This window comes from Staurois parvus, unplaced genomic scaffold, assembly GCF_062004578.1.
Source record: "Staurois parvus isolate SC_StPar_1 unplaced genomic scaffold, SC_StPar_1.0 ptg000355l, whole genome shotgun sequence".
Classification (NCBI taxonomy): Eukaryota; Metazoa; Chordata; class Amphibia; order Anura; family Ranidae; genus Staurois; species Staurois parvus.
In genome coordinates, this window is record NW_028318151.1 from 354,232 (window position 1) to 642,589 (window position 288,358).

A 288,358-nucleotide genomic window follows, 5' to 3' on the forward strand; every position below is an offset into this window, starting at 1 on the left:
CAGTGGCTGATGCTAATTATTGCTTTTGTTATATTGCTATTGGGTTATATGGCATATGGCAGCAGTGTACATATAGCCTGGACCTTCCTGAAAACAGTCTGCTCCCGGGTACAAATCGCCCTCCCCCTGCCCAGTTTTTTTGTGGGGGATAAGGCCTTTACCCTGGGTGAGCATCTGGTACTGCCCTATTTGGGTCACAATCTAACATTAAAGAAGAGCATGTTCAATTACCAGCTAACAAGAGCATGTAGAGTTGTTGAATGTGCTTTTGGAATTTTGTCTAACAAATGGTGGCTTCTTCACACTCACATTGTCTTGAATATGCAAACTGCAATCTGTGCAGTTAAAGCTGTATGTGCCCTGGACAACTTTGTTGGCAGCGTAATGGATTCCTGTTAAACCACTTGCCTAGCAGGCACTTATGCCCCCTTCTTGCCCAGGCCAATTTTCAGCTTTTAGTGCTCTCACCTTTTGAATGACAATTGCGCGGTCATGCAACACTGCACCCATATGAAATTTGTATCATTTTTTTTCACACAAATAGAGCTTTCTTTTGGTGGTATTATTTGCCACTGGGTATTTTATTTTTTTGCACTATACACAAAAAAAGAGCAAAAATTTTGAAAAAAAAAGGTTTTCTTTGTTTCTATTATAAAATTTAGCAAACAGGTAATTTTTCTACTTCAATGATGTGCGTTGATGAGGCTGCACTGATAGGCAGCACTGATGTGCACTGATAGGCAGCACTGATGGGCACTTATGGGCACTGATAGGCAGCACTGATGGGCACTGATAGGAAGCACTGATAGGCGGCACTGATATGCAACAATGATGGGCACTGATAAGCGGCACTGATGGGTGGCACTGACTGACAGCACTGACTGGTGGCATTGCTGGGCACTGACTGGTGGCACTGCTGGGCACTGACTAGTGGCACTGCTTGGCACTGGTGGGTGGCACTGCTGGGCACAAGTGGGTAGCACTGATGGGCACTTGTGGGCGGCACTGCTGGGCACAAGTGGGCGGCACTGGTTCGTGGCACTGCTGGGCACTGATCATCAGTGTCCTGATGATCGGTGCCAATCCATCCTCTGACAGTTGCCAGTTATCGGCAGTACTTTCCTCACGTTGTGGCAGCGTGGGGAAAGTGCAGCCGATAACCGGCAACTGCATTTACCCGTTATCTGCTGTGTCATTGGACACAGCTGATCACGTGGTAAATGCCGCTGTGATTGGCCTTTTACGACATAACGTGATCAGCTGTGTCCGTAAGACACAGAGATCATGGAGATCGCTGGGTGTACGCCCCCGGGAGTCCGTGGGAGGGCGCGTTCTTGGAGGATGTCATATGATGCCCTCCCAGAACTGGCTGGCTACAGTGAAGCCGTCATTCGGCTATCTGCGGTCGGCAAGTGGTTAAGGACTCATTAATACACAATATGGAAAGAGGTTGTGGACTGGGGCTCGAGGAAGCAGACAAGGTACACATATTAGGGATCAGTTTGCATCCTACTTTATGTCTCCAACAGGACAGATCCCATGGCAGCTGGAGGCAATTGAATAATTGTACATTTTGACAAACATGTAAAGTGTTGCCCTGTATCTATTGGTTAATAAAACTATCTTCTAAGCTGCATTGAATAATAAAAAAATGCTTTATTGATAATAAGCCTTGTATTTTTTTTAAATATATGTATATTTTTATTTACATCATCCATACAATATTGTGTACTAGGGGTCAGAGAATGCCCTCATGTATTTGTGACATGTTGACACCTCTCTACTTGTGTGTCCTCATGTAGCCTTGTTATCCCTCCTGCAGGACACAGGAGGAGAGGGATGGTTGGTGTGTCTAGTAATAACAAGTATAGATAAATTAATAAATAAATAAATAAAAAAGGCATATACAGTAATTTCACTTGGGTAGGTTTGCATGGGTTTAGCTTACCTTTATCATCCTTGACTGTGTAATTGAAGTCTGCCCAGTCTGGGAACACCTGGCTGCCAATCTGGTCCCATACCCTCCTCTTCCTTGCTCAGGACTTATAAAATGGATCTCTGGAATCATACAAGCAGGGGTGCTGCTTCACCATCCTAATACAATTTTAAGGATCCAGCAGAGACACTGTCTTGTCCATGTTGCGGACCATGTCTGCTAAACAAAATGGAGATCTGTGCATTTCCTGTGCAATATTTTGTCATTTCCTTTTTGGGTGTTAACTTTCATCTGAGCAGAAAATCATGCAAAAATGTGCAATTCGACCATTTCCATTAATTTCTGTGGGAATAAAAACACGTCATAAACCCTGAAAATCTGCCCGATTTGAGCTACAGGCGACTTGGAGTGGAGATGTGAACCATCTTCATTGAGAATAATTGATTTTTTTCTCCTCAAGCACTTTTGAGCTTCAAGTTACAAATTGCTCAAGTGTGAATCCTGACTTATTGGAAGATGTACCCTCATTTCTACTGGTTAGCATTAGTAAATAGATAAGAAATTGTATTATATTTGTTGTACTTATTTTAACTTTTTTATATTTCTACGGTTGGGTCCTGGTTTCTGGCCCAGGCCAAAATGATGTCATACATCCCATAAGTCTCCAGGGGTATTTTTGCTTTCATCTGAAGGAAGGGATAAGGTGCTTTCTCATCTAAGCACACCCTCCTACCTGTAGACCTGAACTAAGGGCAGATGGATCCCAGGAAGTAAATGCTACACGAATCACCAGCTCTTATTCAAGATGGTCATGGCTAGAAATGCTAGGGGGTGTTTTTCAAAGTGATTTCTCAACAAAATAAAGCATGGAGACATAGATGGGTGGGTGAGTTTGCTTTGAATATTCAAAATGAATTAGATATAATTTTTCGTTTCTAGTGATCAGATAGAGTTTAGTTCTGCTTTTAAGGAAAATGATGACAGACTTCTCTTTTGCAGCACAACATGTAGATTTATATTTTTCTTTCTACTTAATACAGTCAGGTGATTTTATGTGTTTGTCCTTGCCTCTTTAAGCAATCTTTTTCTTTGTCTTCAAATATTTTAATAAACAGTTTTGTCCTAATCCAATTTTCCAGTCCAGATTCTCTCCAGGTTCTGCCAGAAGTCCCCAGGGGCTCCACCATGATTTTCCCGCATGTGAGGGAAGCGATGACTGTCTGTGCTGTGCCCCACCAGCCCCTCCTCCTTTCCTGTTCACCCCAGGTGCTTGCATTGGCATTACATGAGATGGGCGAGAGGGGAGAGCCAGCAGGGAACAGCACACTACAACAGAAAAGCATGAAAAACAAACCACACCACTACTGTACTGCTGCTGCCTCAACTGTACTGTGCCCTACTGCTGCCCCCCATGTAAGGTGACCCCCTTTACTGTGCCTTGCTGCTTCCAATTTAATATGCCCTTCTGCTGCCTTCCCTCTCCCTTGTGATGTGCCCTGCTGCCTCTATGTAATATGAACTGCTACCCTCCTTGTAGTGGGCCCTGTGGCACCACGTAATTTGCCCTGCTGCCCATTATGTAATGTGTCTGGCTGCCCCCCCCATGTAATGTGCCGTGCAGTCCTTCATGTAATTTGCCCTGCAGCCCCCTATGTAATGTGCTGTGCTGCCCCCCATGTAATGTGTCCTGCTGCTGCCCCCATGTAATGTGCCCTACAGCACCATAAAGTGTTCCCTGCAACTGCCCCCCATGTAATGTGCCCTGCTGCTGCCTCCCAGGTAATTTGCCCTGCAGTCCCCTTTGTAATGTGCTGTGCTGCCCCTATGTAATGTGTCCTGCTGCCACCCATGAAATGTGCCCTGCTGTCCCAGTGTACTGTGCCCTCCTGACTCCCTGTGCTCTGCCCTGCTAACCTCCTGTACTCTGCCCTACTGACCCTAGTGCTCTCCCTGGCTGACCCCCTGTACTTTGCCATGCTGCCCCACTGTGCTCTGCCTTGCTGATTTCATACTGGGACAGATGTGACCAAATTATATCGCCCCACTCCTGATGTACTGTTGAACTTTTTTCTTTCCTTTTTGGGGGGTTGTGCTGTCTTTTGTGGCATACAACTTTTGGGCTTCCTTCTTGCTGACACTTTTTCAGTCCAACATATGCACCTTCTGCTCTTGAAGAAGTGAAAAATGCAAAACATGTTGAACTATATATGAATGGATAGTGGCAACCCAAGGACAGTTGTATTTGTGCCATTAGCTTGAACATTGCGTACCTTTTACACAGTGTGGGGCCACCACCATAATCGACATAAGGGTGCAGGATGCTACTATGTTTCATTTTAATTTGATTTAATTCATTTTTAATTGTGCATTAATAAAGACTGTATATTTTTAAGATAATTGGTGTGGTGCCTATAAAGTCCATGGATTGCGGTCCAATATTTTTTTCTTTTCTTGCACTGATTTTTTGATGAGGTACTTTAGTACATGCTAGGTTAACAAACATATGTTTTATTCCACCCTGCATTGTCTCGTTCCCATTGATTGAATCTTGCTGATCCCCTGTGTTCTGCCCTGCTAAACCCCTATGCTCTACCTTGCTGACCTCCTGTGCTCTGCCTGCTGATCCCCTGCATTTCCCCCTGCTGACCCCCTATACACTGCTTATCTTAAGTTCAAAATTGAGCATCTTTGTAGAGAAGCAAGCACAAGTCTAATATTAAATAGGTACATTTTACAATGCATTATTTACTCTCTTTCCTTAACAGGGGCGGACTGACCATTTGGAAACTCGGGCACTGCCCGAGGGCCCGGGGTCAGTAGGGGGCCCCATGAGATGCCCCTTGTACCTTTTTCATAGGCTTTTTTGAGTTTGGGCAAGGACACAGGGGCCCCATGATCCCCTATTGCCCGGGGGCCCCATGAGTTGTCAGTCCACCCCGTTCCTTAATGCTATTTCTAAAAATAATTGTTGTTATATCAACAACTCGCTGATAACACCAATGCTCCGTGAGCTATACTTTAGATCTGAACATTATTTCAGGTGTTCCCTGAGATCTCAAACTTTTTGCCAGGGGTTCCTCCAAGGTATAAAGATTAAGAAATCATTTTCTTGCCTCCAAATGTTGTTTTATCAAGTTTATTATCCCATACTCTATATTCCTTTACTGGATTAGATTCCTTACCAGCCAGTTCATTAATTTTTTCTATTTTTTCCTCCAATGTTCTCCACAGGAATGCAAGAAGGAACAGTGAAACAAATGATACTATATGATTTACGACACCTGGGTAAAGTGTTTTTTCCTCTAGTTCCTAAAGTTATATGTGTGCTAATGTCCTTTATAGCTTATTGTGTTTGTAAATAATGATGTGTTCTTTTATGCCACCATTGGACACTCAAACTCTACTACCTGGAGTTTTATCTCCCACTTTCAAACACATGTAGTGAAAGGGCTGAGAAAATGGAACAATATGAAACCTGTTGTTAAAGTTTGGGAGGGAGAGTTGGGCTACTGAGGCTGAGGACTGGGAAAAAATTTTACCTTACGTTTAAATTGAGCCTCTCACCTCAGACTCAGGAGAAAAATTATTAGATATTGGCCAGGTGGTATAGATGTCCTGATAGGCTGCACAAAATTTTGCAGCATTATCCCCCCCCCCCCCCATTGTTGGCACTGCAGTGATGACACGGCCACTGGCTACTGGTACAGACCTCCCTACTACACCAGTTGGCCTTGTGATCGATCTTCTCAGGTTCAGCTCAAATGACCAAAAAAGGTTTATTATGCTTTCTATTACTGTGGCCCGGTGTATAATACCCAGACAATGGAACTCCTCTAAGGTGCCCAGTATCAGGGAATGGGTGATGTAATTATACCATATCATGCGTATGGAGGAACTTACGGTGAGTATTCAGGAGAAACACTCTAAATTTACATCAAAGTTGTACACCTGAATTGACTTTTCAACTTCTGACACATTGAGATCATACCTGTGACCTATGCTTTTACCCTGCTGGTGGTACTATGGAGGCACTGGTGTGCTCAGTCGGACTGGTTCCTCTGAGGCTTTTACCTGTCTCTTTATCCTCTCTTTCTTTCTTTCTTTCTTGCCAATATTTTATGGCAGGAACATGGTGAGACATCCAGAACAGAGCAATTTGTTTTCGAGCTACATCACATGATCAAAATAAATAGAAATCAGGTATCAAAATAATCAGATAATAGTTATATGAAGTGCTGAAGGAAAAAGTTCCTCATCAACTGTACTACAGGGTCCATCGGAACCTTAAGCATAAACACAGCAGAGATTATGTCGGTAACCTCTTTCCGGTATCGGAAGAGTTTCAGACATCTCCATATGAGGTATATGAGGTCCTATCGTCCCTGTGACACCTAGCGCAAATAGGAGAATCACATCTTCCCCATTTATATAACTGGACTAGTGCATGATAGGCTCTATGTAACACGAATAATTGTGATAGTTTGTATGATGGTGCAACTGAACTAAGCAGATTGGATTGTAAGCCTAGCTCCCATGTCTCTCATCCAAAATCTTCCAAATCTTGTTCCCATCTGCTCCTACAGGGCAATTGAACAGAATTCTGTACAGTGAAGACCAGAGTTGCATAAATCCTTCAGATCATATCTTTTTTATTTCTATCTAGCATCACCTCTCCCAGTAAAGGGTGATCGGCTAAAGATAGGTTCAGTTCCAGGTATTCCATAGGGTCAGCTGTAACATGGACCCCCAGATAGTTTTAGCTAGTTTTAGCTTCTGAGTACATGGTGGCAAAGGTTGGGTGAGTTTATCTAGGGGAGAAGAACCAATTTACTTCAGTTAATAGAGATACCTGACAGGGCCTTGAACCATTTAATTAAAGACATGACCTGGCCGAGTGAGGATTTGGTGTCTCCAGGATACAGGAGTGTTGTCAGCATAGATTCACACCTTGTCCTCCCCATATTCACATATAAACCCAGTGATACATGCAGATACTCTTATGACAGCTGGCAGAGGCTCTATAGTCAATGCAACAGCTGGGGTGACAATGGACACCCCTGCTGTGTACCTCTATGGAGCAGAAAGGGATCTGTGAGGTCTTCATTGATTCATAGTCTAGCCACAGGAGCAAAATATAACAATTTCACCCATTTGATAAACTTTTCCCCCCAAGCCAAACCGCACCAGCACATCCCACAAATACAGCCATTCAATGCTATCAAAAGCTTTAGCTGCATCGAAGGACAATATCACTTGGTGACCTGGGTTATCAGTAGGTATCTGGAGATTCAGAAATAACATGCATATTTAACATGGTCAATCTAGATTGGATAAAGCCAGGTTGATCTTTATGTTCAATCTTAGAGATAACTTTTGCAAGACGCGTTGCAAGCACCCATGCTAAAAGTTTTATATCTGTTGTTAACAAAGATATATATGAATGAATCAGGGGGCAGACTATCCTTACCTGGCTGAAGTAAAAGAAATATTACTGCCTCGTTCATAGAAGGGGGTAGGTGTCCCAGCTCCATAGCATTTCTAAAGACTGTATCTTACTTTGGCAGGAGGATATCTGCGTACCTCTTGTACACCTCTGCTTGCAACCATTTACTCCCAGAGAGAATAGAGCCAAGGTATCTGCCAATTTATTTGTCGTAATAGGAGCCCCAAACAATCCTCTGTCAGATGAATTCAGCATAGTGAAGTCCTGAATTTTGCCACAATGGGAGAGGCCTTAGAGGAGTACAAGCTGGCACAGAAGTCCCTAAAAGTATGAAATATATCATCATGAGATGTTGTTATACTCCCTGTGGGTGTAGCAATCGCAGATATGAATGAGGAGGTTCTATGGACTTTTGCACGCATAGCTAAAATATGGCCCAGGCCTTCTCCCTCAAAGAATGTTTGTTGCATGAAATAAACATTTGTTTTCAGTTTTTGTTAGTAACACCTGTTGTGCCATATTTTTTGCTTCTAACCAAGCCCATTTGGTATGAATGTTAGGATTAGCTATAAAAGTAGCTTCAGCGTTTGAGGCCTCCTGTAGAACAGTAGTCTTCCAAGAAGTTTTGGTTTTTGATAGAGGAAATAATTTTAATAAATTGACCCCTCAGGAACGCCTTAAGGGTGGTGTCTTTGTTACAGATGAGAAATTGCACTATTGCATCTGGCACAGTGACCAGTTCTGGAAATAAAGCCAGAAGGGTTTATTTTCCAATAGGCTGTTTGAGAGGGACATGCTATGCTAACCTGTACCGAAAAAGGGGAGTGTTCTGAGATGGTCCAGGGTTCATAATGGACAGAAGATACCAATAATAGCATTTCCTCATTGACCAAACCCAAGTCAATTCTAGAAAGGCAACCATGGGTTGCAGAATAGCAAGAGTATGTTTTAGAGGATGGATTTTGTAATCGCCATAAGTCCCACAATCTCATCTCTGCAAGAAGCCTGGTAAAAGTATGTGGTCCATAAAGGGGTTGAAACCCCTGAGGATGTGGCCAAAAAGTTTTCAAGTGCTACATCTAAAACATTGTTGAAGTCTGCAACCACACGAGTAGGGTGGTGAACTAGAAAATTTGTCACTAATTTCAAAGTTTATGTAGAGAAAGGAGGGAGGACAAATACTGTATATTAAACAAAATACTGTACAATTCAACCCTTCCAAGGTGCAACGTAAAAATATATAGCCACCTGAGCGGTTGACTACAACATGTGAGTAGGAAAACTGAATCCTATGAGTGATCAAAACACTGACCCTCTTGCGTAGGAGGAATAGGTATTGTGAAATTGATGGCTGTATGATTTCTGGGAAAACAGAGTATTAATGTTTGGAGACAAATGAGTGTCCTGCAGACGAATCAATGAAGATCCCAAATGTTTCACCGTATGTTGGACAGCCAACCTTTGCACCTGGGTTACCAATATCAAAGTTCAGAATATATATTTGTGCTACCATACTCAACCAGAGGGATGAAAAGAATCTTGATGTTAACGTTCTACAGGCATGTAGGTCTAAATATAAACTGAACCTGCAGACCAACAGGGTCTGCAAATCAAATAAAAATGCAGGGTAGCATCCATGTGGGATAGCTGTTGGGGGTTCCATAACAGCTGGCTTGCTTCACAGGGAGTATCCCATAAATGTAGAATAAGAAAGCTGACACATATAGTAGATACATTCGCCAGATACTTAATTAGATCATCATTGCCAAAACAACCTGGGGCACAAACTTGAAAGCAGAATGGAACATCAAAGCACAAATAGTAGATACTCAGGGAGGCAAATGGTGCCTTGCAGTAGTTTTCTGGAGAGCACCCTCCTCTGGATCCAGCTACTGCACAACTGAAGATGGTTTCTCAAAGAAGTGTACTTCTCCTTTAGCTACCACATGGAGTTGAGCAGGATACAACATGACGTACTGAAGATCCAAGGCCCACAGGCATTTCTTCACCTTTAGGAAGCTGAGCCCTATGCTTCAGTACTTGAGCAGAAAAATCAGGAAAAAGAGAAACTTTAGAGTTATCTATAACCATTGCAGCACCCAGGTTCTGGCTTTGGATAGAACAACAACTTTGTGTTTGTAGTTTACAAGAAAGGAAGCGGAGGAGTACCCGGTGGTAGGGGTCTTGCCCGAACTGTATGAGGTCTTTCCACAGAGAACATGGGGGAGAAAGAATCTTTCCCAAAGATATTAAGCAGCCATTGTCCAATAAAATGCACAAGGTTTTTACCCTCTGCCTTTTCCAGAATTCCTGTTGCCTTGATATTGTTCTTCCACAGACTGTTCTCAAGATCATCCAGCCGGGACGCAGGTTTATTAGCAATAGAATGAGTGTAATTCACATCTCTCTGCAATGGTGCCCATTCGTGCCCTAGGGTACTGAGATAGCCTTCCAGGGCCGCTGTGTGATCCTGCAACTTTTGCATATCCTGTCCACAAAACATGACTGCGGTCAGGCCCGGACTGGGACAAAAATTAGGCCCAGGCATCTTATACTGAGCAGCCAATTTCTCCAGGGCCTGGGGGAGATGAGAGAATAGGGTTGGGCGTTCGTGGGGGTGGTTTGTGATGGAATATTCATAGTCAGTCCTCCACACTGCAATGTAAAGGGCCACTGTGTTATAAAGGGGACTGAACTGTAAATGGGCACTTTATTGATTACAGTGCCCCTTTACACTGCAGTTCCCTTTATATCACAGTGCCCCTTTACATTACAGTGCCCCTAGAAATCACAGCCCCCTATCACAGTGCCACTTGCAGTCATGCCCCCCCCCCTTCTCTCTAATCCCAGTGCCTCCTATATATTCAGCAAAGAGATGGCCCAATCCAGCAAAGAGACATTCGCATCCAGCAAAGAGACATCAGGAGCCAGCAAAGAGACAGCCTCATCCAGCAAAGAGAAATCACGAGCTAGCAGAGATACATCCCCATATAGCAAAGAGACATGCCCAGTCCAGCAAAGAGACATGCCCAATCCAGCAAAGAGACAAGCCCAATCCAGCAAAAGAGACAGCCCAGTTTAGCAAAGAGACATTCCAGTCCAGAAAAGAGACAGCCCAGTTCAGCAACGAGACATTCCAATCCAGCAAAGAGACAGCCCAGTTCAGCAACGAGACATTCCAATCCAGCAAAGAGACAGCCCAGTCCAGCAACGAGGCATCCCAATCCAGCAAAAATACAGCCCAATCAAGCAAAGAGACAGCCCAATCCACCTTACTAGAGGCCTGGTTCACACTGATGCTGTGCAGAATTTGCTGATTTCTGTGCATTTCCAGCACCGCATCAAAATTGCATTCCGTTCATATGAACCGCTGCGGGTGTGTATGTTAACGACACCCCAAAATTGGTTCACAAAACGCAGTGTGATTTGCAGAATCAGGTCGCATGGGTGTTGTCACGGATCCACGGTCCACCAACATGTGACAATTGCATGATCGCAACTAACAGTAATACGTCACGCCCACTGCGTCAGACCCCAGACCTTCTCACCAAACTCGTGACCAAAGGACCGGCCGATCTAAAACCGCGGTGTGACGCGCGTAACAAGGCCCCACCCAGCTGCACCCGCACAGCGATTGCCCAGCTAATGGTCTACAATCGGTGCCTGCAGCCTGAATGCGCTTGTTACTGGGTCGGGTTAATTACGCAACTAACCCTTCTACTGCCACCACCGTCTTGAAATGTACAGAGAAGACGGACTCTGTCAGAAATACACTATAATGATTGAAAAGTCACCTGTCCAATATGGTCAATTGGGCAGGGAGTAAACAAACACAGTAGCGTCTCTTCAAAAGGCAGGAATTCGTGAATTGCAGGTAAGCGCTTAAAAACAGTTTAACACTTTCAGAAAGAAAGATTTATTACTAAAAGAGTCAAAGAGGTGCAATAAAATATTTACAAAGAGATGTCACAAAAATATATATGTATATGTATATAAAGATACAGCAGAAATAATAGGGAGGAAATTAAAGAGTTAAGTTACTTGCCAATATGTCTTGGTTTGTAAGCAGATCCAAGTGCAGAGCAGGAAGGTTCTTTGATCTCCTCTGTTACGATGTTACACTAAGGAGGACTCTCAGTTAAAACTAACAGCTTCATACCCCATGATATGAAACACACAGTTGACCTGAAGAATGTTCAATTCATTGCTGGTCAGTTTTATGATGTGTGGGCCTACACAGTTTTGGGTGACGAAGGTTACACTTCAGCAGACTGCCTGGCACCTGGACTCAGGATGCTTAACCTGTGCTGACCCACACCATCTGTCAGGAGATAACGTTTGCCTCTCAGGACTGCAGGGGGGTAGGGAATGAGGCTGAGGAATGAGAAATATCTTGAATAAAAAGAGAAAAAAGGGAAAAGGAGAACTCCGCTCCAACTCTGATGAGCTAGTTTGCTACAGGTGTGAACACCCATGCAATCCGATTCCGGTCTGGCAAAAAAAAATTCCTGCACCATTTTGGTGCGGATGTGGTGCAGTTTGAGCCATACAAAGTGAATAGGCTCAAATCATATTGCTGTAAAAATTGTATGTGATTTTCACAGGAATGCAGTGTGATTCCTCTGCGAATCACATGCGATGTGCTACATCATGGCAGTATGAACTGGGCCTTAATGCAGGACACCATGTTGGGTGCAAGAAGTTCACTGACACTGTGAGAGAGATAGAGAGTCCGTTCTTGCCAAGAACTGTCTCCCTCTCACAAAGTGAGTGATACTGAACAGACAGAGTACAACATGTCATGTCAGAAGGTAAAATGACAGCCACAGAGCTAGACACCCAAGAATCCTCTCATGTCTCATGATGAACATTTACTGTCAGAAAAAACTATAAGACAATTTGTATAGACTCAGTTTAACTCTGATGAGACTCTCAGTCTAAGTCTATAAAAAGTGTCTTATAGTATTTCTAACAGTAAATGTTCACTAACTGGCAGTGGCAGGCTGGCACTTACTTTTTCTTCAGTCTGGGCTGGCTCTCTGTAGTTTCTGTACCATCAGGCGATGGGGTCTCCTCCAGCTCCTCCCCCTTTACAGTCACGGGTGGCCCACAGGTCAGCTCACTCCTAGCTCCTTCCCTCTGCTCCATTGGCCATATTGGAGGGACTGAGCAGCCACGCCGCAGAGAGACCTAGGAGCGGCACAGGCTCCAGACGAGAGGCAGCTGAGCTGCCGCATCTGCGTTGCATTGCACCCCAGCCCGACATCATATTCCTGTACATGCGGCCCTGGCCCACCAGGCAAATTTCAGGTGGGCCCTATGGCCAGTCTGGGTCTGATTGTGTTTTTAACCCCCTTTATTTCAGTGGTGAGGGCAGCAATAGAAGTGTTGCATGTAGTAACTGCCAAGAAAATGTCTCTAAGAATGGGTTCCGACCCATCCGAGTCTGGGGCCTGTGTAGGTTGCAGGAAATATAAGTCTGCTGGCATACTCACTGTATTCCAGTCTGGTAAAGGCGCAGAGGAATCATCCAGTGGTACGGTGTCATCAGCCTCAGATTGTTCCCCGTTGCAGTCACTGTACAGGTCAGGCAGCGAAGGTGGATCTTTAGCTGCTGGTTTGGCAAATAACTTCTCCACGGTCTTGCGGCACTTCTCTTTGGCTGGTCTAGGAGGCAAGCAGCCATCTTGGGCCACATGATCCGTAGTGTAGTCGGTGTCCTTGCCGCATTTAGCCATGGTTGCTAGCCTCGAGAGTCGGAACAAAGGAAAGCCCAGGTCCTGAGCAGTCTCTCTGTGTAAATATTTCTACATAAGTTGGGCCAGGAGAGGTGCCAACAGGATCAATGCACAGATGTTCGGTGGAGAGAGCAGACCCAGTGTCCTGTTACATCCGCTGCCAAGCCACGCCCCTCATTATATTATGTCTTGTGGAAGATGTTTCATAAAACTTTATTCTCTGAAAAAAAAAATCAAATCTGTTAAAATGGTTATCCATTTTGAAAGATTCCACATACTTTATTGATACCATGCCAATACAAAAGAAGTAAACTGAGGCTGTTCATTACTTTCCCAGTAATGGAAAAACTGCATGACATGTATCAGGTATTAGACATACAGGGTGGGTTGAGGAAAGCTCATCTGATGGTATAATTATTTATTAGCAATTAGGACAGATTAGGAATTTAAATTAGCATTTACAACGATCCACTAAATGCACAAATTAAATATATAAGAGCTGTTTTGCATTTTTGTCCATTCAGTCCTGAGATATACAGTCCTGCCGCATAGCACGACCAGCCTAGGTTTTTTCCTTTCCCCCATTCTGTGATTAGACAGTACAGAAGAAGAAGCAGACTGATTATCTCATCTCTGTACCACTCTGCTTTCTCATGTGATCAGCATGTTCTTTGCTAGCACATGAGCACTTCAACACTCCTTGTGCTGCTTCTCCCTGTTCCAGTCTAAACTTCACTGTACAGTGTATTGCAAAGAGCTGATGCCAAGTCAAATTCAGGTTCTTAGAATAGGTGCTTTTAAAAATACATCTAGCTGGCTGGAGTTCAGCTTTAAACATTGATTCAGAAAGAAGTTTCTGCAATGATATTTTAGGGAATAATGAATAAGGGTCTCATTGTCAACAATACCAAATTATGTCAGTGACAATAGCAGAGTCCCTCTTTAGCAAATGAGCAAGTTTTAAAAAAGGCTGCTTTATGTGAACTTGAACACTTCATAGTATTCTTAGGTGTTTTTTTCCACTGTTTTCCCAGTGGTACTGAGCAATGCTCACGCAGTGTAGACTATATAGCTGTCCATGCGTCAAAAGCTTAATACATTTCTGGTAGGCTCCACAATTTCTGCAGAGATGATAACATCACAGACAGAGTTTATTAATATTTGATGAAATGAGCTGTCTCACCGTTCTTGACATTGCAAGGTTATACTAATTTATGGCAGGAAAATTAGGAAACATTCCTGATGATATGTATGTCTTTGACCTGTGCTCAGGTAATGATATATTAGTTTAGGCCATGTTGCAGGCAGGTTGAAATATTCCAACATACAATAGATTAACCAAGTGATGATTGGTGAACATAATGTCATCAATTTTCAATGTAAAAGATACCAGCATACTCCATCAGGTGGGTATTAGTTACATAGAATTACAGTTTCAAATTATCACAGAATTCTACTGATAGTGTCAAACGCATCATCTCTTTTTTATCAGCTACTGGAGGTTGGGAGATAGCTGATAACCAGTTTGGATTTCCTGTTGCCCAACAGCAGAACCAAGCTCATCTTGGGGTGATCCAAGTGATTGCTTGGCCTTGTGAAATATAATCTCTCATTATGGTCTGGATATATGCATGAAATGTCTTTGAATTAGACATGCCTGCACAGTTCAAGAGGGAGTCATCCAAACTGGCACCCAGTTTAAAAATCCCAAAGTCATCCACAAAGGATCTAATAATGGAGTTTTTGTATGGCTTGCCCTTTCTGTAGTTGATGCATTTTCCTAGTAGATTAAGTGCACGTTGGCATGTAAGCTAGGAGAATATGACATGGTTGGATGTGCTCCCCCTGGGTTTCATTTAGTATGCCTCTATGGAGTTGAGGCGAGCAGTCAGAGTTCTTCATGCAGAGTAAGAGATCTCATGGAAGCTCTGGCCATAATGTAGGATTTTGATTAAACTTAACATTGCTGTTTATTCTGGTGAGAATAATGTTCTATTATCGGTTCTTAAGCACCATGAGCTCAGGAACTGATGTGAATATAATGCAATACATACATTGTATGTGCTATAAAATACCTGCAATAAATAAATAAATAATATACATTTCAGTGAGAAAAGAGGGTTGACACTGGGTGGTTAAGTACAAAGGCGATGAAGACTACAAAAGTAGCAGCATGGTTTAGGAAGCCCAGGAGAGAGATAGGTGACCTGCTCTCTATCGGGTTCTGCCCCAGAGGAAGCATGTAGAGTCGGGTACACAGAGTTAGAGGAAATCATCAGGGCAAGTGTAAGAGGGGTTTGCAAACAAGGAAAACAAAAAGAAATCCTGCTCTATTGTGGTAAAGTTGCTTCCCACGTCCCCCCCAAAGTTTTTATGCGCTCAATAGTCAAAAAGGATCTGCCATTCAGAGGATATGGTGGAAAGATGCTACTTGATGATCCATAATAATACTTTAATGAGTAAGGTACATTGTACCAATAAGTAAAAAGGACAGATACTGTATGTAGCTTTAATAAACATACAAATGGCATAATAACAACACTGGTGTTTCTTTTCTCTCAAGGTTTAACTCATGTACTATTAGACGTAATTTAATTTGAAATGCTAAAAAAACCTGTAAATGGGACAATTACTTTTACAAACAACTATCAGTATATTCAGTACCTAAATGACCCTGCTTAGCCAGGATGACTTGCTCCATTTCTAATGGAGCTGCATTACGAGCAACAAGCTGTGACTTAAGTCACTATGTCAGGATTCGTGTTTACAATGAACTGACATAGTGCTTCCTAAATTTAAAAGCAATTTTCTTTGAATGTGAAAATTCTAATTGTATACTATTGCATACACCTTACTTGTTCTAACATAACTAAAAGGATTGTTAGTACGAGGAAAAGCCTTTTTATAGAAAGCCTTCCTATTCCCCCATTAATCTTCACAAAGAACCCATATCTGCTTTTGAAACCTAAATGAAATGCCGAATCTCAAATTAGTTCTATGTTTAGTCAAGTGAAACCTGCATGAAAGTACTCTTTAATTTTCACAGCCATCCACATACTAAAGATTGTGAAATTCTGTTAAAAGTTACCTTGCAAGTACTACAATACCTTCTTTATCTGGAGTTTACATGAGAATCAGCAGGAAGCAGGATGAAAACAGCCTTAGGTATGGCAAATATTTATTTTTTGCAACACTGGTTAAACCTTATATCCTCATCTTAGCACAAAATTGGCAGACTGATTATTAAGAGCAAGATGTTTTATTTGCTCTTCTTTATATCCTGCTTCTTGTAATTTGAGAAACACCAGCCAAGATTTGCATGCTAAGCTCTTAAATAAAAAGTAAAGTAAACTTTTTTTTCAATGCGTACCTGTGCTAAATGCCACCTCTTAACGCAGCTGTACTCTATAGCTATGGCCACATACACACTTTATTACAAAGTTAGCTGCAACCAGTTTTTGTGCTGCCAGAGACTCACATAAACACTGTCCCTGTCCAAGAGATTGACACCTCCAGCTGTATTTTATATTCTCTGTATTCTCTTTATTTTATACTTTATTTTCTACTTACCTTTTTCTGATGTCTTCTGACCAGGCTTGTGCCATGCTGAGTCCTCTAGCTCTTCTGTCTTCTTTTGGCGGTGGGTAGTCCTGGATGATGGAGAGTGGTGCTGATATTATGATATGTGCATCAATACATTGAGATTACAGGAAACCATGGTTTCATAGAGGGCTATAAAGCTTTGCAATCACTGTCAGTCTTCAGTCTTCCCAGTTGAGCGACTCTGAGCATTATTCAACCTGGAAAACCAAGGCCAAACTATGCAAGGATAGGAGACTGCAGGGGGCAGCTATGAATTGAATGTATTTCAACCAAAGACTTTTTTTTTAAATGTTCAAGAAAAATTGTTTACAAAATAGCCTGGTGTTTTTTTGAGAAAAAGGATTTTATCACGCAAGAAACCCCCTAAGCTGCACTTAAACATGGCATTGCTAGAACTCTATGTGACGGGAGTGACTTTTGGGGGTGGGGGGACCCCTGTGTCAGCTCCCCATGTTCCCTTCATTATGTTTAACCCACCCTGTGCCTATTAAGGGGTACAGGGTGGGAATGTCTATTGTGTATTGGTGTGGGGATTGTTCATTGTTCTCTGCCATGTGGTTGTCCATTGTTCACTGCCATGTGGTTGTCCATTGTTCTTTGCCATGTGCTGCATCCCATTGTTCTATTGTGTGTCTTGGTTTGGTTGGGGGTGTTTCCAGCAGCCCTTCCCCCCTGATGGGAGGGCCTGATGATGTTTTTCCTGTTCCTGGTTGTATTTCCCCGCCCTGTGTAAATATCTTGTGTTTGCGTTAAAATAAAGCAGTTGACTTCCTGTCTTAAGAGAGTCTGGTGCTGTCTTATTTCCTGCATGATCAGCAGTGGTGTGGTCCGTGGATGGTGATCGGACAGGAAAGCTGGAGTCTAACAGAAATACCCCAGTGCAGTCTGGGTCCAGTTCCATTACACTCTATTTTTCCTTTTTTCCTGTAGTCAGAAAACTTGCCTTGACTATGCTTTCATTTGTTTACCATGACTGAATTGATCATAAGGTCATGGCTGAGCAAGTAAACAACAGTATGGAGGCAGTTCCTAAAGCACATAACTGAAACTCTTGTTTTTAACAAGTAATCAGCCTATACTGATCTAGATTTGAAAATAACTGAATTAATTGAATAAAGCAGCCACAATATTCTCTGAAACTTAGACAACAAATAGATAATCAATTTCCTGTTTTTTCAAAACTGTATGCCAGGTTAAGTTAAAAAAAAAGTGAACCTTGCAGTGAGGCCACCCCAGGTTGCAATAGCTAAATGCTCATTCTATTTAGGGGTAGAGGAATTATTATTATTATTATACTGGATTTTTTATAGTTTTGCGCCAACAGGTTGCACAGCACTTTACAAAATGAAGGCAAACATAAAGTCAAAAGAGCAAGCAGAGGGCCATGCTCATTAGAGCTTAGAGTCTGCAAGGGAGGATGAAGTGATACAAAAGGTAATAACTGTGGGGGTGAGCCGATGTAGAAAATAAAAGTTCACTTGTTAGATAGAAGCAGTGTAGGCTTCTCTAAAGAGATGGGTTTTCAGGGGTCACCTAAAGGTGGAGTAGGAGATAGTTAGACAGATTGAGGTACAGAGTTCCAGAGGATGGGAGAGGCTCTGGAGAAGTCCTCCCAAGCATTGGAGGAGGTGATGAGATTGCTAGAAATCAGTAGGTTTGGGGAGGAGCGAACAGCTTCTATTTTGAGAAGGTGATGTAGTTGGGGGCAGAGTTGTGGATGGCTTCATAGGTTGTTGTTAGTATGTTGAATTTTATTTGTTGGGTGAGTGGCAGCCAATGGAGAGCACTGAAGAGGGTAAGTCAATGATGAGGCAATTGCAGTCCTTGAGTCAAGAGATAACCAAGAAGTGAATTACAAGCTTTGAGGAGTCATTGGTTAAGAAGGGGCATATTTCGGGAATGTTATGGAGGTTGCAGGGGCGGACTGACAACTCATGGGGCCCCCGGGCAATAGGGGATCATGGGGCCCCTGTGTCCTTGGCAAAACTCAAAAAAGCCTATGAAAAAGGTACTAGGGGCATCTCATGGGGCCCCCTACTGACCCCGGGCCCTCGGGCAGTGCCCGAGTTTCCAAATGGTCAGTCCGCCCCTGGGAGGTTGAGGTGGCAAGATTTGGACAGGATTAAACCTAACACCCTGGCACGCAGGGACAGACTGATAGTTGTGCCATCAATCTTGACAGAAGGGGCACATGTGGAGGTAACATTATGAGCTCAGTTTTGGATAAAATAGTTTGAGGAAGTAGTTTGACATCCATACTGATCTGTCTGTTAGTAAATTAATGATGCATGAATAGACTAATGGGGTGAGTTGAGGGGTAGAAGGGGGCAGAAAGATAGATTTGGGCATAGAAATGTCATTGGAAGCTGGGGGAGGATATCAGCTGACCCAGGGAGGAGGTGTAGACGGAGAATAAGAGAGTTCCAAAGATAGAACCTTGCGGGACCCTGACAGAAAAAAGGAAAAGGAGAGGTAGAGTTGCAAATGACAGTGAAAAGTACAGTCATGTCGACCAAGGGAACTGAGTTTTTTGAGGGCTGGCCAACTGTATCAAAGGCAGCAGAATGATCTAAGAGTAAGAGTAGGATAGTGACTATTGGTTTTAGCCATTAGTAAGTTGTTTTTGAGTCTAAGGACTTTTTTCTGTGGATGCTGTAGGCAGAATCAAGACTGAATGGGGTCAAGAAGGTTATTTACAGTGAGGTAGTAGTGCAGTTGTGGACTAGGTATTCAGGAGATTTGGAGGTAGGAGCAAGGAGATGAGTCTTAGGTTGTTAAGATTGGTGGGTTCCAGCAAGGCCTTTCTAAATATAGAATGACCAGTGCCTGATTTAGATGGTTGGGGTAGATGCCAAGATAAAGGAAGAAATTAAAGATGTTAGAGATTGTAGGATAGTGTATAGTGCTCTATAGTAGTAGGATTAAACAAGGTAAGTATTGAGTGTGCAGGTTGACATAGGTAAGGGAGATATATGTACAGTGGTGATCTCATTATGAATTGCATGAATCTTATTTTTGAAGTGATTTATGATATCCTGGACACTGAGCGAGTTAGTGGGTGGAGACGGTGAAGAACGAAGAGCTTTAAGGGTAGAAAAGAGTTTATGAGGGCTGCGTGAGAGGGTGCTAATCAGAGTGATAAAATAGGTCTGTTTGGCAGTGCAGAGGCTGGAATTGTATTTTTGGAGGGCAGATTTACACAGATATAAGTCTTGCTTGGACTTACACCAAAGGCACTTAACAGTGTTGCTACATTTTTTGAGACCTATGGTGTCTGGGAATGATTCTGTGTGAAGTGAGGGGGATGAATGTGTCCAGGGAAGATGAGAGTAAACTGTTGTAGATAGAAACGGCTAGTTTGGAGCAAGACAAGTGTGAGTTTTTGTTATAGAGGTAGTCTGTTGCAGAACAGAAAAGAGAAGAGTTAAATTGGTGAAGGTTTCTGCATATAACTGTTAGGCGGTTGCGGGAGAGGAGGTGGAAAACAGGGAAAGGATGAAGCTAATAAGGTATAAGGAATAAGCAGCAATACTTACCCTATCCCAGTCTCTCCCAGCAGCCAACGTTGTGGCTGCTGTGCTCTCCGACACCCTGGAATGTGGATGGGCCTTCACCGTCTACACATACAATACAGGACTGCTGGTCCTCAACATATCATAAATCAAAAATGCAGCGCTACAAAACCAAGATAATCAATGAAGACAAATAGATGATTCATGTGAATAAATGACTGAACAAACGTGATAGTTCATAAAATAGGGTGACTTTTAGTGTTCTCCTCTCTGGTCTGCACTCCTGGTGCTCAGGCGTTTGTGCAAAATAGTGCTGAAAGAATGCACACTCACCAGAACGCCCAGGGAAATGAGCGTTTTGTTAATATGTATTCCCCTCAGGGACATCAGCTGGTCAGGATAGGGTAGTATGCTAGCCTCCCTCAAGAGCTCCTGGATGTTTCTGTGTGATCCCTTGGTAGGTAGCCTGTGGACTTCTCCTTGAAGATCACATACGTTCCTTACCCAGCGATGACTGCAAATGAATACTCCCCAAGGGAGTCAAAACAAGGACGCCTCCATAGTGTAGTAGGTGATTACAAAGGGTTTTATTAACAAATAAAGCATCCAAGGTACACAGCGGTGTATATAAAACAACGGACTGACCGTCCAATGGTAAAGATGGCCGCCGGAGCTCCACGATGCTCCGGCGGCGTGACGTCACGGCGTTCCTGGCTCCTCCTAGGTTCCTGGCTCCTCCTGACGCCCCCGGGCCCCTGTGTCCTTGCCCAAACTCAAAAAAGCCTATGAAAAAGGTACCAGGGGCATCTCATGGGGCCCCCTACTGACCCTGGGCCCTCGGGCAGTGCCCTAGTTTCCAAATGGTCAGTCCGCCCCTGTTCCATAGTTATCTGATGGTGGGCTAAGGGTGCTGTGAGCTGACGTCACACAGCCGGTCCAAACTCTGGAGAGATCCCAACTTTAATGTCAGGATCTACCCTGATGCCTGAGCTGCAGCTGGCTCAGCCTCTCAGCTGCATGTGAAATATTCAGCTTTAAGTAGTCATTTTCTTTAACAGCTTGCTGGCAATATAACTTACATATACGCAGCTGGATCACATACCTAGTACTTTCTTGGGCAGGGGGTGCACACATGCACTTGCTGGCCCAGCTGTGCTGTGATTCATTACAGTAAATGCAGGTCCCAGCCACAGATTGACCACCGAGATCCACTGAACACAACTCTGTGATTGTACATAATACAGAGCTGTGGTCTAAGCAGGGAAAAAAACAAGATCCTTAGTAAAAAGCAGAACACATTACACATAATTAGGCACATAATTAACCCATTGATCCCCCTAGATGTTAACCCTTTCCTACCCAGTGTCATTATTACAGTGACATTTTCTTAGCACTGATCACTGTATTAATGTCACTGGTGATGTCATTGGCAGTTAGACAGTTCCCCCTAGCGTCAGTTAGTGTCAGATTGCCCGCCGCACTATGGCAGTCCCTTTATAAATTGTAGTATAAAAAAAAAATTCCAGTAATATATCACATAGTTTATAGACAGCATGACTTTCACACCAAAGACATGTAGCAGAATACATTTTAGCCAAAATTTATGAAGAGATTTTATTTTTTAATTTTTTATTGGATATGTTTTTTATAGCAGAAAGTAAAAAATATTGTTTAGTTTTATTCAAAATTGCCGGTATTTTTTCATTTATATTGCAAAAATAAAAAACCCAGAGTTGATCAAATACCACCAAAAGAAATCTGTTTGTGAATAAAATTATATAAATTTTGTTTGGGTACAGTGTTGCATACCTGTGCAACTGTCAGTTAAAATAATGTAGTGCCGAATAGCAAAAAATGGCCTGGGCAGGAAGGGGGTAAATCCTTCCAAGGGGCAATTGGTTAATTGCTGTTATGTTGCTTCACTGGGTCACTGAGCCAGAAAAAGTATGCCTCCTTTGACTTCACTAGCTGTATGCTGGTTGCAGGCCAGCTACAACGCAGAGAGTATTGTGGACAGAGACAGCCAAGCAACTCACATTTTCAGAAGGAGGTTGGCAATGGCAACCTATGTATAATTTCCTTAAAATAAAAAAAGTGTTGAACAAAAATTCTTGTTGATTTGGACAGCTGATGCACTTTTGTAAATGTATTGTCTGCTGACAGGAAAACTCTGGGCCACCCATAGGGCTGTACTGGGTGTGCTGCAACCCAGATATATCTACTGACAGAATACAATGACATCTGAGCTTAGGCAATGCCACACACATTGATATGCTTCCCAAGAGTGCAATCTAAGTGCTGGCACCAGCCTCAAATGGCAGAACCCATGGCATCACTTCACAAAACAGAGGAGGCTGTTCTTCTCAAGTAATTAATAGGCAATGCCACTGCTGACATCAAAAGTTTTCTTCCTGCTTCCTATACCATGTAAATACTGAATACAAAACTGGTAACAAAATAATCCTCACATTGGTGGTTGGTGATAGAAAGTATGCTCCTTATATTGGTGCTCAAGAAAAAGAATGCTTTTTTCTTTTCACTGACCACTAACCTAAAATGTTTTTTTTCCTTCGATTGTCCATCAATGTAAGGGCATTTTTTACTGACTACCAATGTAGGGGAAATACTGAATATGTATTTCATTGATGGTCAGGAAGATGGAGCATACCTCTACATTTTATTACATTGTGATAAGTGGAAGGGAGAATGTGCTCATACATTGGTGGTTAGTGGTGTAGTGCCCCTCTAGATAGCCAGGGGGAGCTAGTGTTCCATTTTTAGTTAGGAGGGCTGAGTAGCAGCCTAGGTGTAATAGTTAGCAGGGTAAAATTTGGGTCAGGGCTGAGAGGCTCTGCAGGTCAGTTCCCTGATACCACCCCCTGCTCTAGAATCTTGGAGAAGAGAGGGTGAGAAGGGGCTGCCCTGCACATTTGGAGGATCTTGGCCAATCGCCAAGCAGGAGGCTTGGCATGGGGCCAGGGCAGCCCTTAAATGTGGGAGAGCCTGCTCAGCAGCAGGAGAGTTCAGGTGCAAGATGGAGAGAGAAGGCTAAGGTTCAGGAGCCAGGGAGGGGGCCCAGTTAGGAAGAGGCTCACCTCCAGGCAGTGGTGCTGGAAAGGAGGAAAGCGCAGGACCTCCTCAGCCCCAGAGTGAGGACGACCTGTGGAGCAGGGAAGGAGCGGCCCAGCAAAAGGCCTGAGAGCAGTGACCAACCCATCAGCTCACAGACAGAGGACTGAGTGAGTAAACCTACACCCCCAGGCCAGTTAAGGGGAAAGAGGCACTCTATTGGGAAACTGGATTAGCTTTCTTTCCTGGGACTGTTTCATACTGCAGTGACAGGCACTGGATCGCCTGCCCAGGGATTCCTTCAGACAGCTGGATATAAGAGCATCTGCTGGCTAGCTCTCCAAGAAGAGAATTTTGCTGTTTAAAGAGACTTGTACTATACATAGTTCCAGGAAGATTGTCCTCATTTGCCTTTTCCTTGGGCATCCCATACACCCCCTTACCTCATCCAAGTTATTCATACCCTAATAAAATCCAAAATACAAGCTCAAGGACTGGTTACTGTCTACTGGATGCAAGTCTGTGTGAAAAAAAGCATGTTACCTGGCTGTGCAGAACTATACGGGGACCAAAATCTGCAGGGACTCCTAAGGGGGTAGTGCTACAGTGGCAAGAAATTTGAATTTATCCACTGGCCCCCAATGTAAGGGCCATACTTCCTCCTAAGGACCGCGAGTATAAGGGGCATTTCTTGCATTGGTGGTCTGTAGAATAATTACCCTTACATGGCATAGGCAGCAGCTGAAAAATAATTTGTTGATGTTTTTACCATAGAAGATTAATTAACAAACTGTTATGCTTTTCTCATATCTTTTGATATCTTTCTCTTTATTCACGATGTGCAATGGATCAATAGTTGGGGATTACAGTCATTCCCATTGACCACAAATGTAAGGGGCATTCTCTGTCCCACTGACAGAGAATATAAATATAAGTGACACATTTCCTCCCACTGACTACCAATGTAAGGGGCATGCTCCCTCCTACTTTCACTTCACCAAAGTAAGGTTTCTGGGAGGAAGAACGCTTCTTTCATTGGTGGTCAGCTAGTGAAAGAATGTTTTTTTTACATCAGTGATCTCTAGGAGGAAACAGGTCTTTTACATTTATGGTGAGTTAGAAGATGGCCATTTACACCAGTGGTCTCTTGTGGTATTTGGAGAAAGACCACATTCTTATTGCTGGCTACTAGTGTAAGCGGCATTCTTCCACCCACTGACTACCAATGTAAGAAGCATGTTTTCTCCCAATTACCTTACATTTCACTTGTACTGACCTCTAGGAGGAAGAATGCTCCTTACATTTGTGGTCAGTGGGAGAATGTATACCTCTTGCATCAGTGGTCATTTTGGAGACTGACATTTACACCAATGGTTTCTGGGAAGAAGAATGACCCTCATATTGGTGGTATTAGGAAGAATACCAAATTGTTACCGCTGACTAATGTACAGAGCATTTTACTCCAACTGGTCACAACTGTAAGGGCCCGTCATCTTTTTACTGATCACCAATCTAAAGGGCATTTACTTCCCATTAGTTATGGTCATTATTATCATTCATTTTATAGTTTTTACCAAAAATAAATTTGATGTATACAGGGGAGGAATAGCAATTTTTTTTAATCACCATATGTGTAAAAAATGCTGAAGAAAATATCAGTTACAGGTATATTTAAAGTTGAGACTCTTGGCCTATTAGCTTAGATAATAAGCTATGGTGAAGGGGAACAAGGTTGTGGCGTGGTCGGCACCACTTGGCAAAAAAATAAGGTATGTTCAACCTAAGTCAGTTTATAACCTATTATGCTTTCAGTGCTGCCTTTAAAAGTGTCAGAACCTTTTGAAATTACATAGACATTCCTACAACTGAATTTTCAACATTGTAATTGGAGGTGTGCTACAGATTGTGACAGCTTTACTATACTGTGACAATGTTTAGTCTATAAATACTCTACATTGCTATTTTTAAATCTCACAGTATTGCCATAGTAACAGCAGTCTCTATTAATAAAACTCCTAATAAAAGGTGTCCATTTTTACCCTTCCACATTCCCAGATAAGGCTGTAGTGCATAAACAGAACTCTGAGAACTAGCAAAACTGCAAAGCTGTGTAGACTGTCACTCAAAAGCAACATAGATTTTGATTGTTTCTTGTGGCACCAGCACTTATTTAGATCTCCTTTTTTTTTATGACACAAAAAAGGACACGCGTGTCTCAACCACATTCAACATATTGTGCTTACACCAGCATGCATTCACTCATTGGGTTTCTGATTAACGCAGTTGCTGTGCTTTTTCAGCATGGTATTATCCTGACATGCTGACACACCAGGACTACATACTCTCCTGGAGAAGCACAGTTATTGTTACTATACTTCTCAGCGCAAGAAAATTACTGTCTCCCTGACGCATCGCGGACCCAACTCAATAGTCTCTCACCACACATGAGAAGATCTCTACCCTCCTCCTTATGATCACATGTACTTGGGGCATAGCTTTACTAATCATAGAGTGCAAAGGCTGATCATTAGGGTTTATTTGCTAAACAATGTAGAGAATGCCCCCTTAAAAAAGAGTATGTTCATTAAGCTCTGTGAATAAGTGAAGCTAAGGTAAGGTGAAGTTCACTTTGTATAGGCAAAATAAAATATTAAACAGCATATTCTTTTGTACACTAATAGATAATGTACATGAACACAGCTTCACTTCATTTACAAAGGTATGTGAACAATTACTTATTATTGCTGTTGCAAAGTGAATTTTTTTTTCTCCTTTAGGGCTCATTCACATAGACAGCAACCCTTGCCGCCTCTCTGAAAAACAATCCACAGAGGATAGCTTTTCATAGGGTAGTTGACAGACAGCTGGGAGGTGGTATTTTGTCCTGTCAGTGCCTGTTTTAAACCTGAAAGACTGAACCACTGCATGTATTGCATACAGTTGCAGGGCATTTGCTGCTCAGCACCCATTCCCTCAACAAGGGTTTCATTTTTGCCATGACCATGGCATGTAGTACAGCCCTGAGCAGATGCATGTTGTTCTTTAGGTGGGCAGTCGGAGGCAATAAAACTGAGGCTCAGCTGCCTGTTATTACCACCTCCTGGCTACTTGTGCGTATAAGCCCTTAGTAAATCAACCAACAGACTTTTTTTGAGCAAGAAGGAAAGGATCGCATCTTTGAGTGACTGCAATTCAGTTTATGCAGCATGTTCAAGGTCTCCTTTACAATGGAATGTCAGACCACTGTTTCTAGGACAGGAAGGAGGTAGAACCACTACGGTGTAGGATACAGATAACAATAAAATTCTACTAGATTCTAGCCATATACTACTTTACTAATGTAGCACTACCCTTGTAGTGCTAGGTCCCCCTATGCTCTGTATGGCCAAGCAAGCTGAGCTTGGGTTTTTTTTATTTTATTGAGGGGTTAAACTTGGATAGGGTCTAGGGGTATATGGGATGCCTGAGGAACTGTAGGACTTGAGGACAACTCCTTAGAAACTATGTAAAAATATTTGGATTAGCTACAGTCTCTTTTTGAAGAACACTAAAGGCTCTTAGGTAAATCTCCTCAGACCCTGGATGATTCCTCCTCTTCACCCAGCTGCCTGAGGGTATCCCTGAGCAAGGGGGCCCAGGAGCTGCCGATTAAACAGTTCCAGATGAGAAGCTAGTTGCGTATTACACCTGAATGCCCTCTCCCCTTATCCGACCCAGGGGGTGTAAGAGTACTCACATTGTCCTCTGCTGTTAGCTTAATGGGTTGGTGGATGCCTTCAGTTCTTACGCTGGGCTGGCTTCTGCCCTGCTACACAGGCTGTCCTCAATCCATCTTCCACACTGCACCCCCCCCCCCCCCAGGCTTTGCCACATTTGAGGATTGTCCTGGTCACCAAACCCAGCCTCCTGCCAGGGGATTGGTCAGGGTCCCACAAACAAGCAGATCTCTCCTGCTCCACCCCTCCTCCAGAAAGCTCCCAGGTTTCTTGAGAGGTGGGAGGGCTTCAGAAGCCCTGATCTGTTAGAGTCTCCTAGCTTGTCCTGAGGTAACTTCACTACCTCACTCCAAGGCTGACTCATCCCCAGGCTGCTACTCAGCCTCTTTTTAACAAAAACGATCTGACTAACCTGGAGGGCGTTACATTAAAATGGTCCTATTTACAGAGAAGGGGCTTACCAAAATGTGTACACTGTTTTACATATGCCACTTTTGGGATCATGTATACCACTGGTCTCCAAACTGTAGCCGTTTGCTTACCTTTAGTTGGGCCTTGGGGCCCATTCTTCTCACTGATAAAAGACAGTATTCCTCCCCCCAATACCAATGGAGCACCATTTCTCCCACTACTACCAACGATGGGGCATTATTCCTCCCCCTACCATCAAAGATGGGGCACTGTTCCTCCCTTTGACACCAACAATGGGGCACCATTCCTCCCTCTAATACCAAAAATGGGGCACTATTCCTCCCACTAATACCAAAGGCGGGCACTGTTCTTCCCATTAATACCAAAGATGGGGCACTCTTCCTCCTCCTAATATCAAAGATGGGGCACTATACTGTATCTCCCACTGATGCCAAGACAATTTCTACTCCCACTGGCCACAGTCTGGCCCCCTAAAGTCTGAAGGACAGTAATATGGCCCTTTGATTAGAAATTTTGGAGACCCCTGAATATACCATATTTACATTGAAGCAAACATCTAGCTTCTCTATGGTCTCTGAAAGTTATTGATTGGAGTTTCACTTTAAGGATAAGATGCAGCTGAAGAAAACATAAATGGTGTCCATTTCACCAGGTAGCATATGTATTAAAATAATTATTTCTGGGAGACCGTCCGAACAATGTGAAATTGTTAGAGATAGAATTCTTTCATTAGCTCTTTCAGGAAAATCTTGCAAAATATTAAAGTGTAATACACACTAATGGTCTGCAATGCCATTTGAGCCAAGAGAACGTAATTTTAATAATCAGTAAGAAATAACCTGTTTCTCCTTTTTACAAATAGGTTTAACAAAAAGGAAAACATGAAGGTAGCCATTATTATTAAAGAAAACAAGACAGGTTTAAATCCTCTAATAACTATAATCGACGTGCAACAATCTTAACCACTGTATTTACAGTACAGCCCTAATTGCTGGTTCAGATGCACACTGCTCATATTAAACAGCTGAATTCTCTGACAGACCCAACTGTCCAGCTATGCTATAGGAAGATATCCAAAAACCATAAATACAACCCTGTATATATAATATCTACAGAACTGGCCTTGAAAAAGATACACTTTTCAACAATAACAATATAAGCTGAAAATTAAAAATAATTAAAAGGAAGTAGCAGATTCTTATAAACAATTTTACTAATGTGGGCTAATCTTGAAGTTTGGAGATGGTGGCATATACAATATATCTATTACAAATACATGCTGTGCTTCTGCTTTCTGCTTAGTAAAGGACGTTGTCCTTCCTTCTTTGAAAGTCTAATAGCCTGGTCAGATGAATTAAAACAGTAAAGTCCATAGGTGAAAAAAATACTTCAAACAATGTGCCAAAATATATTGGAATAGTTCAGTCAATCACTGTTCATAATCCTTCCAAATGAGAATCTTTCCATCAATATTCCATATTTTCTTTTTTCATATACAGCGCACCTGCACCATCAATAACACAAGCTGTGCCCTCTCCTGGAATTTTTGACCTCACAACTACCAAAACCATATAATATGAGGTCAAACCTAAACAACACTTTCAATTGTGTCCAAGTAGGCAGGCCCTTGCACTACATAGCTGAAGGTAAATCTAAAGGAAATTGGGCAGAAATTGAACAGAAAATTGTATAGTGTATGGTCAGCCTTAACCACCTTCCGCCCGCCATATAGTACAATGATGGGCGCAAGGTGGTTCTCTCGTTCTGATAGGACGTCATATGACGTTCTTCCATTCTCACCGCACGTGCGCGGCTCAGGGAGCGTGCAGCACGGCGATCGCCGGTGCGCTGTGTCCCTCGGACACAGCGGATCATGGAAAGAGCCGAAGATGTCGGCTCGGTCATGTGATCAGCTGTGTCCAATCACAGCTGATCACATGTAAACATGGAAATGCTGGTTATCGGCATTTCTCTCCTCTCGAGCTGTCATGCTGACAGCTCGTAAGGAGAGGAGAGCCAGAAATCGGCTTTCCGCGGAGGGGACATGTACACTGATCATCAGGGCAATGATGATCAGTGTGCCCTGATGATCAGTGTGGCCCCAGAAGTGCCACCTGTCAGTGTCCATCAGTGCCAGCAGTCAGTGCTCATCAGTGCCACGTGCCAGTGCCCATCAGTGCCATATCAATGCCACATATCAGTGCATACCAGTGCACATCAATGCCACATATCAGTGCCCATCTGAGCTGCCTTTCAATAGCCCCCATCAGTGCCAGTCAGTGCCACCTATCAATGCCAATCAGTGCCACCTATCAGTGCTGCTAATCAGTGCCACCTATCAGTGCCAGTCAGTGTCGCCTATCAGTGCGCATCAGTGCCGCCTATCAGTGCCAGTCAGTGCCACCTAACAGTGCCAGTCAGTGCTGCCTAACAGTGCAAGTCAGTGCCGCCTATCAGTGCCATATATCAGTGTCATGTATCAGTGCTGCCTTTCAGTGCCCATCAGTGATGCCTGTCAATGCCCATCAGTGCAACCTACCAGTGCCTCCTCATCAGTGCCCATCAGTGCCACCTATCAGTGTCCATCAGTGCAGCCTATCAGTGCCCATCACTGCAGCCTCATTAGCGCACAACAGTGAAGGAGAAAAATCACTTATTTACAAAATTGTATAACAAAAACTAAGAAAAAACTATTTTTTTCAAAATTTTCAGTGGTTTTTGGTTTGTTTAAGAAAAAATAAAAATCCCGGAGGTGATTAAATACCACCAAAAGAAAGCTCTATCTGTCTCAAAAAAATTATAAAAATTTCATATGGGTACAGTGTTGCATTACCGCGCAATTGTCATTCAAAATGTGGCAGCGCTGAAAGCTGGAAATTGGCCTGGGCAGGAAGGGGGTATAAGTGCCCTGTAGGCTAGTGGTTAAGCCAGCAACGGTCAAATTTCGAAAATCATTTTCTTTTGAAAATCTTTTCTAAGAATTACACCATTAGTGGGTCACAGAAGGGGAGAACAATGCAGGAAATATAAACGAAAAAGAAATGAGTATGAGCTGTGACCTGGAAAGAAAAAAAAAATTATTGGTCCACGAACATTCTTTTCTGTAGCAACATGTACAGGACTCCACGATTTCTAACAGCAGCCCTGGTGGTAGTAGTGGTGGGAGAGGAGGCAGCATGACCATACCACTCAGTGGGTATTCACACCATGACCATACCACTCAAAACCCAGCGACTCCTAAGGGGGTTACTTTGTAATAATTCACAACGACTGACAGACCTGAATCATATACCTTTAAAGAAAAATGGCTACTACCATATTTCTTTGAGTATATAAGTGGGAAAGAACAGTAGCGCTTTCTGAGTGCAGTAAGTTGTGAAATCGGATTTATTATAAATGCATATAGCAACTGTTCTACTGTTCTTTCCCACTTATATATCCATGACAGAGGAGCTTCATCTCTGATAGATGGCTGCTATATTCTTGTGGATTTAGCCTACATAAACTTTTTAACATTATGAGGACTATGGGCAATATCTTCATCCCTCCAACCTTTTAGTCCCTTGTCATGGACATTGTTTCCTTTAGTGGCATACCTGTGCTATTCTTACTCTCCTACTCCACTACTTATATCTTTTTTACCATATTTCTTTCTTTAAAGAATATGTAAACCCAACATTTCATATACCTGAAATGTGCCTGCTGTACCATGTACTTGTATGAAAAAGTATCCTGTTCTCTTTGTATTACTGCCTTTGTGTGAAATCCCTGGAGTTCCTGCCAGTCCCTCTGCTTTCCTATTAAAAACAGCACATTAAGTAGGAGAGCAGAGCGTGGTCATTCTCTAGCTGCTTGTCTCAGTCTCCTCCAATGTTTTGACTTGTCCAGACAGCCCGCCCCCCCTCACCCCACTGTGCAGCCTTTCACTGGAAGGTTCAGTATGCTGCGGTTTCTCCTCCGCAGATTTTATGTAGATGAGAACAGAGGGAATGTGATCACTTCTAAAAAAGGGAAAACCGTTTAGATAATTTTTTTTATATCTTTACACAAATGTTTTGTGTTACATTTCTTTTTTAAACGGAATGGGTTGCTTTACATGGTGAAGGTTTACATATACTTAAAGCATTTTCATTAAACATAAAAATAATGTTTGTATGTTCTTATTACTGCTATAAAATTAGAATGTGGCATTACTTATGTATTCTAGCAGAGGATAAAAGCACTCATCTATCTAACTGCCCCCATGCACATGAAAGGATATACAGTACAAAAGCAACAGAGGAACCTTGAATAAGATCTGTAATAAGTGCTTCTAGACACTTTTGTTAGATTTGTAGATTGTTTCAGTTAAACAAAGCATATCTTTAAATCTGTGCTGTACAACTTCTTAAATATGTAGATTATTGGTTTACATTAATTAAAAGATTTAAAGTTATTTCCACAAAGAAACTGCACAGACATAGGGATACAACATGAAAGCATGGGACTGTAGCTGAACTCATTACACACAGAAACATGATAATGTCATTACATACTGTATATATATATATATATATATTCAATACTTTTTTCTTTTTCGATCATATGACCTCTGTTCTCAGAGTTCTCAGCTGCATAAGGGGCTTAGAGAGGTGGGGATAGAGACTGCAGGGGTGTGTCAGCAGGAGGCAGAGAGACAGCAGTACACTGATCATCCCAGTGAAGAGCTGTACAGGTGGGCATGTCAGCAGAAGTCTGACCATTGGACTACAGGCAGGCTGTGCTCCCAATTTGGCTGGCGTGCAGGTCCAGTTGCACGGCCCCGAATGCAGACAGTGTTTGATGCATGCACCTTAACATGAATGTGACTGTCTGCACGGGAATGCATGGAACACCTGTGCATCCCTATGCAGGGAAACACGGCCTTTACACAGGTGTATGCTATAGTTATTATTATTATACAGGATTTATATAGCGCCAACAGTTTGCGCAGCGCTTTACAATATCAGGGAGACAGTACAATTACAATACATTTCAGTACAGAAGGAATAGGAGGGCCTTGCTCGGGGAGCTTACAATCTAAAGGAAGGGGGAGGTGATACAAAAGGTGATAGCTGTGGGGGATGATCTGGCGGAGGTGATTCAAGTACAGTTCTTAGGTGGAGGTGGGGTAAGCTTCCCTGAAGAAGTGAATTTTCAAAGATCGCCTAAAGGCAGAGGAGCGGGGTGGGCGATTTGGGCGGTATTTGTGGATGAGGTTGGTGATGTAGCTAGGGGCAGTGTTGTGGATGGCTTTGTAAGCTGTGGTTAGTATTTTGAATTTTATACGTTGGGTTAGTGGAAGCCAGTGGAGGGATTGGTAGAGAGGGGCAGCAGTCGCTGATCGGTTGGTAAGGTGTATGAGTCTAGCAGCAGCATTCATAATAGACTGAAGGGAGGCTAGCCTGTGTAACAGTAGACCAGTGTGGAGGGAGTCGCAGTAATCGAGGCGGGATATAACCAAGGCATGGATAAGTTGTTTTGTGGTGTCATTGGTCAGGAAGGGGCGGATTTTGGAAATGTTCGGGAGGTTGAGGCAGCAGGATTTAGCCAGTGAGTGGATGTGGGGCCCAAAGGAGAGTCAAGGATTATGCCTAGTACCCTGGCATGAGGGGAAGGACCAATGGTAGTGCTGTTGATCTTAATGGTAAAGTCATGAGTGGGGGATCGGGGAGGAGGAAATATTACAAGCTCAGTTTTTGAAAGATTGAGTTTAAGGTAGTGATGTGACATCCATGCTGATATGTCGCTTAGTAGATTTGTGATACGTGAGGAAATTGAGGGGGTGAGCTGGGGAGTGGAGAGATAGATCTGGGTGTCATCAGCATAGAGGTGGTATTGGAAGCCATGGGAGGTTATCAGTTGGCCCAGGGAGGAGGTATAGAGAGAGAAAAGGAGGGGCCCAAGAACAGAACCTTGGAGTACCCCAACAGAAAGAGGAAGCGGAGCGGAGGAGGAGGAGTTGTATGTGACACTGAAAGTACGCTGAGAAAGGTAAGAGGAGAACCATGAGAGAGCAGAGTCACGGAGGCTGATGGAGTGGAGTTTACTGAGGAGGAGCGGGTGGTCGACTGTGTCAAAGGCAGCGCAAAGGTCAAGGAGTATGAGTATGGAGTAATGGTTGTTGGTTTTAGCAGTTAGTAGGTCATTAGTGAGTTTTAGTAGGGCAGTTTCTGTGGAATGTTGTGGGCGGAAGCCAGACTGTCGGGGATCAAGAAGGTTGTTGTCGGTGAGGTAGCAGTTCATACGGTTGTGAACAAGGCGTACGAGAAGCTTGGAGGCAAACGGGAGCAGGGAGATGGGTCTTAAGTTATTCAAACAGGTGGGGTCCAGCGAGGGTTTTTTGAGGATGGGGGTAACCAGTGCATGTTTGAGTGGGGAGGGAAAGGTGCCCATGGAGAGTGAGAGGTTGAAGATGTGGATTAGAGAATTTAGGATAGAGCAGGAAGGAGGCTGCAACAGTCATGAGGGGACAGGATCCAGGGGACAGGTGGTGAAGTGGGCCTTGGAAAGGAGTTCGGTAACTTCCTTGGAGGTAACAGGGTCGAAGGAGGAGAGTGTAGAGTTTGGTGTTGGGCCTGGTATGTTGGTTAGAGGAGGAAGCTTGACACTGGAGATCTCATCACGAATTGTGTCGATCTTCTTCTTGAAGTGACTGGCAATCTCCTGTGCAGTAAGTAAGTTGGTGGGTGGAGGCAGTGGGGGGTGGAGTAAGGAATTAAGGGTAGAGAAGAGTTGACGAGGATTGGATGAAAGGGTCTTGATGAGAGTGTTATAGTAGGTTTGCTTAGCAGCGTGGAGGCTGGAGTTGTATTTGAGAAGAGCGGATTTGTAGACGGTAAAGTTTTTCAGGGATTCATTTTTACGCCATGCTCGCTCAAGAGTGCGGCTGCGTCTCTTGAGACTTCTGGTGTTATCTGTTTGCCAGGGTTGTGACAGGCGAGGCCTGGTTCTGCGTGTAGAAAGTGGAGCAAGAGCGTCCGGGGGGGTGATAGATAGTTGTTGTAGGCAGATTATTATTATTATTATTATTATACAGTATTTATAAAGCATCAACAGTTCACTCAGCGCTGTACATTGCAAAGGGAGACAATATATGAGACAGTACAATAACAATACAATGCGATACACGATGGGTTCAAGGGCCCTGCTCCTTGGAGCTTACAATCTAGGAGATGTGGCCAGCTCTGGGCAGGACAGGGGTGCAATTTCATCATAGAGTATATAGTATATAGTATGCTAAAACCAACGGCCACTATTCAATACTCCTACTACTCGACCTCTCTTTTGACATGATTGACCATCCCCTCCTCCTCAAAAAATTACACTCTCTTGGCCTCAGAGACTCCGCTCTCTCCTGGTTCTCCCCCTATCTATCGCAGTGCTCCTTCAGTGTTACCTACAAGGCTGCCACCTCCTCCTCACTCCCTCTCTCTGTAGGGGTCCCTCAAGGTTCTGTCCTTGGACCCCTTCTCTTCTCCATTTACACCTCCTCCCTTGGTCACTTAATAAACTTCCACAGCTTCAATTACCATCTCTATGCTGATGACACACAAATCTATCTGTCTACCCCTCACCTTACCCCTTCAGTCTCCACCTGCATCACTAGCCTACTAAGTGACATATCGGCTTGGATGTCACTCCACTTCCTCAAACTCAACCTTTACAAAACTGAGCTCCTAGTATTCCCCCCTGCCCGCGCCACCCCCATTGACTTCACCATAAATATCGATAACACCATCCTCAGTCCATCCCCTCATGCCAGGGTACTTCACCTCCGCAACATCTCCAAGATACGACCTTTCCTAACCCCGGTGTCAGGGATCGCGGCGTCCTGTCGGCCGGCGCATGCGCACTGGCAACGGCTCACGCCGGGACACAGGCACTAGGTCCCGGCGAGCCGTGGATGACAGGATGCCGCGCATGCGCAGTGGGACCCGCGGGCGCGCCTCGGGCGGCCAATGACTGCCCGGGGGCGCGACCCGAGCGGCCAATGACAGTGCAGGGCGCAATATTTAAAGATGCCCTGCACTGTCAGTAATCGCCGCAAGGTCTATCTGAGTTCCTGAGTCCTGTACCTGTGTTTTTGACCCTGATTGACCCTGACTACGCTGCCTACTCCTGTGTTGACCCGGATTGTCCTGACTACTCTGCCTTCTCCCATCCTGACCCTCGGCTTGTTTTGACCTCTCTACGGACTGACTTATCCTGCTGACCCTGCGTGTGACCTGACTACTCTCCGCCTGCCGATTCTGTACCTCGCCTACCCCACGGGACCCCCGCTCGTGATCCATCCTGCTAGGTCCTGCCGTCCTCCTCACATCTGGCTCTCCCGGTACCAATACATCCCCGGAGGTTGCCCCTGCCACTGGTGGGCCTGCTCGGAGGTCGTGACCTGGTCCCGGTCTGTTTCAAGTCCATCCCCACCATCAGGGGCCCTGGTGAAAGCACAGACCGGGACTTAGACTCCACGCTTTGGGTAGGTCTGTCAAGTGGGCAGCCAGGGGCACCACCTGGCGGGTTCTAACACCCGGAAACCACTAAGCAACTTATTAATTCCCTTGTCATATCACGCCTCGACTATTGTAACTCCCTCCTCATTGGCCTACTTCATCGCAGGCTATCCCCCCTCCAGTCTATCATGAACGCTGCTGCCAGACTCATCCACCTCACTGACCGTTCTGTATCTGCCACCCCTCTCTGCCAATCCCTCCACTGGCTCCCAGTTGCCCAACGGATAAAATTCAAAACAATAACAATGACATATAAAGCCATACACAACACTGCCCTAATTTACATAACCGATCTTATCTCTAAATATCACCCAAACCGTACACTCCGCTCCTCGCAAGACCTCCTACTCTTTAGCTCCCTTATCTCCTCCTCCCATGCTCATCTCCAAGACTTTTCCAGGGTGTCACCCATCCTCTGGAACTCCCTACCCCAATCTATCAGACTATCACCTACTCTACTTACCTTTAGGCGATCACTGAAAACCTATCTCTTCAGGGAAGCCTATCCCACCCTCTGCTAATACTGGGATCCTCTACTCTTCCAACCACTCCATCCCCCACAGTTATTACCTATTGTACCACTCACCCCTCCCTCCTAGATTGTAAGCTCCAAGGAGCAGGGCCCTCAAATCCCTCTTGTATTGAACTGTATTGTTACTGTATTGTCTCCTGCTATAATGTAAAGCGCTGAGCAAACTGTTGGCGCTATATAAATTCTGTATAATAAATGTGAACAAAGCCTATATATGAATTTGTGGACTTTATATTGAAGGGCTGCTTTATAAGGACAGTCTGGTGCTATTTTAGGGCCACTGTTTAAAAACATATATTGTCATTATAGAATCTTTTAACGCCCTTCTATATACTATATGTAGTCTTGTTTCACAAAAGCTATATGGTAAAATAGTGACACCCAGTGGTTAAATATGCACATGGTTATACATTTTAGCTTTGGCATAAAGATATATACATTATATTGCCAAAAGTATTGGGATGCCTGCCATTACACAAACATGAACTTTAATGGCATCCTAGTCTTAATCCATAGGGTTCAACATTGAGTTGGCACACCTCTTGCAGCTATAACAGCTTCAACTCTTCTGGGAAGGCTGTCCACAAGGTTTAGGAGTGTGTCTATGGGAATGTTTGACCATTCTTCCAGAAGCACATTTGTGAGGTAAGGCCCTGATATCAGATGAGAAGGCCTGCCTTGAAGTGTATTTCATCCCAAAGGTTTTCTATCGGGTTGAGGTCAGGTCAGTCAAGTTCCTACACCCCAATACTGAGCCTTCAAATGGTTTATACTGTGCGTACTGTGTGAGGCATTTCTAGATAAGGATGTTACATTCTGTACACCATAGAAGCCATCTTTAGATAAAGATGCTACATTGGACCTTGGGAAAAAAGTGATAACTGTCTTCTAAGTATTCCTGAGAAGAATCAATATTAATATGTTAATGTAATCTCATTAAGCAAGTATGCTACTAAACTCAGTGTGTTAGTATATAGAAAGTTTATTAGGTTAGTGCCCAGATGGGGTATAGTGGAAGGATTTGGTATGTAGTTAATTTATGTATTTATAAGTGGTTCTAAAGTCTAAACATTTTTTCCTTAATGCATTCCCTGCATGTTTAGGTAACAGTATCGCCTCCTCACCCCCTTGTACTTACCTTAGTCCTCACTCGATCCAGCAGTATGCCCATTTGTAGTTACTCACTCTGTTCTCAGAGGCATTGGTGTCAGTCAAATCCTGTAGCAAGGGAGCAGGGGGCAGGGCTCAGGATCGAGCTTGCAGATGTTCAACAAAGAAGTGAAGGAGGAGCAAAGAGTGCCAACAGGGGACCCAAGAAGAGAAGGGTCAGGGCCACAATTACATTGCACAGAGAAGGTAAGTATATCATGTTTGTTATTTTTTTAAAAAACCTTTACAATCACTTTGAAGCCTGAATTGAGTTAATTCTGTCTTTTGTTAAATCAACACAAAGGATGGTACGTACAACAAATGAGAAGTGTCACCTAGTGGGTGGGCTGGTGGTCTTCCATTCACAGGGAGCCTTTCATTGCTGGAATCTACAGTACAGCTTGTATGAATGGAGGAGGAGGCAGAAAGGGCAGGAATAGTCTTGACAAGTGCCTAAGACAGGTCCAGTGGCTTATTTTAACCCCAGTAGTACCAGAAGATTACCAGGATGAGGGGGCAGTATTCAGAAGATTTAAGACAAGAGGGCAGCCATCAGCACAAGGGACACCTTTCATTGAATGAAAGCACTGTCCCTTGTGTTGATTAAAAAAAATAAAATAAACTAAATTTAGGCTTTAATTTGTGTGTTGGGTAGGTGCAGCATGGCTGATTGCAGAAAACGTTATATTGTGGAACTTATAAAACAGTATAACATCCCAATGGGGTAGCACACTCGACCAGGGAACTCAGATCAGTTAGAACAGAAAATAAGTGGAGAGTAAGCCTGGGCTAGAGATAGCACCTGTTAAGGAGCGTGGAGTGTGGCCTGGCCCGTCCAATCCAAAAGTAAGCTTGCTGAGTTGCTGTCGAAGACTCTAAGCTTCGCCTACTTCTTTGGAACTAATCCCCACTGCTAGAGCTGCCCCTGACAGACAGGTATTCTGTCCATACACTAGCCAACTCACAAAATGTGCTCCAAAACCCTGGGGGCAGGGACTTAAATAGACTCTGCAGAGACCCAAGATGGCTGCAAAGGTCACCTGGATCCAGCATAGCCAATCGGAACACTGTCCCAGGGGACCGAGGGAATTATAGAGAAACTTCCTCCTACACCTGCATCGCCATATGGACAAGCTCCACCTGCAGTGGATAATGTAGACTGCATCTATCTACATGTGTATGGAACATCATATTAAAATTGCCTTTGGCTATGTTATAATAAATACATTTTCTTCCTACTTAGGTTGATTTATAAGTCTATTTCACTCACTGGAATCTTAGTATTACAGGCTGTGTAGAGGTAGTACATGGTCAGTTTACTTTTCCTTCCTGATGGACAGTCACAATTTTGTAAATATTCTTCTCCTTATCTTTGCAGATAACTGCATTTGCTTTCCTAAAATGTAAATGAGAAAAAGAGTGACAATATATGGATTGATGCTGGATGTCTGGCACCAAGGTTTTCTGTTCTGTCTCTGAACAACTCCATTCATAACAACTGACAAAGCAATGTTACAGTTTTCTAGCCACATCCAAGGTAACACTGATAAAATAGTTTTTTGCTAGAAATTCTATTACAGCTACTGTGGTGTGAGGATTAATGTGTTATTAAACCATTTACCCTCTGGAGCAGTTTTTAGATTTTTCACAAAATTGTATTTTCACAATAAAATTACTTTAAAGACTCAAAACATATTTTCTAAATGCAGAAGCACTGTAGAATATAAAGATGGTAGTTGCAGTTTTTATATTTAGGAAAAAATGCAGTCAAATGTACACACAAACACAATTTAATCCCAATTTTTGTTGTATAAAATAAAAATAAAATAGTGATGTGCAAATAGATACCAAATATATCAAGCCTAAAGATGTCAAAATTATCAATTGGCGAGGCTTTAATTACCTTTACAGTCAATCACTCTAGCGTAAACCATAAATGAGGGGCATAGAATTACTGTTCTCACAATGGCATGAGCAACAATACTGTATATAACTTGTGTGGCCAATTGTTCACATACACATACACATTTGCTCTGTATGCATGCAGTTGTGTTCCTATGTGAGAGTGTGCCTGTGCAAGGAAATAGGGGTGCTTTACGTTTTTTTACTTTTTTTATTTATTTTTTTTTTTACACTTTTTTGGATTTAGTTTTATTGCTATCTCATTGGGGATAACAAGTCCCCTATGTGATAGCATTGAGTAAGTGACAGATATTCTTTATGGAGACATTAGGGGTGCCCCCTGTGCTTGATCTGTTGTGCGCCTGGACTTTTGACCAGGATGTTGACAGCTTTGAACCTGGAAATCTTCAGAGCTGAGCTCTTACTGTTTCATAGAGCAAAGAGATGATCAGGGAATCAGCATTCCCATAGCCTTGTCAGGAATGGACTTACCAATGGTGGTGGGACTCACCTGCCTTGTGGGCTGCAGTACCAGGGCTGGCCAGCGGGTGCTCTTAGCAACCAGAAGCTCACTCCTGCAGTCAGCCATCACCTGAGGCTGATTGCAGGAGGTGTATTTAAGGAATGGCCAGACCTGCAGTCAGTGCCTTGGTGTATGTTTCCCATGAGCCCCTGTACCTGCATCCTGTCTGCTTCCTGCCCGATTCCTGATTCTGTTTGATCCTGACCCTGAATGAACTCCGCCTGTCCTGACCTCGGCTATTCCTGACTACTCTCCAGCCTGCTCCTTTGGTACCTTGTCTGCCTGATTGTTCCTGACCCAGCCCATCTGACTACGCTCTGCCTACTCCTTTGTGTCTTGTCTGCCCGATGATTCCTGACCCGGCCCACCTGACCACTCCACCTGACCAGCCCTGACTGCTCTTATCTGTGTACATTCCGTTATCAGTTGGAGGTTTGGTTTTGTTATATTGTGCGTTATATTTGTGTATAACCCTTAATAAATTATATTGTTACACCATACTTGAGCCTACATTTCCCTGTGTCAGTTCACGCATCTCTGGTCTTACCGGGAGCCCTGACAAGCCTATTCCTACTCACTGTCCTGACAGTGTTTGTTGTGTTCCTGGTCTCCCAGGGTGAGTGAATGAGCCCAGAAACCACCAGAGCTACCCTCAGAGGAGCTGCTGAATTGTTTTGTGATTTCTATGCACACCTGAAGATGGCAAGCCTCACTCACCCAGCACTTATTGACACATCTTGAGGTATTTCATGGAATGTATTAGGTCAAGCACAGCCTAAAAGAACAAAGGATTAGTAAGTGTACTTTCACAAAAATTTACTAAGACAGTAATATTACGTAGTTAAATACTGCACGGTTAAACACCTGCAGCATTCTGAATAACAGTAATTAACAGAACTGAACTGCATTTACCTAGTAACAGTATATAAAGACAAACCTAACTTACTATAACAGTTCCTGTTTTGTCACACTGGCCTTTAGACACTTGCTCTGATTCAGTAAAAGTCATGTTCCACTCAGATAGGGATAGAAGTTGCTGTGATCTCTTTCTTTCAGTCCTGCTGAGACAGTCCTTATTTTTATTTTTATTTTTTACAAAAAGTGGGAGTGCTCTCTAGTACAGTCTTTGTAATCCAAAGGGGCACTGGATTTTCCCCAAATAAAGGGGAGTTAAGGCAACCCCACTGGGAAAGAACTCTTTCACGGAACCAGGAAAAAGGCTTTTCCTCAATAGGTTTGCGAAAGGGTCATCCCTCTCATGCTAGACCCAGCAATAGTAGCCAGTGGTCCTCTCCTGAAGATCATAGTTACTTGCCACATCCAGCAAGTTAAACATAGATCCCCAATGTGGGCTCTCAGGATTCAGGTCCCCTTACATGTTGCACTGCACAGAGTATAATCGCAATAGCTGTGTTTGATCAGCACTCTTCTCCAGGGCAACACAGCATTCGTGCTTCACTGCAACCTTTTGGTGTTCTCTCCTCTCTCTGCAGCCTCCACCCTACACTCTTCCTTGCACTGTTGCATCAGCCAATCACCGTCCTCCACACCCAGCTAAGATAGCTGCCCCCTGCACTGTAGGCACTCCATTGATGAGCATTGCAAAGTGATCTTCTTAATGATTGCTGCTGTATTTCTGCATTCATGACTATTCAGTTTGACCCTGTCCACACTGCAGAAGGATAATATAGTAGCAACAAAGGGAGAAGTTCCACAGCAGTTATCAGTTACAATCTAGGTTAAACATGAAATCACAAACAGAAACAATTTCATGGCTGCTACTGGAAGTGTGGGCTAGTTTTTTCTTTTCAGACTTTGAACGTACTACTGCTACTACGAATAATAATACTTTTTTTAAACAAGTGAGTAACACAAAGTATGTTTAAGTAATTTTCCAACTGTGAATCATACTTGAGGCTCATTAAAATGGTAAATCAGACCCATCTTCTGATCTGAGATGCTGTCTGCTGCATGTGAATCTACCTCAGAGCTGCATGCAGGCAGCCCATAGAAGTGGATGCACACACAGTGGCTGCACAGACATCCAAACATATACCTGAACATGCACACGTTCTTTCTCATATGTCAACTTTTGACATGCAGTTGTGTCTGTGAAGCTGTTGCTTCTTCTATGGGCCTTCATGCACTTCTATCTGCCTACATGCAGCTCTGAGGTGGACTCACACGTAGCAGACAGTATTTTAGATTGTAGGACAGGTCTGATCCCCCATTTCAATAAGCTTTGGGTATGATTCACAGTTGGACAGGTACTTAAACATACTGTATTTTGTATAACTTTATTGTTTTAAAATAAACAGTTTTATTATTATTAATAGTATTAGTACATCCAAATCTGAAGAGAATAAACTAGCTCACAGCCACAGAAGCAGCCATGAACTTCTATTTCGTTTCTGTTTTGTGGCTTTTATGTGTAACCTGGACTGTAGCTGCTGTGGAATTTCTTTCTTTGTTACTGCTGTATTGTCCTTCAGATCCGCAGATGGATCTGATGACCTGTCAGAATAATCCTTTAAAGACATGATCGACCATTCTAAGTTATACAAATCAAGGTAACACATACTGTACCATTCTGAGGCTTAGGCTACCTGATATTTTTGTCTTTGATATTTGGGTAAATGCTGGCATGTTGAATTACCCATGTTCTATGATATGTTCCTGCCAATTCCTTAGCTACAGTACATGGAAAACTGATAAACCAAAAAAGATTGATTTCTCTCACACTACTTCTTTCCTTTTTTACAGTTTTTAAAAAATATTATATTTCGTCATTTAGAGGTTGGATAAAAGATTTAGTGCAGTCTAACTCTTTTGGTAGTTAAGTACATTTTTATAGAGGTCCATACATAGAACCAAAAAAAGGGAGAAATGGGAAGAAAAAAGAGGGATGGTTGAACTTGTTTCTAACAGAGGGACAGTCTCTTCAAATGACAAGGAGAGTTGGGAGCTCAGTGTTTGGCCATTGTACACCAGAAATAATGAAAAATTACATGAATGTGTCACATTTATTCTTTTATCTTGAAAGTTTGCTAAATAGCCTTGGATTATTTGAAAACAAAAATTAAAATACAATGTCTTATACACCAGGGAAAGCTAGGCACATTTTTCTGTGCTGAAATCGATACAACATTTCTTATTGACACAGAGCAGCCGTGAGGAAAAAAGGCAAGCATTTTCTGTTACCGGATACTATGTGACCTTGATAAAACCTACAGAGATTAAATCACAGGAGAAAGGACACAGGGATGCAGTCACAAGGATTTGCATCAAATTCACCCACTCAAATCCAAGACATTTATGTGCCAATGCTGTCAGGGTTGTAATCAGGACAAAGGTGACAGTAATAGGTTTTTTGGCTGCTCATACTCTAAAAGGGAGCCTCAGCAGGTTTCTTAAATAATAGAAGTCTGAGTGAAAGAATAAAGTGCACTGACTCTATACTGGACTGTCTGACAACAGAGCAGGAGAGCAAACAATGGCTCCAACATACTCTACAGCATGTGATGCTTGACAGCGCTGCCAACAGGAAGCTGAAGGGGTTAACCAAATATTCCAAGATTACAATTAATACCTGATATTCCACAGCTTTGATCTTTTGGGCTTACTTTATTGTGTGTTTTGGATCTTTTTAAGACAAATTGAAGCTTTTCTCTGCTTATCCAGGATGGGGCCTTGTTCATATTTTGTGATCCTTGTTCCATGAGACAGAATTTATGAGGGCTTTTTCTGACATGTTAAAATGCTCATTAAGTGCATTTCCCCCGGAAACATGTTTCTATATTTATCTTGAACATTATCTCAGGGGCCTATTTATAGTAGACTGCAAATACTGCTGTACACTTTTCCCGTGTTTTATCCACATTGGGTTCTGCATGTTCTGTGCCATTCATAAAATATAGGAGCTTGTGGTGTCCCACAGAGTGTCCTCTGCCTAATGCTGCAGAGAAGATCAGTGACTGGCAGAGAGGCTGGTCACATATCTTTGACAGGTCTCTCCCCTCTTCCTAGCTTTTTTTAATTAATTTATTTGAGTGGTGCTCCTTTTGCTTTGGTGTGCTGAGGAAATCACAGCATAATGCACGTTTGTAAAACACATTTAGTATTATCACAGCTTTATAAATAGGGTCCTTAATGTTTATATTGGTATTTTTAAAATTTATTTTTTGGCCTACAGGCTCAACCAAAAAAGCTAACTGATTCCACCATTCACGATATACAACACAGAAGAATGAATCGTCCGTTGATGCTATTCTATATTCATAGCTGGCCCAACCAGCAGCCAAACTACCCAAATGTTGTTTGGATAAAAATTATCCTTCAGGCTCCATCAAAAAAATTGGTGGAACAAGTTTTGTCGAATGGAGTGAGGCCAACAGGGCCACCCACTGAGAGAAATTCTCAGGAACCGGATGAAATTTGCACAGGGTTAGGACAACTTTCATTTTAGTATTACATCAACCCAATGTCATTGTCTCTCAAGGCATGGGAGGGGGGGGTAAGGATGTGGCTGAAAGAGACAGTTGCCCACTTTGTATTAACACAGCTAGTTTAAGCAAACTGTCCTACTATTCTGATGTCAATTTTGTTTTGGGTGTATAACCCCCAAGTGAGTGAATTCTACCATCAAATTGCACTGACTGGCTTGATGGCATTGATTGGAAGGCAGTCTGGAAGATTTTGGACATTTGTGGCTAAATCCAACATATGAACTATAGAAGAAATGTGTAAAGTTGAAGTTAAGAGTCAGAAGATTAATTGTTGCAACATAAAACAAACTCTCCTGTCTTCTTTTTGATTTGTACAGTTAAAAAGTAATTCTGCATATAAAGCAGACAGCATGATTTCTCTAATAGCACATTCCAGCATTAGTTTTTACTATAATGATTGCAAGGCATAAAGGCTGGAGCATGTAAAAAAAGGGCATTATGATTCAGGTGTGCCTAGGGAAGTATGATGCCCAAATACAGCCCTACCCACGTTTGTCTGAATGTTTCCCTACTTATAATTATAATAACTAGGCTGAACTGGGCTGGGCTATAATATTGAGCTTTATTCTTAAGAAAAAAATAAATATAACTTTCAATATAAATATCTATGTATGCATTCTACAAAAATCTAACTAATTTTATTTTTTCATACTATTATAATCCTTCTGTAATCCCCTGAACAGCAGCACTCAGACTGGGAGTGGGAAGACTAGCACTAGATGACAATCAGAGATCTATTGGCTTTGCTTTCACAGTGCTATCAAACACTGTATACGTAGTGGACAGGGGAGTGATGACCTCAAATAGACTAGAAGGTTGTCAAGGACCACTCTAAGCAATGCCAAGGGGAAGATAAAGAATAAATATAAATTTACCAACTACCAGTCCACCACCGTCTCACCTTGAAGAAAAGCAGCATGATCCAAGTAATTCAGAGAAAAACATAAATACAAACATAGGCTGACAGAAGCCTAGAAGGCTTGACCACGCGGCATATATAGTATAAGACTTTATTAAAGATTATAAAGTTACAAAAATGCACAAATGCAAAAGAGCATAAAACCACTACCGCCACCACACAGATAAAAGGCAATGTTGTCTAGTCACCACAGCAGCTTCACAGTCAGTACACATCCACATACATCACACTCTACCACTAACTACTCTTGCTGAGTTTGTCAAATAGAGATCAAGTGGGGGCAGCCTGGTTATTAGGATAAATTAGCCACCAAGCAGGTGGGTTGAAATAACATTAGTTAAGCCCATATCAGGCAAAGTCCACAAAAGTCTCAGCCAGAGGATACCCTAGTATACAAACAGATAAACACCAGGGGGAGCCAACGCTTTAGGAAGCTGCCCTCAGTGACATACCCACGTGGCTTTCCATATATGGCCAGCGGCCATTTTTATTTCTGATCATTATACATCCCTCCTCTTCAAGGACACCATTGTTGACAGCTCTAAGCGTTGGCTCCCCCTGGTGTTTATCTGATTGTACTCCGGTTACCTGGAGGTCCCTATGGTGTGCTGTAATTCCTGCTGAAGCCCACCAGATGATCCTGAGTTCCAGATGCCTAGACGCAGATGACCAGGAGTTGGTCTAAACACTCAAATGCGCTTTTGTATGCGCTATCTGGTTAGTGCAATCTACATTTACTCACCATACCACTGAAGTCACCGCTGCCAACTAATGATTTAATATTGTCTGTCACTTTACGATACACATTTATATGAACCTTTTATTTTACTTATGCATCATAATTATATACGGTACTTACTACTCAATTTTGGGTTATTCACCCTGGAGACGATGATGTTTTTATGACTCACCACCACTGTCACCCTGACATTTTTTACTACTTTGTTTTGAATTTTATTCAGCACTGCATGTTGTATATATATGTCTTTTAGAAGGTTCAGGGGTTTTTACCTTTCATGCTAGCTGCTTCTTACTTATAATTCCAGCACTCGTTCTTATAATATAATTTGACAGACTCATAGAGCTGAATGGCTCATAAAGTCCAGTATGTCCATAACATTATGGCATGTAGACTCATCCAGAAAGTGGGTGTGATTTATGTACAGTAAGTCCTTCGTTAATTGCTGAATATATAACAGGTATACTATAGGGGTCCTCCCAAGATATAATATATCTGTCAAGGTCCTACCTTTTCCCAGAGGTTATGTTACTCCATGTGCTGGCATCCATCTTGGATTTCTGCTGAGCATGGTGGGAATCTTTTATGCCTTCAGGTCTCTGAGGTCCATCCCCCAGAGGGGTGTGGCTGAGTACATATAAGCCTGGGATCTGCACGTGCTCTTTGCACTTGTGTCTTGTGTCTTTGTCTTGCTACAGCTCTGTGTATACGCTCGTGACTCTTCTGGTATTCTGACTCGGCTTGTGACTAAGACCATTCTCTGTGTTTCCCTTCGATCTGACCTTCCGTTGCTGAACCCGGTCCGTGACCTGTGATTCTCTGTCTACTGTTCTGTACTGTTTTGTCCCGTTGTTGTTGACCCAGCTTGCCTGACTACGCTATTGTCATTCTCACCAGCTACACGCCATTGGCGGCGGCCATTACTGCAGCTGGGGTGTCTCGGGGGCCGCGACCTGGTTCCTGGCTGCGTCAAGTTCATCCCCACCATCAGGGGCCCTGGTGAAGGGCAGCCTGGGACTTAGACTCCGTGCCCTGAGGGACTTCGGTCTGTTGGTGGTGGTTGTCGTCAGCCAGTGCGTTACCCTGCCACTAGGCCTACCTGTCCGTTCCACAGCCCTGCCCTGACAATATCTGAGAGAACCTGTGACCAGGCTAGACAATGTGGGGTCCATCCTGCAGCTCACCCAAACCTACAAACTCAGGCCGCCTTTAATCGGCGTATGCAAGTAAATACCTAGGTGGCAGTATGGAGTGTGGTTCTCGCTGCCAGGGCTTCCCATCTAGTGTCTGGTGCTGGAACTCTCATTAATCATGGAAAACAGGAGCAATATACACAGCCATGGAATGTGTGCTGACAGAGACCGCCACCATGTGTGGTCACGTCACATGCGTCACGGACGTGATGACATGTATTCCGACATGTTTCGCCCACTCAGATTGGGCTTCTCCAGGGATAGAAGGGGCCAGTATGAGCAATGCTGTAATACCCTGTGGGCTGTAGATCCCTACATCTACGACTAGGTGTAACCCTACTACATCATACATATACAGTCACATAAAGTATACTGCACAGCGCGTCCAGGCAAAAGGGAGAAGACAATTCACAAACACACAGGGCTCACAGCCAGAGATCAAGGAACTATAATAAGTAATAGAAGGAGATCACATTATTTGGGACTAATGATACTACTGAGGCAAGGGAATTATCTGAACCCTAACTGCCCTTACACATAATCTCAGGCTGGAGGATAATAATCATGCTAAAAAGGAATAAATAGGATGTACTCAAGCAAGCGATGACCTCATAAGCGTGCTGCTTCCACTTAATTGTTCAATCACACGCTGGAGCAGGTTGATGATCAAGATGCATTGCCAAAAGGAAATCTATGCACACACAGAACACACTTACATTTTAGAACATTAGCACTGTAATAATAATAATAATAATAATAATAGGTAACAAAGTTATTTTGACAAACCTGTACAAGTTTACATGAAAAATGTCCTTTCATGGATTCCTGGATTCCCTGCATGTTTTGCAGCTTTTCCTCTGCTGTTTACTTTCCATTTCAAAGGACTACATGTCCCCTGGTACTTTGCTGCCTGCAAGCAGTCAGTTCTGTACTGACTCTGCCTCCTGAAACTCCTCCACTCAGCACCTCTCTAGTTCAGAAGGCAGGCTCTGTGAAATGTGTGATACAGCAGTGCCTATTACAGGGCATAGTGACTAAATGTCACAGAATTCAAGGATGTAAAATGTATGGGGCTCCTCACAGAGTAAGTTTGCATAATTCAAGATTGTTCTTATTAATAGGAGTAGAATAGTTGAAATACTATGTGGAAGTGAAGGTGTGATTGAAAATGTTGACCCTAGATATGTTTTAACTGCAGTATGGAAAATGGATGAATCCCACCATACTTTTTCTCAGTTGGTAAGATGTGATTTAAGGTTTTTCGATGTTCAATATTGGTCTTTTTTTGTTAAAGAACCAGCAGATAAATAAAGAGATTGCTCTACCTTCATAAATGAAATGCACTACTCCTTCCTTGTAGAATAATATGTGTTATTCCTATACATACATGGTATTTCTATGCTTTTTACATGGGTCCCCATGGAACCCCAAAAATTTTCTGCAACACCTGCAACTTCTTGGTATGAAGAAGTTGCAGGTGGTGGCTTTGCAGTTAGAGACCTAGTGCATAGTACATAAAGCTATACATAAGAAGCTCAGATGTGCATGACGTTTTGTGCAACAATAAATACATTTACAGTATGTAGTATTGAATTAACCTATATAAAACTGAGAAAGTTTAAGAAACGAGACTAGCCACTTACATTCGCAATGGCCTCTCTTTTTCATTTTTCCTTTCTTTCTTTCCTCCAGAGTTGCAAGAACTCCTTTATTTCCATTACATGTTAGTGTCCATATAGAAGCCTTTGAGTACCTTAGTTAGTCTGGTGTAAAAGTAAATTGTCCTCTGATCAGTACATTAGTATAATCAGATTAATTGTGGCGGGTTCAGTTTCCATGCAACATCTAAAACAAATATTACTGGTAAGCCCAATGGGCTTAAAGCAGAGCTCCACCCAAAAGGGGAAGTTCCACTTTAATCCTTTGTCTCCCCCACTCCCCATTAAGGATTGGCATCTTTGGGGAGCGGGGGGTGAGTGGGAACCCGAATTTGACAGGCACCCGCCCCCACTTCACCTAGTCGATCGGAAGTGGGAGCTGTCCTCGCCCCTTCTCTCCCCGTAGTCTTCTGGGACACGTGACAGGTCCCAGAAGACTACGGGGCCATTCACAAAGCACGGCGCTTATCGCGCATGTGTAGTGGGCACCTGGCTCTGAAACCGCAATCTGTCACAGCCAGGTGCCCACACTGAAGATGCCGGCTCCGGGGAGTGAAACCAGCCATGGTGAGGACACTGCTGGACCGAGAGACAGCTAAGTGTCTATATTTTAAAAGTCAGCGGCTACAGGTTTTGTAGCCGCTGACTTTTCTTTTTTTTTTTCAGCTGGAATTCCGCTTTAACTAGAATGGGGATGACATCTGTGATACAAAACTTGCTGTCTGATGTTATGCTTCCAGTCTTCATAAAAAAGAAAAAATAATGTGTATTATATTTCATCAAGCCTCATGTTTTTAGAATATTATTTTCTTAAAGGCTAAAAGTGTATTCTTAAAAAGTCACTCAAAATTTGTTTAGCATGAACAGACCTAAGTCAATTTTGGGAGGATTTACACCTTTGGATTTTGCAATTTTTCATTTTAGAGCAAAAATATTGCTAAAAGCTGGAAAAAAACTCTGTATCCAGGTACTGTGGAGCAGTGTGATATTATGTCAACTGAACTATTTCCAAGAAGCCAATGGTGTCTATTGCTTTCCAATGATTTCATTTTAATCTATAATGAGTGCCTTGAAAATCCTTCAGTGGAAAGAGTTTTCAGTCTTGGTGATTCTGTCTGTAAGGTGTGTACTGTAAGGCTCCAAAGAAACCTGGAGAGAAGTCATGTCTCACATAGCTCCTTCATTAGCAGTTAACACTTTTTATTAGTATCTGTAAAACAGGCATAGCGCTCTGGTGCCCATATTCAGCCATACTTATTTTTATAACGAGAGATTCCACAAAATAATCCTGCAGCATCATATTTTTAATTTCCGTAGTTCATGATTAATTAAAGGGCCACTAAACCTTAAAGGAAAATTACATTATATGAAGCTTCTGATTTAGTTTTCAGATACTGTGGTATGCAGATGTACCCCAGGTCTATAGAAGCTGAGATATTTGACATTGTAATGATATCATTACCAACCTTAATATCCTGTATGCTGCATTTTTTGGCAAAATAAGGCACCAAAATTATTGAAAATAGAATTCTTTTATGGAAATACTAGTCAGGAGGTAAGCTGTGTATTGGAAACTATTGTTCATTTATATACGTTCATATTATGTTACCATATGTTGTATGTGAACTTTTTAACCTTCCAAAGGATATGATATTTTTTTCAGCCATTTTTGCTCTAGTGAAATAATGCAGCTCTGAAGGAGGGGTGCAGCCTGAAATTTGTCACTAGAGTAGTGTCCTGAAAGTGAATGATAGAAGACTTTCCCCAGTGGCACATAGATACGTTGTTCAGTTTGCAATCTTTGGATCTCCGGTTTATATGTAACACCAGCATCACTGAACCCGTTATTGCCAGAATATGTATGTAGAGTGGTGTTAAGTAGGCAAGTGGGAATTGTCACTGTTGTTTTAGGTGCATTGCAGTTCCCTTTTTCCCGTTAGGGATCTCCCTCTTCTTCTGGAGCTAAGGTATATATAGCTGGTGGGTGGTTAGTGGTTGGATGATGTTAGTGACTGGCTTACTGCAAAGAGCTAGTGTAGTGTTCTTGTCCTAGACCCTGAAGTAGACAAAATATGGGCTTATCTCTTATTTACTGCTGGTTCGTGTGTGGCCTGTGCCTTGCAAAGTGAGTAACAATTTGCTCAGTTGGGGAGTTGGGTGGTTGGCAGAGGCTGGGAAAAGATTAGTAAGCCTATCAGCTGGTGGGGACAGATCCCCTCAGCCTTTGGGTCATATGTGTGGTGCGGCCCTTGAGGTACCCAATCAGTGATCACATGTTGCCCAATGTGACCCTGTTACAGAGCATGGGTAAAGTTGAGCCCCTGACACAGTACAGTTTGGGGTAGATTTGGGTCCTATACACATTACCATTGATGTCCTGAATGGGAACTTGCTTATTAACCCCTACTACAGGGTGCTACACTGAGGGGTAAAGCAGAGCTAAGAGTGTATATAATACCCTTTTATTTTGTACAGCTACACAGGGGCTTCTAAGCTCATAGTGTCCATTTAGGATTACTCATTAATATGGTGGTGCAATTGTTTAAAATTTGGGAGGCCCATGCAAATATTGTGTAGATATTTAGTTTTTTTTGCTAAATTTCTTTTGTGATTTTGCAGGGTGCAGTGGACTGCAGTCAGCCAAACTGTACCTCAACAGTGTGATCTCTAAACATAGAGTGCATTTTCTCTGCCAGCAGCTGTTTGAGCTTGCTCCATCAGAGTATGCTATTTGTCACTCTGGCCTGATATCCAGAGCCTTTACTAAGGGGTTGTTTTCCCCTGCACTGGCACCACCACAAACAGAGTTGGTTTGAGTATGTGTAAGACGTGGGAGCAATCTCCACACTGTTCGGCATTGGTGATATGGGAAAGAGAGTTAGAGAGAATAAGAATAATTTGCTGCTTCTGAAATATGTCTTACATATCTAATTTCTTTCTGCCATGTCTGAGCCTGGTGGAAAGTGGAGATACTTAGCTGAATATTTATAGAACATTGGGCTGACCAGATCATTGTGTGTTCTGAAAGAATGATGAATAAGGAAGGCCATTTGATGAAAGTTCCAGATCCCACCTACTATAAAGTAGTGTGCAGGGAGGTCCCCTTGTGCACCAGTAATTATTTCTGCTGTAATCCTTTGCTGGATTGAAAACCTCATGTAGGCTCTCAGTTGTACATCTTTTGTTGGGTTTAAAACCCCAAAATGCTTGCTTCTGCACTGAAAGGACAGTGTTAAAGCATGTCTGAAATTTGCAACAGATCTGTTCCAAGTGAGAGCGCTCCAGTCACACTGGTTTTGTGACTGCATGAAGATGTTGAGAAGATGTTGAGAGATTAATAGACTGGGAGCAGTAGGCCCCAGTTCACTTTATGTATATACTGTAGTTAGGATGTGTTCTTCATGTTTTATTACAGGAGGCAAGAATCAAGAACTCACTATCTCAAATTGATCTAGTGAGGGATGGACTTCTAATCTTTTAGCTTGGAAATACCATTGCCTTTATTAAATGCAATCCAGAGGAGGGGTGGGCAACTGCGGCCCTCCATCTGTTGTGAATCTACATATCCCATCATGCCTCTTGGAGTAACTGTCAGTTGTAACATCATGCTTCTGCCTCTGGGAGTCTGTCAGTCTTGCAATGCCACATAGGACATGTAGTTCCAAAACAGATGGGAGAGCCATAGTTGTCCACCCCTACTTTAGGGGTGCTGCTCTAACCTTACTAATTATTGTAATGTTTTGTTGATAAACCTGGAAAATACCATATTTAAACTGTTTGCATTTTGAAAATGTGCTAATCGCTCACTGTGTGTAATCATAACAGAAGCACAGTAATTTGTTTAAATCCCTGATATTCTGATATTTCAACAAAGCCCTCCCCTTCCCTATTTTGGTTCTGAAAAAAAAAAATTAAAAACTGTAAAAACAGCCACAGCTCCTATTTCAACAGATGCAGATGCAGGCGAGAGGCACCGAATGCACACTGTGTGTGTTCAGGGCCATTCACCTGCACCCACACGCCTGCAAATCAGGACCTGTTGCTGTGTTCATACAGTCACTGTGATCCCATAGCATAACATATATTCTGTCTGCACACAGCTCCAACCACATAAGCAAACCACTGATTCACAATGTACAGGCCATAGTGCCCATGAGAATGAGCCCCAGAACCCCACTCACACACAGAACTTTATTTATTCAGTCAATACAGTTTCATATTGATCAGGAATTTTGTCATTTATGGTGTGCTTGTATCCACTAATAATGATTTATTGCATTTTTAGCGGAAATAAAATGTTGATATTTTCGGGGGGGTGCCTGTCAGGTAGGCTGTAGCTTTGCTTAAAGTTATTATAAAGTTTTTTTTAAATATCATACATGTTATACTTACCTGCTCTGTGCATAAGGGTTGCACAGAGTGGCCCCAATCCTCCTCTTCTGGGGTCCTCCACCAGTGCTCCAGACACCTCTTCTTGCTGTGCCACCATAGGAAGAGCTGCTTCCTTTTGGGCACACCTGCGAGCTCGAACCCGAGCTGCGCTGACTGCATCCATAAACACAGACAGCACAGCTCAATCCCCCCCCCCCGTCCTTCATACAGGACTTCACTGACAGTAAACGCCTGTGAGTGGAGAGAACCACTACAGACGGGCACAGCACTGGATCAAGTGAGGGCTCAGCGAAGTATAAGGGAGGGTGAGGGTGCAATATTATTACCTAAACATTTTTTACATCCCTGGGCTCATATTGCCCTAAACATAGGTACCACTGTGTGCACTCTCCAACCCTGTCCAACCACAGCAGCTGGACTAAATGTCCAGTATGCATGGAACCTAACTAGTATAAAATGAAAATATCAAATGCTTTACTGGATTCTTATTACACTGGGGAGACACATTCCGGGCAAGGTATATATGTAAGTTCCATGCTCAAGGAATACAGAGGATTAATACATGTTGCTAGTTGTTGTGACACTGTAATATTACTTCTCTGAATTCCATGTTGTAATATTTACATTGAAGTCATATTGTACTGTGAACTATATCTTCTCTGTACTGACATTTATTGCCATCTGTTCATGCAATGTAATTTCCTGTGTGGTTTATTAAAAAAAAAAAATTAAAAAGAAACAAAAGACTGCAGCTACTTAGATAACTACTCTATAACAGTGGTAAGCAGAAAAGCATAGAATGCACAACAAATGAAAGATTTGAGGCTGTTTTGATAGTAAAGTGATGCATTATCCAATACTAAAACCGTTAATGTGCTTTAATGTGATATTATTTGCACCTATTGTTTTAGCCTTTATGGTTTTACTAATAACAATTATGTTTTAGCCATTATGACTTATGAACCCTCTCTAGTTTTTCTTATGTGTACGTAGTCCAGTCTGCAGTTATCTTTGATGATGTCTATAAATAATTGTTCAGCTAATTTTTACTTCTAGCGTGAAAGTCTAACAATACACAAGAAAATATGTTGAAAATCCAGTTTTGATCCAAACAAGGGAGGGACAAGGCTAAAGAACCTAATAAAAAAAAATTTGTGTTCAGTGATATTAAGTAATACGGCTTTCAAGGTCAAACTATTACGGCATCAAAAGCCCTGCGCTCTTTGCTGGCACCAGATACTGAAATCTACAAACAATATGCCATTGTTCTGATATCCTTCTTTTCTTTTTAAAACCCCAAAGGGCAATGTTCTTTTGTCACATATAGAATTCTAGTGTTTTGCATGTCAATGGCCACATGAATATCCTTGGCTGATGTCTCAACCATTACAATATAGTTGCCATGTGCTGCATTTTCCAAAGTCTTTAAAAATGTTTTTTTTTTTAATTCATACTGTGATATTGGTAAATTAATAGGATCATAGTAACCATAATAAAATGCAGGAAAATATTTGATAGCATTCATAAATAGATATGACAATTTCAGGAAAATATTGGAATGAAATATTTCAGTGGGCGTGAACTCAAAATGGAAAATGTGCTATCTGGAAAATGGAAAATGTGCTAAAAAGTAACCTGAAAATTCGACCTTTTGTCTTGAATTCCTTCTGGAAAATGCCAGTGCACTTCCGGTGCCTTCAGCTACATAACTGTATATCTGCATGTGTGAAATTATCTAAGGCCCTCTGCCTTTGAAGGCTACAGTCATGCAATTTGGTGATGTCATTACTGTGTAGCTTACTTTTCTCATTGCTGGAGAGAAAGCTGCTGTGCAAGGATCTATTTTATTGTATATCATATATACACCAGTCATCATGGGGAATTTCTGACATGAGGAAGCAAAACCCTACCTCTACCAGGATGGCTGCCTCCATATAGAGACATAGGCTAAGACAAGGCATGGTAATTCAGTAATGGGGAAAAGATCAGCTGTGTGGAGCCTACAGGCAACACTAGTTACTAGTCCTTTGTCCTCTGCTTGTTTTTTTTGGTTTTTTTTTTGGGGCAGAGCTTCCACAGTTCAGGCCCTTTTTATAATGAGTAAGGTCATTGTATAGCGTTATTAATTTACAAACCTTACTTTCTCAATCATATAGATTAGTGTTTCCCAAACGATCCTAAAATCCTACAACAGCTCACCATTTGCATATTTACCAACATTTCAGAAAAATTTTTTAGGGACACTTTTTTTTACTGTATGTTCAGAAAGCCAGTGTAGGTGGAGCGAAATGTAAATTGGGGGTGGGGCATGCATTTGTGGGCATTGCTTAGTTAGAATAATATGACAGTGCGTCACGCCAAAAAGCAGGTGCAGTTTAAATAAATATTAATTAAATATTGATTAAATAAATAATAACATAAAGGTGCTAAATATTGGGTGTGGCCTAGAGGGGGTGCCAGAGACTGAAGGTGTAGTACAGGAGTTGGTCAGAGACTGCAGGAGTAGTACAGGAGATGGTCAGAGACTGCATACATGGCAAAGGGATGATCAGAGACTGCGTACTTGGCACAAGGGATGGTCAGAGACTGTGTACATGGCACAAGAGATGGTCAGAGACTGCGTACATGGCACAAGAGATGGTCAGAGACTGCGTACATGGGACAAGGGATGGTCAGAGTACAGTATGTTCTACCACAAATATTACAGTTGCTCCACAAATATTACAGTTACTCCACCACAGATATTAAGGTATGCTCCACCATAAATATTACAGTTGCTCCACCACAAATTTTACAGTTGCTCCAACGTAAATATTAGAGTATGCTCCACAAATATTACAGTTGCTCCACCATAAATATTACAGTATGAGCCACAATTATTACAGTTACTCCATCACATATATTACAGTACGCTCAACAAATATTAATTACTCCACCACAAATATTACAGTTGCTTCGCCACAAATATCACAGTATGTGCCACAAATATTAAAGTTCCTCCACCATAAATACTACATTATGCGCCACAAATATTATAGTTGCTCCACCAATATCACAGTTGCTCCACCATAAATATCACAGTATGCTCCACCATAAATATTACAATATGCTCCACAAATAGCACACCACACCTCCATTACCACCAATATATCCACCAAGAACACCTCTGAACCCTCCAGCACGTTTGAATCCCTAGCATACCTTTGTAGCCCCTCTTTTAGCCCCAGAACACCTCACTCCCCCCAGCACATCTCTGAACCCCTTAGCATGCCTCCATGCCCCCAACACATCTCTGTACTCCCAGAAAATCCCTGTACCCCCCAGGACACCTCCATACCCCCTTGCACTTCTCTGCACCCCTTCACACACCACATCCCCAACTCACTTCTATACCCCCACACACCTCTGCAGTCAGCAGAATACTCTGTATTATCAAGTGCACCTCTGTACCACCAGAAAGTTTTTGTACCCCCAGTACACCTCTGCACCCCCAGCATGCCTTCGTACTCCCTAGCATGTCTTTGTAACCCCCAGCAGGCCTCTACAACCCCCCAGCATGCTTCTGCACCCCAGCACTCATGTATCCCCTTGTACACCTCTGCACCCCCTAGAATCGTCTGTATCCTTCAGTATACAGATGGGGCACAAGGGATGGTCAGAGACTGCATACTTGGCACAAGGGATGTTCAGAGACTGTGTACATGGCACAAGAGATGGTCAGAGACTGCGTACATGGCACAAGAGATGGTCAGAGACTGCGTACATGGGACAAGGGATGGTCAGAGACTGTGTACATGGCACAAGAGATGGTCAGAGACTGCGGACATGGCACATGGCTTGTTTGACTACTCTTTTGGATTCCCTTATTTGATCTGAACTTCTGTTACTGATCCGGCGAGTGACCCGACTACCCTGTGTCTGCTGCCTTGTACCGCGCTGTCCCCACGGTTACCGACCCAGCCTGTCTGACCACGCTTCTACTCTGCTATCCATCCATCCGTCCTGCACGGATCTATCCGCCTCTTCACGTCAGGCTCTTCTCCAGGATATACCTCTGTCGGATCCCTCTACCACGGGTGGGTGTACTCAGGGGCCGCGACCTGGTCACTGTCTGCTCCAAGTCCATCCCCACCATCAGGGGCCCTGGTGAACAAGCAGACTGGGACTTAGACTCCGCGCTCTGGGGAATCCTATCATGTGGGTTGCTACAGGTACCACCAGGCGGTGCATTACAGAATCATACGGCCATGACGGAACCTGGAAGAGGGCCATCCCCACTGGAGGACATATTTCAGCATCTGGCGGCACTAACTCAAGCCGTCAAAACGCTGCAGGAGGGTTACACACACCTCGAGAACCGGATTTAGATGTTAGCCGCACCAGCTGCTCCATCCCAGAGCTCGGTTTCTCCGTCTGCAGTCGGAGAGCCCTCAGAACCTTCTGCCCGAGCAGTAGTCACGTTGCCTCCACCGGAGCCCCACGTACCATTGCCGGAACGTTTTAGCAGGGATCGAGCTAAATTCAGGGCCTTTCGGAACGCATGCCAGCTGTATTTTAGCCTGCAGCCACAAACTTTTTCTTCTGAATCGGTAAAAGTGGGGTTCATCGTCTCTTTACTCCAGGACGAGCCCCAGGGCTGGGCTCACCGACTAATGGAGAATGATGGGGAAATATGTTTGTCAGGATGGTTAACCCCTTTGCCAAGATGGAGGTTGAAGCCAAAATGGTTGAACCGCGTCCATCTCTGTGTGTACACGGTTACAGACCAAGCATATTTTTACTCATTTTTTGTTGTCGCATGGAAAACCCGGGCCGTTTGGGTGCAAAGGAAAATTGACACCACAAACACTTTGCACATTTTAACAATGTAATAAAATCAGTGCTTATGGTAAAGTCCACAGTCTCTTTAAAAGTTCATATACAAAATCACAAGAAGTCCTCCATATATGAGTATAGGAAGTCGATCCCATATATGAGTATGGGAAGTTTATCTCTCGAGCTGGGAATTTCTTTTGTAGATCCTCAGACTTTATTTTAGATTTATGCTGCACGTTTTAGTGTGTCTTTCTTGCACTTGCAAAAACGTGGCCAGAAACATGCGCTTCTGCCTGTGATTCCGATACGCCTAGATGTGAACGAGGCCTGAATAGTATGCAGAATGTTAACATTTCACAAATAATCATCTTTCTTCACTCTTTTCCAAATAGAATGTTTTGTATATGATTACAATGGTATCAACAGAAACAGTGAGAGGTTAAGCACTAAATGATAATCAGCATAGAGGAAGCAAATCAAACAGATATTAGGGGAAAACCTTTAACAAGGACACAAACAGGAAATAAAAACTAGCAGGGGTCCTAGTCTTTCTGTACTCAGTTTTAAAAAATAATTTTTATTTCTGTTGCTGTTGCAGAGTTACTCTAACTCCCTGTTTGTCAGTAGGACAGAACGCAAGAATACATACACTATATACACTATACCAAAAGTATTGGGATGCCTGCCTGTACACGCACATGAACTTTATTGGCATACCAGTCTTAGTCCATAAGGGTTCAAATTTGAGTTGGCCCACCCTTTGTAACTATAACAGCTTCAATTTGTCTGGGAAGGCTGTCCACAAGGTTTAGGAGTGTGTCTATGGGAAAGTTTAACCATTCTTCCAGAACCACATTTGTCAGGTCAGGCTTTGATGTCGGACGATGCTTGGCTCGCAGTTTACACTCTTAATTCATCCCAGAAGTGTTCTATTGGGATGAGGTGCAGGCTAGTCAACTTCCTCTACCCCAAACTTGCTCATTCATGTCTTTCTAGACCTTGCTTTGTGCACTGGTGCACAGTCATGTTGGAACAGCAAGGGGCCATCCCCAAACTGTTCCTACAAAGTTAGAAGCATGAAATTGTCCAAAATATCTTGGTATGAGTTCCTTTCACTGGAACTAAGGGGCCAAGCCCAACCCCTGAACAATAACCCCACACCATAAACCCCCCTCCACCAAACTTTATACTTGGCACAATGACAAATACCATTATCCTGGCAACTGATAAACCTAGACACATCCATTGGATTGCCAGACAGAGAAGCATGATTCATCACTCCAGAGAACATGTCTCCACTGCTCTTGAGTCCAGTGGCAGCGTGCTTTACACCACTGCATCCAACGGTTTTCATTGTACTTGGTGATGTAAGGCTTGGATGCAGCTGCTCGGCCATGAAAACCCATTCCATGAAGCTCTCTATGCACTGTTGTTGTCCTAATCTGAAGACCACATGAAGTTTGGAGGTCTTTAGCTATTGACTCTGCAGACAGTGGGTGACTTCTGCGCACTGTACGCTTCAGCATGCGCTGACCCCGCTCTGTCATTTTATGTGGCCTACCACTTCGTGTCTGAATTGCTGTTATTCCCTGTTGCTTCCACTTTGTTATTATACCACTAACAGTTGGCTGTAGAATATTTAGTAGCAAGGAAATTTCATGGATGGACTTATTTCACAGATGGTACCACACTTGAATCCACTGTGCTCCTGAGAGTTACCCATTCTTTCACAAATGTTTATAGAAGCAGTCTGCATGCCTAGGTGCTTGATTTTATACACCTGTGGCCATGGAGGTGATTGTAACACCTGAATCCAATGATTGGGAGGGGTGTCCCAATACTTTTGGAAATATAGTGTATCTTAAAAAGAATCCTTTGGCCACACAAAAAAAATAATAGGGGCTGCAACCTCTCCCACTCTATCCAAAACTAGGAATTGGTTATACATGCACTTTCAATCAGAGTTGCCAAAGCTGAATTACTGGGATTGAGACTACAATGATAACCTGGTTCTCATGAAGACCTTCCTTAATGCTTTGCTTGTAAAACCTAGTTTGGCGTTTGGGAGATTGTTAGTGATAAGCTTGGAAGGCCATGTGATGTGATGTGATGTGAAAGGGGAACATAACAGACATGCATCTTCCGAGCTCAGACCGCTCTCATTACACGGGGAACCAGGGCCACACATTCTACCATGGTGCTCAATCTACATCCTGCAGCACTCCCATGGACTCTTTGAGTCGGGGTGTCTGCATTCAACACCATCCTTATGCAGGCTGGTACTGGCCTAAACCTTTGGGTCTCACAGTTCAATCCAGGAGACCTTACACATTCTCCTCCAGGTTATTCTTTTTCGAGGTCCGTAATTAGGGAAACATCTTTCCCTCTTCTGGGGTGACTACACTTATACACCCTGTTCATCCCACATCTAGTGCCCATTCTTGTATCCCTCTCAACCGCTACTCACGTCTGTTCCTGTTTCACAGATTTTTTCACTAGCACTGCTGAAAGTCCACTTATCTGCATGCTTAGTAACTTTTACTGAAGACTCTGTATAGGTATAATGTATTATCTGAATCCTTAGGTCAGACAATCACTTCATCAACAATAATGTCACCTGTAGACGGTTTATGTATTTTCTTGTTGTCTAACCAGGGGCGGACTGACCATTTGGAAACTTGGGCACTGCCCGAGGGCCTGGGGTCAGTAGGGGGCCCCATGAAATGCCCCTGGTACCTTTTTTCATAGGCTTTTTTGAGTTTGGGCAAGCACACAGGGGCCCCATGATCCCCTATTGCCTGGGGGCCCCATGAGTTGCTCCGCCCCTGTGTCTACCACAGTTTCTAACATGCTTCCACTATCTATGGATTCCCTGGGTTAGAAGGGTTCCAAATCCATGTTCCCCAGGACATGGGATATACTGTATATCTTGGCCACCAATGTGATGTTACTTCTATGCTTCCATTGTTTGGCCCTCACACCTCAGCAACAGGCATTCATCTAGTGATTTAGGAAAACTTTCTACCAATCAGAGAACAAAGCCCCTGTAATCTAGTCTTTTCCAGCCCAACCACTCATGTGCACATTTAGGGTTCAAGCACACAGGACTTTTTTGATCCTCTCCTGAATGCCTTTGCTCCTGGCAGGAAAAAGACAACTTAAAAAAGGTTCTTAAAGCTGAATTTTGAACACATGTTTAGGTGTGTTTAAACACATTCAAGAGTGTCAAGCATTTGAGCATTCATGGATTCCATTAGCCAGAATATTGATTCTGCCAGTTGTAATAAATGAACACTAAATCTCTAAACACGTCTAGCGTTTAGACACGTTAAGATGCATTTAAGTATCTCATGCATTTTTTTCTGCCCAAAAGCTCCTCTCCTGAACCCGCTGGTGATGGATTTTTTTTTCATCCTGTAAATGCTCCTCCTCTAATATGCCTGTAAATGCCTGTGTGTGCATGACCACATTTTGATTGCAAGCCTTTGCAGGTCCATTTGAAAAGAAAACACAATTCTTTGTCTATCTTCATTCTCATCTAGGCCTGTTTTCATACATGTCGCTATGATTGCCAGCAAGGCATCTCTTCATCTAAACATAATGTCACTGTGATTGATTGCATTAATTAGAAGATCAGTGCTTTGTTATTATAAAGCACTTGCATAAATGTACAAGTGTTTATTTAATAAACCACAGAAATACAGAGCTAATAACAAAGCTTCAAAAATAGAATTTTCTCTTGAATTCCTACAGCTTTGATTTACATGAACAAGAGATAAATTTAGAAGTGGCCTGAAGTGTGTGTTTCTATTTACCAGAATAGAGTAGATTGAATTAGATATTTTTACAGTTACAATAATATCATTCATGCAGGACTTTGCACTGTCATGAAAATGCATAGTCTCATAGAAGTAAATGGGAGCGCACCTGAGAGCTCAGGTAACCTCACATACAAGTGCGCTGTGGCCAAACCGCAGAACCATGAACCTGCTTTAAATTCTTTGCAGCCTGATCATTTGTTTTAATGCTAGCATGCCAGTTGTAAGGGTAATTCTATTTAAAACTGAAGTTTCTCTCCAGTAGAGATATCTTCCTGCCTACATTTCTTGGCCTTCTACTAGTTTGCACTCCACATCACAGACTCTTATTCAGAGCAATACAGACATTTTGATATGGGACCCATTAGATCAGGCATGTCATAAAATGAAATAGTTTGCTCCTCTTTGTGGGAGAGAATGTATAGAAATTGGGTACTTATATAGCGCCGTCAATTTACGCAACGCTTTACATATATATTGTACATTCACATCAGTCCCTAACCTTCAAGGGGCGTACAATCAAAGGTCCCTAACTTATATTCATACATACACACACTAGGGCCAGTTTTAGATAGGATTCAAGTAACCTACCAGTATGTCGTTGGAGTGTGGGAGGAAACCAGAGTACCCAGAGAAGAATTTTTGGGTTTCCATTTTTAGAGTACATAGAACAAGGCAAAACATTTTTTTTGTTCATTTTGGATAGAATAAGGGAGGGTTATAACCCCTGTCAATTTTTTTTTTTGCCATCCATGTCCCATTGCGAAGATTTCCCTTCACTGCCTGTCCAAAGCCAAACCGAAAGTGAGAGGAAATTTAGGAAAATTCCTTGGGGATCCCCAGGTCACCAGAACTAGTGTCCCCATCAGAAGATTTTCCATCTTTCTTTCCCAACTTTTCTGGGGACAACTCAAAATTTGGGATTTTCTTTTACTTTCACTGCTAATAGTAAAAAAGAACAAATAGTGAGGGTGAATCTCCCCAATGGGGATACAGAATGCAATAAAAACTAACCTGTGTTCTAATCCCTCTTCCGTCTTCCAAAACTAAAAAAAAAAAGTTTTGCCTTTAGTTATACTTAAATGTCTGGCTTGACAGGTATATTAACATCATCCTCACCTCAGCTAGCCTTATTGAGTATTGGCCTGTACCCTTTGTGGCTAGATTGACAATTACCATTAAATGGAAGTGTATTGAGACTTTAAATATTTCTTTTAAGTAATCCATGGACTAAACCTGCAATGGCAATCTGAAAGAATAGATTTGTCCTGACAATATGGATTTGTACCCTTAATACAGACTTGCGGTACTTCTCGAATAAACCTCTTTTACCTTTTTTTTTTCCTTTGCTATGTGTTCACTTTTTCCGATGTGTTTCTTTTACTTATACAGTATTCTCACAACTTTATGTTTTATCAGATGACTGGCATTGTGCTCGATAGAGACATTAGATAACTGACTAAGCATAAGAATTACTGTATACCAGTGGGAACTACTATGCATGTTTGATGTTACATGTTTTTAGTTTAATGTACACTACACTACAATTTATATATTGTGATAGTAAGAGTCCCTGCCTCTGGAAAAAAGGGTTTAAAAAGAACATAAGACTCTTAAACAGTCAGTTGAGAAGTGCCAGCAGATGTAATGTGTGCAGAGAAAACTGTTTTTTAAGTTTTTGCTGGATTTGGTAAGTCCGGATCGGGGATGGAAGTTTGAAGGCTCCAAAGAGTATTGGATGAGGAGGAGTCTTCAGTCCTATGTCCAGGTTTTCCAGAAGTTCTACAGGTTGTGTTTGTGTCTAGGTGCACACACTCGTTATAAGGCAGATCTGAGCATAGCTCAGGGCAGTTGGAGTTGCAGCAGTTGCTGCCTTTTGGAGTCAGAACCCTGTTTGGAAACCTGGGTTTTCCTGACAGAGACTGCATCCCTTCTGAGGGGGAGCTTCTTGCCCGAAGGACGGGAAAGGTTGGAACAACTACACAGGCCTGGGAGACCAAGAGAAGGTCTGCGAGGCTGGGAAAGCCAAGGTGGCTAGGAAGTCCAGGAGAGCTGGAGGAAGTCCAGAGGTCTCAGGGAGAGTGGGGAAACCCAGAGGGGCTGGATAATCCTGTTGAGGTCCTGAGTAGGCCTGTGCAGCAGGGAAATGCAAGTTGAGGTACAGTGTGCTTAAGAACTAGGTCACTCTGTATTTTTTTCATTTGTTATATATACTGGAGAAGAACCCCTGTGTGGGGAATCCATGTGTTTATGAACTTTCATTTTGTTTTTTCTTTTTAATAAAAATGGGCTGCCACATATTTCAATAGTAAACACCATTTACCATGTAGTTTTCAATCCCTTTATTTTATTGAGGTCTTCTTGTAAAGTTTTTACATCCTGCTATGAAGTTATTGCCCTACTTATCTTTGTATTATCAGCAAATACTGAGATGAACTATTTATACCAACCTCTATATCATTTATGCATACATTAAACAGAATTGGACCCAGAATAGAGTCTAGGGGTGCCCCACTTAAAACATCAAACACACTATTTATCACCACTCTTTGAACATGCCCCTGTAACCAGTTTTCTATCCAACTACATACAGTACATTATTGTCTATTCAATTTGTAAATTAAGTACTTATGGGGAACTGTATTGAATGTTTTGCCAAAATCCAGATACACCATGTCCCCAGGACTTCCTTTATCTAAGCTCAATTCCTTGTAGAATGCTAACAGATAGTCTGGCATGCTATCAATAAGACTCTCGCCGAAACGCGTTAGACTTACAGATCCTGTACCAATATTTTGTAACCAATAAACAAACTGGATTAAGAAGCAATCGAGTTGCTGGCTAATATTTTGGAAGATAGCTGAACTCACTAAACAATTGAAATCCATAAATGTCTCTATTGCATGCAGAATGCTATGGAAATAGAAAAAGATATGGTAGACTTGATATAGAAGTGTTTAGGGCAGTAAAAACGAGTGTCTTGAGAGGAGGAAGGATTAGAAAAGCCCAGACACAAGGAAAATGAAATTACAACACAATAAGGGGGATGAAGTATAGAAAATAACATGTAATACACAAGGTGGAAGCATAATCAAAAACAATTACAGGTGGCACAGCCAGGCACCATGAGGTACCTGTACGTTGCGGTGAACTACGTGGTTCTCAGGCGTACATGTCTGCATCCCCTGCTGACCTGTGCTGTGATTGGACACAACATGAGTTTGTCAGCAGGTTTCAACCAATGATTTTGCAACCTGCTGATCAGCTGTCACCAACCACAGAGCAAACACACAGAACTCTGTGTACACAGAACAGCGATCTGGCTTTTTCTTCTCCCTAAAAAACAGGGAGGAAAAGCAGCCAGATCTGTGAGTAAAAACAGCACACATTACACTTGTTAGGCACACAGTTAACCCCTTTCATTGCCCATTGATGTTAGTCCCTTCCCAGCTGGTGTATAGTATTGTATACAGTTTATTTTATTAGTGTCATTAGCAACGTCAATGCCAGTTAGTCAGTGTCCCTTCCAGCCAGTGTCTGTTATAACCAGATTGCCTACCACACTATCACAGTCACACTATAAGTCGCTTGTCATCACCATTACTATAGTATCTTGATCTCAATCAGAACTATACTAGTGTCCCCAATAGTATACTGTCCCCAAAAACGCAGTTTTATTTTTACCAGGTATGTAGCAGAATACATTTTGGCCTAAATTTATGAAAAAATTTAAATTTGTTGGATATGTTTTATAACAAAAAGTAGAAAATATTGGGTTTTTGTGTTTCCCAAAATTTTGGTCTTTTTTTTATATTTGTTTATATAAAAAAAATTATTATACACTATTTCAACATCAGATCATCTTTAGAGCAGCTGAGTTTGGAGACAAGCTGTTAACCCTCACAGCACCAGAAGTTCATCAGCAGGAAGAGGACAGGGCAGCCCTGCAGTTAAAGTGTTACTAAACCCAGGACCCTGCATTCACTATATCTGATCTCCCACAGTACACAGAACATGAAAGTGCAATTATTTAGTAACAATAAACTGCTAAATACCTTTTCTCATCAGCAGTTAGAGCAGTCTTGTGACTTCTATCAGTGTTCAGCAGACCACTGGTTAAAGCTTGTAGGAGGAGTTTTTGAGGAGGATGCAAAACCCATAACCTCTGTCTGGACAGTGCTGATTGGCCCTGTGTTGATCACATGCACTCTCCCAATGCAGAATGGCTACATTTCAGTCTGTCTTATCAGGAGATAAGACACGGACATTTCAACAAGAGGAGGAGCATAGAAGTCCGGATCAAATGGTATTTTTGATGAAGAGGATTAACCCCTTAGGTTCCATAGTGAGTATAACAAGCATGCTTTACTGCATAAACAGACTGATTTTACTGTTGTGGGCAGGGGCGGACTGACCATTTGGAAACTCGGGCACTGCCCGAGGGCCCGGGGTCAGTAGGGGGCCCCATGAGATGCCCCTGGTACCTTTTTCATAGGCTTTTTGAGTTTGGGCAAGCACACAGGGGCCCCATGATCCCCTATTGCCCAGGGGCCCCATGAGTTGTCAGTCCGCCCCTGGTTGTGGTTGTAGTAACACTTTAAGACTTCTAGAGAATCCAGAACCCTGCACATCCTGGAACATACTTCATTACAGATTACACTTTGTTAAGTAGTGTCATTAAAGACATAGAGAAAAAAAAAATTTTAGGTAAACCTCAGCTTTTACTTTCATAAAAATTAACTTTCATAGGCAATAGTTTGCGAAAGGTTTTCAAGTACTTTTGCATAAACTAGACTTATTTACCCTTGGATCAGTCGTCTTCAATTAGAACAATTTATTTCATAACAGAATACTGTTTGCAAGGGTACATTGGAGAAGGTTGGCTGGACCATGATGGGAAAGAGGAGGGTGAGTCTTCTGTAACTCTTTTCTGTTATATATATTTGGGATGACCTATACCCGGGGGTGGACTGACCATATGGAAAATAGGACGCTGCGCGAGGGCCCAGGGTCAGTAGGGGGCCCCATGAGGTGCCCCTGGTACCTTTTTCATAGGCTTTTTTAAGTTTGGGCAAGGACACATGGGCCCCATGATCCCCTATTGCCCGGGGGTCCCATGAGTTGTCAGTTTGCCCCGGCCTATACCCACTGTTTCTTTCCAAAATTTTTTGCCTCAAAAGTTTATTATGCTAAATCAATACATTTGGTAAATATACAAAAGAATATTAATTCTGTATAACCATATGATGTAAAATCAAACCACAAACTTCTGAGTTCCATAAAGCCATCTGTCACCATTACTAGGTGCCAGGTTAGATTTTCACAGTTCAGAGTGGTAACACATTTAAAAAGCTTCTTCCAATGCCCTTGCCAGTAGAGAGTAATAAACTTGAAACTGAACTTTCCTTCACAATCTTTTACAGTACAGGAAGGAAACAAAATAATACGGGGAAGAAAATGTTCTAGGGAGCATTTGGCTCTTACTCCTCTTAAAGTTACTACAATGTAGCCTTAATGGAGTTTATTAGCTTGACTTTAGCACAGTGAAAAAACATTTCAATTTACATTTCCAGATAACAATTTAAATGTTTTATTATTGAGTATTGACATGATACTTTTTTTATTTGCACTAACATACAATTTTGAGGACAAGCTTTCGGGGTATGTCCCCTTCTTCAAGGTCCAGGCAGTACTACTTCACAAAGTTTTAGCAGAATGTTAAAAGAGATGTGGAGAGGGGGAGAAATAAAAAAACAAAAAACAAACCCAGAAAGAAACTTACACAAACAACTGTACACAGCAATGGTTATAAAACTAGGATTAGACTAGAGATAAAACACAGCAAAAGCAAAGACTGGGGGGGGAGACAACACTCACAGAGGCAGTCATGCTTGAGCTAATAGTCATAAAACTGTTGGATAATGAGCGAGGAATCCCATGTCCAAATTAAGGCCGTTATCTCTTGTATCAAATAAAATTATCATTCTTAGTTCAACATTTTTCCTTTCCTGAATAGTTTTGAAATTTCCTTTAACTACTAAAATATTGAGGTCTCCCAAAGTGTGGTCTGGTTGTGTGAAATGGTGTCCAACAGGTGTGCAGAAGTCATCTTTTTTATGTTCCTTGATGGTATGTCTATGCAAATTCATCCTTGTTTGCAACTTCTGTCCTGTTTCGCCAACATAAGATCCTTTGCTACATTTACTGCACTGGATAAGGTACGCAACATTACTAGAGGTGCAGCTGTATGATCCGGAGATATTGAATATGTCTTTTGAGTGTCTGACACTTTTTGATGGATTGATTTGGTTGCACAGTTTGCAGCGTTTTCCATTGCAGGGTTCACTTCCATTATTTGTGACATCATAATCAGAAGGAAGTTTCCTACTGATTAGTTTATTTCTGAGGTTGGGGGGTTGTCTGAAAACCAGTATTGGGGGTTGCTGGAATATTTGTTTCAGAGTTCCATCCTCTGTTATGATGGGTTGTAAATCTTTGATTATTTTTTTTATTCCTTCTAGTGCTGGGTTGTATGTGGTTACTAGAGGTACACGGTTGTTTGTTTTTTTTCCTTGTACTGAAGTAGTTTTTCTCTTCGGGTTCTCAAGGCTGTGTTTATGCCGGAGTTGATAGTTTTGTCCTTGTAATCTTCCTTATGGAAGGCGTCTGCTAGTGTCCCGAGATGTGTATCTCTGTCTCTGGGGTCAGAACATATTCGGTGGTATCTGATGGCCTGAGTGTGTATGATGGCACGTTTCGTGTGTTGGGGGTGGAAGCTAGAACTGTGGGGGTAGTTGTATCTGTCAGTGGGTTTCCTGTATATCAGTGGTTCTCAACCTTTCTAGCGCCGCGACCCCTTAATACAGTTCCTCATGTTGTGGTGACCCCCAACCATAAAATTATTTTCGTTGCTACTTCATAACTGTAATTTTGCAGTAGGAGGAATAGTGCCACGTCATTGGTGTCATTGGGAGGAATAGTGCCCCATCATTGGTATCAGTGGGAGGAATAGTGCCCCGTCATTGGTGTCAGTGGGAGGAATAGTGCCCCGTCATTGGTGTCAGTGGGAGGAATAGTGCCTCGTCATTGGTGTCAGTGGGAGGAATAGTGCCCCGTCATTGGTATCAGTGGGAGGAATAGTGCCCCATCATTGGTGTCAGTGTGAGGAATAGTGTCCCATCATTGGTGTCAGTGGGAGGAATAGTGCCCCATCATTGGTATCAGTGGGAGGAATAGTGCCTCATCATTGGTATCAGTGGGAGGAATAGTGCCCCATCATTGGTGTCAGTGGGGGGGAATAGTGCCCCATCATTGGTATCAGTGGGAGGAATAGTGTCCCATCATTGGTATCAGTGGGAGGAATAGTGCCCGATCATTGGTGTCAGTGGGAGGAATAGTGCCCCATCATTGGTATCAGTGGGAGGAATAGTGCCCCGTCATTGGTATCAGTGGGAGGAATAGTGCCCCGTCATTGGTGTCAGTGGGAGGAATAGTGCCTCGTCATCGGTGTCAGTGGGAGGAATAGTGCCTTGTCATCGGTATCAGTGTGAGGAATAGTGCCCCGTCATCGGTATCAGTGGGAGGAATAGTGCCCCATCATCGGTGTCAGTGGGGGGAATAGTGCCCCATCATCGGTGTCAGTGGGAGGAATAGTGCCCCATCATCGGTGTCAGTGGGAGGAATAGTGCCCCATCATCGGTATCAGTGGGAGGAATAGTGCCCCATCATCGGTATCAGTGGGAGGAATAGTGCCCCATCATCGGTGTCAGTGGGAGGAATAGTGCCCCATCATCGGTGTCAGTGGGAGGAATAGTGCCTCATCATTGGTATCAGTGGGAGGAATAGTGCCCCATCATTGGTATCAGTGGGAGGAGGAATAGTGCCCCATCATTGGTGTCAGTGGGGGGAGGAATAGTGCCCCATCATAGGTGTCAGTGGGGGGAATAGTGCCCCATCATTGGTGTCAGTGGGGGGAATAGTGCCCCATCATAGGTGTCAGTGGGGAGAATAGTGCCCCATCATAGGTGTCAGTGGGGGGAATAGTGCCCCATCATAGGTGTCAGTGGGGGGAGGAATAGTGCCCCATCCTTGGTGTCAGTGGGGGGAGGAATAGTGCCCCATCCTTGGTGTCAGTGGGGGGAGGAATAGTGCCCCATCCTTGGTGTCAGTGGGGGGAGGAATAGTGCCCCATCCTTGGTGTCAGTGGGGGGAGGAATTGTGCCCCATCGTTGGTGTCAGTGGGGGGAGGAATCGTGCCCCATCCTTGGTGTCAGTGGGGGAGGAATAGTGCCCCATCGTTGGTGTCATTTGGGGGAGGAATAGTGCCCCATCGTTGGTGTCAGTGGGAGGAATAGTGCCCCATCGTTGGTGTCAGTGGGAGGAATAGTGTCCCATCGTTGGTGTCAGTGGGAGGAATAGTGCCCCATCATTGGTATTAGTGACACCAATGATGGGGCACTATTCCCACTGACACCAATGATACTTACCTTGCAGACCCCTGCTCCAGCCTGGGCTCGCTCGCTCCCTCCCTCTCCCATGGTACCGACACTTACCTGTCAGATGTTTTCCTTCTCCGGCCGCTCTCCTCCTCTTCACTCGCTCGATCTTTGCGGTGCCGCTCGGCTCCTCCTCTCCAAGCTCCACCTCCTTGCCGGTGATTGGCCGCCTGTGTGCCTCTCCTGAGCTACAGTGCCGGCGTCTAATCACAGGCGAGGATTGATCTCGAGGTGTGTCCAGATGACAGGGGCGGCATGTCATCCCGCCCACACCTGGAGACGGCGGTGGCGGCGGCGGCGGCGAGGAGCAGTGTCTCGGTTCCTAAGACCATCGGAAATATGTGTTTTCCGATGGTCTTAGGCGACCCCTGTGGAAGCGTCGTTCGACCCCCAAAGGGGTCGCGACCCCCAGGTTGAGAACCGCTGCTGTATATTGAGGTGTGAAGTGTAGCATCCCTGATGTATACTGCTGTGTCTAGGAAGTTGACGTGTGTGTCTGAGTATTCTATTTTTAGTTTGATTGATGGATGAAAAGTGTTGATCAATGAGTAAAATTGTTTTAGGTTATCTTCACCTTCTGTCCATATGATGAAAATATCATCAATATAGCGATAGTATCTGTATAGTTTTTTTCCATGCAGTTCAGGAATTTTTCCTCCAGGTCAGCCATAAATAAATTGGCATATTGGGGTGCCATTTTACTTCCCATCGCAGTACCCATACATTGAAGATAGATGTCTTTATTGAAAGCAAAGTAGTTGTGTAACAACTATGAGCTGTGTAACATCCTCAGCAGTGTATTTGTGGTTTGGTGAGGATGATAAGGATCTGTGACATGCAGCTAATCCATCCTTGTGAGGGATATTACTATACAGGGATACTACATCCATAGTCACTAGAAGTGTAATAGATGGTAATTGCTGTATGTTGTTGTTGATCTTGTTAAGAAAGTCTGTTGTGTCTTGCAGAAAACTAGCAGTATTCATGACTAACGGTTTTAGAATGTTTTATTATAAAATCTGGCATTTTGATGCTTTAAAATTGTGCCTTGTCTGCTTGAAATCATTGCATTTTATGTGTGATACATAATAACAGACTGGATTCACTCGGATTCACATGTATTATATGTTTGTGTTGGTGGATTGTTTGTCTCTTGCACTCTCAACTGCAAAGGGATGGCTCAATACATTCTAAAGAGAGTCCAAAGATAGGGAAAAATATTAAAGTAGTATTATGCCCTTAATTTTTTCAGCCTAACACATTGAGCACAATAAACTAAACATTCCCCAGAAAGCTATTTGTTAAAATTTGTACCCATCACTTGCGGTTTACAGCTTTCAGTGCTGCTGTCTACTACTCTGTCAGTGATGCTTTCCGGAACTTCCGGTCTTTACAGGAAAGAGTCAACAGTGGACAGTGCAGTCTCCAGTCAATCTGCTAACTTGGAGAGGGGAGAGAGGTGAAGGTTGACATGGAGCACAGGAGTGTCTTGCCATCCTAGGCTTTGAGGGTGTGTGTTTCTATTGATGCACACAGTGTAGGGAGACACAACTCTAATACCAGCATGCATGGGTGTCTCCATGGGTCACTGCAAGAGAAAGGAGTGACCCTTAAACATGGCACAAGGTTAAACTGGTACTGTCAGGAATGGACTGGCCAGCAATAGTGGGACTCACCTGCCTTATGAGCTGCAGTACCAGGGCTGGCCAGCGGGTGCTCCCAGCAATCAGAGACTCAACCTTGCAGCCAGTCAAACACCTGGAACTAATTATACTGGTGTATTTAAGGGACATTCAGACCTGCAGACTCTGCCTTGGTGTTGTGTTTCTCCTGGGCCCTGTATCCTGTTCCTGTTTCCTGTTGCTGTTCCTGTTCCTGTCTGATTCTCTGCTGACCCTGCTCTGATCCCTGGCTTGTCTGACCATTCTCCTGCTCCTGATCCCTGGCTTGTCTGACCATTCTCCTCTGCCTGACCCTCTGTACCACGCAGCCCGCTACCTGCTGAACCTGGCTTGTGACCCCGACCATTCTCCGCTTGCTCCCCCTGTACCTACCTGCCCGATTGATATTGACCCGGCCTGCCTGACGACACTTGCATTGTATGTACTGTTATCTGTGGGTGGTTGGTTTGGTTTGTTTGCACTGTGTTTTAGTATTGCACTGCATTTATGTTTGTATTGTTAGTGTTAATAAATTACATTGTTTATAACATATCTGAAGTCTGCGTTTCCCTGAGTCAGTCACACACCTCTGGTCATACCCGGGAGCCCTGACAGGTACATACTGTAGAGGAGAACAAAAACAGAGCGCACCAACCTTGCGCATTACCTCAGTAAACAGTTAGTAGATTTATTGATTTAGAAGATATACTCACAAAAGTAGTAATAAAACAGGCATATACAATCCAAAAGCGCATACTACCATAAGGAGACATATGCGAATCCCATCTGAAGGCGAAGTTCTCAGAGTGACACTGAAGAGGGGGGTCCCTTTTTCATCAGAGCTCTGATGTGTCTGTATATACTGTAGGCAGAGAAAAAGCTGCATACTCAGTAAGCAATTTAATCAGTTGCTTAAAAATCAAGGGGTTTAAATGAACTTTAAATGTGACATAGATTTTATTAGTTTTTATTGTAACTGTCAAACTCTGTACTAAAAGTATGCCTGACCTTGCCCTTACTCCTCAACAGACAGCTGAAGGCCCCCCCACCATTGAAAACAGTAAACCTGAAAGAGCAAGACACCAACTACTACGCTTCAATCTGAAATTAACCATCATAAATTGAAGCATAGTAAAGAATATCTATCAAAATGTAAAAGTTATTCCATGTATTTTTATTCTAGTCAGCACAAACCACAACACAGCCTGTCTGTTTACTACTACAAAGCTGTTGCATAATAATATAGAAAACATTATTTCAAACTGCATGGATGCAACAAGCCTAAAACAGCTGTAAGTAGTTTGGAATACAGATTATTATCAAGAATGGCACAGGTAGGGATACAGCTAAACTATAACATAATCCAGCATGTGAATGTGTTGTGGGGGGGCAGGATTATATTAAAAAGTCCACAGGTCCAAAGATTTCTGTGGCAGCTCCACAATGAAACTGAAGTAATCTCTGCAATATATAAAGGAAACAGCAGAGGGCGCCAACTAAGATAGTATCTAGGAAAAGGTTGTATTAAAAATATCAAGTGGCAATTTACAAGACGCATAAAGATGAGAGCATATAATCCACCCACTGCTGTTTGCTGTTGAGCCTCAGTGTGTCTTCAGGAGCCAGGAAGCAGATGCCGCTGTCAGGAGCTGTGTAGGACACCAGAAACGAAACTGGAGATCCTTGAGCCACCGTGGAGCGCATAGACTATGTAGGACCGTGATGACACACCTAAGGGGGGCCGCAGCATGGGGAACGTGGCTACATGTTTCGGAGTGTAACTGCTCCTTTTTTAAGTCAAGACCAGGTGGAATAAGGGCAAAAAAACTAAAAAGAGAAAAAGAAAAAACAAATACAGCTACCAAATTCAAAATTCATTAACCCCTTCATGCCGGCGCCTCCCGGCCCTTTAAAGGTTCCAGAAGCCAGGAGGCGGGATGGGGTTTAGGGACATGTGACCGCCGTGACGTGCCATCACGGCGGTCACATGATCGGGAAAGGTCCCAATCGAAAGAGGAGATCAGGACCTTTCTGTGAGTACCGGACATGTGTGCTGGGAGCGCGCAGGGCGTGCGCTCTTGGCACATATGTCCTTTTTTAATAGAACGTAAATGTGCGGCCACTCGGCATCTACGCCCAGACGTCGGAAGCCCGCAAATTTGTGTGCGGCCGGCATGAAGAGGTTAAGCTGCAACCTATTCAATTTTTGTTTTTGGAGATTAAGAAAAGCAAGTGTACTTCATTAGGGAATAGCAATTATTAAATGATTATGTTAGCCAACAGAATGCCTTTATTGATATGTACTGTAGATAAATAGCCACCTACATATATAAATACATATATACAAAATATAAATGTTCCTTTGGCTATAGATGATCCTTAGCCAAATGTGGCCTATTTTGATCAAGTACCAGGAAGCATGTTTGATATTCATTACAGTAGGTAATGCGTAAAAACACAAGCAATAACTCACATTATAAATACATATAGTATATTATATGCTTATAGGTATGTGAGGGCCCTTATGTGATACGAGACTTGTTGATTGCACTACAATTTGGAGAGTGCAAAATCTGGTGCAGCTATGCTTGGTAGCCAATCACCGTCTAACTTCAGCTTGTTCAGTTCAACTTTGACAATAAAACCTGGAAGCTGATTGGTTTCTATGCTGAGCTGCACCAGATTTTGAACTCTCCAGTTTTAGTAAATCAACCCCTGTAAGTAACTCCTAACTCTTCTACAACCTAATCTCAAAGAGCAGCTATGTAACATGCATTTTTAACTGCTTCCGCGCCACCCTATAGCAGAACTACTGCTACAGGGCGGCAAGGCTGCGCAAAATCATGTATATATATATGTGATTTTGTATTTCCAGGTAGGGGGCGCACGCACCCTACCCATGCCACCGTTTTAGGCCTTGGCTGTTAATCCAGTGTTTTTCTACCGGCACCCGGTGATCTCCGAGGATTTCCGACGGGACGGGGAGAGACCTGTATGTAAACAATACAGATCTCTCCCCTGTCAGCTCCTGCACACTGCTTTGTGTGGCTCTGCATAGCAGAGCCACACAAAGCAGTGTGCTTACACTGAAACACACACACAGCACCCATAGTAAAACAGCACACAGTTAACCCTTTGATCGCCCCACATGTTAACCCCTTCCTGCCCAGTGCCATTAGTACAGTGTCAGTGCTTTTTATTAGCGCTGATCACTGTATTGGTGTCACTGGAGATCTCCGTGACACCAAGTCAGTTCCCCCCCAGTGTCAGAATGCCCGCCGCAATCAAAGTATAAGTTGCTGATCGCCGCCATTGATAATAAATAAAAAAATACATTCCAGTATCTATACCGCAATTTGTAAACGCTATAACTTTCATGTAAACCAATTAATTTGCAAGTATTGGGGGTTTTTTTTTAGCAAAGACATGTAGCAGAATACCTTTTGACCTAAATGTATGATGAAATTTCGTCATAAATTGCGGCCAAAATGTATTCTGCTACATATCTTTGCTAAAACAAAATCCCAATACGTGTAAATTAATTGGTTTACATGAAAGTTATATCATTTACAAATGGCAGTATAGATACTGGAATTTTTTTTATATATATATATATATATATATCTTTTAGTAATGGCAGCGATCAGTGACTTATTGCAGGACTACAGGACTGCGGCGGGCATTCTGACACTGGGGGGAACTGACTAACTGTCACTGCCATCCCCAGTGACACTAATACAGTGATAAGTGCTAATAAAAAGCACTGACTCTGTGCTAATGACACTGGGTAGGAAGTGGTTAACATCTGAGGGCGATCAAAAGGTTAACTGTGTGCTGTTTTACTGTGTGCGTTTCACTGTGTCAGCACATTGCTTTGTATTGCTTTGATATGCAGAGCAATACCGAGCAATGTGCAGGAGCTGACAGGGGAGAGATCTGTATAGTTTACATACAGGTCTCTTCCCGTCATTCTGACACTGGGGGGAACTGACTAACTGTCACTGCCATCCCCAGTGACACTAATACAGTGATAAGTGCTAATAAAAAGCACTGACTCTGTGCTAATGACACTGGGTAGGAAGTGGTTAACATCTGAGGGCGATCAAAAGGTTAACTGTGTGCTGTTTTACTGTGTGCGTTTCACTGTGTCAGCACATTGCTTTGTATTGCTTTGATATGCAGAGCAATACCGAGCAATGTGCAGGAGCTGACAGGGGAGAGATCTGTATAGTTTACATACAGGTCTCTCCCCGTCAGTGATACTCGGCAATCGCTGGGTGTCGGCGAGGAATCACTGGCCGGGACCCAGCAATCGACAGCTGAAGCTGCCAATGGCCCTGCTGCCCTGTGGCAGTATTTCTGCTGTAGGGTGGCGATAAAGCAGTTAAGGTAGGTTTCTCATAATGTGCTAGTATGCGATGCACATTATGACATTGCCTTGCATAAGAAAAGCTTTCTTTTCCTTTTCTTTTAACTGTTAGGTTTACTACCACTTTAAAAGACAAAGTTTGAAGTTTTGGTACACTGAATTAACAGTACTTTTCAAAACACCCAAAAAATGTCCTACTAGAAAAAAAAACAACAACAAAAATCTGTTTTCCCTAGCCTTCCTGGTTCCAGTATTTTGTTTACTGTAAAGACACAGTTACAGTTTACTAGGAAATAATTACTCGTTAGTTAGAATTATAAGAATTACTTCTTTTAAATGTAAGACTTTACTTAACATAAAAGTGAACAGAATAGCTGGATCTGTTTTACATCCATACATTTATCTTTGCTTCTTTGAAATAGAGAAGCTCAGATCTATAATAAATGTCCTTTGGCTCCAATAAGTGGTAAATGAAAACTGCATCTCAATGCTCAGTTAATTAGCATGAATAAATGTAGATTCCATTTGATCAATGGGAATCAATTTGGTATTTGAAAAGAACTAAAGCTCTGGTTTTAGTATTGTGTGTTTTATTGTGTTATATATCAAATGACCGCCTTTCTTGTTTGTAAATTTAATTACCCCGATGAAAACTTCTGAGTTATGATACTGGTGAAGGAAGATTTAAATACAAACAATCCATTTTAGAAATGACAGAACCACATAAAAATACTAGGACCACTGAGAATTGCGATACATAAGTAGGCTGATTTGTTAACAAGGTTGAGAATGTTTAGTTGCTGTTGAGTGGTTATTTACTTTGAGTATCCAATCATGTGAAAAGCAAATTCCTGTTCACTTTAAATACCTAATCATGTGCAGATGAAATAAGTAAACATGAATTTTCTTTGCACTTAGTTTGATAATTGAAGTGAATATTCACACAATTTATATAAAGATTCTCAACACCTTTAATAAGTCAACCTCATTATGTCAATTCTTTAAAACATATCAGGAAACAAGAACATTGGTATTATCAGAGGACAAGTGCACTTTGGGTAGAAATTACAGGGCTGTATTGGACAGCTAATAAGGTAACAAACTGAAAACATATTGCTTCCATCTTCCTCTTGGAGTACGTTGTCTGCCTGTACCTTGGGTTGGTAATAATCATGTTGGAGTTACTCATTTTTTTAGGCAAAGCCCCTAAACTCCTTCTCCCCTGGTACTGCAATAATGGAACTTAGTATTTGGTTCTCCAAGGTTCAGTCACTATAGGAAAAGACCAATGACCAAGAGTTTGCACAGTTTTCCCTGTTTTTCCAATACTAGAGTTACAGTCAAAAGCAAGATTTTAAGGAGGGGAGAGGGGCCTGAATATGGCACCGGGAGACTGCTAAGCGCAGGAGCTCCTGCCACGAGAAGAGTGCCTGAGCCGGACCTCTCTAGACCTGGACCCTGAAAGCTCAACTGTTCCAGCTGGTGGTCCCGGGAGGGTCTTGCGAGGAGTCCACAGGGTTCTGTGGGAGACATGCTGCGGCTGATGACAAAGTAGAGGTCCGGGAGAGGTGCGGTGCTGTAGGGAGCTGGTGCTGGGATCCCGGAGCTCTTGGAGCCTACTGATGGTGGCGCTCCCTGGTGTGTAGGGGAGCCCTGTGAGAGGTGGAATGTGGAGACACTGGTGAGGACTCCAGGAGGATCAGAACACATGAGGCTGTGCAAATTAAGTGCTAAATGACCCAAATAGCCTGGAAAATAAAACATAACATATTTCAGGAGATCCGGAGACCTGGAGACAGCTGAAAGCATAGGAGACCCTGAGCTCCCACCCAGACCCCCCTCAAGAGACCCTGCAAGCCAGAAAAAGACATTCCATGTGGGACAGAGAAATATACATGGATGAAAGGTCCCAGAACCCCAGGGTCGGTGGGTGATGGTGAGTTGCCATGGGTAACAGCTGGAGACTTAAGTTGCTATTGTCACTAGTGAATGTATACTTGAACGGTGGGGCTGGGTGGACAGAAGATCAAATAGCAGGGGGATATCAGTGCCAAGTGTGGATGTTAATAACATATATGTTTGCAAGCTATCTGGGACTGAAAAAGCTACTGGAGAGACATAAGGAGGAGGGATTTTTCCCAGGTGTGATAATAAAATTTCCTGATTATTGAGTAGAAAATCAGTGGCTAAGTTTAGCAAATAAGAATAGATCCGCAAAAGGAGGGGGTACAAAAACCCTGCAACCTAATATAAATACCAGCACAATAAAGAAATACAGTCAGGTCCATAAATATTGGGACATGGACACAATTCTAACATTTTTGGCTCTATACACCACCACAATGGATTTGAAATGAAACAAACAAGATGTGCTTTAACTGCAGACTGTCAGCTTTAATTTGAGGGTATTTACATCCAAATCAGGTGAACAGTGTAGGAATTATAACAGTTTGCATATGTGCCTCCCACTTGTTTAGGGTCCAAAAGTAATGGGACAGAATAATAATCAAAAATCAAACTTTCACTTTTTAATACTTGGTTGCAAATCCTTTGCAGTCAATTACAGCTTGAAGTGTGGAATGCATAGACATCACCAGACGCTGGGTTTCATCCCTGGTGATGCTCTGCCAGGCCTCTACTGCAACTGTCTTCAGTTCCTGCTTGTTCTTTGGGCATTTTCCCTTCAGTTTTGTCTTCAGCAAGTGAAATGCATGCTCAATTGGATTCAGGTCAGGTGATTGACTTGGCCATTGCAGAACATTCCACTTCTTTCCCTTCAAAAACTCTTTGGTTGCTTTTGCAGTATGCTTTGAGTCATTGTCCATCTGCACTGTGAAGCGGCATCCAATGAGTTGTGAAGCATTTGGCTGAATATGAGCAGATAATATTCCCGAAACACTTCAGAATTCATCCGGCTGCTTTTGTCAGCAGTCACATCATCAATAAATACAAGAGAAGCAGTTCCATTGGCAGCCATACATGCCCACGCCATGACACTACCACCACCATGCTTCACTGATGAGGTGGTATGCTTAGGATCATGAGCAGTTCCTTTCCTTCTCCATACTCTTCTCTTCCCATCACTCTGGTACAAGTTGATCTCGGTCTCATCTGTCCATAGGATGTTGTTCCAGAACTGTGAAGGCTTTTTTAGATGTCGTTTGGCAAACTCTAATCTGGCCTTCCTGTTTTTGAGGTTCACCAATGGTTTCCATCTTGTGGTGAACCCTCTGTATTCACTCTGGTGAAGTCTTCTCTTGATTGGTGACTTTGACACACATACACCTACCTCCTGGAGAGTGTTCTTGATCTGGCCAACTGTTGTGAAGGGTGTTTTCTTCACCAGGGAAAGAATTCTTCGGTCATCCACCACAGTTGTTTTTCGTGGTCTTCCAGGTCTTTTGGTGTTGCTGAGCTCACTGGTGCGTTCCTTCTTTTTAAGAATGTTCCAAACAGTTGTTTTGGCCACTCCTAATGTTTTTGCTATCTCTCTGATGGGTTTGTTTTGTGTTTTCAGCCTAATGATGGCTTGCTTCACTAATAGTGACAGCTCTTTGGATCTCATCTTGAGAGTTGACAGCAACAGATTCCAAATGCAAATAGCACACTTGAAATGAACTCTGGACCTTTTATCTGCTCATTGTAATTGGGATAATGAGGGAATAACACACCTGGCCATGGAACAGCTGAGAAACCAATTGTCCCATTACTTTTGGCCCCTTAACAAGTGGGAGGCACATATGCAAACTGTTGTAATTCCTACACCGTTCACCTGATTTGGATGTAAATACCCTCAAATTAAAGCTGACAGTCTGCAGTTAAAGCACATCTTGTTTGTTTCATTTCAAATTCATTGTGGTGGTGTATAGAGCCAAAAATGTTAGAATTGTATCCATGTCCCAATATTTATGGACCTGACTGTATATGCCATTACAAGAAAAAAGCCCAGAGATACAAAGTACAGCAAAACAACAGGAAGGAAGTAGAAAATATGATGGTGAGCTGTCCAGATTGTCATTCAGGACACGGGAAGAGAATGAGACTAATGAATGAATAACTGTTGATGGAGAAAGAGATCAAAAGACCTCGGAACAACAGAAAGGAACATCACAGATCCCCACAAAAATAGAGATGGTGGAAATGTTTGCAAAATTAGAACTCTCTGCAAAATTAAATGGCGGTGATCCACAAAGATCGTGGACGAATGTTAACAAGGTTTGAAGTGGAGGAGAAAATGGAGACTCAGGCCCAGCAGATAATTGACTTGGAGATGCAGATTGAGGAGATGCGAAGAGAACAGAGGAAGCTCTCATTTAAATTACAGTAGAGGATCAAGAAAGAAGAGAGAGAAGAAATAACCTAAGAGTGCGGGGCCTGCCAGAAGATTCACATGGTGAGGATATCCGGGAAAAAATAAAGAGAGTATTTAACCCCATGATAGGTAGACTAGCTATAGATGCTTTGAAGATTGAGAGAATACATAGATTAAGCTGCCCGCCAGGAGTATCATCAGACATCCCAAGAGACATAATAGTTCAATTCCACCACTATGAAGATAGAGAAAGAATATGGAAAAAATTGCTGAAGATCCCAGAAATCAAATACAGAGATATGAAACTGCAAATTTTTGCAGATATCTCATCTGAGACATTAGCCAGAAGGATATTGTGGAAACCTTTATTGGACTAAATGAGGAGAAAAGAATTCGATATAACTGGGGATTCCTGACATGGAAAGATGTGAAATCAGCAAGGCTAAGATTCCCAGAAGAGCTTAGTGACATTTTGAAAAATTAGAACTGCAGAAGGTGGACATTATGGGGTGGACAGAGGGATCTAATGAAAGTGCAAGATTGAAAAAAGAGAAATGGCATTTAGTGAATAAAAAGAGAAGCTAGACTGGACTGGGGCGGAGGGGAGAGGGGGAGTACGATGGGGGAGAGAGTTGGGGCCTTGGGGTTCGAATTGTCTCCCCCTTTTTTTCTCTCTTCTCCCCTGCTTCCTCCCCACCTTCCCTGTATACTTAATAAGGCTTCATGGAAAATAAGTAGAGATGGCGGGATGTCGGTAGGCTAAATAAAATTTTAAACACTTAAACCCTATGCAGAGAGCAGGGAGTAGGCGTTCATGTTCAGAGCCATACCCCATATTAGGAATCATTAGTGGGGGGAACCTCCCGCCGGATTCCAGGGCAATAAATAGGCCAAGGGTTTTTAAAAGTAAGTTAGGTACGGGTGGGGTTGGTTGGGGGGTTAATGAGATGAGGGAGGGGGAGTGGTGGGGAAAGGGGACATGGGAGGGGGGAGAGTAGGGAGGAGGTCCATGAGTTGAATAGTCTATATCTCTTCCCATGTGATCATAAAGTGAAGAGAAATATTAGATAGTCATGAGCCCGGTTAACCTAACAACATACAATGTGAAAGGTCTAAATTCTCCTAATAAAAGGCATAAGATACTTAGGGAAATTCATCAACTTTTCACTGATGTAGTGCTTTTACAAGAGACACATCTATCATGATACTAATGTTAAATTATACTCGAGGTACTATCCAACTTGGTATTACGCAGACTCACCAATAAAGAGGGCCAAAGGTGTAGCAATCGGGTTCTCAAAAAATGTGGGTTTTGATTTGGAGGAGAAACTAGTGGATCCAGAGGGTCGGTTTCTATGTCTAAGAGGAAAAATGCAGGGTCAAAATTATACACTGGCTAATATTTATTGTCCGAATCAAAATCCAGAAGTATTTATGTGCGGAGTGTTGGGAAAAATAATGGATTTTAAGAGGGGTAGTCTTGTCTTGGCAGGAGCTTTTAATTTTTCTTTGGATCCATGGATTAATGCGTCTTCGAATGCGCAGAGAGGAGGAGGTAAAACACTAAGAATGTTAAAAAGAAGTTACATCAAAATCAACTTATAGATACATGGAGGGTGAAACATCCCAGAGAGAGAGATTATACCTTCTTCTCCATGGTGCATAGGTCGTATTCAAAGTTGGACTATATAATGATCGAGCATAGACAATTGGACCTATTGGTTAAATCTAATATAAAGGTTATGTCTATCTCAGATCATGCTCCTGTCACAGCAAGGCTAAAGGCGGGAGGAGACAGGAATTAAAGAGCTATGTGGAGATTAAATGAGATGCTTATACAGGACCCTGAGGTGGAAAGAAGGTTGAGGGAGGAAATAGAGCAATTTTTTCTGTTAAATGAAACCGAAGAAGTTTTAAGTAGCCACTATTTGGCAGTTACATAAGGCTTATATTAGGGGAATTTTGATAGCTACAGGGGCCAAAAAAAAGAATGGGAGAGAAAATTAAAAGAGGTGATGGAGGAGTTATATGGTTTAGAGCACGCACATAAAAAGAAACAGGATACAGAGATACATTCGAAGATTATACTTAAAAGAGAAGAGCTAAAAGACCTATTGGAACAGGAAACAAGGACGATATTTAACAGGGTTTCAAAGGAAAGATACCGGTGGGGGAATAAGCCAGGAAAATACCTGATTAAAAGACTTAAGGAAAAGAAATTGAAGAATTATATTGAAAAGATTAAAGATAAAAAAGGAGAACTGTTTTATTCTACCACTGATATCGCTAATGTGTTCCAAAAATATTATAGCAGACTGTATGATGCGGGCTCTAAGAATCAGGAAGGTACACAGGAAGTAAGGAGGAAGAAAATGCAGGATTATTTAGAGGCTGCAGGCCTACCAAAAATATCAGAAGACAAATTAGCATCTCTAGAACAACCAACATCTCAAGACGAAATTAATATGGCCTTGAAGAATGAGGGAAGAGCCCAGGTATACGGTGGGGTACTAGAAGAAATTTAAAGATTTACTGATCCCGAAACTCTGTACATACATGAATGCTTTAGGAGAGGGAATGGGAATAAGAAAGGAATCGCTCCAAGCGTATATAACAATTATCTTGAAAGAAGGAAAGGATAGTTCACAATGCACTAGTTATAGATACATATCTTTATTAAATACAGACACAAAATTGTTTGCGAAAGTGATAGCTACTAGGTTAAAAGAGTTGATGCCGAATTGGATACATTTGGATCAAGTTGGATTTGTCCCTGGTAGTAAAGAGAGGGATAATGGTGTAAGAACATTGCTCCTCCTGTAAAAAGTGAAGAGAGAAAAGTCATCGACAATTTTATTGTCGATTGATGCTGAAAAAGCCTTTGACAGGGTAGACTGGGGGTTCATGATAAATACTCTAGGGGGTCTTAGGAATAGGAGCTAAGATGTTAATGTGGATAAAGGAGCTTTATAAAACGTGAATCAGCGGCAGTTAACGTAAATGGGTCCCTCTCAGGGTTTTTTAAGATGTATAATGGCACCAGACAGGGATGTCCATTATCCCCGTTGTTATTTGTTATATCCCTGGAACCTCTGTTGGCAATAGTAAGAAAGAGTATAGATATCAGAGGAATTAAAATAGAAGAGATAGATCACAAGATAGCGGCATATGCAGATGATATGCTGTTTTTTATTGTGAACCCTGGATTAATGTTACCTAACTTAATGAGGTTATTAAAACAATATGGAGAGCTTTCAAATCTGAAGATAAATCCTTCAAAGTCAGAGATCTTGAATAGTAAGAAAGAGAGGTAGGCCCTACAAAATGATTTTCTATTCACATGGAGGGAGAAAAAATAGGGCTACTTAGGAATAAAGCTAACCCCTTTTATAAAGAACATATACCCGGTAAATTATATTCCATTACTAAATGAAATAAAGGATGAGCTGAGAAGACGCTCAAGAGGTAGGGTCTCCTGGATTGGGCGTATAAACTTGGTTAAGATGGTAATAGTCCCAAAAAGTTTGTATAAATTCCATATGCTCCCAGTCCACATTCCAGTATCCTTTCTAGGGATAATAAAAATACTAATACTTAAATATATATGGCCTAATAAGAAACCGAGAATTAATTATGAAGTTTTGTGTAATAATAAAGAAAAAGGTGGGGTTAAATCTGCCCAATATTAGGAATTATTATATCGTGGTGATACTGTCACGAGTGGTAGATTGGACATTTAATTCACAGGGGAAAAGTTGGGTTAAAACTCTGCCACCATAGCCCTGCTCAGCAGGAGCAAAGCTGAAGTCACAGGAAGCCCTGCCCACCTACATAGCATGTGATTTAACCCACCCCAGGTTAGATTAGAAATTAGAAGCACCAATAATACATAAACCATGTGAATTTTGTGTTTTATAGCTCCTGTGCAGAGAATTCTACTGCCTTGTTGGTAATTAACAGCCTTATGCCTTCTAAATATGCAGTCCCCTGACTGATATCCCTCTGACTTTCACTCATAACTGCCAGTCATGTAGAGGAGAACCTGCTGCTTGTCCTTCTACTATCTAAAGTCCAAACATCTACTGTCCACTAAAGTTATAAACAGTTGAGACCCAATATACAGCTTGGGCCTAAGATCTAAGGGGCTCCACTTGAGCATATGGTTCAACCTGAAATATCAAAATAAAAATCAACACATGAGCCCAGCAGATAAATGCTGAAACATTTGTTCCAGGACCCACCTTGAATCTATGCAGGCACTGTCCAGTGCAAACATCTCCTGTCCAATGGGAAAGGATTGCTTACTGCCACCAACCACCAATCTCTTGGTGGTTGTGAGAATTGCTTGCCACCACCATCAATTGGGAAGAGGGTAGGGAATCATTTACTGCTAATGATCACCAATGTCTAGGAGGGAGGGAGAAATTGCCTACTGCCACTGCCCACCAATGGTATGAAGGGGGTGAAATTGTTTACTGGCATTGATCACTATTGATTGGGAGGAAGGGAGAAATTGCACATTGCCACTGCCCACCAATGATACCAGAGGGGTGGAATTGTTTACTGCCACTGATCACCATTGATACTCATTGATTAAAAAGGGGGAGGGAATTGTTTACTGCCACTGACCAGGAGGGAGAAGAAAATTACCCATGGCCACTGACAAGCAATGAAAGTAAGAGGGTGAAATTGTTGACTGCCACTGATCACCCATCAGGGGTGAGGACTATTTACTGCCACTGACCACTAATAATTCTGATAATTCTGAGAGAGAGATGTTTTACCTCCTATTGCTTAACAATGTAAGGGGTACTATGTTACATTCTTTTGACCGCTGTTCTCTTTATATTATATAATAAGTACTCCTGACTGCTGCACTCTATTTGCTATGATGTATGCCACATATTATTCACACTCGCACTCTTCTGCATATACTTTGTTGTCACAGATTAGATAGCCCTGACCAATCGTGCTTTTTGTTTCAAAATACATTGGTTACATAGAAATCCCCAACTGTTTTAATACGTTTTTCTGTTGGCTCAATGTGTTAGCTCTATGTCTATCTTCTGTGTGCAGAAATGCATTTGTAGTGAAAGGAAATCATTGCTTATGGCACAGTAGATAAGACATATTTTGTGGGTAATTGCACTTCCCGAAAATATATGCTGTGTATACTACTAGTAGACTCACAGTCACTGCAGTTGTGCACTTCAGTACAATGTACCTCTGCCCAGTTTTTCACTACCCATGGCAACCTATCCCTTTTTATCTGGTTCTAAACCTGAAGGGTATGTGTACCACCTCCAGCAATGAAATGTTCTGATCAGCTTCCTGCAGGCGCGTGCAGGTATTTAATTGGAGCGTTGTACATTGTGTGTGTTAATATTTGTAATGTCTGTATCTTGTATACACAACACTTCAAAATCAACATATCCACATTAGGCTCCATGCACAAGGGGCGTTTTAATAATGCTGGTAACGTTAGCTGTGTAAAGTCACGTTAAATACAGTATGTGAGTTTTTCAGCATTTTTTAGTGTTTTTTCATTAGTGTTTAGCAGTGTTTTGCCACATTTTTTCACGTGTTTTGTATTTAAAAAAGTTAAAAACCGCAGGTTTGCAATGAGTTACCTCGTTTTACCATGTGTTGCCACGTTTTTTAGCGTTAGAGTGTTTTTACAGCTAAAAAACTCTTGTAGAAACCCACTAGTCCTAGGTTTTTTTTCCAGCCAAAAAACGCCCCTGCCAAAAAAACATTGATTACAGTCTATGTGTGCATGGACACATAGGACAACATGCTGGGGGGGGTTACAGGCTGTAGAAAAAAATGCCAAAAGCCAAAAACAGCCGCTGTAAAAACGTCCCGTGTGCATGAGAACTATTACTCCTTGATGCAAGTCTATCACTTTTATCAGCAGAACATCCATCAAAATAAAAAAGACACGGGTAATGTGAAATAAGTTCACCTTTTCAGGCAGAATTTGACTTTTCATAATAAATAGAAGCGTTTTCCAATGCCATTTCTGGCCCAGCCATCCCAATATGCTTTTCTCCCACTGACCTCCTCCACAGGAGAATTAAAACCTTGTCAGTTTTTTTTTAATTTTTGAAATGATTTTCAGATTCCATCACTTCCTGTAGATGGTCTCTCAGAATTCGCTTCCTGTAGGCCATCTCCCAGAAGTCTTCACTTCCTTGTTGCATCACAGAAGAGGGTATGATAGGGTTTGTTAACCACTCTGGACCACACCTCCCTCATTACAATACTACTACTTCCATCCACTTTCTATACAATCTGATTGTACAATCTCCTTTAGATGTCCCATCAGCTACAGTTGTGTCCAAAATTATTCAACCCCCACTGAAATTGAGTGTTTTGGCCAGTTTGACATTGCTTTTGATCATTCAGTCATCTTGCTTACATTTACATTAAAGAGGCACTTGTAGGTCAGACAAATATAACATAACAGTTATAATGAAATAACCACAAATGTCTTTTCTGTGCTCACAGCATTATCAGTTTTATTCAACCCCCAAGTGACATTCAATCTTAGTACTTAGTACAGCATCCTTTTACAGTTATAACAGCTTTTAAACGTGAAGCATAGCTTGACACAAGTGTCTTGCAGCGATCTACGGGTATCTTCGCCCATTCTTCATGGGCAAAGGCCTCCAGTTCAGTCACATTCTTAGGCTTGCGCACTGCAACTGCTTTCTTTAAGTCCCACCAGAGGTTCTCAATCGGATTTAAGTCTGGTGACTGCGATGGCCACTCCAAAATGTTCCAGCCTTTCCTCTGCAACCATGCTCTAGTGGACTTGGAGGTATGCTTGGGATCATTGTCCTGTTGAAAGGTCCAACGTCTCCCAAGCCTCAGGTGTGTGACGGACTGCATCACGTTTCCATCCAATATCTCCTGGTACTGAAGAGAATTCATGGTACCTTGCACACGCTGAAGCTTCCCTGTACCTGCAGAAGCAAAACAGCCCCAAAGCATGATTGACCCTCCACCATGCTTCACAGTAGGCAAGGTGTTCTTTTCATCATAGGCCTTGTTCTTCCTCCTCCAAACATAGCGTTGATCCATGGGCCCAAACAGTTCTAATTTTGTTTCATCAGTCCACAGAACACTATCCCACAACTTTTGTGGTTTGTCCACATGGCTTTTGGCATACTGCAGTCGACTCTTCTTATTCTTTGGAGACAGCAAGGGGGTACGCCTGGGAGTTCTGGCACGGAGGCCTTCATTACGCAGTGTGCGTCTTATTGTCTGGGCTGAAACTTCTGTACCCACATCTGACAAATCTTTTCTCAGTTCCTCAGCAGTCACACGGGGACTTCTCTCCACTCTACGCTTCAGGTAGCGCACAGCAGTCGAAGTCAGCATCTTCTTTCTGCCACGACCAGGTAGCGTTTCAACAGTGCCCTTTGCCTTGAATTTGCGAATGATGCTTCCTAAGGTGTCTCTTGGTATGTTTAACATCTTTGCAATCTTCTTATAGCCATTGCCCTTCCTGTGAAGAGAAATCACCTCTTCTCTTGTCTTCCTGGACCATTCTCTTGCCTTCACCATGTTTGTAACCACACCAGTAAATGTCTAGAAGGAGCTGAGTATCACAGTCATTTTAAAGCTGCCTAATTGGTGCTTATTATGCTTGATTGCTGCTCGGTGACATCCACAGGTGTTTTCAATACCTGATGGAAAGCACCTGTATGAACCTCTGTTCTTCAGAGTGGTAGTCTTTAAGGGGTTGAATAATTGTGGCAATGAAGAAACCACATAAGAACCATTTACTACTGTATTACATAAACAATTGATGTCATTTTAGTTGCATTTGGGTAGTTACAACGTCCTTGTAGGATTTGATTCTGAATACAATTCCAAATGTACACTATAGTCCCTAAACCCCTTTACAGCATTGGGGGTTGAATAATTTTGGACACAACTGTATGTAGTACAAGGGCCTATCTGATTTGATACAGATTGCATGGATTGTTCAGATTCAGAGTCCTCCTTTTCCATAGTTCTTGTAAATCTAAAGGGAAATTGTACAGATATTGTACAATCAGGTTGCATAGTGTATGGCCATCTTTATACAGGTACATAGGAGGAAGTGGATGGAGACACTCAGTTGTCAGGCCCCGTTCACATCTCTCGCATTTGTTTTGGGTGTTTTGGACTGTTTTCATTTTTCACGCATAGGGCAGCCCATTCATTTGAATGTGTTGCCGTACATGCAACAATCGCCCCAGAGAAGCTCCAGAACTTTTTTTGGAGAGGAGTACGGTGCCTTACTGCAGTTTTTGGTACATTTTGGTGTGCCTTTAACATGTAATGACAACACAAACACAATGCGGATTTGCAGCGTGTTCCTGAACCATATGGCAAGGCATGCATTTCCTGTGCAGTTTGCTGTGCGTTCAGAAACACACAGATGTGAATGAAGCCTCATTGTTCTGTGTAAACAAACCAATTTCAGGCCCCATTCACACCTAGAGTAGAGGGAACACATGTTTTTTGGCTCATTTTTCCAGTGACACACATGGGGCAGCTCGTTGATTTCAATGGGCTGTGCTACACGTGGCAAAGTAGCTCATGGGACATTTTGGCGTGATGTGGGTTACACGTTTTTTACTGTGTGGTTTGCTGCATTTCTCACTCGTTTTTTTCACATGCAAAATGTGTGCTTGTAGCTGTGTTTGGTGTGCCGGTAACAGTTAATGGCACCTAGTGCAACTAGTTAATTTTAGGTGTTTAACCACTTACCCTCCTGAGGATTTACTCCCCTTCCTGAACAGGCCATTTTTTGCGTTATGACGCTTCATTACTTTAAATGACAATTGCACGGTCATGCAACGCTGCACCCAAGTGAAATTTACATCCTTTTTTTCCCACAAATTGAGCTTTCTTTCGGTGATATTTGATCACCTGTGCATTTTTTATACTTTTGCACTATAAAAAAAAAATCAGACAATTTTGAGAAAATAACAATATTTTGGACTTTTTGCTTTTAAACATGTCCAGTAAAAACATTTAAAAAATCTAATTTTGTCATAAATTTAGGCCAAAATGTATTCTGCGACATGTCTTTGCTAAAAAAAAACCCAATACGTGTAAATTAATTGGTTTACGTGAAAGTTATAGCGTTTACAAATGGCGGTATAGATACTGGGATTTTTCTTTCTACTAGTAATGGAGGTGATCAGTGACTTTTAGCGGGGCTGCAGCAGAAATTCTGACACTGGGGGGGAAATTGACTTGTTGCCACTGACATCCCCAGTGACACCAATACAGTGATCAGTGCTAAAAAAAAAAAAGCACTGACACTGTACTAATGGCACTGGGCAGGAAGGGGTTAATATGAGGGGCGATCAAAGGGTTAACTGTGTAGGGAGTGTGTTACTAGGGGGCAGGGTGTTTCACTGTAAGCACACTGCTCTGGATGGCTGCCATCCAGAGCAGAGTGCCCGAGCTGATAGAGAGGAAGACTGTAAACAAAACAGTCTTCCCCCTTGTCGGAGATGCTCGGTAATTACTGGGCAGGACCCGGTGATTGACCGCTGCGGCCGCAAATGGTGACGAGGGTAGGGTGTGCGTATATATATATATATATATATATATATATATATGCGCTTTTGCACACCCATGCCGCCCTGTAGCAGTATATCTGCTATTGGGCAGCGGGGAAGCAGTTAAAGGTGGCCATACACTATACAATCTGATTGTATAATCTCTGTACAATCTCCTTTAGTTTTACCAAAACTATATCATAGGAGGAAACACCATCTATCCAATCGCTCTGTATGCAATCAGGCAGGTCCTTGCACTGTATAGGTAGGGTTGTCACCTCATCCCTTTAAACCCGAACACATATTAATTATACAGGTTCTGGGGCTGATTAAAGTGGTAATTAAACTCTCCTAGGGCATTAAATTAGCCTCAGAACCTGGGTAAATAATATGTGTTTGGGTTTAAAGAGATGAGGTGGCAACCCTATGTATAGGTGATGGTAGATCTAAAGGAGATTGTACAATCAGGTTGTATGGTGAGCTTTACAGAACCCAGAACACACTTCTCATATTTTCATCACTACAGCTCTGATTAACATAGGCTGTTATCTGATTGCTCATCTCCAGCATACTCTGCTAAATGAATGATGTATGTAAGATGAAATTAAGATAGTAAAAAAAATTATGCCTGTGTACATGGGCGGCACAGTGGCTTAGTGGTTAGCACTTCTGCTTTGCAGTAATTGGGTCATGGGTTCAATTCCCAACCATGGCGCCTCCTGCATGTAGTTTGTATGTTCTCCCTGTGTTTGTGTGGGTTTCCTCCGGGAACTCTGGTTTCCTCCTACACTCCAAAGACATGCTGGTAGGTTAAATGGCTCCTGTCTAAATTGTCCTAGTTTCATCCCTGGCCATGCAGGATCTCCTGCATGGTAGGGGTTGGGGAAAGACCTGGCAACCTACCCTGTAAAATAATTGCTAAGAGAATTCATGGAAAAAGTTGCTTACGAGTGACAGTCCAAGGGTCAGATATGACTGGATGGATAGATAGATTAGTGATCACTGAATAATTGCTTTGGAAAACTATGCACCTGTGGAAGGGGGGTGGTAGAGAGCTGCTGGAAGGGGGAAAGCTGGCCATACGTGTGTAGGTTTTCGGACGAGAATATTCATAAGAAAAGTCGTACAAAAATTCTTTGAACATTCAATGAATGGGCAAGTGTCGCTCAAAAACTGTCTTTTGCTTTTAATATTCGACTTTAAAAGAAATGTAATTTCTGAACGATAACCACATACACTGGCCGAAAATTAGTTTGATCAAGAAAAGTTTTCCTTCATGCCTCTTCAAATTTTCCTGTCACTGTTTTCGAAAATGAACATTGATTGACCCCATTAATGATTAGAAAACCAAACGAATATTCTTGAAACGAAAATTCTTAAATGAAAATCTATGCTTGTATGGTCAGCTGAAGGCAGCCCTGTGTGTGTGCTAATGAGATCAGCTGATGAAACCCTTCCTGTATCTTACTGTTTTTTCTGTCCTATGTGCCCGGTTATACCGGAGCAATTTCAGGTGCAATTTGGGAATTGAAATTGCACCTGAAATCACATCTAATTAATGTGAATGTTGGTGTCTTAACATGTGCGATTTGCTGCAGCACGATTTCTAAAGTAGTCGTTGCCCCTGGCTATCAGTTCTTGCATTACTTTTCTGCCGTTTTGTTGCGATTTCACATACATAGAATATAATGGAAATCGCACTGCAAATTCAACAAACCGTTGAAAATCTTCACAAGTAGCAATAAAGTCTTCAGAAAGTGCTGCTGAAATCGCGCTGAAATTGCACACAAATCGTGCTTTTTAAATTGCAGCGGTGTGACCGATGACTAGATCTACATATCAGCAAGTGATGAAGCTTTCTAAAAAATTCAGCAAGGGCCAAGGTAAGGCCTTGTTCTCAAATTCAAAGAAAGCTTTTATTTTTCTGCAATAGAGGTACATTAATGGTATATTGCTACATAGGAGAGCTGGAATTTAGAAAAAAATGAAAAAGGTGCACTGATTATTATTATTATTATTATACAGGATTTATATAGCGCCAACAGTTTGCTCAGCGCTTTACATTATAACGGGAAACAATACAGCAACAAGATAGTTCAATACAAGAGGGTTAGGAGCAGGGGCGGACTGACAACTCATGGGGCCCCCGGCCAATAGGGGATCATGGGGCCCCTGTGTCCTTGCCCAAACTCAAAAAAGCCTATGAAAAAGGTACCAGGGGCATCTCATGGGGCCCCCTACTGACCCCGGGCCCTCGGGCAGTGCTCGAGTTTCCAAATGGTCAGTCCGCCCCTGGTTAGGAGGGCCCTGCTCCTTGGAGCTTACAATCTAAAAGACACTTAGCCTTTAACAGTAACATTTGTTACTGAATTTTGTGTTTTGCTTAGGGTACTCCTTCAGCTTGCCATTCAGTATAGGTGACCAAAAGCCAACTACAGAGTTGAGTAAGTTTTTTTCCGGTAGCTAGACCAGTTGTCATGGGGCTTTTTTTGTAACATTTACCAATTACATCACAAACGTTTGTTTCTCTAAGCACTCCATAATATTTCTTGTTATTTCAGATTTTTTCGTAGTTGAACATTTTAACAATATACTTTTTTTATTTTCATGCATGAGAAAAATTCCTATAAATTTCTTTTCCTCACCTTAGTAGATTTCCATCCAGCTTGTGCTAGCCTATAGCAACAGCGACATCTAGTGGTAACAGAGGAAAAGACAGTTGTTAGTTTTTATACCATAACAGGAAAACTATACTAATCAATGACAAATGGATGATCATTTCCACATTAATACACACACAGTACAGGTCTTTATAATGTTTCAATTATTTTATTCTTTGTTACTCACAAGGAATGTATATACAATTTATGGTCATTTCCCTTTTGCGACAGTATCCTTTACTGAAATAAGGCAGCACAAAACATTTATCATTTCTATAATTAGTCGTATTTGTTAGCAGTACGTGAGATACAACATTAACATGTCCTGTATAGCTGAATGGAAGCTTTTGTTTTATGTTCTAAGGCATTTCAGCCTAATGAAAACTAAAGATAATCCATATAATTCAAATGAATTACTCACCAGGAATTCTGTTAGTAAAATATTTGATAGAGTAAATAAGGTTTAGAGCTATTGTTAGTTTTTTTATATTATTTTTGCTGTATGTGACCCATTGGGAGATTTTTCTTCTTGCTCCAGGAACACATCAGGAAGTGGAATCTTTCCTCTAAGAAAGTAGCTACATAGTTGATAAGGTTTAATAAAGACACCAGTCTATCCAGTTCAATGTTTGTGTGTGTGTTTGTGTCGCTGCCATTTCCCATATCCCTGTATATTGCGTTTACAAAGATGCTCACTTAAAAAAAATTTCTAAATATTGAGACATCCCGCTTACACCACCAACTGTGAAAAGAAGTTCCACACCCCCACCACTCTAATAGTAAAGAACCCCATACACAGTTTAACCAGTTCCGTGCCTCCCTATAGCAGAAATACTGCTACAGGGCGGCACAGGTGCGCAAAATCACGTGTATATATACGTGATTTTGCAGTTCCGGGTAGGGGGCCATTCGCAGCCTTGGCTGTCAATCATCAGGTCCCGGCTGGTGATTACTCGCCGGCACCTGGTGATCACCGAGTATCTCCCGACAGGGGAGAGACCTGTGTATAAACAACACAGATCTCTCCCGTCAGCTCCTGCACACTGCATAGCAAAGCCATACAAAGCAGTGTGCTTACAGTGGAAAGCACTCATACAGCATACTGTGAAACAGCACACAGCAGCACAACACACAGTTAACCCTTTGATCGCCCCACATGTTAACCCCTTCTTGCCCTGTGCCGCTATTACAGTGTCAGTGCTTTTTATTAGCACTGATCACTGTATTGGTGTCACTGGGGATGTCAGTGACACCAAGCCAATTCCCCCCAGTGTCAGAATGCCAGCCGCAGTCCCACAGTCTAGCTATAAGTCGCTGATTGCCATTACTAGTAAAAAAATAAAAAATATATACCATCATTTGTAAACGCTATAACTTTCATGTAAACCAATAATTTACATGTATTGGTATTTTTTTTTTTAGCAAAGACAGGAAGCAGAATACATTTTGTCCTAAATTTATGATGAAATTTGATATTTAAAATTTTTTACTGGACATGTTTAATAGCAAAAAGTCAAAAATATTGTTTTTTCCTCAAATTTGTCAGTCTTTTTTGTTTATAGCGCAAAAAATAAATGCACAGGTGATAAAATATCACTAAAACAAAGCTCTATTTGTGGGGAAAAAAGGGCAAAAGTTTAATTTGGGTGCAGTGTTGCATGACCACTCAATTGTCAGTTAAAGTAATGCAGCGCCGTATAGCAAAAAATGGCCTGGTCATGAAGGGGGGTAAATCCTCTAGAGGGCAAGTAGTTAAGATTAAACCCCTTCTCGTTCAACTTCATTGAGTGTTCTTTCAAGTGACCTGAATCACTATTTAGATATTTATATATTGGTATTATATCTCCTCTTAAGCGTCTCTTCTCCAGGGAGAATAAGTTCAATGTTAGTAGTCATTCCTCATAAATGAGGTCTTCCAGCCCCCGTATTACCTTTGTTGCCCTTCTCTGGATTCTCTCCAGTTCCAGCACATCTTTCCTGTTGACTGGTGGCCAGAAATGGATAGTATACCCAAGACGTGGATGAACCAGAGTTTTCTAAAGTGGTAGAATTATGGTCTTATCTCTTGAGTAGATACCCTTTTTAATGCATGCAATCTGTCTGCTGGCTTTGCTTGTTGCAGTTTGGCATTGCATGCTCAGTCTGCGAACTACTAGGACCCCCAGATCCTTTTCCATTCTTGACCCCCCTAGCGAGTATTGCATTCATATGTTTAGCTCCCAAGTGCATTACTTTCCGTTTTTCAATATCAAACCTAATTTTCCATGTACTGTAGTTATTATTATTATTATTATTATTATACAGTATTTATAAAGCGCCGATAGTTCACTCAGCGCTGTACATTACAAAGGGGGACAGAACATGTGACAGAACAATACCAATACAATGCAAAACATGAGGGGATCGAGGGCCCTGCTCTTTCGAGCTTACAATCTAGAAGGGACGGGATAGTGGTACAGGAGGAGATAGCTGTGGGGGATGGAGTGGTAGGAAGAGTGGAGGAGGTCGGTCAAGTTAGCAGGGGGTAGGCTTCCCTGAAGAGATGGGTTTTCAGGGTGCGCCTAAAGGAGAGGAGAGTAGGTGATAATCTGATGGGTTGGGGAAGGGAGTTCCAGAGGATGGGTGACACGCTGGAGAAGTCCTGGAGGCGGGCATGGGAGGAGGAGACCAGGGAACTAGAGAGAAGGAGGTCTTGTGAGGAGCGGAGTGTGCGTGCTGGGCAGTACTTGGATATTAGGTAGGTGATGTAGTTCGGGGCAGTATGGTGGGCAGCTTTGTACGTCAGTGTTAGGATTTTAAATTTGATCCGTTGCGCAATCGGAAGCCAGTGGAGGGATTGGCAGAGGGGGGTGGCGGAAACGGAGCGGTTGGAAAGGTGAATGAGTCTGGCAGCCGTATTCAGGATGGACTGAAGCGGGGATAGCCAGCGGCGAGGCAGGCCAGTGAGGAGGGAGTTGCAGTAGTCGAGTCGTGATATGATGAGGGAGTGGATGAGCTGTTTAGTGGTTTCTGGGGTTAGGAACGTGCGTATTTTGGCGATGTTGCGGAGGTGGAGTCTGCACGAGTTTGTTAAAGATTGGACTTGGGGCTGGAAGGATAGGTTGGAGTCCAGAATGACACCAAGTACTCTGGCCTGCGGGGCGGGTTTGATATTGGCGTTGTTGGATGTGATGGAGAAGTCAATGGGGGGTGGGGTTCGGGGTGGGGGGAAGACAAGAAGCTCGGTTTTGGAGAGATTCAGTTTAAGGAAGTGGAGCGACATCCAATCTGATATGTCGCTCAGTAGGTGTGTGATTCGGGCAGAGACCGAGGGGGTGAGGTGGGGGGTTGAGAGATAGATTTGTGTGTCGTCGGCATAGAGGTGGTAGTTGAAGCCGTGAGAGTGTATGAGTTGGCCAAGGGAGGAGGTGTAGATGGAGAAGAGAAGGGGCCCAAGGACAGAGCCTTGAGGGACCCCAACAGAGAGGGGGAGTGAGGGGGAGGTGGTAGCATTATAGGTAACGCTGAAAGAGCATTGTGACAGGTAGGATGAGAGCCAGGAGAGAGCAGAATCTCTGAGGCCGAGGGAGTGTAGTATTTTGAGGAGGAGGGTGTGGTCAACTGTGTCGAAGGCCGCAGAGAGGTCAAGGAGTAGGAGCACTGAATAGTGGCCATTAGCTTTGGCAGTTAGAAGGTCGTTGGATAGTTTGAGTAAGGCGGTTTCGGTGGAGTGTAGGGGATGGAAGCCAGACTGTAGGGGATCGAGGAGGTTGTTGTCGTTGAGGTGAGAGCATAGGCGGGTGTAGACGAGGCGCTCGAGGAGTTTAGATGTAAGTGGGAGCAGGGAGATGGGTCTGAGGTTGTTCGGGTCATTGGGGTCCAGGGAGGGCTTTTTAAGTATGTGGGTGATGTGTGCATGCTTCAGTGGGGAGGGGAAAGTGCCGGAGGAGAGGGAGAGATTGTGTTAGATGTGGGTTAGGGAGCGTAGGATGGAGGGGGAGGGAGGTCGTAGGAATTGTGAGGGGATAGGGTCGAGGGGGCAGGTGGTGAGGCGGGCATCAGAGAGGATCTTAGAGACTTCCTCGATGGTAGTAAGGTCAAAGGTGTGGAGTGTTGGGGGAGCTTCAGTATGAGGAATGTAGGGTGGGGTGGAAGTGGAGGTCAGAGCAGTGGTGGGGCCGTGGGAGAGGGGTGATGAGGGGGTAGCTGAGTGAGGGGGAACGGGGTTGGAGGGAGTTTGAGCAGTGACGAAGTCCCTGCGGGTAATGTCGAGGGGGAGGGGGGATGAGGGGGTAGCTGTGTGAGAGGGGACGGGTTGAGAAGGCGTGTGAGTTGCGGCAATGTCCTTGCGAATTGTGTCAATCTTGTTTTTGAAGTGATTGGCAATCTCAAGAGCAGTGAGTGAGGTGCTGGGTGGAGGTGGGGGTGGAGAGAGTAGAGAGTTGAAGGTGGAGAAGAGTCGGCGAGGGTTGGAGGAGAGGGTCTTGATGAGGGTCAGGAAGTAGGCTTGTTGGCTGCGTGGAGGGAGGAGGTGTAGGTGCGGAAGGCAGATTTGTAGTGGGTGAAGGCTTGTTGGGATTTTGTTTTGCGCCATAGTCGCTCCAGGGCACGACTGTGTCGTTTGAGGGTTTTGGTGTGATCAGTCTGCCAGGGCTGGAGCGGTCGGGGTCTGATGTTGCGTGTGGTTAAAGGCGCTAGTGAGTCAAGGGCTGCTGACAGCGCGTTGCTGTAGGCAGTCATAGCCAAGTCGGGGCAGGACAGGGGGAGGATGCTGTCGTGGAGTTGATCAGCTGCAGAGTGGAGGGGGGCAGGGTTAAGGTTGCGGAGGTTACGGCTGGTAGTAGTGTGACATTTAGAGCGGTAGGCGTTGGAGGACGAGGAGATAGAGAAGGTAATCAGGTTATGGTCAGATAGAGGAATGGGGGTGTTAGTGAGGTTGTGGGGAGCGCAGTGGTTGGAGAAGACAAGATCAAGAATATTACCGTCGGAGTGGGTGGTGGATTGTATGCACTGTGCAAGTGCAAAGGAGGAGGTTAAGTGGAGGAGACGGGCTGTGTCCGGGTTGTCAAGGTTGACAGGGATGTTGAAATCCCCAAGAATGATGGTGGGTTGCCAACGCCTTTATTTTATCTAGGTCTTCTTGTAAATTTGCTATATCCTGGTATTGCCCTGTTTAGCTTTGTATCATCAGCAAACACTGAGATTAAACTATTTATACCAACTTCAATATAATTTAGGAACAAGTTGAACATAATTGGTCCTCCGGCAGAGCCTTGGGGTACCCCACTTACCAGACGATATGAAGATATGCTATTTATCATGACCCTCTGCACATACTACTATAAGCAGTTTTGTATCCAGATCAGTGGTACCATCCATGGGTGCAATGAGTGCAATGCACAGGAGCCCTGACGAGGGTGGGGCCCACTGTGTCCTCACACACTGTATGTATGTTGCTAGGCTAGAACCAGCTTAATCATCTGTTTACCTTTTTCCTGGCTATGTAGGTCCTCTTAAGCTCAGCATGTTAATTACTTTTGCTTTTTACTGTCAAGGCAGTTCCAGTAATCAGAGTGGAAAGGACAATCATTGGGTTATGAATATGTATCTCAGTCAATCAATCCCTGAGGTCCTTGCTCTGAAGTATGGCTTGGGGCACCATTTTATAGCACTCTGTACCTCCTGGGCTTCTGCTTGGAGAGGATGTTTGTTTAGAGTGTGTCTTCACTTGGGCCTTGTCCAAGCCTGAGACATATGTCAGGGGCCCAAGAACTTAAAGCGATTGTAAAGGTTTTTTTTTTCAAAAACATAATAAATATCTCTGTACTTACCTGCTCTGTGCAATGGAATTACACAGAGAGCGTCTGCGAACCCCCTCTTCTCGTGTCCCCTGCCGGAGCACCTTCCCCTCTTCTCTGTGCAGTGCCCCTAAGGGAAGCCACTTCCCATGGGGGCACTCATGCATGCTCATTCCCGAGCCCCGCTGCTGCCTCCATTAACACAGACAGCAGAACTCGGCCATGCCTACCGCTCCCTCGTCACTGGGTTTGATTGACAGCACTGGGAGCCAATGGCTCCCGATGCCCCAGCAAAGCCAGCGAGACACGGAAGTGAGGGGAGAGGAGAGCTCAGGTAAGTGAAAGGGGGTGGGGGGTGAAGGGGGATGCTCATTCCTAAACATTTTTACCTTAATGCAAGGGAAACATTAGGTTAAAAATTGTTTAAGCTTTAGAACCACTTTAGTCTATCTGCTGGAGTGGATATCTGGAGGGAGCTGGTTTGAAAAAGAGCCCCCTTGCTGAAGAGTATTGCAGAGATGCTAGGTGGAAGCTATTGGACATTACTGGACTTTCCAGCATCCAAAATGGCTGCTGATCCTGATGATGTCACCCATGATGAAACATGTATGGCAGAGCCACACACACACACTACCATGCATGTGCGACCGGCCAACGGCCATCTTGGATGCTGGAAAGACCTATTTTAGTGTTTGTACACCCTGATTTGTGCATTTTACCACGTGAGTGCAATATCTCTTTGAATAAATTTTGGATCTTTGATGGTTTTACGCTATGTGGAGAAATCTTTCATTTCATGTATAATGCTATGAGTTCTGGTTTAATAACTTATCTCGGAGTGGTTGGAGCCATTGGAGGTATATCTGGTATTTCCTTGGGTGTCCAAAGGAGGAATTTAATTGTGCATTTACCTTGATGTTACCATTGATATCCCACAGAGTGCAGATTGACCACTCTTTGCAGGGGTCACATAGCTTCTGGTAAGCCTTGCATGTGGGCGGATGGTGTCACATTGGCTATCTTTGGAAGTCTTCTGATGTCATCACAGCATTTGGGGACTGACATGTTGTGACTTCACCATATGATTATTTTATTTATGAACACTTTGTGATTATCTATTATTTTTCACATATGAATTTTATTATTTTGATTTTCGTTTGATATGTTTTTAGCACTGCACTTTATTGAATACTGTGTATGAGGTGCCTGGCATCAGGATATAGTGTCCAGCTGTTATATATTGATGTTTAAACCTCTAAGCGCAGATTTCGGGTTATATTAAAATAAAACACAATTGTTGTTTCATTCTGCCATAAAATGTAAGGTGAACACTGAGTTCAACTAATTTTCTTTTCTCCAATTTTAATAAATGAACCCAAATGTGTGAATTGCGTATAGTTCAAGGATCAAACAGCCTTTTTACACAATGCAGAGGATTAACCCCTTAGGTTCCACAGTGAGTATAACAAGCATGCTTTACTGCATATACAGACTGATTTTACTGTTGTGGGTTTAGTAACACTTTAAGGAGAAATAGGGAAAGGTCATGCCAGATCAGTGCTGATCAAGAAGGAAGAGAAGAAGGTGCTTCCAGCCCAATACCTCTTCAATAATAAAGGCCAGTAGAACAGTTATTTCATCATAAAGAATGCCTCAAAGTTCTCCCCTGCCTGGATGTAAGTATTGCCTAAGCATACGACAGTGGGAATGGGCATCCCTCCCCACAATACTGACCCAAAGTTTCCAAAGCCACGTAGGTCCTGCACAGTATGCACTGTTGGTGTGCCCCCCTAAGCAAAGAGTGCAAAAGAGTTCTCCCATTATGATCACTGCTCCTTGTTGGTCTACCCACATGACACCCCAATGTAACTAGGTTCCTGTGCTCAAAATAATTTCATTTTAACTCAAAGTTGTGTTCAGACCCATGATTGTAAGTTCACCTGACCAGATGAAAAGGCTCAGTAAGATGTCAGTAAGACCAATAATGATAGGTTCTCCTGAGATTTCGTTTTTTAGTCATTGCTTTATGGCCTTTAGTCCATTGCACAGTCTTGAAATGTTACCAAATGATTTGGCTTAAAATGCATCTTCCAGCAAACAACGAGGTAGAGGTGATTGCATATAACTTCAGCACACTGTAAGTCTCTGACCCTACGCCCAAATCCTGGGTCAATCATTTTTAGTTAGCAGAGGCATTTTAAATAGCCATTTAGGGCTACTTCACACCACAAAATTGTCTTCCAGATTCTTTTCAAAAGTGTTTTGAATACACATTTTTTTATGTGTTTTTTATGCATTCCAGTGCTTTTCTGATGCTTTTTTTCCCATTTTTTTCTACTGTACTGGGGTCCAGTGCATTTTTTATGCTTGTAGGTGCATTCTGGTGCATTTTGATGTGTTTTATTGCTTTCCAGTACAGTTCTGTGCAGGAAAAATGCAGCATGTTCTACTTTTTTTCTGGAACTGAAACGCACTGGAACTGCAAGCACTGGTGTGAAATATGCCATTGACAACCATGTAACCTACTTTCTATGTGTTTTGGATGCAGAAGAAAAAACACTGGAATGCAAGTGGTGTGAACCAGGGGCGGACTGACCATTTGGAAACTCGGGCATGGGTCAGTAAGGGGCCCCATGAGATGCCCCTGGTACCTTTTTCATAGGCTTTTTTGAGTTTGGGCAAAGACACAGGGGCCCCATGATCCCCTATTGAGGGCCCGGGGTCAGTAGGGGCCCCATGAGATGCCCCTGGTACCTTTTTCATAGGCTTTTTTGAGTTTGGGCAAGGACACAGGGGCCCCATGATCCCCTATTGCCCGGGGGCCCCATGAGTTGTCAGTCCGCCCCTGGTGTGAACTAGTCCTTAGTGCAGGATACATTATCAAAAGCAAGGACTGGATGAACTAGGTAATAGAGCTGGAGTAAAAAGAAGTAGTAAGAATATGCTAAAATATGTACAAAGTGCTATAAGTTCAGTGATTTGCAGTAACATAATGCTTTAGCAGAAGTAAAGAATTGCTGAAAAACGTATTGCATGCATATATGGCAAGACCTGCCACCTTGGAAAAATAAAATACATAAGCCCACCTTTTTGTAGCCTTACCAAGTCTGATGGGGCAGTAATGTGTCTTTCTGGGACCATTACCAATTCAACAATATTTCATCTTCTAAACTGTAAATTACTGTCTTTTAACATGAAAAACACCTTGTCCTTTTACAGAACCTTCAGGGCCCTGGTGCAAGAAACCATGAAGGGCCCCCTGATTTCCCTTCTCTCCGAGCTCGTGGCCCTTCCCATTAGTCAGCTACTGACCAATCGGATGCCGTCTAGCCCAGACTGTCAACGTTGCAAGGAAAGGAAAGAAAGCGGAGGGGATTTCAAATCCCCACCGCTTTCTCTTCTCTCCTACCACTGACACTAAGTATGGGATGCCTGCAGGGAGGTTTCCCACACTGCTCCTGTGTGAACTCGGGCTCTGACACAGAAGCAGTGGGAAAACTGCATGCGATTTGGACAGGAATCACATTCCTCTTCAAATCACATTGCTAATCATTGTGGTGCAATTTGCATCCATTAGCCCAGATCACACCGCAAAGTATTGGTTAAGGTACTAGTAGTATTTTCAGGAGTATGAGTACTTGTGAAAATACTCGGTATGGGCACCGATACCGGTATTGTATCGGTGCATCCCTAGTTGCCACCTTTTCTTCAAGCCAAACTCGAACACTTTACCAGCAGACGGCAAATTAGTTTTTTTGTGGTATACACTACACATATATTTTGTGATTAAAAAACATTTCTAATCATATGGATTTTATCACAAGAGTCCACCCTTACATCAGAATCCACACAGTTCCACTTTACGTTTGAATCCACAGAGTCTCCCCTTATATCTGAATCAGCAGGGTTCCCCTACATCTGAACTCGCAGAGTTCTCTTACACTATAAGTGTTAACTCTGCTGACCCTGATGTAAGGGAGAGCTCTGGGGACCCTGATGTAAGGAGGGAACTCTGATGTAAGAAGGAACGCTGCAGACTCTGGTGTAAAGGGAACTGTGATTTAAGGGGGTCTCTGGTAACCAGAGCCCCTACATATATCAGAGCTCGCAGGATTCCCCGTTAGTTAGGGTTCCCAAAGCACCCCTTACATTAGAGTCCACAGAGCCCCCATTCATCAGAATCCACAGAGCCCCCCTTACATCAGAGTGTGCAGAGCAACCCTTAAATCAAAGTCCGCAGAGCCTCCCCTTACATCAGAGCCCCCCTTATATCAGAGTCTGCAGAGCACCCCTTACATCAGGATCAGCAGAGTGCCCCTTCTGGTGCTATGAGAATACAATAGCTCTGCAAGTGTGTTGAAGGGGGAATTGATTTATTTTTTTCAACCTGTTGGTTGAATGATTGAAAATTCATCATCTATGGCCTGCCTTGCATTGCTCAAAAAACCTTGCAGTCAGCCATGACACCTTGTCCTGAGAAACATCTGAAAGATTAGAAATATTTAAAAATAATTCCACAGCCATGCTGTGTGAATGGGAGCACATAACAAACATATAGTGGGGTTTTCTCATATTTGACTGCAAACATGGAAATATCCTTTAAATCTTCTTACATTTCAAATTCTACCTCAGACAGAAGATTCCTGTCAAGCATTGCCAGAATCTCTTTCTGTTGATCTAAGAGTCAAATCACCTAATAACCTGTGAGCCACGAGCTGTCATTCACCTTATTTTCTGTCTGAAAACTGTTTTAGAAGTTATTCCTTCCACATATCTAGTATGCCATTGACATTAACCTTCCCTGCATGAAAGGTGGAATAAATTCTGGCCAGTCAGCCACATGCTGACAGATATATGCCCTGACGCACTACAAGCACAATGCCTAACTACTCTGTTTGTAATGCTCTAGCATCGTAGGATCTGCTGTTTCTGGTTACTGCCCAGCCTTCTAACTAAGCAACACAGCATATTCTAAACAGCATCTGACCCAGGCAATAAATAATCTTTATTAGAGATTGATACGTTACATATATATTTAAAGAGGACCTGGAATATGGAAGCTGTGCCCAACGATAGTCAAGGGATTCATCTCTAGAATTGTCCGAGGGCTTCCTGCAGCCGATCTTTTCCCCATTTCTGACTTACCATGTCTTTTTTTGCACTATGTCTCTGCGTGAAGCCAATATTGGTCAAGTTATGGTTTTACTTCCTCACCTCATAGCTGCTCCCCCCAATGGCTGACAATCTAATGACTGGGGTAGGAATCATCAAGAAGCAGCCAGATGAAGGAAGTACAGATCTACAGAACAAATGGAGCAGGGAGATGCTTGTCTCAAGTACAAATTCCTTTTTCAGCAAGGAGAACAGTGAGCAGTAAAGTAGTGACATCCCCAAACATCACCCTAAGGGTTTATTTACACTTGTGGTAGCCATCTAAAGAGCAATGTGTGCTGGATCTCTTTATAGAGGGTGTTTGAGAGGTGGTGAGGGGACTTTATGTCTCTTTCTCATTATCTTTTTTGACCCCTAAAAGGTTGAACCACTGCACTACAAATGTGTGCAATGTCTGTGGTTCTGGGACAGTTTTGGTATGGCCCTCTTCACTTAGAGGAGGGCCCATCTACCCCCTGATCATTTTTGCCACTGCATGTGTATTTATTTATTACTTTTATTACAAGTACTTATATAGTGACATCAACTTACACAGTGCTTTACATATATATAGATTGTACATTCACATCAGTCCCTAACCCTCAAGGAGTGTCCCTAACTCACATTCATACATACACATACTAGGGCCAATTTAGACAGGATCCAATTAACCTACCAGCATTTCTTTGGAGTGTGAACGGAAACTGGAGTACCTGGAGGAAACATATGCAGGCACAAGGAGAACATGCAAACTCCAGGCAGGTGGTGCCATGGTTGGGATTAGAACCAATGACCCTAGTACTGCCAGGCTGAAGGGTCATGTCAAATTAGCAACTTTGTAGCAGTAGCAGTGATTTGTAGCTGCTACAAATTCTGCAATTCTTTTCTTTGGCAATGTGTGCTACAGAGTTGCTACTGAAGCTGGCTAGAGTCTCATCAATGCAATTATAAATCGCTAGTGTGCCATGATCTTCAGCAGTTGCACTGGATAACATGAGTAGTTACTAAAGCTATCTAGTTCCGGGCCAGTGTTGGTATGGCCCTTGTAGTTCAGTTTTTGCGGTTCAGTGCACATACCTTTCATTGAATGCAATTCCATTTTTTTCCTAGGAACAAAAATGATAGGGAGAGCGATTCTATATCTCCTACAAAACAAAACAGTGTGGTTTGGGCTCAAATTTCCTGAGGGTAGCAATCAGAGGCAGTTTGCCTTAGATCTAACACAGCAGATCTATAACTCTGAGGTTGTAGGCATAGGACTGGAGGTACCTTTCTATTGTTTAGTAGACATTCCAGGCAAAGCGCAAGCATTTCATAGTACTCATAGCAGCCCGCATTTGAGGTCACATGATGCTCCTGATGACATCATGATGGCGAAACGCATTGGGCGGAGCTAACTATATCATTTCCGGTTTTCTGTATATCAGCGATGGAACACAGGCAGCTTTCCAGCTTTACATATACCGTTAAAGCGCCTTTTGGTTATAAATTTGTAAGTGCAATACTTTGTTTTACATGATTTTAATAAATGGTATGACACTATGGAAGCTTCCCTCTCTTGATGTTGCATGAAGTGGTTTATGTGGAGTAGGATCTAATGATTGGAAGGATATTGCACCAGTATAATATCGTATACCAGGGATTGAGGATCAATCTGAGCGCTTCTTGACCTGCTTTTCATCAGGGTCAACAAGTTGCTGTGAGTGCGGTTGATGAGGGGGAGCATGAGTGGAAACACTGGCTTGATCACAATAATTTATAAGTAAAATGAATGATCACTGAAGCACCAAGATCACCAGGGACTGCACTAAACCAGGAGCGGACTGACAACTCATGGGGCCCCCTAGTAGTCCCTGTGGATTACTTGTCACTTTAAGTTATTCCGGTCTTAATTGAGTTAATTTGTAGATTTATCTGCATCATGTTTTTATACACTTATATGTTTAGAATGCATATACAGTGAGGGAGGTGCACTGTAGCACCATAGGCATGTTGTTACTTTTTTTGTTCTTAGTGGATTCATTTTAAACGCAGTATTTTTTGTTCTTAGTGGATCAATTTTAGCTATTTAAGGTAATTATATTTTCTGCAATAAGTATATGTGATACACATATTGTATATGAGGGCTCATACTGAGTGGGGGAGGTGCATTGTAGCACATGCACAATTTTTACACTAGCAGATAACTATTTATTCATTTAACTAAATGTAATTTATATGTTTTCTTATGATAGATCAATCATATATATGCAGTTTTTTTTTACAAGAGTGGGGGAGGTGCACTGTAGCACGTTACATATTACATATTTTATTTGGTAAAAGGCAGCACTACACTATTTAGTTTTACATTGTCACAACTGGGTTTATGTTTGGTGTCAGCAGTCACCCATCCTATTTGCTTTATTAAGCCATTGTGCTGATTCACCTGTGTATTAAACATTTCATAATACTTCTACTACACTATTCACATTTCTTGATGTTCCCTGTAAAATAACAAAATTCACTTTTTAAACTGAGATTCACTTTAAATGTAGGCTGATATTCGTGTGGGGTCACTCTGAAAATTCTGCTTCTGCCTTGTTTTTATAATGCAGAACAATTTCTCTCTGTTTTTCTCGAATGCAGTATTTAGAATTCCAAGGTATTCAGATGTCCCTGGTACAAAATAACATCCAAAAGCACAAATCGTCAAAGTGGAATAAATTGCTGTATGTAAATGACAAGCATTGTGTATGCACAGGCACAGATATTGATATATTTGTTTCAATCACTTATTAAAGATTGTGTATTCAGCTTAGGTAGTCTCAGTCGAGCCAGTGCATTTAATCAGATTTCTTTCTGTTTCTGGTCATTAATTTTTCTTGACATGCACAGGTCTTCTTCTGGGCAGCAGCTCTCTTCCTGTAAAAGTTGGAGGAGATGGTTGATATAGCTGAAATGAAAGGATGTACACAGCTGGAATGGCACTTTACCAACATGCATGACAGACTCTTTACCCTTCTCCAGCAGCCAAACTCTAGTTGCTGTTTGATAAACGCTGCAATATGCATTAAATCACTACAGAGTATCATGCAATATATAACTGAAAATTCTAATTTGAACTCCAGATGAAAAACTAAATTTACACATATGAAATATATATATATATATATATATATATATATATATATATAAACTCTTTTACTCCTGTAACCCATTGAAGTGGTGTTAGATGTAGTACTTTAAAATGGACATTAGATGGCGGTGGCCTGCCATTCAGGGTCATTCACATTTGGCAGAACAGCCCTCTGGAACCTGTATGCTGAACAGCAGGAGTTGAATGGTGGGCAGGATGCCCAGGGACTGCATTTCCCACGGGAGGCAGCAAATGAGCAGGGGCATATAAATATCAAAGGCCGGGAGACTGACCAGGAGAGCGAGGGGAGAGGCTGAGAGAGGGAAAAGTGTGCTGACGACTAAAGTGGTGAACTAGGCCACAAAGACAGAGTTGGAGAGAGAGAAGGAGCAAAAAGAGCCTACTGACTGTCCGTCCTGCCATGCTGCCAAGCGAGCCAATCTGTTAGCAGGAGACCAGGCAGGATGCTGGATTGGAACCAGGGAGTCTCTGTGGAGCCCTCATCTGCCGGAAGACCCGGATCACTATCACCTGCCGATCCACAGTGATCGGGTGAGAATCCCAAGTATTCACTAACTAAGGGAACACTGACAGCATTATCATCTCAGCTTTCTACCTGCACATAGTTGTGAACATTACATATAGTTGCCCCAGGTTGCAGCCTAGTTCCCCCAGCTTTGTGGGAATACATCTGCATTACAGTCTCATCATCCATGCTGACTGCAGTGCCAACTGAAACAACAAATTCTCTTTTTTTTTCTTCATCAGAGCAGGATTCCTACTACTGTTGCCTTTAGCCTTTGACATTCAGAGAGAATTGTCCTTGTCCATAGACACTTATGTCAATTGTTACCCTCCATTATTTCAAGTCTGTCTTTTATCCAGTGCTTTAAAAGGGGACCCTGCACTAATTTACCACCAGCAAAAGGTAAGTGTTAAGGCCTTTCTTTCCTCCTCATTTTTGTGTTACCGTTTTGAGGAACTATTATCTACACCTTAATCCAATTTCATACCAACTGGACTCCAATGAGCGCGCAGAAGACTCTATAGTGTTCTTAAAGAGACACTGATCAATTATAAACGAGAGCTCTCTTCACTTCACATTTAATCCATACCATCTAGTTCTGAGGACCCAGAGCATACCTGTTGATAGTTGTTCTTGCTCACTGGGGATTCAATAGTTTCCTCAGATCGGAGGTGTTGGATTATTTCTGAAAGCAGCCATGCTACCAATTATGGGTATTTTACTGTGAATACTGTTACTTTTAGAATTGAGTAATTATTTTTGCTACATATACATATGTTATTTTGTTCTTTTTGACCAAGTTACATTCAATATCAATATAAACTTCATATTAGTTTATACTACCTTGTGTGTGAGTCCATTTTACAGTTGTGTTTTTTTTTTGGTCACAAGAGTACGGTGGTGTCAGCAGAGGGTGGGTCTGCAAAAGGAGGTCCAGATTAACAGGGAACCCAAAAATTTCTAATCAACCCTTAAGGGGGTAGTGCTACACTTGGCAGTCAGTCTTGTGACCTAGTGACCTCCACTAGATAGCAGGTATGTGACCTCAAATACAGCTACAGCACTACAACTAGGGTTCTTGTCTGGTAAAATAATGGTAGAGGGTGCTGCCAGTAAAATCTACATTTACTGGCCTGTAACAGGCCTTTAATTTCCTTAGACCAACTTGAAAAGGTACACTCTTACAGTTCACATACAAGGAGAGTCCTAGCACTGTTATGACAATACTAAGACTTTCTGATGGGCTGCATACAATACAATATTATGATACGTGGTAGGCTATGTCTGAAATGTGGGAATGCATGTTTGGATGTTATCTGAATGACAACAATCTCAGATATTTGGCATTTGAAAGCACATATAAACACAACAACGATGTAAATGTTGCAGTTTGTAAATTGTTAGATGTGATGACTTCATTAGTTTTTTATAATGCTTTTCCCCATAAATCACTGCATGTGCTCCATGGGGTAGGGGGGTGTTGGGAATGTGGTGCTTTATAATATTGATATTTTTGTATCATTGGGCCTTGATATATACCTTATATATTTTTCAACATCAGTAAAACTGTCTTTATTTACATAGGCAATACCTAAAAATGACACTCTCTCTGGGTAGTGCCTTTACTAGACATTTTATATCATTTTCATTTATTTGCCAATGATTTGGTAAATTTGCGCTCATTTTGTGATCTCTTGTTTAGAGCATTTACACACTAGCAGCTGCAAATTTAGGTGTTTATTTGATGCCATTCTCTTTTGGTTCTATCTTTGCTTTACTTTTTCTATTATTCTTGGAGATATAAAGGGTGTTTAGAATTTTTGTTTAGAATGTTTTAAGCAGCTGTCAGTAAGGGTGCTAAATCCTTGATTGTGAACTCCATATTAAAGTGACAGGTGCTCCACTGTGCTCAGATTGGTGCCCCACATGGATTTGCACTCACCGTCATCCCATGACCACCTATCTCTAAAATGGTAGCACGTGCCTTTGGGACTATCCCAATATGCAACGTGGTAATAGTAACTGATGTTCCTCAAAAGGGAATTAAGCAACGTTGCTAATGGCAACCGGTGTTCCTTGACAGGGGCTATATCACTACCAAAAATCCTTCTCTATGTAATTATTATATATAATGAAGAAATGCCTTTTCATCCCCACAGCATTGACAATAACGGAAAATAGGACCACCAGATATATAATTAGCTGCAAAGCTGAGGTGCACTGTGCATGCCGGGATAGAAGACAAGGCGGTGAATGAAGTATAGGACTGAGAACTGTCAGTAATGTTCAGACAGTGTGGACTTCTCAGACAAGCTAATTATAAATCTGGTGGTCATACTTTTAGTTATTGTCAATGTTGTGGGGATGAAAAGGCATTTCTTCATTATATATAATAATTACATAGAGGAGGATTTTTGGTTTTAATATAGCCCCTGTGAAGGAACACTGGTAACCATTAGCAACATTGCTTAATGGCTGTGGAGGAACATCGGTTACTATTACCACTTTGCATATTGGGATAGTCCCAAAGGCGCATGCAACCATCCTACAGATAGGTGGTCATGGGATGACGGTGAGTGCAAATCCATGTGGGGCACCAGTCTGAGCACAGTGGAGCACCTGTCACTTTAATATGGAGTTCATATTAAATACACCCTTGCACTTTATTTCACATACTGGGACTCAGTACTATTACCAGTATAACATATGTTTATTGTTTATCACAAATCATTTACCTATTGTTACCAAGTTCATTGTTTGCATGGCCCAAGCGTGGTCTATATGGTATGTATTAAAAATTTTGTGTGTATGAGTTCACAATCAGGACTGCTGCTAAAAACGGGTATTTTACATTTTTGCTTTTATTCATAAGCACAGCAGCGTTCTTTCTTTCATGTTTTAAGCAGCAACATGACATTATCATGTTATCATTGCTAATGTATAGCATACACACAATGGGTCTGCATCGATTGATTGTCCCTTCTTGCCTTGCTAAAGGGGCCCTACACAAAATGGTAACTGCAATTACTCATATAAGCTAGTAAAATCTATAATGGTTTGAAATGTATTGTCAGTGCTTTGTATCCCAGAAGGTGAAGAGGCAGACCTAAGGCCTAAGCTACATAGGCAATTTTTAGTTCAAGACACAATAATAGTACATTGCACTAGACCTGTATCTTGTCCTAGCTATATTGCTGTTCTCCATATATCGTCCTAGCTGGTGCTCTTGGATCATGAACTGTGTTTTATATAATGCAAACCTTACTCCGATTTTCATTTGTATCCTTATATTGTACTATTGCTTCCAGTCCATGACTTCTTTGTAATGTCTTGTAAAAACCTAATAAATCTTTTGTGAAACAAGACACAGTAATGAAAGTTGGTAATGAATGTTGCACTTAGTTAAAAACATCTCTACCCCACTGGTTTATATAGCGATTGCCAATACTCTGTCTCATCTCATGACTTTCCATGACTGATCTTGCATGACTGTTACATTGCATGTTTTTTGTATAGTCATTCACAGAGTGATTGTTACAACATACAATTCTCAGCAACCACAGCATAATTCAAAGGACAAGAGGTGACGTGAGTCAACAACAGGAATCAGTCACTCGTCAGAGTGATTTTTGGTTACTCCAGAACTCGCATTAAAAGTGCCTATGCTTAGCCTAAAGTCTTGTTATGGTTTACATTAAGACTTCCATTTTTTTTCTTGCAAAGGTTTACTTACAGTGCAGTCACATATGACTGCCGAACATCTAAACACTGGAAGATACCAATCAGTGTGCATACACACCCAACATTAGAACAGTTTCTTAGAATATATATCTAGCACTCTCCCACTGCTACAATCTTCAAAAAAGTGTAGTGTGCTCTTAAATTGGTTATATTTCATACTGCATATACTGTATTTACAAGAATATTCAAATTAAGCAAAACTTTCTGCTACAGTCATGCACTGCTTTGAAGAGTAAAATGATTGTATTTGGTCTATTAAAGATCAGATACATAGGTTATATTCCATGATTTTAGTTCTTGGGATCATGGAGCACTGGTTCATATTTTTTTATTGCGTCTCCAAGAAACTTGCCTACATCCCAGCATGAGTGGAGGATATTAAAGAATACATACATACAGGTGAAACTCAAAAAATTAGAATATCGTGCAAAAGTTCATTTATTTCAGTAATGCAACTTAAAAGGTGAAACTAATATATGAGATAGACTCATTACATGCAAAGCAAGATAGTCCAAGCCGTGATTTGTCATAATTGTGATGATTATGGCTTACAGCTCATGAAAACCCCAAATCCACAATCTCAGAAAATTAGAATATTGTGAAAAGGTGCAATATTCTAGGCTCAAAGTGTCCCACTCTAATCAGCTAATTAAGCCATAACACCTGCAAAGGGTTCCTGAGCCTTTAAATGGTCTCTCAGTCTGGTTCAGTAGGAATCACAATCATGGGAAAGACTGCTGACCTGACAGTTGTGCAGAAAACCATCATTGACACCCTCCATAAGGAGGGAAAGCCTCAAAAGGTAATTGCAAAAGAAGTTGGATGTTTCCAAAGTGCTGTATCAAAGCACATTAATATAAAGTTATGTGGAAGGGAAAAGTGTGGAAGAAAAAGGTGCACAAGCAGCAGGGATGACCGCAGCCTGGAGAGGATTGTCAGGAAAAGGCCATTCAAAAGTGTTGGGGACTTTCACAAGGAGTGGACTAAGGATGGAGTCAGTGCATCAAGAGCCACCACACACAGACAATCCTGGACATGGGCTTCAAATGTCGTATTCCTCTTCTCAAGCCACTCCTGAACAACAACCAACGTCAGAAGCGTCTTACCTGTGCTAAAGAAAAACATACCTGGTCTGTTGCTCAGTGGTCCAAAGTCCTCTTTTCTGATGAGAGCAACTTTTGCATCTCATTTGGATACCAAGGACCCAGAGTATGGAGGAAGAATAGAGTGGCACACACTGCAAGATGCCTGAAGTCCAGTGTGAAGTTTCCACAGTCTGTGTTGATTTGGGGAGCCATGTCATCTGCTGGTGTTGGTCCACTGTGCTTCATTAAGTCCAGGGTCAACGGAGCCGTCTACCAGGAGATTTTGGAGCACTTCATGCTTCCTTCCACAGACGAGCTTTATGGGGATGCTGACTTCATTTTCCAGCAGGACTTGGCACCTGCCCACACTGCCAAAAGCACCAAAACCTGGTTCAATGACCGTGGAATTACTGTGCTTGATTGGCCAGCAAACTCACCTGACCTGAACCCCATAGAGAATCTATGGGGCATTGCCAAGAGAAAGATGAGAAACATGAGATCGAACAATGCAGAAGAGCTGAAGGCCACTATTGAAGCATCCTGGTCTTCCATAACACCTCAGCAGTGCCACAGGCTGATAGCTTTCATGCCACGCCGCATTGAGGCAGTAATTTCTGCAAAAGGGGCCCAAACCAAGTACTGAGTACATATGCATGCTTATACTTTTCAGAGGTCCGATATTGTTCTTTGTACAATCCTTGTTTTATTGATTGCATGTAATATTCTAATTTTCTGAGATTGTGGATTTGGGGTTTTCATGAGCTGTAAGCCATAATCATCACAATTATGACAAATCACGGCTTGAATTATCTTGCTTTGCATGTTATGAGTCTATCTCATATATTAGTTTCACCTTTTAAGTTGCATTATTGAAATAAATGAACTTTTGCACGCTATTCTAATTTTTCGAGTTTCACCTGTATATATAAAATCAGTATATTTTTCTACAGCTAAACAGAATGTGCATAAGGACACTTAAAATATTGATGATGTTGCATTTCCCTAAAAAAAAAGTTAGTCATGCCCAATAATAGAAGTTGTCACCATACTAGTTTTCTAAACAGCAAGCAATAGGCAGACACTAATAAGGACAGAGAAAGAGCGAAGTTTATGGGAAGAGTGCATTTATTATTATTGTTCTTGATGTAACAATTTAAATTGTGTTTGTGGGTATGATGGTGCTTTTTGATTCAGGTTAGCACACCTGAGAAAATTTTTAGACCATGGCCTTTAAGGCATCAGTTAGAATAGTATTAGGAATCTTGACTCTAAACCATAGTGAATCTTAGAATCTAGTATTTGTGTGTTTTATCTTACAGCAGTGCTCTACACATTTAATTTAAAACACGAGTATTGGAAAGGTGGTTGTAAAAAATCCCTGTAACACTAATGTTTTAGATATGTATCTCTACTACAAAAACTCCTTTCTTCTCTGTATTCAGGACAACTGATTTACAGCCCTATGTTTCATTTCATCACTTTTATCTTGGAATTATTTCACCAAATCCAGGAAAGCATTAGTGAGTTTGGTCACTATGCAAGCGCATAGTCAAACTGCCCTTTTTCAAGTCCATCTACTCCATCTGCCCAGGTAGAAGTTGGCATACTCCTGTATGGGTCAAGAAGGATCCTGAAACACCTGACAATGAGGACACCCAAAATGATAAATAGTAAAATGACAAAGGCAAATGTGGTCTTTTGTTCCAGTGTCATTGTGGGGCCATAGGATGCATTCAGCGTAGGTAACATTGTGGAAGGTAAAGTCTCTCCATCCATCGTCCAGGAAAATGGAAACAAACAATTCCAGAATGTCTTTTTCCTCTTCATAACTTCTCCAAAGTCATGATGGAAGTACTTTGACTTGAACTGAGTGTCTATAAAAGAAAGAAGCCTAGGTCAAGTATAAAATACATTTTTTACACCTAAGTTTTTTTTACTTGTTTTTTTACAAAAAACACAGAGAAGCAGATATGAGCATAGCAATCAATCAGCTTCCAGGTTTTATTGTCAAAGTTTAATTGAACAAGCGAAGTTAGAAGCTGATTGACTACCATGCGCAACTGCACCAGATTTTGCACTCTCCAGTTTTAGTAAATCAACCCCTTTTTTAGCAATACAGATGTTCAGACTGCAATGCAGGTGCCTTAATATACACAATATACACATGTTCTACTTGCAGCAGTTTAGGCACGTTTTGCATCAGGGTTATAGAAATATCTTTGATGACTTTTACTGCACTAAAACTGCCCTGGGAAAAAAGTGATTTTTACTCATACAAGTGAGTGTGTGCGTCTTACAGTGCAGGACAAACCTTTTTACTCTAGGGATTACACTCTATGGATAATGGGTCTTTTAAATTATTCCATAAAAACATTTACAGTGTTTTAATAGGATCTGAAATGTCTGATTGTTAGAAAACATGCCAGATCATATTCAACAGAATAGCTAATATATATATATTTATATAGACACACATACACACACACATACTATATTGGAAAAAGTATTGGGACACCTGCTTTTACGCGCACTTGAACTTTAATGACATCCCAGTCTTAGTCCATAGGGTTCAATATTGAGTTCACCCACAGTTGGCAGCTGCAACAGCTTCAACTCTTCTTGGAAGGCTGTCCACAAGGCTTAGGAGTGGGTCCATGAGAACGTCTGACCATTCTTCCAGAAGCACATTTGTGAGGTCAGGCACTGATGTTGGACAAAAAGGTCTGGCTCACGGTCTCTGCTCTAATTCATCCCAAAGGTGTTCTATCGGGTTGAGGTCAGGATTCTGTGCAGCCTGGTCAAGTTTTTCCACCCCAAACTCGCTCATCCATGTCTTTATGGACCTTGCTTTGTGCACTGGTGTGCAGTCATGTTGGAACAGGAAGGGCCATCCCCAAACTGTTCCCAGAAAGTTGGGAGCATGAAATTGTCCAAAATGTCTTGGTATACTGACACCTTAAGTGCTCTCTTCACTGGAACTAAGGGGTCAAGCCCAACCCCTGAAAAACAACCCCACACCATAATCCCCCCTCCACCAAACTTTACTCTTGGCACAATGCAATCAGGAAAGTACTGTTCTCCAGGCAACCACCAAACTCTGACACGTCCATCAGATTGCCAGATATAGAAATGTGATTTGTCACTCCAGGGAACACATCTCCACAGCTCTAGAGTCCAGTGGTAGTGAGCTTTACACCACTGCGTCCGACAGCTTGCATTGCACTTGGTGATCTAAGGCTTGGATGCAGCTGCTCAGCCATGCTAATCTGAAGGTCGCATGAAGTTTGAAGGTCTTTAGCTATTGACTCTGCAGACCGTTGGTGACTTCTGCGCACTGTGCGCTTCAGGAATATTTAGTTGCAAGGACGTCTGATGACGAAACGCGTAGGGAGGAGCTTGTGGATGTGACGTCACAACGTTCCCTGATCTGTTGGCGTCTGTGGATGCCGGAGGAGTTTGTGTTCGTTTTCTGCTGAGAACGCTGTTTTGTGCTGGTGTCGGCTCAGACACCGTTTATTGTCAGTGCAATGATTCATTTTAATAAAAAAGTTGTTTTAAACGTTACTGCACTATGAGCTTCTCCTCACTTGCTTTCTGAGTACCATTCTGAGCATATGAAGAGTCGGGTGCCGTACGAAAATACTCCATATTGCTGATAATTCTCCTGAAGAGTATTTCTCCCAGAGCACAAAGCGCTTATGCTGATTTTTAATTTGATCAGCATATTGCTCTGCTGAGTTCATTCAATTTATTCGGTGGTGGATTGTTTGCACGGTGATTTTGGTCTAGCACAGAAATACTACTTTGGAATAGAATATTGTTCATGACACAAAGAAAAAGATTTTCTTGTATTGGTGTTGGACTTTTTTTGCACATATATTTTTTGTTCACATTTATTTGGACACTATTAATATTCATTGGCATATAGATTTATATAATTATATAGTGTGGATATATTTGCAATTGGGTTGATATTTTGAGCGCAAACCTATTTTTTCATTTATGTATACACCTTAAAGGTTAGGTTGTACAGCTATTTATAGTTTTTCACTATAGTGTTTAGTTTATTTTTGTGGCGCTGTCCATATTTTTTCAATGAAAATTCACAGATGGACTTATTGCACAGGTGGCAACCTATCACGGTACCATGCTTGAATTCAGTGAGCTTCTGAGAGCAACCCATTCTTTCACAAATGTTTGTAGAAGCAGTCTGCATGTCTAGGTGCTTGATATTCTTGATTTTATACACCTGTGGCCATGGAGGTGATTGGAACACCTGAATGCAATCATTTGGAGGGGTGTCCTAATACTTTTGGCAATATAGTGTATATATATATATATATATATATATATATATATGATTAAGAGGGTGGACAGCATCAGTAGGTAAATATGGTTGCCTATGCAAGTAACCAGCACAGTAAGTATATACTTGCAGATAGTAACTTTAATTTTTTTTTAATGAAATACTGTATATGAATGGGTTTTTTTTTTTTACAGTCCCTTTTATTTTTTTTAATTACTTTTATTCCTAGCACAAGAAATGTAAACATCCCTTGCAATAGAAATGGCTGGTGCTCATTATGGAGACATCTGGGGTCAATAAGACCCCAGATATCTTCTCTACCCTGGAACGCATGAGTTAAAAAAAAATTGATCTCTGCTTTCCAGGGGAAAAAATGACAGTGTTCACATCTGCCAGAATTGGATGTGATGTAGTGACATTGTTTCCAGCCTCCCAGGACCATAGAGAAGGCCAGAGACAATGCATCCCCTCCTGCTGCCTGTAAAAGTAAAGCAGCAGCTAATCAGCCACTAGGATGGCTTTTACATTTGAGAGAATCACTGGCTGAAAAAAAAGATACAGGAATGATATCTGTATCTGCATGCCTCATCCTGAATCTCCACTTCAAGTCCAGGATGTCATATGACATCCTACTGGCGGGGAGTGGTTAAATCCCTTCTGAGTGTTTTATTTATTAAATTATTTTTACACAAAATAGCAAAATTGAAAGGAATGAACAGGCATGTGAAGAATAAACCTATAGACAAGGGTACAAGGTTGTAATACTAACCACTAGTTGGTATAACAAAAGATTTGATAATCAGTAATTGTATAGGAGATTATTTATTTATTTATTTCAGGTACTTATATAGCGCTGTCAATTTACGCAGCACTTTACATATATATATTGTACATTCACATCAGTCCCTAACCCTCTAGGGACCCTAATTGCAAAGCATTAAATAAAAACATCACTATCTGTATAAATATCCCTGTTACTTAATGCAATTTTTGTGATTTTCTTGACAAACGTTTTAGTCTACCTGTCATAAAAGCACAAAATTGGCTCCAGGACTAAACTGTAGGCACTGACAAACCTTTATTTGTTTTCCTTGGTGCCCCAAATACTCTAATTCCTCAATCATACTTGCAACTCCCTGATAGTGCTGAGGTCTATTATTCTCAGATTTTATAATAAAAATAAAACTTGTAAAAAATTTGAAAAATAAAAAAAATAGAATATTAATAGGAGCCTCTTAAACTCTCAGTATCCTTTTAAAGCAAACTGCACCTTTCTCATTATCTCCAATGCATTTTGAACATGGAAAAACATGGAAGGGGATTGCAGGCTTCCTCAATACCTACCAAGTGCCTCCAACTGCACTTTTCCATCAATGAAAAGAACTCTATGAATGGAGGATAGGCTGATGAATGAAAGGTTCATTCTTCTATTCACAGATCATTTTCATTGATAGAAACTATAGTATAGCTTCTATGGCTGCAAGAAGGGGATGGAAAGGACAAGTGAAGTATACACTCTTGATGGGTGACTGTGACAGATCCAGTTAAACATCTCCCACAACACTAGAAGATTAAGGCCCCTTTCACACGGGACTGATCCACTTTGTTCAGCTGGAATTCTGTCCACTGATCATTCGCTGAGCTGAGCTGAGCTGCGCTGAGCAGAGAGGGTGGATGACAGGTCTTTGTCCACTCCGTTTATGCAAAGGGAACACAATCTGCTCTATTCTATGGGTGGCCGGGAGTAAATGGACCAGCTGTCCGTTTAAACTTGACTGCCCTTTGATCCAAACAGCCTAGACAGAGTGAATATCCGTTTACACCTGTTTGTCAATAGAGATACATGAACCATCCGATCAGATCCGCTTGAAAAACTGACAGGTGGACCTGATCGGATTCCCGGTGTGAAAGGGGCCTATGGCTTCAGGGGTATGGGGGGGTAGAGGACTGAATATTTCAACTATGGAAGCAACCAGCAACACAAAGGACACTTCACATTGAATGTAAGTACCATCCCCTATGTTGATTTTTTTTTTAATGTAACTAAACAAAGCCTTTAAATTAAAGTAGAATTAAAAGCAAAATCTTTTATTCGTTTTGGATAGAATAAGGGAGGGTTATAACCGCTCTAATTTTTTTCAGCCATGTGTGTCCTATTGGGAAGATTTCCCTTCACTTCTTGTCCCCTGGCCAAAACAGGAAGTGATAGGAAATCCTTTCAAAATGAGGGAATCCCTGGTTTTCCTAAGGGTCACCAAAACTAGTCTCAAAACTCCCAGTTGGAAGATTTCTCTTCTATATCTGTTCTGGTGACAACCCAACATTTGAGATTTTATTTCATTTTTGGTGATAATGGTAAATAAGAAAAAAAGAGGGTGAATCTTCCTAATAGGGACACAGACAGCAATAAAAACCTGACAGGTGTTCTAATCCCTCTCCACTCTACCCAAAACTAACAAAACAAAGGTGTTGCTTTTAGCTTTACTTTAAGTTATAATTAAGATACATGTTTGCAGTTTATTTATTTTTCATCTAATATTCCACCTTTTATGTTTACTCAGTAATGGTTTACACCACTGTTGAAAAAAATAAATACAAAAAGGAGACCCTTTGCCTAAGGCCAAAAATTCACAAAGCACCCTGGCTGCTTGCTAATTCATAAAGGTTAAAGTTAAACTATAGGAAAACAGCTAAACACACTGGTGAATATATATCAGTGAAGGAAATAAGTATTTGATCCCCTGCTGATTTTGAATGTTTGCCCACTCACAAAGAAATGATCAGTCTAAAAATCGAATGGTGGGTGTATTGTAACAATGAGAGACAGAATAGCAACTAAATATTCAAAAGGAATGCATGTCTAACAAATTATGCACTGATTTTCATGTTCATGAGGGAAATAAGTATTTGATCCCTTATCATTCAGCAGGATTTCTGGCTACCAGGTGTCTTTCATACAGGTAGCAAGCTAAGATTAGATGCAGTCTCTTAAAGGGAGTGCTGCCAATCTCATTTTGTTACCTGTATAAAAGACACCTGTCCACAGGAGCAATCAAACAATCAGATTCCAAACTCTCCACCATGGCAAAGGCAAAAGAGCTGTCCAAGGATGCCAGGAACAATATTGTAGACCTACACAAGGCTGGACTGGGCTACAAAACTATCACAAAGCAGCTTGGTGTAAAGGTGACAACAGTTAGTGCAATCATGGAAGAAACACAAAACAACTGTCAGTCTCCCTAGGTCAGGTGCACCATGCAAGATCTCACCTAGTGGAGTGTCAATGATCATCAGAACAGTCAGGAAGAGAGGATGAAGTCGGGCAATCTAGCAAGGACTGCGAGACAAAGAAATAGTCTATAGGACTGTATGATGCATGAACTGCAGAGTAATAACTATAGTCTCGCTCTGAAGGATATTGAATATGCCAAACATCCACTAGGTGTAAGTCATGCAAGCACGACTTAAGTTGAGGTAAGGTCGAGAAGGAGAGAGAAGATTTACCTGCTGAAGTGTCCAAATCTGGAGAGAGAGCGACATTGAAGTCCCCTCCGACAATGAGCAAGGAACCCCAAAAAGCGGACAGCTGGGAAAGGACCTCCGTAACTAACGGCGCCTGATCAAGGTTGGGAGCGTAGATGTTTGCAACTGTAAAAACAAAATCTTGGTATTTCAATTTAAGGAAAAGGTAACGACCAGTTGGGTCAATTAGGGAGTCCAAGACCTCCGGGTCAAAAGTATGATGAATGGCTACCGACACCCCCTAGACCTAGTCTGCGGATTAGTACTATGATACCACTGATTATAGTAATGATTGCGGAGGACTGGGATACCATCGGAGCGAAAATGAGTCTCCTGAAGTAGTAAGATCTGTGTGCCATATTTATGGAAATGGTAGAGCATCTGGCTCCACTTCTCCGGAGTGTTAAAGCCCCTACAATTAATAGACAATTTTATCAGAGTCATATTTGGTTGTGGGGGAACAAATAGGAAAAAAGAGTGACACCAAAAGAGCTCCGCCGAATCGCCCCCAACCCCAGAAAGAAGAGGGAAAAAAAGGGGAAGAAGTCGAGAAAAGAAGAACAGATAAAAAGAGAAAAAAGGAGAAGGAAAAACTACTAGACAGGCGAGCTATCAAAATAACATACAGTGTAATACTACTCAGTACACTGAAGGGCTAGGTGGGGAACATCGGCGCATGTATCTGATCCCGGCCCAGGACTCCCACAAGCAAATGGTAACTCGAGGAAGGTCACCCATTAATAATGGCAACCGGCTCTACAAACGTATGCAATAATCCCTCAAACAGGCATGAGAAAATAAGCTCCCGTCCCCAACAAATAAAAATTAACAAAGTATGGCAAAGACGGGGTGTGGATAAAACAAACAAGGAAGGGCCTGAAGACCATAAGGCTACTGCCAAAGGCATCCCCGCCCGTCACGGCAAAACCGCAGTGGCGATACCCGGGGATTAGCCACAGGCCACAGCTTCAGAACCTTAAAAAAAACACAGAAAACCAACAGGCACAAATAAAAGGCACAAATACAAGATACTAAACCAGCAGAGGTAGCCGTCAGAATGTGCAAAAACTGTAGAAAGAGGAGTAAAGGGAGAGGCCTCCCACTTCACGTAGATAAGGGGTCATCCCTCCGGAATCTGTTGAGAGGAGGATCTGGAACGCTTCTTCTTCTTGCGATCGCACCGCTCCCAGGAAAAGGGGAAAGGGAGGCCTGGGGTCAGAAGTTGAAGGGGACAGTCCGGGAGGGACATCTAGGGCAGCTGGAACACACCAAAAAATGTAGGCAGGTCTCCAAGGGTGCGGAATTGGGCAGATTTACCGTTCTGCGAGGCTTGAAGCTGGAACGGGAACCACCACTGGTAGTGGATATGCCTCTCTTGCAGCATCTGAGTGAGAGGATGCAGAGCCCTACGCATGACTAGAGTCTGGCAGGAAAGATCAGGGAGGAGCATCACCGGTATTTCGTTAAATAGGATGGTGTCCTGCAGCTGGCCACGCGCATAATGGAGTTCTTGACCTTAAAGTAATGGACCCTGCATAGAGTATCACGGACAAAAGGCGGATTAGGATGTCTTGGGCCCATTGTGCGATGTATGCGGTCCAACTCAATGTAGGTATCTTTAGGTTATTCAATCTCTTCCATACGCACACAAATATCTTGTTTAAGATCAGAAATTTCCTGTCTGTATGTGCTTTCAATACGTTTCACACATTGCTTAAAATCTGCCTTTGTAGGAAGGGATTTGATGTAGGAGTGCAGGGATTTCATGTGGGACTGCAGATCCCAGCCATCCTCAGAGCAGAGATGCTGGGGAGGGGCTGCGGGATCCCTGTGTGCCCTGGGTCTGCTGAGCCTGTTGGAGAGGGTCCCCAGGAGGAGAGAGAGAGGGAGAGCCCAGTGGGCTTACCTGTCCTTCATCTGCCAAGTGTCCTGTAGCCATGGGGGATGAGGAGGGAGGAGGTGCCGGTGCCATCTTGACGGTCGGGGCGCCCGAGGCCTTGGCCTCAGAACGGGTGACAAACCGGCTTATACTGCCGCCAGGCCGGCCCCTCGCTGCTCCCCGGGGGGATGGTTTTTCCCCATGTGGGGTGGATGCAGAGGACGGTGAGGGAGAGAAGATGCCTGCAGTGGAGGACCGGGTTGGGAGCTCAGCAGGAAAGCTGCTATGGCTCCATGAGCCAGGCCACGCCCCCTAATTTTTTGTTGTTAATAATGGACTTGTCAAAGACTGTCTCCTGTCATTTTTTACACTTTATTTTGTGAATAGGTAGCGGTACCATGTACCCCATACTCATTCTCATGGAGGGTGGGCCAGGATCTGGGGGCCCCTTGTAAAAGGGAGCTTCCAGATTCCGTTAAGCCCCTTGCCCGTGGACCCCAAAACCATCAACCACAGTTGAGGGGAAGAGGCCCTTGTCCCCATCAACATGGGGGCAATGTGCTTTGGGGGGGGAGCCCATGTTGAGGGCATATGGCCTGGTATGGTTTAGGAGAGAAGGGGGACTCTCACTCATTCCCCCCCCTTTTCTGAGCTGCCAGAATGCATGCTCGGATAAGGGCCTCGTATGGATTTTGGGGGGGACCCCCATGCCATTTTTTTTTATTTTGGCATGGAGGTATTTTGGCAAGGGCTTGGTATGGATGGGGGGCGGGACCCCATGCCGTTTTTTTAAAAAAAGTTTTAATTGTCGGGCAATGCTGACAATTCTTTTGACATTCAGCTGTCAGTGGGGAACCCCGTTGACAGCTGAAACATTAAAGAATGTTTTCACTACTAAAATACCGCATGACTTCATAATAAAACTCATGCAATATTTTAGTAGTGGTATCTTACTGTATACTCAGATGTGGTAAGACACCGCTCAGCAAATTGTCCATGTTCGAAGTTCGTGTTCAAACTTTTGTTAGGTTTGAATGTTTGACTGTGGACCGAACAGGGGGGTTTTCAGCCCATCACTATTCCTGTGATAGGGAAAGTAATGGTGGACTTGTGCTCTCCACCACAACTCCTAAAGAGATAAAAGTTTTCAGAATTGAAAGTTTTTTTTATTCTACAACAAGATTCTCACTTCTATTTTTACTGTAAAGCATTGAGGCTCGGAATGTATAGGCATTTTCCCCTGAGGCGTTTTTTCTCTTTCACTTTTCTCAAATAACAAAGTAACAGTAATTGTATCAGGGAGTAATAGTAGCTCTCTAGTCAGTAGCACACTGATGGAATAGTAATAAACGGTGTATTACTGTCAGGTCAGTCATTTCAGCGATTTTCCAAGTAAATAAAACATTTCCAGGCTGAATAAACATATCAAGCAAACACAATGGAAATAATGTACCCCACTGAAAAGAGCTTTGCCAGCAGAGTCCCAAAATGATACATAAGGTGACTCAGCAAACAAATGACTCAACTAAAGAAGTATTTTTAGAGAAATCCATATTGTTTTTAGCAAATGTCATTTACATTTTGTTATCAACTTTTAATTAGCATTTTTTTTCATTGTTTATATAATCTCCTCAGTTTGGACATTCATATTAAAACATTCTTTCATGTCACTGGTTTAAAAAAAAAAAAGGCCCAGGCCCTCCTATTAAAGAGGTTATTCTGTCTCCCCCCAAAAAAGTAAAACGTCAGCAGCTACAAATACTTTTAATAAAAGGTCCTGACTTTTAATAAAAGGACACTTACCTGTCCAGGAATCCAACGCTGTCCTAACCCGGGCCGGTTCTTCTCCAGTTTTTGGGTCCTCAACACCAGCATGTTTACTTCTCCTTGCAGCTTCAGAGCCAGCTTCCCACTGTGCATGCATGAGCCGATGTGTTCTGGAAGACTGTAGGCAAAGGGGGGGGGGGGCAAATTTCCTAGGTGATCCAAGCAGAAGTGGGAGCGGATACCTCTCAAAGCCAGGTAGTCCCCCCAAACAAAAATAAACGTGTCCAAAAGTAGTGGTAGTGGTGGGTGTGACAAATGTGGTGCCCGACACCTGCCCTTCTCACCAAGTCGTGACAAAGGACCAGCCAATCTGACACTGTGCTGCCACTTGCACAACGCCACTCTCAATTGCGCCCTACACAGAGATTTTCCAGCTCGCGGGACCACAATCTATGAGCCAGCAGCCTGAGAGAGATTGTCACTGGGTTAGTTAATTAAGTAATTAACTCTTTAAACTGCCGCCACCGCCTTTTTACTATGAAGGGGGAAACTCACAATCATAGCAAAAGCACTATGATTTTAGTATAAACGTCTGCAACACACACTGTCACCACAGACAGGTATATTCAGAGGATTACTATCAGTAGCACCCTTCAAGAGACAGGGATTCTTTTGTTTCCAATTAAAGACTTGGAGATAGTTTTAACACTTTTCAGAATAGGGTTTATTAATGAAAAGGTCAAATGGTGCAAAATAAAAAAATTACAGAAAAGGAGGTCCAATTGTCCAAGCAAAAATGTTGCTGTGGCTCTCAAGTCCATTACGATATTCCTTGGTTGATGTTAAATGAGAGCTTGACTACTAGATCCTGTCCGTTCCTTTTCTGTGATATCAAGGGGGTGTGGACAGAGACCAACTGACCAATAATCTGGTTTAGGGGATGGGTGCTGGGAGGTCACTAAGTTTATGACCAAGTCCCAACTACAATTTAATAATAATATTATTATTAACTTCCAATACATGCAGGTGGTATTCTAGCATCTGGTAGATTAATATTCAGAATTATATTTTGAACCCAGGGATACCAAACACAGTGTACCTTGCCACCCAGGAGGCAGGAGACTGTTTTCTCCCCTTACATATGTGCTAACATAGTCATGTATGACCTTGATTTGTTCGGTATGATATTCCCCATTCAAATATATACCTAATATTAATGTGTCCTGTTCCTGCTGAATTCTATGAATTGTATCTGGAATTGTTACATTGTGGAATGGACATTTTATGGCACGCTCTGCATTCCTAGAGCCTTAATGGTCTTACACGTCATGTGTGACTGCTTGACTGAGTTATTATTGTTTTACGATAGGGGCAGAGGAAAGTGTTTTTCATGGTTCATGGAAACAGACATCCTGCCAAGACCAAGTAGCTGTTTACAGCTCTAGCCAGGTCTGGACGCTGCGTCTATTTGTGTTTTAGTTAAGATTAGAAGCTCTTTTGCAGTTCGTTAAAATGTACAGCTACAAATTTCACAGTTTTCAGGAGAGCGGGGAGGAAGATCATTGCTCATGAAAAACAAAAATGACTGTCGCGTACAGCTCCATGTCTCTATTGAGCAGAATCGTTATAGTGGGGGGTTGAGTTGGGGGAAAAGGGGAACTTCTCCTTTTGGGTAAAGTTCTCCTTTAACTTTTTGACTTTCTCAGTACAGCTGAAAATCTAAAAAGGGCTCCATGAGTAGCAAACTTTTTATTTTGGGGGGGGGGCATTTTTTATTTTATTTTCAACTGGTGATTTGGCCAGTAACATACCACCTGTCTTAGGATGGTTACACCCGCTCATCCACTGTATCTATGGAGGAGCAGCTTAGCTACGTGGAGAGAGTAGTGTTAGATGGACTTAGAGTTAAATGGACTTTACATTAGTGATTAACAAATTAAAGCCTAACTCCAGGTGAGGACCCATTCGCACATGCGTTTATGTGTGTTATGGCAGGCAGTAATGTGCATTGCGTTAAGGCAGCCTATTCAGTATGAATGAACTGTCAGCACACCACAAGAGATGAAAAAGTGTGTGTGACTTTTTTTTTGCAGTACACTACAATGCACGGTTTCTCTATTGTGGTGTGCTGCAGTTTGCTAATCTTTGGGCTCCACTGTACAATGCGTTAGGGTGTAATTCACAGTGAATGGAGTGGCAATGCACCACACATAGAGCAGGTACATTGCCATGTGTTGTAGCAATTTGCGCTAATGGTTGCATTTTAGAGCATGCTGATATAACGTGTGTTGGAAGGCAACATGTTTTTATATCAGACATATGTGGATATTTACTGCCTGGTTAACAAAGAGCCATTTGGACTGTTGCATGTCCTCTTGGAATGTCAATAAAACAAGATTATACAACAGGGCATGTGTAATAAAAGATTGCATACCAAACTCCTGATCCGGGGAGTTTACAATTACCCCCTAGCTACAGGGCATGGACATAAGAAAGCCGCAGCCCAGATTTCCTGGTGATGCAGAGATTAAAATGACTTTTGTATGACTTCTAGAAAGAAGGAAGGAACCAGATGTGGACTGGAATGTTGACCTGTGTCAAGGCATTTTGATTGCAAGGTGCCACTGTGCCCCAGCGGAAGACAGCAACATACTTCCTGTTCCTGGAGGAAGGTTGGGGTAATACCATACTTCCTAGTGATTAAGGTGGACAGCCCCTTTTAAGTTATGGATTGTCGTTCATTGGACAGAGGACTGCACAGGGTGGCCAGAGGGTGTCTATGTGGGTTGTGTTTGTTAGTGCTTTAACCACTTCCCATCCGGCCGGATGGTGGCAGTGCAGGGGCGGGTTGCCGTTCATAAATGGTGCCCGCCATTTTGGACTGTGGGCGCTCCCTGGGAGCGCACGGCACCGATCGCTGTACGGGACCACAGTGTGAGGTCCTGATAATGTGATCACTGATTGGCCAATCACTGATCACATGAATAGGTGTAAGCAAGATGCAGGGGCGCACTGACCATTTGGAAACTCGGGCACTGCCCGAGGGCCTGGGGTCAGTAGGGGGCCCCATGAGATGCCCCTGGTACCTTTTTCATAGGTTTTTTTGAGTTTGGGCAAGGGCACAGGGGCCCCATGATCCCCTATTGCCCGGGGGCCCCATGAGTTGTCAGTCCGCCCCTGGCAAGATGTCACTTCTGACATCGTTGCTTACTATGTGTGAAATCTGTGAATGATCACAGAGGTCACATGGTACAAGGCTATTTACAACAGCCTTGTACCATGTGACAATCTGTAACCAATCACAGCTCACACAGTATTTCTCAATGGCTGCAAGAATGCAGCCAGAGAGGAGGAGAAATGATTGCTTTTACAGCCTTTATGGGTAAGAGTTTCTCTCTGCTCTTGTTCCTGTTGTTAGCTCTCCCTTAAATAAGGGAATGTTATCCTCCTGTTTTAATGCTCCTAATGATGATTGTTCCCTGACACTCCATTGAGTGTACTGAGGGCAAGAGATTAGCTGTTGGTTTGAATTTGATGGCTTCGGCATTTCGTTGTAGACTTGACTGAAGAAAGGAGCTATTTGCTTTAGCTTAATGATAGAAAGAATATGTGTAATATTTAAGATTGCTGTTTCTAGATAATTCAATTTTCAGCACACTCTCGATAAACTTTATTGGGCCTGATTTTATAGCTTTAGAGACAAAGATTGCACCTAATAACATTTTTATTGAAGTAAAGTTACTGTACAGTTGTAAGAAAAAGTATGTGAACCCCTTGGGATTACGTGGAGTTTTGCATGAATTGGGCATAAAATGTGCTCTGAACGTCATCTAAGCCACAACAATGGAAAGAGAATTAAAACATTTGGGAATAAATCTAACCCTATCCTCAAAGAACTTATATAGAGCAAATTACTACATCCCCTTATTAAATGAGATCAAGGATGAATTAACCACTTCCCAACCGGCCATTGCATATAAACGGCCGGACGGTGGCAGTGCAAGGTCGGGTGGCCGTTTATAAACGGCCTCCCCGCACCCTGCTTATGCGTGCTCCCTCGGATCCGGTGCCCGCTGTGTTCTCCGCTGTGTGAAACACCAGTCGTCGGACGGGACCTCTGTACGAGGTCCCGAGCATGTGATCACTGATTGGCCAATCAGTGATCACATGCAAAGTAGTAAGCAAGATGTCACTTGTGACATCATTGCTTACTATGTGTGAAATCTGTGAATGATCACAGAGGTCACATGGTACAAGGCTATTCACAACAGCCTTGTACCATGTGACAAGCTGTGACCAATAACAGCTCACTCAGTAGTTCTCAATGGCTGCAAGAATGCACACAGAGAGAAAGAGAAATGATTGCTTTTACATCCTATATGGGTGTAAAAGCAATCAGTGTAAAAAAAATAATCTTCATCACCCCCCACAAGTAGTACAGTGTCACTATGGTGACACTGTACTGCTAGGGTGACAGTATGTTTAAAAAAAACACATAATAATATAAAAAATGTAAAAAAAATTTTTTTAGAAAAATTACAATTTTTGGTTATAAACTAATTTGGGTAATTATTTTTACTAAAAAGATAACTGAATAAATTTTGGCCAAGAATTATGAAGAACGAATATTTATTTGCAAAATTTTATAAGAAAAACACTTTTTTTCAAAATTTTTGGACTTTTTCATTTACATAGCAAAAAAAAAATCCCAGTGGTGAATAAATACCACCAAAATAAAGTTTTATCTGTCTCAAAAAAATGCTAAAAAATTCATATGGGTACAGTGTTGCATGACCGCGCAATTGTCATTCAAAGTGTGACAGCGCTGAAAGCTGAAAATTGGCCTGGACAGGAAGGGGGTGAAAGTGTCCGGACATGAAGTGGTTAAAATGCCAGGCTCAGCCATGCTCATACGCCCTACAGCAGAAATACTGCTACAGGGTGGCACAGGTGCACAAAATCACGTGTATATATACGTGATTTTGCATTTCCTCGTGTCAATCACTGGGTCCCGGACAGTGATTACTCGCTGGCGCCCGGTGATTGCAGAGGATCTTTGACGAGGAGAACTGTTTGTAAACAAAACAGTTCTCCTCCCTGTTGGCTCGCGCACACTGCTTTGCTTGGCTGTACACAGCACAGCCATACAAAGCAGTTTGCTTACAGTGAAGCACAAACACAGGGCACCTTAGTAAAACACACCCAGCTCACAGTTAACCCTTTGATTGCCCCTCATGTTAACCCCTTCCTGCCCAGTGCCATTAGTACAGTGTCAGTGGGGGTTTTTTTAGCACTGATCATTGTATTGATGTCACTGGGGATGTCAGTGACACCAAGTCAGTTCCCCCCAGTGTCAGAATGCCCGCCGCAGTCCCGCTATAAGTTGCTGATTGTCGCCATTACTAGTAAAAATTAAAAAAATAATTCCAGTATATATGCCGCCATTTGTAAATGCTATAACTTTCACGTAAACCAATTAATTTACACGTATTGGGATTTTTTTAGTAAAGATATGTAGCAGAATACATTTTGGCCTAAATTTATGATGAAATCTGATTATTAAAATAGCAAAAAGTAAAAAATATTGGTTTTTTTTCTCAAAATAGTTTTTTTTATTATAGCCAAAAAATTAAAAATGCACAGGCGATCAAATACCACTAAAAGAAAGTTCTATTTGTGGGAAAAAAGGATGTAAATTTCATTTGGGCACAGCGTTGCATGACCGCGTAATTGTCAGTTAAAGTAACACAGCGCCAAAATTCAAAAAATGGCCTGGTCAGGAAGGGGGGTAAATCCTCAGGAGGGCAAGTGGTTGAGCATTGTGTTTGTTATATCTAGTATACTTAGTATACTACAACTGCCATCTTGGCCTTTGATCTGCAGTTGCCATGGTGCTGCACAAGTGATCAGATATGACACCAGTATTTTGATGGTATGAGAATTCAGTTGAGAGCTAACATAACCATACTAGTAATTGTAACAGTTATCATTTAAAGCATCTTTTAAACAGTGGGTTTAGTTCCACTTTAAAGGTGAATATAAACCAAGGGGTGTATTGGTGTTATGGATAAGTTTGTTTAGTTTTGGCTAATGTTAGGGTAAGGAGAAGGGGCGAACTGACCATTTGAGCACTCGGGCACTGCCCGAGGGCCCGGGGTCAGTAGGGGGCCCCATGAATTGCCAGAGGTACTTTTTTATAGGCTTTTTTTTGAGTGTGGGCAAGGACAAAGGGGCCCCATGATCCCTTATTGCCGGGGGCCCCATGAGTTGTCAGTCCGCCCCTGGTAAGGAGGTTTAGCTTAAAGCTAAACTCTGCAATTTTTTCCCCAATTTTTTCCCCATGCAGTGGGGCTGTGTCTGCACTGTGTGGGTTAACTGCTAGTTTTTGTCTAGGAGATTGGAGAGCCAAGATATGCTCACCTAATGCACCGATCCTTCCAACGCGAGACTGGTCCCTGCCACTCCTGCTTGCCCCCACAGTCTAGCGACCTTGTGCAGGGGACTTTTCCTGACGTCATCACACCCATAGACCATAAAAAAAACTGTGGTCTGTGTCCATCAACCTTTAAATAGAACTTGTGGACATACTTTACAATATGACACTTATACAGCTAGCACTTACATGCCACGTCCTGTAGGCATAGATTCTGGTCCACCCCCTCTATGCCCCACTTTTGGATTTGGCTACATACCAATACTATGTAGTCTTTCCCTCTCCCTTTGCCCTTTCCCTAGTCCCTCCCCTCTCAGCTTGCGCAGTCTTCATTAGAGATACGGATGTGGATTATTTGCCGCCTTGCCCTATGTATGATGACTTGCGGTGTACACTTGGGCCTGCACTCTTGACCCAGGGAAAAGTAAGCTCAGATGTTATTAAACCATACCCCTTTTGGTCTTTCCCACTCTTAGCACCATTTGGCCACACCCAACATTTGGTGCGGCATGCTTTGCTTGTGGCTACTATCGTAATCCGCTGCTTCACCCCCCGTCCCACCCCTTAATAAAAATGGACATGGTCAGTAGGGTGTTCCTGAATTTCATTTTGAAAATCTGGTCGTCTTATTTCATAGCAATAAGCCAAAACTTAGGTAAAGGAGGGGAATCAAAATACAGCCTGTAATTAAAGGAGATGCTTGCAGATTGCTTACCAGAACACCAAAGTTTTCTGCAGACCTGGGGCTCTCTGCAGAACATGAAAAACAAGTCCAAAGCACCTTCCAATGAAGACCTCCTGAGTGACATGGTGAGGTGCATCTCCCACTCTTTGCTGCATTTCTTTTCTGTGTGTGTGTTGGACGTTTAGTGGCAGCTTACACAGTATTATTGTTCTAGATTTAATGGGATATTTTTCTGAAATTGCATTGTCTGATTTTATGTAAAAGGAGTTTGGTGGAGTTTTGCTATAAAGTGCTTAATGTTATTACAAACAATCTTGACCACTGAGAAGCATAGGCTAATTTATGACCAACTAATAAAACAATACCTTGCCCCCCAAAAAGACAGGGAAGCTGATTAAAGCGAAGCTCCAGTCAAACCTAAAAAAATATAAGTCATCAGCTACAAAAACTGTAGCTGTTGACTTTTAAAAAACAGCCACTCATCTGCCCCACGATCCAGCGATGCCCTCACCGCAGCCAGTTTCACCGAATGACCTCGCTCACTGCTGCCAGCATCCTAAGTGTGGGTACCCGGCTGTGACAATTTGTGGCTTCAATGTGTAAGTAGCACTGTGCCATGTGAATGGTCCCATAGTCTTCTGGTACCTGTCATGTGTCCCAGAAGACTACAGGGAGGGAGGGAGAGAGGACAACTTACGCTTCTGATCCTAAGTGGGAGCGGGTAACCTGACAAAATCAGGTACCCTCTCCTCAAAGGTGCCAATTCCTCACGGGGAGCGGAGGACCAGTACTTAAAGCGGAACTTCCCCTTTTGGGTGGAGCTCTGCTTTAAGTTGGAAATAGGGCAAGGCCACCTCTTTATTGAACTTTCTAAATGTACCAAACAATGCCAATCACAATTATGCATACCATACACTTACATACATAATAAAACATAAACTCACACAGTCTAAGAGGCCTGTCCTCACCATCAGTGCCAGACAGGCATTAGGCTGACCCCAGAATTTAACTTGAGGGCATTGCCCATAAAGCAACATCAATTGCTGGCAAGGTAAAACCTCCAATAAAGCTGTGACAAAACATCACGATGGGCGGGAAGGTGGGCAACTCTGACAGCTGCATCCCCTCAGAGCAGTTGGACGTTCCCCAGCGTAGCCTTTTCCTAGAGTTCAGGCTCCACCCAATCACCTCAGGTCTTTGTAGTCAATCCTAAGGGAGCCAATTGACTTCCCTTTTGGGTTCACGCACACAGAGATGCCATGCTTCCAGCAGTCAAGAGGCCTTCATTTGTGTTCTTGTGGTAGCACCAAATTATCCACCAAAGTCTACTAGGAAATTCACCTTCTGGGGTTGTGTTTTACTAAAAGATAATTATTTTGTCATGAAGTGTTGTTGTAGTTCAGTTAGGAGGTCATTCACACCAGTGAACCATAATGTTGTTCCTGTGCAAATAGAACAAATAAAGTTTTAGCTCTGCAGTGTTAAAAAAATAGTCATGTTTTTGTTTTCAGAACCTTTTAGATCTGCATGCTGGAAGCAGATGCCATGTCACCAATGTATTTTGCATTGCGTTACAATGTAACCCAATGCAAAATACATTTATAAAGCAACACTAAATGTAAAACAAATCCCAGATATACAGTTTTTGTATGGTATAACTTTATATTATCTCTGCAGCCTAGAAATGGAAGATTAAAATTGGTTGTCGGGCATCTCAGCACCCTCATATGTCATTATTGGGAGAAATTTCTGCACCTGTTTCCCACATCTGCCCTCACCCAAGGCTATGATAAAAGGGGTTCTCAGAAGAGTAGCCACATAATTACCCAAACCCATTCTTTATATCATCATCATCTTCCACTGGATGTAAAAAGAAGAGGATCTTTGATACATGTACAGCCAAAAAAATATATAATCAATTTTTTTTCAGTGTTGGAGCAGAGCAGGAGGAATTCAGGATATATAGTTGTTGGTCTTTACCTATTCCATATATTTGTTATATATTTGAAATGTAATGTTCCAGTACCTTAGATTTTATTGTGCAGTGCTTGCTTTTAATCAACTCAGCTTAAAGTTAAACTCCATGTAAACAGCTACACCCTCAGCTTAATTACATTTATGCAACTTTATCACATACCAAATGATTAGTAGTTATGTGCAGCCAGTCTTGTGATACAGGCACCTCTGTCATAGATCGTAGCCAGGTCCTAGATCTCTCTGGAAACTATGACGCAACTGAATAATAAGTCATGGTTGCAGACCTCCCAGTCTGTGTTTGGATAAATAAAGTGGAACTACACTGTATCTGAGCAACACAAATGTGCAGAATCGGTGCGAATACCCATGCGATCCAATTCAGACCAAAAAAAGGGTTTCTGCACCTTTTTGGTGCGGGTGCGGTGCAATTTTAGCCATACAAAATTTATGGCTCCAAGCGCACCGCACACAAATCGCACAGCAATGCGGTGCAGTTCCTGTGCAAATCACACGCGATATATGAACCTCATATACACCCTGTTCCAAATTATTATGCAAATTATATTTTTCTCATTTACCTAAATAATTGATGTAAATAACAGTCAGCATAATTCTCATGTTATCAACTATTAAGAGTACAATTCACATTTTATTGAACAAACCTCCTAATGATAACAGGATTTTTTTTAAACATAAAAAACTTACAATGCACTGTTCCAAATTAGTACGCACAGTAAGTTTTGAAACACTTTATAGGTTGTAAAGAACTGAAAATTGTCATTTGTTGTGTTTGCAGCATATTTACTGAAATCAAAAGCTATTTCAATCAAACTTTTAACATTTTAACTTTTTAAACATTTTAACAGGTCACGTTACATTGTAACATAGGACCCCTTATTTGATAGCAGCTTTACAAGTCTTGCATCCATTGAACGTGTGAGTTGTTGAACAGTATCTGCTTGAATTTATTTGCAAGATGTCAGAATAGCCTCCCAGAGCTGCTGTTTGGATGTAAACTGCCTCCCACCCTCATAGATCTTTTGCTTGAGGATGCTCCAAAGGTTCCCAATAGGATTGAGGTCAGGGAAGGATGGAGGCCACACCATGACTTTCTCTCCTTTTATCCCCATAATAGCCATTGATGCAGAGGTATTCTTTGAAGCATGAGATGGTGCATTGTCATGCATGAAGATGATTTTTATTACAGAAAGCATAGTTCTTCCTTCTGTACCAGGGAAGAAAGTGGTCAGTCATAAACTCCACATACTTTGCAGAGGTCATCTTTACACCTTCGGGGACCCTAAAGGGGCCGACCAGCTTTGTTCCCATGATTCTGGGCCAAAACATGATTCCACCACCGCTTTGCTGATGTCGCAGCCTTGTTGGAACAGGGTGGCCGTCCACCAACCATCCACTACTCCATCCATCTGGACCATCCAGGGTTGCACGGCACTCATTAGTGAACAGGACTGTTTGAAAATTAGTCTTCATGTATTTTTCTGCCCAATGCAGCCGTTTCTGCTTCTGAGCATTGGTTAGTCGTGGCCGAATAGACGGTTTATGCACAGTTGCAAGACTCTGGAGGACTCAAAACCTTGATGTCCGTGGGACTCCAGAGGCACCAGCAGCTTCAAATATCTGTTTGCTGCTATGTAATGGTATTTTAGCAGCTGCTCTCTTGATCCGATGCATGGATTTGGCAGAAATCTTCCTCAATGTGTTTTTATCTGCACCAACCCGTCTTTTAGTGGTGCGATGATCACGCTTAAGTTTTCGTGAAATATCTAATGTTTTCATACCTCGTCCAAGGCATTGAACTATTTCACTCTTTTCGGCAGCAGAGAGTTCCTTTTTCTTCCCCATATTGCTTGAAAATGGTGCTCTGCTTAATAATGTGGAACACCCTCCTTTAGTAGTTTTTCCTTAAATTGGGCTCACCTGCCAATCTAATTATCACAGGTGTCCGAGATTGTTTTCAGTGATCAAAAGAGCCCTGAGACACAATGCCATCCATGAGCTAAACTGAAAAACAAAATATTTCATCTTTGTGACACTTAAATAGAATTTTCATAATAATTTGGAACAGGGTGTATGTGAACCCAGGCTTAATATTCAAAGCAGACTCCATGCTTTATTTTGTTGATAAATCTTGTTGGATTCCATCTGCCCTTAGCTCAGGCATGCAGACAGGAGGTTGTGCTTAGCTGGGAAAACCTCTCCTTCCTTCCTGAAGACTCTTGGGATGTAAACCATTTGCCTTTGGCTAGAAACCAGGAAGTAAGTTTAAAGAAGTAAAAAAAAACAAAACAAAAACAGTTTAAAACAAGTAAAAATGATATACTTTCCTATTTACTAATGCTAGCAGCATGAAGATTCAAAATAGTCAATCTTGACTAAGTGAAGTTCCACTTTAAGGAGCAGCAGGAGATTGAGTTAGTTTCTACATATGCTCTCTCCTTAAATTTGTATTATTTATGATATAACATTGCCTGCTTGCTTGTTGACAGCCTCTACAAACTGACTAATTAAAGCGATACTGTTGTCAAACCAAATAAAAGTCTCAAGATCAGTTCCCTGTAATCTAAAAGTATTATACTTACCTATTTGGTGGCCTGTGTCCCTTATCTTCTCTCCATTACATTGCTGCAGCCTTGGTAAGAATCTTCAGCATCCAACACTTTCTGTCCTCTGTTGCACAACAAGGTTCCATCCTTCCGCCCCTACATCACTACAGGACAAAACAAGCAGATTTGGTGTGGCGAGGATGCATGACAATCTACAACAATCAAACTCAGGTAGGCTGTGGTGGTTACACAGAGAGAGGAAACTGCCTGCAAACACTGGCCCTGTTTGGTGTGGTGCCGTTGAGGCACAAAAAGGAGACAAAATCTGGGGAATTCTGGGATTTTTTTTCTGGTGGTAGGACCATTCAAAACTACTTGCACCTTATTCAGGCAAGCATTTGCAACAGTTTCTATAAGAAACACTTTAAGAACCTGAATTGGCTGCAAAAGATTCAAAAAGAATTACCACCAGTTTGCTAATTAATAAATTGTCAGTAATTAAGACCATCTGTGAGCTTGACTGCTCACGTAGATACTACTGGCCAGTAATTAGCTTCCCTACATAGATTCACACAGGAAAGCCATTTTTTGAGTCCATTCAAGTTGCTTATTTTAACTGAAGCTCTGAGGAAGGAAATTTTTTTCAGATCCCCCAAACGTGTTGGCTGTTTTTTTTAGTGTAAACGAATAAATGAATTTGGTCTCTTTTATCCTTTGGTCTGGCCACGGGATAGTCAATGTTTATTTCTGCTTATCCCTGGTCCATTTCAGCTGCCTGCTAGGAAAGCTGAATGTAAATACGGGGTTGGGGATATTGGCTGACATCATTACCCAAATATGGCAATGCTCATTGTTGGGCAATGAGGATTCGCTTGGAAGGATGTTCCAGTTGTGAACCAGTGTGAAATTTCTCCATCAGGCTGCATCCTCTCAACTCCACTCCTTCTCACTTCCATGTGTAATGCCCTCTAGTGTAACATAGGGTTTTTTGTATAGTTAGAGGCTTGCTAGAAGCCTGGGTATGAGTCAGTCTGGGAGTTAGTCAGCAAGGTTACTGCAGTTTAAGGTTGAAGGGCTCTGCAGGTCAGTTCTCTGATACCTCCCCTGCTCTAGAAACTTGGAGAAGTTTCTAGAAGCAGTGGGCAGGGGTGAGGAGGGGCTGATCTGCATACTTAGGAGAATCTGGCCAATCCCTAAGCAGGAGGCCAGGCATGGCGGCTAGGGCAGCCCTTAAATATGATAGAGCCTGGTCAGCAGGGGAATCGGGTAGAAGATGTAATGAGGAAGTGCTGCTGGAGTATAGCCTGGGAGGGGAGTCCCAGAGGAGGGAGGGTCTGTCTACAGGCTGGAAGCTGGAAAGAAGGACTTCCACTGTTCTACAATCTACCAAGGAAAGACAGCCTGTCAGCAGGGAAGGAGCCAGTCCAGCATAAGGCCTGAAAGCAGCCTCACCCTTTACAAGCTACAGGAACAGGACAGTGTGAGTACTTCTACACCCCCTGGGCCAAAGAAGGGAGAGGGCGGTCAGGTACAATATTATTATTATTATTATTATACAGGATTTATATAGCGCCAACAGTTTGCTCAGCGCTTTACAATATAATGGGAGACAATACAGCAACAATACAGTTCAATACAAGAGGGATAGGAGGGCCCTGCTCCTTGGAGCTTACAATCTAGGAGTTTAATAACCAACTAGTTCTCCCTGGGACTACATTGCGTGTGTGTCTCGGAATTTCTTGCCCTGGGATACTCTCAAGACAGCTAGGTAGATGAGGAGATTTTCATCTGGGGTCTGAGGAGGCTCATTTAAGGGGACCAAGTGCTAATCTGTCAGAAGGGAGGTAGAGAGCTAGCATCCATTTGTTCTTTTATGATTTTTGATGGATTCTTGCCGTTTTTGTCTAAGAAGTTGTCCGCCGAGTTGTTCAGTTCCAAAGACCCAAAAACTCAGGCCCTCAGGAGGGTTTTGCTACATATGCATTGTCAATCAAATGCAAGGATGGCTTATTAGGAAACTAGTCGCTCAGTTCCCTTTCAGGCACCGCCACCCCACTCCTCAGACATGCATCTGTCTGTGCAATGGGCACAGTAGCCGAAGAGGGATTTCAGTAACATGGGGCTGCACTGGGGACAGAATGTCATCACCTTCTAAGACAGATTCATGTATTTGTTCCCGACAGGTCCATGAATCTTGCATAAACACAGACAATTTTAGTGCTGCGGTGTGAGAGAATTCTAGAGGGTCTTTGAATTCAATATGTGTCGACACCTGCTGTAAACAGATGCAGGCTAGGACTAGGAGACTTTTTTATTTCTTTGCCAAATTTGTTTTAGGACCCGGTCACACTGGATGCGATTTAAAATCACGCATTTTGTTTGCCGCATTTTCTGAAGATTTCCCAACTATTTCTTGCATTTTCCATTGCGTTTTTCAGTGCAATTTGTATTGTAGTCTATGTGAAATTGCAACAAACTGCAGAAAATGTAATACAAGAACTACTTTTGAAATCGAGCTGCAGAAAATCACGTATGTTAAGACACTTACATTCACATAAATTAGATACGATTTCAGGTACGATTTCAATTCCCAAATCGCACCTGAAATCGTGGCAGTGTGACCGGGGGGATAAATCCATTCCCTCTGCAGGTAGCACATACTGAGAGGATTTACTAAAACTAGAGAACTCAGAATCCGGTGCAGCTGTGTATGGTAGCCAATCTACTTCTAACTTCAGTTTGTTTAAGTTTTAAAAATAAAACCTGGAAGCTGATTGGTTTCTTTGCAGAACCACATTAGATTTTGCATGCTTCAGTGTCAGTAAATCTACCCCACTGTAACCCTGAGACTCTGGAGAATAGTGTACATGCAGACCCCCTAAAGAGAATCAGTCATTTGACCTTCCAGGGCTTCATTCAGCTTCACCATGTTCCTCTGCTGCTCTGCTGAGTTTGGACTCCCACCTTCAATGAAGGAACAAAGCTCTGGGGGATTACTGGAATTTGATTGGCAATGGGTTGTTACAAATCTTACAAAACATGCATGGAACAGCCAAACCCATTAGAACGCCTTGAAATTTACCCATAGCAAATACAGCAGGTTCCTGTACTTCTTAGCTCCTTTTTTGTATTCCATAATATACAATTAAATCAATACTTACTTAGCTTAATCAATAAAAATGGATTCTTCCTATATGAGTGGATGATTGGAGTGAATGCAGCTTCACATTTATTAAAGTGATATTAAACCCTCAGTTTTTTAAGCACTTTCAGCAGCTGACTTAAGGACATATTGGGTATGCAGCTTCTTTATCTTGTAATCTTCACCTATGTTCCTGTTTAATCTGGTGCCATGACCACTGCCCCAGGTTTCCTGTTTCAGGGTGGTTCCTTCCTCTTGCAGTGTCCTATGGAGCTACCTTTGCATGCATAAACAAGAGTTGTTTCTCCCTACACTGTGTGCATCAATAGATCTTTAACCTTTAGTTGAAATATCTGCATTTGATTTAGAAGTCATTCTTATGCAAAGTCCATAGGGGTGCTGACATAGGTCTTAGAAAATCACTGATCTGCTCAAATAAACTAGCCAAACAGCCTTTACAAGAAGGATTTACAGTATACATGACCAATGTTCCAGACCTGAGCTACACACAAGAAACCTCTATACAAAAAGAGTCCATATTTCATTCTAGCCACCACTAATGTCTTTTTGTTACTATCAGCCTGGGTTCACACATATGCAGTGTGGCACAATGTATGTGATTTGCACAGGAACCGGACAGCATTCTTGTGCAAATCACATGCGATTTCTGTGTGGTGCAATTTGAGCAATACATTTTGTATGGCATCCGCACCAAGATAGTGCAGGACCCTTTTTTTTGTCCGCACCAGAATCGGATCGCATGGGTATTCACACCCATGCGATCCGATTCTGCACAACGCACCATGTTCTGCGAATTGATTTTGGGGTGTTGTTAACTTGACATACACAGTGAATGGGATGCAATTGTAATGCAGTGCGGAAATCACACAGAAACTATTGTGCATTCAGCACTGCATAAGTGTGAACCCAGGCTTAAAGTTAGATTTAGCCTTGTCATCATACACTGTTACATATTGTGCCAGAACTACATCTAGTATTAGAAAACGGCACAGCCATCTTACATAACGGATATGTGTTGAATAATGCAAGTTTTTTGAATAAGGGAAGTTTGGAAAAACAGTATGACTTTTTCTGCCCACTTTCTTATCTATCTCTTTGGTGATATGTTAAAAAAGACATTTTGTTACATTGACAGATAGGCCCCAGATGAGGTCTTAGAATTAATCATTTACATGTCCAGATAATCAGATATGTCATTAGTTCAGTAAGGTTTTAGCCCCATTCACACCTGAGCATTTTTTAGCTCATTACCTTATGCCTGACTATCCTCAACATGAATCGCCAAAGAGTCCAATTGCTTCTAATTGTACTTGTTCGCACTTGTATGCTCAGTTACTCAATTTAAAAAATTACATGAGTTTTTATGTGTTTTTGGCCCCAATAGACTTCAAGGGGAGTGCCTGTATATGTGCGTTTCGTGCATTTTTACACATGTGTGTGCCTGGCGAACTTCTCTCCCCTCTATAACTCCTATAAAACAAAATTCAAAATTACCAGGAATATGTTCTACTCAGGTGTGAATGCAGACTTAGGCTGGCCATACATTATACAATTATCTTCCAATTTTCTGCCCAATTTCCTTTAGATTTACCTTCAACTGTGTAGTGCAAGAGCCTCCCTAATTGGATACAACTGAAAGTGTTGTTTAGGTTTGTCCTCCTATTATATGGTTTTTGGTAAATCTAAACCAAAAATCTCCAGATAATTGTATAATGTATGGCCAGCCTTAGGCTGGCCATACATTATACAATTTTCTTGAGAATTACCAAAATTTTCTTTAGATTTACCAAAAACTATATAATAGAGGGTCAAACCTAAACAACACATTTAACTGTATCCAATTAGGCAGGCCCTTGCACTACATAGTTGAAGGTAAATCTAAAGGAAATTGGGCAGAAATTGGACAGAAAATTGAAAGAAAATTGTATAGTGTATGGCCGGCCTTAGTGGGGTTTTTACATCTGTAATTTCCCAAACAATGGCAGACTGACAGCAGATGTCCCAGAGAAATATAAAATTGATCACTTGGGGGTCTAAGCACTGTTGCTCTTTCCTAGAATTTGCTTTGCTTCTTCTTTTCAGATTTTGCATTCAAGAGTTTCCAGCAGAGCATATAGGGGATGTAGTTTCAGTAAGTTTGAGGATTTTCCAAATGCATGACAAATGCACATAAAAAAACATAAAGTGTCTATTTAATCGATGTCAAGTTCACCAATAAATGAATTTGCCTAAGCATAAAATTATACTATGATTTATTTTTTTACAACAATTTTTGAGCCAGAACTATGGGCACATTTATAAAGCAGATAATCTGACATTCTCTGTGACTGATTTACCATATTGTTGTTTTGTTTGTGTATTGCTTGATGAGAGTTGTATTCACTATGTGTCATTATCATTATTGTTTTTCTGGGACATCAAAAAGATTCGTTTCCTAATAAGACCCATATGTATGACATTTATATAAGGAACATAAAATATTAGCTCTAGGTGGATCAACATAGAATATGATTAGGAATTATTTGTGATTGTTAAATCCTGTCCTTTGAGTACTAGTATAGTGTTGATACATTGCTGTTATACGTAGAGATAAACTGCAGAAAGTGTTTATTTCTCTACATTACTGACCATTGCTAAGAACTGTAATGATGCTGTTGTTTTGTTTGCAGAAAAATCTAGTGTATTTAACAGCCTCCCTTATTTTCTTTCCCATAAAGCCTTGGCAATGCTCTGACAAATCCAATTATTGTATATTTTGGAAGTACTTACATTGAGATTACCTCTAATGCCTCTGCATGATACCAAACTCCCTCTGCCATCGATTCTTGTCACAATTACAAAACTAATCAGAAGAAATGCCTTCTTCACCTGCACATCCTAATCCTACATTAAGCTTTTTATTTTTATAGCAAGTCACCCTCGTAGCCGTCACCCTCCCATTCCATGCATCTGTGTTGCTGTCTGGCAAAGCTTCCCCTCCGAGTCTATAGTTATTATCAAGAGTATTTCTTATTCAATTTGCCCATTAAACGGTACAGCATTATTTCATGTATTCCTGTGTGATCTGACACCTTTTTAAAAAGGAACATAGAAGCAAAGCAGGATCTGATATTCCAAAACTTTCATTAGGTACGCCATTTCATCATACTGCCTTTAAATAATTTCTCAGTCATTCATAAGGAGCTATCAATATCACACTGTAATATAAATTTTCTTCTACTGCATGTGATTCCTGCAGATATAACAGTGTTGTAATTAGAAATAAAGTTTTGATGTGCAGACAAGGCAGCTAGTATACTCCCAAGTTTTAAAATGAAGCTTGCAAAGCATACTAGTATTACCATATAAATGTAATATAATAATATCACTGTTATGATAGGAAACGGCATTTAATATGAATGGAATAGCATTGTGATTAAACTTTAGATGGAAATATTATACAATCGTTTAGATGCATTGTCAGAGTACCTGATTCACAGGTTTCTTACAGCTTCTTTTATGGAATGTTGCAGTGTCATATACTCTACATTGTACATTCTGATGGTGAGTCTACTAGCATAATGTCTGTAGAGTTTATCTCAGCATTCAGATGTACACCTGTAATTCTTTCTATATGAACTCAGCCAAAAGGACCTTCTTCTAACTAATGCTGTATAGAAATAAGTTGCATGTACAATAATATATATTAGCCCTGCAGCCCTTTGAAATCTGACCTAAGCAATGCATAGCAAAAAAGAATAACACGTTGTATGAATTTTAACTCCGGTACCTTGTTCTAGTCGATAGAAAACTTTGTCCATTCCCAGGAGTATGTGTTATGTACACAAATCTTCAAGTTTTATTTCTGCCAAATCATTTTGAACACAGTGCAGAAAGGGCAGCCCAAAGCCCGACATTTTGGCCATCGTGTTCGGAAAGCAATAAAATGGAAGTAACTTTTCGGTCAGCTTGTATTTGGTGAGTGTTAGATGTCATGAGCTGCTGCTGCATGTTCTGAAAGGCAGAGTCTGATTTCCATTCTATCTCAGCAGCCCTTCGCTTCAATGTATTCCACAGCTGAGAAGCAGTCGTGCAGCTTGTCTGAAATCCTCTTCAGAAGGACATTGAAATTCACAGGCAGTACAGACTTCGCAGGGTATTCCCACACCATACACAGCCATGCGTTTAGAAAACGTACCTCTCCCACTTTATTGATTACTGTCAGCAATCAGCTTTTTTTTCCATTCCAATTAGCACTCTTATGCCAGCCAGACTTCACGTTGATCCCTATTTGTGTCCTTCAGACATGACCACATGTCATATAATTGAAAAACATATAAGACATTTCACTTTCTTTTGACTGCCTGACCCTCTATGAAATTAGATTGAGAGAACCTAAGGATTGACTGGGCCTATAAACGAATGCCACTCACAGTCCTGCAGCCCCCGTCAGCACCATTGAATGGCTAGACACACTTAGATTCCAATTACTTAGTGGATATAACATGTATGCAGGGGTGGATCAGTGCAGAGTGAAAGACGGCTCCTGGGCCTAACACCCCCCAGAGAAGACAAATCATGCTGACTTGTGTACTGTTTGATAATGCTGTACTCTTTGATTGATACATATGTAAACTTGCAAACTAATCAGTGACTGACCAGGTAATCATCCAACTAGTGATGTCTCATAATCTGATTTGTTTTAGGTAATCTATATTGATTATCTGCCTCTATGCAACTAAAGACAGTATGAAGGGGGAAGGTTTCCTTTTTTTTTTAACCGAAGATGTTTTTTGCACACTGATAAATTATTATTATTATTATACAGTATTTATAAAGCGCCAACAGTTCGCTCAGCGCTGTACATTACAATGGGAGACAGAACATGCGACAGTACAATAACAATACAATGCGATACACGAGGGGTTGTTAAATGTGTAAGCGGAAGTGTTTTATTTTTTGTTTAATATTTGTTTTATAACTTTTGGATTCACCTGTTAGTTAGTGCATTATTCACATGGATGTTCAGAGCTATACACCCCTAGATCAACATATAGGTAAGGCCAAGTGTTTGTGAATAGCTGCAGACAGGAAGGTTGTACAAATCAATGACAGGCTGACACTGCACATGGTTGTTCACATGCAATCACACAAGGAGAGATTACATGCGGTCAGGGACAAATGTCTGTCCCTAACTGCATAGCATTTCTCCTTGTCCTTGATGCGATAAGCTGCGGAGCCTGTAAGCCTGTCATTGATTCTTACAGGCTGAGCAGCCGCCGCTGATCGCAAACACCTGGCTGTCTCCCAGGCTGTTTGGCTTTGGACAGCCATGTGAATGAGACCTAATGCTCATGCTTTACATATACAAAAATACCAAATATACAGATTTACATTTTCTTTAATGTTGTTTTCAACTTACATCTTCTTCCAGCTAAATAGCAGAACACATGCCATAGAAGTGCAAGCTGGGATTCTAATCAAAGCCCTTTTAAAGAGTACTCAGGGCGGCTCCTACAAGCACAGCAACATACCTGTACATCACGGCCTGTTTCCGGGTTTCGGGCGCACCCGTGCCCCCCGCTCGCCTACTCCCCTTTAATTTGACAGAGTGGGAGTATGTCAGCGGAACCCAGCCAATGATTCATGACTGGGACCTGCTGATTGGCTGTGTTGACAAACAACATGTGGCTCTATGCAGAGGGAATGATCACTTTGTTTCTTTTCTCTGTAAAGCAGGGAAAAGGAACAAATTGATCTGTTGTAAAAAGCAGCATATATTACACACATTACATATTAGTCATACAATTAACCACTTGATTTTCCCTAGATGTTAACCCCTTTCCAGCCAGTGTTATTAGTACAGTGACAGTGTATATTATTAGCACTGATCACTGTATTAGTGTCACTGGTGATGTCAACGGCAGTTAGTTCCCACAAAGTGTCAGTCAGTGTCAGACTGCCTCCCATACTATCACAGTCCCACTATAAGTCGCTGATCGCCACCATTACTAGTATAAAATAAATAAATATTCCAGTGTACATACCATTGTTTGTAGATTCTAGAACCTTTGCACAAACCAATTAACAAAAAAACACCTACTGGGATTTTTATTTTTACAAAAGACATGCAGCAAAATACATTTTGGCCTAAATTTATGAAGAAATTAGATTTTTAAAAATTTTTAATTGAATGTGTTGTATAGCAGAAAGTAAAAAAAAATAATTTTTTTTTCGTTTATATAATAAAAATGAAAAACCCAGTGCTGATCACACCAATAGAAAGTTTTATTTGTATGAAAAAAAATTATATACATTTTATATGGGCACACTGTTGCATGACCGCGTAATTGCCAGATAAAGTAGCGCAGTGCCGAATAGCAACAAATGGCCAGGTCATTATATACATTTTATATGGGCACACTGTTGCATGACTGCGCAATTGCTAGTTAAAGTAGCGCAGTGCCGAATAGCAAAAAATGGCCAGGTCAAATCTTCTGGAGCTTAAGTGGTTAATAGGAAACTTTGAGGTTAATAGGAAACTTTGAGTTTTGGTTCAGTTGTATTTTAGTTTGAGTTCTTTAACTATTTATTAGCATTTTTTTCTTTAGTACATACATGCCATCTTTTTTCTCAAATAAACATTTAATACATGAAAAAGGATTCCCTGAGCACTGTTTTTTTTTCTTTTTCTTTTTTTTTTTGTAGTGGCAGCACTGCTGGCACTGTTTGCAGTTCCCTTTCAAACAGCTCTGATGACTCAATGAGGTTCGTAAACAACCAAACTCTTTTAGGCTGTAAAATGTAAAAAGCAGTCAAGAGCTCTTCACCTCTAAAATGCACAATTTTTATCCCTGACCATAACAACTAATGAAACCATGTGCAAAGTCACTATACATTTGGGGATACTAAAACTGGAGCACTGAAAATCTGGTGCAGCTGTGTATGGTAGCCAATCAGCTTCTAACTTCAGCTTGTTCAATTAAGCTTTCACAATATACCCTGGAATCTGATTGATTTCTATGCAGAGCTGTACCAGGTTGTGCATTGCTATGGTTTTAGTAAATAACCCTCATTATCTTTAACTGCTTCCCGACTGCCCTACAGCAGAAATACTGCTACAGGGCAGCACGGGTGCGCAAAATCACATATATATACATGATTTTGCATCTCAGGGTAGGGGGCGCACGTGAACTACGCACGCCCTACTCACGCCGCCATTCGCGGCCCTGGTTGGCAATCACCGGGTTCCAGCTGGTGATTACTCGCAGGCGCCCAGTGATTTCCAAGGATCTCAGACAGGGAGGAAAACTGTTTTGTTTACTAACAGTTCTCCTCCCTTTCAGTTTGGGCACACTGCTTTGGATGGCTATGCATAGCACAGCCATCCAAAGCAGTGTGACTACAGTGAAGCACACTGACACCGCCCCCTAATAAAACACTCCCAGCACACAGTTAACCCTTTGATCGCCCTTCATGTTAACCCCTTCCTGCCCAGTGCCATTAGTACTGATCACTGCATTGGTGTCACTGGGGATGTTAGTGACACCAAGTCAGTTCCCCCCAGTGTCAGAATGTCCGGCGCAGTCCCACTATAAGTCGCTAGTAAAAAATAAAAAAATTAAAACAAATCCCAGTATATATACCGCCATTTGTAAATGCTATAACTTTCACACAAACCAATTAATTTACACCTATTGGGATTTTTTTTTTTAGCAAACACATGTAGCAGAATACATTTTGGCATAAATTTATGATGAAATTTGATACTGGACATGTTTAATAACAAAAAGTCAAAAATATTGTTTTTTTCTCAAAATTGTCGGTCTTTTTTTATATCACAAAAAATAAAAACCGCACAGGCGATAAAATACCACCGAAAGAAAGCTCAATTTGTGGGAAAAAAAGGATGTAAATTTCATTTGGGTGCAGTTGACTGCGCAATTGTCAGTTAAAGTAACGCAGCACCGTAACGCAAAAAATGGCCTGGTCAGAAAAAGGGGGTAAATCCTCAGAAGAGCAAGTGGTTAAAGTTTGCATGTATTTCTTTATTTGGTTATGTAGGTATTTTGTTTATACAATTACTTTTGCATACAAGGTTTGCAATTCTTTCCAGAGCTTCAATTGTATAGGCACTGATTTGGTATATATATATGGTTTGCCATCCTGCAGTTAACCAAAGATTTCAAACACATATTTATAAAGCAAAGCAATATGTGGTAAAATGATGGATTGGTGTACTCCACAGTAGTCAACAGCCAAATTTATTACCACTCTGAACTTGTAGGCCCTTCTTTTGGGTTTCTTGCTCTTTGAGATGAGTTACACCGGTAAGATGCTGACACAATGGCAGGAATCGGCATAGCGGGGACCTTCAAGTGTCACTGCCCTTCTAGCTATGAGTCACTACTATAAAAAAAAGCAAGTTTCAGAACTGACAGATTTATCATACATTTACGTGGAAAAAATACTCTACTCTGAAAAAAACTGTGAAACCATATGCATGTATAACAGTTAGTCCAAAAGAACTATGATCAGAATGGATTTTAAAATGTTGCATTCTTTTTGGGCTATATACCTGCTCTGGGCCTGAATTAGCCCACAGATATGTTGTAGGAAATAAAATGACTTTTTAGGAACAATAGGCAATAGAGTGTTAGGTCAACATAATCAAATGATAAAAGATAGCTTTCACTAGATTACTTAGCTGACTAATAGCTGGAATCTGCACTCTGATGTGTTAAATGTATTGGCACCACTCAGAAGCTGGGTAATCAATAAAGAGTCACCTCACCAGCATGTATAGGGGAATGGTGTCTGCATCAAAGTCCAGAACTTGCAATTAGGAAGGGAAGAAAGGACACCGCTCTGACCGCTAAAACTTTTTGCCCTATTATTTAACATATCATATAGTAGAGTGCAGTAATGGGAAGGGAAGAAAGGACACTGCTCTGACTGCCCGTGTAATTCTGTGTATAGAGGATGGCCTCAGCTGTCACGTTGGCCACGCCCACTGATGTGTTTCGCCCCACCCACCGGGGCTTGATTACAGAGGAGTGATCTGTGATCAGGCCCCCAGTGGGCAGGGTGAAACGTGTCAGAAGGCATGGCCGGCGTGATGGCTGAGGTCATCCTGTGATCAAGCCCCGTAGGGTGCGGTGAAACGCGTCATGACAGCTGAGGCCATCCTCTATACACAGGATTACACAGGTAGTCACATCGGTGTCTTTTCTTCCCTTCCCATTACTGCACTCTACTATATGATATATTACATAATAGGGCAAAAAAGTTTTAGCGGTCAGAACGGTGTAAAGTACAAAGTAATGGGAAGGAAAGAAAGGACACTGCTGTGGCTACCTGTGTAATCCTGTGTATAGAGGAAGGCCTCATCCGCCATGCTGGCCACAACCTCTGACACGTTTCACCCCATCCTCTGGGGCTTGATCACAGGATGGCCTTAGCCGTCATGCTGGCCACGCCTTCTGACACGTTTAACCCCACCCATCGGGGCTTGATCACAGGATGGCCTCAGCCATCACGCCGGCCACGCCTTCTGACATGTTTCACCCCGCCCACTGGGGGCTTGATCACAGATCACTCCTCTGTGATCAAGCCCTGGTGGGTGGGTTGAAACGCGTCAGTTGGCGTGGCCGGCATGACAGCTGAGGCCATCCTCTATACACAGGATTACATGGGCAGTCACAATGGTGTGCTTTCTTCCCTTCCCATTACTGCACTCTACTATATTATATATTAAATGTTTGTAAATGAATGTTATATACTCCCCTTGCTTCCCATTTCAGCAATCTTCTTTGTGCAGCCCTGCCTGCTGCTGCACAGTCCTCCTTGCATAATCTTTCCTTACCAGCCCGTCTTGACTGTGCACTTTTGTGTGAATGCACACACAATATATTTACCCCTGCTTTTTTGATTTCTCACAACCCTCCTAGGTACAACTTTATTATATTAAATAGGACTTTACCTATATAATCCCATACTTACACAGCAGAATTGGGACAGTAAGTTAAAATAATATTTCTGATATATTTAGATTTTCCATAGAGTCCAAAGATTTCCGTTATTCCATAAGTAAAAATATTAGAGTAAAATGACAAGTAACAGTGGTCTTTGACAATAGGTTCAATTCACAGAGCTAAACACCAAGATAAATGTATAAAGTGACAGTTATGTTTAAATGAATCCAGTGAGATTTGAAAATGAGCGTCTCATGGCTAAAATAAGTTTCCTTATCCTTGTGCTAATGCTTTGTAAACTGAGCTCAATGTCAGTTTAAAAATCTGTTATGTGAATTACTAGACGTTTCTCCTTTGCCTTCCTTCTCTAGAGCTTACTTAAAATAAATCTATAAGTATTTCACAAGATATGAACTAAAGCTGGAGGTGTTGGCTGTCAGCATGTACTTTCCACTGAGCAACGTGCCTCTGAAGTGCTGACTGCCAACCTCCTAAAGTGGTAACTAGTCACATCACTTCTTTTCCCTAAGGGAGCTTACCATCTACTGTCTAATCACAGGCCTATATATTTACTTACACTAGTTACAGTTTGTTCAGAAGCTGATTATCTGTTTAGTTTGCTGCAGAAGAATATTAGCATGTGGATGGAACCCATATAAACTGATGCAATTAGAGTGGGATTTACTAACACTGGAGCACTCAGAATCTGGTGCAGCTGTGCAAGGTAGCTAATCAGCATCTACCTTTGGCTTGTTCAACTAACCACTTGCCCTCCAGAGGATTTACCCCCCTTCCTGACCAGGCCATTTTTTGTGATTTGGTGCTGCATTACTTTAACTGACAATTGCGCGGTCATGCAGCGCTGCACCCAAATGAAATGCCCGTCCTTTTTTTCCACAAATGGAGCTTTCTTCTGTTGGTGTTTCATCGCCTCTGCATTTTTAATTTATCCGCTATAAAAAAAAAAGACCGACAATTTTGAGAAAAAAATAATATTTTTGACTTATTGCTAATAAACATGTCCATAAAAAATCAATTTAGGCCAAAATGTATTCTGCTACATGTCTGCAAAAAAAAACAAATTTAGTTTTATGTGAAAGTTATAGCGTCTAAAAATGGCGGTATATATACTGGAATTTGTTTTTACTAGTAATGGCGGCGATCAGCAACTTATAGCGGGACTGCGGGACACGGGAATTTTGACACTGGGGGGGAACTGACTGTCACTGATATTCCCAGTGACACCAATACAGTGATCAGTGCTAACAAAAAGCACTGACCCTATATTAATGACACTGTGCAGGAAGGGGTTAACATCTGGGGTAATCAAAGGGTTAACTGTGTGCTGTGTGTGCTTTACACTGTAAGCACCTGCTTTGTATGGCTGTGCTATGCAGAGCCATACAAAACAGTGTGCAGGAGCTGACAGGGGAAAGATCTGTATTGTTTACATACAGGTCTCTCCCCCGTTGATAATACTCAGCAATCACCGGGTACCAGCGGGGAATCACTGGCCGGGACACAGTGATCGATAGATGATGCATCCAATGTGTGCAGGAGCTGACAGGGGAAAGATCTGTATTGTTTACATACAGGTCTCTCCCCCGTTGATAATACTCAGCAATCACCGGGTGCCAGCGGGGAATCACTGGCCGGGACACAGTGATCGATAGGTGATGCAGCCAATGGCGGCACGCACAGGGCACGTGCATGGCTCGCTCGTGCGTGCCCGCTACCTGGGAATGGAAAATCACATATATACATGTGATTTTGCACACCCCTGCCACCCTGTAGCAGTATTTCTGCTATGGGGTGGCGGAAAAGCGGTTAAAGTGATTAAACTGTAGACATGAAAGGAATGAATGTAGAATGAAATTAACAAAGCATATCCCTTTGTAGTGCGTGCTTGTCTCAATTAAGAGCTCGAAGTGTTATTTTTCTCTGATGCCTCTCTCTGCTGCTATAAGCACGAGTCACTTTTCACTAGTTTTCCTGACACCAAGAGAACAATGGTGACAGAGGAGGAACCTCCAGCAGATTGACAGCCTCAGCTGGTTCCTGTGAGCTGTGTGGAGGGTGGGGGGGGGGGGGGTGTCCCTTCCCTCCAATCAGCTCTCAGAGCTCTCCTCACTGATGTAACCTCAGCTCCCCATCCCCTGTTTTTCAGAGCTGAGAGATACTGTGTAAATTCTGCACTTTGAATGGATTTAGGGGGAAAATGGCTGAAGATAAACAGGTATAACGTATGTAGGAGGATTTGTTTCATCTCTGTGTATTATCTGAGCCCAGTAACTTCACTGAGTATGTGTGAGGGTTTGCAACCACTTTAAGAGAGCATGCAGCAATGACAGACAAGACACTGAATGCAAATAAATGTTCAATATTGGTGCTTTTCAAGATGGCATTTTGCCCATGCTCCAAATATTCTAGGAGGTCTGCTGGAAAGCTGTTTCCAATGTTTGGGCCAGCACAATATGAAGTCTTGACCAACAAATGCAAAAATATACTATGAGAAATTTGTCTCCTTACAGTTGCTCAGATTCAGCAGTTGGAAGGTGTTACTAAGACACCTGCACCACCAACAGCTAACAAATATAGAAAGCTGCTAGTGTGACATGACACTAACAGACTACAAATAATGAATTACCCTAGGTTCACACCTAAGCGTTTTTCACAGCGTTTTGCATTTTGCGGAAACTCACTGCAGTCCATTTAACATGATTTCCTATGAGACATGTTCACATCTCTGCGTTTTCACCCACTGCATTTTTTGGAAAGGGTCAGAGACTTTTTTTAAATTAAGTTTTGTTTATGGTTCTATAGACTTCAATGGAAAAGCTGCAGAAAAGCATGTAGTGCATGTAATGTGTTTTGCGTTTTAAATCTGCCTAGAAACAAGAAAAAAAACACAAAACGCAACACAAAACACACTGCAGAAATGGATCAAACACAAACTGCATAGGTGTGAACCTAGCCTAAGGGCAGCACTTTCACTTTAACAATTTTTATATTAGTAATGCTGCCCTTATTCATTATTTGTAGCAGTTGGAAGGTGCTTAGTGCATGTCAGAAATTCTCTCCAAGTGCTTCCTTTTTGACATTCATCTGAACACACTTTTAATCACTCATTTGACTTGGGAATCTGCCAGGAAGCAATTAAGTTTGTATTAGTAAGGGTTGTTTTTTTTTAGACTCATGTATGATTGATGACCTGCTTTTGTCCAGACTCCACTCCTCAAATCATTAAAGATGTCACCTGACTGTTAAAACTTAGAAACTAAACTCATTACTGGCAGGTATTCATACATCCAGCCTGTAGATGACACTATTCACAGTTGTGACATGTAGAACACTTTCTATACTCTGTACAAATGAGTTCCTGTTATAACGTACTCAGAAGGCTGCATGGGTTCTCTGAAAGCCTGAACTTGTTAAAAAGCACTCTTTAACATATCTGCCTCTTAGACCACACAGACCCCTCCAAAGGTCCCTCAAAATATTTGGAAGACCTTTGGACCTTTGGGTCTGTGTGACCTTTTTTTTATAATAAAAGCCAGAAGTTACAAAGTTACATAGTTAGTCTGGCTGAAAAAAGACAAAAGTCCATCCAGTTCAATCATTAGGAAAAAAAAAAAAAGTTATACAGTTGCAAGAAAAAGTATGTGAACTCCTTGGGATTACGTGGAGTTTTGCATGAATTGGGCATAAAATTTGCTCTGAACGTCATCTAAGTCACAACAATAGAAGAACACAGTCTGCTGAACATAATACTACACAAACATTAGATGTTGCCATGGTTTAATTGCACATAACATGTAAACATTCACAGTGCAGGGAGGAAAAAGTATGTGAACCTTTGGACTTAATAACTGGTTGACCCTCCTTTGGCAGCAATAACCTCAACCAAACATTTCCTGTAGTTGCAGATCAGACCTGCACAAACGATCTGGAGTAATTTTGGACCACTCCTCTTCACAAAACTGTTTCAGTGTAGCAAAATTCTTGGAATTTCTGGTGTGAATTGCTCTCTTAAGGTCATGCCACAGCATTTCAATCGGGTTGAGGTCAGGACTCTGACTGGGCCACTCCAGAAGGCGTATTCTGTGCTGTTGCAGCCATTGTTTTGTTGAATTACTTGTATGCTTTGGGTCATTGTCCTGTTGCATCACCCATCCTCTGCGGAGCTTCAGTTGGCGGACAGATGGTCGTACGTTTTCCTGCAAAATGTCTTGATAAACTCTGGAATTCATTTTCCCATCAATGACAACAATCCGTCCAGGCCCTGGGGCAGCAAAGCAGCCCCAAACCATGATGCTCCCTCCGCCATGTTTTACAGTGGGGATGAGGTTTTGATGTTGGTGTGCTGTGCCTTTTTTTCTCCACACATAGTGTTGTGTGTTCTTCCCAAACAACTCAATCTTGGTTTCATCTGTCCACAGTATATTTTGCCAGTAGTGCTGTGGAACATCCAGGTGCTCTTTTGCAAACTTCAAACGTGCTGCAATATTCTTTTTGGACAGCAATGGCTTCCTCCGTGGTGTCCTCCCATGTACTCCATTCTTGTTTAATGTTTTCCTTATTGTAGATGTGTCAACAAAAATGTTAGCATGTGCCAGAGATTTCTGTAGGTCTTTAGCTGACACTCTGGGATTCTTCTTTACCTCATGCAGCATTCTGCGCTGTGCTCTTGCAGTCATTTTACAGGATGACCACGCCTAGGGAGAGTAGCAACAGGCGTTGGTTTGCAAAGTGTCTGCACTATGAGAGGAATTTTTTTATTTTTGCATGGTTGTAAACTAACCCGAGCGATAGGGACGTTTAAAGGAAGACACATGTGGTCCAGTTTGTGGCATGGCAGCGTGCATTGATGGTTTTCAACAAAGAGCATGTTGATCTCATATAATTAAGAGGTCAAAGGATCTCCAATTTGTTGTCACAGCGGTGTAGTGGCCCCGTTGGTGGACACACAAGTCAGAACAGAAGTTACATAGTTAGTCTGGCTGAAAAAAGACAAAAGTCCATCCAGTTCAATCATTAGGAAAAAAAAAAAAAATTATACAGTTGCAAGAAAAAGTATGTGAACTCCTTGGGATTACGTGGAGTTTTGCATGAATTGGGCATAAAATTTGCTCTGAACGTCATCTAAGTCACAACAATAGAAGAACACAGTCTGCTGAACATAATACTACACAAACATTAGATGTTGCTATGGTTTAATTGCACATAACATGTAAACATTCACAGTGCAGGAAGGAAAAAGTATGTGAACCTTTGGACTTAATAACTGGTTGGCCCTCCTTTGGCAGCAATAACCTCAACCAAACGTTTCCTGTAGTTGCAGATCAGACCTGCACAAACGATCTGGAGTAATTTTGGACCACTCCTCTTCACAAAACTGTTTCAGTGTAGCAAAATTCTTGGAATTTCTGGTGTGAATTGCTCTCTTAAGGTCATGCCACAGCATTTCAATCGGGTTGAGGTCAGGACTCTGACTGGGCCACTCCAGAAGGCGTATTCTGTGCTGTTGCAGCCATTGTTTTGTTGAATTACTTGTATGCTTTGGGTCATTGTCCTGTTGCATCACCCATCCTCTGCGGAGCTTCAGTTGGCGGACAGATGGTCGTATGTTTTCCTGCAAAATGTCTTGATAAACTCTGGAATTCATTTTCCCATCAATTTCAACAATCCGTCCAGGCCCTGAGGCAGCAAAGCAGCCCCAAACCATGATGCTCCCTCCGCCATGTTTTACAGTGGGGATGAGGTTTTGATGTTGGTGTGCTGTACCTTTTTTTCTCCACACATAGTGTTGTGTGTTCTTCCCAAACAACTCAATCTCGGTTTCATCTGTCCACAGTATATTTTGCCAGTAGTGCTGTGGAACATCCAGGTGCTCTTTTGCAAACTTCAAACGTGCTGCAATATTCTTTTTGGACAGCAATGGCTTCCTCCGTGGTGTCCTCCCATGTACTCCATTCTTGTTTAATGTTTTCCTTATTGTAGATGTGTCAACAAAAATGTTAGCATGTGCCAGAGATTTCTGTAGGTCTTTAGCTGACACTCTGGGATTCTTCTTTACCTCATGCAGCATTCTGCGCTGTGCTCTTGCAGTCATTTTACAGGATGACCACGCCTAGGGAGAGTAGCAACAGGCGTTGGTTTGCAAAGTGTCTGCACTATGAGAGGAATTTTTTTATTTTTGCATGGTTGTAAACTAACCCGAGCGATAGGGACGTTTAAAGGAAGACACATGTGGTCCAGTTTGTGGCATGGCAGCGTGCATTGATGGTTTTCAACAAAGAGCATGTTGATCTCATATAATTAAGAGGTCAAAGGATCTCCAATTTGTTGTCACAGCGGTGTAGTGGCCCCGTTGGTGGACACACAAGTCAGAACAGAAGTTACATAGTTAGTCTGGCTGAAAAAAGACAAAAGTCCATCCAGTTCAATCATTAGGAAAAAAAAAAAAAATTATACAGTTGCAAGAAAAAGTATGTGAACTCCTTGGGATTACGTGGAGTTTTGCATGAATTGGGCATAAAATTTGCTCTGAACGTCATCTAAGTCACAACAATAGAAGAACACAGTCTGCTGAACATAATACTACACAAACATTAGATGTTGCTATGGTTTAATTGCACATAACATGTAAACATTCACAGTGCAGGAAGGAAAAAGTATGTGAACCTTTGGACTTAATAACTGGTTGGCCCTCCTTTGGCAGCAATAACCTCAACCAAACGTTTCCTGTAGTTGCAGATCAGACCTGCACAAACGATCTGGAGTAATTTTGGACCACTCCTCTTCACAAAACTGTTTCAGTGTAGCAAAATTCTTGGAATTTCTGGTGTGAATTGCTCTCTTAAGGTCATGCCACAGCATTTCAATCGGGTTGAGGTCAGGACTCTGACTGGGCCACTCCAGAAGGCGTATTCTGTGCTGTTGCAGCCATTGTTTTGTTGAATTACTTGTATGCTTTGGGTCATTGTCCTGTTGCATCACCCATCCTCTGCGGAGCTTCAGTTGGCGGACAGATGGTCGTATGTTTTCCTGCAAAATGTCTTGATAAACTCTGGAATTCATTTTCCCATCAATTTCAACAATCCGTCCAGGCCCTGAGGCAGCAAAGCAGCCCCAAACCATGATGCTCCCTCCGCCATGTTTTACAGTGGGGATGAGGTTTTGATGTTGGTGTGCTGTACCTTTTTTTCTCCACACATAGTGTTGTGTGTTCTTCCCAAACAACTCAATCTCGGTTTCATCTGTCCACAGTATATTTTGCCAGTAGTGCTGTGGAACATCCAGGTGCTCTTTTGCAAACTTCAAACGTGCTGCAATATTCTTTTTGGACAGCAATGGCTTCCTCCGTGGTGTCCTCCCATGTACTCCATTCTTGTTTAATGTTTTCCTTATTGTAGATGTGTCAACAAAAATGTTAGCATGTGCCAGAGATTTCTGTAGGTCTTTAGCTGACACTCTGGGATTCTTCTTTACCTCATGCAGCATTCTGCGCTGTGCTCTTGCAGTCATTTTACAGGATGACCACGCCTAGGGAGAGTAGCAACAGGCGTTGGTTTGCAAAGTGTCTGCACTATGAGAGGAATTTTTTTATTTTTGCATGGTTGTAAACTAACCCGAGCGATAGGGACGTTTAAAGGAAGACACATGTGGTCCAGTTTGTGGCATGGCAGCGTGCATTGATGGTTTTCAACAAAGAGCATGTTGATCTCATATAATTAAGAGGTCAAAGGATCTCCAATTTGTTGTCACAGCGGTGTAGTGGCCCCATTGGTGGACACACAAGTCAGAACAAAGATCTGGGAACATTCACTTAAGGTAGGAAAAGGGGACTGTTTCATATACCTTCATTGGGACTTTCACACATATGATTATTATTTTACACTTTGGTCATTATTTTGCACTTTATTCTTTGGTTATTGGGCAATTTTAGAGCACTATTATTCATTGTATAACTGTATATTTAAGATTTATTATGTAATATTTATAAGAGATCACTTAGCACAACACCAGGTATATTTTTTCACATTTATACCCTAATGAAAGAGATCCCAGGCAGAGGTGTGGTGGAGAGCTACAGTGTACCATGCAGTGTGGATTGATATTAAGTGTATATTGATCTTTAGTCCTCATGCACACTGGACGTTTTTACAGCTGTTGTTTTTGGCTTTTTGCATTTTTTTCTACAGCTAGTAAACCCTCCAGCATGTTATCCTATGTGTCCATGCACATATAGACTGTAATCAACATTTTTTGGCAGGGACGTTTTTTGGCTGGAAAAAAAACACAGGACTAGTGGGTTTCTAGAGGAGTTTGTTAGCTGTAAAAATGCTAACACTAAAAAATGCAGTAAAATGTGGTAAACCGCCGCAAACTGATGTTTTTGGACATTTTTTGACCCCCCCAAAATTCTTGGGGGGGTCAAAAAACCATGTTTCAAAAAATTCAAAAGTTGGAAAACGCCACTAAATGCGGCAAAATGCCACTAAACGCTAATGCAAAAACGCTAAAAAAAGCTGAAAAATTCATGTTTTTAATGTGACTTTACACAGCTAACGTTACCAGTGTTATCAAAACACCCCGTGTGCATGGAGCCTTAACCATAGGGGCCATAGCATTTGATGAGTCTATCCATTTCAGTGGGAGAGCTCAGCTGATGCATGAATCATTTTTGGAGAACTTTTTTTGAGGACTGAGTACTTTAATTGCAATGCACTGATAATGCGATTGGACATAACTGTGAACATTTAATTACTGGAATTATTGATACTGCTTTTAAAGACTTTTATTATTGTTGTCTGCATAATTTTTATTTTCTTCTATACTCTGTACAAGTCAATTCCAGTTCCTGTTCCTGTTATGACATACTCAGAAGCTCAACATGTTTGATGAATGCTCAAACTTGCAAAAAAGTGCTTTATAACTACTTTGCCTTCCAGAGTACAGGGCACGGTACACATTACCGGGGTACGGGATGTTCTGTTTCTCAGCAGTTTCAACATTTATTTTACCCCAGTTCTGCTTCTAAATTCAGTCAGAAATGACCAGCCCATGGAAAATTAAAAAAAAAAAAAAGATGAATATATACTGGCTTTATTGAAGGAACTAAACCACAAATGGTATATGATAAGTACAACTCTGGTTCCAGGGACCTACAAAGCCTATTTTCCTACAACCCACTCTAGAATTGGTACTTAGGAAACAAAAGAAGAAGGTAAGTGTCATTTAATTGCATAACACAATAATCTCTGTTTTTGGCTAATGGTTAATTTTACTTTGTAATACATGACTACATTGTATGCCAAAATAATTCTCATGGTGCAGTGACTTTAACAGGAGGAAGTGAGTACTTATAAATATGGGTCCAAATGTCAGTGGCATTTATAGGTATTACTAATCACAGTGTGTCAGGACAACTCTATGCTGAATTCAGCAATCCTAGTCTGTCACAAGCTATATTTCTGAGATGAGAAGCAGTGGTGCATTACATTTCACAGAACATTGTACAATCATCACTGAGCACTCTATAAAATAATACAGGGTCTCTCTTTCCAGTCTTTCAAACGCTGACCTTAGGAAAGGTAACCATAGGGAACATAACAGAAGATCATCATAAAATAGACACACTTGGAGTGTATGTGGCTTTTTAAGTGACATGATTGGCAATGAAAATTTCTATTCAAACTTTGAGAAATATGTTTCCTAAAGGGGATATATAGTGCTTTATATATCTCTGTTTACTGTGTTTGGACTTACAATGCAATTTTTAATTTGGTTGTCATGTTTAAAGTGTTACTAAACCCACAACAGTAAAATCAGTCTGTATCAGGGGCGGACTGACCATTTGGAAACTCGGGGTCAGTAGGGGGCCCCATGAGATGCCCCTGGTACTTTTTTCATAGGCTTTTTTGAGTTTGGGCAAGGACACAGGGGCCCCATGATCCCCTATTGCCTGGGGGCCCCATGAGTTGTCAGTCCGCCCCTGGTCTGTATATGCAGTAAAGCATGCTTGGTATACTCACTGTGGAACCTAAGGGGTTAGTCCTCTGCATTGTGTAAAAAGGCTGTTTGATCCTTTCTTCTCTGTTCCTCCCCTTTTTCAAGTGACCACCACTTATCTCCAGACTGAACCGTAGGCATGCAGTTTGGTGTATATTGTTAAAAAGGTTTTTTTTTTCTTGGGAGAGTGCATGTGATCAGCACAGGACCAATTAGCACTGTGCAGACAGAGGTCAGGGGATTTCCATCCTCCTAGAGCAGAAAGAAAACTCTTCCTACAAGCTTTAGCTAGTGCTCTGCTGAACACTGATAGAAGTCACAAGACTGCTCTAATTGCTGATGAGAAAAGGTATTTAGCAGTGTATGTTTACTAAAATAATTGCACTTCCATGTTCTGTGTACTGTGGGAGACCGATATAGTTAATGCAAGGTCCTGGGCTTAGTAAGACTTTAATGATTACAGAGCTCAATAGCTTAGTTCGGAATGTATCCCAATTTGTTTCCTGGAAAGTTAGATTTAATATAAAAGAAATAATTCATTGTAATATCAATTTGTTATCAGAATTAACCCTAGCAAACCTAGACAAGCGAGATCTCACTTGTCATTCTAGGTTCACACTAGCCCGCACGCCGTAGGCTAGTTGCTGGTGTTGTTATTCTGAATGGCACCCCCACGTGTCTAATCCTGCAGCACGATCACAGGTGCAGGACCCACACAGAAACCGCATGGTCAAAACGATAATGTGGTTTCCGTGTGGATGCGTTTTGGAAAGGGTGCATGCACCTTTTCCCTGTGTGAAACGCAGGCACAGCAACACATTCAAATAATTGGGCCACTGTGCCCTCACAAACGAGGGCTACGCAACCTGCACTAATGTGAACCAGGAGTAAAACTCATATCACTACTTTTATTATAGCAAATTATTCGTTACTCCAAGTTATTAGAATCAACCGAAAACCTCCTAGTATTACTAAATTGATTTGTTAAAATATTTTGAATTCGCTGAAAAGTTAAATTCTTCTGGAACACGTGACATGCAATGCCAAGCTGCAGTTTCTAAAGCGAGCAAAATCCTCTCTTGTATTAAAAGAGATATAGACTGCAGAGAGAGAGATATCCTATAACCCCTGTACAAATCATTAGTAACACCTCATCTGGAATATGCAGTTCAGGTTTGGGCACCAATTCACAAAAAGAACATTGGGGAAATGGAGAAAGTACAGAGAAGGGCAACCAAACTGATAAGAGGCATGGAGGAGCTCAGCTATGAGGAAAGGTTAGAGGAACTGAATTTATTCTCTCTTGAGCAGAGGAGATTAAGGGGGGAATAAGATCAACATGTATAAATACATCAGTGGTTCATATAGTGAACTCGATGTAGAGCTATTCACCCTGAGGTCATCACAGAGGACAAGGGGGCACTCTTTACCTGGAGGAAAAGAAATGTAATCTCCAAACACGGAAAGGTTTCTTCACAGTGAGAGCTGTGAAAATGTGGAATAGACTCCCACAAGAGTTGGTTCTGGCCAGCTCAGTGGATTGCTTCAAAAAAGTCCTGGATTCTTTCTTAGATACACAGAATACAACTGGATACTAACATTTATAGGTAAAGTTGATCAAGGGAATATCCGATTGCCTCTCGGGGGATCAGGAAGGAATTTTTTTTCCCAGCAGGAGTAAATTTGATCATGCTTTGCTGGGGGGGGGGGGTGTGCCTTCCTCTGGATCAACTGTGGGTATAGGATTATAACTTTTTTTTTTTAATGGTTGAACTGGATGGACTTGTGTCTTTTTTCAGCCAGACTAACTATGTAACTATATGTGACAGGTCCCAGAAGACTATGGTACCATTCACAATGCACAGTGCTGCTCGCACATGTGCAGTGGGCACCCAGCTGTGAAACCGCAAGCTGCCACAGCCGGGTGCCCACACTTAAGATGCCAATGCCAGGGACAGAGGAAGGCCGGTGACCCTGGCTGGGGTGAACATATCGCTGGATCGTGGGACAGGTAAGTGGCTGTTTTTTAAAAGTCAGCAGCTACAGTTTTTGTAGCCGCTGACTTTTATTTTTTTCAGAGTAGACTGGACAACAGCTTTAAACTACTGCAACTTTGCAAATATAAAATGTGTCAACAGGAAGGTTTTTTGGCAGAAGAGACATTCTATTTCTTTTCTGAAATTAGGAATTGCTACTGTCCTCCTAATAAACTCTTTACAATGTACACTTTGATACGTATGTCCAGCACAGTATACAACCCCAGCATCTGCTGGGTGGCTTGATTAATTAAGTCCTGTGAGCATGTGCAGTAGTTACTATCTGATCAACAAAGATGGGCAAAGATCCTGAACCCAGAAGAAGCCAACGAGAATATATTGGTACTAGCAAGGAAGCTCACAGCGGTCACATAGCTGGATCTGAGATGAGCATAGTTAAGAGAACACAAATTTACCTTCTTTCATAAGTTCAGTAAGTAGGTTACACAGGAAGCTATACCAGGTTATATGGATGTTCCCTGTCTGGCAATCAATATAGTAGAGTTGTGTAGAGTTGTGGGAATACCAGAATTATATTAACAATACACTGTTGCTGTATATTGTGACATGTTTGGAATTTTGTCTTGCAGAGTAGTAAATCTTGTGTTCAAATGTAAAGGCATTGTATACTTTCAAATGTTTTTATTGCTTTAACTAGGCATTAGTGTAGTTATAAACCCCGTGTTGTTTGTTTGCCTTACCTTGTAATGACGGTTTCACATGTTGTGGCTTCAGTTTGTAGTGTCATGGTCGATTGATTCCCCTATGTCTATGTATACATTAACCTAGCTTGTCCCTTTTTACCACTGGGACAAGCAACTTCTTGTCCTGGGTGACACGCATTCTTAGCCACTGCTCTGTGTTGCCTCACAGATGCATGCTAATTTTATGAAACAAACACATCCATTCTAGCAATGGTAAGCTCTGTTTATTGTTTCACCTGCACCAGTGTTAAACAGAGAGTCTCAGGGATTGTGAGATATGTAGTTTCTTCACAGGAAGCGTCAGTTCTTATACTACAGACAGAGGTCATACATTAACCTGTGCAGTGCCATGCCACATGCCTCATGTGTGAACACAAACAGAAACTTCTAACACAGGAACGTAAAGATTTATTATACTATAGACTCTGCTTATGGGTCAATGAATGCTGCCATGAAACTACTTAATCAATGTACATCTTATGCAAGTGAAAACACAAGGTGCAGATAGGAATGTTTTTAATGCCTTTGAAAGGATAGATTTCTGTACTTTTAGTTGCAGACTTGCTTACTTCTCATTTCCCTGGTACATCTCTAGTAATTAATCTACAGATTACAACCTTGTCATATCCCTTATTCAGTATGCATTATGCACGCTAATACAACTGGCAAAATCCACTGTGGGTAGGATTATGTCAGGCTCCCTGCTGTCATTGCATATAGGGAACAGAAAGCTAATATGCAGAGACGCCATCCAGACAACAGAGAGTGATGACAGAAAAATAAAACTATGTGACGGCTCGATCATTTCACTTATGTAAATAATTTTAGAAGATTTCACCAAATACACAAAAGAAATAGTTTTCAGTATACCCAAGCAAAGGAAAAAGAGAATAATTTTATAAATATTTCCCCTTTTCAAGTTTAGGTATGTATTGGTGGGTGGCCAGTATCTGTGTCCTGAGAACTTCGATGGCCTAACCTTCTCTCAACTCTGGCACAGACCATATAAAGCCAAGGAAGTTGTATTCTTTATAATATAAAATAATATGTGAATCTGAGAGCAAGATGTCCTCATGACTATGGCAGATGATTGGAGCTGAAAACACATTTACAGAGCTCATTCTGCTGGACTTCACACAGCATTAAAGAAAGAGCTGGGGGATTCAACTAAAGGACCTCCAACTAAAGTTGTAATAAACATTTAAGTGAGACTGACACATATGTGTAAAGTTTATAACTACTCTGCATGTCATCTGTATTCTCTCTCTTTCGTTCTTATTCACAATATGATGACAAATAGATGACAAAACATGCATTTATGCATAGCGTCATCAGTTTTGATTTTGACATATTTTTTATTATGGTCATTACAGTGAAAATAAATGCATAAATTGGGTAATGCACTGATCATAAATGCTTATTAGAGAACTTTACCTTATGATGACACAGCCAAGCACAAAACATCATAATGCTAAGGAATACTGGTAGGTCTCAGCTTCACATTAGATTTTAAAGTATAAGTGCACTTGAGAGGTAAGCATTAGTGTAATGTAATATAATTACCTCTGAAGCTATTCTCCTGAGAACTCCTGCCTGGAGCTGCACAACTTCTTCCAAAATCCTCACAAGGGGAACATTGCAACAGTGAAAGGAATCTTTAATGCAAGATGTGTAATTCCAGAGAAGGTCCAAATGCTGATCACTTATAAACACAATTAAAACATTTCAAGAAACATCTTAAGGATAAAAACATGGAAACTGCCATTGTCAACATAATTTGAAGGTGCAGTCTCTGGGTCTGTCATCCTTATGCCCAGTACACTACTTAGTAAATCACTGACCCTTAAAATACAACTGTAATTACTCAAAATACTCATGTGTACAAGCTTGCATTTGAACTCCTTTCCTTCTCATGGAAGTCAGTTTGAATACAAAAGCCACCTAAAGCAACTTGACAGAACTGAGATAGCAGTTTAATGAGACAATATCAAGCAACTCCGTGAGCAACTGAAAGCAAGGCGAATATAGCCATAATGCTACTCTAGGCAAGCATGAATGATAAGCACCTTTAGTAAAAGCTATATCCCTTGTGTCCTGCAGCTCCATATTAATGCATAGTCAACATAGGCTGAGGTCTAGGGTGGCAGGGCTGCACAGGGTGGCACATAGCCATCCATACATTACGTTGCAGATTGTCAGTAACACATTTACATGTAAGGCAAAAGGTTTTAGACTGCCGCTCTACCTGCAAGTACAATCCAGCCTTATTGTAGCTCTCCCTAAACAGTTTGTGTGTTCTTGTAGGAAAAGTGTACTACATACTCACACGGATCTGTAGTTCTATAATGGAACTGCAAGTAATTTTTAAGTTCAGTTTAGATGGAGTACACTTTAACTTTAACCTTCTCCACTCCTGACCTTTGCATGCTTCATATAGCAATAGCATCTGATTTTGTTGCAATACCAAAGAATGCCATGTATGACTCAGTTTTCTCTTGTTAAGCCTGCGAGTAGATTAAATCAATAGGCTGCTTAAAAAACACAGATTACTAAACAAGGAAATGAGAGATGATTTCATGTTTCTTGAAATACAAATAATTTTCTGTCTCCTCTCATCATCCTCTTACATGTGTAGCGCCCCTCTAGATAGCCAGGGGGAGCTAGCTATTTTTCTTTTTAGTAGAGGCTGAGTATCAGCCTGGGCATGAGTCAGCCTGGGTGTGAGTCAACTAGGTCAATTTAGGTCAGGGATGAGGGCTCTGCAGGTCAGTTCCTTGAGACCTCCCCCTGCTCTAGAGACTTGAGAAGTTTCTAGAAGGCAGTGGGTGGGATGCAGGAGCCTGGGAGAGAGCCCAGTGGAAAGGGGCCTACCTACAGGCTGGATCTGAAAGGAGGATCTCTCAACCTCAGCAGTCCCCTGAGAGAGGAGCACTTGTACAGCAGGGAAGGAGCCTGAAGACAGCCACCAACCCAACAAGCTCGCAGGAGAGAAAGAATGAGTAGTCCTACACCCTCTGGGCCGGATAAGGAAAAAGGGAATTCCAGTGGGACATCTGATTAGCCCCCCCATCTGGGACTATTGATTTGCAGAGACAGATTATGGGTCCCCTTGCCCAGGGATTCAGCCAGTACAGCTGGATAAGGAAAGGATTCATCTTGGGTCTGGGGTGGTACATCAGGAGAGGCTGGAGAGCTCTCCAGGAAGAAACCTTTTTTGCTGTATAGAGACTTGTACATAGTTGCTAAGGAGTTGTCCTCAGTTGCAGTTCCCTCAGGCATCCCATATACCTCTCAACTCCATCCAAGTTCAATACCCTAATAAAACAAAAAAAAAAAAACTCACCAAGCTCAAGGACTGTTTACTATCTCCAGAATGCAAGTCTGTGGAAAATGCATGTTGCTTGACTGTGCAGGACCTAACTCTTCAGCAGCTCTTAAGGGAGAACTGCTAAATATGCATAAATACACATAGTAGGGCCAATTCAGACAGTAGTCAATTATCCACCCAGCATTTTTTCAGAGTGTGGGAGGAACCTGGAGTACCTGGAGAAAACCCACAACAAGCACAGTGAGTACATGCACACTCATGCAGATAGTGTTCTGGCTGGACACTACCAATGACCCGAGTTCTGCAAGGCAGATGTTCTAACCACTATGGCACTGTGCTGCCCAAAATCAACCTTTACATACAAATTATTTTCCCTTAAAACAAAGGCTATTGTCTTTTTATTTCTACAGCTGAATGTTTTGGCCACAGGCAAAGGATACATAACAGAATGTGATGGCTTTTTCAGGTTATATTTGACATTATGGCTGCTGTAAGCAGACAGGAGATTCTCCCTTCTACTAAAGGGCACTCTGCTGGCTTAGACTCCTGTGTTCTAAACCTTGACAGGTCTGATTCATGCAGTAGTAACTCTGCTGTCTTCTCACAACATGGTCAATGGCTATAAATGTCATGAGCAGCCTCTCCTGCAAAGGTTAAATATTTAGAGACATCAAAAGCATTCTGTGTTGATTATGATACTTATTGATTGGCCACTTGATTATAAAGCAGCAGAATGGAAAAAATCAATATGCCTTTTTATCTCCAGAAATATAGGGAGATGCTACAGTTCAATCTAACCTTCACATTACACATGACCTGTTTACTTTGTAGAAATGATGTTAATCTCTTTACTTCCCTAATAAAAAAAAGAACCAAGCGGCTTTTGTGGCTTCATACAGACCTTCAAATTCAGATCATGTCTTACTTGAGTCAGTTTGTTCAGAAACATGAGATACTGGCATTGTGTTTAATAAATCATAATGAAAAGCATTTTGTTTAGAGGGATTCCGACCTAAAAAATAATTCTTGCATAAAGGGTCGGCCAGTCTTAAGCTGGTCATTTTTATCAGTCAAAAAAAAGCAAACTGATTCCTCCATCCACACAAACAAGGTGAATGAAGCAACCCCCACAACCCACTGGGACAGTGTGTTTTGACAGTGGGACTCTTCCCACTGTCCCAAAAGGATAAAAACTGTTTGTTGTTAATGATTATAAAGTGTTGACTGGAGCTTGGCTTCAATTTGTTATTTGTATTCAAATCTGTGAATACATTTAACACTCCTATCCCCAGCAGACTGACAATGCTGCTATCTGCTGTGTCCTGACTCATTCCTCCAGAGTGGTGTCTCACTAAAACAGGAGGTGTGTTACTAGCCAGATCACCAGGTAAAAATGGAGGCAAAATGCCAAAGAAAAGAAAACTGATGCAGCCGCCACATCTAATGATTGGTAAGCTGCAATATATTACATTACTGGTTGTACCCAAGGCATAGAACAATAGAATTGAGTAGAATTGGCCTGCCCATAGATGGTTCAAATTGCGGCCGGCCCCTGCTGAACCATCTGAGATTCAAGCCATCTATGGCCGGCTTAAGGCTATAGGTAAGGCTCATAGGTAATTCAATTCACCAGCGTCAATCCCTAACCTAACAACAAAAAAGAACTCTCCTTCAACTGTGTAAGAGACTTTCATGACTGATAGTTATATATATATATATATATATATATATATATATATCATACTACCACAAATAGTTCTAAATAAAAAAATTAAACCAAAGAACAAAAAATGTATTTTGCAGTTTACCATTCCTAAATGCGGTGACTGCATTGGTTTTCATGTTTCAGGAAATGAACATTTTTAGCATGTACAGAAAATGCCTGTTGATCTTGCTAAATGTGAAGTGCCTTTGTCACTTCCTGTGAACTGATCTGGAAAACAAAAGTAATAGTATGTTTCTTGTGTAAACTACTAATCTCATCACCCTGTGTACTGAATCTATAGGTTTATTGTAGATAAAATCTATTTTGATTGTTTCATATTTATATTTATGATCCTTTCAATGTTCAGTACATAGCGTTAAACTTGCTTTCCACAGTTTGCTGGTAAATTCCCTGACCACATGTGATGGTGGTTGTGATTATTGCCTATTACTAATATGGCTGTGTTTGTGTGCATTCTCAATAAACATGCAGTGATATAGGTTTTCCCTGTGGTTGGTGCCTAAATGAATATATATGGTGGTAGTATGGCACAGAAGCAATAACTTTACCTACAGATTGTCAGCAAGTGCTACAATATTTTTTGCAGATCAGACTAGATACTATTCAATAAACTGTGTAAAGAGCAATAGGGATACACAAAGAGCAATCAATCAGAGTTCTGTGCATTAGAGTTAGATCAGCTAAAAAGTTATTTAATTTCTACAGTATGTTCTGTAGCTTGTTGCACCGTAAATCATTGTTCCTATTGAATAAACCCCTCTTTTGTGAGCTTAGTCTTGTCTTTAACCAGAAACAAAAATCTAGGAAAGATTATATCCTAGCCAGCCCCAGGAGAACACTGCTGAGATAGGGAATGTATGTGATATTATTATTATACAGGATTTATATAGCGGCAACAGTTTGCACAGCGCTTTATAATATAAGAGGGTCAAGAGGGCTCTGCTTATAAGAGCTTATAATATAATAGGGTGGGGCAAGTGGTACAAAAGGTTATAATTGTGGGAGATGAGTTGATGGAAGTGTTAAATGTTTAGTTGGAGGCGTAATAGGCTTCCCTGAAGAGATGGGTTTTCAGGGATTGCCTAAAGGCAGCCAGAGTAGGGGAAAGCTGGACAGATTGAGGTAGAGTGTTCCAGAGGATGGGAGAGGCTCTGGTGAAGTCCTGGAGATGAGCATAGGAGGAGGAGACAAGGGAGCTTGAGAGCAGGAGGTCATGAGAGGAGCAGAGAGGATGGCTTGGGTGATATTTGGAGACCAGATTGGTGATGTAGCCCGCAGAAGAGTTGTGAATAGTTTTGTATGTTAGAATTTTGAATTTAATTCACTGGGCAAACAGAAGCCAGTGAAGGAATTGTCAGAGAGGGGTGGCAGATACTGAGCAGTTGGTAAGGTAGATGATTCTGGCAGCAGCATTCATGATACACTAAAGAGGGGATAGCCTACTTTAAAGTAGGCCTATGAGAAGGGAGTTGCAATAGTCAAGGTGAGAGATAACAAAGGAGTAAATATGTAGCTTGGTGGTTTCATTAGTTAAAAAGGGGCACATTTTAGAGATGTTACGGAGGTGAGGTCTACAAGGTTTTGACAGCAATTGGATTTGGGGCCAAAAGGACAGGTCAGGGTCTAGGATAACACATAGTACCTTGGCTTGAGGGGAGGGACTGATAATTGCATTATTGATCTTGATGGAAAAGTCATGATGGAGGGGACATGCAGGGGGGGATATTATCAGTCCAGTTTTAGAGAGATTGAACTGGAGACGTGGAGTGTTTTATCTCCAGGTTCAACATGCTCTTGACACACAGGGACATTTCTAGAAATAGTATGATGCACAGCTATAATTTTGGGGTGGGGCTTTGGCATTTATGTATTTTCTCCTGAGTCAGCAATGGACACATTTCCAGAAGCAGCGTGCTCCTGACACAAGAATGAAGGACATATTTCAAGGGGCATCTCAAGGGACATTGAAGTGCTGAAAGGGAAAAGACGTAAAAAAATAAAATGTGAAAAAAGCTTTACACGAGCACAATATTCTTGTCATTGCAAATGTCATGAGAAAATGGTTATTTTAGAGGTTATGCCTACTTAGTGTATTTTTAGTGTATTATTAACATTATAAAGAAAAAATGATATTCAGTATTTACATGGAAGCATCCTTTTTTTCTTGTTTTTTTTTGTTCATTATGCTTCCTAATCGCAATTCTGCATATTAATAATAGTTTACTGTACCTCTTTTGCAGTGCAAAATCTATCAGCCTGCTCAGAGTAAAAGAATTACCCCCTCTAAGAGCCTTAAACTGGCCATACACATTACTTTCTGTTTGTACAATCTTTTTGTATCCTATGGAGCATTATTTATTGAAGCAGAACTCAAGCCAAAACAAGCTTTTGCTTCAATACTCAGGTTCAGCCCAGAGATTCCCACTCAGACCTCTTTTTCTGCCACTAGATGTTTCCAGTCTGCTGGTCAGCATCTTTCAACCTATATCCTCTGACCCCTGGTCATACCAGACCAACCCCAACCTGTTACTGGACAGTGAAAGGAGAAGCAGCACAGGTGAGCTCTTTCTGTCACTCTGCTTTCTCTCCCTATCAGCATGCTTCTTGGCAGCACATGAACTGAAAGACTTTTGTACTACTGTAATGTAGTGTGGAAGAACACTTATTCTTTAACATCTCTGAGCTGGGCTCTGGAGGTCCCTGTGGCCTATAGTGAGTCCTATCTCATGGGGTCCTCAGGGTTCCACTTAACACTGGGATGGTACACCACAGGTTCCCTCCCACCCCAGGACACCTTAACTCACCAGACCATGCTGTTCCTGATGGCTAGAAATGCACAGAATATGCTTGGAGAAGTGCAATATGCAAGCTTCTGTTGCTTCATTGCTTTTCCAATTACTGGTTTAACAAAGTATAACCATGTTCTATTCAATTGGCTATGCTCTCGCAAAGGCGGCACAAATCGTCTTAAACAAAGGCAATAACAAAAGCACAATAAAGAGTGTTCAGAGAGAATACGCTGAGACCTGTGACATTTCTTACAGATAGAGGTCTAAGCAGTCCTCAGTGTGAGGAATGAATTTACCTTGCCTCCTGTAGGCACATAATCCTGATACGCCCACCCTGAGGTGGCTTCCCACTAGAATGTTCCACTTCTACAGTGAAGGAAATAAATACTTGATCCCCTGCTGATTGTGAATGTTTTCCCACTGTTTTCCCAAAGAAATTATCCGTCTAAAATAAGAATGGTAGGTGCATTGTAACACAATGTATAATTTGTTAGACATGCATTTCTTTTGAATTTTTGTTGCTATTCTGTCTCTCAGTATTGCAATACACCTACCATTCAATTTTTAGACTGATCATTTCTTTGTGAGTGGGCAAACATTCAAAAACAGCAGGGGATCAAATACATATTTCCTTCACTGTATATATATATATATATATATATATATATATATATATACATACACACACACACCTTTTCCTAGAGGGGCTTGGCAGACAGGTCAGGGTTGCTACCAAACCTGCTCAACAATTAAGGGGGAAACTTTTTGTCAAGCTGGTAAATTGCATTGTAGCATTAACCAACACTGCTTCTTCCACTCACATTCCAGCCTTGCTTTACAGAGACTACAAGAGACTGATACAGGTCAAATTTGGGTACTTAAACTGCATGATTTTTAAAAATACATTTAATTATGTATTAATGATTACAGAGCTATGTTCATTTGCATCCTTCAATAGCTGCTTAGAGTTCAGCCTTAAAGAGTGCTTATTCTTAAAGTAGTCCTGAACTCAAAAGTGAAGCTTTTCTATGTTGTAGGGAAGATATATAAATGTTAACGTGGTATTAATCCCAAAACAAAAATGTAACATATTGCAGTTTATCAATCCGTAGATGTGGTGATTGCATCAGTCTTTTTTTTTTCTTTTTTAGGCTTTTTATCCTCTATTTCCATCTGGTGATTTGGCCAGCAGCTCACCTCCGCTATTAGAATGCCTCCACTCTGGATGAATGAGAACAGGGGCACAGCAGACAGCAGCATTGTCAGTGTGGGGGAGGGGAGTATTAGATGTACTAGCAGTTTTAAATTAACAAATTGAAGCCAAACTCCAAATCAAACATTAAAATCAGTTACAGCAAACATGGAACAAAGGTTTTACATTAAGAAATAAAAGCTGATCGTAGTAAGCACTGCTGTCACTGTCAAATAGTTTGTCTCATCCCTGTAAACTGATACAACTGAAAAAGAGCTTGTTCTTTTGAAAAACAACAGACTTACTAGCTGGATCACCAGATGAAAATAGAAGAAAGAAAGGCTAAAAAAAGAGATCTAATACAGCCATCATATCAAATAATTCTTAAATTGCAATATAATAAATGTTTGGGTTAAATAATGTTATAATAAATGCTTTCGGGTTTAATACTGGTTTAATTGTTTCTAAGCGGTGCCATGAAATTGTACCTTTTTCTTTTAAATCCTGATTAAATATTCCCCCGCCAGTCAAAAGATCATTGGTCTTCAGGGGTGAAGCTCAGACATAAGAAAACAAAGTCCAGCTACTCTTCCAAGATGTCCACCTCCATGCAGGGTCACAGTGCAGAACAAGGCATGGTAAGTTAGTAATGGGGAAAATATCAGCTGCAGGGAGACCACAGGCAATACTGATGACTGTGCCTTTGCCGTCTGCTTGTCTTTCTGTGAACAGCTTGCAGAATTCAAGTAACTCACAGTAAGAAAATCCATCGTATACTGGTCTGACTTCAACAGAGTGAATTCTACACTTAAGAATTTAAAGACTAACCATAGTGGTTTGGGGTCAGTTTTATTTATTTATTTATTTATTTTTTTAAGTTTATTTTTTTAAAACTGGTATTTTTTCTACTGTAGAGTAAGAGGCTATGACAAAGGATTCCCAGAGCTTCCTAGGTATTCTAAGATTGTGAACAGAAAGCCTAAAGCTATGAAAATACATCATATTCCTATGTGATATTTTAAATGTATCTAAAAAATGTATTTTCATAAAATATATTCAAACTCAAAATATAAATATACTCTTTTTTAGAAGCAGTTAAGGCTGACACTTTTTCTGGGATAAAATACTGGCTGTATGACTTCCTTTTTACTATTACCATTGGCAGTAAGTTCCATTCCTAATGACCAGGCTGGGAAAAAACATACCCCTAACACCAGTAAAACACCAGGGATGCTTATTATTGTTCAGACACTGGCTAGAAGAAAAGTCTTCAAATCTCTAAAATAATGCAGTGCTGAAAGTATGTAAAAGGTGATAGTCACATCAACTTTACAAGAATAGTGCAAACTATTTTCAAAAGTAAAAATGCTCATTTCCCTTCACTATATTAACACTATGAAGTTAATACATATAGTAAAATTCAGTAAATTCATCCTTTTTGTACTTTTTTGCTTTTATTTATATTTTTATATATGTTTACATGTTGGCCAAGCAAAAGTGGCAGTTATAGGGGTTGGAACAAATTGTAACACTGCCAGAGGTGCTTACAATGATCATCTTTTATTTAGTTGATTTTGATGATCCTATCCAAAACTATTTAAGACAAAAATGTTGCTGCAAAAGCTCACACACCCCTGGTAATGATATAGCTTGCCACATTAGACGGCAACCCTAGTTCCTGTTTGGGAACACGTACAAAGACATTTGTTTTGTTGTGTCAAAAAAACTTTCTCCCAATACAAGTCAATAAGAAGGCAAAGGCAGTTTGAAGCAGATCAGATGCAGAACAGAAGGGGGTCAGAAGCACTTGCAAAGGAACTCAAAACCATTTCAAGCTGATCCCAACAAAAAATCTAATGGACCCAGAAGTACACTGCCTTCACTCATGTAGACATACTATTAGGGCCCATTCACATGTAGCCATCCTGCCCTAGGGAGAAATTTTGTTCTGCTGAGCAGTAACCAGGCTGAGCTGAAATAAAATTTCCGCTATCTGTTGGTTTTCCCTTTAGCCTGATTATTGTTTACTTACTGCTACTGGCGATTGTCTATGGCAATAGTGTAAGATGATCCAATAATCAGGGTTGAGTATGTAGCGCTGTTTGTACACTCTTTGTGGCTCTGGGGTATGATGGTGCCACCTGTATAGTATTCAGGAGCAGAGTCTTTATAATCTGTGTGATCAGGACAAGATCTCTAACAAGCGTTAGTGCCTCCACTCAATTGGGGCTTTTGGATAACAAGTGAAATCCCAACTGAGAAATGTATCATCCACATAGACAGTAATCCACACAGCATTGTATATGAAAGGCCATGTATTGAAGAAATCACATTCAGTGAACCATCCAACATAAAGTATCTTCCAAACAGGAACATTAAAGCATTAACAGTTTTTTTTTGCATATCTCAGTGAGGGGAGGTTGCAACACTTACAGTCTGAGCTTTCTCTCTAAGGAAATCCACCCCCCCCCCCCTCTCTTCCACAAGTGCTCTCTCTGATGACCTCATCCTCAGTGCCCATAGAGCATAGCAGCCATATTGGAAAAGGGCAAAACAAACACTGCATAACAGAAGTATACACTGGAAAATGGGCAAATAACTTATCACATCTCTACAAGTAGATTTATGTCTTACTGGCCAACCACTAGGAGGTTTACTGGCCATGATGCTTGCTGGGGAGAAACATAAATATCTGGGGTGACTGTCAGGAAGCTCTCTTAATTTTCAGGCTTATCTGGGGGGAGAATGTATGCTGCTGTTTTTAACAACTTTGGCCTACTGCTTGGGGAGTCCACATGTGCTATGGTATAAGGATCAAGGCCTCTTGACCTGGTACCTAAACTTTCACTGCTTAACTGAATGTAGCTTTCCCACAAGGAGTGGAGTTGATCCTTTGAAGGAGCACTAAGGAAGAACCTTGTCTTCTGGAGGTGCCTGACTTGAACTTGACTTGGACCTCGCAGGGAGTCTGGTGTCTTTCCAAAGTGTTGCATCTCGCAACTGCTCTACAGTCAAGTTTTCAAGAATCACAGGGTGCCAGTCTGGGTCAAAGGTCCTTTTACCTGTGAAAACTGTGAGTAGAGATTTGGAGTCTGCCATATTTCATGGGTATCCTGTGCCCTAACCCTCTCTACTGGGAGTTTATTAAAGCCCAATAAACTATACCTAAGTGACTAAAAGTGACTGATGCTCATCTGTCCAAAATGTCAGCCCACCCCCTATAAACCTATAGGGGGTAACGGGGTGCTACACATGTTTGTGGTAACATGCAGTAAAACACACATTTATGCATCATAATGCACAAACTGTTGTGGTGTGTATTGTGCACTGCATAAAAAAATAAGGTTTAGATTGTCGATGGCTATTCATTGCACTCTGTTAAAATCTTAATAATAAAAATCTATTGAAAGTAACAAAAGTAAGGTCTATTGTTTTGTGCCAAATGTGCACTGCCAGTCCATTCAAAATGAACAGTACGTCTTAAAGCTGAACTAAGGTAGCAGGTAGGCTTTTATTGCAGAAGAGACTCAATGGGCGAGATTTACTAAAACTGGAGACCAGAGAATCTGGCGCAGCTGTGCATAGTAACCAATAAGCTACTAGGTGTTTTTGGCAAAGCTCTATTGAACAAGCTGAATTTAAAAGCTGAATGGTTTCTATGCACAGCTGCACCAGATTCTCTGGTCTCTTCAGTCTCAAAACCTTTCTTTCCTGCTAACAATTTTCCTTTGATTGTACAATGATCAGCTCAATATACATCTCAGAATGCTTTGAATGCTAAGATGGACAGTGCACATGTATGCCATCCCAGGCCCACAAATCAAGATGGCCTAAAGATGCCAAACTTGGAAAGTGACTGGGTGACAGAGGGCTCCATTCACAGAACCAGATCGCATGCAATATAGGTGTCTGGATACATTTTGCCTAAATATCGCATGCAACCCTGAAACTGTCAATTCACTATACCGTTTTGCTGCACAATGCTCAAAACGCTCTGTAAATACCATAGGAAAAGGCATTAAAATCAATTCACAGAAGAAAATAAATAGATAAATGCATGACGTAATTTATAGAAAAGCGACAGCAGAAAAAGACCAAGTGGTCCATCAAGTCTGCCTGGTTTTTTTTTTCTTGGTTTTTTTGTGGGTTTTTTTTGGGGAGGGGGGTTTTGTTGTTTTTTTTCTGTTAACTTTTTTTGTCTGAGTATAGATCTGTGCTTATCGCAAGCATGTTTGAAGCTATTTATTGTTGACTGGCTCGCTACCTCTGCTGGAAATTTATTCCAAGCATCAACTACTGTTTCAGTAAAATAGTACTTTCTGAGATTAGTTTTGAACCTTGCTTCAGTTTAAGGTCATGTTATCCGTGTTCTTGATTTTGATTTTGTGTTGAAAATACTTCCCTCCTGAACGCTATTCACCCCCTTGATGTATTTATAGGTTTCGATCATGTCACCCTTTTCCCTTCTTTCCTCCAGACTGTAAATGGTAAGTTCCTTTCCTGAAGTCGCTCTTGATATGTTTAATCCCCCAGACCTTTCACCATTTTTGTTACCCGTCTCTGGACTCATTCAATCTTATTATTTAGTAGTGGTCCAGCCATGCGGTATTTAAAAAAATTTAAAAATACAAAAAGCAATTTTGAGTAGTTTCTGCCTTTTTGAATCAGTTCTAGCAACAGTAATGCATAGAAATCTGAATATGGAAATCCTTTGGGTTGATTTACTTAAAGAATAACTAAAGAATTTTTTTTTAACTTTTGAATAGAGTGAAGGTAGAGTTAAACACCTGTCAGGTTTTTATTGCTGTCTGTGTCCCCGTTAGGGAGAGTCACCCTCTCTATTTGTCCTGTTTACCATTATCATTGATAGTGGAAGTAAAAGAAAATCCCAAATTTTGGGTTGTCCCCAGAAAAGTAATAGAAGGGACATCTGCGAAAGGGGACACAGATTGCAAAAAACTAAAAAACTAACAGGGGTTATAACCCTCCCGCATTCTACCAAAAATGAAAAAAAAAAGGTTTGCTTATAGTTCTACTTTAAGGCAAACAGCCTGTGTTCTTTGCAAGTTGATCCAGAGCTTACTGCATGAGGCAAAGCCTCACTTTATAAAGAATAGCCATTCACATGCTTGCACATGTCTGGATGATGGAAGTCAACAGAGTTCCCCTCATTTGCTAAGCTCTGGAGCAACTTCACTTGCAAAGTGCTCAGTCTATGTGTCTTTAGTAAATCAACCCAATTCATTTAGTAAATCCACCCATTAAATGTAGTAATATATACTTATTTTCTCCTGTCATTTTACCAGATTTTTAGAGACTTGTTTTGTGAATATACAAGTATGTACATCATTTGCTGCAAAAAAAAACTCCCAACATAACACAATGTAAATTCATATCCCAATAGTCGGATCCCTTGTTAGAACATATGTCATTAAGTGGGGATCCTTTATTTTTCACAATTATTTTTAGAGATATCTTCCCACTGACAAGTTCCCACTGACATCATTGCTTGTTTAGTTATCTATAAGGGGGTCATTCTTCCCACTTACCATCACACTAATGTAATATGAGTTATACATATAGTAATTTTTAGCAGGGGTTCCCTGAGACTAGAAAACTATTTGAAGCATCCCTCTGTGTTGAAAAGGTTGAGAAAGGCTGTTTGAAAGCGTAACTAAAGACAAAACGTTATTTTTCATTTTGGATAGAGTAATGAAGGGTTAGAACCTCTGTCAGTTTTTTTTTTAATTCAATATTTGACATTTAGCAAGATATTATGCGATTAACTTCAATTAACTTTGTTTTTCATGTACAGTATGTGTGTCCTGTGAAAGCAGTTACCCTTTAACTGGTATTCTAGTCACCTTTTTTCTTTTGTATTATTACATACATTGTGGGGACCGCACTGACTTAGTGAGTTGGCATATTTCTACGATTTAAACCATTTTACCTCATTAGTAGCAATATTACCTGACAGGGGTTCTAATTCCTCTCCACTGTATCTGTCCCACTGGATATCGCATAAGATAAAATACTGCATGGTTCCATGGAATAAATACCGCATATTTCGATGAAACACTGCATGCATTATTTTATTAGTTCTTCTAGATTGTAAGCTCCAAGGAGCAGGGCCCTCGAACCCCTCGTGTATCGCACTGTATTGTTATTGTACTGTCTCGTGTATTGTCCCCCATTGTAATGTACAGCGCTGAGCGAACTGTTGGCGCTATATAAATACTGTATAATAATAATAATAATACTAGTGTTTTTTTGTGAATTGGAAAATTTTTTTTGAAAAAGCGCTGTAAGGTATTTTACTGCAAATTTTAAAGAGGAATGGAGCACAATGCCAGAGCGAATGGAGCCCAATGCCAGCAGTGATGCCAGAGAAACAAGGGATATTCTGGATATTGCATTGCTGCAGGGGTGCACTTTGGCAGGTAAGTGCAGCAGTGTTTTTAGGTTTTGTGCTGCCCTAGGCAACACAAAGATTGTCTGCCCCAGTGGCCACGAACCTACACCACCACCCCCCTTCCCCCTCCTGCGGAGAGAGCCTGACATTGAACAACAACACCCCTGCCCCCCACCTGGGAGAGCCTTCCACTTACCCCCCCCGGCGATGGAGAGAAAGACACTCATCTTCACAGCTCTGGACATCCCCTGGAACGAGAGTCAGGCTCTACATAAACCATCAAGCAGCCCGCAGCCTCTCTTGGATCCCACCTGGTTCCCATGGCGCGCGTGACCCTTCTTCCATCCCTTGTTCTGGGGGGAGGTGCTGCTCCCTGAAAAATGCCACCCTAGGCAAGTGCCCTGTTTGCCTTGTGGTAAATACACCCCTGGGAAAGTGCGACATAATGTGCAAAAATGCTGAGCATATTTGCACGTTATGGCAAGTGTCCGCCAATCCCTAATGTGGATTTTAGTTCTGCTTTAACTCCTAACACTTTTCATTATTGTAACAAAGGGTTGATTTACAAAGCTTGAATACCAGGATAAAGATCTTAATATAAGCAATGTGACAGTAATTATCAAATCTTATTGGAGCTGAAAGCTTCTCCTGCCACCAAACGCCATACTGAGACAGAGAAATTGTTACAGTCTTAAAAAATTGACACTTCTGTGAGTGTCAATTTACTGGTCCACTGCTGAGCTCAGTTATTTCTCCCACTGGCCTTGGCACCACTCCAGGACACAGTATAGTACATAGGAGACTTCAGTGTGCAATTGCTCTGCATCAGAGCAGCGGTCAGTGGTGCAGGCAGAGGAAAGGTAGTTACTATCTTCTTTTGTAAGGACAACTTTTTGGCGTTTTTAATTTTAGCAACATAGTAACTTTAAATTACATTTAAATATATGTAGCACCTCCTAGACAGGTGCTAGGATTAAATAGATTTAGTGCTGGCTCATTCTGTTCAGCTGGAGCTGTATTTTTGTTTGCCAGGTACATTTAGCTTGTCTCACTGTAACCAGTGTGGCTGTAATTGTTTTGTTAGGTAAATTTAGTTGTGTTCTCTGTAATCAGTGTAGCTGCATGCAGGGGCGTATTTACCACAAGGCATTTGCCTAGGATGGCATTTTTCAGGGGGGCAGTGGCATTTTTCAGAGGGGTAGTGCCACCCCCCTAAAGAAGGGATGGAAGAAGGGGTTCCCTGAGACTAGAAAACTATATGTAGTGTCCCTCTGTGTTGAACAGGTTGAGAAAGGCTATTTGAAAGCGTAACTAAAGACAAAACGTTATTTTTCATTTTGAATAGAGTAATGAAGGGTTAGAACCTGTCAGTTTTTTGTCCCATTGGGGAGATTTGCCTTCATTATAATGGCAAACAGGACAAATGAAGGGGGTGAATCTCCCTATTGGGGGAACAGACGGCAATAAATAGATGTCCTAATACCTCTCCACCCAATCGAAAACTAAAAAAAAAGTTTGTTCTTTAGTTAGACTTTAAGTAAAGACAACATATCTTTCTAAATGTTAAAAATGAAAAGAAATTATTATCAGAAATCAAACACACACACACACACAGTATAAATACCCTTCTTCTACCAATAAAAAAGACAGCATTATAGAAGAAGAGTATTTATATTATTTATATATGTGTGTGATATTTTTTAACCTATTTTTTATTCAATATTTGACATTTAGCAAGATATTATGCGATTTACTTCAATTAACTTTATTTTTCATGTACAGTATGTGTGTCCTGTGAAAGCAGGTACCCTTTAACTGGTATTCTAGTCACCTTTTTTTCTTTTGTATTATTACATACACTGTGGGGATCGCACTGACTTAGTGAGTTGGCATATTTCTACGATTTAAACCATTTTACCTCATTAGTAGTAATAATACTTGACAGGGGTTCTAATTCTTCTCCACCATATCTGTCCCACTGGATATCGCATAAGATAAAATACTGTATAGTTTCATAGAATAAATACTGCATATTTCAATGAAACCATTTTTTGGTGTTTTTAATTTTAGCAACATAGTAACTTTAAATTACATTTAAATACAGTCAGGTCCATAAATATTGGGACATCTACACAATTCTAACATTTTTGGCTCTATACACCACCACAATGGATTTGAAATGAAACAAACAAGATGTGCTTTAACTGCAGACTCTCAGCTTTAATTTGAGGGTATTTACATCCAAATCAGGTGAACGGTGTAGGAATTACAACAGTTTGCATATGTGCCTCCCACTTATTAAGGGGCCAAAAGTAATGGGACAATTGGCTTCTCAGCTCTTCCATGGCCAGGTGTGTGTTATTCCCTCATTATCCCAATTACAATGAGCAGATAAAAGGTCCAGAGTTCATTTCAAGTGTGCTATTTGCATTTGGAATCTGTTGCTGTCAACTCTCAAGATGAGATCCAAAGAGCTGTCACTATCAGTGAAGCAAGCCATCATTAGGCTGAAAAAACAAAACAAACCCATCAGAGAGATAGCAAAAACATTAGGCATGGCCAAAACAACTGTTTGGAACATTCTTAAAAAGAAGGAACGCACCGGTGAGCTCAGCAACACCAAAAGACCCGGAAGACCACGGAAAACAACAGTGGTGGATGACCAAAGAATTCTTTCCCTGGTGAAGAAAATACCCTTCACAACAGTTGGCCAGATCAAGAACACTCTCCAGGAGGTAGGTGTATGTGTGTCAAAGTCAACAATCAAGAGAACACTTCACCAGAGTGACTACAGAGGGTTCACCACAAGATGTAAACCATTGGTGAGCCTCAAAAACAGGAAGGCCAGATTAAAATTTGCCAAACGGCATCTAAAAAAGCCTTCACAGTTCTGGAACAACATCCTATGGACAGATGAGACCAAGATCAACTTGTACCAGAGTGATGGGAAGAGAAGAGTATGGGAAAGGAAAGGAACTGCTCATGATCCTAAGCATACCACCTCATCAGTGAAGCGTGGTGGTAGTGTCATGGCGTGGGCATGTGTGGCTGCCAATGGAACTGGTTCTCTTGTATTTATTGATGATGTGACTGCTGACAAAAGCAGCAGGATGAATTCTGAAGTGTTTCGGGCAATATTATCTGCTCATATTCAGCCAAATGCTTCAGAACTCATTGGACGCCGCTTCACAGTGCAGATGGACAATGACCCAAAGCATACTGCAAAAGCAACCAAAGCGTTTTTTAAGGGAAAGAAGTGGAATGTTATGCAATGGCCAAGTCAATCACCTGACCTGAATCCGATTGAGCATGCATTTCACTTGCTGAAGACAAAACTGAAGGGAAAATGCCCCAAGAACAAGCAGGAACTGAAGACAGTTGCAGTAGAGGCCTGGCAGAGCATCACCAGGGATGAAACCCAGAGTCTGGTGATGTCTATGCGTTCCAGACTTCAGGCTGTAATTGACTGCAAAGGATTTGTAACCAAGTATTAAAAAGTGAACGTTTGATTTATGATTATTATTCTGTCCCATTACTTTTGGTTCTTTAACAAGTGGGAGGCACATATGCAAACTGTTGTAATTCCTACACCGTTCACCTGATTTGGATGTAAATACCCTCAAATTAAAGCTGACAGTCTGCAGTTAAAGCACATCTTGTTCGTTTCATTTCAAATCCATTGTGGTGTTGTATAGAGCCAAAAATGTTAGAATTGTGTAGATGTCCCAATATTTATGGACCTGACTGTATATGTAGCACCTCCTAGACAGGTGGTAGGATTAAATAGATTTAGTGCTGGCTCACTCTGTTCAGCTGGAGCTGTATTTTTGTTTGCCAGGTAAATTTAGCTTGTCTCACTGTAACCAGTGTGGCTGTAATTGTTGTGTTAGGTAAATTTAGTTGTGTTCTTTGTAATCAGTGTAGCTGCATGCAGGGGCATATTTACCACAAGGCAAACAAGGCATTTGCCTAGGATGGCATTTTTCAGGGGGGCAGTGGCATTTTTCAGGGGGGTAGTGCCACCCCCCTAAAGAAGGGATGGAAGAAGGGCCACTTGCAGCATAGGGACCAGGTGGGATCTGAGAGAGGCTGAGGGATGCTTGATGGTGTATGCAAAGCCTGACTCTTGTTCTCGGGGATGTCCAGAGCTGTGAAGGTGAGTGTCTTCTCTCTCACCGGGGTGGGGGGTTGCCAGTGTATGGCTGGAGGTGATAGTGGAAGGCTCTCTCAGGTTGAGGTGATGGGGCTAGGGTATTGTTGGTCAATGTCAGGCTCTCTTAGTAGGGGAGGGTGGTGTTTGGTGTCAGGGTCTCTCCGTGGGGGGGAGCTTATTTTTGTGTTGCCTAGGGCAGTACGAAACCTAAATACAGGACTGGCTGCATGTTATTAATTAGGTCTGTACAGTGTTTCAGCTGCTGCTGGTTTGTCTGCTTCCTCTGCTTTCTAGAGAACAGTAGAATCCTCTGGAACATAGGTGTAGAGAAATGCAAATAGCAGTATGAATATTTATATAGACCTGGCCAATCCTCATGTGGCCCTGAAGGCTTCTGGGAGTCTGTATACATTCTCTGAGACACAGAGCTTCTGGGTCTTTGCCTGAAGAGAGGAAGTCCAGCCTGGAGGGCTTGCCTCACTCTGGGCAGCATTGCCATGTGCTTGCTATTTGTGAGGCCTCAGGTGGGGTCTGGATGCTGAAGCTAAAGAGAGCTGACTGAGGGATTGTCATCTGTAGATCTAGTGTGGTATCACAGGAGAAAGGTGTCCCATGGATGTTGGAAGCAGACAACCAACTTTCCCTGAATATTTGTGAGTACAGACTGCTGTGAGAGCTTTTAAAGACTTTTGGGCTGCTGCCACCCCTCTAGACAGTCAGCTGTGTGACCAAAGGGGATATTGACTGGTATCCTGAAGAGCTTAGTCTATCAGGTTCTACAGTATGTGACAAGACTCTGTTCTTATTGCTGTAAAGCAGGGGTCTCCAAGCTATGGCCTTCCAGCTGTTGAAGTATTACAAGTCCCATCATGCCTCTGCCTCTGGGAGTCTTGCCTGTGGCTGTCAGAGTCTTTCAAGGCCTAATGGGATTTGCAGTTCCTCAACACCTGAAGGGCCATAGTTTGGAGACCCCTGCTCTAAAGGAAGAAACCTGCTTTTAACTGCTTCTACTAAAAAGCAAAGTCCACAGTTTGCTGTTGCAAGGACTTCTGCTTCAGCTTTTCAGAAAGGAGTTTACCGTCCTCAACCTGAACATAGTTCTCATTTTGGAGTATCCCACTCAGTTCCCTCCATCTTTTCCCAGTTACTCCAAAATTAAAAACAAAGTAAAAGAACATCCCCCAGACTGCTTTTTGAGTCAAAGAGTGACTATGATCGTGTGCCTGGCTGCAGGGCAGATTACTGCGAAAAGGAACCCAGGCAATTTTCAACGGCTCATTCCTACTGTTTTGGTTAAACTTGAAAATATTCAACCCCGTATCACAAGTACATTCTCAAGTTGTCAAACAGCAGATGCACACTGTGCCCTTTTAAGTGACAGTTTCTGGTCAGGTGTGAGTTTTACCTGTCATGAGGAAGACATCATAGTTAAACAAAACACGTATACTGTATCAGAATAAAAAAGCAACAAATGGTGCCTCAAATCTTAAATGTCATTTTTTTTCTGAAGACAGGCTCCTTTATCAGTAAAATTATATATGATATGGTTAGTTTTCTATTGATTTTGATCTCCAGGGTCAGATAGAACCAGAATAATAGGACTAGAAGTAGTGGCACAGAAGAAAAAGATAAATGGCTGTACATATGGCACAAATACAGATAATTGACAGTTGGAGACAAATGACTAGAATATTTGTTTGATGAATGAGTTATAATATTGCACTGATTTTAACGTTTATATATGTCTGTTTACCTTATTTTTATTCATTGCTATTGTTTTAAAGAGTAACTGTGCAGGAAAAAATGTTGTTAGAAAGTTAGGTAAAGACTGTGGGTTCTACCCAAATTCTTGAAATATGAAGCTTGTGATTCAGTTGAGCTCTGATCACTCATTCTGTCTAATGTTTGTCTATTATATCTATGGGATTGCTAAATTTGCATATAACCACATTAAAGCACCACTTGAGCCCAGGTTTTTTTTTTCTTTGCTTTTTTTTATTATTATTTTAGATTGAGATAGGGTTGAAATTACTGTCAGGTTTAAGTTGTTGTGTCATTATTGGGGAGACTCCCCTTAACTAACATGTATAAATACATCAGTGGTTCATATAGTGAACTCGGTGTAGAGTTATTCACCCTTAGGTCATCACAGAGGACAAACGGGCACTCTTTACGTCTGGAGGAGATTTGGAGATTTAATCTCGAATTACGGAAAGGTTTTTCACAGTAAGAGCTGTGAAAGTGGGGAATAGACTCCCTCAAGAAGTGTTTCTGGCCAGCTCAGTGGATTGCTTTAAAAAAGTCCTGGATTCTTTCTTAGATACACAGAATATAACTGGATACTAACATTTATAGGTAAGGTTGATCCAGGGAATATCCGATTGCCTCTCGGGGGATCAGGAAGGAATTTTTTTCCCCTGCAGGAGCAAATTGTATCATGCTTTGCGGGGGGGGGGGGGGGGTTGCCTTCCTCTGGATCAACTGTGGGTATAGAATTATAACTTTTTTTTGGTTGACCTGGATGGACATTTGTCTTTTTCAACCAGACACTGTGCATGTGGTACCAAGGCAAAAAATAAAAGGAATAGTTGCCAGCAGAACTTCCAGAGACAGATAGTAATAAAAACAGTGCAAGAGTTTTTCACCCATCTCCTTGCATTTCTCTTTCCAAATTGATGTTTTCCCATTACTTCCCATCTTTATAAGATCTTGTAACACAGTGACAGTTAAATCCACTCTATCCAAAGAGTCTCTAACAAATCCACTCTATCCAAAGAAAAATAAAGTTTTGGCTGGAGATGGCCTTTACTCACTTGATAACCAGCCCTTTTATTACCAGGACATTTGTTCAGTGCTGTGATAGTTTGACTGACAAGCACTTGGTCATGCGACACTGTATCCAAATGTAATTTTATATAATGTTTTGAGACAGAGAGATCTTTTTTGGGGGTATTTAATAACCACTGTCTGCTTATTTTTTGCTATACAAAGGAAAAGGGACCAAATAGTTGGGTTTGCTTATATTTACCTGTATTTTCTTTATCTTAAAAAAAAAAAACCCACTACCTTAAAAAAAAAAGTCACACAATCATTGCTAGTTAGAGGTACCTTCATACCCCACCAAGACCCACACACCTGTAAATGGACAATCCAATCATTGGTGGTTGGTGGTACTTTAAATTCTCTTCCCGACCCCAAATTTACATTTGATCTGCTGAAATCAACCCTAATTGCCTTTGTACATCATGCTTGTGATCTGATCTGTCCAATACCAGCTCAGATCACAGCCATTTGTGGGTATACTTGCTGCCCAAGTATGTTTTTTAAACGTGCTCCAGAAATATATGTCCCAACACCTCACCCAACAATGATACTGATTTTCAAAGCCAGTCTGCCAAGTTCCAACCTGAGCAGTTGACAACCCTAATTTACAGTATTTTTGTTTTGTCGTGGGGCCTCTAGTTTGTAGAATGTTTCCTTTTAGGGACGTTTTACAATAAAAAATTATATTGCAGTGAATTAATGCACATGTGTTACCATGAACCATGGCATGCATTAATGTGTGTTGCCTTAAGGCAGCCCATTCATTATGAATTTGCTTTCAAAACACCACAAGTGATGAAAAAAAAAGGTGCCTGACCATTTTATATATACAATGGTATATAGCAGCATGGTATAGGTGTTGTGGAGTGCTGCTGTGTGTTGTGCACTACTGTACAACAAATGGAGCTGCAATGCAAGGTGCATTCCCATGCTTTGTTTTGGTGCACATTGCCACAGCGTACAAATGTGACTGGACTCTTTAATTGCAAATGTACTATATTGCAACCCATTTGGCCCAGATATTATTAGATTTAAGAAACAAATTCAGGTGAACATATAACAGAATTTAATTCACTTATTTTATTTCCAAGATGCTGTCAAAGCCTTAAAAATCAAAATAAATGCACTTAAGTATTTAAGAGTATGCAGCAAAACCATTGATTATTCACTATTGATGGGTTTAATGGAAAGAACCCATCTATCCGTGCGCTGCAAATTTTCAGGACAAGTGAAGTGCAACCTGATTTCATATAGATATATACATTAAGCCTACAGCTAATGGACCTCACATGTAAAGTTTCAACCGTTTAAAGGTTCCATCCTCAGCGTTTCTTGTAGGTACTGAATGATGCAAAGCACATACTCCTTGGCTTCTATTTAATCAGTGCACTTTGTGTGCCACTCTGCTGCTCAGATTAAATTCCCTGGATGCTGGAAACGACCATTGCCGTTTAAATCTGGATTTCAGTTTTCAATGCTTTAAATAATTGAACATTTATTCAATTATAAAAGCAGATGTGAGAAATGATACTTTTAAATGCTGCAGCTTGTGGCAGAAGTTTGTCAGATGCTTGAATTCAATTTAGCTTTGTTACATTGCTTATTGAACACAGCTGGGCTTCAGCAAGGCTAGAACCTCTTATTCCTGGTTGTCCACTGCTTGCAAGACTATCTTCTGTTATTCTGAGAATGTAAAGGAAAATGTAAACTATAATCAGAGATTCTAATATATGTGAGAAAACTCTGTAAAATTCACAATTTTTTGGCTATTCCTGTAAAGACTCAGTGTTAGTAAAGGCATAAATGCAGTTTATCCTCTTATACACTATATACTATATACACACTATATTGCCAAAAGTATTGGGACACCCCTCCAAATCATTGGATTCAGGTGTTCCAATCACCTCCATGGCCTCAGGTGTATAAAATCAAGCACATAGGCATGCAGACTGCTTCTACAAACATTTGTGAAAGAATGGGTCATACTCAGGAGCTCAGTGAATTCAAGCGTGGTACCGTGATAGGTTACCACCTGTGCAATAAGTCCATCTGTGGCATTTCCTTGCTACTAAATATTCCACGGTCAACTGTTAGTTGTATTGTAACAAAGTGAAAGCAACTGGGAATAACAGCAACTCAGCCATGAAGTGGTAGGCCACGTATAATGACAGAGTGGGGTCAGTGCATGCTCAAGCACACAGTGCGCAGAAGTGACCAACTGTCTGCAGAGTCAATAGCTTCATGCAACCTTCAGATTAGCACAACAACAGTGCACAGAGAGCTTCATGGAATGGGTTTCCATGGCTGAGCAGCTGTATCCAAGCCTTACATCACCAAGTGCAATGCAAAGCATCAGATACAGTTGTGTAAAGTACGCCACCACTGGACTAGCAGTGGAGACGTGTTCTCTGGAGTGACGGATCAAACTTCTCTGTCTGGCAATCCGATCAACGTTCCTGGGTTTGGCGGTTGCCAGGAGAACGGTACTTGCCTGACTGCATTGTACCAAGTGTAAAATTTGGTGGAGGAGTGATTATAATGTGGGGCTGTTTTTCAGGGGTTGAGCTTGGCCCCTTAGTTCCAGTGAAGGGAACTCTTAAGGTGTCAGCATACCGGGACATTTTGGACAATTTCATGCTCCCAACTTTGTGCAAACAGTTTGGGGATGGCCCTTTCTGTCCCAACATGACTGTGCGCCAGTGCACAAAGCAAGGTCCATAAAGACATGGATGAGCGAGTTTGGGGTGGAGGAACTTGACTGGCTTACACAGAGTCCTGACCTCAACCCGATAGAACACCTTTGGGATGAATTAGAGTGGAGACTGCAAACCAGGCCTTTTTGTCCAACATCAGTGCCTGACCTCACAAACGTGCTTCTGGAAGAATGGTCAAACATTCCCATAGACACACTTCTATACCTTGTGGACAACCTTCCCAGAATACTTGCAGCTGGATATGATCAACTTAAAGGATAAGAAGAAGGTGAACAAACTCCAAATATCCTAGCCACACCTTCAGACCCCACTGTTCATACCAGTCATGATTCCCCATGCTGCCAATGTAATGGTCTGTACACTGCAATGCGCAGCCCTGGAGTAAGTATCCATCATAATGCTGAATGAGAAGCATCTGTGGCTTCTTCGTCTGGTAAGGTGTCCCAAAAAAAAGTGCTTCTCCCTGGTCAGCATGTTCAAATTAGACATGTGCATTTTGTTCCGTTATGATTCGTTCTTTGGACGAAGATTTTATGTTTGGAGATTCAGATCTATATGAATCTCCGAATAGGCATAGTAATGAAAGTCAACAAATCCAAATAGAGTCATAACAAAATTAATAAATGCATTTGTTTCATTCCGATGATGTCACATGATGCAATAGTAATTCGGCCCATGGGGAAATAACTACATTTTTTAATTTGTTCAATAATTCAGATTTGGATAACGAATGGATCCGAATTTCATTCTATTTGTAAATTCAGATGCACGTGACGCCAGTAAATATTTTCCAATCAGCTCATGCCATTTCTTTTGGTGGGTTGGACTATATTGAATCATTCCTATTTGAATCCGTCTAATGCGGTAATATATTGAATATATAGCAATCTTCCAGAAAAACTGCAATATTTTTCGAATCCACATGGACCAATGAATATACAGTACATAAGGAATGCTGAAGACACAAAACAAATTCCGAAAACGAATCAGTTCAACATAATGAATAAGATGAAACAAAATTCTTAAAATGAACGAATGCATGCAAAACAAAATTAAATGAAAATTTCTGGTGTGCACGTCTCCTTCAAACCATAAATCATTGCAAGCTTTTTGATGGATACTCAATCCGGGGCTATACCAGCATCATGGACACTATGTGCAGTAGGGTCTGGAGGAGTAGCCAGTATATTTGGAGTTAATTCACCTTTTCATTTTTTGTGAAAAGTTGAATTTACCTATTAAAGGCTGGGTTCAGCTTTATATAAAAAAAATAATGCACATGATTTTTGCAGGAAAAAAACATTTATTTTTTTATTTGTATATATTTTTTACAGGACCCTGTAAAGCATTGCACCTGCAATCAATGTCAGGCCCCTGTAGACACTTCCTCTAGCTTTCTGCTTGTACCTCTGCACAAGAATTCAGTTAGAAAACTGGAGTATATGCTGATTACTGCATTAAGTCTATTGAGAGCTACAAGTTCATCTGCTGAAGTGGTGTACAGGACTTGCACTTTATTCATTCATAGATGCAGGGAGAGGAACCCCTGCACACTGTCACCAGGGAGGGGGGGGGGGGCTCTGGGAGTGAGAAGCAGGTGTTTAGGAACATGTTACATGTTACAATATGTAGCATGTTCCTAAAGGTGAACTTAGCCTTTAAAAGACAATTTCACCTTTGATGGAGTCATCAGTAATTAATTTTACCCACCGTTGTACTCAAGGGGGTAGAAAAAATTAATAAACAGAAAACCTTAGCAAAGATGAAGCTGTCTTTTAAGTTAGACAATAAGTCCTCGGTCACACTGGATGCGAATTGGCATGTGATTTGCAAATCGCATGTCAAGTCTCACTCTATTGTCCGCAATTAGAGAAGCCATATCAATGCGGTTCCGACTTGGTCGGAGCTGCACTGATTTCTACAGTAGTACATGTACTACTTTTGGTGCGATTTGCATAGACATTATTATTATTATACAGTATTTATATAGTGCCAACAGTTTGCTCAGCGCTGTACAATATAATGGGAGACAGTACACGAGACAGTACAGTAACAATACAATACATGAGGGGTTTGAGGGCCCTGCTCCTTGGAGCTTACAATCTAGGAGACATCTGTGTCAGATGTCTTACAAATCGTGAAGAAAATAAATAATAGCGCCTAAGGAAAAATAAAAATAAAAACTATATAACTCACTTATAGTGCACCAGCTGCAAAAAATCACCATAAATAAAGTGTAACAATTAATGGGGCGGCTTGCCTGCGTGATTCCCCATTGATGTCAGCTGTTCGGTTCCTGTGAAGTGCATATTTAATGAGGTTGCGACGTCTCACATCCATCCGCTCCGTGAGGACGTCGATGACGAAACGCGTAGGGCAGAGCTTGATTGATGTGACGTCATTACGTTTGGCTACGAGCTACTGCGCATGTGCTGAGTAGCTAGGCTCGTTTTATGTGATTACTGCTATGCTGTTGATGCTGGTGTCGGCTGGGACACCTCTTGAGTAAGTGCAATGACTACCTAATAAAGGAATTGGCTTTTATAATACTGCACCATGAAGTTTCTTTGTTTTTCTCGAGTGCCTGGCATCTTCCTCCTTGGATACGATTGAAGGTGTTTTTTTCTTTTGGAGAAGTGGATTTCCGATAATTTGAAAAGCTTCTTTCATCTTGTTATTTGGTCTATGAGGATCGGTGTTCTGCAGAATTTCGTTTCCTGAAGATATACCTATGGATGACTTGCCATCATATTACTAAGGTTTTTTGGTGGTGTTTTGTCACATTTAGACATTTTGTTGCACAAAAAAAAAAAAAAAATTTTTTTGCACATTTTTTTGTGGTATTGACATTCTAATTTTGGACTTATTATTTGAACTTTTTTATTATTTATACATATATATATATTCACTAGCGCAAATTATTTATTGCATTAAGTCTTACAAATCGTACCTCAAATCGGCATGTCATTTGACTTTGAAGTCCTGCGACTTCACTGTAAGTCGCATGATTTCAAAGTCGGGATTGGTGTGACCAGGATGTAAAGGGTATCATTTAAACTACAAACTTACAAATCTCTGCTCAAAGTGAACAGGTACATTGTCAAAATATTTATCTTGGCCATGTAACTGGAAAGCCAAGTTTCCTAGAGCGCAGTATTTTAAAATATGATAAAGTACATAGGACAGCTATTACAAAAGCATCATTACATGAAGCTCACCCTTCAATATTGCTGCAGAGGAGAACAGATTCAGCACTTGTGATTTAGGACACTGAGAAGTTGAATTGACATGTGCAGAGAGGATCCCCAGACAACAGCGATCTGCCTGGCTCTGTGCAATAGAAATTCCTCAGGACAGCCACTGTGTGAAGCCACTGTGTGCAGCCACTCTGTCAAGCGTATTTGCTCTCTAAGCACAGTAATTAGAACTTTGATAAAATAAACAGACTGAGCAAGCATTGCAGCTGAATTTAGTCAAAATTCACACAGTCACTTCATCAGGGGTGGACTGACCATTTGGAAACTCGGGTACTGCCCGAGGGCCGGGGGTCAGTAGGGGGACCCATGAGATGCCCCTGGTACCTTTTTCATAGGCTTTTTGGAGTTTGGGCAAGGACCCAGGGGCCCCATGATGCCCTATTGCCCGGGGGCCCCATGAGTTGTCAGTCCGCCCCTGCAGTTCATGTCAGATAGAGATGCTTCTAAGGTCAGAGAGTGACATGGGAGAGCTATGAACCCTACTAAGGAGTCTCTTTAGTTGTGTTTTTCCCCCAAGAGTTACACATTGTTCTAATTTATTCTTTGGTGAAAATGTGTAAATCTTGGGTAAAAGCCATGTTAGTCTTGGCTGAAAAACATATTTAACCACTTGCCTACTGGGCACTTTTACCCCCTTCTTGCCCAGGCCAATTTTCAGCTTTCAGTGCTGTAGCACTTTTAATGACAATTGTGTGGTCATGCAACACTGTACCCCAACAAAATGTTTATCATTTTTTTGAGACAGATAGAGCTTTCTTTTGGTGGTATTTAATCACCACTGTTTTTTTTATTTTTTGCTAAACAAACTACAAAAAGACTGAACATTTTGAAAAAAAAATGTAAATAAGTAATGTTTCTCCTTCATTTATGTGCGCTAATGAGGCTGCACTGATGGGCACTGATGAGGAGGCACTGATGGGCATTCACAGGCATCACTGGTGGGCATTGACAGGCATCACTGATGGGCACTGAAAGGCAGCATTCATATTGTAAAGCACTGAGCAAACTGTTGGCGCTACATAAATCCTGTATAATAAAAATAGTATAATAATATACGGCACTGACTGGAACTGTTAGGCAGCAATGATGGGCACTGATAAGCGGTGATGATGAACACTGATAGGCAGCACTGACTGGTACTGATAGGCGGCACTGATCGGCAACACTGGCTGGCACTGATAGGCAACACTGACTGGCACTGATAATTGATACTGAAAGGCAGCTCTGATGGGCACTGATATGTGGCATTGATGTGCACTAATGGGAACTGGTATGTGACATTGATAGGAACTGACAGGTGGCATTAATGGGGCTACACTGATGATCAGTGTACATGTCCCCTCTGAGGAATGCCACTTACTGGCTCTCCTCTCCTCACGCACTGTCAGTGTGAGGAGAAGACTGCCGATAACCAGCATTTCCTATTTGCATGTGATCAGCTGTGATTGGACACAGCTAATCACATGATATAGCCTACGTCATCGGCTCTTTACTGTGATCGGTGATCCTCTGTGTTCCACCATGGACACTGCACACCACAGATCATTGCACGCCCCCGGTCGGTGCGCATGTGCAGCTAGAGTGGGAGGACGTCATAAGATGTCCTCCCAGAATGAGAGAACCACCACCCGCCCGTCATTTCCTTATGAGGGAGGCCGTTAAATATACCACTTGGGATGCTTTGATGATTATAATTGAACAAATTTTGCCTTTGTGGGTAAAAGCCAAAACACATATTACTACTAATTGTACTATTATATGCATTATTATAGCTTTATAAAGCTTGTGTTTGTTAGAAACTTGGTCTGAAAGCCTTATCTAAAGTGTAAGGATTTATTCACACCATTGTGGTTACAGGTGTCCATGCAATGCATTGTTATTCTATTAAATGGCACCTCAATGTCTCCCGGAGTATCAATAGTCACATGCCTACAAAACTGTTTAATATTTCTCATTACAACATAACTGTAGTAAACTTTGTTAAACATTTTCTTGTCTGTACTGTGTTGTGTTTACCAGACAAATTCTTATGTCTGCAAAGTTGGCCTTTCTATTAATATCTGCATCTGGATTTATAAATATGTACAAACAGTGTTAAGTCCACCACGAAGCTGAATTCCAGCAGATAATTCAAAAGTGTGTGTGCAGCTGAAATTAACACCCTACATGCTATTAAAGATGAGCTTGCGTTTGGACCAAAACCAAGCTCATCTGCAGGGGCGGACTGACAACTCATGGGGCCCTAGGACAATAGGGGATCATCGGGCTCATGTGTCCTCACCCACACTCAAACCACACCCAAAAAAGCCTATGAAAGGTACTAGGGGCATCACATGGGGCCCCCTACTGACCCTGGGCACTTTGGCAGTGCCCGAGTGCCCAAATGGTTAGTCCACCCCTGCTCATCTGTACATGCCAGGCATAAATAACCTGTGAAAGATAATAAAATGCAGTTCACTGTCCAGTATATGTTATTGGTAAATATTATCATGTTTTGTGGGTGCCCCTTTTAAGATAAAAATACTTAATATCAACTGGTCCAAATCTGCTCTGATGCTGCTGGATGGTGACTCTGCTCAAATAATATCCTCAATGTGCTCTATTCCTCTTACAACATCTTTCAAATTTTTGGGTATTCATGTCCTGCCATAGCCCACAGATTTTTGCTTTCTCAACATACCCACCCCACTTGTCTGTTTTAGGGATACAGTAAAGATCTTGAAGAGACTTGAACAGACTTAGGCTATTGCTAGTGGGGAAAACAAATCTCATAAAAGTGATTCTTATGCCAAAACTCTTGTATGTCCTACACAAAACTACTATGGTCAATCCTCTGAAAATATTCTGTATTATTAACTCAATATAATTGTGGAATAATAAAGCACCCAGGGTAAAGCTAGAACATTTGCAGAGGTGAAAAGATGGGAATGGATTGGTTTTACCTAACCCATGGTTGTACAATATGGCAGCCTAACTACAACACATAGTGAGGTATATGGTGAGAAAGGATGGGGTAGCTGCTAACAAAACAGACCCGACAACATTAATTACTGTATATTACTGGGACAGTGGAAGTTCTGATGGGATTGGAAGCCCTGGCTTTTGAAAATCCAAAAAGCTCCTCCCTACTTACACTCTTATGCAAAAGACACGGAATGAGGTTAAAAAACTTCAGAGAGGATGCACCATGTGTAGTCCTATTAGAAATAATAATTGTACTGAAACTAAAAGTGAACCCTTCCGTGCTATGGCTTAAATCCCAACACTCAAATGTAAATATCAGCCTCTGTCAGTAGGATTGCATTGTGTCAGTGCTTGTGCTTGAGTTGGGGAGCGATGAAGAGCCGAACGGCTGGTAGATCTTTCAGTCTCTGCTCATTGTCCATCTAGCTATACGGTAATACTGCTTTACCTCCCCTTTGTGCCTACTGTCTTCTGTTAGTTTGTGAGTATATTTTGATGGTGCTTTAATGGTATCACACTATGTGAGCTTTTCTCTTTGGTATTTATATACCTATCCTGGGATTGCTGACTGGAAGGTGGAGGAGTACTGGCCTAAACACACAGCAATTATGATTGCCATCTCTACTTACCTTATACAGGCTGTGTTTGCGTAATCGGTAACAAGCATGGAATGCTCTTTTGGTAAGTGCATTTCCTGAGCGTGGTGAAGAGATTAACATCTGGAAGATTCACTTGGTGGGGTAGATTTTTTAATGATACACCATATTTCATTGGACTTTTTAAACAATTTTTGAGGTTTTCTATGGATTTATGATTGTGGTTTTGTTACATGTTATACACAAACATTTAGGGATTTTTTGTGATATTTAAGTGTAATGTTCATTTCTAGAGTGAATTGTGGATGTTTTCACCTTTTTCTTTACCAAATACCACAACTGTATAAATTGAGTTACAATTATTCTCCTGAATTAGCTAGGCTACAATACAGAAACAGATGGAAAACCTATGGTATCACCATGTCAGGAACATTTTTGTGGATGGTGCATTACGACCTTTCTCTGTTGTACAGGCCAGTTTTCATCTTCCACAATCCATGTATCTTTATTACATGTAGCTTCAACATGCTGTTAGGGCTCAACAAGCCACTGACACATGGCTCCAATCTCTCACTCTGGTATTTAATTTAATACAAAACACTGAAATATCCAAGGGTTCATATTTAGATTCTACGCCACGTTACTGACTACGTTTTTGGAAGACTATCTCCTACAGGTAGAAAACCGCTGGGAAAAGCAGGTTTAGGCTTTTTAGGAGGAGCCGTGGGAAGAAGCCACACAGGCAGTACAACTTTGTTTGCTTAACAACTCTCAAAGACTTTCACAATTATACCTTATTTTATGCTCCACTTAAGTTATTTAAATTAGGTGTGCTGGATGACTGCTTGTGCATTAGATGTCATAGAGGTCATGCTTCTCTAATTCACCTATTATGGATGTGTCCCAAACTGTCCCAGTCAACTGGATAATGGTTATCATACCTTTGATAAAGTATTTCAGGTCATCATTAAGGAACACCCTAAACAATGTTTGAGAGTCTTACTGATCTTCAAGTACAAGAGTTTTCAAGGCAAGCTATTGTCAAGCATGCAAGCTAATTTTACTGCAGTGGAAGTGAGTAGACTCACTTACACTTAAAGAATGGATAAAAGATATGGGGGACACATGAATTTGAAAATATATAGGCCCAATAGTTGGATACTTCTGGGTAAACCCGACTGATTTAATTTTAGGACATCTTCTTTAAAAGGTATATGCAAAGTTAGAATCTATATATTTGCATTTACCATTGTGATTTTATTAAGTATACAATGTCTGACTGCTTGTTTTCCTGTGTACTATGTTACATCGGGATTTATCATGTTGTTGATTCATTGTTGGAAGCATAAGACTCTGTATCATTCCAGGGATACTGTTTAATGTACATTCTGGAAATTTATTTTTTTTTTTAATAAAACCTAGTTCTGATTTAAAAAAAAACAAACTTGTCATTAGCAGGACAACTATGAGTGCAAAAATGTATAATAAACTATAAAACCATAGCACTTTATTTGAACCCCATTCAATTAGCGCAACACACCCTAAAATAATATGATAGTGCTCTAAATAGTTGCTGCTAAAACACTGTTAGTGACTTCACAGCACCTGTACCAAAATGAACAACAATATAGTGTTGCGCAACAAATTATTAACTCATTTAAAAATCAATTAAAAACAATAATTAAAGTCCCATGAAAAAGTCTCTTGTAACACCACTGTGCGATGTGTATAAAATAAATCTCTCTCCTTCAGTGCCAACCATACCATCATTAGGTGAAAAACCTGCTCACCTTACTCTATGACCTCATCAATAGGTTATTATGCACTCAACATTTGGACACACTTCCACACATAGGTGGAAGGAGCTGAGCCCTAGACATATTGAAATGATGACCATCCGGGAGAGCGGGGTGGTGAGCAGGTTTTTCACCTAATGTTGGTGGCACATTTGGCACTGAAGAAGACAGAAGATTTATTTTATACACATTGCATAAAGGTATTATAAGAGACTCTTTTCATGGGACTGTAATTATTGGTTTTGATTGATTTTTTAATGAGATATTAGCTTGTTGCACTACACTATATTGTTATTCATCACAGCACTTTATTGTTCGCTGCCATGCTAGTTGTCTACAGCATGTAAATTAACACTTAATTTGTTACTAAACCCAGGACCCTGCATTCACTATATCTGGTCTCCCAGAGTACACAGAACATGGAATTGCAATCATTTTAGTAAAAATAAACTTAAATACCTTTTCTCATCAGCATTATATAGCAGTCTTGTGACTTCTATCAGTGACTGGCTGAGCACTAGTTAATCTTGTAGGAGGAGTTTTCCTTGTCCTTTTACTGTCCTATGAGGCTGCATGACCTCTAACCCTCTGGACAGCGCTGATTGGCCCTGTGCTGATCACATGCACCCTCCCAAAAAAAAACTCTCTAGCAATACACACCAATCTTAGCATGTGCAGAGTGCCTTCTAGGGCTCTGTACTATCAGCAGATAGATTGAGTACTGTGGAAGAAGGGGAGGATCAGAAAAGACAGGCTCAAACAGAGGATTAACCCCTTAGGCTCCGAAGTGAGTATAACAAGCATGCTTTACTGCATACACAGACTAATTTTACTTTTGTGGGTTTAGTAACACTTTAAAGCTTCACTCCAGGTTTACTGTGACTTTAAAAACTTTGTTTGGGCCAAACTGGCCCAAAAAAACTATTTTCTTTATAGATGTGCGCTCTGGGAATGATTAATAAACTGTATGTAGCATCAGTTACATACGGTATACAATGCTGTGTTTAGAATCCTGGCCCTCCACTACCTCCCTCACCCGCACAACACCCTCCCGCCTCCACGTCCCGCCGCAACCCCCGCAACTTAGTATCTGTCCCCCTGCTCCCTAAAATCTCCCCCCCCGTTTTCATGTGCACTCCTGAACGCCCGATCGGTGTGCAACAAGCTTACCGCCATCCACGACCTCTTTGTTTCCCGCTCCCTCAACCTCCTAGCAATCAGGGAAACCTGGATCCAGGCCACTGACTCTACCTCCCCTGCTGCACTCTCCTACGGAGGTCTCACCTGGACCCACTCACCCAGGCCCAACGGTCGTAAAGGTGGTGGTGTTGGTCTGCTCCTGTCACCGCAGAGCACCTTCCAAGTCCTCCCAAACCCCCCCTCCCTATCCTTCTCCTCCTTCGAGGCCCACTGCGTCCGACTATTCTCCCCAACCCCCCTGAAGATTGCTGTGATATACCGGCCTCCTGGATCCATACCCCGCTTCCTGGATGACTTCTCCTCCTGGCTACCCTTCTTCCTCTCCTCTGAGCTACCCACCATCATCCTTGGGGATTTCAACATCCCTGTCAACCTCGACAACCCGGACACCTCCTCCTTTACACTTGCACAGTGCATACAATCCACCACCCACTCCGACGGTAATATCCTTGATCTCGTCTTCTCCAACCGCTGCGCTCCCCACAACCTCACTAACACCCCCTTCCCTCTCTGACCACAACCTGATCACCTTCTCTATCTCCTCGTCCTCCAACGCCTACCCCTCCAAATGTCACACTACTACCAGCTGTAACCTCCGCAACCTTAACCCTGCCTCCCTCCACTCTGCAGCTGATCAACTCCACGACCGCATCCTCCCCCTGTCCTGCCCTAACTTGGCTATGACTGCCTACAACAACGCGCTCTCAACAGCCCTTGACTCACTAGCGCCTTTAACCACACGCAACATCAGACCCCGACCGCTCCAGCCCTGGCAGACTGATCACACCAAAACCCTCAAACGACACAGTCGTGCCCTGGAGCGACTATGGCGCAAAACCAAATCCCAACAAGCCTTCACCCGCTACAAATCTGCCTTCCACACCTACACCTCCTCCCTCCATGCTGCCAAACAGGCCTACTTCTTGACCCTCATCAAGGCCTTCTCCTCCAATCCTCGCCGACTCTTCTCCGCCTTCAACTCTCTACTCTCTCCACCCCCACCTCCACCCAGCACCTCACTCACTGCCCTTGAGATTGCCAATCACTTCAAAAACAAGATTGACACAATTCGCAAGGACATTGCCACAACTCACACGCCCTCTCAACCCTTCCCCTCTCACACAGCTACCCCCTTATCCCCCCTTCCCCTCGACATAACCCGCAGGGACTTCGTCGCTGCTCAAACTCTCTCCAACCCCCTTCACCCTCACTCAGCTACCCCCTCATCACCCCTCTCCCACGGCCCCACCACTGCTCTGACCTCCTCTTCCACCCCACCCTACATTCCTCATACTGAAGCTCCCCCAACACTCCGCACCTTTGACCTTACTACCATCGAGGAAGTCTCCAAGATCCTCTCTGATGCCCGCCTCACCACCTGCCCCCTCGACCCTATCTCCTCACAACTCCTACGACCTCCTTCCCCCTCCATCCTACGCTCCCTCACCCACATCTTCAATCTCTCCCTCTCCTCCGGCACTTTCCCCTCCCCTCTGAAACATGCACACATCACCCCCATACTTAAAAAGCCCTCCCTGGACCCCAATGACCCGAACAACCTCAGACCCATCTCCCTGCTCCCATTTACATCTAAACTCCTCGAGCGCCTAGTCTACACCCGCCTATGCTCTCATCTCAACAACAACAACCTCCTCGATCCCCTACAGTCCGGCTTCCGTCCCCTACACTCCACCGAAACTGCCTTATTCAAACTCTCCAACGACCTGCTAACCGCCAAAGCTAATGGCCACTATTCAGTGCTCCTACTCCTTGACCTCTCTGTGGCCTTCGACACAGTCGACCACCCCCTCCTCCTCAAAAAACTACACTCCCTCGGCCTCAGAGATTCTGCTCTCTCCTGGCTCTCATCCTACCTGTCACAACGCTCCTTCAGCGTTACCTATAATGCTACCACCTCCCCCTTACTCCCCCTCTCTGTTGGGGTCCCTCAAGGCTCTGTCCTCGGGCCCCTTCTCTTCTCCATCTATACCTCCTCCCTTGGCCAACTCATACACTCTCACGGCTTCAACTACCCCCTCTATGCCGACGACACACAAATCTATCTCTCAACCCCCCACCTCACCCCCTTGGTCTCAGCCCGAATCACACACCTACTGAGCGACATATCAGACTGGATGTCACTCCACTTCCTTAAATTGAACCTCTCCAAAACCGAGTTTCTTGTCTTCCCCCCAGCCCGGACACCACCCCCCAATGACTTCTTCGTCACATCCAACAACGCTACCATCAAACCCGCCCTGCAGGCCAGAGTACTTGGTGTCATTCTGGACTCCAACCTATCCTTTCAACCCCAAGTCCAATCTTTAACAAACTCGTGCAGACTCCACCTCCGCAACAACGCCAAAATACGCATGTTCCTAACCCCAGAAACCACTAAACAGCTCATCCACTCCCTCATCATATCACGACTCGACTACTGCAACTCCCTCCTCACTGGCCTGCCTCGCCGCTGGCTATCCCCGCTTCAGTCAGTCGATCCTGAATACGGCTGCCAGACTCATTCACCTTTCCAACCGCTCTGTCTCCGCCACCCCCTCTGCCAATCCCTCCACTGGCTTCCGATTGCGCAACGGATCAAATTCAAAATCCTAACGCTGACGTACAAAGCTGTCCACCATACTGCCCCGAACTACATCACTGACCTAATATCTAAGTACCGCCCAGCACGCACACTCCGCTCCTCACAAGACCTCCTTCTCTCTAGTTCCCTGGTCTCCTCCTCCCATGCCCACCTCCAGGACTTCTCCAGGGTGTCACCCATCCTCTGGAACTCCCTGCCCCAACCCATCAGATTATCACCTACTCTCCTCTCCTTTAGGCGCACCCTGAAAACCCATCTCTTCAGGGAAGCCTACCCCACCCCCTGCTAACTTGCTGACCTCCTCCACTCTTCCTACCACTCCATCCCCCACAGCTATCTCCTCCTGTGCCACCATCCCCTCCCTCCTAGATTGTAAGCTCGAAAGAGCAGGGCCCTCAATCCCCTCATGTTTTGCATTGTATTGGTATTGTTCTGTCACATGTTCTGTCCCCCTTTGTAATGTACAGCGCTGAGCGAACTATTGGCGCTTTATAAATACTGTATAATAATAATAATAATAATAATAATAGACAGTGGGATGGAGACTTTCAGCCTGTTCCTGGCCTAGCTAAGAGCTACTAAGCCTTTCAGAGGAAGCCTTGTAATCTATGAATGAATACAGGGCTTCCTGTGGCTGGCTGAGATGGAGATTGTGAAAACATCTGCCCACCTCTTCACCACAGCCAATCAGAGGAAGCCTTGTATTCATTGATAAAATACAAGCTTACTATAAATAGCTGAGCAGTGCTCAGCTTGTAGACATTTATTTTCTAGGTGGCTTAGGTTGGGAAAAGTTGCTGTTTCCATACACCTCTTGGCTAATAATATTGGCTATGTTTTTTTTATATCATCAATCCTTTCAGAACCAACCCCAGCACTCTGTGTTGCATACTACTGACCCCAACACTGTGCATTTGATACAGTACCTCCAGAATCCATGTCTGTTCATCCCGGGTACTTGTCCGTCCTCTTTACATTCAGTGTGTGACATGTGCAAGACTGTGGCCTTATAGCTACAGCCCATGATGCTCATGTGTGGTAGCAAGCATTGGCACACTTCTACTAGGCATGCACACAGGCCTAGAACAATATTTTAAATGCCTTCCCTCATAGTGGTTATGGTAGTTGTGTCTTCTTGTTAGCCATCTAGTGTGTGAGGTCACTGTTATTCTGCCTTGCTCATTGCTGACTTGGATTTCCTGACTCTGCTTGTGTCTCCTGCTGCTGACTTTGCTCATTTCTGTCATTCCCATGCCTGCCACCTGCCTCATCCTCTACCTGAACACACACTACTCTCTTGCTAGCTGCTTGGCTTGACCTGTCTGAACATCTACTACCTCTGCAGTGACGCCGGTCTTCCGCTACAGTATACCATTACCATGTCTCTACATAATAGTCACCCTGTTCCTGTAACTTCTTACTGGGGCAATCATGAGGTCTGCAGCTTGGTGTCAGCTTGCAACAAAGTATACCAGGAGCCATTAGGGTCACTGTTTCTTCACTCATTGCAGGGTTCTCTTGGGAAGGCCAAATGGTAAGAATGTCATGTTCAATCCCAGACACCCACCCTGGAAATGCTGAGAATTTTTCTTTATTGTGGAGCACAAATCCTTTAGGTTCCTGTTGCTGAGTTTTTGACAGAGTCTCTGGGAATCGGGGTAGTCTCAGCGATCAAGGATTTATTATCCTTCCAAGGTTTTAGCAAATTCACATGATACACCTGCTCAGGTTTCCATCTTCCTGGTTGGCTAATGTTATAATTCACGTTACCCATTTTTTTCAACACTTCATACAGGCCTTGCCATTTGGCTAGGAATTTACTTTCAACTGCGGGGACCAACACCATCACCTTCTCACCAGGTAAAAAAGAACAGACCTGGGCCTCATGATGGTAAGTCCGCTGCTAAGCCAACTGGGCTTGAGCCAAGTGTTCCTTCACAATAGGCATCAGTTGCACAATTCTGACTTCCATTTGTGCCACATGTTCAATCCTCCTTCTATCAGGGGAACTCTCACTCTCCCATGTTTCCCTGGCAATGTCCAATAGCCCCTGTGGGTGCCTCCCATACAGTAGCTCAAAAGGAGAGAATCCTGTGGAGGATTAGGGAACTTCCCTGATATGAAACATCAAATAAGGGAGTACACAATCCTAATTCTTTATCTACCACCTTCCTCAACATTTGTTTTAATATTTTGTTACATCTTTCAACCAGCCCATCTGTTTGATTGTGATATACTGGAGTACATAACTGTGTCACCTTAAGAAGTTTGCAAAGATCTTTAGTTACTCTGGATATAAACAGGGTGCCTTGGTCAGTTAGTACTTCTTTAGGAATGCCCACATGGCTGAAAACCTGAAATAGCTCTTTGGCAATTATTTTGGCAGAGGCGTTTCAGAAAGAAATCGCTTTTGGGTAACGCGTGGCATAGTTCATTATCATGAAGATGTGTTGATGCCCTCTAGCGGACTTTAGCAAGGAGCCAACCAAACCCATTGCGACCATGTCAAAAAAAAAAGGGCAGGGGAACCAAAGGACTACGTAAATCTGACACACCTGACAGAAAGAACAGTACATTTCTACTTCCTTAGTGATCGCAGGCCAATAGCTCCTCTGTTTGATTCTTTCTCGTGTCTTTTCATTTCCTAAATGTCGCCCAAGAATGTGCTCATGGGCCAGTTCCAAGACCAACTTGAGGTAAGGTTTGGACACCACCAGTTTGGCAATGGTTTCCTCTGCCCTCTGAGACACCTGGTTTAATAGGTCCCTTTCCATAGTGAAGTATGGGAGGGCAATTCTCTCATCACGGTTCATTAATTCCATGTCTATTTTCACTACAATCTCTCGTACAATTGTTCTGTAGCAAAATTTTCTCTGTGACCTTCTAGATCATCAAACACTAAAGGTTGCTGTTCCACTTCTAAGGTTGCAGGCTCATTCCTAGGCCCTGTTGTTTCCCCTGCTAATACTGACAAGGAAAACTCAGAAGAATCCTTACACTCAGAGAATTCCCTAGGAGAACCTTCAGACTCAGAAGCACTGAATGGGAAATATGGGTAAATCCAGAGTTCCTACAATTTTGCACTATTGCCATTGAATACTCTCGATTGTCCCCATGCATGCAAATGACCACCATTTTTCTCATTTCCCTTTATTGCAGTGCAGGAAATAGGGACTGCCGTCTCTCTGCAAGAAAGTCATAATGCATTGGTTCATCAGCAGCAGTGGTAACAAATCAACCTTTTAGTCACTTTCTGCGGATTTGGCCTTCCAGGCCACTCTCGCCAGACATTAGAAGCAGTCCCCACAGTGCCTTTAGTTTCCCCCTTACATTCTCTCCATCCCCATGACTACCTGTTCCACAATTTCTGGTCCAAACAGCATTCATGGCTGCAACCATTTCCTGGTCAAATGAATAAGGTCATACATTTGGAATCAGGGTGGTTTTCTCAGACGATAACTCCAATTGTGTACACGCTGAGCACGGACAGCAAGGGTTACACCCAGCCGTGCCAATATTTCTATTTTTAAATGATCATAGTTCTTGGCCTCCACAGGCTTAAGGTTAAGGTAAGCCTTTAGGGACTCCACAGATAGTAGGGAGGCCACTATCTGTGGTCCAGCCAATTGTTGTTTAGGTCAACGTTCTTTTTCACTCCCAGTCTCAGTATGCTGCCTCTGCTGAAACTGTTTTATGATGGCCTCAATGTTTTGTTGGTGTTTCTGCTCCTGCTGTTCCAGCGATTCCCTTTGGTGGGCCTCCGCTTGTTCCAGGGCTTGCTGCTGGGCTGCAAGGCTCTGTTGCAAAGTTTGTTGCTGGACCGCATGGCTCTGTTGCAAACTTGCATTTGTCTGCTGTTGATTTGCATTTGCCAGAGCAAGCTGTCTCAGTATGTCCTCCATACTGGCCTTGCCTGTATCCTCCACCATATATGAGTAATTAGTTCAGTAGCAAGTTGTGCTTGACTCCCTGGATGAATAAAAGCACAGTGAAAAAGGCACAGCAAAACAGCAGGATCTTGGTGAAACACATTTGTGGTTTATTTACAAAGCCTGTGATCACAAAGTGCAGGTATCAAAACAGCAACATAAAACAAAAATAGAAAGTAAACCCTTGCCATGTTGGGCATCTAACTGAAAACATAGGAACCTAACTAGTCCTGAAACAGCCTACTGCTGCCCAGACACTTGGTTTTAACACAGAATATGTCAGAGACCATAGTCACAGACTCAATCTGCACAGATTGTCCTGCACAGAAATATGCTTCCAGGATGGTGAATCCTCCCTAAGTTGCCTGCGAGTTTTATAGAACTCAGAGTGATCAACCTGCCTTAGCTGAGCTCATTAACCCCTCAGTGAGCTAAACAGGCTCACCACAAAGCACAACATTTTCTATCTAGATCTAGTCTGATTGATACCACTGAGAGAAGCTTATTACTGGCAACCGTTTATCCAGAGGTGTTCTGTGAGTACAGACGGAGAGAGATACTAGAGACTGAGTGTTCTAAATCTCTCTTGTGTGCTAGAATGCCAGCCGGGTGTTTGCTAAGAAATTTGTCCTGAAGAGCATAGCTAATCCATTCCGCAGGAAGGGGGCTGTTTCTTGGACTGTTCACTGAGGAAGACTCAACCTCTATACTACTGCTTTGCAGAACCTGTCCACTTTGTGCTACACAGGGACAGTGGTGAAAGTTCCAAGAGTTCTAATTTTTGAGAAGCAAGTTAGTGCCCTCAAAGTTCACTACTGCAAGTTACTGGAGTATTCTATTTTCCCCAATCCCCATCCAAGTTCAACTTTTAATAAAACAACAAAAACCAACACCCTAGAGTGTTTCTTGAGCCAAGAAAGAGAGCTTGCATGTGTGCCTGGCTGCGGGGCGTTAGTGGGAAAAGACCTTAGGACTAACATACTGCAGGCCTCTACGGGGGTCCTGCTACACTAGATATTTATAATAAGTAAAGATTAAATCAAAACCAAAAGCAGAATAAAAATTAAATGAGATGGGGGGGGGGGGGGGAAGCGAAAAGCCAGGAGGAGTGAAAAAGAGAGGAGTGGGGGGCCTCCCTAAAAGTAGTGACATAAATGTCTGAGCATGATGAGGAGATCCAGATAGAGCTCTATAGTATATCAGTTAGCCCAAGAGTATTTGATTGTATTCAGCAAAATATTTAAAAATGAACACGCTGTCCATGTTTTATGAAATTTTGTCCTTGTTCCCTAGCTATGGCCACAGATTCCTCCATATTATAAAGGGAGTTTACTTTACATGCCCAGTCCCTGACTGTTGTATTATAAGGCTATTTCCAATGTTGAGGAATGAGGAACTTGGCTTCATTTAGCAGGTAATTTATCATTTTTTTGCTGTTTAATTCAAGATGCCTTCCCTCACCTTCTCCCTTATCACCCTCCACATTTATCTGTCTCCTATATTACACTTCTCCTACAGTATTTATTATTGTTTGCGTTTAAATTATCCAACCATCCAATCATTACACACCACCTTACTTTCAGGCACCAATGTGTCAATGAAAATGTAATTAATGCTCTAGAAATTCAGATCCTCCCCTCTTACATAAAGACTTTTAAGGACATTTTAATAATAACTGGTTAATTGTATTGCAATATATCTTTTTGAGTTTACAAAAAAAATAAAACGTGGGCATGTACTGTATTTCTGGAGCGTCCTTGTAAACAGTACGTTAGGAAACACATTTGGGTGTAAACACTAGTGGTGATTGCAAACATTCAGCCCATTCACAACAAAGTAAGCTCCCCTTCTGTCATTGTGAATTGACTGAATGTTTAAAAACACAGTAGGAAAGAAGATTGACATATCGAAGGTGACAGTTGGGGGTCTTAAAGTGTCACTGATCACCAAAATTGATGGAAAATTTTTTAAAAGAGGGGGGGGGTTAAAGTGCCAGTGACCACCAATAATTGTGTAATTATATTTTAAAGTTAAAGAAACAAATGTAAATGTAAAGGAACCAAATTTTTGGTCTTTTTTTCCTCTATACAGTAAACAAGACCTAAACAAATAATGGCTATTATATACCACCCAAGGAATGCTCTGTCTCAGAATAAATATGAAATCAACTTGCTTACAGTGTTGCAGTAATAATCAGTCAAACGATCACAGCACAGAACACTGAAAATAGCCTGGTAATGGGTATATGCAGGCTAGTACTCAGCTGGTTAAATATCTTCATTTTACAAAAATACATTTAATACAATGTGCATCCATGGCACATTGTACGCAGTCCAGCACTGCCTTTCTGCTTTCTGGCAGATTGTGTAACTCACCAGTTAATATATTGCTGCTATTGCTAGAAGACAGTGAGGTGTGTGCCATTCAGGCATATTTTTAGCACAGGAGCTGTAAAGTTAATAACTAAAAATAAATTCATACATTGTATTATTTTGTACTTAACATAAATGAAGAAAATACACTGCTCAAAAAAATTAAAGGAACACTTTTTAGCATCATAGTCAATTAAACTTCCGGGATATTGATCTGGCCAGTTAAGTAGCATAGCAGAGGGGGTCATTAATCAGTTTCAGCAGATTTGGTGTTAATGAAGTTAACAACAGGTGCAGTAGATGGGCAACAATGAGATGACCCCCAAAACAGGAATGGTTTTACAGGTGGAGGCCACTGACATTTTTTTTCCTACTCATCTTTTCTGATGGTTTTTCACTAGTTTTGCATTTGGCTAGGGTCAGTGTCACTACTGGTAGCATGAGGCGATACCTGGACCCTACAGAGGTTGCACAGGCAGTCCAACTTCTCCAGGATGGCACACCAATAGGTGTTATTGCCAGAAAGTTTGCTGTGTCTCCCAGCACAGTCTCAAGAGCATGGAGGAGATTCCGGGAGACAGGCAGTTACTCTAGGAGAGCTGGACAGGACCATAGAAGATCCTTAACCCATCAGCAGGACCAGTATCTGCCTCCAAGGAGGAACAGGATGAGCCCTGCCAGAGCCCTACTAAATGACCTCCAGCAGGCCACTGATATGAATGGCCCTGTGCTCACTGCCCAGAACATTATGCTGCCTGTAACATCATTCAGCATGACCTTTTTTGGAGGTGATTCAGTGATGGTCTGGGGAGGCATATCTATGGAGGGATGCAGAGACCTCTACAGGCTAGACAGTGGCACCCTGACTGCCATTAGGTATTGGGATGAAATCCTTGGACCCATTGTCAGACCCTAAGCTGGTGCAATGCAGGCAGTTCCTGGAGGATGAAGGAATTGATACCACTGAATGGCCCCCATGCTCGCCTGACCTAAATCCAATAGAACACCTCTGCGATACCATGTTTCAGTTCATCTGACGCCACCAGGTTACACCTCAGACTGTCCAGAAGCTCAGTGATGCCCTGGTCCAGATTTGGGAGGAAATACCCCAAGACACCATCCATCACCTCATTAGGAGCATGCCCCGACATTGTCAGGCATTCATACATGCACGTGGGGGTCATACAAACTACTGAGTTGTATTTTGAGTTGCTGCAATGAAATTTCAGCAAAATGGACTAACCTGCTGCATCATTTTTTCACTTTGATTTTTGGGTTGTCTTTGAATTCAGTTCTCTGTAGGTTGATCATTTTCATTCCCATCAAACAATGGGGCATTCTTACATTCCTAACACATTACCCAGTCCATATCATTATAGTACATTTTTCCCCATTGATATCCAACGTGTTTTCAAAGTGTTCCTTTAATTTTTCTGAGCAGTGTAGACCCAGCATGATATTTTTCCCCATTGAGATCTTTCAAGTTTTCAAGTGTTCCTTTAATTTTTTTGAGCGATGTATATTGATTACAACACTAGAAATTTTGTTACTAGTGTATATGTAAATCTAGATAAGACATCATCCAATGCTCACTCTTTACATATAAAATATAGTTAGCAAACTTTTCTTTTTTATTTGCAGCTATCAAATGTGAATTAAATAATGCCATGTCAAGTATCTCTTTGGACTTGTAGTAAAGTGACAAAAAAGTCGGAGACTGAGTATGATGGTGAAGTCACTGGTGCTTGTGACTTTCTACAGCTTTGTCCCACCTACAGCCCAGACCTGTACATGGCTGCTGAACGAAACATGAAGAGAGTAGTATAGAGGGACATGATCTAAGTCTTTTATTAGGTTTAGGGTACATACAATATTCCAGACAATACTGCTTAATGTCAGAAATATTAAAGTGGTAGTAAACAGGCTGGGACACTTGTACTTACAGATGACCTTACCTGTAGGCACAAGGAATATATCCTAAATGTGCACCGTTTAGGAGATATTCAATGTTTGTGCAGCCGGTGACATCACCGACGCATGTACTCTGAAAGGACGGTATACCACAGCTGTGACTCCCGCGCTCATGTGTGAAGAAATGTCATCGAGGCTTGGCCATTCAAAAGGGCTGGAGTCCCTGAACCTGGAAGGAAGACCAAGTGAAGATGGAAGCAATGTCATTGGTGGTACTAGGGTCATTGGTTCAAATCCCAACCACGGCACCTCCTGTCTGGAGTTTGCATGTTCTCCCTGTGCCTGCGTGGCTTTCGTCTGGATTCTTCCCACTCTTCAAAGACATCCTGGTAGATTAATTGGCTCCTGTCTAAATTGGCCCTAGTATGTGTGTATGTATGAATGTAAGTTAGGGACCTTAGATTGTTCACCCCTTGAGGGTTAGGGACTGATGTGAATATACTATATATATATATATATATATATATATATATATATATATATATATATATATAAAACGCTGTGTACATTGATGGTCCTATATAAGTGCCTGAAATAAATAAATAAAAAATAAATAAAATAATGTGCTAGTATACAATGCATAGTAACACATTACGCCTTGCAGCCGGAAGATTTTTTTTTTTTCCAAAAGACTTTACTACTACTTTAAAGGAACCACCTGCTCTCTGCACCTCAGGTCTCAAAATACATCCACACTACTAGGTTATGTCCAGCCCGTCCTATTCACTTATCCATCTGGTTCACCATCTGCCAAAGCCTAGCACTGAAGACAAAAAATAGTCTAGTTAAAGAAATCAAGGTAACAAGTTACACTACTTGATGACATAATCCTGTCACCACTTTCATGCCATTTTACTATGTAAAAGTACCAGCAGTAGGTGGTCTGTTTTCTCAGATATTAGAGTGAGCAGTCATACCCTAACTGCCTTATCAAGGATTGCCACCCTCACATCTTCACTCAACTTGACTTGGGTGTTTGTAAAATGTGCTCTGTTTGGGGTGTCTCGATTCCAATGAAAAGACTACTAACTCTTAAAATAAGGGTTGGGTTTATTAACAAATAGGGATATAAATACATGATAGTTACAAATAAGGAAATGCAGTAAAACAATGGAGAGGGAGATGGACAGAGAAAAGAAGGGGTTCTGTATTTCGACACACATAGAGTACATCCTCACTGAGTCTTTCACACACACACCAAGGCTTCTTGTCCATTCTTGACCCACCCTTGAATGGGTGTTGGTAATCACTGTCATTGAAGATATCGTGAACCAAAGGTCACAAAATGTCATTCCTGCCCCAAAGTTTCTTTTAAACAGATGATCACACAAGGTGGCAATTCAATCCATCACCCTTTAGGAACCATGCTTGCCAGGTGTGTGTGTGTGTGGGGGGGGGGGGGGCAATGAATAACCTCAGAAGTCTTACTGGGATAATGATAATGACTAGTCCTGCTTATTTCAGGCTGGCTATGGAAATTGTCATCTGCCTCAAATCAAAATCCATGTCCAATCTGCATTTATATAATTTTTTCCCAATATTACAGTGTTCAAACACAGGAAAGTCTTTCCTTTTGTGAAATTCCTTACCGCTCCATCCTGCTGTTGTAATCCAGCTCCATATTTGATCATCCTAGGGTTTCTCTGCTTCCTCCACATTTGCTTTTTTATGTATCTGTACAGTAAGCCATTGGGTACTCTCAACTTGCTCCTACCTGCATCAAAGTAATCATCCTGGAATTATGGTTCTTGTGACACATGACACACTTTGCACTGAATTAAATTTTTGTTCTTGTTGTCACTTGTGATTCCAGTGACAGTATATGTAGAAAATAGGCAGAGTTCTTAGAGCTGCAGACAGACCACAGAATAGGCATATACAATATATTCATACACAAATGCAAGGCAAATGCTAAATAATGTATCAAGATAAATTTGATCAGTGAGAATTGGAAAAGCAAGTTTAATTCAAATAAAAATAAATTAAGCCTAGACATCTTTAATCAATTTAATTCCAATATTTTAATTGCTTGATGCTCTTCTTAAAAGTTTGATTGGAACTTCCATTAATCTAATGTCTCCATTGTTCCCAAAGTACAAGTGAACATCTGTCACCTTTTAGGTGTTGCCAATAGAAAAAGCAGGAATGAATTATGCATGAACATCTATTTTCTCCTTCACAGTGAAAGGGGCTGTGTATGGTATGGTGACCATCACCCTTTGCACTGCCAAGGTGAGCCAACAGTGCACTGACATAATCTGTCAGCTGTTGGATGAGCTTGTAAAGAGCAATTTGGACCTTTGTTGGCTTTGTGTCCTCTCTATAGAGACACAAATAAAGAGGACTTATTTTAAATTAGACTCTACATATTACAGCTGTCCCATCTCTTTAGAACAACAATTGCAGGTTATCAGCCTTAAAGTGGAAGGCATTCCAAACCTAACTAAGCCTAAATTTGGGACTGCCTTACCAAATTTTCAAGTATACTTTTTGGTGGCGGTCCTGGGTTCAGTTTACTGGTGGCTTGTGAACTCTAAATCTAATACTGCGGCATGCTTGGAGGTGGCATTCCTGGGATCTCTGTCCGATTTACATAATTTTGTATATAGAGGGCTGAGAGCGTACGAGGGAGTTCCTGAACCAGCAAGCTTTACTTGGAAGGTGTGGGTGGCTGCCCACTGTCACTTTATGAATCTGAATCAGTGGTCTCCAGCCCAGCCACTCTGGGGCAGCCCCTCTCTTTCCCATTTCCGTACTATTCCAGACCCTTAAATCTGGGTGAGGAACAGTATTAAAACTTTGGCTGATATTATGCCCCAGAGGGCCCATTTGCCTTTTCCCCAACTCTCCTCTGACTGCCAGCTAGAATGTTTTTCAGATACATGCGACACGCTGCGAGAGCTCAAATTCCCCAGATGCCCATCGTCCGCTGACCACCCTCTCCACCCTGTATGGGGCTCTTTTGAACAATAGCTCCCCCAAATTGTATGTATGTGGGAGAAATGGAAGGAAGCTATCCCATCTTTACATAGGGAGGATTGGGAGGAAAGTCTGAAACGAGGCCTTAAACTAGTTATCTCTTCTGGGGATAAATTGATCCAGGTCAAATTTCTCCACAGGGTCTACTATACCCCTCTGAGACTTCATAAGATATACTGTGACCCTATGGGGTTTATTTACTAAAGCTGGAGAGTCCAAAATCAGACTCCCTTCTGCATAGAAACCAATCAGCTTCTAACCTCAGCTTGTTCAATGAAGCTTTGGCAATGAAACCTGGAAGCTGATTGGTTTCTATGCAGAAGTGAGTCTGATTTTGCACTCTCCAGCTTTAGTAAATAAACCCGTGTTCATATACACCCAGGTACCAATTTTCATATGTTTTGGTCATGCCCTGTAATTATGACTAGAGATGAGCGAATTATTCAAAAATTCGGTTCGGGTGATTCGCCGAATTCGCCGAATAAATTCGCTTCGAGCCGAATATATTCGCTGCGAATTTAACTTATAAAAAGGGTGTTTCTAGGCTTCAGAGAGCCTTTATATTAGTGCAGAACACTGTACCTTTAATTTAAATGCCCTTGGAGTCTGCTGGGGAAGAGAAATAATACTGTCAGTCAGTATGACATGCAGATGAGTGCCGTCGATCTTAGAATCACCGCACACTTCACTCATTTGGGCAGTCACGGGGCCAAAACCAGAGTGTGGAGCCACAGTGTGGCGGTGGAGGCAGCAGCAATGGGAGGCCATACAGCACCCTATGACAAAATGGAACCCACCAGCAGTGTGAGGAGACCTGAAAGTGGCACATGGCAGAGTGTGGCGATGGAGACAGCAGCAATGGGAGGCAGTACAGGGACTCATGACACACTCTGGACCTGGCAGCAGCATGAGGAGGCGGTACAGGGGCCCATGACAGATTACGGGCCTGGCAGCAGCATGAGGAGTCGGTACGGGGGCCCATGGCAGATTACGGGCCTGGCAGCAGCATGAGGAGGCGGTACAGGGGCCCATGGCAGAGTGGCGGAGCGTAAGCAGCTAAAATTGAAGGCCATACACAGGCCTAGGTTTAAAAGTCCCTCACAGTTAATTCCAATAACGAACTCTACTCCTCCGTGCAATCTACTTATGAGACCCTGGGCAGGTCTGGGTCCAATTTGTGGTAGAGACTGGTTTTGTTCAGCCATGCTTGAGCGAGTAATAAAAGGTCTGTGCTGCCCTTTGGTGTCTGGCTTAATGCGCACAACACTGAACGTCCCAGCGTTTGTCAACGATTTGCCGTTAAGTGATGCAAACCCGCTGAACCACGTTCATGAGCAGCCGGTACAGGGGGCCATGAATCAGTATGGACCTGGCAGCAGCGTGAGCAGATGACAGAGGCACATGGCGCAGGGTGGCGGTGTAGGCAGCATTATTCTGAAGCCATACACAGGTCTAGGTTAAAAAGCGGAAGCCGTCAGCAGCATGAGCAGACGACAGAGACACATGGCGCAGGGTGGCGGTGGATGCAGCATTATTCTGAAGCCATACACAGGCCTCGGTTAAAAAGCGGAAGCCGTCAGCAGCGTGAGCAGATGACAGAAGCACATGGCGCAGGGTGGCGGTGGAGGCAGCAGCAATGGAAGGCCATACAGCACCCTATCACAAAATGGAACCCACCAACAGTGTAAGGAGACCTGAAAGTGGCACATGGCAGAGTCTGGCGATGAAGTCAGCAGCAATGGGAGGCCGTACAGGGACCCATGACACACTCTGGACCTGGCAGCAGCAAGAGGAGGCGGTACAGGGGCCCATGGCAGAGTGGCGAAGCGTAAGCAGCTTAAATTGAAGGCCATACAGAGGCCTATGTTAAAAAGTCCCCCCAGCAGCAGTGTGGGGAGATGACTATCAAGAGTCCAGTGGCAGAGTGGCGGAGCAGAAGCAGCTTCAATTGAAGGCCATACACAGGCCTAGGTTAAAAAGTCCCCCCAGCAGCAGTGTGGGGAGACGACTATCAAGAGTCCAATGGCTGAGTGGCGATCCGGGAAGTCAGCGTTGTGATTGCAGATGCAATGCAGAAATTCTACGAAGTAATGCCGTGGGTGCGAAGAAGATCATATACCGTCGTACTTCCATCCATAAGACGGAACAACCTGCGAACCGGGAGCTTTATTGCCCTGACCCGCTGAGCAGCTTCTGGGATACCCAAGAGGCCCATGGCAGAGTGGCGGAGCGTAAGCAGCTTCAATTAAAGGCCATACAGAGGCCTATGTTAAAAAGTCCCCCCAGCAGCAGCGTGGGGAGACGACTATCAAGAGTCCAATGGCAGAGTGGCGGAGCGGAAGCAGCTTCAATTGAAGGCCATACACAGGCCTAGGTTAAAAAGTCCCCCCAGCAGCAGTGTGGGGAGACGACTATCAAGAGTCCAATGGCTGAGTGGCGATCCGGGAAGTCAGCGTTGTGATTGCAGATGCAATGCAGAGATTCTATGAGGTGATGCCGTGGGTGCGAAGAAGATCATATACCGTCGTACTTCCATCCATAAGACGGAACAACCTGCGAACCGGGAGCTTTATTGCCCTGACCCGCTGAGCAGCTTCTGGGATACCCAAGAGGCCCATGGCAGAGTGGCGGAGCTTAAGCAGCTTCAATTAAAGGCCATACAGAGGCCTATGTTAAAAAGTCCCCCCAGCAGCAGCGTGGGGAGACGACTATCAAGAGTCCAATGGCAGAGTGGCGGAGCGGAAGCAGCTTCAATTGAAGGCCATACACAGGCCTAGGTTAAAAAGTGCCCCCAGCAGCAGTGTGGGGAGACGACTATCAAGGCCTCCCTCTCAGCAGGTGTGAAAAAGGCCACCATTTTTGAACGGTAGCGAGGGTCCAACAAGGTGGACAGCCAAAAGTCATCCCTCTGTCTGATGGTTATTATTCGGCTGTCGCTACGCAAGCAACCAAGCATGCTATGGGCCATTTGTGCCAAGGAATGCGAGGGACTCCCTGCCTCCATCTCCACAGCATACTGCCACGGTGCGTCTGGGTCCTCTGTCTCCTCCTCCTCCTCTACCAGATGCTCCTGCTCCTCCACTCCTGTCCGCTGAGTGGAAAAACCACCCATTTCACTCAATAATTCCTGAGCACCAATGTCCTCCTCTACCTCCTCCTCTTCTTCCTGTCCTGCCCCCACAGGGGTCATGTGGCGTTGAGATCTGTGCGCCACGTCTACTGCACCCTGACCAGCCATTGTTAACAGCATTTGTTCCAGGACGTGCAACAGAGGAATGACGTCGTTCATCCCATAGTCCTGCCGACTCACGAATAGCGTGGCCTCCTCAAAGGGCCTGAGCAAGCGGCAGGTGTCACGCATGAGCTGCCAATGGCTGACATCTATGTTACACAGGGGAGTACCTTTATCCGCTTGTAACATCAGGAAATCGGTGATGGCCTTTCGCTGTTCGTAAAGGCGGTCTAACATATGTAGGGTTGAATTCCACCTTGTTGCAACGTCGCAGATCAGGCGATGCTGTGGAATTCCGTTCTGCCACTGCAGCTCAAGGAGGGTGTGCTTTGCGGTGTAGGAATGGCTGAAATGCATGCAAAGTTTACGTGACATTTTAAGGATGTCTTGCAGTGGGATGGTGGATTTTAGGAACCGCTTGACAACCAGATTGAACACGTGAGCCATGCATGGCGCATGGCACAACCTTCCTTGACGCAGAGCAGACACCATGTTCTTTCCGTTGTCAGTCAACATGGTTCCGATTTTCAGTTTGCGCAGAGACAGCCATCTGTCGATTTCTCTGTTCATTACACTGAGAAGTTCCTCCCCTGTGTGACTACGTTCGCCAAGGCATACCAGGTGCAGCACAGCGTGACACCGTTGCGCCCTGCACATGTGATATGCCGGTCGGGTAATGGGACTTGGCACGGGGGTGGCGGCTGAGGACACGGCGGAAGAAGAGGTGGTAGAGGCGGACATCTTTGCTGGACCAAGGACGTGCAAACGTGGAGGCAAAAGCGGCGTGACCTGTCCAAGTTGCTGGTGCGGCTGTGCCGGCACCACGTTCACCCAGTGGGCCGTAAATGACATGTACTGTCCCTGACCGTAGTTACAGCTCCACACGTCGGCGCTGCCGTGCACTTTGGCAGAGACCGACATGCTCAAAGACTGGCCCACCATCTCTTCTACATGTGAATGCAGGGCTGGCACTGCCTTTTTGGCGAAGAAATGCCGGCTTGGCACTCTCCACCGCGGCTCGGCACAAGCCATCATTTCTCGGAAAGGTGCTGAGTCCACCACTTGGAAAGGGAGGGACTGCAGCACCAGCAACTTGGACAGGAGGACGTTCAGCTTCTGCACTGTCGGGTGCGTGCTCGCAAACTGTTGTCTCTTGGAAACGGATTCCAAGAAAGACTGCTGACGGAATCCGTGAAGAGGAGTAGCAGAAGAAGGAGCATCTGAACGAGCGGAAGATGCCAACGAGCGACAACTCCCCTCAGCAGAGGTGTTGGAGCCTTGACTGGCTGATAGAGGGCGATTGACGTCTGGTGACGGAGCAAGTAACAGAGCGGGTGATGGAGCGGGGGCTGGGGCAGGCAGAACCGCCGTATCTTTATCACGGTTTTCCCAGGCCACCGAATGGCGACGCTGCATATGCTGACACAATGCTGTAGTCCCAACATTGGCCCCCTGGCCACGCTTGACTTTCTGGCCACATAGTCGACATACGGCTACGTTTACTTCCTCGGGCGGCTTGACGAAAAATTGCCACACCGCCGAGTAGGAAACTTTGCCCCCGCTACTCCTCACTGGCTGACTGCTACTTCCTCCGTGCACACCGGCACCACTACTGGCCGTGGTGGTAGGCTGCAGTGGAGCTGGTGCTCTACTCCGTGGCCGTTTGGCTCCACTGACACTGCTGCGACCCTGCTGCCTCCTGGGCAACCCACCGACTGTTTTGCTCGCTGGCAAGCTGGCACCCTCTTCTCCTGATGATGCGGAAGCAATAGCCTGATGACGACGAGGCTGCCAAGTGCGATCAGCCTCATCATCATCAATTAGGGTCTCCGCGTCACTACTAGCCCCCTCGGCTGCGTGTGGGTCAGGAGACAGACCTGTCTCTAGACCGGCTACCGAGCCACTCTCCTCGCCAGTACTTCTTTGCCTGGCTGCTGAAGAAGCGGATGTCTCCCCCCGTTCCTGACCGCCCTCTGTTAGCTCTTCCTCACTGTACAGTGGGGCTGAGCCCACAGCATGCGATACTTCGCTTGGTGAGGGAACACCAAAGGACAGGGGCAGGTCGAGGACACGTGATTTCAGTGGGCTTGCTCCCGGGCCATGCCAACTAACGGTTGTGTCTGACGCACCCACCGACCGTTGGCTGTAGGTGTCAGAGGTGACCTGGGAAGAGGAAGACGACCGATTCAACCAATCGATGACGGCAGGGTTGTCGGTGGAGACACGACCGCTGGATGACACCGGGAGCACTGGCCTCTGGCTGCGACTAGTGCTGCCTCGACCCCTTCCTCTGCTGCCACGTCTGCTCGCTCCTGAAACATTGCCTCCTCTGCCACTCCTCTGCGTGTTGTCTGACATACTCTTTAATTCAATAAGCACCCCAAAAATAAAACCGGATTTAACTCTTTGAACGTACAATAGTAGTTGTGAAGCAGAAAGTCAGTTTATTTAGCACAATCGGTCAATTGCAGCTTGCCGTTGGCTGTAAACTGTACGTTTATGTCACTGGAATGCACTAATCACCCAAAAAATATTACCGCCACCCGGCGTGTATATGGATTTAACTCTTTGAACGTACAATAGTGGTTGTGAAGCAGAAAGTCAGTTTATTGTACACAATCGGTCAATTGCAGCTTGCTGTTGGCTGGAAACTGTACGTATATGTCACTGGAATGCACTAATCACCCAAAAAATATTACCTCCAGCCGGCGTGTAAATGGATTTAACTCTTTGAACGTACAATAGTGGTTGTGAAGCAGAAAGTCAGTTTATTGTACACAATAGGTCAATTGCAGCTTGCCGTTGGCTGGAAACTGTACGTTTATGTCACTGGAATGCACTATGCACCCAAAAAATATTACCGCCACCCGGCGTGTAAATGGATCTAACTCTTTGAACGTACAATAGTGGTTGTGAAGCAGAAAGTCAGTTTATTTAGCACAATCGGTCAATTGCAGCTTGCCGTTGGCTGTAAACTGTACGTTTATGTCACTGGAATGCACTAATCACCAAAAAAAAAAGGGTGTATGTCACTTTAAATTTTCGATTCTTTGATAGCTGTGGCCCTAAGTAACGATTCTGTGTCCCTGAGTAACGATTCTGTGTCCCTGAGTAACGATTCTGTGTCCCTGAGTAATGATTCTGTGTCCCTGAGTAACGATTCTGTGGCCCTAAAGTCTCTGTGGCCCTAACTCTGTCCCTTAATACACACAGGTCTGTCTCTCTTGAATGACCGGAGGCTAATGGAGAATTCTAAGATGGCCGCGATTTATAGCTCCACCATTACACAGTGCTGGCTGGCTGCTGATTGGCTAATGCGATCACATGTCATGAGTGCATTATGGGTCAGCGCGCCTTGTCTGCGCGCCTTCCCAGAGATCCCCGCCCCATCTTCTCTGTCCATTTTCTCCGTCGCCACACATGTCGCCGCCATTTTTGGGAAAATTCGATTCGTGCATCCGAAGTTTGCTAATCTTCGGATTCGTCGCAAATAGAATTTTTCCAAATCTTCGGAACGAATTCCACTTCGTCATGTTCGATTCGCTCATCTCTAATTATGACCTATTGGTCTGATAGTTTTACCAAGATTAATCTTCGGTTGCAATTGTCTCTACCATCCTCTCCGGAGTTGGCCCCACTGGGTATTCATGAGGATGACTAGCGTTCACATCATACCAAACTTCTGATCTCATACTTGTTGTTCTATGCTAAAAAGGAGATATTGTTAAAATGGTCATCATCAGCTCCCCATGAACTGTCTGGGAGGCCCTAGTGGATGTGGCCTTGCCGATGTATAGACTTACCTACTGTATATAAATCATGGTTTAACCTTTGCGTGTTGTCTGACATACTCTTTAATTCAATAAGCACCCCAAAAATAAAACCGGATTTAACTCTTTGAACGTACAATAGTAGTTGTGAAGCAGAAAGTCAGTTTATTTAGCACAATCGGTCAATTGCAGCTTGCCGTTGGCTGTAAACTGTACGTTTATGTCACTGGAATGCACTAATCACCCAAAAAATATTACCGCCACCCGGCGTGTATATGGATTTAACTCTTTGAACGTACAATAGTGGTTGTGAAGCAGAAAGTCAGTTTATTGTACACAATCGGTCAATTGCAGCTTGCCATTGGCTGTAAACTGTACGTTTATGTCACTGGAATGCACTAATCGCCCAAAAAATATTACCGCCACCCTGCGTGTATATGGATTTAACTCTTTGAACGTACAATAGTGGTTGTGAAGCAGAAAGTCAGTTTATTGTACACAATCGGTCAATTGCAGCTTGCCGTTGGCTGTAAACTGTACGTTTATGTCACTGGAATGCACTAATCACCCAAAAAATATTACCGCCACCCGGCGTGTATATGGATTTAACTCTTTGAACGTACAATAGTGGTTGTGAAGCAGAAAGTCAGTTTATTGTACACAATCGGTCAATTGCAGCTTGCCGTTGGCTGTAAACTGTACGTTTATGTCACTGGAATGCACTAATCACCCAAAAAATATTACCGCCAGCCAGCGTGTAAATGGATTTAACTCTTTGAACGTACAATAGTGGTTGTGAAGCAGAAAGTCAGTTTATTGTACACAATCGGTCAATTGCAGCTTGCCGTTGGCTGGAAACTGTACGTTTGTGTCACTGGAATGCACTAATCACCCAAAAAATATTACCGCCAGCCGGCGTGTAAATGGATTTAACTCTTTGAACGTACAATAGTGGTTGTGAAGCAGAAAGTCAGTTTATTTAGCACAATCGGTCAATTGCAGCTTGCCGTTGGCTGGAAACTGTACGTTTATGTCACTGGAATGCACTAATCACCCAAAAAATATTACCGCCAGCCGGCGTGTAAATGGATTTAACTCTTTGAATGTACAATAGTGGTTGTGAAGCAGAAAGTCAGTTTATTGTACACAATCGGTCAATTGCAGCTTGCCGTTGGCTGGAAACTGTACGTTTGTGTCACTGGAATGCACTAATCACCCAAAAAATATTACCGCCAGCCGGCGTGTAAATGGATTTAACTCTTTGAACGTACAATAGTGGTTGTGAAGCAGAAAGTCAGTTTATTTTGCACAATCGGCAAACTGCAGCACCAACTGTGCACGACAGCCACCAAAAAAAAAAAGGGTGTATGTCACTTTAAATTTTCGATTCTTTGATAGCTGTGGCCCTAAGTAACGATTCTGTGTCCCTGAGTAACGATTCTGTGTCCCTGAGTAACGATTCTGTGTCCCTGAGTAATGATTCTGTGTCCCTGAGTAACGATTCTGTGGCCCTAAAGTCTCTGTGGCCCTAACTCTGTCCCTTAATACACACAGGTCTGTCTCTCTTGAATGACCGGAGGCTAATGGAGAATTCTAAGATGGCCGCGATTTATAGCTCCACCATTACACAGTGCTGGCTGGCTGCTGATTGGCTAATGCGATCACATGTCATGAATGCATTATGGGTCAGCGCGCCTTGTCTGTGCGCCTTCCCAGAGATCCCCGCCCCATCTTCTCTGTCCATTTTCTCCGTCGCCACACATGTCGCCGCCATTTTTGGGAAAATTCGATTCGTGCATCCGAAGTTTGCTAATCTTCGGATTCGTCGCAAATAGAATTTTTCCAAATCTTCGGAACGAATTCCACTTCGTCATGTTCGATTCGCTCATCTCTAATTATGACCTATTGGTCTGATAGTTTTACCAAGATTAATCTTCGGTTGCAATTGTCTCTACCATCCTCTCCGGAGTTGGCCCCACTGGGTATTCATGAGGATGACTAGCGTTCACATCATACCAAACTTCTGATCTCATACTTGTTGTTCTATGCTAAAAAGGAGATATTGTTAAAATGGTCATCATCAGCTCCCCATGAACTGTCTGGGAGGCCCTAGTGGATGTGGCCTTGCCGATGTATAGACTTACCTACTGTATATAAATCATGGTTTAACCTTTGCGTGTTGTCTGACATACTCTTTAATTCAATAAGCACCCCAAAAATAAAACCGGATTTAACTCTTTGAACGTACAATAGTAGTTGTGAAGCAGAAAGTCAGTTTATTTAGCACAATCGGTCAATTGCAGCTTGCCGTTGGCTGTAAACTGTACGTTTATGTCACTGGAATGCACTAATCACCCAAAAAATATTACCGCCACCCGGCGTGTATATGGATTTAACTCTTTGAACGTACAATAGTGGTTGTGAAGCAGAAAGTCAGTTTATTGTACACAATCGGTCAATTGCAGCTTGCCGTTGGCTGTAAACTGTACGTTTATGTCACTGGAATGCACTAATCGCCCAAAAAATATTACCGCCACCCTGCGTGTATATGGATTTAACTCTTTGAACGTACAATAGTGGTTGTGAAGCAGAAAGTCAGTTTATTGTACACAATCGGTCAATTGCAGCTTGCCGTTGGCTGTAAACTGTACGTTTATGTCACTGGAATGCACTAATCACCCAAAAAATATTACCGCCACCCGGCGTGTATATGGATTTAACTCTTTGAACGTACAATAGTGGTTGTGAAGCAGAAAGTCAGTTTATTGTACACAATCGGTCAATTGCAGCTTGCCGTTGGCTGTAAACTGTACGTTTATGTCACTGGAATGCACTAATCACCCAAAAAATATTACCGCCAGCCAGCGTGTAAATGGATTTAACTCTTTGAACGTACAATAGTGGTTGTGAAGCAGAAAGTCAGTTTATTGTACACAATCGGTCAATTGCAGCTTGCCGTTGGCTGGAAACTGTACGTTTGTGTCACTGGAATGCACTAATCACCCAAAAAATATTACCGCCAGCCGGCGTGTAAATGGATTTAACTCTTTGAACGTACAATAGTGGTTGTGAAGCAGAAAGTCAGTTTATTTAGCACAATCGGTCAATTGCAGCTTGCCGTTGGCTGGAAACTGTACGTTTATGTCACTGGAATGCACTAATCACCCAAAAAATATTACCGCCAGCCGGCGTGTAAATGGATTTAACTCTTTGAATGTACAATAGTGGTTGTGAAGCAGAAAGTCAGTTTATTGTACACAATCGGTCAATTGCAGCTTGCCGTTGGCTGGAAACTGTACGTTTGTGTCACTGGAATGCACTAATCACCCAAAAAATATTACCGCCAGCCGGCGTGTAAATGGATTTAACTCTTTGAACGTACAATAGTGGTTGTGAAGCAGAAAGTCAGTTTATTTTGCACAATCGGCAAACTGCAGCACCAACTGTGCACGACAGCCACCAAAAAAAAAAAGGGTGTATGTCACTTTAAATTTTCGATTCTTTGATAGCTGTGGCCCTAAGTAACGATTCTGTGTCCCTGAGTAACGATTCTGTGTCCCTGAGTAACGATTCTGTGTCCCTGAGTAATGATTCTGTGTCCCTGAGTAACGATTCTGTGGCCCTAAAGTCTCTGTGGCCCTAACTCTGTCCCTTAATACACACAGGTCTGTCTCTCTTGAATGACCGGAGGCTAATGGAGAATTCTAAGATGGCCGCGATTTATAGCTCCACCATTACACAGTGCTGGCTGGCTGCTGATTGGCTAATGCGATCACATGTCATGAATGCATTATGGGTCAGCGCGCCTTGTCTGTGCGCCTTCCCAGAGATCCCCGCCCCATCTTCTCTGTCCATTTTCTCCGTCGCCACACATGTCGCCGCCATTTTTGGGAAAATTCGATTCGTGCATCCGAAGTTTGCTAATCTTCGGATTCGTCGCGAATAGAATTTTTCCAAATCTTCGGAACGAATTCCACTTCGTCATGTTCGATTCGCTCATCTCTAATTATGACCTATTGGTCTGATAGTTTTACCAAGATTAATCTTCGGTTGCAATTGTCTCTACCATCCTCTCCGGAGTTGGCCCCACTGGGTATTCATGAGGATGACTAGCGTTCACATCATACCAAACTTCTGATCTCATACTTGTTGTTCTATGCTAAAAAGGAGATATTGTTAAAATGGTCATCATCAGCTCCCCATGAACTGTCTGGGAGGCCCTAGTGGATGTGGCCTTGCCGATGTATAGACTTACCTACTGTATATAAATCATGGTTTAACCTTTGGAAGTATGATAAGGTTTGGGCTCCATGGACATATGACCAGTGATCCCCCCCCCCCTCCCCATTCTTGGGTCATCTTTCCTCACCCCCACCTCTTTTTTCCCTTCCCTCATACCTCCTTATCTCTGTCCTTTTCCCTTTCCTCCCTTACCTTTTCCTTTCTTTTCCCAGGAATATGGCGGTGCCCTCTACCCTCCTGCTCTTTAACTTGATATTTTGCCCTGGCCTACGTGGCACAGTTCCACAGTCCGTAGAAGGTCTGTGATATTTTTTTATCTTGATTGTGCTTGTGATATGCTGTCTAAGGCCTATGTTTATTATTTGTCAGTTCATTCATTGTATTGTATAGATAGACTGTCCTGCTTGTTGCCACTCATTCAGTGATTATTTATGGCATTGTACCATGTTGTCTTGTCTATTTATGTTGTACCGTGAGTTCAACTTCAATAAAGCACTCTTTTTTGTTAAAGCCTAGATTTACTCCCACCCCATTCTAAGCCAATTCTATCTACCCTGTAAAAGGAAAGATGCCTATGCATATCTATTCTAAGGCAGGTCCGATCACATGATCAGGTCCTAGCGCCAGCTTCAGTGTAGCGGAGGGTGAGCGGACAACTGATGTCCCTTAGTAAGTCTATGGGTGAAGTCATTGCCCTGGCTCTCCAACTGTTGTTGGTGATCTCTACTTTACACTGAAGCCAGCATTGGAGAGATCATGTTACCAGACCGACTTCAGAATAGGTAAATATTGGCATCTTTCCTTTACAGGGTTTATAGAAAAGCCTTAGAATGGGGGTGGGAGTAGATTTAAGCTTTGAGGGCTTTTTTCCCCCTATTTATACTTACCTAGGTGCATGCATCATCGGCCCAATGCTGCATCTGGCCCCCACCGGCTCTTAGTGCTCATGTACACTGCAGCTGATAAACTGACGTTCAGGAGCTATTCAGCATTTTTTTTCAGCAGCCCCTGAACTCATCCTAATGTTTTCCTATGTGTCCATGTACACTTCGTCATTTACAGTCGTTTACAGGCAGATGAGTTTACAGTCATTTTTTGAATGCAGAAAACTTGCGTTCAGCAGTAGATTTTATCAGCGTTGCAAATGCCAAATGCTTGTAAACGCGACTAACCACATTTATAAGCGTTTCGTTTGACAATTTTTTTTAACTCTTCCATTTCCAGATGCTGTCCAGGGCCTTTTTCATCATGAAAAATGCATGCAAAGCGTTTTCCTGGTACCCAAATGGACCCGGTACACCATACTTTTAGGTTTTGCATGAAAGAAAATATGTTAGACACTGCTGCAATAATTTATCCACAGAACTGAGCTGGAACACATCCAAACACCACAAAAAAAAAAAAACAGCTAATCTGAACAAATACTACTATCTCTGCTTCTACTCTCTCTATTTCTCTCAAAATGTCTGAAATAGTCAATTTTTTCTGTTTTTCAGTGCATTCTGGGCATTTTGGAAGGTCTCCTGAGGTTACCTTTAAAAAAACGCTTCTAAACGCAAACACTCATATGCAAACGCAGCTAAACATACGTTTTTAACCTACGTTTTCCAGCAGTCAGTTTCCATCGTTCAGAAGTGTCCAGTGTATATGGGGCGTTACGGTGAGAACATGATCACTGAGTTCTCACAGCTGCTCTGAGCAGAGAGTGGGACTGTCAGTCACCGCTGTCTGCTCAGCCCACCCCGGCACTCACTGGAGCACAGGGCTATGGAGGGGAAGGGAGCAGCTGGTTTCACTGACAGGCTGAGCCAGGTGCTGCTTTAGATTCTGGGTTCGATCCTGACTTTGATGTCAGGATCTTTCCCCAGCCTGGACGGCTGAGTAACGTCAGCCGACTTCAGTCTGCAGTCAGCTGAAAACAGGTCACAGGAGTGCAGAACGAACTGCACTCCTGTGATCCACAGGATAAGTAAAGCTTTTTTGGCTGTACTTCTTTGAGCACTGCAATGGATTGCTAAAGCATTAATAGGGCCTTAAAGAAGACATTGCATGATAAACTGTTTAATATAAGGCAGGCCATAGACAGAGCAGGGGTTGCAGGAAAGAAAATAGCTCAATCCCCCCATCAACACAGTCAGTGTTGATGGGGAAATCCCTCCTGTGGAGTCGCTAGCATTAATCATATCAAAAAATCTGACAGGTTGGTTGTACCCAAGTTGATCTATCGATCAACTTGGGTACATTAGGCCTGCCCATACATGGTTCGAACGTTAACCAACCCATGCTGAACAAACCATCTATGGCTGGCTTAACAGTAGTCCAGGTTCTATATGGATGCATTTGCATTACAACCAAAGCAAGTCAAATGCAGACTTTTTCTACACTTCAGCAGTGCTGCACTAAAATATGTAAGGCAGCCGGAGGGGAGGGGAGTGTTAGATGAACTAGCAGATTTAGACACTAACAAACTGAAGCCAAGCTCCAGCAAATACTTTTTTAAGCAGTTACAGCAAGCAGTTTTTGCCTTTTGGTAGAAAAGTTTTACATAAATAAAAGCTGACCATTGTAAGCACCCCTCTCAGTGGTAAATGGTTTATCCCAAACCTCTAACTGCTACATCTGCAGGACAGCTTGTTGTGTTGAAAAATAACAGACTTTTTGGCCAGATCACCAAGTGAAAACAAAAGAAAGGCCTAAAAAAGAAAAATAGTACAGCCACCACAAGTAAGAATTAGTAAGCTAACTGGAGTTTGCATGTTCTCCCTGTGCCTGCATGGATTTCCTCTGGGTGCTCCGGTTTCCTCCCACACTCCAAATACATGCTGGTAAGTTAATCAGATCCTGTCTAAATTGGCCCTAGTATATATACTGTATGTATGAATGTGAGTTAGGTACCTTGAGGGCAGGGACTGATGTGAATGTACAATATATATGTGTAAAGCGCTGCGTAAATTGACAGCACTATATAAGTACCTGTAATAAATAAACATAATAAATGACTTCTTCATACTGCTTTAACATTTTAATAAACCCAGGACCCTGCCTTCACTATATCTGGTCTCCCACAGTACACAGGACATGGAAATGCAATTATTTTAGTAAATATAAACTGCTAAATACCTTTTCTCATCAGCAGTATATAGCAGTCTTGTGACTTCTATGAGTGTACAGCTGAGCAATGCTTAATCTTGTAAGAGGAATTTTCATTCTGCTCTGGGAGGATGCAGAACCCCTGACCTCTGTCTGGACAGTGCTGATTGGCCCTGAGCTGATCACATGCACTCTCCCAAGAAAACATTTTTTTTTCCAGCAATACATACCAAACTGAGCATGTGCAGAGTGTCTCCACACAATATGTCTTATCAGGAGATAAGAGGGGGGCACTGGAAGAAGGGGAGGATCAGAGGAGTCAGGATAAAACATCTTTTACACAATTCGGTGGATTAACCCCTTAGGTTCCACAGAAATTGCACTAAGAGCTCCCTCTAGTGGTGGCAGATCTACAAATCTATATTTAACTCAAACTTGAAAAATCTGTTATAACCATACAAAATCAGCTCCCAATTGTCTGTGATTTAGAACAATGCCCCCATGTCCATCTTTCCTCCTTATTTGTCACTCATTTTTGTCTGATCTATAAAGTTGCATATAAAATGCACTGTTTATCTTGCAAAACTGTTTCATGGTGCTAAGCCTTTCATCCATCATCCATTTTCTAAATTGCTGCACTTGTATACGACAAAAGCTAGTATAAAGGAGTAATAGTAGCAAAAAACGCATTTGTGGGTTTAACCAATGCTTTTTTTTTTTTTATAATTTCTTTTAAAGGGGCATGGCAAGGGTCCAATGCCTACATATTTTGCTATTAGGTATCCCTTGTTCCCATCTCAAAATGTTGGGAGGTATGAAACCATGTAGTCACTGAAAATGCTCTATAATTTTCCTTTAAATGGATATGCATTTTCTATAAAATGCATGCATTCTTGAATGGAATCCATCCATTCAAGTCAGATATGGACTGTCTGTGCCTTGAAGCTGTGGAAATTACAGGTTGTTTTCCCTTTTTGTTATATTTCTGGTACAATAATGTTTATTTTTGCAGCAAAGATAAAACGTACAAAGCATGCATTAAGCATTAAGCAATAAGTAAGCATGAGCGAAATGGTGTGCAACAATTGTTTTACTTTGTTTGCTAATGGGCGACTGCACAACAAAATCGTTGGTCTACACATGTTCCCTGGGCCTGAGGGTCCAGGGATATACCAAAAAATAAAAAAGTAAAGGATGAGAAGGGGAATTGTAGTGAACCGGATGTCAGTCCTGGTAAGGGGGATGGATAAGGAAGAGGGGGAGAAGGAGAAAGATTGAGGGAGGGGAGGAGAAAGGAGAGGGTTCCTGCAGGCTTGGGCAGTGGTATCAGCAATTTAAGGCCTCCAAGGTTGGTCAGGTGCAGAGTGGGCAGGGCATATGACCACCAGGGGGGCCCTTTTGTTATATTTCAATCTGTTTATTAATGTTTTTAGGAAAAGAACTTACACAGTTCCAGCCAGAATACACAGTCTCCATAATATCCATGGCATATCCAGAAGAAAGTAACCAAAAAACAACGACCATCAAAACATACACAATAATCATATATGCAGTAACGAAATGAGTGTGATGTATCACAGACAGAATTGTGGTAACAGCATTACCCCAGGAAATCCAATGTCAGAAACTTAATGGCCCAGAGCCATAGAAGTTTCTTGTCATCTCAGAAGGAGTAGGGTAATCTCATGGAAAATTACGGTATGATGTTCATAAGAACTGTGTGTAGTAAAATAACGCAATTGTTTGCAATAATTAACAGGCCCTGATCCCAGAACCTTGGCAAACAGATGACACCAGAAGTCTCCAAAAATGTAGCCGAGCTCTTGAGCATCTGTGGTGAAAGATTAAGTCCCAGAAAGACTTCAACCAATATAAATCTGTCCTCCAGAAATACTATTCCTGCCTCCTCACTGTCAAGCAGACTTATATCATCACTCTCATTAACACCTCATCCAGTCCCCGTCAACTCTTCTCTACCTTCAACTCTGTTCTTCATCCTCCACTGCCTCCACCACCAACTCACTCACTGCCCAGGAGATCGCCAATCACTTCAAAAAGAAGATTGATACAATTCATGAGGAGATCTCTGATGTGTGGATACCTCACCCACATAAAGTATAATTAAAGTCAAAACTTTTTTTTTAGTTTTGAATAGAGTGGAAATGGATTAGAACACCTGTCAGTTTTTATTGCTCTGTGTGGCCCTGTTAGGGAGATTAACCCTCTCTATTTGTCCTGTTTACCATTATCATTGAAAGTGAAAGTAAAAAAATTCCAAATTTTGGGTTGTCCCAAGAAAAGTAATAGGTGGGAAAAAGTTTAATGGGAACAGTAGTTCTGGTGACCTGGGGGTCCCCAAGGAATTCCTTTAATTTACAGGAATTTCCCTTCACTTCCTGTTTGACTATGGGACAGGAAGTGAAGGGAAATCTCCGCAATGGGACACAGATGGCGAAAAAAAAAAATCTTGCAGGGGTTACAACCCTCCCTCCATCTATCCAAAATGGAAAAAAAAATGTTTGCCTATTGCCAACTACTACAATCACCCTCTGGCTCTATCCTACACTCTCTAATCTTCAATCTCTTCCTTACTTCCGGCATTTTTCCCAACTCTCTAAAACATGCACTAAACCCCACCAATCTTAATAACCTATGTCCCATCTCCTTCTTCCCTTTTCCTCCAAACTCCTTGATTGCCTGGTCTACAACCAACTGAACTACCATCTCACTGAAAATAACCTTCTTGATCCTCTTCAGTCCAGATTTCACCCTTAACACTCCACAGAGACTGCTCTACTTAAACTCACAAACGATCTACTAACAGCTAAAACCAATGGACACTATGTACTCCTACTCCTGGACCTCTCTGCTGCTTTTGACACAGTGGACCACTCCCTCCTCCTCAAAAAACTCTACTCCTTTGGTCTTCACAACTGTACCCTTCACTGGTTCTCATCCTACCTATCCCACCGCACCTTCAGTGTCACTTACAATTCTACTTCCTCTTCCTTTCTCCCTTGGGAGAAGGTTCTGTTCTTGGACCCCACCAATTCTCAGTCTACAGCTCCTCCTTGGGTCAGCTGATAGCCTTCCATGCCCTTCAATACCATTGCTATGCTGATGAGACCAGGGGCGGACTGACCATTTGGGAACTTGGGCACTTGGGTCAGAAGGGAGCCCCATGAGATGCCCCTGGTACCTTTCATAGGCTTTTTTGGGTGTGGTTTGAGTATGGGCAAGGACACAGGGGCCCCATGATCCCCTTTTGCCCAGGGGCCCCATGAGTTGTCAGTCCACCCCTGGATGAGACCCAATCTATCTCTCTTTCCCTCAGCTCACTCCATCAGTCTCCACACGCATCACTAATCTACTATCAGACATACCAGACTAGATGTCACACCACTTCCTGAAAATCAATCTATCAAAAACCGAGATCAGAGTATTTCCTCCCCTACATGCCCCTTCCCCTGACTTCTCTGTCAAAATCAACAGCTCAACCATCAACCCGTCCCTGTATGTCAAGGTTCTAGGTGTAATGCTGGACTCTGAACTATCCTTTTAGCCCCACATCCAATCACTGTTCAAAGCTTGCCGCCTCAACCTCTGGAACATCTCCAATATACGCCCCTTCCTAACCAATGATACCACAAAGCTTCTAACTCACTCCCTGGTCATCTCCCGCCTTGCCTACTACAACTCCCTCCTCACTGGCTTACTTCTACATAGTCTATCCCCCTCCAGTCCATCATGAATGCTGCTGCCAGGCTCATGTACCTTACTAACCATTCAGTGTCTGCTACCCCTCTCTGCCAATCCCTCCACTGGCTTCCGCTCACGAAGTGAATTCAATTCAAGATACTAACGACGACTTATAAAGCCATACACAACTCAGCCCCCAGCTACATCACTAACCTTGTCTCAAAATACCGACCAAATTGTTCTCTTCATTGCTCCCAAGACTTCCTGCTCTCTAGCTTCCTTGTCGCCTCCTTCCATACTTGCCTCCAGGACTTCTCCAGAGCTGCTCCCATCCTCTGGAACTCCCTTCCCAAATGTGTCCGACTATCTCCTATTCTGTCCACTTTTAGACGATCCCAAAAAACGTATCTCCTCTGCCCCCACCTAGCAACTGTACATGTATTTTCTCCATCAGCCCATCCCACATACAGTAGCTATTCCCTTTTGAATCAATTGACCCTCCCTCATAGATTGTAAACTCTAACATGTAGGGCCCTCTGATCCCGCCTGTATATTGTATTGTAATTGTACTGTGTGCCCTTATGTTGTAAACTGTTGCATAAACTGCTATATAAATCCTGTAAATTATTATTATTATTATTATTATTATTATTAATAATAATAATAACAACACATCAGCTTGGTCAGTAAAAATTTAGAATTAACAAATAGAAGAAATGGAAACTAAGAGAGCAGTCAAGGTGTCATTCCCTCCCCACCTCACCTGTCGAGTGACAGATATTGTATCCTTGGTTGCCAAGTTTACTCAAACTTAGCTTGGTTATTATGGAGGGTAAGCGTTAATTTATCATTAATCATACTCAAATTTAATTTTGTTTAACATAGTCAAACATTATTATTATCGACTGGTTCCAACAACGTGTAAGAGCTATCCTGGAGATCAATCTCATGTAGGAAATCAAACTAGTGTTTTTAGGAAAGTCACTAATTTCTGAAAGAGAGCAGTCTCTAGGTTTCTAGTGATGTGCACCTCTGTTACTGACCAAATGAGATTAAATGTCCTTATCCAGAACACCAAATGTGGACCATGGTGCCTATCGGACCACAGTTCCTGAATCATTGGGTGAAGCCTGTGTATTCATCTTGGTCCCTTTTTGTTATAAAACTTTCAGCAGTATATGACTGGATTTTAGGTTGTTAGCCATAATACATGCCCATTAGCCATAACACATGCTATTATATCATACCACTAGCTGTTACACACTGTTAGGGCTTGTTCACAGTAGTGTAACCCTATGAAGAGCAATTAATCACTTTTCAAAGGATGTTAGGTAGTCAGGGGGCATTATGTTAAACTCCTGTTTTAATCCATAAAAGACTGCTCCACCACTTTGTGCTTGCGGTTGTGAGGCAGTTGTGGCTTGGCTCAGTTCAACTGAATGTGACAGGGAAGGAGTTTTGCTAAGCTGTGATATGCATGTTGTATACCCCCATACTGCTGCCTTTGCTTGTGAATCAATTGCCTGTTACTGTCCCCCACTACAAGCGTGAACAGGGCCTAAAGCAAGAGATTAGTTAAGGTTTATTATTAACTGTCTAATTGTAACTGATACTTTTCCATCCTAGCTTTATATATTTTCCCTTTACCAAAAACCTCCAAAAAATTCACAGATCAAAATTGGAAAGTGTTGAATTGCTAAAATCACAATATGAAAATGATAGTGACTGCCTGCAGGAATTTGAATATTTCATTCTTACAATTAGCAAATATGCTAAGCTTGAGCTACAGTTGTCAAGCATATCAAATTTTTTTTATAAATGTACATTTCACTAATAACAGTAGAAAGTAAAGTATTTGATTCAGTAACCACAATGAGACTTGATAAACTTGAAAAAATGCTCCATGCATTTTTGAAAACTGAATGTCCTCCCCGAGCTAATTGAAAGGGAGCAAGAACCACATTTATTTTTATTGCGGAGCATATGCCAGGGAAGTCACACTGTACCTTTCTGCTAAGAGAAGTAATATGAGTCTGATTACCTCTATGCCCTCGGCTTCAAGAAAAGCTTTCATAAGAGAAACACAGTGCCATTCCTGACTTCTTTTTCTGGAAATACTATTTGGCTGGCTGCTATGCTGACCCATTGGTTTTGATACTGAGTCATTGACCTGAGGCAGACTGATAAAAACTTCTATTCTCTGCTGTTTCTGATCTGTGTAGCGCTACCCCCTAAGGAGCCGCTGCGTTTTTGGGTCCCCAGATTCCTGCACAGCCAGGCAACACACATTTTCCAACTTTCATGCAGAGACAATGACCAGTCCTTGGGCTTGTTTTTATTTTCTTAAGGGTAAATAACTTGGATAGGGATTGGGAATATGGGATGCTCAACTTGATTTGCTGAAATAACTTGAGGACAAAACTTCTTACACTATGTACAAGAAAAAAATAATCATGGACATTACTCTAGCCTGAGTGGTATCAGTCCCTTTAGGGATCAGTAGCCATGTTACTTTAAGGAGCACTAAGTCTCCTTGAATGAACTCTCAAAGCCCAAGTTAGCCATACTACCAGCCCACCTGGATGCCTTGAAGAGTGTCCCAGGGCAAAATATTTAGGTATCTGTGACATTGTCCTAATGAGAGAGTGCTGAATATTGCCTCTGGCAGCCCTCTGCTTTCTCCCTTGTAGGCCCTGGGGGTGTAGTTGTACTCACATTGTCCCTTGTATCCTGCTACTTTGGATGAGACTGCTTTCAGACATTTTGCTGTGCTAGTCTTAACCAAGCTAGACAGGCTGTCTTCTCCTTTAGACTGCAGGGTTGTGGAGCTCCCTCATTCCAGCTTCCTTCTCCTTCCTCAGCTCAAGTCTGGAGGCAGAGTCCCCCTTCACCGGGGTCCCCTCCCAGGCCTCACAACACCCCATCTTCCACTCAGTCACCAGACTCCCCTGCCGACTAGGCTCTTTCATATTTATAGGCCCCATCTCACCACAATGCCAGGCCTCCTGCCTAGGATTGGTCAGACTCCCATAAATTTGCAGATCACAACCTCTTTGCCTCCACTCACTAGCTTCTAGGATCTTCTGGAAGCTTCTAGAACCAGAGGGAGGTACCAGAGGCCTGACCTGTAGATCCCTCCAGCAAGTAAAGTAAACCCAAAACAATTCCCCAAGCTCACCAAACCACTGTAAGCCATTACATTTTCCTACCTCTAACTGCACACTAGAGGGTACTACATCTGCATTCTCGTTCCAGGACAGTGACTTTTGGTGGCAATGCATGGAGCAGTTCTATATATGATCGTTGTGTCAACCAAGTTACTGTCCTGGAGAAAATTACAATTGGAAGATTGATCAGGCACCAACAAACTCATTAAAATCACTTGATATGCTCAGACCGTACAGTATACTCAGAATAAAAACAAGTTTGGAAAAGCTTATTAAGAACTGATCAACTGCTTCTCGACCACCCTATAGCAGAAGTACTGCTACAGGCGGCAGGGCTGCGCAAAATCATGTGTGTGTGTATATATATATATATATATATATATACAGTTGTGTTCAAAATAATAGCAGTCTGACATCACTAACCTGATCAATCTCTGTTTTTGGTAGAAATGATATTTCTACATGGCAAATAATTTACTAGCAGGTGTAGTAGAGTAATAGAAATCCAACAGACCCAACAGTCATGAGATGCATGCTGCTGATTCTGTGTAATTGAATCACTAATTGAAAGGGGCATGTTCAAAATAATAGCAGTGTGGAGTTCTATTAGTGAGGTCATTCATTCTTTGAAAAACAGGTGGCAATTACTGCCCTTATTTAAGGAAGGATGGCAGCAAATGTTGTACATGCTGGTTACTGTGCATTTCTCTCTGAAATTCTGAGGAAAATGGGTTGTTCCAGACATTGTTCAGAAGAACAGAGTACCTTGATTAAAAAGTTGATTGGAGAGGGGAAGACATATAAAGAAGTGCAGAAAATGATAGGCTGCTCAGCTAAAATGATCGCAAATGCTTTAAAATGGCAACCAAAACCTGAAAGACGTGGAAGAAAGTGAAAAACTACCATTCGAATGGATAGAAGAATAGCCAAAATGGCAAGGACTCAGCCAACAATCAGCTCCAGGAAGATCAAAGAAGGTCTAAAGTTACCTGTGATTACTGTTACAATTAGAAGACCATAACAGGGATCATGGATCAGTTTGAATACATCAGGATACTTGAAGAGGTCATGCTGCCTTATGCTGAAGAGGAAATGCCGTTGAAATGGGTGTTCCAACAAGACAACGACCCCAAACACACCAGTAAACGTGCAACATCTTGGTTCCAGACCAACAAGATTGACGTTATGGAGTGGCCAGCCCAATCCCCGGATCTTAATGCAATAGAAAACTTGTGGGGTGACATCAAAAATGCAGTTTCTGAGGCAAAACCAAGAAATAGAGAAGAACTGTGGAATGTAGTCCAATCATCCTGGGCTGGAATACCTGTTCACAGGTGCCAGAAGTTGGTTGACTCCATGCAACACAGATGTACAGCAGTTCTCAGAAACAGTGCTTATACAACTAAATATTAACCACATGCCGCCCAGCCACTGTAGAAATACGTTGGCAGGGCGGCACGGCTGGGCAAAAACACGTTTAAAACGTGTGTTTGCAAAACAGGTAGGGGGCCTCCCTACCTGTCCCGCCGATCACGGCCGCGGATGTCAGTCGCCGGGTCACAGCCGGTCGTTACTGGCTGTGTCCCGCCGATTAGCGGCAATCACTGACAGAGAGCAGGGCTGCAGTAGCTCTGCTTTCTGTCAGTTCCCTGTCAGCTCCTGACATGCTGAGCCGGAGAGAAGAGTTTATCTCTCCTGATCAGCTGCCCCCCCCCCCCCCGTGCAGTACACACCCCCGCCCCCTAGTAAAACACGCCCCTCACACAGTTAACCCTTTCAGTAAATAAAAAAGTTAACCCCTTCCTCCCCAGTGCCATTAGTACGGTGTCAGTGTTTTTTTTTTGCACTGATCACTGTATTGGTGTCACTGGGGATGTCGGTGACCCCAAGTCAGTTCCCCCCAGTGTCAGAATGTCCGCCGCAGTCCCGCCATAAGTCACTGATCGCCACCATAAGTCACTGATCACCGCCATAAGTCGCTGATCGCCACCATTATTAGTATAAAAAAAAATTAAAAATCCCAGTATCTTTACCGCCATTTGTAAACGCTATAACTTTCACGGAAACCAATTAATTTACACTTATTAGGTTTTTTCAGCAAAGACATGTCGCAGAATACATTTTGTCCGAAATTTATGATGAAATTTGATTTTTAATTTTTTTTTACTGGATATGTTTTATAGCAAAAAGTCCAAAATATTGTTTTTTTTTCTCAAAATTGTCAGAAGTTTTTTTTATAGCGCAAAAAATAAAAAACGCACAGGCGATCAAATACCACCAAAAGAAAGCTCTATTTGTGTGAAAAAAAGGACATAAATTTCATTTATGTACCGTATTGCATGATTGCACAATTGTCCGTTAAACTAGCGCAGCGCTGTATAGCAAAAAAAATGGCGTAAATTGCAGTATCTATACCATAGTTTGTAGACGCTTTAACTTTCACGCAAAGCAATCAATATACACATATTGGGATTTTTTTTACCAAAAACATGTAGCAGAATAAATTTTGGCCTAAATTTATAACTAACTTTGAGTTTACTGTATATTTTTTATAGCTGAAAGTAAAAAATATAGTTTTTCTTCAAATTTTTGGTCTTTTTTTGTTTATAGCGTAAAAAATAAAAAGCGCACAGGTGATCAAATACCACCGAAAGAAAGTTCTATTTGTGTGAAAAAAAGGACGTAAATTTTGTTTGGGTGCAGCATTGCATGATCGTGCAATTATCAGTTGAATTAGTGCAGCGCCGAGTAGCAAAAAGAGGCCTGGTCATTAAGGGGGGTAAATCCTCTGGAGGGCAAGTGGTTAATTAAGTGATTCAAAGGAAAGCAAACATTTTTCAGTTTATATAGTGAATGTTTGAGTTTATAAAGAAAAATACAAACACTGCTATTTTTTTGAACAGTCTATTCACTTTTCTTCAATTTTTTTAGAGGAACAACACAAATTTGATATATTTTTCTTCATGTTTTTATTTGGAATAGAATGTGTAGTGTTCCCAATGCATTTGTGTGTATGGAAATAAAAGCTATTATTTTGAACACAACTGTATATATATATATATATATATATATATACGTGATTTTGTATTTACGGGTTGGCAGCTTCAGCTGTCGATCACCGGGTCCTGGCCGGAGATTCCCCGCCGGCACCCGACGATCGCCGTGGAACAGTGACAGAGGAGAAGTCTGTATGTCAAAAATACAGATCTCTCTCCTGTCAGCACAAGCATGCTGCTTTATATTGCCCTGCATGGTAGAGCAATACAAAGCACCGTGTTTACACAGTAAAGCACACACAGTAAAACAGCACACAGTAAAACAGCACACAGTTAACCCTTTGATCGCCTCAGATGTTAACCCCTTCCTGCCCTGTGTCATTAGTACAGTGTCTGTGCTTTTTATTAGCACTGATCACTGTATTAGTGTCAGTGGGGATGTCAGTGACAGTCAGTTCCCCCCAATGTCAGAATGTTTGCCGCAGTTCAGCTATAAGTTGCTGATCGCAGGCCATTACTAGTATTTAAAAGAAAAAAAATTCCAGTATATATACCGCCATTTGTAGATGCTATAACTTTCACATAAACCAATTAATTTACATGTATTGGGATTTTTTTTTTGGCAAAGACATGTAGCAGAATACATTTTGGCCTTAATTTTTTACAAAATTAGATTTTTTTTACTGGATATGTTTTATAGCAAAAAGTCAAAAATATTGTTTTTTTTCTCAAAATTGGCGGCCTTTTTTGTAAAACACACAGGAGATCAAATACCACCAAAAGAAAGCTTAATTTGTGGGAAACAAAGGACATAAATTTAATTTGGGTTCAACGTTACATGACCGTGCAATTGTGAGTTAAAGTACTGCAGCTCCGTAACTCAAAAAATGGCCTGGTCAGGAAAGAGGGTAAATCCTCTGGAGGGAAAGTGGTTAAAATTAAAAAAATAATAATATAATGATGTACACTATGACTTTAATTTTGGTACAGATTCAGCAATATGCATTTTAACTGTCATTCTTACTTTTTTTTTTTTCTCTAAGAGATATTTCAGTCTACTAATACATGGGAGCACTCGAGTGCTGGTGGACATTTGAAACTCCAAATACATATTTAAGACCCCATTCACATATCGCTTAGCGAAAACATGTTTCCGTGTGTCGCACATAGGGCAGCCTATTCACTTGAATAAGCTGCCCTATGTGCATTTGACATGCCAAAGAAGCTCAGGGAACAGATTTTGGCCTGAACCAGACACTATTTTACATGCATGTTTTGTGCTGCATGACAATCGCAGAAAAATCGCTCCGTGTTTAGGATGCCATTCAGGGGCAACATGGTATTCACAACATTAATATGTTACATGCAAAAATAAATTGCTGAAAAATTGTTGAATGCTGTTTGTTTTTACTAAACATTGCTTTCAAACGTGTCTTGATTTGAAAAAAAAAATCATATCATGCCCCCCCTTTCCCAGATTGATAAAATGAACAAACATTTAAATAGCCAGATTGTTTGATGTGCCATACATATGACAACCATATTGATATATCTACTTTCCTACAATCACATTTTCCATCCAGTCTTTTTGATAAAGTGTAGATTTGATCCTATTATCTGACTCTTTGCAGAATCAATCAGATTGTTACATTTATGGCCAATATTTGAGTATAATGACATCAGTGGGTCAGCCAGGAAACCGAGAAGATCAGCAATGGCAGACCCATATTTCTTTAATGACGGGTTTACTTTAAGAAAGACAACAGCATATCATACACTGAAACTGAAAATAAAAATAACTGGAGATAAAAATAATATGATGAAAATCTGAAATCTAAATACGACAGCTACAGCAATCTGACAACAAGGTGAAAGGTAAACAAGCATGACAGGAGGGAAATTTGGCTTGTCTTTTTAGGAATTTCTAGTAAACTATAGTGGTATTTGATTGACACTTCTGAAATTTGAACACTAAAGCTGCAACTCATAACTGTCCTTATCACTCAGATGTGACATTGATTCTCTGTAACTTTGTTTATCAGCATTACACATCCAGTTTATTAAAATGGAAGAACACAGGCTTACCTTGTACTGGATGAAACAGCTACAAACAGCCTTGTCTTCTTGTAAGGAGCTAGAAGTTCTCATTAAGTTAATCAACCTGCTTTGACAAGTCAGCAGCGGTGAAAGGAGTGGGGAGTGGTCTCAGCGCATGTTCCCCTCCTGGGGTTTTGGACCTCTCACATATTGAAGGCTCCTGCCAACTGGAGATACACATAGCATTTAACTCTTCAATGACAAGCAGCTTCCAATTCGTATTTCACTTCACTGATGACAAGTCGCTGGATTTCTTCCCACTTTTGTAACAGATCTCTTTTATAACGTCGCATATTTTTAATTATTTTTCAATAAATATACTTGCGAGCATACCCTGTTCTGTGTACTGTACAGAAGCTGCTTAAAGTACCATTATAAGTTCTAATTGCACATCTTCATAAATATAATTGTGGATATAATGAAGTGGACAGCTATAGATTTTACACTGTGCTCTGTTTTAAATATTAATAACCTACGCAGTACATTAGATGATATCTAAAGACAAAATCATTTGGATTTATGTAATGTGTACTTACCTGTTAGTAGTGATACAGCTCAGTATGACTGGGTTCTACTACTGGTTAGAATCATGATAATGTTTGCATTTAAACGATCAACAGTGGGTACTTTATACAATATCCTGTGGACCTGCCCAGGCATCGCGTCTTTTTTGGGGTAAGTCAATGCCTTGCTTTAGAGGAATCTTCTATACCCCTGAAAAAAATGGACTCACCTTCTGGGTCTCCCAAATTGAGGTGTAGAAAAGAATTTGAAGAAATTGATATCCAATATCCTTAACAGTGACATGCTGCCTGATTAGTACATGCAGCCAATGCCACAAAAAACAGACAGCCAATGCCACAAAAAAAGCCTGGTTACAATATGCCTGACAACACCTTGTGCATTGGTGCAGTAACGGCTTCTTTCTAACAACTCGACCATGCAGCTAATTTTTGTTAGAATATCATTGAATTGTGCTCCTTGAAACAACCACACCGTCTTTTTCCAAAGCAACCTTTATTTCTCTTGAGGTTACCTGTGAAATTTTCTTTGTATCTCAAACAATTCTTCTAGCAGTTGTGGCTGCAATATTTCTTGGTCTACCTGACCTTGGCTTGGCATCAAAAGATCCCTAAACTTTGCACTTCTTAATAAGTGATTGAACATTACTGACTGCCATATTCAAGGCTTTGGACATCTTTTTATACCTTTTTAAAGTTCCATTACCGTGTTAGGGCTCGTTCACACTTGACTGTTTTACCAACGCCTGCCAAACGCCCCTATAGCGTTTGGCAAGCGTTGGTCCGGCGTTTGCGGAGCGTTTTTTAACGCTCGGAAAATGCTCCGCAAACGCCACATGCGCGGTTTAGCGGAGGTTGCTAGGCATTTGCTGAGCGTTAAAAATGCCCCACAAATGCCTATAATGAAGTTTAAATGGTGTTACCACTCTGCAAACGCCCCACAACTGGGTCGCAATCGCGCCGCAAACGCCGGCTGGGCATTTGCGGAGCAGCACCATAGACTAGAATAGAAGGGTTCAACGCCTCCTGACTCGACCAGAGGCGTCCGTTTTGCCGCAATGCAACGCTAAAGCTCCCGTTAGAACAGCACCATGTGCTGCAATGTGCAGAATTGTCCAAGGCGTTTGGGAAGCGGTAAAAACGCTTCCCAAACGCCTTTCTGCTGCCTGCACACAACGCTAGTGTGAACGTAGCCTTACGCAGGTCTTTTGACAGTTCATTTCTGATCGCCAAGGCTCAGTATCTAGCCTGCTCAGTGCATCCACATGAGAGCTAAAAAACTCATTGACTATTTATACACAGACACTAATTGCAATTTAAAAAGTCATAGATGTGGGAAACTAACCTTTATTTATCATTTGAACCCGTGAGTGTCACCTTGTGCATCTGTAGCAAGGCTAAACATTCCAGGGTATGTAAACTTTTGATCATGGGCATTTGGGTGATTTCTATTATCACTATGATTTAAAAAGGCGCCAAATAAAATGTGATAATAAATGGCTTCATATGTTCACTATCCTTAAATAAAAGACAGTTTTTTGGCATGATCAGTCATATTTTCAATATCAATGCCAAAATGTCACGATTTCTGCCAGGGTATGCAAACTTTTGAGCACAACTGTATATTGAACAAATGAAATGCTATATGGGGTACTTGGGACACCTACCTGATCCTAAATATGCGCTGACTCATTTCTGAATTTCCATAGCACTGGGTGACTCTCTTTTATCACTGTACTATTTATTACCTTATACATCTTTCTTTCCTTTTGAAGTACCCCTTGTATCTTCCCCTTGTTGTTTCTTTTATTCCTTCTCCACTTGTGTCCCAACTGTGTAACCGCTATCAGGCTTCTGTATATTAACAAATAGGGTTACCTAAAGGTTACATTTTGAAACTATTCCTTATGTAATTCTGGTTACTTTGCAAGGGAAGTTGCACTGTGTCAGAGCTTAGCGAATGTGGTGAAATTTCACTTTGCAAAGAATACCCAATAATATGAAAGGAAAATAACAGCATTTTTGCTTGCACATATCTGGATAATGGAAGTCAGCAAAATTTCACCACATTCATTAAAGGGGATCTTCACCCTCAAATATATTATTCCTCCTGTCCACCCTTGCACCGGTCCTCTGCACTCATAGCACTCTTTTTTTTTCTTTATTTACCATTTTTTTAAATAAATTATCCGGCCCTGCCCATCATTCGCCTAGACCAGGGGTCTCCAAACTATGGCCCTCCAGCTGTTGAAGTACTACAAGTCCCATCATGCCTCTGCCTCTGGGAGTCTTGTCTGTGGCTGTCAGTCTTGCAAGGCCTCATTGGACTTGCAGTTCCTCAACACCTGGAGCACCATAGTTTGAAGACCCCTGGCCTAGACAAATGATGTGCACTGTTTTCCCTTTGCTTATGTGACATGCATATCCCAGGAGACAAAGCCTTTCATTTAGTAAAGAAGAGGGAACAGGCCTATAGAGGCATCATCAGGAGATATGTCTGCTTAACTCAGAACAGCCAGCAGCCTCTTGATGACGTCACACAAAAACATGGTGGTATCAGATGTCAAAAGAGAAGAGGATCTCAATAACACTGGACAACACTACATCCACTGGGTGGTTGAGTATCTGAAATGCGCAGAACTCACCACCTGGTAAGCAGGTTTTTTTAAAAAAATGGAAGTGGTGGGAGGGTAGAAATCCACTTTAAGCCCTGGGGGAAATGCCCTTTCAAAGTGCAACTTCCATTGCAATGTGAATCACCTATTTGCCAATGGGTCAATTGTGATATCAAACTCAATAAAACAAAAAGCAATTTGGCATTGAATTCACACAATTATTAAACCAGAAGACTCTGCCATGTTGACGAATGTTGCATAGAATGAAAGTTGCTTTGATTGTGTAGCTCTGCTCTGGGCATCCATTGACTAATGACTGAATAGTACCTGATCACAGAAGATACAGATGATAATATTTTGGAATGTGTGTGATGCATTTCCAACATTTAGGGATCACCGTTTAATAAAACACACAGATGTACTACAGCCTCAGATAGCTGTAAAAACCAAACAGCGGTTCCACTATAAAACTAAGAAAACATTGTCTTGACATACCTTTAGGTGTTGCTATGCAGAGTTAAATTAGACGCATGAACCAGCAGCAAACCTTAAAATAGTAATGCAACTGGCTAATCTCTCAGCACCAGGGTTAACGAAGCAGAATGCCTGGTCAGTTTTTGTGATTCATGTTCTGTAATCCATCATATAATTTGCTAATCCTCTACAATTCCTAAGCAGAACATTTGCTGTATGGATTAGAAGTTTCAGCAATTAACAGATACACAAAGCTTGAAAGAGTATGTTGAGGCAAAATAAAAAAAAAAGAACAGCTCTGCAACACCTGCACATTTTCCCACGTTTTATCCCTTTAACCACTTGACCTCCAGAGGATTTACCCCCCTTAATGACCAGGCCTCTTTTTGCTACTCAGCGCTGCACTAATTCAACTGATAATTGCGCGGTCATGCAATGCTGCACCCAAACAATATTTACGTCCTTTTTTTCACACAAATAGAGCTTTCTTTTGGTGGTATTTGATCACCTGTGCGCTTTTTATTTTTCACGCTATAAACAAAAAAAGGCCAAAAATTTTGAAGAAAAACAATATTTTTTACTTTCAGCTATAAAAAATATATAGTAAACTCAAAGTTGGTTATAAATTTAGGCCAAAATGTATTCTGCTACATGTTTTTGGTAAAAAAAAATCCCAATAAGTGTATATTGATTGCTTTGTGTGAAAGTTATAACGTCTACAAACTATGGTATAGATACTGCAATTTACGCCATTTTTTTGCTATACAGCGCTGCGCTAGTTTAACGGACAATTGCGCGGCCATGCAATACGGTACATAAATGAAATTTACATTCTTTTTTTCCCCACAAATTGAGCTTTCTTTCGGTGGTATTTGATCGCCTGTGCGGTTTTTATTTTTTGCGCTATAAAAAAAAGGCTGACAATTTTGAGGAAAAAAAACAATATTTTGGACTTTTTGCTATAAAACATGTCCAGTAAAAAAAAACTTAAATTTAGTCATAAATTTCTGCCAAAATGCATTCTGCGACGTCTTTACTAAAAAAAAAAACCCAATACGTGTAAATTAATTGGTTTACGTGAAAGTTATAGCGTTTACAAATGGCGGGAAAGATACTGGGATTTTTAGTTTTTTTTTATACTAATAATGGCGGCAATCAGCAACTTATGGCGGCGATCGGGGACTTATGGCGGCTATCAGCGACTTATGGCGGGACTGCGGCGGACATTCTGACATTGGGGGGTACTGACTTGGGGTCACTGACATCCCCAGTGACACCAATACAGTGATCAGTGCAAAAAAAAAAACACTGACACTGTACTAATGGCACTGGGGAGGAAGGGGTTAACTTTATTTTGCAGGGAAGGGTTATCTGTGTGAGGGGGAGTGTTTTAATAGGGGGCGGGGTGTGTACTGCAGGGCACACTGCTGATCGGGAGAGAGAAACTCTTCTGTCTCGATCAGCTTGTCCTGGAGCTGTCAGGGAACTGACAGAAAGCACAGCTACTGCAGCTGTGCTCTCTGTCAGCTATTGCCGCCAATCGCCGGGACATAGCCGGTAACGATCAGCTGTGACCCGGCGACTGACATCCGCGGCTGTGATCGGCGGGACAGGTAGGGCGGCGGCGCGCCTCGCACACGCCCCCTACCTGTTTACAAAACACACGTTTTAAAACGTGGTTTTGCCTGCCCGTGCCTCCCTGTATTTCTACAGTGGCTGGGCGGCATGTGGTTAAACCCTCATGTACACAACAAGACTGTGTAAAGTCTTGTTAAAAACTTGAGTTTTTCAGCATTTTTTTTGCATTTTTGCATTAGCATTTAGCAGCGTTTTACCATGAATAGCAGCGTTTTTTTTCTGCTTTTTTGCATTTTAAAGGTTTTTTTGGTCAAAAAAAGTCCAAAAACGCCGGTTTGCGGCATTTTACCATGTTTTTCAGCGCTAGAGCGTTTTTACAGCTAAAAAAGTCCTCTAGAAACCCACTAGTCCTGGGTTTTTCTTTCCAGCCAAAAAACATCCCAACCAAAAACCGTTGATTACAGTCTGTGTGTGCAAACATAAAAATTGCTGCGCTGCCTCTCCTAAAAACGACTTTAATTAATTAAATAAATGAATGAACTCCCTAATATACAAAGGGTCCCCACAAAAGTGCATGTGCTATAATGCCCCGTGGGCTGGCAATTATATCCCTTCTCCCTAGTGACTAAATCCCAAATAAACCAATAAGTAAATACAAGGTGCTTAAATGACAATAGTGCTAAAAATAGCTCCTGATGACATCATATGACGAAACATGTAGAGCGGGGGTTGATAGCGCTACACTTGTCCTCTGAGAAGGAATTGCTTTTTGCTGGGGTTTAAAGTGCCATACACATGGTTTTTATGTAAGTGCAATTTAAAATGTTTTTTACCTATTAAATACAGTGTTACGCAATGAAGTTTCCCTTTGATGTTTTTACGGTGGTGGAGTACTGTGGAGATTCTGGAGGAGTTTTGTCACAAACGATTGATCTAGAGGTGTTTCGACTATGGAGTCTGTCATCAGCGTATAGAGATGTCAAGACCACACAGACTATAACTTTCCTGCAGGAGAACGCTGCAACATCTCATGCGATATTTGAGCTACCATTCCAGGTGATGGATTATCTGTGGTGAGTGGGGCTCTGGAGGGGGAGCACTAATTGGAGCACTACGCACACAGAATTGCTATGGATAAGAAGATTTACTACTGTATCACTTAATATTCACACCAGATGCGTATGGGGGTTTCTTTGGGCTTTTTTTTTGGAACTTTCAATTTTTTTTTGAACTTTTATATGTTTGCACAATTATTGGGACTTTAACCGCTTGCCTACAGGGCACTTATACCCCCTTCCTGCCCAGGCCAATTTCCAGCTTTCAGCGCTGTCACACTTTGAATGACAATTGCGCGGTCATGCAACACTGTACCCATATGAAATTTTTATCATTTTTGTGACAGATAGAGCTTTAATTTGGTGGCATTTAATCACCTCTGGGTTTTTTATTTTTTCTTAAACAAACCAAAAACCGCAGAAAATTTTGAAAAAAAAAAGCTTTTTCATAGTTTTTGTTATAAAATTTTGTAAATAAGTGATTTTTCTCCTTCACTGATGTGCGCTAATGAGGCTGCAGTGATGGGCACTGATGAGGAGGCACTGGTAGGTGGCACTGATGGGCATTGACAGGCATCACTGATGGGCACTGAAATGCTGCACTAATAGGCGGCACTGACTGGCACTGACTGGCACTGTTAGGCGACACTGACTGGCACTGATAGGTGGCACTGACTGGCACTGATAGGCGGCACTGACTGGCACTGATAGGCGGCACTGACTGGCACTGATAGGTGGCACTGATTGGCATTGATAGGTGGCACTGACTGGCACTGATGGGTGACACTGAAAGGCAGCTCAGATGGGCACTGATATGTGGCATTAATGTGCACTGGTAGGCACTGATATGTGGCATTGATGTAGCACTGATGGGCACTGGCATGTGGCACTGTTCAGCACTGACAGCTGGCACTGATGGACATTGACAGGTGGCACTTCTGGGGCCACACTGATCATCAGGGCACACTGATCATCAGTGCTCTAATGATCAGTGTACATGTCCCCTCCACGGAATGCCGATTACCGGCTCTCCTCTCCTCTCGAGCTGTCAGCGTGACAGCTCGAGAGGAGAGAAATGCCGATAACCGGCATTTCCCTGTTTACATGTGATCAGCTGTGATTGGACACAGCTGATCACATGACCGAGTCGACAACTTCAGCTCTTTCCGTAGATAGGTGATCCGCTGTGTCCGAGGGACACAGCACACTGCTGATCGCCGCGCTGCGCACTCCCTGAGTCGCGCATGTGCCGTGAGAATGGGAGGACATCATATGACGTCCTCCCAGAATGAGAGAACCACCTTGCGCCCATCATTGGACTATATGGCAGGCGGGAGGTGGTTAATATATATATTGTTTTACACAATTTCACTGTATACACAGTTTCATGGCATTGTATATGTGCTATTTTGAGCACTATTGTCGTTTAAGCACCTTGTATTTACTTATTGGTTTATTTGGGATTTAGTCACTGGGGAGGAGGGATATAATTGCCAGCCCACGGGGCATTATAGCACATGCACATTTGTGGGGACCCTTTGTGTAATAGGGAGTTCATTAATTTATTTAATTAATTATTTAAAGTAGTTTTTGGGAGAGGTAGTGCAGCAATTTTTATGTTTGCACATATTTGTTCACCAGTACACATTTGTGATTTTGCTAGCAGTAGCCAGTCTAATTGATTAGTCCTCTGTGCAGATGATACTCGCATACATTCTGTGTGCATGGACACATAGGATAACATGCTGGGGAGTTTACTGGCTGTAGAACAAAACGTCAAAAGCCAAAAACAGCCGCTGTAAAAACGTCCAGTGTGCATGAGGGCTAAAGACCCTGCAAGTACAGAAAAATACCTGTCGATCTGCAGAAATGCACTCAGCTCTTATGCCCTATTGTGGGTTGAAAACACATAGCTTTTTATGGACTGTTGTCAGTTCTTCCCTGTGTCTTTTACTAAACCTCTCAACCACTCCTACGGTCAGAGCAATACAACATAAAGGATAATCATTCTGTAGTCCAAGATAAGAATTTTCGGAGATTCGGATGTATACGAACAAATCAACAAATCCAAAAAAAGTTATAACGAAATTAACAAATGCGTTTGTTTCATTCAGGTGACGTCACATGATGCTATAGGCATATAGTCGGGCCCATGGGGAAATTAATTCAATTTTCAAATTTGTTTGATAATTTGGATTCAGATAGTGAATGGATCTGAATTTCGTTCCATTTGTTAATTCAAATGCATATGACTCCAGCTGATATTGTCCAATCAGCTCATACCATTTCTCTTGGTGGGTTGGATTAGTGTCTGAAAATATCGAATCCTTCTGATTCGAATCCGTCCAGTTCAATATTATTTCTAATATATAGCAATCTTCTGGAAAAACTGCTAAATTTTTCGAGTCCACCCAGACCAACGGATATAAGAATCGAATTCTGAAAACGAGTCGGTTCAACATAACAAGTGTGATAAAACAAAATTCTTCAATGAACAAATGCATCTGAAATTAAATACAAAATGAAAAATTTCCAGCGTGCACATTTCTAGTGGAAGACATGAGAAGTTTGCACAGGTGACTAGACAGCTCTGAATTTCTGACCGGAGCCAAAGCTTTTTTTTCTTTTTTTTTTTAGTATATTTAAAGTCACTCTAAAGGCTCAAGGTTTTTTACCTTCATGTATTTTTTGCACAAAAGTAAAAAACCTTCTGAGTGCAAGGCCCCCCAGCCCCTCCCCCAAATCTTTACCTGAGCCCCCTCCAATCCAGCAATGTTCACAATAGCACCAGATGTATCGGGACTCTCCCTCCTCATTGGCTGAGACAGAAGTGGGAGCCCATTGGCTCCCACTGCTGTCAATCACAGCCAGTGAGCCAATGAGAAGAGAGCAGGGGCGGGGTCGAGACATGGATCTGTGTGCTTTATAGACACATAGAGCCATGGCTCGGGAGCAAGTCCGCAAATGGCTTTCCCTGAGGGCACTGCTCATGGGGTAGGAGCCAGGAGCACCAGCAAGGGACCCGAAAAGAAGAGGATTGGGGCTGCTGTGTGCAAAACTACTGCACAGGGCAAGTAAGCATGACATGTTTGTTATTTTGAAAAAAAAAATCCAAAGCATTAGTATTACTTTAACTGCAAAAGCAGAGCAAAAAAGAGACATTCCTGGTTAGCTGGCCATGCACAGTGTAGGCAGGTGTGGGCATCCTTCTGTCCTGTAGGTGGCACTGTGCCAATACTACAAGAGGGAAGGGGAGTCTATTAAGGGAAATTGTCCCTTTAGAGACACCGTTAGTCCTCTCTTGATACCAAATTCCCACAAGAGTTTGGGCAGCCATCTTAACAGGGAAGCCTTTAAATAGGGGATCCCCCCCCCCCCATTCAGGAACGCTGTGAGCAAATTGACAGGCTAGGGAAAGGAACCTGCTGGTTGAGGACATTGCTTAGCATAGGGAAAGGTTCTTGTTGAGAAGGAACAGTGTAACAGAAACTGTCTGGTGTGACATGAGGGATGTTTAGCTCAGCGGCAGATGCGTTTGCAAGTGAGTTCACACCAGTCAGAAACTATATTTCAAGGCTTGGTAGCCAACTTTTATTAAGAAGAAAGGCAAAAACAAACGTCCAACACAAGGTTTCCCATGCAGGGGTTCTACTCCAGAAAAGTATACACAAAAATGCTAGCCCACCTGGCTACTCTTCATTAGCACTGCTGCTCTAGATACTGGTCCCTCCGACCACCAGGGCCGGATCTAGCCAGTATGATATGGGGGTATAAAATGTCAGGGGGGCACAGGATATGAGGTCTGCATGGCAGTGTACAAAAACAGGAATCAATAGTGGAGTGTACTGGGGGTCAACATGTCAGAGGATAGGGTTTAGCAGAACAGAGGGCAGGAATCAGCAGTTTGTAGGGCAGTGTACCGATCGACTTCTGTACAAGCAGCCTCTAGGAGAGTTTCCACACGATCAGCATCACCAGTTATAACTGGCAGCATTATCAGTTCTGAGTGATAAGTCTCTCCGCTGTCAGAACACAATACCTCAGCAGGAGTGATTTCCGCATCCATGTGGGAATCCCGGTGTTGAACAAAAAACTACTAATGTAAAGACTGCCATACTGAGCCTACCATATGGAAGAATTTCATTAAAACCAACAACTGTTGAGACAATGAACACCTTGGTCAGGTTTATTTACTGTATCCCAATGCATAATGTACAGAGTACAGTGGTTAGGTGTAAGTAATATACAAAGCAACATATGGAATGCAATAGTTAGGATGAGTGCCACATTTACATCAGTGTCCCCAAAGTGCCACCACCTTACACAGAGTCGGTCAGAGTCTGGCAGAGTGTCCCCTTACATCAGATTCTGATAGAGTCCCTTCTTACATCAGAATCTGCAGAGTGGCCCCTAAATTAGATTCTGGCAGAGTCCCCTGCTTACATCAGTGTCTGGCAGAGTGTCCCTTTACATCAGATTCTGGTAGAGTCCCCTTCTTACATCAGAGTCTGGCAGAGTGGCCATTACATCAGATTCTGGTAGAGTCCCCTTCTGACATCAGAATCTGGCAGAGTGGCCATTACATCAGAGTCTGGTAGAGTCCCCTTCTTACATCAGAATCTGCAGAACATCCCTTCAGAATCTGCAGAGTGTCCCCTTACATCAGATTCTGGCAGAGTCCCCTGCTTACATCAGAGTCTGGCAGTGCGCCTTTACATCAGATTCTGGTAGAGTCCCCTGATTACATCAGAGTCTGGCAGAGTGTCCCTTTACATCAGATTCTGGTAGAGTCCCCTTCTGACATCAGAATCTGGCAGAGTGGCCATTACATCAGAGTCTGGTAGAGTCCCCTTCTTACATCAGAATCTGCAGAATGGCCCTTCAGAATCTGCAGAGTGTCCCCTTACATCAGATTCTGGCAGAGTCCCCTGCTTACATCAGAGTTTGGCAAAGTGACCCTTTTAAACATACTTTAACCACTGGTGGGCAGCTAGCAGGAAAAGGCTTACAAAAAAAATGCCCTTGTTGTCGGCTCTGAACTGTGAATGCACAGTTCCAAAGCGAGCCAATCAATGAACTTCTGGGCTCAGTCTCAACTTTTGTGGTGGGGTGTGTGAATATAAGCCATACCTAAAAAGTGCCATGATGTCACTGCGCAGGTGCACACCCAGTTCTCTAATTGGCTGGCTGCAGTACTGTAAATGCACAGTTCAGAGCCCATGGCAAGGGGGTTTTTATGGGCACTTTTCTCCTGTCTGTGAACATTTATGGACAAGAGAAAAGTGCCTGTTTTTTACAAACTGTCTATAAATTTATGTATGGTTGGCAACACAGGGTTGGGGGTGTACACATGCTGCCACTATGATATTTTGCTTCGTGGCTGTGGCAGGAATTACATATATACTCTGTTGGCGCAGTGCCTGCTGAACATGACCCATTCGAGTGAATGGAGCACCTCTGCAAACACCCCACAACTGCATGCAATGTATGCAGTTCCAGTGCACTAGTGTGGGGTTCTAGGAGTTAACCACTTGCCCTCCAAAGGATTTACCACCATTTTTTGCATTACAGCGCTGAGTTACTTGTGCGCTCATGCAACGCTGCACCCAAATGAAATTCACATCCTTTTTTTCCCACAAATTGAGCTTTCTTTCAGTGGTATTTGGTCGCCTGTGCATTTCAAATTTTTTGCGCTATAAAGAAAAAAGTCCAACAATTTTGAGGAAAAAACAATATTTTAGACTTTTTGCTATTAAACATGTCCAGTAAAAAAATTAAAAAATTTAAATTTCGTCATAAATTTAGGTCAAAATGTATTCTGCTACATGTCTTTGCTAAAAAAAAATCTCAATACGTGTAAATTAATTAGTTTACGTGAAAGTTATAGCGTCTACAAATGGCAGTATATATACTGGGATTTTATTTTCAATTTTTACTAGAAATGGTGGCAATCAGCAACTTATAGCAGGGCTGTGGTACTGTGGCGGACATTCTGACACTAGGGGGGAGAACTGGTTTGGTGTCGCTGACATCCCCAGTGACACCAATACTGTGATCAGAGCTAAAAAAAAAACACTGACACTGTACTAATGGCACTTGGCAGGAAAGGGTTAACATGAGAGGCGATCAAAGGGATAACAGTGTGCTGGGAGTGTTTTACTATGGGGCTGTGTCTGTGTGCTTCACTGTAGTCACATTGCTCTGGATGGCTGTGCTGTGCACAGCCATCCAAAGTAGTGTGCCTGAGCTAACAGGGAGGAGGACTGTTAGTAAACGAAATAATCCTCCTCCCCATCAGAACACCTCGGAAAACTCTGGGTGCTGGCAAGTAATTATTGGCCGGGGCCCGGTGATCGACAGCCGCGGCTGCCCCCTACCCGGAAATGCAAAATCACATATATTTACGTGATTTTGCGCACCCGTGCCCCCCTATAGCAGTATTTCTGCTATAGGGCGGACGGGAAGCAGTTAAAGCTGACGGTGAGGAGGTGAAACAACACCTCCTCACTGCCTGCCAAATGCTCTCTGAAGAGTGATCTGAATGCAGATCGCTCTTCAGAGACCAATGCTCATGTAAGCAGGTCCCTAAAGCCATGCAGAAAAGTGTTAAAACAGAAGCATCACAAAAGGTGTGAGTGAAACCCCAGCAGTTTAGCCAACAACCAGATTGCCAGCTATTCCCAATAGTACTAAAGCTGTCCCTGAGTGTTAACTGGACATGAAGGGGAGAGAGGGGGGGAGGGAAAGAGATGGGGGGGGGGGAAGGAGATAGGGAGAGTTCAGCATTAGGCAGAGCTCAACTCACTCACCCCCCACTGATCTGGTGGCTCAGGCAGTCTTCAATCTTGCAGCCACCATGTAGTTGCCAGCTGTAGTGCTTCAAATTTCCCACCCACGCATCTTCTCAAGTACAGCCCTGGTTGGGAATAGCAGTGTGGGCGGGGCACACAGGAGGAGAGGGGTGGGGCAGACACATGGAGAGGGGGGGGAGGAGGAGGAGGTGCACATCGATCTCTCCTCTCCTGTCTGTGCAGGGAAGGTTAGGGGGAGTGTGCTGGCTGGGCTCTGTCACAGACACTAGACTTGATAGATGCAGCCAGACACTGCACACAGCTTCAACTGATGGACATCGTCCACAGGTTGCCTGGGTGGGCACAACTGATAACTGGGGGGGGGCATAGCCCACCCCATCACCCCCCTAGATCCAGCCATGCTGACCACCAGCTCTTCCAGGCACACAGCTTAGAGCTTCTCAGACACACAGCTCCTCTGGCCTAGTCCTCAGGCCGTTAACTGTCTCTTCCAGGCAATCATACTCCGGCTGCCACATGCAGCCACTCTGACTCCTGTAGGAGACCTCCTGTCTCTCTTGGGTGGAGCCCTGAGGTATTCCTAAACCTCCATTATAAGGCCTGTGTGCACTTGGGCACACACCCTGCTGTTCCTCCACAAAACCCGGACACTGGGTTGGAGATTCCTTCCTGCCCAAGACACTATGGAATCTCCAAACTAGGGAGCCCCATCCAGGACTGCCAAAACCTGGAGAAAGCTGAAAAAACAGTTTTTTCCATTTAAAACTTATACACCCTAATCCTGTACTCAGCAAAAGTGAAAACCCTGATGACCAATTTCACCGCAACAGAGTCTCTTCCTGTCACACTGGTAATAACTAAACTCCCTAGGATTCCCTTCTGTAAGTTAGTGCCAACCTGTAATGCAGCATACCGTCAATCCCCCAGCAGAGCTGTCCCCTAAACATTACAGTTTAATGCAATACTGAGAACTGTTCTGTACTCCCTTGTACAACAGTGTGCCAACCTTTATTCAACTTTGCACAACCAACATAAAGTTTTCACTTTGCTGAGGCCTGTATATGTGCATTCCCACCCAAGAGGGTACTCTGAATAAGGTCCCGCCTACAACTAGCAGAATTTTTTTTAATGTTCATGTGGAAATTTACACAAAATGTTCATCAAACCATTGGCTAGTACCATTATGGACTGGTCAAATTTCATATAAAAACTACTCAAAATTTTTATTTGATTGCCAATGTTTTCATTACTATGTTCGCATTTAAGGATGAACATGTTATGCTGTTACACAGTTAATATTTATGTTAATGTACATGAGAATTCATATAGTTTATTCTTTGTACCATTTCCTATGGATATTTCTATAGTTAGTTATATGCCGCCACCAGTGGCCTTATTTGGTAATGTACTTGTTTTTCATATTACCTCCCTGAGATCTATGACACAATTCCTTTGCATATGAAGCTCCTCTCTTCTTTTTGAATACAGCACTTCCTGTGTCATGGATGCAGCTAACAGTCCACATGTAACAGGGACACATGTATTCTGCATAGTACGCTACAGAAAGTATCATCTTTTGACTGCAAAATACTGGAAACCATTCATTCTGCTGTATCCTGTTGTCACATGTACAGAATAAAGCAACTTCTGGATGAACACAGTATTGGTGAGTTCAGCTATCTGATAAGGATTGCCCACAGTGATTATATCTGCTTATACAGGCTAGGCAGAGAGGTCTCACAAGGGATAAATCGCTATCACAACAATCTGAGTCAGAATACATGTGCATAACAATAAGTAAGTTTTTTCTAAAATGGAAACCACATTCATAGTCTGAATTCTGTTCATTCAAGAAAAATTTTCATCCTTCTCCTTTGATTTTTCTCAGTACTATTGTCAAAAGGATCATCGATTTGACCCCAGTAACTAGTAGCAAATAAAACAAATGTTCTGACAACAATTTTTTTTGGACAAAATTCTACTGGTGTACAGCCAGCTTTTAATGCTTATATACATGTTGAAGCAAAGCTCCACCCAAAAGAGGAAGTTCTGCTTTAAGCCTTTCTCCCCCGCTCCCCATTAAGGACTGGCACATTTGGGGAGTGGGTACTTGACAGGTACTCTCTCCCACTTCCACTGCAGTCGCCTAGGTGATCGGAAGCGGAAGTTGTCCTCACCCCCTTCCTCCCCGTAGTCTTCTGAGACACATGATGGGTCCCAGAAGACTACGGGGTCATTCACAAAATGCAGAGCTTCTCACGCATGTGCAGTGGGCACCCGGCTGTGAAGCCGCAAGCTGTCACAGCCGGGTGCCTACACTGAAGATGCCGGCACCAGGGAGAGAAGAAGGCCAGTGAAACCAGCAGTGGTGAAGACACCGCTGGACCGATGGACAGGTAAGTGGCTGTATTTTAAAAGTCAGCAGCTGCAGTTTTTGTAGCTGCAGACTTTTATTTATTTATTTTTTTTAGGTGGAACTCTGCTTTAAGGTTAGCGTGGGTAACAAGCTTGATTTCATAAGGAAAATAAAATGTAAATGCTTTTCAAATACATTTTTATATTTCTGAAAGAGTCTTCAATGACTTTTACCTTTTGTTGATGTCAATCTTACCAAAACTACTGTGACTTTTATATGATAACATTACCCTTCAAGTAACAATGTCATCACCATCCTTCAGAAATGCATTTACATGATATTTGGAAGAAAACTCCCACCTTTTTATTTTTTTATTTTCAGTTATTTCCGTGTTCGATCCGCAGGCCTAAGTTTGAAATCAGGCAATGGTGTTTGCACAGAGAAAACAAGATTACTTAGGGGAAATGAAGAGTGATGAATCTCCATAATGGATAGGTCACTTTCACCAAAAAGAAAGTTTAGAAACAATATATAGATGTTTTCTTGTATTTATGTTCAGTACTAAAATAACAAAATGCTTTGAACAAGTAAATACGAAATTTAAATATCAACTTTTTATAGTTTTGCAGTCAGCAGATAATCAGCTTCAAAGTAGCACTAACTTTTTGTTGCTAAGAAATACAGTAGATCTAAATTGCAGTCAGTTATGAGTAGGAGAATTCAGAATGTTAATGTTAAAGCGGAGTTCCACCCAAAAGGGGAAGTTCCACTTTAAAGATAGGTCCCCTGTTCCCCATTAAGGATTGGCACCTTTGGGGGGGAGCGGGTACTCGAAATTGACAGGTACCCGCTCCCACTTCCGCTGCGATCGCCTAGGCGATCAGAATCAGAAGTTGTCCTCCTACCCTCCCTCCCCGTAGTCTTGTAGGACACGTGACAGGTCCCAGAAGATGACGGGGCCATTCAGGAAGCGAAGCGCTACTCGCGCATATGCAGTGGGCACCTGGCTGTGAAGCCACAAGCTGTCACAGCCAGGTGCCCACACTGAAGATGCCGGCGCCTGGAATACAGGACGGCCGGTGAAATGGGCTGCGGCAAGGGCAATGGGGGATCGTGGGACAGGTGAGTGGCTGTTTTTTAAAAGTCAGCAGCCTCAGTTTTTGTATCAAAAAAGCAAAAAGAAGCGAGTGCTTGGACTATCATAAAGCAGCTGGCGTAAAAGGATGAACCCCTATATCCTCAAAACCATGAAAAAACGTATAAAAGCAAAAATGCTAATGAATAAAGTGACAATAGTGACATACTCAAAGTGAAGGCGCTGAATCGGTGCTAAAGTGAATAATATTACTAGAGTGTCTCGCAAAATATCAGTGAGTAAGTGATATTTATAAATACATATAAAGCGACATAGGTGAACAGTCCAATATAAATAAATTGATGAGATAATTCGGATGAATGTCAAAACGTCCCAAAAATCGCCGTGATTAACGGGTGAAAGCGACTCCGTGCTATATGAATGCACTCACCAGAAGCGCATATTAAATGCACATAGAAATATATCCAGCTCATCCACAGGTATGGATAAATTCCATCAAGAAAATCATGGTATGGAGACAAGGAACACATTGAGAACATACACTTTTCTTTAGCAAACCCTTGGCATAGTACCATAGAGGACCATCCTTCACTGGTTCCTGGGTCCTCCTGAAAGGAACGTTTTGACGTTTTGACATTCATCCGAATTATCTCATCAATTTATTTATATTGGACTGTTCACCTATGTCACTTTATATTTATATTTATTTGTAAATATCACTTACTTGCTGTTATTTTGCAGGACACTCTAGCATAATTATTCACTTTGAGTATGTCACTATTGTCACTTTATTCATTAGCATTTTTGTTTTTATAATATTATGTAGCGCTGCATTCTACATTTTACAGTTTTTGTAGCTGCTGACTTATTTTTTTACAGAGCGAGTGTAACTCCGCTTTAACCATACCTTTGGCCATATAGTACCATGTACTTTACTTACCTTATTTCACCCCCCTGCTGTTCCTTTCAGCTGCCAGGACCAGGCGTGGGCCAAAAGGGTAAGGAAACCTTGTTTGAAAGGCCACTCCTCTTCTTCAGTATTGCATAGCTGATGAGGTCTAAATCGGGAAATATACCTGCTCCAGTAATGCAATATGAGCTCCTGGTTTTCTACTGTAGGCAGGCTTTGCAAACAATCAGCATGATGTAAACAAATTGTTACAGAAACAACAAGATGGCATCTCCTAGACTGCATGCTAGCTGTCCTCTGGGAAGCCTGGGACCATGGTTAATGGTCTCAGGATGCATAGTGGAAGCAAACTCGGGAAACGATCAATGAACCTAGAGCATTTTCAGGTTTAGAGCAGTCAAGTACAGTCCTATGCTTGATCGACTGAAGTGGAGAGCATGCGAGACCTTAGGAATCTAATAGGCCCTTGATGTCTCCATAAAGAGAATCTGACACCTGCCAATGCTATAACATGAGGAGGGGGGGATTTTAGCTCCCTTGTGATAGTAATAGAGTTAAATTTAAAAAAGTGTTAAAAACTAAAATGTTAATATAATATATTTTAAACAATTTTAAACACAGCCCCATTGCTCCATGCACACACATGGATGAAAATGCTGGCTTAGGGCATGCTTGTATATGCAAACAGTGATTTTGAGGTATGACTGTGAATGTTGGAGTATGAGAAATAATGCTAGGGCCATCATTTATAGTTATTCTTAAAATGATGAACGCTACAGTCTCTTAAAACATTGCCTATGGGCAATTTTTGGTACTGTTGTTTTCTACCATTTCATAGAAATGTGTGATTTTAAAGCTTAAGATGTTTGGTATTTATTTACTCTTACATCTTTTTTATTCTGCCAAACAATTGGGTGTTTTATGTTGTTTATGGGCTTTAAAATTCATTTGCATGTATGTTTTTCCTAAAAATATTGATTTGATAAACATTTGTGTAGCTAGGCAACAGAAAATTTACAAACTGCACCTTTCCTGCTGCCAACCCCACCGCACACGGCTGTATTGATTAGAAATCTCTTCTTGACGTTTTTTCAGATTCTACGAAGAATGTCCATTTTCTGGTCTCTCTCAGTGCTCAGTGTTTCATCTCACAGCCTTGTAGCAGTGTCTTGTAGTGATATAGCGGTTAGCAGGAGAAACCACTATGTGAGGGGAACCAAGAGATCGACACATCCAGAACGGGGCGAACTGACAGTTCATGGGGCCCCTGGGCAATAGGGGATCATGGGGCCCCTGTGTCCTTGCCCAAACTCAAAAACGCCTATGAAAAAGGTACCAGAGCCATGTCATGGGGCCCCCTACTGACCCCAGGCCCTCGGACAGTGCCCGAGTTTCCAAATGGTCAGTCCGCCCCTGATCCAGAAGTGTCGGTTTCTGAAGAAACTTCAACCAGTGGTATCTCATCAGTGAAGTGGTGTTCGGCAGCAGGCAGCAAGATAGGCAAGTTTTCACCTTCTCCTTTACAGGGACAGCTTTAATCCAGATTTTTCACTTGGAAAGGAATCTATTTACAAAGTTTGCAGCATACATAAATGTGCAAGTCTAAAAACTGCCATTTGTATGGAATGCCATCCTTTCGTGCAACACCGATAATAGGCCTTTTTTAATATAAGTAGTTATTATCACATTTATGGGAACTAAATAGAACAGTGTTCAATGAATCCATGTCATTTGTACTCAAGGGGATTTTAATATTATTTAGTAGCAAAGCTCGCTGCTGATGTCTCCTTCATTTATAAGCAAGCTACAAGCAGCATTGTTGTTTCTCATGCCTGGCATTTCCAGTAAGGTCAGGATGACCTTCAGACAGGAAAGAAATCACTATTTATTTAATATCATCAAAATAGCTTTTCATGTCAGAATCTATTAGAACACTGCATAGCTGCTTAACCTCCTATCAGCACAGAAGTAAGTCAGGGTTCAAACATTCAGTTCCAAATAAGAATTAAACTGCACAAGACAGACAAAGCTGTTTTCTATTTTGTTTACTAATGCTGCATTTTGCCTATGTAAATCTATATATACAGAGGTATGGCTTGTTTACATAAAGATATTTCATCCTTATTAAAGTCCCATACACAACAGCAAAATGTTTTAATTTGTTTAATATACATGCCAATATTAGCAGATAGTTCTAAATTTGAGTTAATCGTTTTTTGCTTTTTTTATTTTAGCAGGAGAATCGTCAGTCTCCTTAACCAGCTCATAGGTGCTGACTCTTCCAAGCATTGTACGGTGCAGAGCTTAAAGCGGAGTTCCACTCACTCTGTAAAAAAATAAAAGCCAGCAGCTACACAAACTGTAGCTGCTGACTTTTAACCACTTCCAGTCCGGACACTTTTACCCCCTTCCTGACCAGGGCAATTTTCAGCTTTCAGCGCTATCACTCTTTGAATGACAATTGCGCGGTCATGCAACACTGTACCCATATGAATATTTTACCATTTTTTTGAGACAGATAAAACTTTATTTTGGTGGTATTTATTCACCGCTGGGATTTTTATTTTTTTTGCTATGTAAATGAAAAAGTCCAAAAATTTTGAAAAAGTGTTTTTCTTATAAAATTTTGCAAGTAAATAATATTTCATCATAAATCTTGGCCAAAATTTATTCCGTTATCTTTTTAGTAAAAAAAAAAAATACGCCAAATTAATTTATAACCAAAAATTATAATTTGTAAACATTTTTTTTTACATTTTTATTTTTTTTATATATTATTATTTTTTTTTTTTTTTACATACTGTCACCCCAGCAGTACTACTTTTGGGGGGTGATGAAGATTTTTTTTTTTTTACACTGATTGCTTTTATGCCCATATAGGATGTAAAAGCAATAATTTCTCTTTCTCTCTGTCTGCATTCTTGCAGCCATTGAGAACTACTGAGTGAGCTGTGATTGGTCACAGCTTGTCACATGGTACAAGGCTGTTGTGAATAACCTTGTACCATGTGACATCTGTGATCATTCACAGATTTCACACGTAGTAAACAATGATGTCACAAGTGACATCTTGCTTACTACTTTGCATGTGATCACTGATTGGCCAATTAGTGATCACATGACCGGGACCTCATACAGAGGTCCCGTCCGACGATCGGTGTTTCACTGTGTCCGGAGGACACAGCGGGCAACGGATCGCGGTGCTGCAGTCTCCTGGGGAGCATGCACAAGCAGGGTGCGGGGAGGCCGTTTATAAACGGCCACCCGACCCTGCAGTGCCACCGTCCGGCCGTTTATATACAACGGCCGGTCAGGAGGTGGTTAAAAAACAGCCACTCACCTGTCACTTGATCCCGCATTGCCCCGGCCACAGCCCGTTTCACTGGCCGCCCTGTATTTCAGGCGCCGGCATCTTCAGCGCCCGGCTGTGACAGCTTGCAGCTTCACAGCCGGGTGCCCACTGCGCATGAACGAGTAGCTCTGCGCTTCCTGAATGGCTCCGTCATCTTCTGGGACCTGTCACGTGCCCCACAAGACTTCGAGGAGGGAGGGTAGGGGGACAATTTCTGCTTCCGATCGCCTAGGCGATCGCAGCAAAAGTGGGAGCGGGTACCTGTCAATCTTTAAAGCGGAACTTCCCCTTTTGGGTGGAACTCTGCTTTAACAGTATAAAGGGATACAAAGATCAGCCAATCTACAGTCTCTGGACATCTTCCAATCACCACCATCCTGCAGACTCTACACCAAAATTTAATGGACAATACCACCCCCATCTATCATTCATACCGAAAAAAGAGACCTGAAAATGGCCCAAGGCTGGATTATAGGCAAAGCTGAAAGCTTCCTGTGTGGTAATAACAACACATGGTAGGACACTTTAGTATTAATTAGCTCCATCCTTAACATGAAAGCCATTTTTGCCTAAAGCAGGCTACACCATGGAAAATACCTTCATCGGCCAGAAACACTAGTCTCAATAATGGAAAAACTCCACAGGGACTTTATAAGCACCGCTGAACAATGTAGTGGGTTTCAAATTCGCTGGATCTCCACAGTGAACTCACAGGGGGAACTGAGAGTCTCCTATATAGCAGTAATAACAATAACAATACAAGATAAAATTCCCTAAACCCACACCACATGCCCTGCATAAAACAACTAATTAAATTACCTTAGCATGCCCAGGTTGCTGGCCTCACAGCCAAAATGCAAGCACAACCACACAATATGGCAGAGCAAAATGCAATATGTGTTTTCCACACAACAGGAAAGCAGCAGCACAGCTAAATATCAGCCTCCACCCCCATTATGAAGGCCTCCTGATGGGTCACAGGTGGACTATAAAGACCGCTGTATGCAGTCTGCCAGGTCCCCACCATAAAAATGGCGGAGGACACCAAGGGCTAACATAGGCGTGCGGGTGCAGGGCCCACCCCAAAAGGCCGACGGCCATCAAAGTCCATAGAGTGACCCCTGGGCACCGGAGATGAAGCACGCAACCACATGCTCACAGCACCGCAAAGGAGTGCAGTGCCCTACTATCCCCAAAGAGGGAATTTTGGCTCCGGGGGGCACTCCCCCAGTATCCCCCAAAGCACCCCTCCCCCATACCGGGGAACCCCAAGAGATGTTCGCCAGAAGGAACAAAAAAGGGAAACACAAACCAAAACAAATCTAAATGAAATACATCAAAATATATTAACAAATATAGCGCCCTGAGTAAAATTTACCAGCCACCATAAGCCATCAGACAAGAAACATGGATATAGATGAAATTGATAGAAGTCTAACGCCTAGCTCTGTATAAGAGTGCATACTTGTGTAGCGATACCCCCGAAGGGGCTGCTTAAGTTTGTTCACTCCGCCACTCTTCCTTTCAACCCCAAGAACTGTCTCAGCCCACACTGGCACACCTGGCAATAGTGTAAGTGCAAGGACCAATGAAAAGCACACACTTTATAATAAAACACAGAGATCAGCTTTACTGTAGACCTCTATGGGAAATAATAAACATTAACAACCAGTATATGTTAGGAGAATCAAGAGAACAACAAATACTGTGACGGAAAGCAATATAACTCACTTTTACACTCGGGCTGCTTTCAGGGGATTCCAACCATGAATAACCCCAAGAGCAGAGGCAAACACTTAAATGGCAACCTCAAAGTGGATTTAACTCCTCTTCATAAATTTGGCCCCATGATGTCCAAGCAGGAGGAGAGCAGAAGAATGACTCTCTGTTGTGTCAGACTTCTCCCTTCTCAACCCCGACACCATGACCCCAATAGGAAAACACTGTACCCAAATGATGCTTAATAGCTACTTTCAAGGTAAAGCTATTCCCTCACACACCATGCAATATAGAGGCCTGACTACGCATGCGCGTGCACGTATGGCACCAGTAACTTCAGTCTCTTTGTAACTGGATGAATGTTGGGATCTTCAGCTAGCCACTTTCGTTGGTGCACTTAAACTCCTTAAACACTTAAAGTGTAATTGTAATCCTGTGGCAGTATTTGTATAGCAAAGTGAACACGGTGTCTGTTCAGCAGGGCCATCTACACAACCCAGTGCCTGGTGAATATGAGCAAGGTATGATGTCTCTGTATGTGTGCAATGTTCCTGTCATCTGACAGTGGGAGAAATCCCTCTCACCAGATCCTGTGACAAAGGCCCAAACGATCGTCTTGGAAATGACAGGTTCCTCTGGTCACCTCACGATGAGCACTTCACACTGTCAGTGTAGGCACTGTACTGTAGACCACTTCTCTCAGTTTGGATGTTCCTTTGTCTGATGCAGATCACCAAGCATGCAGTGCACTGCCCATCAGCACTTCTTTGCCAGGTCCAATCTCTCTCCTGCCACATGCAATCTCCCTCTCCCTCAGGAGAAAACCCAAGATGGCCCCTTCACTCTGCTCTCTCTAAGCATGATGGCTTTCGTGGTTCTTTTTTAATTCTATCTCCATATTAGCCTATAAGGCCGTTTCTGTTCAAAACTCCATCGTCCACAATGCTTTGCAGCTGCACTTCCTGCTTGAAAGAGCCCTTGTCATTGGCTCCTTTAATGGCTCTCATAATTGGCTCTCTCTCTCTTACAGTCTGAGAGGAGAAAGGGGGGGCTGAAATCCCTCACTGCTTTGTCTGTGTCAGGGCAAGTGTCAGGTTACACAGGAGAGGCCAGTCAGCAGATCACAGCCATGAAACAGGATTAATCTCTCCTGCTACACACTCCCCCCACCAAAGAACCTTTGGTCCTCCAAAGGCAGTAACAATCCTTGACCTGGTACATGCTTGATATATACACGCGGAGAAAACAAATTAGTACACACAGGAAATTAAATTATTCACACTTGCATAAGAATCTGGCAGAGGAACCTCCCACCATGTAGCAAAGTGAGGGTTGTCCTGCCCATAGGCCACACTAATGGGAATGGCCCAACCAGATGTGCCAGGGGGTGAGTTGGGGCTGTTCTCTACCGAAACTGCTGTAGGAGAACCAGGCGTCACGAGATTCCTTCTAGAAGCATGTACTACTTCCTCAGAGTTTTCACCCAACACATCATATGTCAGTCTTTTTGGGGGTTGAATAACTCTACGCTCTCTCTGTTCTCTGGGCTCTAGCAATGGTTCTGGCGTTGCTTCCGATGTTGGTTTTGACACTACTGACTCATCAACCCTTGCTTCTTGCTCGACGCACTCTGTCTCTCCCAGTTCAGCTTCCTCCACGTCTTCTCCCTCAGCAACAATGGACCCAGAGTCTTCAGGTTCTAACTCGGGTAGAGAAGGCTCAGGCTCTTGCAAATCTTCTGTATGTTGAGCCTGAGATACAAATTCAGGAGCCTCTGGCCTAAGAGGAACTACGTCAGTCACTCCAGTGGAACAAGGAGTGGTGGGTTCGGAAATGTCAGATGGCCACAGCAAATCTGTCCCTACCTCCTCACTCTCACTGTCCTCTTCATTTACAGGAGGTGGTGTGGGTTGAGACCTGGTCACAGGTCTAGTTCTCTGAGAAGTTGAGGGGGTAGACTGTGGATCAGATTGTGATGGTAGACGGACTGCATCTGACAAAGGCAAAAGGTGGTTGCGGTGCCAGGTTTTGAGTGGGCCAACACCCTTTTCCGGTCGAATCTGGTAAACTGGCAATCCAGGCAATTGTTTGCAGATGACATAGGGCTCTGATCGCCACCTATCCGCCAGCTTGTGTTTTCCAGGGATGCCCAGATTTCTCAGTAAGACTCTGTCTCCAGATTGTAAGTCCTGTACTCGCACTCTGAGATCAAAGTTCTCTTTGTTTCTCTGTCCCCTGGCATCTGAGGTGGCTTGAGCCTTCTCATAAGCAATCTTCAGGCTTTTCCTTAAGCGGTCCACATATCCTCTATGGGAAGCTGCAGAGGTATGGTCTACAGAGGTTCCAAAAGCCAAGTCTACTGGCAGTCGAGCTTCCCGGCCGAACATCAGCCAGTAAGGAGAGTATCCTGTAGCGTCGTTGGCAGTGCTATTGTAGGCATGTACGATGGCTGCTACATGCTTACTCCAGTGTTGCTTTTGCACTGAAGTCAAAGTCCCGAGCATATTCAGGAGGGTACGATTGAATCTCTCTGGCTGAGGATCTCCCTGAGGATGGTATGGAGTAGTCCTCGACTTTTGGATGCCTAGTAGACTCAAGAGTCTCTTGATGAGATTGCTCTCGAAATCTCTCCCTTGGTCTGAGTGGATACGTTGTGGTAGTCCGTAATGCACAAAGAACCTTTCTACTAAAATCTTTGCCACAGTTGATGCTAACTGATCTCTAGCAGGAAAAGCCTGGGCATACCTGGTAAAATGGTCAGTCACTACCAGGATATTTCCCTGTCCACTCTGATCCGACTCCAGGCACAGGAAGTCAATGCACACCAACTCCATGGGTCCCTGACTTTGAAGGTGGCCCATTGGGGCAGCTCGTTGAGGCAGAGTCTTCCTCTGAATACATCGGATGCAGGAGTGACAGTAACTTTCAACTTCTGTCCGCATGCAGGGCCAGTAGAAGCGGTCTCTTACCAAACAAAAGGTTCTTTCTGGTCCCAGATGGCCATGGTCATCATGGAGAGCAGTCAGCACCGTTTCTCTGTGTTTTGCGGGCAAAAATAGCTGCCATTTCTCTTCAGGATCATCAGAGGGGCCCCTTCGGTAGACCACTCCGTGGCGTAACTGTAGCCGATCCCACTCATGATGTAGCCGCCGGGCCTCCCTTGACGATGTAAGAAGCAAATCAGGGCTTTTGCTTTCTAAAGCCTTCAATACTAGGCCGCAGAGGGGGTCTTCCAACTGATCTCTTCGCAGATCCTTCCTGGAAAGCTTGGGCAGGCCTTCACCCCCAACCTGGGTGACATTGCAATAACACCTGGGAACGCCAGATGCCGAAATCCCAATGTCTTCTGCCCTGGACCCACCTCTTGTTCGGTGTTCCACTCCTTGGCATAAGGCTCGTACCCCTTCAGAGGGCACCTGAGTCCACTCTTCTGGGGAATCCTTGGAACAGTGAGGTCTTCGGGATAAGGCATCTGCATCCCTATTCCCAATCCCTGGCCGATAACTGAGGCTGAAAGTGAACTCCGATAAGGCAGCTAACCACCTGTGGCCAGTAGCATCCAGCTTAGCTGTAGTGAGAATGTATGTGAGGGGGTTATTATCTGTTTTTATCACGAATTCTGCTCCATATAGGTAATCTCGAAGTTTGTCCACTACTGCCCACTTCAAGGCCAAGAATTCAAGCTTGTGGGTGGGGTAGTTCCTCTCAGCGGACGCCAAACCCCGGCTCACATAGGCGACAGGTCGCAAGCATCCATTCTGTTCTTGATAGAGGACTCCCCCTAACCCATCTCTACTTGCATCCACATGCAATTCGTACGGCTTGGCTGGGTCTGCATAGGCCAGGATTGGAGCGGTGGTTAGACTCTTTTTCAGCCGTTCAAAGGCCTCTTCACACTGGGTTGTCCATTGTCCTTGAATAGATTCCCTAGGCCTCCTGGGTCCCACTGCTGGCTTCGCAGGTCTAGAAAGATCTGCATCATCATTGTCTTCTTCATTTCTGAGCAGTTCATTGAGTGGACGGGCTATCCGAGCGAAGCCCTGGACGAATCTGCGATAATAGGAGCAAAACCCCAGGAAAGATCTGAGCTCTGTGACATTTGTGGGCCTCGGCCACGAAGTAACAGCTTCCAGCTTCTTGGGGTCAGTGGCCACTCCATCGGCAGATACGATATGACCCAGGTAATTGACCGAGGGTTGGTAAAACTGGCACTTCTCCAAAGACAACTTCAGTCCCTCATCATGAAGTCTCTTGAGTACCTTCTCCAATCTCTCCTCATGTTCCTCTAGGGTCTTCCCGAACACAATGATGTCGTCCAAGTATACCAGTACTTCAATTAAATTCATGTCACCCACCGTCTTCTCCATCAGCCTTTGAAAGGTGGCTGGAGAGTTGCACAAACCTTGAGGCATCCGGTCAAATTCAAAGAACCCTATTGGGGTTATGAACGCGGTCTTTTCTCGGTCTTCTGGGTGCATGGGGATCTGGTAATACCCATTCTTCAGGTCCAGCACACTGAACCACTTTGCCCCTGATAGGCTTTGCAAAGCATCCTCTATCCTGGGGGTGGTATACTGATCAGGAACAGTTCTTCGGTTTAGCGTCCGGTAGTCGATGCACAATCTTAAAGATCCGTTCTTCTTCCGGACCACCACTATCGGAGAGGCGTATGGGCTTCGGGACTCTCTGATGATGCCTGTCCTCTTCAACTCTGCCAATTGCTCACGCAGGTCTTCCAAATCTCCCAATGGAACTCGTCGAACCCTTTCCCTGAATGGAGCGTCTTCTCGAAGCCGGATCCGATGATGGGCACTCTCTGCACACCCCACATCGAACTCACTTCTGGAGAATGCAGCCCGCCACCCTAGGAGTTGATTCTTCGCTCTCTCTCTCCATTCCGGGGAAAGGGGGGTGTTCCTTGGGTAAAACGCATCAACAGGGATTTCTTTCTCTCTTCCGTCCCCTAGCTCAGTGGGCAAGATTGGAGTTGCAGGATCCACATGTCCTAACAGCACCCGAGCTGGGATTTTCACTGGGGCAGCAGTTGGGTTATGAACACTGACCGAAACCTTTCCGTGGCTCCTCCGTAGCGCTTTTGTTGACACTACCTCCGGGAGGATCTCCACTCCTGTGTTCTCTTCACAGCCACCAGCCTCAAGGACAATGAAGGGGCCTGGCTGCTTCCAGGTCAATTTGACTGATGCCTGTAAACACGCCACCTCTCCGGGTTGTAGCACCTTCTCATGTTGATCCAGGCGCCATATCTTCCCTATTCTTTCCGCTGGGGTTCTCCTTTCTTGTACCAGGCGCTGATATGCTTGCCTCAGCATGGGATGTACAGAAGGGGGTTGATCATTGGGCTCTTCGACCAATGGCGCCAACAGCCTTCTGACAAGATTGGTGTTGGTCCCTATGATTAGGGGACTCCTATTGGCCCCAGGCGGCCGGGGACAGATGATGGCTAAGGCTTCGAAAGTCTCAGCCTTCCCTGTCATGGAAGGATCAAAAGTTAGTCTGACCGATAGGTAACCATCATAGGGAAACTTCTGGGTTCCTATGCCCCATATTTCCAGATCTTCCAGCTTCTGCAAGGACAAATGCTTCAGATGCTTGTCATAGAAATCTCGATACAGAAGGGTTACTTGGGCTCCGGTGTCCAGAAGAGCCCTGGTATAAATCCCTTCTACCTGAATCGGGACGACAGGGGAGGGTCCCACTAAATTCTCAGGGAGTGGTGAACAGGTAGCCGTCTTCTTCTGTTCTGCAGTTCTTATCCTTACTCCCCTCCTGGGGGAGTTTTGACTCGGCCTAAGCCGTGGTTGACTCCCAGGTTTGAGGTGTGCACTGACTCCCTGAGGTGAAGTGGCATCTTCCCTAGGCTGTTTGTAAGGGATGGTGGGGTCCTTCTGGATAGGACCAGATTTTCTCCTCGCCCCCCTTTTACTTGGTTGAGTGGAGCTAACTGTGGTGGTGGGGTCCCTGGGTTGCTCCTTCACCAGGGCCCTCTGAAGTTTTCCGCCGGTTTTTGGCTCTTAGCTTCAGGCTTCCTGGGGCTCGGACAGACTCTCCTGACATGTCCGGTCCCTCCACAATTAAAGCAGGTCATTTGAATGATGGGACTAGTTGCTTGCGTTGGGGCAACTCCTGACAGGTTTTCAGAAACTGCTCTCGTCTCTCTTGCTAAACCCGATGGTCCCGCCATTAGTAAGGTCACCATCTCCATTGATTGGGACACCTGAGTCTTAAGGAGTTCAACTTCAGGGGTGTCACCTCCCACATTGACTACCCGGACCCCTACAACAGAGTCTGACTGTCTCTCTTTGTCATCCAACATGGCTTCCTCCTCTCTCACAGTCCGGATCAAGTCTGGATAGTTCAGGAGGCCACCATCTCGCCGAGTTCGTAATAGAATGGCAATGGGGTCTAGGGGCCTGGCTCCCCGTAGGACTTGTTGCGCCCGAACCTCATCTACTCTTTCAGGGCCTATTCCCCTTTTTAGCAGAATTTGGTGTATTATCTTGTCTAGACGTCCCATGTAACTGGAGAGTTTCTCCCCTTCATTTTGGTAGGTATGCTCTAGCTGATAGATGAGGTCTGAAGCCTTTTCAGTACGCCCAAATACATCTTGTAAAATATCTAGATAGCCCTGAGCAGTGCAATCCTGTTTGCTAAGTTTTAGGTTGCGAATGGCCTCCAATGCAGGGCCCCTTAGGCTCTCCGTAATCCTCTGTTTCTTGTGGGCCTCAGGAATGTCCCATTCACTTAGTGCTTGCATGGCTTGGTCTAGCCACTCTTCAAAGCCATCCTCCCCGGTAGGTATAGGTTGCCTACCCGAGAAGAATCGGAGCTTCCGATACATCCCTGTGTATGGAGAGGGGTCTTTGTGGCATTTTAACATGAAGTCCCCCAATGCAGTGAGGAATTCCGGGCCTATGGTGGCTAGAGGTGTCTGGGACAGGGATTCTTCCCTCTCAGGTTTTGCACAACTAGGCCCTGGGGTGTTCAACTGAAGTAACTGGAGCCTTGTCCCATCCTCTATTTGGATATTGGCTCCTTGGAAACTGTCAGGGATCCCCTTCTTCCACTCTAGCAGGGCATATGCCAGGGTGGTGTCTGAGGCGGGTATCACATCTATCACGCACGTTTTCTTCCCCTCTGTGGGTAGTGCATTCACTATCTTGGTAATCTGTTCTTCGGTCCCCTTTTCTCTGGGGAACTCGATCACTACACTCCGTTCTGGGCAAGCATTTTCCATGCTGCACCACTTGGTCGCAGCTGCGACGTCCATCTTAGGAGTTGGTATAGGGCACTGCTTGAGTGGTTGTTGGGAAATTGAGCAGCAAGTATCCCGGACGAGCCCCCACATGTAGCGATACCCCCGAAGGGGCTGCTTAAGTTTGTTCACTCCGCCACTCTTCCTTTCAACCCCAAGAACTGTCTCAGCCCACACTGGCACACCTGGCAATAGTGTAAGTGCAAGGACCAATGAAAAGCACACACTTTATAATAAAACACAGAGATCAGCTTTACTGTAGACCTCTATGGGAAATAATAAACATTAACAACCAGTATATGTTAGGAGAATCAAGAGAACAACAAATACTGTGACGGAAAGCAATATAACTCACTTTTACACTCGGGCTGCTTTCAGGGGATTCCAACCATGAATAACCCCAAGAGCAGAGGCAAACACTTAAATGGCAACCTCAAAGTGGATTTAACTCCTCTTCATAAATTTGGCCCCATGATGTCCAAGCAGGAGGAGAGCAGAAGAATGACTCTCTGTTGTGTCAGACTTCTCCCTTCTCAACCCCGACACCATGACCCCAATAGGAAAACACTGTACCCAAATGATGCTTAATAGCTACTTTCAAGGTAAAGCTATTCCCTCACACACCATGCAATATAGAGGCCTGACTACGCATGCGCGTGCACGTATGGCACCAGTAACTTCAGTCTCTTTGTAACTGGATGAATGTTGGGATCTTCAGCTAGCCACTTTCGTTGGTGCACTTAAACTCCTTAAACACTTAAAGTGTAATTGTAATCCTGTGGCAGTATTTGTATAGCAAAGTGAACACGGTGTCTGTTCAGCAGGGCCATCTACACAACCCAGTGCCTGGTGAATATGAGCAAGGTATGATGTCTCTGTATGTGTGCAATGTTCCTGTCATCTGACAGTGGGAGAAATCCCTCTCACCAGATCCTGTGACAAAGGCCCAAACGATCGTCTTGGAAATGACAGGTTCCTCTGGTCACCTCACGATGAGCACTTCACACTGTCAGTGTAGGCACTGTACTGTAGACCACTTCTCTCAGTTTGGATGTTCCTTTGTCTGATGCAGATCACCAAGCATGCAGTGCACTGCCCATCAGCACTTCTTTGCCAGGTCCAATCTCTCTCCTGCCACATGCAATCTCCCTCTCCCTCAGGAGAAAACCCAAGATGGCCCCTTCACTCTGCTCTCTCTAAGCATGATGGCTTTCGTGGTTCTTTTTTAATTCTATCTCCATATTAGCCTATAAGGCCGTTTCTGTTCAAAACTCCATCGTCCACAATGCTTTGCAGCTGCACTTCCTGCTTGAAAGAGCCCTTGTCATTGGCTCCTTTAATGGCTCTCATAATTGGCTCTCTCTCTCTTACAGTCTGAGAGGAGAAAGGGGGGGCTGAAATCCCTCACTGCTTTGTCTGTGTCAGGGCAAGTGTCAGGTTACACAGGAGAGGCCAGTCAGCAGATCACAGCCATGAAACAGGATTAATCTCTCCTGCTACACTTGTAAGGTATAATCATCTTTCATAGGGCAGGTTAACTTTACCTTGATGCAGTCTATACCAAAAACTCTATATTCACTTCCCATGGGTCACACTGCCTTAATGTACCCAATGACCAGGATGTTACTTTATCTGCCACAAAAGGTTTCATCTAGGTTTAGACTTATTATATTTGTTTACTAGTCCCTTCTCCTAAGTAACATTCATATTCTACAGTTGGACATAGAGGACCATCTTAAAACTGCTCCCCAAGTCTCCAGAGTTTCTCTCCATTACAGTCAGTCTCATTCACTCATTTAGCTTTGCTTTTCAAGAAACAGACTTTCCTTATTAGTATATTCACAAGATTCTTTGATGGTGCGATTAAATATGGTGTTGTCCAGACATTGAACTGCAGTAAAGTCAATAGAGATTTTACTGACATTCTGGCAGTCAATTTACAATTTAAAAAGTTCACATTATATATAATTAGTTTTATTTAGATCATGGATAGATGGTGTTTATTCTTTCAGTTATAACATCGATTCCAGGATTCTCCTTTTGTCACCAATTTTGCTCTGTTGTAATCAGGCAATATAGTGATGTCTTTCCTTTTAATCCTCCAGAGCAGGTAATGTCTGAACTCCAGCCTACATTATTTTTGTGGTTCAAACAGAACACAACAATACAGCTCCTTCTTTTTCCTCAGCCTGGTCACCTTATTAAAGTTTTTAGACTCCAGTAGTGCTCGTACTCCAACTACTCTCCCCTCTGATTTGGCAAATCTCCCCCTCTCAGTAAAGAGAGAATAGCTGTCACTATGACTCCCTGCACAAGGATGACATTCTATTTTATGGATCCCTATCATTTGCATATATAAAATTAAAATTATTACTGTATATATACACAGATACTTGAATATCTTCACTACTGACTGGATCACCTCCTCCAGTTTATATCTGTAACATGGTACCTTCTGATAGCTAAATTTGCTACTTTTACAATTTGACAGCTGTCAAATAATTAGATGAGCCCTGGCAACCATCAAAGCAAGTCTCACTATCATTCTCATGATCTAAGCAGGCCTATTTGGATCGAAACACATTGTTGCATTGTATTTTTTTGCCTTTTGACTTTTATAAAGTTGGTTTTATAGATATATACTAAAGTGCTGACTGTTTCAACTAGAATTAATTTACATATAAAGGGTCAGTCTACCCAAAAGTGATTTAGCCCCTAGCTATTAAATGTCTTGATCTTTAATAATCCAAGAGCTCAATCTGTTTATTACAATTCTCAACACCTCTGCACCTGCAAGATTTGGGTGTTTTTGATGTCTTTCACTTTTGCGTCTTTCAGAACCCCATCTTCTATTCTCCATACTTTAAATAAAAAACAAAATTCATCAGGGAAACTGCCTCATATTGGCCACAGCAGGTGTTCAGACCCAGGAACTCCAGTCTAGAGATCGCATCACCAATAGAGTCCCCAAGGGATATAGCTGTAAGAAATTGTCAGGTACTTTATGTTCCAGGATCCACTCAAAACTTAAATATAAGTGTTGGGAAAGGCGGGGGGGGGGTTACTCTTTAAGAGAACATGTATCTTGCAGTCAGATTCAGACCTAATTCTTTCACACCTTCAGCCATGTAAATCAAAGGTTTAATTTTTATCGCACTATCATTAAGAATTAAAAGAGCACAGATTATAAAGCCATATAAAGATGGCCAGCAATAGAAAATTTTTAATTAATTAAAGTTGTCTGAAATATACTGAGAAAAAGAGTACAGACAAAGGCTTTACTACAAGTATTAAGAGATCACAGATGACCCTGGAGTGACACTAGCCAGCAGCAGGAAATTTTAAATAATTAGGCCCAGCATTACTGGAGGCAGAGTCTTTACTAAGAAATAACATACTGCAGAGGTGCCATAAAATTGGCCAGCAACAAGACAGTTTTAATCAGGGATAATAGGCCCAAGTGGTGTATGCCTAACTTTTATTTTAAGTATGGGGATGGGGGAGTATAGTAAATGCAAGTGATATTATGCATGGTGGTCTAGAAACACATTTTTCTTTCATATGAGCAAAGGGGAGTTCATAGATGGTCAGTAACAAGTAAATGCTGTGCTTTGAGCATCCCAAACTTTAGAAAGGCCCTATCAACATGAAAAAAAGCATTATAGAAAAAAAAAATGTTCAACCTAAAAATGAAATAAATGAAAATAAAATAAATGACCCCCCCAAAAAGAAAATTTAAATAAACAAAAACCCAAACTAACATCCACGAAAAAACTTTAATAACTTTAACAACTGTAACTGTAATAAAAAGTAGTTTAATCTAAAACAAATGCCCTATCAACATAAACTAAAAATACACCTCCCCCCTCCAAATAAATGAAAACTTCAAAATACCACCTACCTGAAATAATTTAAAAGGAAGCCTTGCAGCAAAAAAAAATTGCTGTGAATGGGACAGCAGTTAAAATTGACAGCTGACCTCAAATCAACCACTAAATATAATTAAAGACAAAAAAGCCCCCAATAATAAGAACGAAAGGCAGCAAAGGGGTAGATTGCTCAAAGGACACGAAATCAGATTTTAAATACAGTTTCCTAATCTTTATGCAGTTTGTCAGCTTTCCATGTTCTTTCCCTACAGCAGCTTTCAAAAGACTAAAGTCTGGTTCACACCAATGCATTTTTTGGTGCTTTATGCAGAAACGCATTATAGTCCATTTAATATGGTTTCCTATTGGACATGTGCACATCTCTGCTTTTTTGAGCTGCTGCATTTCTGAAAGGGTCAGGGACTTTTTTAAATGCAAAAAGCAGCATTTTTGTTACAAAAGAGTTCAATGGAGAAGCTGCTGAAATGCATGTAGTGAGTTTTCCCTTGCTTGTGTTATGTTTTTGCTGTGTTTTGCATTTTTATTCTGCACAGCAACAAAAAAATTCCCCCATTAAAAAAAAAGAAAGCTGGAAAAAAAATACAAAACACAGTCAAATGACAGAGAAAACGCAATGCAAAATGGACAAAGAGCACAATGCATTGATGTAAAACAGGCCTAACAATATGATTGCTCTGTGCATAAGCCATCCCCCTTAATAGTAAGGGGGATGGCTTATGCAAAATCTCCTTTGTTAGCCATTCTAAGCCTAATGGCTACTGTTCAAAGGCCATGCAGAGCATTGTGTTTTTTCAAAAATGTTCTCTGGAGTCTCCAGCCCACAGGATTCCCCTCACACTCATGATAGTGCAAAGCCTGAACCACATCCTTTTTAAGATAACTGAAGAAACATTTTTTATCAATTATCTCATGTGATGCTCAAAATGTCAATTCACTATTACCTTATGAGGTATGTACCTTAAAAAAATCAAAAATGTTCAGTAAACAGGGCAGCTATCAGAAATTTTGGAGTCCCTTACACAGCTTTATGCCTGACCACCAACATTCCCCAGGGCCCTTCTACTGGTCATCCCACCGAATCTGCCCACTGGCCATCCCACCGAGTCCTTCAGTGCACACATTGGTGTAAACCAGGCCTTACACTAAGGCTGCTCTGTGCCCACCCCCTTAATAGGAAGGTGGCTGGCTTATGCAAAAGCTCCCTTTTGGCCATTCTGAGCCTGATAGCTACTGTTGAAAAGGCCATGCAGTGCATTGTGTTTTTTCAATAATTCTCCCTGGAATCTCCAGCCTGCAGCATTCACCTCAAACTCATGATAGTGCAAAGGCCAAACCACAAACTTTTATCCTGAGCTTAATCCAGGTAATTAATGTAGAGAAAAAAATGCATACATAGGTATTAAATAAATGAAATCAGTTAAACATATATATAATTCGAAATTTACGTCAAGTGGACTAGATTAAATTTGCTTTTGCTACATGAGCATGAACCACTTGCTTAAAGTGATATTAAATCCTCCTTCTTTTCAGCAATTTTAGAAGCTGATGTAACCACTTACTGAGTATGCAGATACTTTATCTTTTTTTTTTTCATTTTAATTTTTTTTTTTTTTTCTTTTAATTTTATAACAAAGTAGAAGCAGATATGCCTGTTACACATGTAAATTGCAAAAATATAACAGCACAGAACTAGTTTCCAGGAGAGGTATCTCAAGAGCGAACATGCAGCAATTCTGGATTAGCAAGCTCAACAGCAACCCTTATACATGCTATCATACAGTCAGGAAAAAATCGAGAGGAAGAAATGTGTGATTGACTAGAGCAGGGGTCAACAACCCTTCGATCACGATCTACCTGTCAATCTTTTGTAAATTCGAAGTAGATTGCATCTCTTCCTTGCCAACCTTCAGAACCTGGAGTGGTGGCAGCATTTACTGGAACCAATCCCTGTATTTTCCCCCTGAAGCTGCTGAAAACCTGCTTCTCCTCCTTTCCCTCCCACTGGCATTTAGAGGCTGCAAGAGAAAAATGCATACGATCAGTTCCAGTAAATGCCACGCCTGCCACCCTTCCTGTCCAGGTTCCCCTTCCCTCTGCTGCCTGCCTATGTGCTCCCCTGGTACCTCTTCCTTGCAGTGCTGCCAGCATTCCTCCTCTCCTCTCCCTCCAGCTGCTGTAGAGATTGTTTCAGGATGTACAGAGCGGGAAGGGGCTGGCAAATATGTAATTTACTATCCCCCTCCTTTTCTGAATGAACATAGTGAGTGATCAGTACCAATCACTCACTGTGTTCATTCATAATTGTAGCATAGTAACCTTTGTTTACTATGCTTTGGTTTGTGAATGAACAAGGTGACAGTACATAGCTCTTCCTGTTCATTTATTTTGTGCAGCTGAAGCTGGGGCTGTGTTCTCAATCTCTGTTGTCTGTCTCAAAACCCTCCTAACAGAGCTGCTAAAAAAATTGTAAACAAAACTAAAAAATAAATAAAATTAAAAAATAAAATCGTACTGACAAAGTCCATTGTCCTTCTGACAAAGTCCACTTCTTTACTGACACGTCCACTACTTTATTGACACATCCACTGCCCTACTGACACTGTGCATACACCATTTACTGCCCTACGGACACTGACCACACACTGTCCACTGCCATACTCACACTGTCTACTTTCAAGGTAGGCCAAGTTTATATTTATACAGCAATATTTGTGTTATTATATTTTTCTAGGTTTTCCTTACTATTTAGTTAGGCCTTTCTAGTTAATCTCTGTTAAAAAAAAATGCTGAACCCTGGTGATCTTTGATCTCTTTCATGTTGTTGATGTAGATTTCCACCTCTCAAAGGATGCCTACCCCCTGGTCGAGACCATAGTGTTATTATATAGATCTACAATGCCTCATACACCTGGAAAATTGCCAATAGGTATCCAGACAGAGAAGGGCCAATAGGAGATACAGAAGAGTATGAAGGAGGATAGTTTAAAAAGAACAAACTAGGAGGGAAAAAGGTTAAAAAAAATACCCTATAGGAAGAGGGATGGGGGGAAAGAGGGGGGGGGGGTTGGGATGTGAGTTAATCCTCACACAGATGTTCAAGAGACATTGGTGTCAAATGGAGGAAGCAGCTAATGGGGCCATCCACCAAACCATCAGTCAGTCGCAAAGTACCAAAAGTCTTGTCTCGTAGATTTGGACAATCTCAAAAAGCAGGCAGTAACAACCCCTCTTGCCACTGGCATCTCCAGCAATGGTGTGAGCCGGGGCGGACTGACAATTCGGGCATTGTCTGAGGGCCTGCGGTCAGTAGGGGGCCCAGTGAGAGGCTCACTGGGCACAATTCACTAAGCGGTATCTTACCGCATCCGAGTATGTGGTAGGATACTGCATAGCATTGTTTAAAAAAAGTTTGAATTCACCAAAAAACGCTACTAAAATACTGCATGGGTTATTTTATCAAGTCATGCAATATTTTAGTAGCGGAAACCATGCGTTAATGTTTCAGCTGTCAGCATGGTTCCCCACTGGCAGCTTAATGTAAAAGAAAGAATTGCTGGCAATTAAAAAATAATTAAAAAACGGCATGGGGTCTCCCCCTCCATCCATACCAAGCCCTTTGGATCTGGTATGGATTTTGAGGGGAACCCCATGCCAAAATTAAAAAAAAAATGGCGTGGGGGCACCCCAAAATCCATAGCATACCCTTATCCGAGCATGCAGCCCAGCAGGTCAGGAAAAGGGGGGGGGGATGAGCAAGCGCCCCCCCTCCTGAACCATACCAGGTCATATGCCCTCAACATGGGGGGTGCTTTGGGGCAGAGGGAGCTCCCCCCTAAAGCACCTTGTCCCCATGTTGATGAGGACAAGGGCCTCTTAGTCACAACCCTGGCCGGTGGTTGTGGGGGTCTGTGGGTGGGGTGCTTATTGGAATCTGGAAGCCCCCTTTAGCAAGGGGTCCCCAAGATCCCGCCCCCCATGTGAATGAGTATGGGGTACATGGTATCGCTACCCATTCACAAAAAAAAGTGTAGTGCGAAAAAAGACAGGAGACAGTCTTTGACAAGTCCTTTATTAAAAGAAGAAAAATAAAAGAATATCCCCCGAAGTATATCCAATGCATATCACCATGTTCACCGTTGCCGCTACCCGAAAAAAAAAGGCTCCACTCCTGACGTTGGTTCCTGGCTGTCTGACTGCTCCGCTGGCTTGACAGTTCTTAAATATGTAAGGGGGCTGGGCCACCCGGGGACATCACGTGTGTGACCCTGCCCCTTGTGGCATCATCAACCGGGGCATGCTGGGTCAGGGATGTCACAAGGAGGTGGTGCCACACGCGTGATGTCACTGGGTGGCACCACATCTTACATATTTAAGAACTGTCAAGCCAGCAGAGCAGTCAGACGGTCAGGAGCCAACGTCGGGAGTGGAGCCTTTTTTTTTTTCTTTTTTCGGTTAGCGGTGGCAGCGGGCATCATGATTGACATTGGATCTACTTCAGGGGACATTCACAGACCCCCCACAACCACAGGCCAGGGTTGTGGGGAAGAGGCCCTTGTCCCCATCAACATAGGGACAAGGTGCTTTGGGGGGGAACCCCCCATGTTGAGACCATGTGGCCTGGTATGTTTCAGGAGAGGGGGGGGGGCTCGCTCCTCCCAACCATTCCTGACCCCCAGGGCTGCATGCTCGGATAAGGGTCTGGTATGAATTTTTTTTTAATTTTGGCGTGGGGCTTCCCCTCAAAACCCATACCAAACCCGAAGGGCTTGGTATGAATTAAGGGGGGAACCCACAATGTTGTTTTATTATTTTTAAAATTATTTTTACTACCCTTTCTATGCAGCTGAGCTTCAAAATGTAGGTGGGATATTGTGTGGGTGTGGCTTTGGCTTAAGTGTAGGCGGAGACACGGGGCCTCATTATCTCTTCTTGCCCAGGGGCCCCATGAGTTGTCAGTCCACCCCTGGGTGTGAGCTTCATGGAGCTTCTGTTTATTTAAATCCTTTTCTATGCTCCAGTTTAGTCTTGCGCCATGACCGCTTCTCCATATTTCCTGTTTCAGAATGACTCTTTTCTCTTGGAGCCACCCTTGCATGCAGGAACTAGAGTTGTGTCTCCCTACACTGTGTGAATCAATAGAAAAACACACAACTCTATGAAGGAACAGCACTCCCCTGCTCCTTCTTCCTCTTCCCCCCTCCCTTCTTCAAGCTAACAGACTGACTACAGACTGCACTGTCAACTGCTAACTCTTCCCTGTGATGACAGGAAATTCAGGGAAGCATCAGGGGGCTAGCATCATTGAAAGTTGAAATTGCAAGTGCTGGGGTAAGAACTTTACAAAATAAATTACTGGAGAATGTTTATTTTTATTGTGCTCGATGTGCTAAACTAAAAACCGCTGAGAGTATAATACTACCTTAAGTGAGTGAAATGTCATCCAGAATTTTTACATCTGTGAAAATGTTGCTTTTATGCTATTTTCTGTCTGTACAAAGAATGCAAACTTGATTTTATGTAAAGATTACATTTAATCTGGATTCACTCTTCGTGATTTTGAATTGCAGGGAGAATCACCACTATTCTGCCTGCAATTCCAAATCGTACTGCAATCGTGGCAAAGGGCAACACGTGTGTTTTAGATGGCATTCATTTTTAATGGCACCTCAAATGCGGTGTGGTTTTGCTGCGATTGTCACATGACCGAAACCCACAGCAATTGCAGCAAAATGCATCAATCAAAGCTTGTCGCCCAAAATAGAAAGGGAGCTTCTTTGAATGACAAGCATTGCACAATGTGATTTGCAGCGATTGCCGTGAAATTCTGTCGTGCCCAGGGGCGGACTGACCATTTGGAAACTCGTGCACTACCCGAGGGCCCGGGGTCAGTAGGGGACCCCATGAGATGCCCCTGGTACCTTTTTCATAGGCTTTTTTGAGTTTGGGCAAGGACACAGGGGCCACATGATCCCCTATTGCTCGGGGGCCCCATGAGTTGTCAGTCCACCACTGGTCGTGCCACAGTTGCAGCAAAACCGCACAGTGTTTGAGGTGCCATTAAAAATTAATGCTACCTAATCACTCATGTTGTGTTTTGCCACTACTGCAGTGCAATTTGGAATCATCATCGCAGCGATTCTGCCCACAATTCAAAATCGTGAAATGTGAATGCAGCCTAACAGTTTACACAGTCTCCTGCCGTCTGACAGCTTCGCCGGCCTGACAGTTCTTAAATACTGTCATGACGTCACAAGGGGAGGGGTCACCCAGATCCCTTGTGACTTCATCATGTGCTGTGATTGGCTAAAGCATTGCACCGAACCTGTACTGTACTGTCATGTACTGTCAGGGCGCAGGGCATTGTGGGACACAGCAAGCAAATAGCCTGCTGATCGCCCTTAACTTTCGTGTGTTCACTGAACACACGAACGGCTGATGTTTGAGTTGAACTTATGTTTGACTCAAAGATCTAACTTAACCCTACCAATAATATGGTCGGGATCCTTCCAGAGCTTGTAGCAGCTTTTTGCTGTCAGCTGATTCTAGGTAACAGGAGTGCAAAAATAAGTGGTCTCCTGTGACCCAGAAAATGCTTTGTCCATACTTCTCTTTTAAATTAATTCAGGACATAGATGTTGTTTTTGCTTCACCATGAAATTTGGTATGTCCACAAATAAATGGGACAGGATCTATTTGCATCCATCTGTCAGATCCCACTTGTTTTATGGCTGGCACATGTGTACAGTAAAAGGAAAGAAACATGGAACAAGTAATGCTGGTGTGACTTTTGGAAAAAGACATTTTATAGTCTAACCAAAGTGAGCTAGGGTACAGTCCTATGACTTGGGACTCTCTTTGTCAGCAAATTTAGTACTGAAAAACATTCAAAGTGATTTCCCAGCAAAATAAAGCATGGGGACATGGATCGATGGGGGGGGGGGGGGGGGGTTGCATCAAGTATTAAAAAGGAAATGAAATAGTGTTTTTGATTTGTTTTGCTCAGGTGCAGTGTAGATCCGCTTTAAGCTGGCTGTACATGTTAAGGCTGAGAACAAAAGTCGATTAAAGAAAGAGATCCTGTCACTGTTAAGAAGGTTCTAAGCTGGGTGGTGCTAATAGTGCCATCAAAGGAATTAATTACAGTCTGTTTAATAGGAATCAAGAGTAAGAACTTCTTCACGCAACTTCTTCATGCCATGCATTGTGTTAACATTGTGGTACCATGCTGTAAAATTTACATCTTAACACATTTTACAGCAGCACAGATATGTGAATGGGCAGTAAGGTATTCAGCTGTTACTAGCTAGTATATTTAGTCTGGTTTATCACACTTTATATGTTCATTTTGTATAATTTTTTGCTGGTATTCCTCCGATATTATGGACATGGTGTCTGATTTTACATGACTGCATGCTTTACATGCATGTGCACTACATGCTAACAACTAAATATTTAGTTTATGGCAACTGTCTCATCTATGAAAGAATTCATATTTGTTTCCATTCTGCACTAAGATTTAAGGCCTATTCACCCCATACAGTCATGCAAAACGTGGGTGCAGGCTGTGCAGACAGAAACAGTGCCGATGTGCTGATCCCAGTTCAACATTCTGTTGACCCCTTTTTTTTTTCTCTAAAGTTATTTTAAAAATTTCTATTTGCACAGCAGCATTGTGATACAGTAATATGTGTTCCAACCTGCTGCACTGAAAAAAGTACTACATGCAATGCAACACTTTGGTGTGAATGAACACAATGGGATACAAGCAGGGGCGAACTGACAACTCATGGGGCCCTCGGGCAATAGGGGATCATGGGGCCCCTGTGTCCTTGCCTAAACTCAAAAAAGCCTATGAAAAAGGTACCAGGGGCATCTCATGGGGCCCCCTACTGACCCCGGGCCCTCAGGCAGTGCCCGAGTTTCCAAATGGTCAGTCCGCCCCTGGATACAAGGCTTTTTGCCATGTTTTGTGCTTGGACTGCTGGTTGCCCATAGCAGTCCAAGCACATCTGTTCTGAAAGAGCCCTTAATATTACCTGCCAGATAGCACAAGCCATGTTGGCGACCTCATTTTACTGTATTGCACTTAACCACTTGCCTGCTGGGCACTTATACCCACTTCCTGCCCAGGTCAATTTTCAGTTTGCACTGCTCTCACAATTTGGATGTCAATTACTCAGTCATGCAACACTGTACCCATATAAAATTCATGTCACTTTTTTCACACAATTAGAGCTTTCTTTTGGTGGTATTTAATCACCACTGTTATTTTTATTTTTTGCACTATAAATGAAAAAAAACTGAAAAGTTTAAAAAAAATTTGTTTTTCTTAGTTTCTGTTATAAAATTTTATAAAATTGCAAATAAGTAATTTTTCTTCATACAGTACATTTTGACAAACATGTATACTGATACATTTCTTTGGTAAAAATAACCTAAATTAGTGTATATTATTTGGTCTGTTTGAAAGCTATAGAGTCTACAAGCTATGGTACCAATCATTGAAAATTGATCACACCTGATCACACATGACCCCTTTTTGGAAAGTAGACATTCCAAAGTATTTAGTAAGAGGCATGGTGAGTTTTTTGAAGTTGTAATTTTTTCCCCACAATTCTTTGAAAAATGAGGATTTTTTTTATCACAAAATTGTCAAAATAACATTATTTCTCACACACAGCACAGGCATACTTGCAACTACACCCCAAAACACATTCTGCTACTCCTCCTGAGTATGGGCATACCACATGTATGAGACTTTTCCACAGCCTGGCCACATAGAGAGGCCCAACATCCAAGCAGCACCTTTAGGCATTCTAGGGGAAAAAGACTAATTTTGTAACATCTTATCACATTTTTGAAAGCCCTGAAGCACCAGGACAGTAGAAACTCCCACAAAATGACCCCATTTTGGAAAGCAAACACTCCAATGGATTTTTTATGAAGCATAATGTGTCTTTTCAGCATGTCATTTTTTTCTACAGATTTTCAGAAAATATGGGGAAAAAAATAAAACATATTTTTTTACAAAACGTTTTCCATTTATTAGATATTTCTAACACATAACATGTAATTACCAAAAAATACACCCCAAAATACATTTTACTACTCCTCCTGAGCATATTCATACCACATGTGTGAGACTTCCACAGCTCTCCACACAGAGATGCCCAACATGCAAGGAGCACTATCAGGTGTTCTAGGGACATGAATTACACATCTAATATCTTGACTACCTATTACACTTTTGAAGGCCCTGAAGCACCAGGACAATGGAATTACCCACAATATGACCCCATTTTGAGAAGCAAACACCCCAGCGTATATTCTATGAGGCATAATGAGTCTTTTGAACATGTCATTTTTTCCCACAAGTTTTTGGAATATGTGGAAAGAAAATTAAAACTTTTTTTTTTACACAAAGTTGTCCATTTATTAGATATTTCTGATACATAGCATGTAAATACCAAAACATACACCCCAAAATACATTTTGCCACTCCTCCTGAATATGGTGATACCACATGTCAGACGTTTCCTGACAACCTATAATTTTTGAAGGCCCTTCATATTTCTAACACATAGCATGTACATACTAAAAATTACACTCCAAAATATATTCTGCTGAGCAAAGGGTAAACAAAAGATTACCTGTGGTTTTAGTAGTGCAGTTGTCCACAGAGGAGAGCATTGGCTCAGGCAGTAGGCAGGGATGTGGTCAGCAGCAGCCAAAGGAATTGTCCAGGCAGAGAAATGGTCAGCACAGCCAAAATATTGGTCTTGGTAGTAGGCAAGAACATGGTCCATAGTACAGGTAGCAGGCAGAGGTGTGGTCAGTTCATGCAGCAGGCAAATGTATTATGGCAGTAAGTAGGCAGCAGGCAGGCAGAAATATCAGGCTTAGGGCCTCAGTCAGGTAACACCTGGGCACAGGGGTAGAGGCTTCATCCAACCCAATCTTTTCAAAGCCTCCGGACTAACAGAACTTTTTCTGGGAATTACAAAACCTGGAGAAAACAAAAAACTCTCCACTTTGAAAAACTATTCTGAAGACCCCTGTGTTATCTTGAATCCTACTACTACAGTAGCGGGCAGAAGATCAGTCCAAGCGGAAGGCAAAAAGCATGGTCAATTAACAAGCCGAGGTCAGCTCAGGTGAAAGGCAGAAACGTGGTTGATAGTTCAGACGGCAAGCAGAGGCATCATCAATAAACAGGCCGGGGTCAATTCCAGAGCAGGCAGAGGTATGGTCAGTTTAGGCATCAGGCAGAGGCGTGGTCGAATAACAGGCCAGGGTCAGTTCCAGAGCAGACAGAGCTATGGTCAGTTTAGGCAGCAGGCAGTGGCGTGGTCAAATAACAGGCTAGGGTCAGTTCAGAAGCAGGCAGAAGCATGAAGAGTGTGAAGGCAAATGGCAGGAATTCAGAATTATGTTTACCATAGTTCACTAATATTGTAGACAAGTATGGTAATGTTAGAAACAGTCACTTATGCAGAGGCCTGGTTGGGAAGGACACTATAAAAACTGGTGTCTTGTCTAACTCCTTTTCTGGAGCACACCCAATACTTTTTTTTTACATCTTTGACCTCTTACTCAGGGAGGAACTTTATTGTGAAAATGGTATTGGTGGAGTCTGCTCGCTGCATTTGAGCGAATGCTTTCTGGTGGGCCTCCAGAGTACAAAAGAGCAGTGACAATTTCCTGCTGATAGCAAAGAAAGGATATGGATGTCTCGTTGGATTTGCAGTAGATCACATATTATAAATGGCCAAATCAAAAAAATAAATGGAGACTTTTTTTTATACCAATGGTGGGTTCTGCTTACAGCAAGGTAGGGCTGGATCATCTGATCATTGAAGTCAACTCCCCCCCCCCCATGAACAAATTATACTTGTGGACAGATTCTGGTTTTTGGATTGTGCCATTCCTTCCGGTGATTTGCACGTGGCTGTCGTGAATTGATGACAGCATGTAGATGTCTGTCCCTCCACTTCATAGCCAATATCTCTTTGTTCTGCAAACTCACTGACACCCCTGGTTGTAGTCTTGTGTTCACCAGCTTTTGCGGGAAGCTGTTCATCCTAGCTCTCATGGTGCCACATGCTAGTGTTTTCCTTCAGTGAAGATTGTGGAAAAGGGGCAAGCTGGTGTAGAAATGATCAAGATAGAGATGATAACCCTTTTCAAGGAGTGGAAATACAAGCTCCCAAATTACTTTTCCACTTGATCCAATGTAATCTGGGTATTCAAGGGAATGCAGCTGGGTGTCCTCTCCTTCGTACACAAGGAAGGCATACACATAACCCGTGGCTCTGTTGCATAATTTGTAGAGTTTAACCCCATATCGGGCTCTTTTGCTGGGGATAAACTGCTTGAAGCTCAGCTTGCCAGTGAAGGTAACAAGCCACTCATCCACGCAGATATTTTTATCCGGGATAAATAATTGGGCAAATTTCTTGGAGAAAAAATTAAGAAGTGGCTGAATATTATACTATATCATATGCGGGGTCATTTCAGGGAGGGCAGTGGGTGTTGTTGTAATGGAGGAACCGTATGATCATTAAATATCTTGTTCTTGGCATTACTGAATAAATGGGCATATGATGGATGGGGTGGGTGGATCAGTGTAAGTTTTTTTCCCATATTAAATGTGAGGCTCAAAAATGTTCTAAATTCCTCCACTGGTAACTGCTTCCATTCACAGGCACGGGCATAACTTGATTCTGGGTTGTTGACTATGAATTGTTGGGCATAGAGATTGCACTGGTCCATAACTGAATTTAGTAATTCAGCTGTAAATATTACATTTAAAAAATCAATGGGGGCAAAATTTTTCGTGTTCACCTGGACTCCTGGCTGGGCAATAAAAGGGGGATGTTAGCTGCTCTAGAGTTAGGGGGAAGCCATAGGGGGTTTTGAAGGGCGTATGGAAGAGTGGCATGGGTCCTAACCCTTTGGGGCTGAGGTGACAACCCACTAGTACCTGGCCTTTCTTGACATTCTCCATTGCTGATGGATGCCACTGCGCTACTTGTGGTAGCCTGCTCCTCAACAGAACCCTAGTTCGGTGGGCACACTTTCCTCCTCCTCTGATTCTGTAAAGACCCACTGCTTAAAATGGGCTCATAATCCAAATTGGAATCAGACTTAGAGAGCTCCCTGCTGCTCTCGTCGGTCATGCTTAGGATTTGGTATGCCTCCTCACAGGAAAATAATTTTTAGACATACTGGGACAGATGTGGCTGCACTGATGGGTGCTGATGAGGCTGCTCTAAGGAGGCTGCAGTGATGGGTGCTGATAAGGCTGATCTTATGAGGCTGCACTGCTGAGTGCTAATGAGGGTGCACTGATGGGTGCTGATGAGGGTACACTGAAGGGTGCTGATAAGGGTGCACTGATGGGTGCTGATGTGAATTGATTAGGCTACACTAATGGGCACTAATGAGGTTGCACTGATGTGCACTAATGCACTGCACTGAGGCTGCACTGATAAGCAGGCATTGATGTGCACTGATGAGGCGGCATTGATGGGTGCTAATGAGGATCCACTGATAGGGCGGCAATGATGTGCACTGATACGTGGCACTGATGTACATTGATAAGCTGCAGTAATGAGGTAGCACTGATGGTAACTGATGAGCATTGATGTGCACTAATACGCTGCAATGATGAGGCAGAACTGATGGGCACTAATGAGCACTGATATGCACTGATAAAGCTGCAGTGACAAGGCAGCACTGATGAGAAATGATGTGCACTGATAAGCTGCAGCACTGATGAGCCCTCACTGATGGGCACTAATGAGCCCTCACTGATGGGCATTGATGAGCACTCACTGATGGGCACAGATGGGCTGTGATGAGCACTGATGTGCACTTAAGGGCACTGATGAGCACTCACTGGTGGGCACTGATAAGCACAGACAGGGCACTTATAAGCACTGATGGGGCACTTATTACAAAAAAACTCACTTTGATGCAACTGATTCTCTCTCCTTTCCTCACACTTGGTATCAGTGTGAGGAAAGGAGAAGACCCTGGCATGACTCCTCTGTGTTTACATTTGTGATTGCTTGTCTTTGCACAGAGCAATCACGTGGTAAATGGTCACTGTGATTGGCCCAACATGTGCAACAACATATGATGCCCTCCCAGAACTGGCCGGCTGTGGTGTAGCCGTCATACAGCTATTACACAGTCGGCAAGTAGTTAGGCAATACATATTGGTCACCTCCCTGCCCCAAGCTTGTGTGATTTAGGTAATCTCTCTCCTCTTGTCAGCATGTTGCTTGTTAGCCAAATACTAAACACAAATAGTCCTGCGCTTGGGGATGAACTCAATGCAGCTACGGATCCGTTCTGGAGATCCTGGATGTTGCACGCCTTGCTGCTCTCAAAGGACTGGGGGAGTCCAAAACACTAAATGCAAAGAAACAGAGGGCGCTCCGGCCTAGTGCATTACCTTAATAACATTTATTGATAAAAGTAGATGGTGATATACTCACAAAAGACAATTGTATAAAAACTCATCATAAAGAGCAGCAATGCCTGCTCCACCTGATATGGTTTTTCACACAGGAACACTGGACCTCCTGTAGGCTAACGCATTTCGAGGACTTGCCTCGTCCTCAGGGCCTGCATGCACAGTGCCTCAAGGCAGACACTTAATTAAGATGTCCCATAATGGTCCTCACACACAAGTTCTGTCAAGGCCTGGCTAACACCTATGCAGTTTACTTTTGATTTGTTTCTGCAGTGCTATTTGCAGTGCATTTTGCGATTTTGTACACATGTTTTGACACTCTTTTTAATGTTTTTTTAATGCTTTTTTTGCCCAATTAGTTGTTGGGCAGATTAAAAAATGCAAAACATGCCAAATACACATCACAAACACTTCAAAAACACAGTATATGCTTGTTTACAGTGTCTCTATTGAAGCACCATTTTGCATTTTGAAGAGTCCTTAACCCTTTCCAAAACTGCAGTGGCTGAAAAAAGCCTAGACGTGAACGTGTCCCATAGGAAATCATGTTAAATGGACTGTATTGCATTTCTGCAAAAAGCACCAAAAACCGCAGGTGTGAACCAGGTCAGTCCAACACACCCCACTTAGCCCTGCTCTAATCAACATTGCTCTCATTCCCTGAGCACAGCGAAATGGGCTTTTTCTTGAGTGTAAGATTCTGTTTTCTTTTTTTTTTTAAACCTACCTGCAGCAATTAGCAGAATAAAAAATAAAAACAGAGGCATTATTACTAATTTATATAATGAAACAATGTCTATGATAGAAAAGTAGCTCTCTACTTCTTATAGTGTCGAAATCAAAATGTGAATATATGCACCAAAAAAAAAATACTAATAAATCTCTCAATTAAAAATATTTACATCAAATAAATCACTATAAGCCCTGGTTCACACATAATCGATTTGTGATGCTGAGGTACAGAGGATGGGGGGGTACAGAGGTGAGCTGTGGATAGGGAGAGGTACAGAGGTGAAGTGTGGATGGGGAGATACAGAGGTGAGCTGTGGACAGGGAGAGGTACAGAGGTGAAGTGTGGATGGAGGGGGGTACAGAGGTGAGCTGTGGATAGGGAGAGGTACAGAGGTGAAGTGTGGATGGAGGGGGGTACAGAGGTGAGCTGTGGATAGGGAGAGGTACAGAGGTGAAGTGTGGATGGAGGGGGGTACAGAGGTGAGCTGTGGACAGGGAGAGGTACAGAGGTGAAGTGTGGATGGGGGGGTACAGAGGTGAGCTGTGGACAGGGAGAGGTACAGAGGTGAAGTGTGGATGGGGGGGTACAGAGGTGAGCTGTGGACAGGGAGAGTTACAGAGGTGAAGTGTGGATGGAGGGGGGTACAGAGGTGAGCTGTGGACAGGGAGAGGTACAGAGGTGAAGTGTGGATGGAGGGGGGTACAGAGGTGAGCTGTGGATAGGGAGAGGTACTCCGGGCAATATGGGATCATGGGGCCCCTGTGTCCTTGCCCAAACTCAAAAAAGCCTATGAAAAAGGTACCAGTGGCATATCATGGGGCCCCCTACTGACCCTGGGCCCTCGGGCAGTGCCCGAGTTTCCAAATGGTCAGTCCGCCCCTGCACATAACACATGCAGCCTCCACCCTGGGAGTCTACAGCATACTGCCTAACTGACCCCGGGCCCTCGGGCAGCAGCCCTATAGTAGATGGACAGGTCAAAGGGCCAGTGAGAACAGTGACCTGGTTTAGATAGCAGGGTGGCTGCAGCCAGCATTGGCAGAGCAGAGGACGGGGTTCCATAGTGCTACTGTGGACTCCAGAGCTGGTAGTGGGGAAGGAAGGTGATGGCAAAGGAGAGAGGTGCTGGCTGCCCTGGACACTTGACAACTAGCTACACCGAGAGGACAAACTTTGTGTCTCACTTGTCCTGTATGACTTCTCTATTCCCAGTTGGTCCTTCTACTACAGACAGCATGACTAGTCATTTATTCCTGACAGACAATTCTCAGGGATGCTGCTCACATTGTACTCTGTTCCTACCTAACCTTTATAGCTGTGTGTGTGCTCTGATCTGCTCATTGCTAGGAGTTTTCTGTCTATTGGTGGGTCTCCTCACCTCCCCAGTTCATGGTGTGCAGGCAGTAAGGAGATGATGTGCTTTAACCTTCAGCAACCAATCAGTGAGTCATAATCATGTGTTGTAACCTCTAGAAATCCAAGAAGTAAGTGGTAATGATGCACAGTAACCTATAGCAACCAATCCACGAGCAGTAATAATGTGCAGTAACCTCTAGAAACCAATCAGTGACTTGTAAGGATGTGCAGTAACCTCTAGCAACCAATCAGTGAGCAATAGGGATGTGCAGTAGCCTCTAACAACCAATCAGTGAGCTTGCACCAATTAGTGAGTGTGGACCAGTTCTCTATGCTTACATTATTAAAAATGTTTTTAGATAAGACTATGTGTGTGTTTTTTGAGATGTTGGGGAGGAGGCCAAAATTGTATGGGGGGGGGGAGTAAATGTTTGCCCAGGGTCCAAACAATGTTAAAGACAGCCCTGTACATGCGATCCAACCGTAGTGCATTTTTGGTTACGTTTCTAACAAGGGTCAAGAGAAAGAAACTCTCTTACATACCTATGGAGAATGCAGATCCAAAAACTGCATAATTGTTCAATCAAACTGCATGTGATTTGCAGGGAAGAATCGCATTTGCAAAAAGGAGCGATTTCAAAACCCATTTATGTGAACCAGGGCTAACATTTGTGATCCAAATGAGAAATCAAAGTAAAACCTTCAGCCTTTACAACCACTTTAAGTACTGTCTGTGACTTTTTCATATGCAGTAACATTCACATTTTCAGGAAAGGTTTTCGGTGTACTCTCCCTTCTGCTTGGACTATAGAAGAAGGGGTGCACCACAAAAGCTTGTCCTGAAAATTTGAATATCAGTTTAAATAAAGTATCGCAGGCAGTACAGTGGGGTTTTTTTGCACATTAGCCAGACAAACTTAACCCATGCAGTGTGAGAAGGGGACCCTACTGCATAGGTAAATATAAAAGCAGCCCAGTGTGGGTCTTTCGACCACGTTGTGTTTTTGGGGCATTATTTTGAGTGTTTTTAAATGTGTTTTGGAGTGGCATCATTCCTCATTCACCTTCACTCCAAAAACACACTAAAGCTCAAGTACCAAATTTTTCACATGAGCCAAGTGCATTTTAAATTGTACATCTTTGCAAATTTTGTTGCATGGAAAATATGTGGCAAAACGTGTGACTGCTACCTGCGTTTAGGGCGTAGTTCAGAATAATGGCTCTGCAAGCACAACTCATTTTAGCGTGTTTTACACATGTTTGCAGAATTGTAGTAAGAAACACTAATTTCTGCTCCTGATTCCACTATTCCCAATTGTGAACCAGGCCTTAACCACTTGCCTTCCAGAGGATTTACCCCCATTTCTGACCAGGTCACCATTTAGGGCGTAGTTCAGAATAATGGCTCTGCAAGCACAACTCATTTTAGCGTGTTTTATGCATGTTTGCAGAATTGTAGTAAGAAACACTCATTTCTGCTCCTGATTCCACTATTCCCAATTGTGAACCAGGCCTTAACCACTTGCCCTCCAGAGGATTTACCCCCCTTCCTGACCAGGCCACCATTTTTTGTGATACGATGCTGCGTTACTTTAACTGACAATTGCGCGGTCATGCAATGTTGTACAAAAAATAAATTTATGTCCTTTTTCCCACAAATAGAGCTTTCTTTCGGTGATATTTGATCACCTCTGCGGTTTTTTTTTTTTTTTTTAAACCAAAAAAGACTGACAATTTGAAAAAAAAACCAACATTTTTGACTATAAAACTTATAAAACTATAAAACTTGCTATAAAACTTATCCAGTAAAAAAAATTAAAAAATCTGATTTCTTCATAAATTTAGGCCAAAATGTATTCTGTTACACGTCTTTGCTAAAAAAAAATCCCAATACATGTAAATTAATTAGTTTCCGTGAAAGTTATAGCGTCTACAAATGGCAGTATATATACTGGAATTTTTCTTTTTATTATACTAGTAATGGTGGCGATAAGGGACTTATAGCAGGACTGCAGGACTGCGACGAGCATTCTGACACTGGGTGGGAACTGACTAACTGTCACTGACATCCCAATGACACTAATACAGTGATCAGTGCTAGTAAAAAGCACTGACACTGTACTAATGACACTGGGCAGGAAGGGGTTAACAGAGGGTGGTCAAAGGGTTAACTGTGTGCTGTTTTACATTATGTGCTGTGTGTGTTATACTACGGAGACATGCTGCTTTGTATTTCTCTGCTGTGCAGAGAAATACAAAGCAGCATGTCCTTGCTGGCAGGAGAGAGACCTGTGCTGTGTACACACAGGTCTCTCACCTGTCCATTTTACACAGTGATCACCAGGTGGCAGCGGGAATCTCCGGCTGGGACACGATAATGGACATTCCTAGCCGCCAATGGTGGCGCAGGTAGGGCGGCGCACGAGCGCATCCAAGCCGGAAATGTAAAT

At 42.5% G+C, this 288,358-nt stretch overlaps 1 protein-coding gene across 7 annotated transcripts; it reads right to left on the reverse strand.

Annotated features, from left to right (window-relative positions):
- Window positions 1-11,279: 11,279 nt before the first annotated feature.
- On the reverse strand, window positions 11,280-236,822 carry CTXN3 (cortexin 3). 7 transcript variants are annotated; one of them, XM_089684761.1, is made up of 5 exons: window positions 236,674-236,822; window positions 209,003-209,127; window positions 93,177-93,225; window positions 72,995-73,143; window positions 11,280-13,337 (listed from the first exon to the last, which is right to left on the reverse strand). In XM_089684761.1, the coding sequence occupies exons 2-5, from the start codon at window positions 209,032-209,034 to the stop codon at window positions 13,331-13,333; spliced, it is 237 nt and encodes a 78-aa protein (XP_089540887.1). In that variant the 5' UTR covers window positions 209,035-209,127; window positions 236,674-236,822; the 3' UTR covers window positions 11,280-13,330. The 7 variants fall into 7 exon arrangements, with proteins under 7 accessions (XP_089540887.1, XP_089540886.1, XP_089540885.1 ...); XM_089684760.1 differs by lacking the exons at window positions 11,280-13,337; window positions 72,995-73,143; window positions 93,177-93,225; window positions 209,003-209,127 and adding exons at window positions 113,694-114,460; window positions 135,756-135,883 and having other exon boundaries at window positions 236,674-236,769; XM_089684759.1 differs by lacking the exons at window positions 11,280-13,337; window positions 72,995-73,143; window positions 93,177-93,225 and adding an exon at window positions 113,694-114,460 and having other exon boundaries at window positions 236,674-236,768.
- Between the last annotated feature and the right edge of the window lie 51,536 nt (window positions 236,823-288,358).

Excerpts from the sequence above, each read along its gene's own strand:
- CTXN3 (XM_089684755.1), bottom strand. The coding sequence starts at position 142,682 with ATGGACAAAGTTTTCTATCGACTAGAACAAG. Across the intron at positions 114,461-142,651 it reads TTTCTATCGACTAGAACAAG|ACACTCAGTTCAAGTCAAAG; the intron begins GTACCGGAGTTA and ends TTTCTTTTATAG.